The 216441-nt window shown below is 47.9% G+C and overlaps 3 protein-coding genes and 2 long non-coding RNA genes across 16 annotated transcripts; 3 read left to right on the top strand and 2 right to left on the bottom strand.

The window, feature by feature from the left end:
* Positions 1-16008: 16008 nt before the first annotated feature.
* LOC143828848 (uncharacterized) lies at positions 16009-22356 on the bottom strand. The gene is made up of 3 exons (XR_013227934.1): positions 21837-22356; positions 17110-17172; positions 16009-16884 (listed from the first exon to the last, which is right to left on the bottom strand). It is a non-coding gene; the product is annotated as an uncharacterized LOC143828848 (long non-coding RNA).
* A 494-nt stretch (positions 22357-22850) lies between these two features.
* On the top strand, positions 22851-32333 carry ZBTB42 (zinc finger and BTB domain containing 42). 3 transcript variants are annotated; one of them, XM_077323848.1, is made up of 3 exons: positions 23034-23243; positions 24038-24256; positions 24879-32333. In XM_077323848.1, the coding sequence occupies exon 3, from the start codon at positions 24893-24895 to the stop codon at positions 26333-26335; it is 1443 nt and encodes a 480-aa protein (XP_077179963.1). In that variant the 5' UTR covers positions 23034-23243; positions 24038-24256; positions 24879-24892; the 3' UTR covers positions 26336-32333. The 3 variants fall into 3 exon arrangements, with proteins under 3 accessions (XP_077179961.1, XP_077179963.1, XP_077179962.1); XM_077323846.1 differs by lacking the exon at positions 24038-24256 and having other exon boundaries at positions 22851-23243; XM_077323847.1 differs by lacking the exon at positions 23034-23243 and having other exon boundaries at positions 24120-24256.
* LOC143830803 (uncharacterized) lies at positions 31668-93759 on the bottom strand. 3 transcript variants are annotated; one of them, XR_013228599.1, is made up of 4 exons: positions 93641-93759; positions 87281-87313; positions 70956-71035; positions 31668-31805 (listed from the first exon to the last, which is right to left on the bottom strand). It is a non-coding gene; the product is annotated as an uncharacterized LOC143830803 (long non-coding RNA). The 3 variants fall into 3 exon arrangements; XR_013228600.1 differs by lacking the exon at positions 31668-31805 and adding an exon at positions 40415-40715; XR_013228601.1 differs by lacking the exon at positions 31668-31805 and adding an exon at positions 42436-43223.
* CEP170B (centrosomal protein 170B) lies at positions 84490-189146 on the top strand. Of its 7 annotated transcripts, none has more exons than XM_077323831.1 (20): positions 84490-84768; positions 94348-94484; positions 105632-105721; positions 116021-116101; positions 120190-120246; positions 128094-128232; positions 145082-145201; positions 146247-146723; positions 147695-148452; positions 151781-151969; positions 154028-154163; positions 155711-157465; positions 163893-164139; positions 170606-170759; positions 174785-174823; positions 176219-176362; positions 177542-177630; positions 178293-178386; positions 180087-180138; positions 181160-189146. In XM_077323831.1, the coding sequence occupies exons 2-20, from the start codon at positions 94380-94382 to the stop codon at positions 181396-181398; spliced, it is 4965 nt and encodes a 1654-aa protein (XP_077179946.1). In that variant the 5' UTR covers positions 84490-84768; positions 94348-94379; the 3' UTR covers positions 181399-189146. The 7 variants fall into 7 exon arrangements, with proteins under 7 accessions (XP_077179946.1, XP_077179944.1, XP_077179947.1 ...); XM_077323829.1 differs by lacking the exon at positions 84490-84768 and adding an exon at positions 93830-93902; XM_077323832.1 differs by lacking the exon at positions 84490-84768 and adding an exon at positions 93881-93909.
* Positions 189147-192385: 3239 nt separating this feature from the next.
* PLD4 (phospholipase D family member 4) lies at positions 192386-209608 on the top strand. 2 transcript variants are annotated; one of them, XM_077323813.1, is made up of 11 exons: positions 192386-192753; positions 196182-196271; positions 198051-198244; positions 198975-199158; positions 199953-200073; positions 201416-201543; positions 202873-203073; positions 204002-204145; positions 204900-205061; positions 206311-206407; positions 207855-209608. In XM_077323813.1, the coding sequence occupies exons 1-11, from the start codon at positions 192751-192753 to the stop codon at positions 208061-208063; spliced, it is 1533 nt and encodes a 510-aa protein (XP_077179928.1). In that variant the 5' UTR covers positions 192386-192750; the 3' UTR covers positions 208064-209608. The 2 variants fall into 2 exon arrangements, with proteins under 2 accessions (XP_077179928.1, XP_077179929.1); XM_077323814.1 differs by lacking the exon at positions 206311-206407.
* The last annotated feature ends 6833 nt before the right edge of the window (positions 209609-216441 follow it).

The raw sequence follows: 216441 nt of genomic DNA, 5'->3' as shown, positions 1-216441 counted from the left end.
ATCTCCTCCTCCTTCTCGTCCTCCTCCTTCTCTGCCATCCAAACTTCCAAGTAGTTCACGACCCCCAATGGGCAACCTTACCTCCAGATTGAGCCGGGACTTCTCCCAGAATGACAACTTGCATCCAGACTACAAAGATCCTTGGAGGAAACAGCCACGTTGGAGGGTGGGCTCTGTGGTGGGAGTCCCCAAACCTGGGCAAATTTGAAATTTCAAAAGCAGGTAACGTGCATCACAACAAAATGGCTGCCAGAGAGGGTTGACGGATGAAGCCTGGAAACCAGCAGGAGGATTGGAGGTTGGAGACCTGACTGGCATGTGATATCAGTGCTGCCACCAGTGTAACTACATCACTGTCAGGTACAATCTGGAAGTAATAATTTGTAGCTCTAGGAATCACCAGAAACTCTATGGCTAATCTATGGAGTTCCCAGCAATTCCTAGAGCTACCTATTGTCACTTCAGAAGACGAGGAAATACAATGCTGACCCTAATACATCTTACACCCAGGGGCTCTGGCTCAGGAGTACAGCATCTGATTGACATGTGGAAGGTCCCTGGTTCAATTCTCAGCATCTCCAGGACCAGGAGATTGGTGATATGAAAGCCCTCAGCCCTGAATCAATAATACACTGAAATGACATAGGATAGCCCTAGGAATCGCTGGAAATGCTATGGTTTTACTGTAGGGTTTTACCATAGAGTTTCTAGCAATTCCTAGAGCTACCCTATACCACTTCTGGGTTAACCACTGCTCTGACCACAGCCAGGCGGCTAGGGATATTGGGAGGCTGGCTATTGTTGGTTTTACTAATTTTGTCAATCTATATTGATTATTTTATTTTAATTCTTTTTGTCATATGATATTTGGGACTCTTTCTAAATCACAACAAATACCTTTTAAGAAGGAGAGTGAAATGTACATCTAATCAATATATTTATTATAGAGATCAGGCAATCAATCAATCAATAACAACAGATTACAGAATACAGATAATCTTGATGTGGATTTCCCCCCCCCCCTCCCTTGCTTTTTGGGACCCAAACTACCCACGATGTTGACGGATGTTGCCCAATTTCTACCAAGCGATCATTTTGATGCAATTTGAACTAATTGCTCCGGAAGTCTTTATGAATAATTGCAATCACAGGCTCTTCAGCCTCCTTGATTCTTTTTGTTCCTTTATGATGCTACGGAAAAGGCTAAAAGGTCGTCCTCTCCCTTCGTGTAGGGTCCCGTTTCAGCATTCATTTCCAGCCCATCAGCTGCTCCCTGGACAATTTAGCAAGGCCCTGGGTTGCTTTGCTTTTCTCCCCCGATAAAGATTATTGAAAACAGGGTCAATTGCTTGTCTTAGGTTAGGTTCTCTCAAGGCTCATTATCTTAATTTAATTTAATTTCAGGAATGTTTGGTAAGGTATCTGTCATTTAGGAAGTCGAATGGCATGCTTCAGCAATCTTGGGTCTAACATTTTCACATTCACCTAATGAACTTTATTCTGCCAGTTACGTTGTTCTCATCCTCCTCCCCCTTTCTCTTTGTTTCCTAATTCCTCTTAATTAGTCCTTCAAACTGGTTTAAGATGCTCAGGCCCCAGTATACTGGAAGTAAATCTCATTTAGGGTTACTTGCTCCGGGTTGGAAAATGCCTGGAGGTGGAGCCAGGAGTGGGTGGGATTTGGGGGCAGGGGTAGGTGTTAAATCTATAGGTTCAAGGACACCAGGACCACTGAGAATCTCAAAGCAGTTTGGGGGACGAATTAAGAGATTGAAACAATGGATCTTCCCACCAGTGCGTGCTATTGGTCAGCTGTGGTTTTAAATGACTGGATCCCACAGATGGGCTCTAGCAGCCCATTGGTCAGTTGCACTGCCCGCCTCGATCCTGCCTCGGACCTCAAGATTGGTCCTCAGCAGAACCACAATCATCACAGTAGGGATGCCAGTCCCCAGGTAGGACCTGGAGGTCTCCTGGCTTTAAAAACTCCTCTCCAGGCAAGTTATCAGTTCCCCTGAAGAAAATGGCTGCTTTTAAGGGTGGTCTCCACTGACGTCCCTTTCTGCCTCAAATCCCACCCACCTCCAGCTCCGCCCTCTCTGTGTGTTTTTGATTGCAGCCTACTTCCTGCTCGCATTGCTTACTTACTTACTTATAAATTTACATCCCGCTACTCCCATGCAATGGCTCGTGGCGGATCACAAAGTCCTCATTAAAAACCCATTAAAAAGACCTACCAATGTTGTTAGTTGCGAAGTCGTGTCCGACCCATCGCGACCCCATGGACAATGATCCTCCAGGCCTTCCTGTCCTCCACCATTCCTCGGAATCCATTTAAGCTACCAATACAATACAGACAACCACAAGGCGATAATATACCTCAATTCCCGTGCCCACAAAGACCGATACACCCATTATTGAGATGGAGAGGGGGCCTAGCTGGCAACTAACCAGGTGCTAACACCAGCCCTGGAGGGGGGGGGGAGAATGTGATCTTCCTCACTGCCCTGGTCTCAACCAAAGACCTGGTGGGAAAGTTCTGTTTTGCAGGCCCTGTGGAACGCTGAAAGTTCCCGCAGGACCCATAGCTTACCCGGGAGTTCATTCCACCATGTTGTGGCCAGGACCAAAAAGGCCCTGGCCCTTTTCAAGGCCAGGCGTGCCTCTCTAGGGCCTGGAGATCTCCCGGAATGACATCACATCTAGGTAATGGCAATCAGGGCCCATTCTGCACACATCGGATAATGCACTTTCAACGTGCTTTTGAGCTGGATTTTCCTGTGCGGAACAGGAAAATCTACTTCTAAAGTGCATTGAAAGCACATTATCTATTGTGTGCAGAATAGGCCCAGTTCCCCTGGAGAAGATGGCTGCTTTGGAGAAGATGGCAGTTCCCCTGGAGAAGATGGCTGCTTTGGCCCTGATGATATTATACCTAAAGGTCTCTCCCCTCCTCAAACCCACTCCACCTCAGCCCTCACCCCCCCCCCCCACACACACACCCCAAATCTGCAGGAATTTCCCGAGCTTGACAGGAAATTGGCACAACTGGCAATGCAGCAGGGTCGTTTTGCCCTTGTCTCTAGCTTGGCTCTGCATCAGCAGAGGGAACCAGTGTTGCACGAGGTCTCCAGTTCTTGCAACGGCAGAAATATGGGCCCTGTTAAATATTTGTAGCCAACGGAGGGGCAATAGAAGTGCATAAAGGGAGCAGGGGAACAACCCCCATGCTAGCTATAATGCACAACCCGGCCGGTGAATTGTGACTGCCCTCCCTTTCTTGGCAACTGCTTTCCAACAGCTGCGTGATGAGGGAAAATTTGCCCACTGTTGCTTTTCTCAGCCTGGAGATGAAGCGACTGAGGGGGGGGGGGAACTTTACCTGATGAACTTCTGCCTGCCATGCAGCTATTTCAGGTCAACCCACCCTCGGCCAGTCAGTGGGAAAGGCCCTGGCGTGTTCACTTCCCTTCCCTTTTCTTTCTTGGGCATGGATTATAATATCTGGCTCTGACACCCTTCGCAGGAGACTTGTGGGAAAAGCAACGGCTTCTGCCAAAGCCCTGGTCCCAAACTGCCCTCTAAGCAGCTTCCTTCCTTTGTTAATTCTGATTACAGGTGCTCAGTTCCGCTTGCAGCCGCCCCCGGTGCCCTTTTGGAGATGGTGCACTGCCAAACGGCAAAGATATGTGTTTAAAATGCGCCTGCACAGCCTTTCTGCCAGGCAGTGCTGAGGCAAGAAGGGGAACAGGGTGGTATTAATCTTTGTTCTTGGAGAGGTGTGACCCTGAACACCCCACATTGTCCTGAATGATCAAACTTGGCCCAGACAGGGAAATGTTGGGCCGGTGTTACCCTAGGCTGGTGGCCAAACCGAATGGTGCACAATGTGCCATGGTCATTACTTCCGGAGGGAAGGCGCTTTCCTGGTTCTGCCAAAGCACAAATGGCTTCTCCTGATCGACCCTGGCCCTTCGTTTGTCAAAGTTTTATTTATTTATCTTTATTTATAATTTGATTTCTAGACCGCGGCTCCCAGCGGTTTACAACATATACAAAAAAAACATAGTTACATAAAAATCTGATAACAATAAAATCCCCAAATCTTGCCCCAATAAAATAAGACACAAACAATGAAATACGATAGAACAAGATGGCGGTACAACAAGAAGATCTCTCTGGCCTCCGATGCAGTTGATTCGGTGGGCAGTTGTTTTTACCTCTGCCATGCTAATGCTAGCTAAGACTGCTAGTCCCCAAACCTTTTGAGCCTCAGGACACCACTGGAATTCTGACACAGGGTGGTGGGCACAACCATAAAATGGCTGCCATGGTAGGCGGAGCCAGTCACAAAATGGCTGCTGCAGGCAGAGAAGCCAGCCACAAGATGTCAGAGCACGAGAAGATACAAGTCTTAACGGTAGCTCTCCAGATGTTCAAGCAGCAGCACTACACAGCCAATCAGAAACCATGTGGTGGGGGGAAAAACCACCTAGCCCCACCCAAAAAGGACTGGGCAGGCCTCTGGAAAGGTGTTGGTGGATATCATGGTGACCATATTAAGGATCCCTGAAATAGATTCTGGAAAGCAGTGGTAATTGGGGATGCCAGTTGCAGAGTGGGAAAATCCTGGAAATTTGGACAAAGGGCAGGGCTTGGAGAGGAGGAGGCCTTCAGAGGGGTATGATGTGTCATAGGGATGACCCTGCAAACAGCTATCCCCCTCGGGGGAAACTGTTCTCTGTTGGTTGGAGAAGAGCTGTAACTCTGGGAGATCCCTAGACCTCACCTGGCTATTGGTAACAGAAGACTGGCCATCCACCTCTCTCAAAACAGGACCCACCCTCCTAGGAGATCACATGGGGGCCACTGAGCTGCAAACCTTTGAACTCAAGGTCACCTTGAAGCAGAGTCATGGGACAGGAAGAGAAGGAGACAGAGTTATGACTTCTCTGGCCAGAACAGTGAGCAGCAGGTCATGGAGTTGATAGTCATCAAAGCCCACTAGCCATAGTGAGTAAAAGGAACTTTTGGTGCTAGGAGACAACATTAGGGGAAGGTCTTCTCCACCCTGGTAACTAGATCCTGGAAGGCACTGATAATTAGGGATGACACCTCCAGAATGGGAAGACTCTGGTGATCTGGACATAGAGATGGAAGAGATACTGAATTAGATGGACCACTGGTCTGATCCAGCAGAACTCCTTTTATCTTTTTCTTAAGACGGCTATGGTTCTTTTCTTGTCTGGTTCTGAAGATGTGCAGTGTGCATAATAAAGGGTATCCTGCAGGGGGCACCGGAGGAGATGTATATTTAGCATCCTTCGGATAGGAACCTCCTGATGATTTTCAAATTATCTCCTCCAGGGTCCTGATTGGCTCAACAGGGGACTTCCTGCTTGTTTGAACACACTTCCTCCTGGCCTTGTTGTAGCAGCTGAGCAACAGAATTATTGCAGGCAACAGCTGACAGTGAGTTTGGTTTCTTCCTCTTTCTATACATTGTTGTTTCTCTTCGTAAATAAAAACTTTCTTGTTCTTTTAAGCTGCTCTTTCTGCATACTGAAATTCTGCTGACAAAAAACGCCAGGGTCAAAGGAGAGCTGGAGGTGAACCACGCTGGGGAACAAAGGTTAAGGACTTGGAAATTCACGGACACCTGGAGAGCCAGTTTGGTCACCCCTGCTTAGAGGAGCTGATCTCTGTAGTGATTCTGGGAGATCCCCAGGTCACACCTGGAGGTTGGCAACCCTAAATAGCTTGCATAAAAGTGGGGCAAGAGGCGTGGCAGTTTCGATCTCTGTGCACATTTGCTAGCAGCAGCTTTACCACACTACTCTGGCTCAGAGCTAGCTTGGTGTAGTGGTTAGGAGTGCGGAGTTCTAATCTGGTGAGCCGGATTTGATTCCCCACTCCTCCTCCACATGCAGCAAGCGGGGTGACCTTGGGCTCGCCACAGCACTGATAAAGCTGTTCTGACTGAGCAGGAATATCAGGGCGTTCTCAGCCTCACCCACCCCACAGGGTGTCTGTTGTGGGGAGAGGAAAGGGAAGGCAAATGTAAGCCGCTTTGAGACTCCTTCGGGGAGAGAAAAGTGGCATATAAGAACCAACTCTTCTTCTTCTTCAGTAATATCAGGGCTCTCTCAGCCTCACCTCCCTCACAGGCTGTCTGTTGTGGGGAGAGGAAAGGAAAGACGATTGTGAGCCGCTTTGAGGCTCCTTTGGGTAGAGAAAAGTGGCATATAAGAACCAACTCTTCTTCTTCTCCGGTGGTTGCTTGGTCATTACTATTCCTCTTCTGAATCAAGACTTTTCAATGTGGTTTTCTCCGTATTTCTCTCGTCATTGATTTTCATCTGCATAAGACTGTTTCCACACTAGTGATATCGTTTGGATTTTCATTTTTAAAGAGTCGACTTCTTTGTCCATTTCTGTTTTGTCCGTTTCCGAAAAATTTGCTTTTTCAAGCACAGTGTCAAATTGCCCTCTTGCTTACCCCACAGCAAAGAAATCCCCAGAAAACCAGATTTTATCTTTCCTAACGGGGTCTAACGGGGCCCAATGCGGAAATGCGTGCGATCAGGTTTTCCCCCATACCCACCATTTTGAATCATTTGGGACCACCCCTTTTCCTCCTCAACGTCCCTCCTCCCCCTCTCCATTCTGAAAAATCTGCCTTTTAAAAAAAAAAAGCGATCACATTACAACGCTCTTTCTAAGATTTTTTTCCAAAAGCAGTCTTGCAGAGCAATGTAATAATGTTATAACCCCGTTGTTGTTGTTTTAATTACTTTGTGGGGAAGGGGGGAGGTGATTGAGGGCACAAAATGGTGGGATTAAGGGGAACAACGAAAACAAAGGGGCAAGCGGGGACCATTTTGCAAAAAAAACACATTTTTGGAAAAGGGGAAGGGAGCAAAGCATGCTGGGAGGCTGCCTCCGTTGGACTCACTGCAGAAAGCACATTGCAAATTTCAGCCTGGGAAACAGCGTGAGGAAAGCCCAGCTGCGGAAAGGCTACAGGCGACTCACAAAGTCCAAAGGAAATCCAAAACGAGGCTAAAACAAGGAATACCTCTTAATGCAGAAATGGGTGGTTGGTGGTGTCACGTGAGAAATCCCACCCCCCCAGCTAGTAGAGTTTTTGGGTTAGAGTCCCTTTTCTTCCACTCTGGGTTTCAGAGCTCACAACACAGTTGCTTTGTTTGGCTGACAGCTCCAGGTTGGAAGACAACCGGAGTTTTGGGGGCTGGAGCCTGAAGAGGGAGTGTTTGGGAGGGAGGGTCTTCAAGCGGGGTATAAGACCACAGCCTCTACCTTTCCAAAGCAGCCATGTTCTCCAGGGGGTTGCCTGGAAATCAGTTTTGACAGTCGGAGGTCTTCAGCTACCTCCTGGAGTCTGGCATCCCGAGTCCTCTGAAATATTTGAGTCCTTGCTCGTGAGGCACTTGAACATTTTTTAGCTCGGTCTCCTGGACTGAGGCACTGGAATGAGACAACTGGCTTTGTTTGTGCGTTGTTTGAGGAGGACAGGGAGACCATAGAATCATAGAGAATAATAGAATCCTAGAGTTGGAAGGGACCTCCTGGGTCATCTAGTCCAACCCCCTGCACTATGCAGGACACTCACAACCCTATCGCTCATCCACTGTAACCTGCCACCCCCTTGAACCTTCACAGAATCAGCCTCTCAGTCAGATGGCTATCCAGCCTCTGTTTAAAAATCTCCAAAGATGGAGAACCCACCACCTCCCGAGGAAGCCTGTTCCACTGAGAAACTGCTCTAACTGTCAGGAGCTTCTTCCGGATGTTGAGACGGAATTTCTTTTGAATTAATTTCATTCCATTCGTTCTGGTCTGTCCCTCTGGGGCAAGAGAGAATAACTCTGCTCCATCCTCTGTATGGCAGTCTTTTAAATACTTGAAGATGATTATCAGATCCCCTCTGAGTCGTCTCCTCTCCAGGCTAAACAAACCAAGCCTTACTTTATATGTCTTGGTCTCCAAACCCCTCACCATCTTTGTTGCCCTCTGGACACACTCCCATTTGTCTACATCCCTGTTCAACTGGGGTGCTCAAAACTGAACACAGGACTCCAAGTGAGGCCGAACCAGAGCAGAGTAAAGTGTAACCATGGCCCATGTAACCACAGCCCACCGCCACTCAAAAAGCACATGGACAAAATGGAGGGGGTGCAGAGGAGAGCGACGAGGATGATCCGAGGCTGGAGACCAAGATCTACCAAGAAAGGCTGAGGGACTTGGGAATGTTCAGTCTGGAGAAGGGACGGGATAGCTCTCTTGAAGAATTTGAAAGGGGGTCACTTGTAGGAGGGCAGGGAACAGTTCCTGTGGGCAGCAGAGGACGCACTTGCTATAGAGGGCCCTGAAAACTGAGTAAAGCTCCTAAAAGGGCTGTGGCCAAAATAAGGTTGAGAATGGCAGGGGCTCGTGGGAATTGTAGTCCATGGACATCTGGAGGGCCGCAGTTTGACTACCCCGGGAATAGACAATACTGAGGTTGACAGGGCTATTGTGTGTTGAAGGAAGACTAGAGGGCATCATCCAAACTGGTTCCCTCGATGGCTTTCTTTTTTGACCTTGACGAGGCTGACACCTGCCCTTCCAACTACGGTTTACTTCCTTCAGGGGCTCGTGTGTTTTTTAATCTTTGAAAACCAAACACCAAAATAATAATAAACCCTCAAAGGTCTCATTTTCAGCCCCAGGACAGGAAGTCAGAAAGTAATAACAACACCCAGTGGCAAGCTAGCATGAAAGAAACCGTCGGAGGAGGGCCAGGGGCTATTTCTTAACAGGTGGGACCCGGACGGAGGAGTTTTTAACAAGTACAGCCCTGTGGACAGAAGTATCGATGTTATCTGGGTTGTCCTCTACAGGTGGAACATACTAGACAAGGAATCAGGATTTGTTTGCCTTGAAGAACAGATTTTTATATCCCTCTTTTCTCACCCCAAAGGAGTTGCAAAGCGGCTCACAATCTCCCCACAACTGGTGGCTGGGGCAGAGTCCGGAGAGAACCTGGACTGGCTCAAGGTCACCCAGCAGACTTCATGTGAAAGAAGAGGTGGTGTTTTTATAAACCACTTTTCTTTACCTTCAGGAGTCTCAAAGCGGCTTATGATTGCCTTTCCTTCTTCTCCCCACAACAGACACCCTGTGAGGGAGGTGGGGCAGAGAGAGCTCTGACAAGACTGCTCTGTGAGAACAGCTCTAACAGGACTGCGACTAGCCCAAGGTCAGCCTGTTGTTTGCATGTAGAGGAGTGCATAATTAAACACACCAGATTAGAGTCCAGCACTTGTAACCACTACACCAAGCTGGCTCTCAGACACCGTTTCCTTTCTCTCCTCACAACAGACACATGAAGCAGGTGGGGCTGAGACCTCTGAGAGAACCGGGACTGGCCCAGTTGAGAAAGACTGCCCTAGGACCCTGACAAAAGTCTTCAGTAGTTTGGGAATCAAATCAGCAGCCATTTGGGCAACCAAAGGCAATGGAGGGCTTTACTCCCAAGGTTTTGTGGAAGCTGAGGAGGGGCACACAGCATCTGTATGGAACCCCTGTGTGTTTTGAATTAGCAGGCAAAGAGCAGCTTGGGGTGGTTTGGTCCCAGAGAGCAGGAAAATGGCCCAGAGTCTGAGAAGGGGTTAAATGCCCTTTACCATGCTGCTGTTTTCCATCTCGATTTGTCTCCTCCTACCACTCATTTAGAAACAAACATGTGCGGAACTGCAAGGGCATTTTAAAAAGAAGAAAATTAGCATGGGGTGGGTTGGGGGAGTTTTAATGCAACATCTGGTGCTAGTTTCAAATCCAGTAGCACTTTCAAAACCATAGGATTTCCGGGACATAATTTAAATAGTTAAAGCTTCCTTTCGGACTGTCAAAAGCTCATGCTCTTGAACTTTTGCTAGTTTGTAAGGCCCTACCAGACTTGAATCTAGCTCTTCTACTGCAGACCATAGAATTGGGGGAGGTGGGGGACTTAAAACCCAGCAACTAAATAGAGCTTAGAAAAATAATAAGTAGAGACAGAAATATAACCATCTACACTTAAATGCTTTCCAATTACCTAAAATTTAGCCCATAAGCAATTGCTGTTTAGGGACCATAAACTCAAGATCCTCAATCCATTGACTTGCAGAGGATTGGTGTATCTGTCCAGCATTGTAGTACAAGTTTCTTAGCTGCAGGGCATGGGGCATCTGTTTTCCTTGACTACTGGTTAACCTCTAAGAGACAGGCAGATTGTTTACATGGAAATAAGCACCCTCCAAAATGAATTGACATTCCGATATTAAATTGATAGAAAAGCAGAATGACTAGACAAGCCCAAAGCATATGCTTAAGAATTCTTGTTTTCTACGCCCTGTTTTTCACAGTCTGAAGGAGTCTCAAAGCGGCTTACAATTGCCTTCCCTTCGTCTCCCCACAACAGGCACCCTGTGAGATAGGTAGGGCTGAGAGAGTTCTGACAGCACTACTGTGAGAATAACAGGACTGTGACTAGCCCAAGGTCACCCAGTTGGCTGCATGTGGAGGAGCGGGGAATCACACCTGGCTCTCCAGATTAGAAGTCGCCACTGTTAACTAGTATAACAAGCTGGCTAGACCAAGGGATGCAGGCTTTGAGTTACAACCTCAAAGGTTTTGTCAAAGAGTCACTGTGGCATCCAGGATATTCTAAACGTGATTTGTTGCTGAATGAGTTGCAATTTAGGTTCCATGAAGACAGCTGGTATAATCTTTAAGGCCATATTCCACTGCTTTGACAAAACAGGGTAATTTTGCTCTTTATTACATTTATTTCTGCAAATCACATTTATTAATCAAGATAAAATATTTATAGACAAATAGTATAGGTTTCATTTTCTGCCTCGGCTCAACTAGCGTTTGCAGGAGCTTAGGGGACTCTGAAATGAGTCTTGCCACAGGGCTAGATGCTGCAGGTATAAATATTGCCATTCAACAGAAGTTGATGCGTCGTATCTAGATCTCAGATCTTAGAGAATAACAAAAACTCATTGTCGTAATCTATGAATGGTTGGAATGCAGAAAACTAGGGAGGGTCACAAACCAGTCCATGAGCCAAAATTCTGCACAAACATGGCCCATTTCATAGCCCCTGAGCAATTTACCGAATTTGCATCAGGTTTGGTTCAGCTGTTGGAGCATTTAAGCCTAACAGCTGAGCTTAGGTTTAAATGGCTGCGAGTCATTTACTCCCTCCATTTTGTTGTCATCCCCCCTCCTTCCAAGAGATATCAGGAAGAAATGTTTCACAGTCAGAGTAGTTCAGCAGTGGAATAGGCTGCCTAAGGAGGTGGTGAGCTCCCCCTCACTGGCAGTCCTCAAGCAAAGGTTGGATACACACATTTCTTGGATGCTTTGGGATGCTTAGGGCTGATCCTGCGTTGAGCAGGGGGTTGGACTAGATGGCCTGTGTGGCCCCTTCCAACTCTATGATTCTGTAATTCTAATTGGACCTTAATGCATTCTACTGAGCCAGCTTGGTGTAGTGGTTAGGAGTGCAGATTTCTAATCAGGAGAGCCAGGTTTGATTCTGCACTCCCCCACATGCAGCCAGCTGTGTAAACTTGTGCTCGCCATGGCACTGATAAAGCTGTTCTGACTGAGCAGTGATATCAGGGCTCCCTCAGCCTCACCCACCTCACAGGGTGTCTGTTGTGGGGAGAGGAAAGGGAAGGCAAATGTAAGCCACTTTACGACTCCTTCGGGTAGAGAAAAGTAGCATATAAGTACCAACTCTTCTTCTTCTTCAGTAATATCAGGGCTCTCTCAGCCTCACCCACCTCACACGGTTGTGGGGAGAGGAAAGGGAATGTAAGCTGCTTTGAGATTCCTCCGGGCAAAGAACAGCAGCATATAAGAACCAACTCTTCTTCTTCGTTTTACAGAGGGGCACCAGACAAAAAACCTCCAGAAGAGCTCACGATGGATAGTCCAATCCCAAGGAGTGATCCCAATAAGCTCACAACTATGCCTGCTGATATAAACTCAGATCAAGAAAACCAAATCCCCTTTAACCAAAAGTGGCATCTTCTTTAAAGAAATCCAAGGTGGCAAGGAACACCACATTCATATCTGCAACAAAATAGTAGATAAATTTTGGTCGACCTCAACCAAATGCCTGGTGGAAGCCCTCCCTTTTGTAGGCCTTGTGGAACTGTTTTAGTTGTGTTAGGGCTCTGATCTTCTCTGGGAGCTTGTTCCACCAGGTGGGGGCCAGGACAGAGAAGGCTCTGGCCCTGGTTGAGGTCAAGCAGACTTCCTTGAACTTGATGCATGTAACTCTCAAATGATCCCATTACTCTAGAATGCCCAAAACAACAACAACAGAGTTGCTTACCTGTAACTGTTGTTCATTGACGCCTTGAGTGCAGAAACACATTGAGACTGTGCACATGCAGGCCTGACATCGAGAACTTTTTTTGAGCTAAAAGCTCCACAGATGGCCACCGACTGCACATGCATGCGTTTTCCCACCAGTCGGTTCACATGTCCGTGGAATGGAGCACTCACTCTCCTCAGTTCCTACCACTGCCACGAATGCTGGAATATTGAGACACCAGAGGGCTTGAGTGGGGCAGGTGGGAGGGAATGTGTGCCTGCACAAAAGACGTCAATGAACAGTTTACTAAGACAGCTGAACTCCTTTGTATACATCATACTGTTGCCCATTCCAGCACGATTGTTTTTTAAGCCTCCCGGGAATTGTTAACACAATGCATTGTGCAAGTTTTATATTTAGCAACACCGGCTTCAGCACTCATCTTTCAACAGGATGTTTTCCTCATGTCGCTTTTTATTACTTAGCTCAATTGCACACTGCCTTTCTGCCACATGATGTCAAGAACTTCCATTGCAATGCATTCAACGATGGGGCTGCCATGGACAGTGGCTTGGCAACCTCAGCTGGCCACCAATCAAATCCTTGTTTGATAGGTGAGAGCCAGGGGTTGCGCTCATAGATAGCAGCAAGCGAACATTCAGCCATGACCATGGGTATGCACATCTCCCTCCCTCTCCCTTCTTTCTATGTCAGAGACTTTTGGTGAGAAATTGGATGTGGATATCTCTCCATCTTCAAATACAGATGCCCAGTTAATTGGAGCTAACAAGTAAATATCAGAATCACACAGAGCTGGAAGGACCACAAAAGGCCATCCAATCCAACCTCTTCTTGGAGACTTAAGAATCACTCCTGACAGGGGCTCATCCAATCTCCTTCTAAAAACTCCGAACAAACAAGGCCCCACCATGCTCCGAAGTAGCATATTCCATCCTTTGGGCAGGGGGTTGGACTAGATGGCCTGCATGGCCCCTTCCAACTCTATGATTCTATTCTATGATTCTATCCATGAACAGCCCGTACCATCAGAAAACGCTTTCTAATATTTAAGTGGAACCTTTCTCATCATTTAGACCCATTGCTCCTAGTCCTTGTTTCACAAGCTGCAGTAAACAAGTTAGCCCCTTCTTCAACATTTTCAACCTTTTACATAGTTAATTAAAGCTGTCCTATCACCCTTTGCCCTCCACTTCTTCAAGCTACACAACCTCTCCTTGTAAGGCATGGATTCCCACTTACGGCAACAAATGAATGTCATCCAAAACATCCTGTTGTTAACACCCTTGCTCAGGGCCACACCTTTCTTGACTGAGTCCATCCACCTCTTATTGAGTCTTCCTTTTTGGATTCCCCCTGGCATTGTTGTCTTTTCCAGTGGCCCTTCTCTTCTCATCATGTGACCAAGGTACGATAGCCTCGGTCCAGTCGTTTTAGCTTCCAGGGAGAGCTGAGGCTTGATTTGATCTTCATTGTCTTTTTTGGTGTCCCATGGTATCTACGAAGCTCTCCTTCCAACACATTTCAAACTAATCCGCTGCCTTCCTTTCGGCTTCCCTCAACGCCCAATTTCCCCCTTTCATAATAATGGGAAATGCTATAGCATGAATTAGCTTGATCCTGGTTACTACCAGGAGTCTCAGAGTGGCTTAAAATGGCCTACCCTTCCTACAACTGACAACCTGTGGAGTAGGTTAGCCCAGGGCCCATTTGGCACACACAGGATAATGCACTTTCAATGTGCTTCGGCAGCTGGATGTTCCTGTGCGGAACAGGAAAATCTACTTCTAAAGTGCATTGAAAGTGCATTATCTATTGTGTGCAGACTAGGTCCAGGTTAGTCTGTTTGTGGCAGTAGGAAAGAGCCAGAGTCCAGGAGCACCTTGAAGGCTGAAACCAACTTTTAAGGATCCAGGATCATGGCCTGGCGCTAGACGGACCGATAACCAACATCAGGAGCAGAAAAGGAAAAAAAGAGTGATTTCACAGCTGCAAAATAGGCGCAAGCATTTCAAAACGGCAAGGCACGGTGTAGTTACATTACTTTTTATACTACAGCCGTACATAAATCACGGGCAAATTAATCAAGTCTAGGTCATGGGCATGTAATCATAGATCAGGAAATTTTGTCTGTCCTACCGCAGATTTTTTTTTGTTTGTTTTTTTTAGGGGAGGGGAGGTTTGTGTTGGCAATGCAAAAAATTTTTTTTAATTAATAGCTGCTTGTGAAATGAGCCGAGATTATTAGCTAACAGGAATACAATACCTGCACACGGACTGAAACTTGAAATGGGGCCCCTCCTCCGGCCAGCGTCCAGTAGCACCTTTCAGACCAACAAAGATGTACTCAAGGCGTGAACGCAACAGGGTTAACTTTTGCTTATATATTCCCACTGTTATGATGGTCAGTTCTTAGTCTGAGGAAGAGTTCTTGCACTCGAAAGCTCACGCCTTGAATAAATCTTTGTTGGTCTTAAAGGTGCTGCTGGACTCTGATTTTATTGTGCTACTTCAGACCCTCATTTGAATATGCCACAAATTTAGTCAGTCTTTAAGATGCTATTGGACTCTCTTTTCTCCTGTTACAGACTCACGCGGCTACCCAACCTGAATTTGCCCCTTTGGGAATTTTTCAGCTCAAACTGGTCATAATCTAAGAGAGGGTTCCCCCTACCCGCCCCTTTTCTCCTCTCTGCATCTTGGAGAAACAGATGTTCCTTATTCACTTATTCATTCATTACCTTTTGTTATGTGCATTCAGTTATCTATTCACTCAATTGTTCCTTTTGTCTGTAGTCTTGCCGAGGGCCAAGCTCGAGGCAGGATCTGAAGCCTGCAATGTGATTGCAGGGCTGGATCCCATCTGCTGGACCCAGTCAGTTTAGAAACATAGAATCACAGAGTTGGAAGGGGCCATACAGGCCATCTAGTCCAACCCCCTGCTCAACGCAGGATCAGCCCAAAGCATCCTAAAGCATCCAAGAAAAGTGTGCATCCAACCTTTGCTTGAAGACTGCCAGTGAGGGGGAGCTCACCACCTCCTTAGGCAGCCTATTCCACTGCTGAAATACTCTGTGAATTTTTTCCCCCTGATATCTAGCCTATATTGTTGTACTTGTAGTTTAAACCCATTACTGCGCGTCCTCTCCTCTGCAGCCAACAGAAACGGCATCCTGCCCTCCTCCAAGTGACAACCTTTCAAATACTTAAAGAGGGCTATCATGTCTCCTCTCAACCTCCTTTTCTCCAGGCTGAACATTCCCAAGTCCCTCAGCCTATCTTCATAGGGCTTGGTCCCTTGGCCCCAGATCATCTTCGTCGCTCTCCTCTGTACCCTTTCAATTTTATCTACGTCCTTCTTGAAGTGAGGCCTCCACAACTGCACACAGTACTCCAGGTGTGGTCTGACCAGTGCTGTATACAATGGGACTATGACATCTTGTGATTTTGATGTGATGCCCCTGTTGATACAGCCCAAAATGGCATTTGCCTTTTTTACCGCTGCATCACACGGCCTGCTATGTTTAGTTTACAATCCACAAGTACCCCAAGGTCTCGTTCACACACAGATCTTTTTTTTTTTTAATAAAATTTTTATTTTATTTTCCAGGATTAAAGATAGTGAAATACAGGCAATCTACATTGTTAGTACAAAAAAAAGACAAAAGGTTACGCTCTTCATTTAATACATTTAGTTCCCTGTTTCAATCCTCTTTTATAATATTTAAAGATAATACAATGCAAGTAGTCTACATTATTGCTACAGGAAAAAAAAGATTATACTCTTCGTTTAATACACTTGATGCCCCGTTTCAATCCCCTTTTAACTTATTTTCTTAGGTAAATCAGATAAGGGCCCCATTGTTCTTGAAAACCCCCTTCTCTTCATTTAAGATTATAAGACTGGCTACAATATTATGGACTTTTACCCAAAGCTTATAGACTTCTTCACGTTTGCACCACATTTAAAAAGAGAAGTCTACTTTGTTACCATCATTTCAACATTTGTTTACATAGTTTTTAACAATTTTAACAATCATAAACAATTTATACTTAACGTGGTCTTAAATCCCTCCACATTTCCACTAGGGAAAAGAAAAAAGGAAAAAATACAAGACTACTTAGTTGTACGGAAAGAAAAGAAACAAATATATATATATATATGGGTTGTTAAGATTATTAAGTTATATAAGTGTACATTGTTAATACCAAAAATGATAAAATGGAGTCTTCATTAGTTAGTAGAATAAATTCTTCGTTAGTTACATTTACACCTCCTCAGTTAGGTACCTCCTTTTAGTTATGCTTTAAGTTTAGGCTGAAAGTCACTACAGAGGTTCACACACAGATCTTGTGTATATAAGTTGGGCTCGGTTGTGAGTATCTTCGGTTCAGCTTCTGTCTCTTCGTACCATCTGCCGGGGTTCACAATAAAGAGCTGAAATGAACTCCCAGCATCCTGGTCTAACAGCTCCCAGCTCTGAAACCTGCAAAATGTTGGCAGCTTAATCCAAGTTGTGCCGTGAAGAGTAAACAAACACAAGGCCAGGTCCCCAGAGCTTCCCACTGAGAGGCTGGCCTTTCAACGTCCAGTATGGATATGGCGTAGTGGTTACAGGGCCAGGATTAGGATCTGGGAGAACCCGTTTCAGATCCCTCCCCTGCTATGCTAGGTGACCTTGAGACTGTCACCCGCTCTCAGCTTAACTTACCTCACAGGGATGCTGTGAGGACAGAATGGACAGGAGAAGAATTACGCAAGCCCCTTTGGGGTCCTGTTGGGGAGAAAGGTGGGGGTAGAAGTGAATAAATAAGAATGAGGATTGGGGACGTGTATTCCACTGCTAAAATACTCTGACTGTGAATTTTTTTCCTGATATCTAGCCTATATCATTGTACTTGAAGTTTAAACCCATTACTGCATGTCCTCTCCTCTGCAGCCAATGGGAACAGCATCCTGCCCTCCTCCAAGTGACAACCTTTCAAATACTTAAAGAGGGCTATCATGTCCCCTCTCAACCTCCTTTTCTCCAGGCTGAACATACCCAAGTCCCTCAACCTATCTTCATATGAACTTGGTCCCAGTGTGATACTCTTAGTCCAGGCAAAATTCTGGTGGGGCTTGAATACTGGCATTCTCAACACAGATGTGTGGAGGAGAGAAATGACCAGGGCTCAAAATGGCTTCTCTTGCTGCTCTCTCTCCTCTGAGGGAGGCTGGGCCCTACTAACAAGCAGAGGCCTAATATTTTCTCCCTTCTACCAGCCACGGACTCTCAGATGCCCCTCTAGGAAATCTCGTGGGCATTATACTAGTCTTGGAGAAGTTCTGCGTTAAAGACTCCAGGACAAGGGCCTTTCACTGGGAGCAAAGGATTGTGTGGGGAAAGTGCCACCCTCCCTCCACTGGATCAATTCTATTTGTGCCCCTGGAACCATAGAGCTGGAAAGGGATATCTAGGCCATCTAGTCCAGCCCCCTGCTCAATGCAGGATCAGCCTCAAGCATCCAGGATAATTATATGTCCAACTGCTGCTTGAAGACCGCCAGTGAGGGGGAGCTCCTCACCTCCTTAGGCAGCCCCTTCCACTGCTGAACTAGACTCCTGGAATCCTAGAGTGGGAAGGGGCCATCCAGACCATCAGGTCCACCCCCTGCTTAGTGCAGGATCAGCCTCAAACATCCAGGAGAAGGATCTGTCCAGCCACTGCTTGATGACTGCCAGTGAGGGGGAGCGCCCCACCTCCTTATACAACCCATTCCACTGCTGAACTACCCTGGCTGTGAATCCCCCCCCCATATCTAGCGAGTACCATTCTACACATAGTTTAAAACCATTACTGTGAGTCCTACTGTAGGTTTTGGCCCCCAAACAGGGAACACTGGATGTTTCACGGTTTGTCCTATCCTTTTTAAGCTGCTTGTTGCTTTGACTACAATTTACTTATTATTTATGCAGATATCGCTTTGTGATCATGCATGTTTTCCAAGCATTCTTGAAAGCCCCCCTGAATCATTTAACATAACAAAACAGGAGAGAAACACTTAACTACCGATATCTGTCCAAAAGTTCCCAACGAAATTTGCAATAACATCTTTAAACAGTATCCAAAACATATATACACCAGAACATTTCGCTCCTATAAAACGAACTCAGAGCAAACAAGGGGGAATTCAACGGCGAAACTCAGATAAAAGCATTAAGAAGGAACTCATTAAAAGCCTTTTTTCTTTAAAAAGTCTTTGCCTGGCTTGTAAAAAACTATAAATACATTCCCAGATGAGCATCAGTGGAGAGATGCTGTATTTGCCCATAAGGAAGATGCCCCTGAATGTAATACAATTGCCCTTTAAAAACAATTATGTATAAATGGTTTTGTACCACTGTACATAATTGTAATTTGTTCACAAATTTAAAAAAGAATGGCAATTGGCAGTGGAACAGTAATCCGCAGGGCCCCCATAAATCAGAAGTTACTTGAAGGCACTTAACACACAAAGTTTGCAAATAGTTACTCGAAGATCAGGACCCAGCTGGAAGGACGATGGCTTCGTTAACTCTTTCAATCATGCCATTGTTGTGATCTCAATCCCCTGAACGCCAGCTTGGTGTAATTGGTTAAGAGCTGCGGCCTCTAATCTGGAGAACTGGGTTCGATTCCCTATTCCTCTTCCCCATGCAACCATCTGGGTGACCTTGGGACAGTCACAGTTCTCTCTGAGCTCTCTCAGCCCCATCTATCTTACAAGGTGCCTGTTGTGGGGAAAGTAAAGGTAGGTGAATCTAAGACATTTTGTGACTCCATGGGGTAGAAAAAAGCAGAGTACAAGAACGCAGCTCTTCTTCCCCCACTGCCTCCTGGATAGGATTTGCTACATGGCGGAAGGAAGGAAGGAAGGAAGGAAGGAAGGAAGGAAGGAAGGAAGGAAGGAAGGAAGGAAGGAAGGAAGGAAGGAAGAGAAAGAGAAAGAGAAAGAGAAAGAGAAAGAATACTGGTACTATATTGACATCACTAAACTTTGTAGGGTTTTGTTCTGTTTGTATCAGTTACATAGCTCTGTGTGTGTACATGTGTACGCACACACACGCACACACATATAGTGATCTCAAGCTGCAGCCAGCTCCATGGGGTTTTCAGGGCAAGAGACTAACAGTGGTGGTCTGCCATTGCCTTCCTCTCCATAGTGACCCTGGAATTCCTTGGTGATCTTCTCTCCAATTGCTCACTAGGACTGATCCTGTTTAGCAGCAATGAACTGGCGAGATGGGGCTAGCCTGGGCCATCCAGGGCAAACCAAAAGATGAACAGAGGTGATTCTCCAGTCTCCAATCCCTGATTCTGCACAGCAACCCTGGAATACCCACCGAAATAACCTCCAGGGACAGCTTCTGAGGTCTGATGCGATGGGGCTAGCCTAGGCCATCCAGGTCAGAGGATGATGCAACTATAGGGCTGCAATATTTAAAAGGCTCACTGGTATGCCTTTTTTATTTAATGGTGCTTTTTCCAAAGGCCACCACTATTTCCCCTCCTCAATTAAACCAAATTTCCTCCAGGCGGGATTGGCCCAGAATTTATGGAAGTCTTTTTTGCCTTCCTCTGGCCATTGGGGGGGGGGGGCGGTTCACTGTGGGATGGCTGTGAATTTCCCAGCTTGTGTTGGAGGTTGGGATAGATAACCCCCGGGGGTCCCCTGAACTCTATATTTCTTCCAGCTTCAGCCCTAGGACATCTTCAAAACTTGGCAAGCAGCAAACCAATTCAACAGATGTGACCTTCTCAAGCTGTCGGCCATGCCTCCAAATCACTGGCTTATCACCTAAAACTTCAAGCCACAAAACCGGGATACCCAAAATTTAATTGTTTGAAATCTAATCATTCCAGTGCTGAAAACTGTAGGTTTTGTTGATTTTGAAGAAGTTGGTTTTTATTACTCGCTTTTCCTTCTTCCCACCACAGACACCCTGTGAGGCAGGTGGGACTGAGGGAGCTCTGAGAGAACAGAGGACTCTGACTAGCCCAAGGTCAGCCAAAGGGGTAAGGTGCTCAGAATGAAGCCCGGCTCTCCAGATTAGAAGCCACTGCCGTCTAAGCACCACAGGACGTGGATGCACATGAAAGCCCATACCGTGGCTAAAACTTGCTTGGTCTTAAAGGTGCCACTGGACTCTCAATTTCTTTTACACCACGCTGGTGTTATTTATGATTGCCCTGAGCCGCAAGGGCGCCATATAAATGTAAATAAGGTCAACCGACAAGCCCCCTGTCCAAAGGCTCATCTTTGCCGGAGATAAAAGATTTCTTGCTTTTGTTTTTGCAGCGGTTCCGGAAGCGATCCCAAGCCTCGCCTCCCGATCCTCCTCAAAGGCAGATCTCCATGGCTGTACCAGCAGACCACAAGGGCCAAGATCCAGCGCCCAGGGGCCCTCCCTCCCCCAGATCCAGAGCCCGCCCGCGCGTCAGCTGGGAGCACGTGGGGATGCCGCGGCGCAGACTGCGGCCGCGCCAGCCGAAAGCACCAAAAATCTCGGTTGCTTGGGAAGGCGCTGCGGCGGCGTTCGGCGTCTTTAGCCGAGGAGCGGCTGCAGTCCGGCGCCTTGCAAACTGCGCTCCCCAGTCATCACTAGGGGAGAGATCGGACGGGTTGCCAGATCCAGGCTGGAGATTTGGGGATGGGGTCTGGGGAGGCGAGGAACAATGCCACGCAGTCATCCCTCCAAAGCAGCCTTTCTGAGCTGGGAACTGAGCTCCAGTCTGGAAATGAACAGTAATTGCGGGCGATCTCCAGTTCCTACCGGGAGGATGGCACGCTTATTGGCTGTAATGCAAAGCGCCTGCAAAGTGTTAAAAGAAACTCTCTGGGCGACTTCCTGCTGGGGAGGGAGGGGGAGGGGCGGAAATAGGCGTGTAAAGATTACTTTGCGTTAACTTGAGAGGGTTCCGAGGCTGCCAACCTCCAGGTGGCACCAGAGATCTCCCGGAATTAGAGCTCGCCTCTCACCTGGAGAAAGCGAAAGTTTTGGAGGATGGCCTTTACGGGCGCTGTACCCTGCTGAGGACCTTCCCAGCCCCGCCCTAAATCGCGTGGAGTTGGCAACCGTAATGCAACGCACAGAAATCCGCATCGGACCGCTTTGCAGGGCACCGGAGTGCTGCAAAAACGCCCGCTCGAATCCGGTTCCCGATCTATGTTCAAAGCAAATCTCACTTTAATCCATGGAGTTTATTTCCGAATAAAACCTGTAGGGTCGATTTGGTTTGGGGAACCACAATCCCATTACGGCTGCGGCTCGTCACTCTGCAGGACTGGGGGGGGGGGCTTACTCCCGAGTAAACACGCACGCTGTCCAAAGGAGTGCGGGCTCAAACGTCGCGATTCTGCGGAGCTTGGCTCGGAAAATTTATTGCTCTGGCCGTCATCGGGTTGAGATACTTACTACCGATTAAACCTCCGCCGGCTGGTGGCGCGCTGATTCTTGCAAAACTGCCAACCTCCAGGCGGGACCTGGAGAATCACAGAATCGGAGCCGACTTCCAGCTGACGGAGGTCAATTCCCCTCTCTCTAGTCCTGCTGCGAATCCTTTTCACTAAGAGAAATAGCGTTTCCTCGCCCTCTAGCGTACTCAGGATCGCCCGTTTAAAAGTAGTGCAATCCACACAACTTAAAAAAAAACTCTTGGGAAGAAATCCTGCGACTGCACTACAGCTCATTTCCCCGTCCGTGTTGCGCGCAGAGCGATCCTAAAGGCACTAATTTTAAAGTTTTAGCGAGTCCACTACTTCTGTACGCGCGCCAGGACGACGGCCCGAGGTGCGGCCAGGCCAGCCCCGTCTAAAACCGATAGCCGCGCAGCCATGGCCCAAACCTTAAGGATCCTTCCTTAAAATATTCACCCCCCCCCCACCCCCCGCGCTCCTCCGGCGGCTCGCTCGCCTGCAGAGCCCGGCCCGCCGCTTCCTTCGCCCCACTCCTTGTTTGCAAACAAACTGCGAGCCGTTTCCCTAGACTAGCGCAGCGCTGGCTTCCTTTCTCCCCCCCCCAAAAAAAAATTCGGGTCTTCATCCCGCATGCAAAATAAATCAATGCATTCTTTAAAAAAAACAAAACTTGCAATGCTGCACGCGTGGCTGCCTCCTCCCTCCCCTCCACCTGTTTGCAAGTTCAACCTTTGCCCCGACCCGGCGCCCCAGGCTCCCTTCGCAAGCCCCCTCCCTCTCCCTCCCCCTCCCTGCAGCCGCCGCCGGCACAGAGTTGGGACCGGGACTGGGGGGGGGGGAGAGGGCGAAAGGGATTTGCAAATGCAAAAGCGACAGCAGCTGAGGACGCAGCAGCCGCGGCAGCTGCTGCCGCTGCCCAAAACAGAAGCGCTGGCAGCCTGGAGCCAGGGGGGAGGGGGCAGCGGCTGGCCTGGGCTGGGCCGGCCGGGCTTTTGGGGTTGCAAAGCAGCAGCCGCAGCCGCAGCAGGGCGCGCACCGTCCGCCGAGCAGAGCCCGGGCCATTGTGTGCGCGCGCGCCAAGCCGGGCGCAAAGGAGCCGGCCCTGCGCAACCAAGTCCCGCGCCGCCAGCGCCAGCGCCCGCCTGGAAGACAAGAGGGCAAGTATCGCGAGAGCGGCCGGGCTAACAACCTGCTTCGCAACACACACACACACACACACACACACACACGGGAGCGCGGCGGCGGCGCCTCGGTTGCCAGCAACAAGAAGCGGCCCGGCCGGGGGCGGGGGTGGGGAGAGGGGAGCCACATCTGGGGCGCCGCTTTGCAAAGGAAGCCGGAGAGGAGGAAGAAGGACGGCGGCCGGACGCTGGAGCGCCCCAGCTCCCACCCCCGCGCCCAGCTGGTAAGTTGCAAAGCGCCGCCGAGCCCTGCACGGCTCCCCCAGTTGGCAGGCAACCGGCCGGAGGGTGGGGGCAAAGGGGGGGGAGGGAGATTGCTGCGATCTGCTGCGATCTCCCCCCCCCCCAAAAAAAAAGGTCTGGAGAGTTTGGATCCTCTTCGGCGTCGCCCCCCGAGCGCACAAAGGAAGGCGCCGATCGGATTGGCTGGCAAAGTTGTAAAAGGAAGCGGGCTGGGCTGGGTTGGGGGGGGGGCGAGAGAAGAGAAGAGGGAGGGAGAAAGACAAGTGCCCGGCTTGTCGCCATCCTGACCCGGGGGCTGCGTCCCTTTGCAACACCCCCTCCCCGCTGCGCCCCTCCAAAGGGGGCCCGCCGCTGGGCAAGAGACGATTGCGGCAACTTTCCCCGGCCGGCAGCTGGGGGAAAAGAGAAAGTTGAAAGACGGGCGGGGAGAAAGTCCTCGCCGCGGATCGAAGTTAACCGCTGGAAGAGTTACCTATATAAATAAGCGGGGGTTGGGTGGGTGGGGTTGGGGGTCCGGGGTTCCGCCATCCAGCGAGCGAGCGAGCGGCTGTTGCTGGAACTTTAAAAGGCTGCAAGCTGGGGCTGGCTGGTAGCGCGAGCCGGAGGAACATATGGCATTAAAAGGGGCACAGCTGGAGGTAGCATTTCCAGCGCAGTGAAGTCAGACCAGCTGACTCTCCAGCTTGCGGTGTAATTAGCAAACCGAGCACTCGCTCCCCCTCGCGCCCGCCCGCCCGCGCCTCTCACTCAATCGCTCTCTGCCTTTCCCATCCAGGCATTCTTCCGTTACTGGCTAGAGGGGGGGTGAGAGAGAGAGACACAGAGAGAAAAGGAAACCGGCCTCTTCTCCCCTGCCCCAGTCCCTTGGGGGGCTGCCCCCCTTGCAGCAGCCGGCGTCCCAGGCGCCTCTCCAAAACTTCACCGAGGAGGGGGCTTCTGCTGCCCCTGCTGCTTCCTCCTTTTCCTCTTCCACATGAGCCCTCCGCTGGGGAAGGTAAGCTGTTGGCTGGGTTTGAAGGGGCCGGCATGCCCCCCACACCTGTTTGGCTTTGGGAAACTTTTCGGGTTGGGGATGCCTTGGCCGGGAGAGAGTAGGTTTAAAGGGGTCTTGTGGGGGGGGAGAGGGTTGGATGGGTCCATGTGTGAAAGGAAGGGGTGGAGGGCAAAGGGCGCCACATGTGCTGTCTTGCAAAGTATCCCCCCCCTCTCCCAACATGGCCCAAAGTTACGATGATTTTCTTTTTCCAGGCTGGTCTAAAACTTCCAAGCCTGCCTTGTCTTAAGTGTCCAAAGACAAAAGGTTTAGAGGAGTTCGTTTTGGGTTTTTTTTTCCCCAGGCACTTTGCTTGACTTACGGCGAGATTTTCCTGTTTTTGAAGCAGGTGTTTGGACGGGGGGGGGGGGGGAGGTTTGGAGGGGAGCGGGTGTTCTTTTTCTTTCTTTAACAGGCGTTATAAAAGGCAAATCCCTCCCCGGTTTATGTAGACAATTAACAGTCGAACTGTTATCTCTAAGGCTCCGGTTCCCCTGCAGCCAATCGGCTTGTTCCCAGCTGCCTGGGAGCCCTGCGGTGGTGCCGCCGAAGTGGCATTCAAGTTTTTCCTGTTTTTGAACAGGTTATGAAGGAAGAATGGAGTTCCCAGACCATAGCCGGCAGTTACTGCAGTGCCTGAGTCAGCAGCGTCAGCAGGGCTTCCTGTGTGACTGTACCGTTTCAGTCGGAGACGCACAGTTCCGAGCCCACAGAGCCGTCCTCGCCTCCTGCAGCATGTACTTCCATCTTTTCTACAGGGACCAGCTAGACAAAAGGGACACTGTGCATTTGAACAGTGACATAGTCACCGCCCCGGCCTTCGGCTCGCTCCTCGAATTCATGTACGCCGGCAAGCTGGAGTTCAGCAGCCTGCCGGTGGAAGATGTGCTGGCCGCCGCCAGCTACCTCCACATGTACGACATTGTGAAAGTCTGCAAGGGCAAGCTGAAAGAGAAGGAAGGCGGCGGGGAGGACAAGGCAAACGGCGGCGAAGGGGGCCCTCTGGAGACGGACGAGCGGGGCTCGGCCAACGGCGGCGTCCCCCTGGGGCATGAGCCAGACCCGGGGAGCAAACAGAAATTCACCCTGTCGGAATACGAGAGGCCTCTCTCCGGGAAAGAGAGGGGTAGCGGTTATGCCGCCTGGCCCCCTGATCTCGTAAGTATCAACGCTGCGTTGACCGAGGCCGAATTGGACAGTGTGGCAGCTGAAACAACAAAAGCTAGTGCGGGTCCTTTGGGGGGAGCTTTGTCCCAAAGGTCTCTTCGCCACCCCTTGGCTTCGAGCGACGCCGAATGTGCTCTGGATTTGTCTTTCAAGCCTCTGGCCGGGAGAGATTCCTTACACCCCTCCTACGTCTTTGGACAGCTGGCGCCCGAAAGCCAGCAGCAGGGCAGCGAGGCTCTTGTGAAAGACGAACAAGAGTCTCTGTCGGAGGAGGAGGAGGATGGGGAAGCGGGGAGTCCGGAGAGCCAGCATTTTGGGAACGCGGCCAAGAGCCTGATGACGGGGCTGGGCAACGTGTTTACGGGGAACGGGAATTCTCACGGGCCGGAGGAGGACCTCGATCCGGAGCGGGAGGCGAGCGAGGACGACATGGATTCCTCCGACATCTTGGCGGCGGGCGTCTTGGTGCCTCCCGGCCACATCTGCGTCTGCCCCCTCTGCAGCAAAGTCTTCCCCAGCCCCCACGTCCTGCAGCTCCACCTGAGCTCCCACTTCCGCGACAAGGACGGCGCCCGGACCCGGTTGTCCCCGGACGGGTCCGTCCCCACGTGCACCCTCTGCGGCAAGACTTTCTCCTGCATGTACACCTTGAAGAGGCACGAGAGGACTCACTCGGGCGAGAAGCCGTACACCTGCGGCCAGTGCGGGAAGAGCTTCCAGTACTCCCACAACCTCAGCCGGCACGCGGTGGTGCACACGAGAGAGAAGCCACACGGCTGCAAATGGTGCGAGAGGCGGTTCACCCAGTCCGGAGACTTGTACAGACATATCCGTAAATTTCACTGTGGTCTTGTGAAGTCACTGGTAGTTTGAGGTGAAATTGTGGGTTTTTTTTTTTGGGGGGGGGTATCCTTTCTTTCGCTGAGGGGCATTCTGTTTTGGGGTACGGTCATTGGGAGCGGAAATGTAGCACCACATTTCCCAGAAGGATGCATCCTCAGCAAGGCCGCCTTCAGCGCTCCACCGTAGGCCTCCACCAACCCATAATGTTTTCTTCGTCTCTGCAGGATAGGAAAGGTCAATTTTGGTCCTCGAGAAATGTCAATTGAGAATTCTGGGCGACCTGAGTCAACTCCACTGATTGGCGTCATTGACTGAAGTTGTTCCAATGTTACGGAGGGTGTTTTGTGTGCGTTTAGTTGGCCCGCACTTTCCTGCCAAGCAGGAAAGGGGTGTTGGAGGTGGAAAGTGTGAACCTTGCCCTCCCTGAGGCGGAAAGTGTGAGCCTTGCCACCCCGCTCCCCCCCAAGTACTCCCTGAATGGATCAGGGCCCCCACAGCATCTCTTCCCCTTCACTTCTGGTATTGTTTGTCTTTCATTCCAGGTGCCTCAGATAAGGCACCTGGTCTCTCATGATTTGGAGATCCCTCAATTTTGATTTTCTTTTGTGGCAGGCAAGCAGAATTTCAAAGCGAGGAGGGGGGGTCCTTGAATCCTTAGGACAAATTTTGTGTTATTTATTAAGTGTGTCTCTGAACAGAAATCTGAGTGCCATATGCCCCGAGAGGGCAGCGTCACAAAAAGCCTTGTTATCAACATAAGCAGTTTTGAAAAGTCCCTTGATATATTTTTTTTCTCCCTCGTCTGATGGTGAACATTTTTTGGGGGGCCTTTTGAAATTGTTCAGGCTCAAGGTCGCCTGTTGCTGTTCTTGATCAGTCTTGGCCTTCTGTAGACAGATGTTTCCCCCCTTCACCCAGCAGTTTTTGTGAAGGGCATTAAAATAGGTTACCCCTCCTTCACCTGTGGAATGTGTGCGAATTCACCACAGTCCACAGCCTCTTAGGCATCCTTGCTCCTCCCCCAAGGGTGAACTTGACCCTGTAGGCCATATCTTGCCCAGGTAAGACCCCCAGTCATACCAACTCCTCTCACTAGGAGAAGGGTTATATACACAAAGCAACTTTTTCTTATAGGCCTTGATTCATACTGAAGGTTACGTGTAATCTGTGGGTGCTTAGTTAAGTGTAAACACTGTAAATTAACATTGACATTGAGGGTCCGGAAAGACAAAATCCTTCCCCCTTTCTGTTGGTATATTATTTCTTCTCTGTGCTGTACTGCAGGCAGATTCCCACTAGGAATAGGATCAGCTCGTAAGGAGTTGAACCCGTTTGGTTCACTATGAAAGGTTTTCTCTTCTTCTCTCCTGCTCCCCCCATGAGTAACAGGCATAGGGGGAGAGAGAAGGAACCAAGCTGGCAAAGTGTCCCATTGGTTCTGGCCTGGCAGTAGCTTGGCATAAACTAATCAAAGGTGTTGTCGACTCCCGTTTGTGAATTTTATTTATTTCGGGATGTGGCGAACCCCACCTGGGCTTTACCAAGTGGGGCTTTCTCATGTCTTCTTCCCACTGCAGTTCACGGAGCCCCCCTGAAATTTTATTTGGCGGGATGTCAGCAGACTCTCAGAAGCAGCGCTGGGGACAAAAGGGGAGGGTCTGCAGTGGAAGCAGCTGTTTCTGGAAAGCATAATTTGTTTCTCAGAAGATCTGACTTCCTTGAAGTCTTTGGCTGGATGGCTGGGTTGTCCTGCTTGGATTCCCTTCTCCGTCCCGCTACAGACCTCAACCCTAGCTACTCAGAGGTGTGACAAGTGCCTCCTTGGGAGTGAAAGCTTCTCATGGTGTATCTCCTCTGTTTTTTCCCCTCCTGGCCCATCAACAACCGAAATCGAAGTTCCTGCTTCACCGGGGAAAATTCCACAGAGTGTCCCGATAGCGGAAATGTTCTCCCTGTTGAATGGAAATGTTACAACACCCCTGTAAGCAGGTGTGTGGCCGTGCTTTTATTCATATGGATTCTTATAGGGATGGCCAAACTCTGGCTCTCCAGATGCCCATGGACTACAATTCCCATGAGCCCCTGCCAGCACACGCGTGTGCTGGCAGGGGCTCATGGGAATTGTAGTCCACGGGCATCTGGAGAGCCAGAGTTTGGCTCCCCCTGTGCTAAATGCGTCTTCTGTCTTGCACCATTTTTGTTAGGCTGGATCTCTGCAAAGCCATCTGAAGGATGGAAGCTGCCCTCGGGAATTAGGGTTTTAACAAGGGCAGTGATGCTTACTTCCTTTTCTGCTTTTCCTTAAGGTATCAGTCAGGAGTCTTTAGTTTCCTGATCCTTAGGGGGAAGCCAGCTGGCTAGAGGGCAGTAGTAGGCCTGGAGTTAGACAGAAAACCCAAGTAGGGCCGGGTGAACCAGGGGAGGTACTGGTTTGGGACACTGGGCATCGAGCTACTTTCCCAAATCCCTTTTAAAATAGTAAAATTCAGACAAGCTAAAGAAGAGCTTCAGGGTTTCAAACTGTTAAGAGTGTCTGTCATGTTCCAAAAAGCTAGTTTTTGGTGCCGGATGGTTAGCGTTAGGGTTAGGGAGATGGTTTATGTTGAATGACGGGATTTTGCTACGTTAAAGGTTAAATCCTCGTGCAGACTTACTCTGGTATATAGATCTATTTTCTTGTAATGGTTTGTTGACATTTAACTGTTTCCATCTCCCTAGGTCAACTTTAGCAAAGTTCTACTGAAAGATAAAGGGGCTGATGCGTTTCTGCAGAAAGCGTTCCACTGTGCAGATATTTTCATCCAGGCTAGCAAAACTTTGAAAAGGTTGCGGTTGTGTGTTGTTTGTGATCTTTTTAAAATTGTTGATTCGCATTTTGAGAGAAAACAAAATTCTGTACAGTTGGGGGGGTATTCAGGTGTTTCTGATACCCCTTCTAGAGTGTTTCATATCAGATTATACCTTCTGGTGAAATGATCAACGTTTTTTTTTTAATGTATATGAAACTACTAGAGCAGGGGTAGTCAACGTGTAGTCCTCCAGATGTTCATGGACTACAATTCCCATGAGCCCCTGCCAGCAAATGCTGGCAGGGGCTCATGGGAATTGTAGTCCATGAACCTCTGGAGGACCACACGTTGATTACTCCTGTGCTAGTGGAGACAATTGTGTTTGAATGTAATTTTATGAGACTGCTAAAAGACCAGGGCTAGACAATGACCTCTCTGGTATTTTGTTTGACTGATGAGGAAGCACTGGAATAACTAAGAAACTAGTTGTTAACGTTGCAGAGGAGGAATATTGCCCAGCTTTTTGCTTCTGACTACTTCAGCAGAAAGGCGATAAGTGACAGAGTGAGTTCCGTCAAAGCCTTGCTTTGTTTACAGCAACAATCCCCATTGCTGAAGAAACAAGCCACTGTTTAAATAGAGACTAGCCTCTTCAGCTGTTTGTATAGAGGCGTCAAAAGTGGTAAGGAAAACCACCACTGTGTGACCCCCCCCCCCCAATGCCTTCCTTGAACCCCTGTCAATATCTTTAGGAAGCACTGCTATGAAGGAGCAATACTGATTATTTTTTTTAATGTAGCAACACTGTTTGGGGTTTTCAGGGGTGTATGTGTCAGGGGTTGGGGATTTATGGCTTTCTGTTCAAATGAGAACTGACCCTGTTTTGAGCTCTTCTTTCGTTCCTCTCTTCGATGACGAATGCACATATAATGTGAAATTTCACTTTTATTTATAGTATGTTTATTATATAATCAAAGTTCGTTTTTGTTACTGTATGAACACTCTTGCTAACACATGGAAGGTGTGCGTAAGCGCTACATTGGCCGGCAAGATGTGACTTTGGTACTTGTGGTCTTATTCTTCGTTTCTGTTTTTATTTCTCTTCCCTCGGAATTGGAAACAGCACTGAACAAAGCCTTCAAAAAAAATTAAGTTATTTCTTTTTTTTTTCTGTTTGAAAATTTTTTTAAGTTATATAATTTTTTTTCCTCCTGATGATACTTGATATAGTATTTATTAGATTTTTTTTTTTAAGTGGAACGATTATTTTGGAGTGGTTTCCGAATAACAAGCTTGAAGTACGTGTGATTTTAATTGTTCTCTTCTCCGCGTGAGCATGCACCACATTAATGATGGCGCAGGGAAAGGGTTGGCCCCCTCTTTGCCCCAATGGGGCTAGGAGCACCCACCTATACGTGACCACAACAGTTGCCACATTCATTCAGAGGAAGCAGGTTCCTCTGTAAATCTCTGCCTCCGATTGTAACACGTGGGATTGCGTAGGTAGGGGATTATGGGTTGGATCCATGCTCCTCCAAAGGAAGCATACAGAAGCGACTCTTCCGTGCCTTTCCCTCTGCTCCTCACTCACCTGCTCTTGCGTGTTACGGGAGTCCTTCTGATCGCCTGCTGTCCGGGTTATACAGAACTTTGGTAAGGAAGGGATGTCTTCCTTAATTCTCCATCGTGCAAACTGTTGTGCTAATTTGGTGGAGCTTGCGATGCTCTTCCCGAAATGAGGGAAGAGGGCGATTCTTATTTCCCTTTCAGGCGGTCGGAAGACACCCCCTCCCCTTGTGCTGCACGGCGTATTGACCTCATGGAGGTGGAAAACCTTGAGAACAGCTTAAAAGGGGGCACGGGGGGGGGAAGCAAGAGTGCCGGAGGGGAGGGAAGGCAGGCAAGATCTGCTTTCAAACATCATCCTGTCCCCCTCCCCCTGGGCTTTGCAGGAGTTTGGATCTTAGCAAACCTGAATGAGTCCTCTAAATCAGGCGTAGTCAACCTGTGGTCCTCCAGAGCTCCATGGTCGACAATTCCCATGAGCCCCTGCCAGCAAACGCTGGCAGGGGCTCATGGGAATTGTAGTCCATGGAGATCTGCAGGACCGCAGGTTGACTACCCCTGCTCTAAATCCTTGGACCGAGGAGCTACTTGCATCCTACTTTTAAAAACGCAATTCTTGCGTCAGAGTTTGGGAAAGCTTGAAAGTGCCATAAAGTACCATCAGAGTTTCTTTTGGAAATGCAGAATCGAAACAAGTGGTGCAACCAAGTTTAATCTAGACATTATCCCTTGAGTGCAATGCATGCTCTGGGCAGCTGTGGGAAAAGTGGGCGAACGGTCTCGTTTTAAACTGTTGTCTTCGTTCTCTTGGCCTTTTTTCTGTGTTGATTTTCTTTTTGAAAAAAAAAAGTTTGCACTTTTATTTTCAGCATAACTCTTATTTGGTCTTTGGGTTTGTGTGTGTGTGTTTTTTTTAAGTGTTGCAATTGTTCTGAGCATGTTTATCAAACCCAGGTTCCTTATTCTACCGAGAGAGTTCCTAAAAAAAATTGCACATTTAGGCTTGCTGGCGATTCTCGCAGCCAGTGGAACGGACACGCTGATTGGCTCCCTTTTTGGTTTTTGATTTGATTGGAGTCAAGATTTTTACCTTAATGCTATTATAACTTAAAAATACTGGAATGGTCTTCTACTCCGAACCGATACTGTGAAGTTTAACGTTTTGCAAAAAGAAAAAGACAAAAAAAAAAAAGAGAGAGAGAGAGCAAAAATCATCAGTTATTTTTAATTGCTTTTAATCTTGGTGCAGTTCAGATTTAAATATGTATATTTAAAAGACACTAATTTTTTTGTGGGAGAGTTTTTTATAGCATACAGTATGTAGAAAAGCTATTGGAATGGACTATATTTTATAAAAAAAAAGATTAAGAAATGTTCTTTCACTGTTTTATAGTGAACTATTTCCCCAACCGTGCCCCATCACTCTTAGTTCTATGCTGTTTAGCTTAGATTCGACAATCGCATTAAAAAGAATGACCTGAACAACTTCCCCCTTAGCATTTAGTTTCTGTGTGGAGTTTGTAGGTTTTTCTGTAGCTTTTCGGGGTTTTTTTTCCAATTGCATATTGGTAATGTGCTGTTAAAAAAAAAAAAAAAGACGCAAAAATGGAACAGTGACAATCGTGCTTAGAACCACTGTCTTTAAATAAAACTTGTTAGAGTTCCGAATTAAATCCTCCTTTTTGTTTTAAAACCTACACCGAAAAAAATCTTTTTTTATTTTGTGTATGCCCCAATGGGGACCCAAAGTGGCTTATGTCATCCTCCATTTTTATCCTCACAACGACCCTGCACGGTGGCCTGGCCCAAGGTCACCCAGCGACCTTCCATGGCAGAGTGAGGATTTGAACCACGCTGTAAACAAGGCGCTGACCACTACACCAGCGGTCCCTAACCATCGGTCCAGGGACCAGTACCAGTCTGTAGATCAGTCGGTACCGGGCCATGTCTCCTCCTTGTCCTCCTCCCCAGCTGCTACCTCGGGGGCTGCCCTGCCACTCTGCCGCCGGCTCACCTTTGGTGCTCTCCAGCGGCCACCATGGCTGGGGCTCCCCCTCGGGGTGGCTCTACGCAGCTGCTGCTGGCAGCGTCCCCCAGTGGGCAATGGGAAGTCAGGGGTGCCGGCGGGAAAGCAAGTGGAGCAGGGGCTCAGGCGGCGGCGGAGACATCCCTCGGCAAAAGATTACCCCCCCCCCCCCCGCCGGGCCTCAGTAAAGTTGTCGATCATTGACCGGTCCCCGGTGATACAAAGGTTGGGGACCACTGCACTACGCCACACTGGCCCTTTTGAATTCCTTGCTTCTTAATGGGTTTCCTTTTTTATAGATGGTTTGGGGGACGACATTGAACCCTCGGAGGGGTCATGGCTCAATGCCTTGTATGCAGGAGGGCCCGGGTTCAATCCCCACCAGCTGCAGTTTAAAAAAAAATCCCAGATAATCGTTGCTGGGGAAAGCCGCTTCCCGGCCCGAGACCTTTTATGTTCGGAGGAGCCAATACTGAGTCAAGTGGATCAGTGGTTGGGCTTCATACAGCTGCTTTGAGCATTCATGCAAATCCAGTTTTGCCAATGAACTAGTGCTTGTCCCCATTTTGTGGTCAATAACAGCTCCCTAATGAGTGGCCCAGTATGATTAGCGCACTTGTGGGCCCTGTGATTTGAGCCCAGGAGTGTGTTCCAGACCAACAAGATCTCCTGCATTTAAGCTCCTTATCTCAGTGTTGTAAACCCCATGCTTCTTGTTTACACAAAACAAGCGGCAGATTCTAGTCTGGAGAGCTGGGTTTTTGATTCTCCACTCCTCCCCATGAAGTCAGCTGGGTGGCCTTGGGCCAGCCCCAGATCTCTCCGAGCTCTCTCAGCTCCACCTGCCTCACAAGAGGGCTGTTGTGGGGAGAGGAAGTCACTTTGAGACTCCTCAGGCAGAGGAAAGTGGGGTATAAAACCCAACTCTTCTTTATTTTAGAGGAACTTTAGAGGCTCAACTGTGGCCTAGGTTTCTGGGGGGGTATGGGCGGTGGATGGGGGTGATTCCCACAAATCTATCCTCCCCACTATAGCCCAAAATATACCTTGGAAACATACTGGGAGGTGGGGATGGGGGAAGTCCCCTGAAAAAAAAAATTGGTTCTTATATGGCGCTTTTCTCTACCAGAAGGAGTCTCAGAGCAGCTTACAGTCGCCTTCCCTTTCCTCTCCCCACAACAGACACCCTGTGAGGGAGGTGAGGCTGAGGGAGCCCTGAGATTACTGAAGAAGAAGAAGAGTTGGTTCTTATATGCTGCTTTTCTCTACCAGAAGGAGTCTCAGAGCGGCTTACAATCACCTTCCTTTCCTCTCCCCACAACAGACACCCTGTGGGGTGGGTGAGGCTGAGAGGGCCCTGATATTCCTGCTCGGTCAGAACAGCTTTATCAGTGCTGTGGCGAGCCCAAGGTCACCCAGCTGGTTTCATGTGGGGGAGCAGGGAATCAAACCCAGCTCAACAGATTAGAAATCTGCCCTGCACTACACCAAACTGGGGAGCGGGGTCTACAGTGTGAAAAGGGTATTGGTGACAATCATTAAGGTTAGTATTTCCTGATCTGACTGGCATGAGCTTTGTTTAAATATTCAAACAGAGTACCACCTCGGTTTCCCATTTGTCACCAGTGAACCCTTTGATTTTTCTCTGTGTGGGTCAGACGTTGCATGCAGCCTATGGGTACAGTTCCCCTCCTGATGTCATGACTCATTGGGCATGGCTAGACTTCCTGCCCCTGATCGGCTGCAATTCTGAGATGCCACTAAATCAGCATCTGCCACCCCCTTGAACCTTCACAGAATTAGCCTCTCCGTCAGATGGCTCTCCAGGCTCTGTTTAAATATCCCCAAAGATGGAGAACCCACCACCTCCCGAGGAAGCCTGTTCCATCAAGAAACAACTCATAACCGTCAAAGAACTTCTTCCAGATGTTTACACGGAGTTTCTTTTGAATTAATTTCATCCCATTCGTTCTGGTCTGTCCCTCCGGGGTAAGAGAGAACAACTGTGCTCCATCCTCTATATGGCAGCCTTTTAAATACTTGAAGATGGTTATCAGATCCCCTCTCAATCGTCTCCTCTCCAGGCTAAACAGACCAAGCAACCCAAGCCTTTCTTCCTACGGCTTCAACACCATCTTTGTTGCCCTCCTCTGGACAGACTCCAGTTTTTCTATATCCCTTTTCAACTGGGGAGCCCAAAACAACACAGTACTCCCAAGTGAGGCCGAACCAGAGCAGAGTAAAGCGGTACCATCACCTCCTGTGATCTGGACACGATACTCTGTTTGATACAGCCCAAAATCCCATTCACTTTTTTAGCCACCAAGAAATGTATGGCCACCCAACGGCAAGCTTATCAGTATTTGTTGGCAAGCTTATCAGTATTTGTTGGCGCAAGACGATTCTTCAGAAGTTCTAACAAAGCAAGGGAGGCTGAAGTGTTAAGCCTCCCCTCTGTTCCCTGCATAACCCCGAGGCACGAAGCCACAATCATTCTACAGAATGTGACCTTTAGTTCATCTCTGTCTTATCTTCACCATCCTACCTTGGGAAATTCATGGGGCGAGGCCAGATGATGTCATGCATTCCACGTTAGGACCTGTTTAGTTCCAATTGAGGTTGGTTCTGGCCTCTAACTGAGATGTGCACCCAGGCTGTGTATCCATCTTTATTTTTTGGTGTCTCTCTCAGTCCTGCACTGCTCTTTATTAAAGAAGCTGGGTTTTTATACTCTGCTTTTCACCACCCGAAGGAGTCCCAAAGCGGCTTACAAATGTTTTTCCCTTCCTCTCCCCACAACAGACACCCTGTGAGATCAGAGGGGCTAAGACACCTGATGACAAAAGCTGTGAGAACTAGGACTGGCCAAAGGACATCCAACTGGCTACATACGAAAGAGTGGGGAATCAAACCAGGTTCTCCAGATTAGAGTCCACTGATCTTTAGTCATTACACCATGCTGGCTCTCAGGAAACCCCCAAGGTTTATGATTTTGCCCACGGTTTAGTCATTGCTGACTGAAGGACCAGTGTTCTATAGCACAGTACTTCTACCCTACTCCACCCGTAGGAGCAAAATGTAAGGATGGGAACCTGCAAGGCGGCCAATCTTTGCCTACAAAGACTGCCAAAAGGTAGCCCAAGGTAGAACTGACCTGCCTCTTACCTTCGTTGGGTAGCTCAGCAAGAGCCTAGCACGTAGAGAAGAATCTCGGCAGAAGCATAGCCGGGATCTCCCTGGGAAAGCAGCGATTCAATGAATCCACATGAAGTGGCTTTAGGCATTCAAGGTTAGTATTTCCTGCTCTGACTGGTGGCAGCTCTCCAGGTTCTCGGCAGAGGTATTTCTCATCGCCAAATCCCTCATCCCTTTAACTGGAGTTCCTGGGAATCGAACCCAGGAGTTTCTGCACGCAAGGCAGTGACTCATGGCCCTTTCCCTTAATATGCAGGAAGCTGCCTTAATACTGAGTCAGACATTGGCCGATCCAGCTCTGTCTTGTTTGCTCGGACAGGCAGCAAAGAAGATCATTTGTGTAGCCTGCCGCTCCCCGTAGGCTCAGGACAGGTAACGACAATCGAAAATGGTGCAGATTACATAGTAGTTAAAACACTATAAGGATTAAAATGAAATAACAGACACTTTCTAGAAATCGTTACAGAGAGGGGGCTAGTATAATGGGCGGAATAATGTTTTGCAGTTGGGGTTCTCTGGCAGGGAGGCCAGCAGGTGATGGTAGCTTCCTGGCCTCAACCATAGGCCTGGCGGAACATCTGTGTCTCGCAGGCCTTCCGGAATTGTTGGGAAGCCCCGGAGGGCCCTGATCTTACTAGGGAGAGTGTTCCACCCGGGCGGGGGCAGGACCAAAAAAGCCTTGGCCCTGGTCAAGGCCTGTTTTACTTCAATTGGGGCCTTGAGCCTGGTGGAACAGGGCTCTGCAGCAAGTAAGACAGTTCCGCAGGGCCTGTAAGACTGAGGTGTTCCGCCTGACGTACGGTTGAGGCCAGGAAACTAACATCTAAAATGCTGGCCCCCCCAACTTGAGAATCTATCCAACTCACAGAACCCCTCAACGTCGGGAAACCCCCCCCCCCCCTCGTCCGACCTTTAACTGGAGCTGCTGGGGATTGAACCCGGGGCCCTTTGCACGTCAAGCAGATGCTCTTCCTTTGGGCCACAACCCCTCCCCTACAGGGTTCGAAACTGGCCAGGTTGAAATAACAGAGCGGAACTGGCTTGCGATGATTCTGTGGCAGGAACACTCTGCGCATGTATAGAGGCATGTTGCTCCGACTGAGGTCAGATCTTCCACGACTCATCCCTGGCACTGAGGTTGTACCTAGAGTGTAGCGCTCGGGTGAAGCTTTGGCTGATGTTAAAAAAAAAAATAACACCCTATGTTTATTATCTCTGAAAAGCAGGTCGATTAGGCGCTCCCCCCCCCCCCCCCCCAGGCCGAGGCCCTCCTCAGACCTCACTGCGGCAGCCAGACAAAGCTCCCCTCAGACAGCTGACTGGCTCCTTTCATTCCCCCCATTAAAAAATATTTGCTAACCCAGTTTTTAATTGAGGGAGCCAAACAATTTGCTTATTGTAATCTTTCTCTCCCCTGTTTGGCTCTTCCGCCCCTTCTTTCGCCCAGCTGCGCACTTCTGCACACACAGCTGGCGCTTGTGTCCTTTCGGAGTGAGGCGCCCTAGAAGATTAAGACATGCCAACCTGGTTTCGAACAAAACGTCAACAAAGCCGGCCATTAATATTCTTGGGGGCTTTTCTGCGCTCCAGTGTGACAGTTAGTTGGGGGGGGGGGGTTTTGGTAATCTTCCCAGCGAGAGGAGCCCGCCGCAAAGGGGGGTGGGTGGGTAGAGAGGGGGGGGGGGAATCTGATGTCGCCTCAGGTTCCTGGCCAGAAACAATCAGTGCAGGCCAAAACTGATGTAGCTTTTTGTGGGGTGGGATGGGATGGGGATCGCGTGTGGGAATTCTAGGAGCTTGGGGGGCAACAGTGTGTGTGGGGGGACTCCTGGGGTTCTGGCCTCACTGGGGTTTTGGCCACTGTGTGACACAGAGTGTTGGACTGGATGGGCCACTGGCTTGATCCAACATGGCTTCTCTTATGTTCTTATATCTGGGGCAGTGGTGCTCTGCCTTCTTCGGGGCGGGGGACACAGTGGGAGGGCTTCTGGAGTTCTGGCCCTGCTGATGGACCTCCCAATGACGACTGGGTTTTGGCCTCTGTGTGACACAGAGTGTTGGACTGGATGGGTCGCTGGCCTGATCACAACATGGCTTCTCTTACGTTCTTGATACACACATTGGTTCTTCTTCCTGCCACCCTCTGCCTACTCCTTCCTGGACAGCTGCTTTCTCAGGTTGCTCCAGTTCCTCGAAAGCCTTCTTTCTGGGCAGTGAGGTTAATTTTGAGCTGCCATGTCTCTGCCCAGTGTAGCTGCAATTCCTTTATTCCTCTGTTCAAGATAGTGCAGTGTAAATACAACCTGGGGGAGATATCGAATGCTCTTTGCTGATGAAGGGTACCCGGACCTGGATGACCCAGGTTAGCCTGGTCCCATAAGATCCCATGAGATCAGAGCAGCCACTATAGACACTTACTCAAACTCCAGTAAGTACCACTAGCTTCCTGTCACACCTGCTAGACAGCCAGACCTGGGCTGAATCTGCACTTACTTTGTCTATACCATTGTGGATCTTTGGGTCTTCCTCTATCCCCCCATTGAAACAGAAAAGTGTTCTGCACATGATTAGGGAAGCTCAGAAGGGGGAGGGAGCCAAGCGTAGCAGGAGCCTCTTTTTTTCCTTGGGGGGGGGAGAGGATTGGAGACAGCAAAGGAGGGGGAATATATCCAAGAGGAAAATCTCTGCCAAGAGATGTTAGGGCTTCTGGAGCTTTTGCTGAATGATGTTAGGGCTTCCCCCTTAAGGGAAACATTGCAACCCGGGAATGAGGAAGACTTTGAACTGACACCCTGGCCAATCAGGGCTTTTCTACAGCATTGGAGCCTGGAGGCAGCAATTTAGTTTGGGAAAAGCAGAGAACTGCACCTTTACCCATGCTGATTTTTCAAATATTGAGGGTTATATCCACTCCAGGATATCGTGAGGGAAAGGTAGGGTCGCTCCGGATCAATCATGCTTGTTGCGGATGAAAAATGTAAATCGCTCCAAATCAAAATGGAAATCGCATTCTGGCAGGGATTGAATCGACCTGGGACTGAAATAAAAGCGCCGTGCAGATTCAGCCCTGTTTGGCTTTGGTCTTGGAAGTTCTGTACCTGCATCTCGTCTTTTAAGCCTGAGTTTTACAAATCTGTGGAAACCAACAATGCCTTCTCATGCGAATGGTAAGTCCCAGCAGCCCTGGGAAAACAAACTCTTTAGAGTTAAATTGCTGATCTGTTGCTTCAGAAAATTGCTACCCTACAAAGACGAGACATTTCAGGAATCCAAGAGCTTACAGGAGATTTCTTATTAAACCGTGAAACACCAGAGGAGCAAAATACTTTTGAACTAAATGGGGAAACACATGTGTCAGCTCATGTTTAATCGAAGAGCACCAGGGAGATCAAGCATCTGCAACCTTTTGCATGCGTCAACATCTGGACGCAGCGGTGGTGAGAATGTTCACCTCTGAAATACAGCAGAAGTGGGGGGAGGGAATGGTATCTTGGAAGAGACCAGACGTAGTTGTTCAAGGAAGGGCGGGGAAATACACATATTTGAATCCTGTGCATGCTGTGGAGACAATGTTTAAAATGCACACTGTCTCAGAATGAGAAGATCACACAAACAACTCATGCTGGTATGAGGACCCCCCCCCCCCCACACACACAATAAAGGTAATGTTTGTCCATAATCTCTGTATTCAGGATCGGAACTGGATTTGGGCTTCTCTCATATACACAGGAAAAAATGCTTTATCTGATGATAATTATTTATAATTGGATTATAATTATTTATAATTGGATTTGTAGTATATTTAGTGTACGCTGTCTCGGGGCAGTGTACACTAAATAACAGTTAAAAGCAGCCCTCAAAATCTCTCAATATCTTTAAATTGCCTGCAATCAGGTGAGGCAGCTAGGTTCCAATCATGCTGCATAAGCCAGAGTGGGATTTGCCAGCTCTCGTTTGGGTAATTCCTGGGGATTTGGGTTGGGAAGGCAAGGATTGGGGAGGAACCTCAGAGGGAAGGAACACCGTAGAATGCACCCTCCAAAACAGCTGTCTTGATCAGCTGTAATTCTGGGAGGTCTCCAGGACCCACTGGGAGGTTGGCAACTCATCACACCTGCTGGATTGCTGATAGCAGAGATAACCCACCCAGCTGGAAGGATCTACTGCATTTCCCAAGTCCCTCTTGGCTTTCCCCGGTTCTCCTTTATGAATAAGCCCTTTAAACCCCTGGGCGGTTCTCTTCCAATTCCCTAAGAGGTGCTGCTGGCATCTGGACAGATTGCATTCCTTTGGGCCCCGTGATGGAAAGAACGGGCCGAGGAACAAAATGTCCAACGCTTAGATCCGTACCTAGAAATCTGATATTCCAGAAAGCGTCTTGGGAGCCGGCTTTAAAGATCTGGACCGTAACAGGTTAAACAGGAATACGGCACCACCCATTTTGTCTAAACAGCTTCGGGGATGCCATGACCTTACGGGCACCAAGGAGGTCAAGTAAACAAGAGTGCTGCTTATTAAATTGTTTTTGTTTTAATTAAGAAATGCAGTAGAGATTCTTTGCTTCTTTGGAGTAGAAATCAGCAATTTTTGGTGGGGTGGAAATGGCAGCTCCTCAGAACCTGACGTCTTACAAATATTCGTGATTTCAGGACCCTCCGTGACATTCCCTCCCTCTCTGCCAGCAGCTGCTGTTTCTCTGATTTTATTCTCCCAGCTACTGCAACTTTCTCCGTCCTCTGGGTTAGTTATATTTGTGGCCTTGCCTAATGAGAGACCGTGTGGTGGACATGGTGACTTCATAACACTATAGATAATCGGGCGATGTCATTGCAACCTGGGAGTAGAAAGGGACAGCAATGTAAGAAGCTGCTTTTTTTTATACCCTGCTTTTTAGTAGGCGTCTCAAAGCGCCTTACAATCGCCTTCCCCTCCTTTCCCCACAGTAGACACCTTGACCATTTTCGCACTGGGAATTTCACTGCTCCAGCTCCTCTGCAGGAGCACAAATTGGGGGTGGATGAGGTGCACTGGGCCAAATGCTCCCCCGTGTGGATGCAGGAAAAGGTGGGGCAACCTGCCACAACTAAAACTCCAGCCTGCAGCCCAGCATGAAACCCCCAGTGCGTAAATGGTCCTTGTGAGGAAAAGTAGAAGAAAAATAATTGGTTTTTAGATATCACTTTTCTCTACCAGGAGTCTCAAAGGGGCTTACAATCACCTTCCCCTCCTCTCCCCCCAGTAGACACCTTGTGAGGAAAAGTAGAAGAAAAAGAATTGGTTTTTATATGCCGCTTTTCTCTACCAGGATTGTCAAAGTGGCTTACAATTGCCGTCCCTCCCTCTTCCCATGACAAGACACCCTGTAATGTAAGTGGGGCTGAGAGAGCCCTGATATTCCTGCTTAGACAGAACAGCTCTATCAGTACTGTTATGAGCCCAAGGCCACCCAGAGTGTGAAAAAGTGGATGAGGTTGAGAGAGCTCTAAGAGAACTGTGGACCAAGGTCACCCAGCTGGCTGCAGGTGAAGGAGTGGGGGGTTGCTGTTTAGAGGCTGCTCCTCTTTACCACTATGCGAAGTTCTTGAATGAAAGGTTCAATTTATTATCATTATTATATTTCAATTTATTACCTGCCACTCCCAAATGGCTTGTGGTGGGTTACATCAGTCTGTGTAAAAACTTTAATAAAACCCCATTTAAAACCCAAGGCATAAAATATCACAATCCAAAAATCACAATATAGAAGAGAGGAAATGGCAGAAAAACAGTACAAGCATACCCCTTCTCCCAATACAAAACTCATAGAGGGATTTTTGTGGTAAATATTGCTGAAAGTGTATTGAAATAGATGTTTTCTGAACACAGGTGGAGTTTGTCACAACAAAGGTAAGAGGAGGAGGAGGAGGAGGAGGAGAAGGAGAAGAATCTTATATGCCACTTTTCTCTACCTGAAGGAGGCTCAAAACGGCCTTAACAATTTCCTCCTTTCAAAATCCAGCTCTCCTTCCCTAGGAAACCTCTTGGCCTGCTGCAGGTTCTGAGCAGCGTTCTGTTCCTGCCAGGGTGGGGCTGAAGGGACGTCCTGCAACAATTATTTATCCTTAAACAGAAAAACGCTGGGGGACTGACATCCTGATGTTTGTTTCCTATGCACAGTCATACATTTCTTTTACAGTTCCAACCGGGCCTTGTGTTTTCCTCTTTGGAGCGGCCGGGCAAAACAGGCTGTTTCCCACGTCGGACTTGGCTAGAAAAACAAGGTTGTGCCAGAACGTGCTTTCGGGATTTCAGTGAACAACAAGGGCAGCACGAGTCATACTTTTGCAGATAGCATAGCCAGGTCTCCCTTTGGCAACCGGCGGTGGTGGGAGGATAGCCAGATCCAGGTTGGGATACTCATAGAATCATAGAGTTGGAAGGGGCCATACAGGCCATCTAGTCCAACCCCCTGCTCAACGCAGGATCAGCCCAGAGTATCCTAAAACATCCAAGAAAAGTGTGTATCCAACCTTTGCTTGAAGACTGCCAGTGAGATTTGGAGATGGAGCCGGGGTGGGGGGCAGAGACTTCAGTGGGGTACAAAGCTATACGATTCACCTTCCAAAGCTTCTTTCGTCTCCAAGGGTCTTGGTAATCTGGAGATGGGGAACCCCAGGTCCTACCTGAGCCTAGTCTGCGCACATTGGATAATGCAGTTTCAATGCTCTTCTGCAGCTGGATTTTCCCGTGCAGAACAGGAAAATCTGCTTCCAAAGTGGAGTGAAAGTGCATTATCTAATGGGTGTGGAATGGGACTAGCACTGCTGTTTGAAAACAGTTGTGTGATGTAAAAGCTGCGATAATAGACCGGAATACAGCTCCCGCGGGCTACTCAATAGGTAAATAAATTCCAGAGAGAGAACTGCTTTTTTGTGTGTTTGTACCCTGCTTTTTATTTCCCAAAGGAGTCTCAGAACAGCCTACAATCGCCTTCCCTTCCTCTCCCCAGAACAGGCACCTTGTGAGGTAGGTGGGGCTGAGAGAGCTCTGAGAGAACTGTGACTGGCCCAAGGTCACACAGACGGCTGCATGCTGAAGAGCAGCAGGGAATCAAACCCGGCTCTCCAGTCTACGGTCAAAATAACAAACAGTGTTGCCCCACCTGAAAAAAGCAACACGTCTACTCTGACAACAAGTTTTATGAGCCGGAATCAGCGTCAGCAGATGCACTGGAAGAGTCAGATCACGGCTGAGACACCCCTTGCGGATCAGCCAGCTCGGATCTTCAATCGCCATCCTGGGTAACAATCGGACGTGACTGTGGGTTGGCCTCAGTTCCTGGGTGTTGGACTGGGTCCATGGCCTGCATGGTGAAGAATATAACAAGAGCCCTGCTCTGTAGGGCTTTCCACCTCCAGGTGGGGGTTGGAGATCTTCTGGGTTGGCAACTGATCCGCAGGTGACAGAGCTTAGTTCACTGGGAGAAAATGGCTGCCTTGGAGGGTGGGCTATACCCAGTTGAAGCCCTTCCCCTCCCCAAACCTCCCTATTCTCAAACTCTGCCCCTCCAAATCTCCTGGGATTTTTTAACCTAGAACTGGCAACCTTTTTGTTGCCCCAGCAGGAGTCACCCCCTTCCTTTTCTCTGTTTTTCTCTGATAGGACAGCTATCTTCAAGTGCTTAGAGGGCTGTCACATAGAGGATGGAGCAGAGTTGCTTTCTATTGCGGGTAGGACCAGAACCGATGGATTGAAATTGGTTGAAAATAAATTTCAGCTAAACATCTGAAAGAAGCTCTTGACAGTGACCGCGGTTCCTCAGCGGAACAGGCTTCCTCGGGAGGTGGAGGTTTCTCCTTCCTTGGAAGTATTTAACCAGAGGCTAGATAGTTATCGGACAGAAATGCTGATTTTATGAATTTAGGCAGATTGGGAGTGGGTGGGCAGAAGGGACTGTGTCCATGCTTGGCTCTTGTGGCCCTTTCTTGCATGCCCAGGGAATTGCTGATCACCACTTTGGGGTTAGGAGGCAAATCTCCTCCAGGCCAGACTGGCCAGGGATTCTGTTTTGTTTTTGTTTTTTTTAGGGTGACATCATCTGGGCATGGAATTGGGGTCATGGTGAGTGGGCAGGTCGTTGTGAATTTCCCGCATTCTGCAGAGGGTGGGACTAGAAGATCTTGGAGGTTCCCTCCAGCTCTATGATTCTGTGATTCTATGACCGGACTCCAAGCAGCTTCCGTATCAAAATCTGAGACGGTCCACCTGGATAAATATATCATACATGCGATAAAGAGAGAAAAAGAGAGAAATCCCCCCCCCCTCGCGAGAACTCAACATATTTACCCAGCCACAGGTCCACTGGAGTGCCAACATAAATAATAATAAAAAAACCTTTCAAAGGCATGTGTAAACAATTCTGCTTTCCTGAATTGTTGCTAATAAATCTGCAGGTTTGGTAGACACAAGACACTGCTGTTTGAAACAATCAGCTCTTTGTTAACTCCAACCGCAAACAGAAACACCAAACTGGCAAAGGAGGTCGTACACGAAATTGTGTACGGCATGGCCAGCCCACCAAACAACCTGATTGGTCCTTATCGCAGGCAACTGATTGGTCCAAAAGTTTCCTTAAGCAAGAGTCACTGATTGGTTGATTTACGATTCCTTGCTTGCATGCTAGGCAGCCTTGGCGCCGTTAGGTTCACATACAGAACCGTCGCCGCGTTAGAAATCTTCCTCGGATGTTCTTGGCTCTCGTATAAAAACGATATGGAAATAAGCCAAGAGGTGAGCAGAGGGGACGCGTCATCGTGACCAAAATGCCTGCCGCGTGGCCTTAGCACAGGAAGGGGAACGTGGCGGCCTAAATGCCAGGCAAAGGGTAGCGTTCGCTTATGGAAGTATCAGTGGGGCTGGCAAATGAACTGAGGAGGAGATACACAAGTTCTATATCAGGGGTAGTCAAACTGCGGCCCTCCAGATGTCCACGATCTACAATTCCCAGAAGCCCCTGCCAGCGAATGCTGGCAGGGGCTTCTGGGAATTGTAGTCCATGGAGATCTGGAGGGCTGCAGTTTGACTACTCCTGTATATGGCCGGTAGGCAGGGTTGGGAAATACCTGGAAGCTTTCGGGGTGGAGCCGGGAGTGGGTGGGATGTAGGAAGAAGAGGGACCTCAGTGGAGTATAATGCTATGGAGTCTGCCCTCCAGAGCACCAATTTTCTCCAGGGGAACTGATCTTGGTCATCTGGAGATGAGCTATAATTCCAGGGGATTCCCAGGTCCCAGTAGGGAACTGGCATCAATACTGACAGGCCTTCCTGGGACAGGGAATATGCCTTCCCTCAGCCCCAGTTTCCTGCCCTGAGGAACTGAAAAGCAGAAGGAAAAAATGGCCCCACAAAGTGATGTTCTAGGAATAGGTTGACCAGGTCAACAGTGGGAGAGGTCCTGTTGCCACCTCTGGTGAGAATCTTAGAATCATAGAGTTGGAGGGGATCTCCTGGGTCATCTAGTCCAACCCCTTGCACTATGCAGGACACTCCCAACCCTATCGCTCATCTGGTTAAGCGAGGGTTTCTCAACCAGGGTTTAGTGAAACCCTGGAAGGGTTTCCCGAATGAATGGGAGTTAATTTATATATGAGTAAATATATAAGTGGTTTAATATTTATCAGGTGATAGGACCATATATGGTCATGCTGACCCGCTCCCTCCTTCCCAAATGGCCAATGATGGGCCTTGAGGGGTGGGGCCCAGGTGGGCGTGTCCACAGCTCTGCTTCCCAACCATATTCTAAATGATAATGCCACTTTCGGTGTTTCTCAAAGCCTGAAGAATGTCTCAGGGGGTTCTAAGTGGTAAAAAAGTAGAGTAGGGCTGGGCTATGCAATCAGAATTACATCCTGGCATCATGTGAAACCATATGGCATCCAGACCCAACCCCCAAACCCCCCGGGGGTTGCCTTTGGCTGGGAGTGGCCCTTGCCTGGGAGGCAGCCTAGAGTGTCACCCGGAAGTGACATCACATCTCCTCCATACTCCCCAGGTTCCACATCTAAATTCTCCCGACATTTGTTGAGGCAGTGTTGTTATTGGGAACAGGCTCGGAGCAAAACAAACCTCAGTGTGCTGCCAGAATCTCAGGGATGACTTGGCTTGTGCCCATGCAGATCTGGACAGCCATGAAGGGCTGTTGTCATCCTTGTTCCTTCCTCCCACACCAAAGGCAGCACGAGTGCAACCGGAGTCTCAGTGGCTTGAAGAATTGGTTTTTATACCCTGCTTATCATTGCCCAAAGGAGGCTCAAAGTGGCTTACAGTCGCCTTCCCTTTCCTCTCCCCGCAACAGACACCCTGTGAGGGAGGTGGAGCTGAGAGAGCTCTGAGAGAACTGTGACTGGCCCTTCCCTTCATCTCCCCACAACAGACACCCTGTGAGGTGGGTGGGGCTGAGAGAGCTCTGAGAGAACTGTGACTGGCCCTTCCCTTCCTCTCACCACAACAGACACCCTGTGGGGGAGTTGAGGCTGAGAGAGTTCTGACAGAACTGCTCTGTGGGAACAGCACTATGAGGGCTGTGATGTGATGAGCCCAAGATCACCCAGCTGACTGCACGTGGTGGTGTGGGGAACCAAACCCGTCTCTCCAGATTAGAAGTTGCCGCTCTATATCAGATTAGAAGTTGCCGCTCTAAGGTTGCCTTGGTGCCAAGCCAAAGGGTCCACCATGCTACTGGTATCACGGATGTCTGGGAGAGAGGGTGCCTACCTCTGCCTTATTTTTATGCAGGAGTACCAGAAGCACGAGGGAAGCCTAGCATACATCCAGCCATGTGCCCACGTCCCTTCCGGCATGACCTGTAAATGATGTTGTCATACCAATGGTGTCATGAGCAACACTCTGGTATTTGGGGGGAAACTCTATGGTAAATTAGGCTTCTACCATAGGGCCTTTTCGCACAGGGATCTTTGTTGCAAATTGTTTGCGGAATGAAAAATCGCCATTTAAAATAGTGGAATTCGTCGTTATGCATACCTGCCTTTGTAGTGGAATCAGTTGCGTTTTTTAGCGTTTCCCACAGGCTTCCGGTCTCGGCAGAAATCGCTAGAAAGGAAGCGCTATTGCCAAGCTCGTCCCGCCCCTGGCCATCAAGCAGCCAATGGGCAGCCGTTAGCATGCTCCCAAACAGCCCCTTTCCCTTTAAGAAAGGTTTAAAAAAAAAAAAAACGACCCATAGCAACGAATCTAGGTAGATTCGTTGCTACGGAGAAACCCATCCAGCTGCCTAATGTGAGCTGTCGTTTGATTGTATGATCGTTTGCACGCTGCCTCGAGTGATAAAAAAAAAATCCCCCCCCCTCTCACGGGCCCGATTTTCGGCTGAATTTATTTGTAAAACATAAAGGGACTTTATTTCAGCAAACGGGCTTTTCAGTGGTTTGTGCTTAGTGACTAAAGGTGAAGGACTGAAGCCAGGGAAGCCTCTAAACAGAAAGAGGCTCGCCGGTGCGTTTATCCCCGCTCGCTCGGAGAAAAAAAAATGGTGATCGCTTCGCCGGAAGTTTGGAGGAGAGAGCCAGGGGGAGGGACTTTGAAGAACCAGCAACAATGGTAACGCACAGGTCTTTAGCGCTACTGTTGCAGATTGGTTGCAGGAGTGTATCGCTATCCGGAGGGTGAATCCACTTTTCTGGATTCCCCTGAAAGCGCCACAACGAAGCGCTTTTTGCTGATTGGTTTCAGGATTGTTGCAGATTGTCTACGACGTCGTGGGTTATGGCAAATTAGTAGCGTTTCCAAATAGCAACCATTGTGCTACTTTGAAGCCGTGCGAAATGGCCCATAGAGTTTTTGCTCAAATACCGGACTGTCACCCAGATGTCGCCCAAGTGATATCAGAAGGCCTCCCTCTTTTTTGAGGTAAGTCCCCTGAGCTGGCCAGTTGACCAGCAGCAAAGTAATGGGGCCTGGTGGCTGGGGGCCCCTCCCTCTACTGGAGAGTCTGGCAGCCCTACTCCCCATCTGTTGAAAGGCATTCTTAAGTCTTCTCCTTGGGCTTTCAGCTGCCTTTCTCTCTGTTGGCTCAGATCCACCCTCCACCCTCAAAAAGGTGACTACAGTTCCAGGTGGCCCAGAGAATTGCAGGGTTGCGTTGGCCAATCCCATAAATCCAGAGGCTGAACATCAAGAGAACACCCTCTTAATGATATTGTGGGTGCCAAATCAGGGCACTGAGTGCAGGCAGGGAGATGTTCTCAGTGGTTGCCCCACAACGGTGCAACTCCTTTCCCTTGGAGGCTTGCCAAAGCCCTCTGCCTGGGCATTCTTCCAAGGTATTGTACATGGTGTTGGTCTGAAGTAGCACAATAAAAGTCTGAGGAAGAGTGCTTGCACTCCAAAGCTCACGCCCTGAATAAATCTTTGTTGGTCTTAAAGGTGCTACTGGACTCTGATCAAAATCACAAGATGTCATAGTCCCACTGTATACGGCACTGGTCAGACCACACCTGGAGTACTGTGTGCAGTTCTGGAGGCCTCACTTCAAGAAGGACGTAGATAAAATTGAAAGGGTACAGAGGAGAGCGACGAGGATGATCTGGGGCCTGGGGACCAGGCCCTATGAAGATAGGTTGAGGGACTTGGGAATGTTCAGCCTGGAGAAAAGGAGGTTGAGAGGGGACATGATAGCCCTCTTTAAGTATTTGAAAGGTTGTCACTTGGAGGAGGGCAGGATGCTGTTCCCGTTGGCTGCAGAGGAGAGGACACGAAGTAATGGGTTTAAACTACAAGTACAATAATATAGGCTAGATATCAGGAAAAAGTTTTTCACACTCAGAGTAGTTCAGCAGTGGAATAGGCTGCCTAAGGAGGTGGTGAGCTCCCCCTCACTGGAAGTCTTCAAGCAAAGGCTGGATACACACTTTTCTTGGATGCTTTAGGATGCTTAGGGCTAATCCTGCATTGAGCAGGGGGTTGGACTAGATGGCCTGTATGGCCCCTTCCAACTCTTATGATTCTATGATTCTATGATTTTATTGTACATGGTATCTAGTTTGCGGTAATCTGTAGGGTAAGCACTTTGTGGTTCCACAAGAAGCAAGAAAAGCCCCGCAGGATCAGCACTTATCCAGCCCCTGGTCTTGGCTTCCCTTGTGGCCAACTAGGGGAAAGCCCCCATGAAGATGATGAGCCTCTCCCAATGGCTGCCCCCCTGTTTGCCCCTCCCCAGTGAAAGCAGCTGGCACTCAGACTTCCTGCCTGAGAACATGGATGCTTCACTGAGCCTTCAAGGCTATGTTGATAGATCTATCCCCCATGAATTTATCTAATCCCCTTTTAAAGATATCAGTGGCCCTCACTATATCCTAGGATTTCTAGCCAACCTACTCTTGGCCACCAGAGGGCAATGGGGATAGTGGTAGGGTTGGCAGACCCAGGATGGAAAACTCCTGAGATTTAGGGATGGAGCCTGAAAACGGACCACACTGGACTACAATGCCATAAATTCCAACCTCCACCAAAGCCACCAATTTCTCCAGCGAAACTATTCTCTGTAGTCTGGAGATGAGCTGTAATTCCATGGGATCCCCAGGCCCCACCTGCAGGTTGGCATCCCTGCCATATCCTGTGGCAGCAGATCCATAAATTGATTATGCTTTAGGTGAAAAATTACTTTCTCTGGTCTCTTCAGCATCTACCATGCACCTTTTTCATTGGTAGACAAACAGATGACCACTGAGCAGCAGGGAAAGCCAGCCAAAGCACCGAGGGCAGGCTTCTAAGCCCACCGGGATAAGAGTAACTCATCTCGGATGGAACGGCTGAAAACCACCGATGAGTTCTTCAATACGCTTCCTCAGCACTCAAGATCCAAAATGAAGCAATAAAAACAGATTTCAAAGTAAGAGCAAATTATGCAGTGTGCTCTTTGAGTAGACCTGGTCCCCCACAAGTTACTACATCAGATCATTTTGCTGGCAAAAACTGAATCTAGGGATGACAAGCCTACAGGTGCTGTCTGGAGTTCCCTTGGAATGATAGAATCATAGAGATGGACGGGACCTTTCAATCTTCCTAAGTTCGCAGAATCAGTATTTCTGTCAGATGTCTATCCAGCCTCTGCCTAAAAACTTCCAAGGAAGGAGAATCCACCACCTCTTGAGGAAGCCTGTTCCACTGAGGAACCACTCTAAGTGTAAGGAGCTTTTCCAGGATGTTTAGCTGAAAATCCTTTTGAATTCATTCCATCCCACTGATTCTGGTCCAACCCTCTGGTGCTACAGAAAACAACTCTGCTCCATCTTCTCTATGAGAGCCCTCCAAGTACTTGAAGATGGCTATCGTATCACCTCTTGGTCATCTTCTCTCCAGGCTAAACAGACCAAGCTCTCTCCACCTTTCCTCATACATCTTGGTCTCCAAACCCCTCACCGTTTTCATTGCCCTCCTCTGGATGCACTCCAGTTTGTCTACATCCTTCTTCAGTTCTGGTGCCCAAAACTGAACACCTCCAAGTGAGGTCTTACCAGGGGTACCATCAACTCACATGATCTGGACTCTATACTTCTTTTGATTACAGCTCATTTCCAGACTTTGGAGACCAGTTCCACTGGAGAAAATGGCTGCTTTTGGAAATGTGCCCCAAACTTGGATGTGGTAGGCCTATCCCTCAGGTTGCCAGCTCTGGGTTAGGAAGCCTGAAATGGGCAGGATTTGGGACAGGGAGGGACCTCAGTGGAGCATAATGTTATGGCGTCCACCCTCCAAAGTGACCATTTTCTCCAGGGGAACTGATCTCTGTCGCTTGGAGATGAGTTGTAATTCCAGGGGGATCCCCAGGTCCCAGCTGGGGACTGGCATCCCTCCCTTCACCGCTCCCCCACAGGTGGCTGGTGGGGACCTGACAAGCCTAGTTGAATCTCATTGCAAGCCTCCAGCAGCAGCCAGCCTCATGGATGCCAGAAGAGACCCGAAGTCATTTCACCTTGAATAGAACCATTAGTTAAAGCAATTAAAGCCAAAGGGTGAGTTAATGGGGCAGCGGCAAACATCCTGAGAAACATCTGGGACGATAAAAGTCTGCCGTTCCACTTGATGAATAATTGATCCGCTTTTCTTTGAAGCTAGGTTGGCTCACAAATGGAGATTGGTGTGACAGGAGTGACAGAACAGGGCCTGTATCTCCCCACCCCCCTTCTTTCTTCCATCATAACATTCTAGGGTTGTCAGGTCCCCTCCTCCAGCCACCAGCAGGGAATGAAGGGGGTGGGAAGAGTTGCCAGATGCAGGTGGGCAAATTCCTGGAGATTTGGGGATGCAGCCTGGGAAGGGTCTCAGCAGGGCACGATGCCACAGAATCTACCCTCCAAGACAGCCGTTCTCAACCTTCTTACCATCGAGAAACCCTTGAAACATTCTTCAGGCTTAAAGAAACCCCAGAAGTTGTGTGATCATCCAGAATATGGGTGGGAAGCAGAGCTGTGGACATGCCCACCTGGGGCCCCTCCCCTTTCCACCACCTCCAGGCCCATCGTTGGCCATTTTGGGAGGGAGAGGTGGGTCTACATGACCATATGTGGTCATATCACCTGACAGATATTTAACACATTTAAAAGAATATATACAAAATTAATTAACTTCTACCCATTTGGGAAACCCTTCCAGGAACGTCAAGAAACCCCATGGTTTCACGAAACCCTTGATGAGAAGCTTGTTCCAAGGCAATCATATCTACTTCTGGATATCGCAGGGGAAAGGTAGGGTCACTCTGAATTAACTTTGATTTTGGGTGCTTTAAATTTTCCCTCTGCAATGTGCATGATTGATCCGGAGTGACCCTACCTTCCCCCCGCGATATCCAGGATATAACCCTTGATGTTTCAAAAATCGGCATCAGTAAATGTGCAGATCTCTGCTTTTTGCAAATTAACTTCTTGCCTCCTGCCTCCAACACTGTAGCAAGCAGTCTTCCCTGATTGGCCAGGGCGTCAGTTCAAAGACTTCCTGGTTCCCGGTTGCAAGGCTTGTCTTAAAGTGACTGCGCTCCTGAAGCTCTAACTTCTCTCAGCAGAGATTTGTCTCTTGGATTTATTCCCCAACTTCTGCTGTCTTCAATTCTCTCCCCCACCCCTCAAAAACAGAAAGAAAGAGACTCCTGCTGTGCTTGACTCCCCTCACCACTATGAGCTTTCCCAATCAAGTGCATGACACTTTTTGCTTCAATTGGGAGTGGGGGGGGGGATAGAGACCAGAGTTCAAATCAATCTGAATTCAGCAGGATCCACAATGAAAAATACAAAATAAGTGCAGAATCAGCCCCGGTTCTCCAGATTAGAACTCACAATTCTTAACCACTGTACCGTGCTAGCCTGGCCTATCACTGCCATTCTTCAGTGGTCACCTTCAAGTGCCTACAAATTACATCATGGAGGAAGGAATGGATGCATCTCATCTCTAACACAGTGGTGATAAAAAGAGCCATCAAGTCACAACTAACTTCTGGCAACCCTGCAGGGTTTTCAAGGCTTTAGGTGCTCAAAGGAGGCTTGCCATTGCCTGCTTCTGTGTGGCAGCAAGACATCCTTGGGGCTCTCCCCACAACAGACACCCTGTGAAGCAGGAGGGCCTGAGAGAGCTCTGACAGGACTGCTCGGTGAGAACAGCACCATGAGGGCTGTGACTAGCTCAAGGTCACCCAGCTGGCTGTAGGGGGAGGAGGAGTGGAATGAAGGAGGAGGAGCCAATGAAGAGATCAGGGCCCTGTCCAAACTCCCAAAATTCCGCAGGGCCTGCAAAAGGGAGCTCCTCCACCAGGCATTTGCCTGAGACGGACAACAGGTCCCCCCTCAGACATCCCCTCCTTGGCCTGAACCAGTCTGTCCTCTCTAAATTCCTTAGCTAAGTTCCTGTTATATTGTTGTTTAAGATCACTGAAATTGTGTTATTTAGATGATTATTGTTGTTGTATTGGTTTATGTTATTTATTTATAATTGGATTTATATACCGCCGTTCGCCAAAAGGTCTCACGGCGGTTCACAGTAAAATATAAAATCAAAGTAAAATCCCATAAAATCCTGTAAATACCCCATTATTACAATAAAAAGATGGCATTCTATTCTATAACTTTCCCCACTTTCCCCGCTTGTTCAGAGAGAGGTCAGACGTTAATTCTGTAAGAGAGAGAGAGGAGAGAAAGACTGGCCAATGGATGTATTAATTCGTCCCATGTATCTCCCCATGTTGTGCGTAAACCGCCCTGAGCCATACGGAAGAGCAGTATAGAAATCAACTAAATAAACCGTGCCTCGTCAGATTAGAAGCTGCAGCAAGGTAGAATGCTAAAGCGGGCCCATTTTTTCCCCAGGGGGACTGATCTTGGTCATCTGGAAATCAATTGTCATTGCGGGAGGTCGCCCAGTGCTGCCTGGAGGTTGGGACCCCTAGTTGCAAGAACAGTGACATTGGTGCTGTTTCCGTTGGCTGCAGAGGAGAGGACATGCAGTAATGGGTTTAAACTACAAGTACAACGATATGGGCTAGATATCAGGGGGGGAAATTTCACAGTCAGAGTAGTTCAGCAGTGGAATAGGCTGCCTAAGGAGGTGGTGAGCTCCCCCTCACTGGCAGTCTTCAAGCAAAGGTTGGATACACACTTTTCTTGGATGCTTTAGGATGCTTTGGGCTGATCCTGCGTTGAGCAGGGGGTTGGACTAGATGGCCTGTATGGCCCCTTCCAACTCTATGATTCTATGATTCTATGGTATGCCCCTACTATCTGTTTCGTTAGTAAAGTACCAGGAACGGGTGATGTTATTTTATTTTATTTTTTGAAAATGCAGAGCTGCTGAGTCACTCCTTTGACTGGCTGCTGGCTGCTGGGCATGAGCGAGTGTCGGACGGAGGACGCCAAGCCATGCTTATGACTCAAATCAAAGCACTGAAGATAATGAACTGGGCAAACGCTCTGGCAGCCGGCAGCCGCTATGAACGAATAGCTTCCCCAGTATATTGAAAGGGACCCTGGAACGGTGGACTGGAAGTGAGTCATCCAGGGATAATGGCGAAACCGGTTGCCTGAGCTCCGAAACACGGTCAGCTGCGGTCAAACGTCTTCCGTTCCATTTCTCATTTTGAGCATCTCTTTTCCCTGAGGTCAGGCACGAATCCTATGTGCTTCTGTGACTGCCTGCCATAGCAAGAAGCTGCCGGCCCCGTGTCTGTAGGGTCCGTATCACCCCTGAGAAGGTTGTTTGGAGGTTTCACAGGGCAATGGATTTCCTGTGCATTGAGCAAGGGGTTCGACTAGATGGCCCAGATGGACCCTTCCAATTCTAGGATTCTGTCACATGACCCCAGGAGCCAATAGAAGAAGAAGAGTTGGTTCTTATATGCCGCTTTTCCCTACCCGAAGGAGTCTCAAAGCGGCTTACAGTCACCTTCCCTTTCCTCTCCCCACAACAGACACCCTGTGAGGGAGGGGAGGCTGGGAGAGCCCTGATATTACTGAGGAAGAAGAAGAGTTGGTTCTTATATGCCGCTTTTCCCTACCCGAAGGAGTCTCAAAGCGGCTTACAGTCACCTTCCCTTTCCTCTCCCCACAACAGGTGACCTCATGCTGGTCACTCTTTCTCAGCTGGACCTGTCTCACAGGGCTCTTGTGGCCATTAATACGGACAGCAATGAATGGGCCCGCCTGAACTTCTCGGAGGAAAGGCAGGACAAAATAACAACAACAAAAACGCTCTAAGATAGAGTTGTTTGAGACTCTCAGTTCATGCAAAGAAAGCATCAGAGAGACCTGAAGTAAGCAATCTCAGATACATTCTCTTCTTTCTTTTGATTGAGGGCGTGAGGACAAAAATGGTTACTGGTTCTTTCCTTATTGCAGTTCTTATTAAAGTCATGCCAATATGCAGGGCCCCGGTGGAAGCATTAAAAGGAGGAAATCGTTAGTCTGTTGGGAAAACAGTCAGCGAAGTCCAAGAAGAATTACTCGCAGTCACCATTTTTACGCTTTTGTTGTTCTCCGGGACTCCTCTGGGCGTTCTGCCCAAATATATATTGCCTCTCTCCTCCAGCCCCAGCTACTGCTTCTCTGTTGGGTTTCTGACTTAATGCATCCACGGCTAGACATTCAGCTGGGAGGGCTGCAGATCAGGGGCTGCAAAAGGGGGGCAGGCAACGAAAACCCTCACTGTGCTGCCCAATGGAATTGGGGAGGATGCCAAATGTGACATGTTTCTTACCAACATGTTGATTAAAAAAATAGAGTCCGATAGCACCTTTAAGACCAACAAGGATTTATTCAAGGCGTGAGCTTTCGAGTGCAAGCACTCTTCCTCAGACTAAACGAACAACCATCATAAGTGAAGAGATATAAGGCAAAATAAATCATGGCAAATTAGTAAACTGTGTCATAATATCCCAATTAAGCCATATGATGCCATAAGATCATTCTTGGCTCAAACTGCTAATCGGCCCTTTTGGGTTCCGTTGTCGTTCACAAAAACATCTGAGGAATAAAACTGTCCACGCTAGTCATTAATGGCAGACGCTTTCCCAGTTGTTGCTCCAGTGTTTTAATTCTCCAATGTTTTGGGCTTAAAGGTGCTGCTGGAGTCGATTTTTGTTGTGCTACTTCCGACCAACACGGCGACCCACTTGAATTCAACATGTTGAAGGTGCGTTATCCTTTGGCAAAGCGATTGTGCACCTAGAGCAGGGTTTCCCAGCCACAGTACTGAGGTACCATAACGGGTAGTCAACCTGTGGTCCTCCAGATGTCCATGGACTACAATTCCCATGAGCCCCTGCCAGCGGTTGCTGGCAGGGGCTCATGGGTATTGTAGTCCATGGACATCTGGAGGACCACAGGTTGACTACCCCTGCCATAAGGTGTTGCAAAGGACTTCTCAATAGTTCCATGGCCTGGGATTTTTCAAAATGGCAGCCGGGGAGAGTCCTTCTACCCTGTGCCTGCCGTTTCCGTCTTGGAGTGAAGAGGAAAGAAAAAGGCTTTTTTATTTCTTTTAAAAAATATCTGTTTTTTGGGCCGGTCGACCCGCCCCCTCCCAAAGTGGCCAATGATGGGCTTGGAGGGGATTGGGAAGGGGAGGGGCCCTGGCCATTTAAACCTTTCAGACAGGGGTAGTCAAACTGCGGCCCTCCAGATGTCCATGGACTACAGTTCCCAGGAGCCCCTGCCAGCATTTGCTGGCAGGGGTTCCTGGGAAATGTAGTCCATGGACATCTGGAGGGCCGCAGTTTGACTACCCCTGCAGAGCTCTCTCAGCCCCACCTGCCTCTCAGAGTGCCTGCTGTGAGAAGAGAGAAAGAATAATGTGGGGGGTTTATACCCCACTTTTCACTACCTGAAGAAGTCTCAAAGTGGCTTACAATTGCCTTCCCTTCCTCTCCTCACGACAGACACCCTATGAGGCAGGCGAGAGAGCTCTGACAGAACGGCTCTATGGGAACAGCTCTAACAGAGCTGTGACTAGCCCAAATTCCCCCAGCAGGCTGCATGTGGAGGAGCGGGGATCCAACCTGGCTCTTAACCACTACACCAAGCTGGAGAGGAAGGGAAAGATGTTTAAAAGCCTCTTTGGCGCCTCTTTGGGTAGTGAACAAGCAACTGACAACTATTTCGACCCCCAATTGAAAGTTCTCCTTGTTTTCGAGCTGAAAAATGCGAACAGACACAAAAGTCACGAGAGCCAAGGGCACATTGCCGGAGCGTGCACGGTTGCTAAATATTGTGTTCCATTTTCCAATTACGTTTTATTAGGCTCATTAAATATTCACCTTCCACATGTTGGTAGCAACTAGCAAAGGCAAGGTGACTGGAGTCAGTGCTTGCAAACGTACATGGGGAAGAAATCAGGTTTCGTGTGGGCAGCCGTGTTGGTCTAAAGCAGCAGGAGAAAGTTTGATTCCAGCAGCTCACCTTGAGACCAGCAAAGCTTTATTCAGGATACCAGCTTTCATGCGGAAGCAGAGGTCCATCTGAAGAAGCATGCTTGCCCGTGAAAGCTTATATCTGGAATAAAAACTTGGTTGGTCTTAAAGGTGCCCCTGCACTCAAACTTTGTTGTGTCGGTATGAAATCAAACAGCAAAGTTGGAAGGCAGCTTGTTGTTGGTGTTGTTATTTGTATTTGATACCCGCCACTCCCAAATGGCTTGTGGCGGGTTACAATAGTCTGAATAAAATCCCCAATGAAACTCCCCTTAAAACCCCAGACATAAAAACCTCAGACATAAAAGAGCCAGTTTGGTGTAGTGGTTAGGAGTGCGGACTTCTAATCTGGCACGCCAGGTTCGATTCTGCGCTCCCCCACATGCAGCCAGCTGGGTGACCTTGGGCTCGCCACGGCACTGATAAAGCTGTTCTGACCGAGCAGTGATATCAGGGCTCTCTCAGCCTCACCCACCCCACAGGGTGTCTGTTGTGGGGAGAGGAAAGGGAAGGCGACTGTAAGCCTCTGTGAGCCTCCTTCGGATAGGGAAAAGCGGCATATAAGAACCAACTCTTCTTCTTCTTCTCTTCTACATAGATCCATTAATCACAGTACAAAAAAGAAAGATGAAAGAAGATGTTTCAGCTCTGATGCTCTGCAGAGTTTTTGAGGTTCTTGCAGCTCGCATAATAAAAGTGGGCAACACATAACCCACCGGCCAATGCTCAGTGTGCCCATGTGTTAAAACAACCCTGCTACTTGGTGGAGCGGCCGGATTTGTGTACCACAGAGAGAGACAGACAGACAGAGACAGACAGAGACTGAGATCTTCTGACATATTGAACTTTTTAGGATTACCAAAACCTGAGGCTACATTTTCAGATGATTTTAGATTGCAGATCTACGAACAAATCTGAAATAAAATTCAAATTCTAGCTGCGACTTTTAGTCCTAATAAATTCAGCGTTCGTCTATTGCTTCTGTTGATTTTTTTTCCACTGGTGATCTAATTTTTACATTCTATAGGAGAACAAAATGCCATGCAATCATGTTCTTTTCTCTGTCATGACGAAGCAGTGGAGAAGGAGAAGGAGGAGGAGAAGGAGTGGTTTTTAAGCCCCTTTTCCCTGTCCGAAGTAGTCTCAATGTGGCTTAGGTTTGCCTTCCCTCTCCTCTCCCAAAAACAGACACCCTGTGAGGTGGGTGAGGCCAAGAGAGCCCTCATATTAACTGCTCAGAACAGCTCTAACAGGACTGTGATTGGCCCAAAGTCACCCAACTGGCTGCATGTGGAGGAAACGGGGAATCAAACCTGGCTCATCAGATTAAAAGCCAACCACTGCACCGTTCTGTCCGGTAATTTACTAACCTTCATGGTGGTCTATTACAGGTGTTCTATTGTAACTGAAAAGCGATTCGCAAGAACCACTTTGTGATAGTTAGCCATGGGCCTTTGAGGCTGGTAGAGATGCCAACCTCCAGGTGATGGTCAAAGATCTCCCACTATTACAGCTGATCTCCAGTCGACAGAGATCAATTAATGTGGAGAAGGGGGCCAATTTGGAAGGCAGACTGTATGGCATCGTACCCCTTTGAAGTCCCTGCCCTCCCCAAACCCCACTCTCCTCAGACTCCAGGCCCGAAACATCCAGGTATTTCCCAACCTGGATCAGGCATCCCTAGAAGCTAGGTTTTAAAAATTTATCACTCAGGCTTAATCTTGACCTGCTGTGTGTCCTTATAGCTTCCTCTAAAAAGTGCCAGGATTCATTTCAGATGTTTATTTGCTTCATTTGTTCCATCTTTCTTCCCAACAGTTCTCAAAGTCACAGTGGGGGGCAGTATATAAATCAAAGGAATAAATAAGTACATTTTAAAAAGTGGGAAATAGGCCTCAGTTCTACTCCCCTACCCAGGGTGTACAAAAACCTGAAGAAAATCTGCTTTTTTTAAAATGCTCGGCTTTTTACAACCCGAAGGAGACCTACAGCTTTTCCCTCCTCTTCCCACAACAGACACCTTGTGAGGTAGGTGGGGCTGAGAGAACTCTTAGAGAACTGCTCTGTTTGAACAGCCCTAAGAGAACTGTGACTGGCCCAAGGTCATCCAACTGGCTACCTGTGGAAGAGCAGTGAATCAAACCTGGTTCTCCAAATTAGAATATGCTGCTCTTAAGAAGAAGAAGAAGAAGAATTGGTTCTTATATGCCACTTTTCTCTACCTGAAGAAGTCTGAAAGCAGCTTTTCCCTCCTCTCCCCACAACAGACACCCTGTGAGGGAGGGGAGGCTGAGAGAGCCCTGATATTACTGAAGAAGAAGAAGAGTTGGTTCTTATATGCCGCTTTTCTCTACCCAAAGAAGTCTCAAAGTGGCTTACAGTCGCCTTCCCTTTCCTCTCCCCACAACAGACACCCGGTGAGGGAGGTGAGGCTGAGAACGCCCTGATATTACTGCTCAGTCAGAACAGTTTTATCAGTGCTGTGGCGAGCCCAAGGTCACCCAGCTGGCTGCATGTGGGGGAGGAGTGGGAAATCAAATCCAGCTCTCCAGATTAGATGTCCACACTCCTAACCACTACACCAAGCTGGCAGCGCACCTGGAACAGCCCTGAGCCTATGGGCACCGTGTTGGGGACCCCTAGATACACCCCAGGTATGCCCTTTGCTGGGCTGCAATTCTCCATTTTATAAACAAGACAGGTCAGTCCAAGAGAGCCTACCCAGAAAGCTTTGCGTCTCAGAAATAAGCCAGATGCTGGCTCTGTGTGAGGCCTGTCTCAAGCCAGAGGTTTCCTGGCAGAAACAGGAATGATGCAATTAATCTGCACCCAGGGCTGGGCAGTATGCTCTTTCCCCACCCTAGTACAACAGGAACAAAGGGATAGGACAACACCTGACCAGTGGCTGATCTTATCATTGACCCTGTATTGTTTTACCATAATGTTTATTCCTGGTGAAGTAATCCTTCTGGGAAGCTTCTTCCTGTCCTTTAATCGCTCATGCATCAAAATCCCATTAACAGGGGGTCCGCCACACCTGGACTCCTCTTCCACTCAATATACAGAGGTGGACAACACCCAGGACTCACCCAGAACATTTTACCAGCTCCAGAGGTTCCCTCTTGGCCCATTTGGTTTTCTGGTTTGTCCATTAATGAACCCCCTGTTTCTTTTGCATTGCCCAGCTGATCACATTAAGTCTTGTCTTGGGGCTTTCGTGCCCTGCCCCTAGCCCCCAAGGTACAAAATCTCAGTGTAAAAAGAGAGCAGAGTTAAGCCATCTCCATTATTGTGTTCGGTTTGCCCTGACGTGAAACACAGCTTGCTGGCGGGCTACTAACAGACTCCTTTGTTTCTCATCGGATGGTCGCTATACATTTCCTGTGACCTGAATCTAATTTCTATTGCACCCGATCACCTCTTTACTTTCATCTGTATGATTGTGTTGAGCTTAAATTGAATGTAAAGGTAAAGGTAAAGGTATCCCCTGTGCAAGCACCGAGTCATGTCTGACCCTTGGGGTGACGCCCTCTAGCGTTTTCACGGCAGACTCAATACGGGGTGGTTTGCCAGTGCCTTCCCCAGTCATTACCGTTTACCCCCCAGCAAGCTGGGTACTCATTTTACCGACCTCGGAAGGATGGAAGGCTGAGTCAACCTTGAGCCGGCTGCTGGGATTGAACTCCCAACCTCATGGGCAGACAGCTTCAGACAGCATATCGCTGCCTTACCACTCTGCGCCACAAGAGGCTCTAAATTGAATGTATGTTTGTGTTAATTAAAAAAAAATCCCTTTTTATTAATTTGTAAGAACTGCCTCTGTCTAAGATTTCTCACCAGATATTCTCTCTGTACACACTGGTGGATTATCTCACTTGTTACCCCTCGTTTATTGCTTATTTGTCTCCTAGAATTGCTAGTTCCCTCATCATAAATTCAGGAGACAGGTCTGTTTCACCCAGGTCTAAGTAGTCCCTCGCTATATTAATGGCTCTGGTCTGTTACGGATTGGCAGTATTTTCACATTCTGAAACATCTGATGCTAACTGGCTTGAGAAAAGCCTGAGAGCTTTGGCCAGAACCAAAAGGACCGGATGATGGGCTCGCTTCTAATCGTTGCATTTGAATATGGTAAATCCAACCACAGAAGATGTTTGCCAAGGAATTCATGGCACCCCTCATTCCATATCCTATTTGCTGACACAGCTTTCCCTTCTCTCCTGCCCAGCTAATTATCATTTACTACTCTGAGGCCCTGAGAGTAAAGAGAGTTATGCAAGAATCTACCCAAGGAGCTCGCCATCATTCCAAAGCAAGTCACTGCAAGACTCTCTGGCTGCCCAGCAAGGAGGAGGCCACAGACCTCTCTACAGGCCAGTTGCAAATAAAGTATTATACGACTCGGTGCTATAAAATAGATTCACATGGGTAGCTGTCTTGGCCTGAAGCAGCGGAACGGGCTCTGCAGCTCGGACAGTGCTCCAACCTAGGTGTAAACTGCACGGAGCTTTTATTCCAACCCCAGGTCGATTCAGTCCCTGCCGTCTACACAGAATGCGATTTCCGTTTTGATTTGGGGCGATTTAAATTTTCCTTCTGCAGCAAGAAGGATTGATCCGGAGTGACCCTACCTTTATTGTGCGATATCTTAGAGTGCTTTTAATCCTCAATATATTTTAAAATTGCATTGTTTTGAATCTGGGCTATCCTCAATGGTAGAGAACCCGTGATTGGCAACAGGTGGTCACGTGACAAACTTGCCTTAAAGGAGAAGCCCCTAATTTCTCTCAACTTCTGTCGGTCTTGGATATTTTTCTGCCTTCTTCGATCCTCTCCCCCTCAAGAAAAGAAAGGATTTTTTTCCTCTGACTTCTTGGATCCTCTCCCTCCCTTCAAGAAAACAAAGAGTCTCTATTTGCCCCCCCCCTTTCTGAGCCTCCCTAACCACGTGCAGAACACTTTCCTGTTTCAATGGGGGGGGGGGAAGAGTTCAAAGCGATCTGAATTCAACAGGATTGACAATAGAATAAACAACGTAAGTGCGGACTCTGCCTAGTTTGGTTCAACTTGAACTAGGCTTCGAGGCAACGTTCGAGTCCAGGGGCACCTTGAAGACCCATAAAGTTTTATTCTGGGTGTCATCTTTCCTGTGCATGCATACTTCCTCAGATGCAATGGAATGTGAATTAGGAAGTGTGCGTGCACATGGAAGCTCATATCCAGAATTAAACGTTGTGGGTATTCAAGGTGCCCCTGGACTCAAACTTTGATCTACTGCTTCAGACCAACAAGGCTACTGACCTGAATCTATTTTATAGCACAGAGCAGTATAATACTTTATTTATGCCACTTATATGTCACTTATATGTTCTATAACTTTTTATGTAAACAGCCTCACCTCCCTCACAGGGTGTCTGTTGTGGGGAGAGGAAGGGAAGGAGACTGTAAGCCGCTTTGAGGCTCCTTCGGGTAGAGAAAAGTGGCATAGAAGAACCAACTCTTCTTCTTCTTCAGTAATCTCAGGGCTCCCTCAGCCACACCTCCCTCACAGGGTGTCTGTTGTGGGGAGAGGAAAGGGAAGACAACTGTAAGCCGCTTTGAGCCTCCTTCAGGTAGAGAAAAGTGGCATATAAGAACCAACTCTTCTTCTTCTTCAGTAATATCAGGGCTCTCTCAGCCTCACCCACCCAACAGGGTGTCTGTTGTGGGGAGAGGAAAGGGAAGGCGAATGTAAGCTGCTTTGAGCCTCCTTCGGGTAGAGAAACGCGGCATATAAGAACCAATTCTTCTTCTTCTTCAGTAATATCAGGGCTCTCTCAGCCTCACCCACCCAACAGGGTGTCTGTTGTGGGGAGAGGAAAGGGAAGACAACTGTAAGTCGCTTTGAGCCTCCTTCAGGTAGAGAAAAGTGGCATATAAGAACCAACTCTTCTTCTTCTTCAGTAATACCAGGGCTCTCTCAGCCTCACCCATCTCACAGGGTGTCTGTTGTGGGGAGAGGAAAGGGAAGGCGAATGTAAGCTGCTTTGAGCCTCCTTCGGGTAGAGAAACGCGGCATATAAGAACCAACTCTTCTTTGTCTCATTCTGCCTTGATCTCACTGAGAATCACAACTGATGTATGGATGACCCTCAGAGAGCTCTCATGGCTTACACCCTCTTCGTAGCACAATGTTCAAGTTCAACGGCACCCTTGACACCCACAAAATTTTATCCTGGGTGTAAGCTTTCATGTGCATGCACACTTCCTCAGGTACTATGAAATGGGAATTAAGATGTTTGTATGATCACAGAAGCTTATACCCAGAATTAAACTTAAACTGTGCATCTTAAAGGAGCCCCCGGACTCAAATTTTTTTCCTGCTGCTTCAGACCAACCCAGCTTCCTGCCTGAATCAGGCTTTGAGGCATCATGACGACTGTCAGGAAACTGTGTATTTCTCAATGGCTCAACAGCTGATGGGCACCTACTGTTTTCTGATCTGAAATAACAGCCCAGGCGATCTTGGGGAATTTCCGGATTAAAACAAGGGGTTGCCATCCTCTGGATGGCATCTGAAGATCTCACAGAACCATAGAGTTGCAAGGGAATTCCAGGGTCATCTCCCACTAGATCGGCAGATATCCAAATGAGTTCTCCTGGAGGAAATTGACTGCTTTAGGTTGTGGGTTCTAGGACCTTACAACCTGCTGAAGTTCCTCCCCCGCAAAACCCTGCCCGCTCTACATTGTTCCTCCAACATCCCCAAGAATTTCCCAACCCAGAACTGGCAACCCTAATTAAAACCGAGGAGATTTAGGTCCTGATATCAGTCTGTTTGCTTTCTGGAAGACCTTGGGGTTGTCCATCTTCCGTTCTCCACTCTTCCAAGCTTGAGAGCAACTGTTGTGACCAAGTCACAGGGGCTAGGATGAAAGTGGCACCGCTAACGCATGCCCTCCCACCAACAGCCATGCCACCCACCTGGTTGGGCATCCTTCCCTTGTCTGCTCACAAGCCCTCACACTGCTCCGGCTCACAGCTGCCTGCAGACCTCTCCCCAGCGACACCGAGCGTGTCTACAGCAGGGAGCACGAGAGGTGGAATGCTAGCAGGTGAGGGGAACCCACAAGAAATCCTGGCCTCCAGGACCTTCCACACTGCATAGTATGCTGAGGTCGGCCCTGATTGGGACCCTCCTGCAAGGTGGGACCTTTCTTGGAGGGATGTGGAGGCTGTGAAGGTAACAGTCTAGGGAGGAATCAGGGAGGAAGGTGGAGCCAAGATATTAATGCATGAGCTTTTCTGCATTCTGACTTACTTGGCTTGTAAATTTCTGCTTCTTCAGAGCCCTCTCCCTGCCCTCTGTTCTGTATGGTTTTCACTCCCTCTAGTGGTCGATTCAATATTACGCCAGTGGTTGTCCAGCATTTCTCCCTGCAGATTTAAACGCTGGAGTCCTGCTTGGATTCGCTTTGGAATGGAGGGAATGACATTGCTCGACTTGCTCCTCAATCCCAACGAGATTTTGGAAGAGCCCCTGCTTTGTTTTCATGATCGTTTCCTTCTGTGTGGTTTGAAGGAGGTCCCCAGGCGTCCTGTTCTATAGATGTTCACCTCCCATAATGCCGACCATAGACCGGCCAGGTCAGGCTTGGAGCTTGAGCATTCATGAATCTCTGCATGCTCACCAGGAGAACAAAGGGTCGGTTCTGAGTTAGGAAGGGGAGTTCCTAGAATTAGAGCAGGTACTTCGGGAAGCCAATGTGAACAGGCCTGACTCCTGGGGGGTTTGCTCACAGGAATGACCAAACTTAGGTGTGGCTTTCAGGGTTGCCAACCTCCAGGCAAGGCCTGGAGATCTCTCAGAATTAAAACTGCTCTATGGCAGCATTGGAAGACGGATTTCATCGCAGTACACACCTGTTATGCTTCTGTCTCATACTCCATCTTTCCTAGACTCTGCTCCCAAATCTCTAGGAGTTTTACTAGCTGGAGTTGGCAACCCAAGCAAGTTTAGGTCTTATTCCTCGTGGAGTACACCCCTTTACTTTCTCCTATGTAAATGAAAGACTGCTGTTTACTTCTCCAGAGAAAAGTAAAGTGCAGCCTTCAGGGGCATTGCTGTGGGAAGAATAAAAACTTCCCATCCCTGCTTAGAAATGATAGGGGTGTCCCGACCTCCACTGACGGTAGGATTGTAAGAGGTGCAAAGTTTCTTTGTACAAAGCACACAGAGAGGCAGAAGAATCCCAGTGCTAGGAAGTAACATCAGGGGAAGGCCTTGGCTTCTATGCCTTGTTGTTGGCCCTCCAGAGGAACTGGCTGGCCCCTGTGTGAGACAGGAGGCTGGACTGGATGGACCCCTGGCCTGACCCAGCAGGGCTCTTCTAGTGTCCTTAGGAAGGCCTCGGCCTCTCTGCCCTGTTGCTGGCCCTCCAGAGGAACTGGCTGGCCCCTGTGTGAGACATGAGGCTGGACTGGATGGACCCCTGGTCTGACCCAGCAGGGCTCTTCTGGTGTCCTTAGGAAGGCCTCGGCTTCTCTGCTCTGTTGCTGGCCCTCCAGAGGAACTGGCTGGCCCCTGTGTGAGACAGGAGGCTGGACTGGATGGACCCCTGGTCTGACCCAGCAGGGCTCTCCTGATGCTCTTAGGAAGGCCTCGGCCTCTCTGCCCTGTTGTTGGCCCTCCAGAGGAACTGGCTGGCCCCTGTGTGAGACAGGAGGCTGGACTAGAGGGACTACTGGTCTGATCTAGCAGGGCTCTTCTGGTATTGTAACGAAGGTCTTGGCCTCTCTGCCCTGTTGTTGGTCCACAGAGGAACTGGTTGGCCACTGTGAGAGACAGGAGGCTGGACTAGATGGACCACAGATCTCATCCAGCAGGGCTCTTCTGATGTCCCTAATGTTCTCCTTCTGCCCTCACCCCCAGACATCTCGCTAGTTTTTGAATCCTAGAAACTTGTGTCAGTGATATACAGGTTTAACAACATCACTATAATAAGTCTTTAAAAGGATTAACCTGGTAGCCTTCGCACAGTCTGTGTTTTTCACTTTCAGTTTGAATATATTTAAGACCGGGCTTTTAAACCTTGTGAGAATAGTCTTACCCTCCCCACCAGAACTAGAGGCCATTTACACCCCCCAGTACTCTTACTCTGAAGCAGTGGGGTACCAACCAACCCTCAGTGAGCCCCAGATGTGAATTCCACACTCTGATCCACACAGCCTAGCAAACATAATGCACCCAGAAAGAATTTATATTTATTCAAAAGGAAGACAACCCTAAATGGGCTTAATATATAGAACAAGGGCCACTGGGGGAGTGGGGAGGGAGGTAGTTGTGAATATCCTGCATTGTGTGGCAGGTTGGACTAGATGACCCCTTGAGGTCCTTTCCAGCTGTTTCTATGTAAGACTTCCCCCTATCTGAAGAAGTGAGCAGTGACTCACAAAAGCTCTTTCCCAGGGGCTCGTGGGAACTGTAGTCCACGGACATCTGGAGAGCTACAGTTTAGTCACCCCAATCTAGATACTGAAATATTTTAAAAGACCAATTCAAAGATGCAAGCTGAGTGTCACAGCACTGAAACATGCAAAATGTGCTTATCAGGATCCTTCATTAGCCTCATGTTATGCATTTGTCTGGTGTGACAAACACTGCTTATACTGGTAATCTCCCTCTTGTAATCTTGTTAAAACGTGTAATTTAAACAGCCGGGTAAAGGCTTGTCTTGCTCAAGAATTACCCAAGACTTCCCTCTAGTGCTTCTCTCCGGTAGGACACAATATATATTAGTCACATCACAACTACACCACTGTGACATATTTTTACTCCAAAGAATGACCCGGAAAATAAGAACGCTCCCCCTTAAAAATGTTATGCAAGCAACATATAAATATTAAAAGGGAGAAGAATCTCAACAGCAGCTTTTCGGGGAAAAAGCAAGGCACAAGCCCTTAAATAAAATATATAAATAAGTTAGTTTCTCAAGGACAATTGTTGACCTCTGTTGAACCAGACATGGTTTCCTGTGATGTCATATTTATGATACAATTTTAAGCTGGTTTAGTAACTTCTCTTTTAGAAGGCATTGAGAAGGGGGTGGGACAGCATTCTCACTAAACTATATTTGTCCGCACTAAACTATATTCCCTGAAGTCCTTTAAGCTAGCGATCCCCAACCTGTGGGCTGCGGACCACATGTGGTCCATCGACTAATCGGAGGTGGGCCGCGAAGGATGCCTTCTCCCCGCCTTCTCCCGCCCCCCGGCCCTTTACTTCAGCCCCCCCCCCGGCCCTTTACAACACACTTCGGGTCTCATTGCAGAGAAACAAGCTCAGGGTTCCCATTGATTTCTCATTGTCATGAGTTAAAATTTCCATGAAAATAAAATGTTCCTTATGTTCATTGTTGTGGCGTGTCTGTATCTTATTTTGAAGGGATGTTTAAACATTACCATAGCAATCAGAGAGCGTTAGGGCAGTGGTTGAGAGTAGAGGAGTAAACTACCCCCCCCCACAGGGCCTCAGTAAAAGGCGTTGAGTGGTCCCCGGTGATAAAAAAGTTGGGGACCACTGCTTTAAGCCATTGTTGTTGTTATGTGCGAAGTCGTGTCCGACCCATCGCGACCCCATGGACAATGATCCTCCAGGCCTTCCTGTCCTCTACCATTCCCTGGAGTCCTTTTAAGTTTGCACCTACTGCTTCAGTGACTCCATCCATCCACCTCATTCTCTGTCGTCCCCTTCTTCTTTTGCCCTCGATCACTCCCAGCATTAGGCTCTTCTCCAGGGAGTCCTTCCTTCTCATGAGGTGGCCAAAGTATTTGAGTTTCATCTTCAGGATCTGGCCTTCTAAGGAGCAGTCAGGGCTGATCTCCTCTAGGACTGACCGGTTTGTTCGCCTTGCAGTCCAAGGGACTCGCAAGAGTCTTCTCCAGCACCAGAGTTCAAAAGCCTCAATTCTTTGACGCTCGGCCTTCCTTATGGTCCAACTTTCGCAGCCATACATTGCAACTGGGAATACCATAGCCTTGACTAAACGCACTTTTGTTGGCAGGGTGATGTCTCTGCTTTTTAGGATGCTGTCTAGATTTGCCATAGCTTTCTTCCCCAGGAGCAAGCGTCTTTTAATTTCTTGGCTGCAGTCCCCATCTGCAGTGATCTTGGAGCCCAGGAAAATAAAATCTGTCACTACCTCCATTTCTTCCCCATCTATTTGCCAGGAATTGAGAGGGCCGGCTGCCATGATCTTTGTTTTCTTGATGTTGAGTTTCAAGCCAACTTTTGCACTCTCCTCCTTCACCCGCATCAACAGGCTCTTTAGTTCCTCTTCACTTTCTGCCTTAGAGTGGTATCATCTGCATATCTGAGGTTGTTGATATTTCTCCCTGCAATCTTGATCCCAATTTGTGACTCCTCTAATCCCGCCTTTCTCATGATGTGCTCCGCATACAAGTTAAATAGGCAAGGCGACAGTATACAGCCTTGCCGAACTCCTTTCTCAATTTTGAACCAATCCGTGATTCCATGTTCAGTTCTCACTGTTGCTTCTTGACCTGCATATAAATTTCTCAAGAGACAAATAAGATGCTCTGGTATTCCCATCTCTTTAAGAACTTGCCACAATTTGTTGTGCTCCACACAATCAAAGGCTTTAGCATAGTCAATGAAGCAGAAGTAGACGTTCTTCTGGTACTCCCTAGCTTTTTTCATGATCCAGCGTATGTTGGCAATTTGATCTCTAGTTCCTCTACCTCTTCGAAATCCTGCCTGTACTTCTGGAAGTTCTTGGTCCACATATTGCATAGCTCATAGCTTCACTGAGCTATGCAAGCCCCCTTGCCACAACAAGGCAGCGATCCTTGAAGGGGGGCTTTAAGCCATAATATAGTTAAATTGGCATAAAGCCAACATATGTTTTCCTCTTTGGAAACTGAGTCTATAGCAACTCTGACATTCCGACCCAGGGTTCCAGAATCTGAAACCTTTCTCGGTTCCTTAAGGGAAACCAAAACAATTTGGTGAGTAGATGTTTATGATATAAACAAATGTTCTTGGGGGCATTGCTCTAGGTTTGCCAACATCCTGCCTTGAAGGACAATCATTCACCTTTGAAGGGAGAGAACACCGGAATGAACTGGAACTCCTTGAAATAAACTGTTAATGTAAGTGGTGAGAAAGCTAAGGACCATAGAATCATAGAATCATAGAGTTGGAAGGGGCCATACAGGCCATCTAGTCTAACCCCCTGCTCAATGCAGGATCAGCCCTAAGCATCCTAAAGCATCCAAGAAAAGTGTGTATCCAACCTTTGCTTGAAGACTGCCAGTGAGGGGGAGCTCACCACCTCCTTAGGCAGCCTATTCCATTGCTGAACTACTCTGACTGTGAAATTTTTTTTCCTGATATCTAGCCTATATCGTACTTGTAGTTTTTAAACCCATTACTGCGTGTCCTTTCCTCTGAAGCCAACGGGAACAGCATCCTGCCCTCCTCCAAGTGACAACCTTTCAAATACTTAAAGAGGGCTATCATGTCCCCTCTCAACCTCCTTTTCTCCAGGCTGAACATTCCCAAGTCCCTCAACCTATCTTCATAGGGCTTGGTCCCTTGGCCCCAGATCATCTTTGTTGCTCTCCTCTGTACTCTTTCAATTTTATCTACGTCCTTCTTGAAGTGAGGCCTCCAGAACTGCACACAGTACTCCAGGTTTGGTCTGACCAGTGCCGTATACAATGGGACTATGACATCTTGTGATTTTGATGTGATGCCCCTGTTGATACAGCCCAAAATGACCAACTTATATGGGTTTGTTCCCTTTGGAAGGGATAGTACAGAAAGATTTTGGCATTTATGTGAACCTCAAAATCTAATTCTGAAAATGTTGGGAGAATACGCATCAAAAAATGTGCACAGTGGGGCCACGTACATATAAGAGGGATTTTTCTATGAGCAGAGGTGGTGGTGGGCTGTTAAAAGCCCTTCATACCATTGAAAAGCAAGGCCTTGAAACACGATGCCACTATGAGGAATCAGCCATTTGTTTTTTGAGTTTGCCTAACGAACCCTGTACGCAATGCCATAGTGTGGTGGTGATGAACATGGTGTGGGGGAACAAGTTGGAGGGAAGCAGCAAGGATGGGAAGGAGAAAGATCTGGAAGAAGCGGGGGAAGGAGAAGGTGATGTTGCTGATACCAAAGAAAGGGAAGTTGAGGGTAGTAGGTAGGAAGGAAGGAAGGAAGGAAGGAAGGAAGGAAGGAAGGAAGGAAGGAAGGAAGGAAGGAAGGAAGGAAGGAAGGAAGGAAGGAAGGAAGGAAGGAAGAAAGAAAGAAAGAAAGAAAGAAAGAAAGAAAGAAAGAAAGAAAGAAAGAAAGAAAGAAAGAAAGAAAGAAAGAAAGAAAGAAAGAAAGAAAGAAAGAAAGAAAGAAAGAAAGAAAGAAAGAAAGAAAGAGGGATGGAGGGACGAAGGGACGAAAGAAAGAAAGAAAGAAAGAAAGAAAGAAAGAAAGAAAGAAAGAAAGAAAGAAAGAAAGAAAGAAAGAAAGAAAGAAAGAGGGATGGAGGGACGAAGGGACGAAGGGACGAAGGGACGAAAGAAAGAAAGAAAGAAAGAAAGAAAGAAAGAAAGAAAGAAAGAGGGATGGAGGGACGAAGGGACGAAAGAAAGAAAGAAAGAAAGAAAGAAAGAAAGAAAGAAAGAAAGAAAGAAAGAAAGAAAGAAAGAAAGAAAGAAAGAAAGAAAGAAAGAGGGATGGAGGGACGAAGGGACGAAAGAAAGAAAGAAAGAAAGAAAGAAAGAAAGAAAGAAAGAAAGAAAGAAAGAAAGAAAGAAAGAAAGAGGGATGGAGGGACGAAGGGACGAAAGAAAGAAAAAAGAAAGAAAGAAAGAAAGAAAGAAAGAAAGAAAGAAAGAAAGAAAGAAAGAAAGAAAGAGGGATGGAGGGACGAAGGGACGAAAGAAAGAAAGAAAGAAAGAAAGAAAGAAAGAAAGAAAGAAAGAAAGAAAGAAAGAAAGAAAGAAAGAAAGAAAGAAAGAAAGAAAGAAAGAGGAGGTTGTGGTGGTAAGAGCAGTAGCAGATTTATCGATATATATCAGTCACATTACAATTATCTAAACAAGCAACTCAAAGAATAATGGCTAACTTACTACTTAACGCTTTGAAGGCTGTGTTAAGTGGCACAATCTTCCTTTTTTGCAGTGGGCAGGCCTCTGCTCAAGCAGGCTTTCTACAATGAAGGAGAAAGAAGAAGAGTTGCTTTTTATGTTTTTAAAATAATATTTAAATTTTATTTCAAGAAAATAACATATAAAACTAAAGACAATACAGCAAAAGGAACATAATGCCAAAAATGAATCCAAAGAAGTCTAAAACTTGGTTCATTCCAATTTCTATAAAGATATCTTTCCTGCGACCATTCAGATCCATGACTCATTATCTCATGCCTCCCACTACATCAGGGATGACCAAACTGTGGTTCCCCAGATGTCCATGGACTACAGTTCCCATGAGCCTCTGCTAGCATGTGCTGTCAAGAGGGTTCATGGGAATTGTAGTCCATATGGCTTCCGGAGAGTCAAAGTTTGGCCACCCCTGCACTTACATTATCATGTGACATATATTATGTTCTGAAAAAAAGTCCTTAAGTTATTTACCAAATTAATTCAAACTTTATTGAAATCCTCATTCTTCCCTCCCCCCCAATAAATGCCTTAATATTATTGGTTAATCTGGAGGGGGAGTGTTTAATTTTAATCAGTAAATGTTCATGTGTGCCTCATGAGAGACCATCCCTGCCTCCAGCCTTTAAAGAAGATTTGATATATATTGAGGGACTCCAAATACTGACCAAAGAAACTTGGATAAACTTGGTTTATATACCCTGCTTTTCATTACCCAAAGGAGTCACAAAGCAGCTTCCAATCACCTTCCCTTCCTCTCCCCACAACAGACACCCTGTGAGGTAGATAAGACTGAGAGAGCTCTGACAGAACTGCTGTGAGAACAGGTCTAAGAGGACTGAGACTGGTGCAGGGAATCAACCCCGGCTCACTAGATTAGAAGCTGCCACACTTAGCCACTACACCGCACTTACTCTCTGATAGCAATTCAGGCATTTGGACTCACAAAATCCAAGCCAGCCTCTCTAAATTCTTAGGCCAGTCATCGTGTTTGAGCCCACTTGAGTCAGGTGATGCCGGTGAACCAATCAGAACATGTCCTGGATGGAATCCTCTAGAAAATTACCTCAGTGCTCCAGGTCTGCCCCCCCCCCCCCATTCTGCGGTCCTCTAGTTCTCACCTGGAGCTGATGGGCCCATTGCATGCTTTGACCTTGAAGGGGATAAGTGCCCTGTGGGTTGCTAGGCCCAAGCAGGAACACCTGTGCACTGAGCCAATTTGACCTAGTAGTAATCCCTTGAGAGGAGGGACTGCAGTTGCTTTGCCTCACAAGTGTTCAATAGGATTTGCAAGACCCAGATTCAAATCCCCATTCTGGGTGACCTTGGGCTAGCTAATCTCTCTTGGCAAGCAACCATGTTTCCCCCCATGGCAGCTCCTTACAAGAAAAGCAAAGATCCCTCCCATTCAATTGAACAGGGGTAGTCAACGTGTGGTCCTCCAGATGTTCATGGACAACAATTCCCATGAGCCCCTGCCAGCTGGCAGGGGCTCATGGGAATTGTAATCCATGAACATCTGGAGGACCACTAGCTGATACAGAGCTAAGAAAGAGGCCTGCAACTGGAAATAACAATAACAACAACAACAATAATTGCCCGCCACACTTGGCCAAGCCAGCTCGTGGCGGGTTACAAGATAAAATAAGTAAAATGCAATCCCCTAAATCCCCCCCTAAAATACAGCAATTAACAGAATACCATTCAGCAAGAACACGATGGCAGACCAACCCCTCACCTACCCCCAAAGGGGACCAGCTGGCCACCATTGATAGAACATGGTGGAATACCTTCCCTTCCCTCCTTAATCCTCCTTGGATGCCTTATTCCTCCTTGGAGGAGTAATCCAGGGAGAAGAGCTGCGACCCTTCCCTATGGGAGGCTGCATGGCACAAAATTTGGAAGGGGAGCAAGATTAATTTTTGCCCATGGCAGCAAAATGGTGAGATCCAGACTTGGGGAGCGTCTGCTGTGGGCTTTTGTTCTTTCCTGGTAAAACAGGGACAACAGCTGCCGCCTCTGGGTTGGGAAATACCTGGAGATTGGGGTGGGGTGGGGGTGGAAGGCGGGATTTGGGGAGGGGAGGGAATTCGGTGGAGTATAATGCCATCAGGTTCACTTTCCAAAGCAGCCATTTTCTCCAGCTCAGTCACTTTGGTCAGTTGTAATCCCAAATCTCCAGCCAGCACCTGGAAGTTGGCACTCCTGCCTATTACACAGGGGGAGGGCTAGAAAGGAAAGTAGGATTGTAAAGCACTCTGCATGGAGAATGAATGAATAATGTGCCAGCAGGTTGCTAATGACTCATGGTGACCCCCTCATGGGGTTTTCAAGTCAAGGGATGAGGGGGAGTGGGTTTGCTGTTGCCTGTCTCGGGGTAGCAGAGGCTGGAGAGGCTGATTCTGTGAGGGTTCAAGGGGGTTGCGGGTGACAGTGGAAGAGCAATAAGGTGGTGAGTGTCCTGCATAGTGCAGGGGGTTGGACTAGATGACCCAGGAGGTCCCTTCCAACTCTATGATTCTATGATTCTAAATTCCGTCTAAACCTCTGGAATAAGTTTCTGACAGAGTGGTTTTTTGGTGGAACAGGCTTCCTCAGGAGGTGGTGGGTTCTCCATCTTTGTTGATTTTAAAGCAGAAGCTGACTAGCCATCTGACAGAGAGGCTGATTCTGTGAAGGTTCAAAGAGGTGGCAGGTGACAGTGGATGAGCGATAGGGTTGTGAGTGTCCTGCATAGTGCAGGGGGTTGGACTAGATGACCCAGGACGTCCCTTCCAACTCTATGATTCTATGATTCTATTCTATGGACTTCCTTGGTGGTCTCCCATCCAAATCTCTATACCGCCATCAAGTTACAGCTGATATACAGTGACCATGTATGGTTTTCAAGGTCAGAGGTATTCAGAGGTACTCTGCCATTGCCTGACTCTGCGTAGCCCAACGAAAGAAGAAAAAGATCTTTTTCTTCTTTCGTTGGATTCTCTCTGGATCGACTGACTTTCTTTTGCCTCTGCGTAGCCGCAAACTTGGACTTCCTTGGCGGTCTCCCATCCAACTACTAATCTACCGCGGTGGAGATGCCTGGATTTCAGAACCGGAATAATACGGACAAGCGTGGCCTCAGGGTTCTCGGGCTTCAGGAGTCTCAGATCGGACCAGGCAAGGCAGCTCCGATGAGGCAGATGACTCCCGACAGATAGCGGAAGAGCGTGTGGCAAATGTGATCCATTTTTCCAGCAGACGGTGTTGGGGATCAGCAGCGCAGGGGAAGAGTGACAGAACAGAGAGTGACACGAACCGTTGAACAGCTAGGAGCACGAAACTTTGTTCAGTGAGCACAGAATGAGTAGCATGAAATCCCTGCGGGGAAACACACGGGAAGAAGGGAGAAAGATACGTCAAGGCAACCTGCAGGGAGAAGGGCAGAGAGAAGCACTGCGATGAGGAGAGGGGCCATGGCTCAGCAACAGGGCATCCGCTTTGTACGCAGAAGGTCTCGGGTTCAATTCCTGACATCTCCGGTTTAAAAGGAGCCAGTGTGGTACAGTGGGTAGAATGGTGGACAGGGGTAGTCAACCATATACAAAACATGGCAGGGGCTCATGGGAATTGTAGTCCATGAACATCTGGAGGACCACAGGTTGACTACCCCTGGACTAGGATATGGGAGTCCCAGGCTGGCCAAAAGACAGTAACTGGCTCAAGGTCATCCAATCAACTTTGTGGCTTGATGGAATTAGAACCCTTATTGGCGGAGTAATTAACGCAGCCACAGTGCACGACCTGATTAAAGAGTAGATAAAAGTTTATTTAGGAACTAACATGCTTGAGAGGAAATTGAATAGACAGAGATTTATTTATTTTATTTCTTTAAATTTATAGAGTGCCCTTTCGGCTCAAGCAGCCTAGGGTGATGAACAACATATATCTAACAGTACAGTTTAAATTGCAGTTTAAACCATTCTAAAATTCTGTCTATGGGTGTAAAAAACAGAAGGGGAGGAAGTGCAATACATGAGGGAGACTAATTAGATTATATTTTACTGGTCTCAGCTGTAGGCCTGGCGGAAGAGCTCTGTTTTGCAGGCCCTGCGGAACTCAATGAGCTCCAACAGCGTCCTGATGTTTTCCGGGAGCTTGGAGGCAAAGCCAAGAATATTCTGGCTCTGGTTGAGGCCAGCCAAGTTTCTCTGGTGCCAGGGTCCACCAGTCTGTTTGAACTGGCTTAGCACTACTCTTCTGGGGATGTATTAAGAGAGGTGGTCCCCTAGATAGGTAGATTGATTCCTAAATTCACCTCTTGCTGAGAAAGAGATAGAGTGTGGCGTTTCCGAGAAGAAGGGGGAAATTGCCCTAAGAGTAGCAGTCTGGAGACAGACAAAGAATGACACTTAACAGGAGAGAGAAAGTGCTGACCCCATTATCCTATTTCATAGAATCCTAGAGTTGGAAGGGACCTCCTGGGTCATCTAGTCCAACCCCCTGCACTATGCAGTACACTCCCAACCCTATCGCTCATCCACTGTCACCTGGCACCCCCTTAAGCCTTCACAGAATCATTTGGTTGTCCATTACGTTTTCACAGATCAAGTGATCCCTTTTCTTTCTTGAACTTAAGTCACAGTAAGCGTTTATTAATGAGGTCAGTGGTGAGAATGATGGAACTTCATCCCCATGGCTAGTAGCCGCTGACAGATCTACCCTCCATGAAATCTCCTTGATATAATATGCCTCATACTTTCCCACAGCATCCCTGATTTTTGTAACCTTAGCCCTCTTGCATGGTTGTTCCACTGAGAAACTGCTCTGACTGTCAGGAACTTCTTCTGGATGTTGAGACGGAATTTAGAATCATAGAGTTGGAAGGGGCCTTCAGGGTCATCTAGTCCAACCCCCTGCACTATGCAGGACACTCACAACCCTCTCGCTCACCCACTGTCACCTGCCACCCCCTTGAACCTTCACAGAATCAGCCTCTCCGTCAGATGGCTCTCCAGCCTCTGTTTAAAAATCTCCAAAGATGGAGAACCCACCACCTCCCGAGGAAGCCTGTTCAGTTGCCTTCTTGCTGCCCCCTTCAGAACCTTCTTCTTTGTGCACCAGCCACTGCCTTTTCCGAAATAAGTCTCCCCACTCCCATGGGATGTGCTCACCATGACGTCATACTGGTCCCCACAGGGAGGAGTCATGGCTCAGGGACAGAGCTTCTGCTTTGCCCACAAAAGGTCCCAGGCGCAATCCCTGGCATCTCCAGATAAAAATCTCTGGGAGCAGTTTATGGAAAAGTGTCCCCAGAGAGCTTCTGCTGGTCAGAGATGACAACGCTGATCTTGACAGACCAATGCCTGATTCAGGATGACATTAAACATGAAGAGAAGTTCTTGTCTTCAGAGTTTTTAATATCATCAAACCCACATTCGACTAGATTCCTAGGGAATGCCTGGTTTTGTGGTGAGACTTCCTCAGCTTTGTAATAATTATTGAAGAATGTGACCAAAAAATTCAAACGAAGCACAAGGTCTCTTGGAAACAGAATAGAGTCCGTGTACAACAGAGGTCCTGTGCAACCTGTTCCTGAGAGACTTTATGCTCTGTTTGAATTTTTTGGTCGTGTGCAATTATTATTACAAAGGTGAAGAAGTCTCAAAAGGACTCTAGACACTACCTAGGTGTCTAGTCTTGTTTTGATATTAAAGACTCTGAAGAACTTCTCTTCAAGTTAACCTCTAGTACAGCCTTTCTCAACTTTTTTGCCATTGAGAAATTCCTGAAACATTCTTCAGGCTTCGAGAAACCCTAGAACTGGCGTGATCATGCAGAATACGGTTGGGAAGCATTACTGTGTATGTGCCCACCTGGGGCCCCTCCCCTTCCCACTTCCTCCAGGCCCGTCATGGGCCATTTGCGAAGTGGGTGGTGGGTCGACGTGACCATGTATCACCTGATAAAGTTTGGCAAATTTAAAAATATATTTGAAATGATTTAACTCCCACCCATTCAGGAAACCCTTCCAGGGCTGTCAAGAAACCCCAGGTTTCACGCATCCCTGGTTGAGAAAGCCAGTTTTAGTAGGAACATAGGAATTCTTCTGTTAACTGCAAGATTTATTGAGCCATGTGTTTTTTCCCCCTTCTGATTGTATACATCCTATATTTCTATTTATTTATTTATCTTATCCCTGGTTCCTCTATATATTTGTGAAACAGCCTGGGGGGGTGGAATGTGTCTGGCTGTCCAAGCTGGAATAGGGCCAATCAGGGTGCAGCCAGGTTTGCAACCAGGCTATTATATAGGAGGCTAAGCCTGGCTCTGCAACCTGCAGGTCAATTTTGGCAGAGGTGCATCAGGGCTAAAAGAGGCCAGCGCTTTTGCAGAGCAGCGTTCTAAGTAGATCAGATGATTGCCAAGTGCCTGTCTATAGCTGATCTAAAAGACCACGTCCTGATGCTGTCTAGGTAACACACATCAACCATATGCCATATGCTGTATTTCAGGGGGGAAAATCAGAAAAAACGTCTTCACTTAAAATTTCGCCAATCTTCCTCCCCCTTCAACCTCCCCCTCCCAATAAACCCATCTCCTCTTTTCCCCTATGGCACAAGAGGCACAACCCAAGGTGGCGTTTGATTTTGTTGAATTGCATGGCGATAAATAATGAATGCTACCCATGGGCTTTGGCCTCATTTGCACAGGCTGTCTTGTCTGGGATGCAAATGACCTTTGGTGGCTATTTATAATCGTCCCTCCGTCCCTCAGAGCAAGAAGGCGGACAGACCCCCCCCCACACTGTTCGAGAACAAAGGGAGAAGGTGTTCCGGATGGACCCTTCTGCAAAATGACGGCCCTTCCAATTGTACATTTTAACTCGTTTGCCCCAAAGAGATGAGACCTTCTCAGCAAGCTTGCATGGTGGAAAGAGAAATACTAATTGAGCTGCATGTTAAAGATGAATGAGATTGTACACTGACCAACTCAGATGGCCGTCTTTGTGATTCCCTCCCCCCTGAGAGCCAGTTTGGTGTAGTGGTTAGGAGTGCGGACTTCTAATCTGGAATGCCAGGTTCAATTCTGCACTCTCCCACATGCAACCAGCTGGGTGACCTTGGGCTCGCCACGGCTCCGATAAAGCTATTCTGACCGAGCAGTGATATCAGGGCTCTCTCAGCCTCCCCCACCCCGCAGGGGGTGTCTGTTGTGGGGAGAGAAATGGGAAGGCAATGTAAGCCGCTTTGAGCCTCCTTCGGGTAGGGAAAAGGGGCATATAAGAACCAACTCTTCTTCTTCTCCTTCTCCTTCTTCTCCTTCTTCCTTTCCCATGACCAAAGAGCTGACAGTTGGTTTAATTGCTGTTTTAATACTCATGATTTAATGCACTTATTTTAAGTCTCTGCTTTGTATACAATGTTATATGTTTTTATTATCCTGTTGTAATCCACCCTGAGTCTTATGAGATAGGGCGGAAAATAAATGTCAGAACACTGACAGAACACTGTGGACTAGAACCCACAGATCTTCTGGTGCATCTGAGCTCGAGTGGCCAAAAGCTGGGACAAAATCTGGTCAGTTTTTAAAGTGACACTTAAAAAAAAATTGAGACTCCTCCCCCAAAATGTTGTTAGTCTTTAAAGTGCCACAAGAGTATTGTTTAATTCATATGAGGGGGGGGATGTTAGTTTTTAAAATGCCACAAGTCTCCTGTTTATGTCATGCGAGAGAAAATATTGAGTCTTTAAAGTGCCCCCGGACTGTTTCCTATGGAAGAAAATCTCAATATTTAAAGTACCACTAGCCTCCTGTTTATTCCACATTGAATTAAATCTCATGAGGCTTTAAAGTGCTACAAGAATCTTGTTTATTTCATGTGCCAGAAAATGTTCTTAGCCTTTCACAAGATTTTGTTAGTCTTTAAAGTGCCACAAGATTCCTATAGTTTCATCTTCAATGGACTGGTATGGCTGTCTACCTGGGACTGTGCAGGGGGGACAAGATCCTTTAACCTTGCATTAAAGCCCAGCAGTTCTCCAATTTAGCTACTTTTCTCCACTGTTCTCTTAACTAATTTGGTTTTTATACCCTGCTTCTTGAAGGCATCTCAAAGTGGCTTACAATAGCCTTCCCTTCCTCTCCCCACAATAGACACCTGGGAGGTAGGTGGGACTAAGAGAGCTCTGACAGGACTGCTCTGTGAGAACAGCACAAACAGGACTGTGACTAGCCCAAGGTCAACCAGTTGGATGCATGTGGATGAGTGAGGAATCAAACCTGACTTGCCAGATTAGAGGCTGCTGCTCTTAACCACTACACCAAGCTGACCACTTCCTCATCATGTGAAGCTAAGAATGGATCATTTAGGCTGATCCTGCACTGAGCAGGTGGCTGGACTAGATGACCTTATGGCCCCATCCAACTCCAGGTTTCTATGAAAAGCATCAAATGATGAATGCCTCCCTTTCAGACAGCCATTAAAGAAACAGAGTCTTCTGTTTCATGCAGGGTGGCAAACACCTGGAGAAACAACTGTCCTGTCACTTTAATAGAGATGTGATGAGTGAAAATGGGCAGGCACAGGGAGGAGGATAAAATAGGGAGAGAACCGTGTCTGTGTCTGCTTCCCAGAGGTCACTGGAGGAACGGTGGGATGAGAGAGATGTTATACTTGGCACTCTGAGGAGTCTCAGGAATGTATTCAGGTGCACTTCAAATACAACAGAACCAAATTTGAGTCCAGTAGCACCTTAGAATCATAGAGTTGGAAGGGGCCTCCAGAGTCATCTAGTCCAACCCCCTGTACAATGTAGGAAACTCACAACTACCTCCCCTCCATAGTGAACCCAATTCCATGCCCAGATGATGCCCCATCCCCCCCAAAAAACCCTCATGATCCCTGGCCAATCTGGCCTGGAGGAAATTCACCTTCCGACCCCAAAGTGGCAATCAGCATTTCCCTGGGCATGCAAGAAAGGGCCACATGAGCCAAGCACCGACACAATCTCTTCTACCAACTTTCATTCCCAGTATCTGGAAAACCTTTAAGAAAAGAAAAATCCATTACATCATTTAAACTAGTGGTCCCCAACCACTGGGCCGCAGCCCGGTGCCGGGCCGTGAAGGTCCTGACACCGGGCCGCGGCTCCCTCTCCCCCCCCCCCCGCAGTAAAAAGCTTCCCAGGCCGCAAGGTTGCGGCCTGGGAAGCTTCTTACTGTGGGAGGGGGGAGAGGGAAGCAGGGCCGCACATGCGCATATGCGCCATGCGCACATGAACGGACCAGCTGCGCATGCGCAATGTGCGGGCGCGCATGCGCGGCATGTGCGGCCGGGCAATCGCCCTCCCTGCTGCTGCCGGTCCCCAGCCTCAAAAAGGTTGGGGACCACTGATTTAAACTACTTTATTTAAGATATATCGTCGTTCTGGGATGCCCACAGTAGATGTTAGTTTTTCTGAACAGCGAGGACCCTGGAATTCGTGGTGTGAGGTTGTGCATTAACTCCTGTAAAATTAACAAGCCATAACGTGCCAGAGAGGTATGCGTTATCTGAAGGCAGATGGAAATGAGGCTCCAAGGAATGACAAATTCAAGCATTCTTTTTTGAGCACAAAATTATTAGTCCAAACAGGAGGGGAGGGCGGTGTGGTGCAGCCTGATTTCTTCAGATCTTGGAAGCAAAGCAGAGCCAGCCCAGATTATTGCTTGGATGGGAGGCCATAAAGGAAGACTGGGGTTGCTAGGCAGAGGCAGGCATCACCTGGGCATGGGTTTGGGGTCAGTGTGCGTGGGAAGGTAGTTTTGAATTCCCTGCATTCTGCAGACGGTTGGACTAGGGCAGTGGTCCCCAACCTGCGGGCCGCGACCCGGTGCCGGGCCGCGGCTCCCTCTCCCCGCCCCCCCGCCATAAAAAACTTCCCAGGCCGCAAGCTTGCGGCCCGGGAAGCTTCTTACTGCGGGGGGGGGGGGAGAGGGAATCGGGGCCTGGCCACGCCCATGTGGGCGCGGCCCGATGTGCGGGCGCAGCTCGCGGCCCGATGTGCGGGCGTGGCTCGCGGGCGCGGCCCGATGCACGGCCCGCGCCCCAATGCCCTGCCGGTCCCCAACCTCAGAATGGTTGGGGACCACTGGACTAGGGGACCCTGGAGGTCCCCTCCAACTCTATGATTCTATAGGAAACCACCTGTTTCTCACTTGCCTTGAAAGCCACTTGGACTTTCCATAAGTCAGCTGCGACTCGAGAGCCCTTTACACGCACATAGTAGTCCAAGAGCAGAAGATTACTGCTCTATTTATGTACCTCTGTGGTTAATGTTTCCCAGCGTAAGGGGGAATGAATAGAACAGGTGTCCCTTTTGATCAGGCACTTAGGCAGGGTTCTGATCTCCTCAAAACACCTGTGCTATATGACAGTCACGTGCCCCTCTGCCAAGGGCAGGGTAGCGATTAAGGGCAGAGAGAAATTCCCAGGGTTTGGATCCTAAGAACAAGACCTCGGCATGCCAGATAGTGTCTCTACCACAGGGTGTGCTTTCAGTTCTGCTAAAGCCGTGGTTCTCAACCTTCCTGATGCCACGACTCTTTAATATAGTTCTTCCAGTTTGGTGTAGTGGTTAGGAGTGCAGACTTCTAATCTGGCATGCCAGGTTCGATTCTGCGCTCCCCCACATGCAACCAGCTGGGTGACCTTGGGCTTGCCACGGCACTGATAAAACTGTTCTGACTGAGCAGTGATATCAGGGCTCACTCAGCCTCACCCACCTCACAGGGTGTCTATTGTGGGGAGAGGAAAGGGAAGGCGACTGTAAGCCGCTTTGAGCCTCCTTCGGGTAGGGAAAAGCGGCATATAAGAACCAACTCTTCTTCTTCTTCATGTTGTGATGACCCTCAACCATAAAATTATGCAAGTGTTCTTTTACAGAAATCAAACCAAAACTGACCAATGGAGTGAAGATCCATTGTTTATGATTGTATATAAATTGTTTTTTTTCCCCCCAGGGTTGCTCAGTTCAGTTCTGCCTCTTGTCCCACCATGCCAATCTAGGCAATCTATTCTGTTCAGCAGTGGTATTTCTGTTCATTAGTTGTGCATTTCCTGCATTTTGCAGGCGGTTGGATTAGATGACCCTGGAGGTCCCTTCCAACTCTAGGATTCTATGACCTGCTCCCTGATCCTTTTATAACTGTGGAGGACTGAACCCAGTACCCTCCTCCCTGATATAATAATTAAAAATATTTCTATAGCCTGCCCTTCACACAGATTCATGGAGAGTAACATAAATAAAATAACAGAAAATATATATATATATATATATACACATATACATATACATACACACACACACACACACACACACACACATATATATACACACACACACATACCCACACACATACATATATACATACATATATATATAATAATAATAATAATAATAATTTGTAATTCTCATTCCAGGGAGACCATGTTTCCTTCCGATGGGAAAATCCATTTTCGTGCTTGAAACCCGTGCCTCTTCGTGCAAACACGGTAACTTTTGTTAACAAAAGCCTTTGACTCAGTTTGCCAGCCCCCAAGATTAGTACAATCCCTTGTTGAGCGCTGTGAAATATATTCCTTCAAGGAGTATCAGTACAAGTGGCTGGCCGGAATTTTCAGCCCCACTTGGTAATCATCCTAAGGGATCAGCAGGCCCAAAATATTTGATTAATTAACATGGTCATCAAGATGGCCTTCCCTGACTACCAGGCTATCACGAGGCAGCTACAGGTGTAGCAAATTTAACAAAAAGAAGATGGTAAGAAGGAGCAGTATTACTCTTAGAATAATCTGGAACAGAAAAGCCAATTATACACCAGTCTGATTTTACGAAGGTGCAAATCAGAGTGACAGGCATATTTGTAATACCTGAAATCACTCCACTTTGGTTCCTTTACGATAAACTGTGCAACACGAAATAATATTGTCCAAAAAAAGGTATTGTGGAGTTAGAAAAGGGACACTTTTTCTTTTAGGAGTAGCTTATAAATTTGAGGCTTTCTTAGTGGAGATAATCCAGGGGAGGAAGAGAATAGGAAAGGGGGCAATACAATTTATTAATTATGGGATTTATATTCCACTGTATCTTTGGGAACTAGTTAATGGAGAGATAATCCCTCTCCCACTCCTGTAATACTAGAAGGGGGCTTGTCTGCATTCCCATTTTCCTTGCTTGTGAGTTCCTGTTTCTTTTTTTTGGTGGTGGTGATGGGGGGAAGTGTTTCAGTTATGCATGCATTATGTGCTGGCAGAGTTTAAATATACAAAGCAACAGAGCACTGGTTGCTTAAATGATACACACCTTTACTGAGAAGTGAAACAACTTTGCAAAGCAAAAGAGGAGAGAGATAGTCCTAACAGCGTAACTGACTGTGTTCTTCATTATAGAGGCAATCTAAGGGGAAGTGTGCTCCAAGGAGCAGGAAGTCTCCAACTGAGCCAATCAGAACACAGGAGAAGAGTATGGTTTCTCCCCTCCTGGTTGGGAATCTCTGCTCCAAAGCACCCATTGGGGAAACTGATCTGGAGATGAGTACTCTGAGGAGAGCCACCCAGAAAACAAAATCAGAGTCCAGTGGCACCTTTAAGACCAACAAAGATTTATTCAAGGCGTGAGCTCACGCCTTGAATAAATCTTTGTTGGCCTCAAAGGCGCCACTGGACTCTGATCGTGTTTTATTGAGCCACCAAGGTTAGGGGATAAGACCAAATAGTTACTGTTTTTCTATATTTGGCTTCATCCCTAACCTTGGTGGCTCTCACCTGTTCGCCAGGTTGGGTTTTTACTTCCTTTTGTGCAACTCCTTTTTGTGTCATTCATACTCTGGAGGAGCCCCAGGTCCCACCTGGAGGCTGGCATCCCTAGGTATCAACCAAGGTAACATGTTCCTTGGTTAAGGTGACCAGATTGTCCCACTTTTGGAGGGACATCTGGGGGCACCTGGCCAATTGTACTTGTGCTGCAATTCAAAATATATATATTACAGTACTATTTTTGCTTTCTATGAAACTTTTTGTTGCTCCATAGAGACCAAATTTTTAATCAAGACCCCCCCCCCCCGATCAATGGTGTTCCGCTTTACCAATGTTAAAATCTGGTCCCCTTATCCTTGGTTCCCCAACACCCCCTCCTCCAAACTGCAGCCAACCGGCCCCGGGCACGGCGTCCCCTTCCCGATCCCCCGGCTCTGCAGGTCCTCCCTTCCCTTCCCGGCCTCGGCCCCCTCCGGCTGCGGCCAGCGGCTCCGCAAACCCCCGACGGGGACTTCCCACGCCACCCGGTGGAGCAGCCCAACCGGATCGCCCTGCCTTGGGGCCCCGCTCCGCGGTTGAACCCGAGCCTGCGCCCGGCCGAGCTCCTCCTCCCCGCCAAGAGGCCGGGCGGCTCCGCACGCTCCTCCTCGCCGCGCCCGCCCGCCCCGCCCGCCCACGGGGTGGTCCCGAGCAGCCGCCCTGCAGGGAGGGAGGGAAGGATCGAGCGTCACGCCCGCCTCCCCGCGCTGCCGAGCGCGCCCCGGGGCCCGAGCGCGGCTGCCGAGCCCGCATTGTCACCTGATCTAACCTGCTCGACGGCCTGGCCGCCGGAGGAGGGAGCCAGGCGAAGGGGCGGGCAAGAGCCGCCCGCCAAGAGCCGCCTCCTTCCCCGCCTGACGTCTGGGACCTGCCGGGAGAGCGGGCGCCGCTGCTCCTGCTGCTGCTCCTGCTCGTGCGATGCCGTAAGCCGCGCCCGGAGGGGGCCCTCCTCGCACCTGGAAGGTGGGCAATCCGGGGGGAGGGTGGGGGGGAAAGGGGGGGATCCTCCAGGATTGCTGCAGCTGCTCCCCACCCCCTCGGCCTGCGGCCCTCCGGCACACCTGGCCGCGCTGCAGCCGCTCCCCACGCCCGGGCCTGGAGGATGGACCGAGGAGGAGGAGGCAGGGCGCAGAGTCTGCCGCAGGAGCCAGGCTCGGGAGGAAGCCTTGGAGGTTGGCCTTTTGTGAAGGAAGGGGGCAGAGCTCCCCTCCCGAAGCGGGGAGTTGCTGCGGGGTTTGGGGGCTGGGATGGGGGGGGGGAGAGAGAGAGCAAAGGATTCAGCCCAGGTGAGGAGGGTGGTGGAGGAAGGGGATGCCTGAGGCCCTCCCACTTCACCTGGTGGGGGGGGGGAGGGTGATCAGGTCCTGGGGGGTGTTGAGAGGAGGGGGTGGTTGGGAGGGTTCCTTTATTTCGCAGTGACCGTGTGTGTGGGGAGGGGTGGGGGTCTGGTTGAAATCTCAGGCGGGGCTATGGGGTTGGGACTCCCTGGTTTCCCCTCCTCCGCTTCTGCACCCTCCTGCCCGTCTTCTCCTAATAATAGACATATTTTTTTCCAGGACCCAGAAATCCGGCAGCTTTGATTTCTCCCCCTGCTGTTCGCCCTACCGCTCCCCCCCCCTAATGTCTCCTTTCCAAACAAAGGGACCAGGTCTCCTTCTGTCACCTTCCCCTGGAGGTCTGGGGGCTCCCTGTCATCTCCCACCCGCCAAATGCCTGCAGAAACGCAGACCCATCTGTCTGGCTCAAGCCCTCATTGTCACGCCGGCTGATCCTGCCCTGGATATTTCTCTCTCTCTCTCCCCCCCCCCTTCCCTGGGTGTGGAAGGATAGCTGCTGGCAGCGGCTTTGTAATGGTGGCGGCTCTCTGGAAGCGCCCAGCCCAGCGTAATTGGCATCTGGTGCCTGCCACGCCAACCAACCTGCAGCTTCGCCCTCCTTGGGCACTGTGATTTCATTCCTCTCCCTCCCTCCTCTGCCGGTTCTCCTCTGTCCTTCTATTGTGATGGTTTTTTTGTAATCATGTGCTTCATTTAGGGAAATCCCACCCCTCTCTCTTCTCCCTCCTCCCCCCGTAAAGTCTGCCAAAATGTCCAGTCGGATTATGGTGGCCTTGTTCCCCGTGTTTTCCTTCAAACCTTCCCCTCCTCCTGGGGAAATCTCCATAATAAGTATTAGTTGCTGAGCGGGATTTGCTGCTGGGAGGGGGGGGGCAGTGTTACAGAGAGCTGGTTAAAGATACGGCCTGCCCTGCCCAATCGGCGTGCCAAAGAGCTGGCAGCTCGTCTGTTCTGGCTTGTATGTGCGTTTTGGGCCGACAGGAGCTGGCCCGGCATGTTTATTCCCTTCCTCCTAGCAACGGATGCCAACAAGTCCCTGCAACCTGGTTGTGTGTGTCAGAAGACCTGGGGGGCGGGATGCAGAAAAGACAAGAGGGTGGGAGAGGGGCCTGTGTTTAATGATCCTTAGTGGACAAATGATGCTTTGCAAGAATTTTAGGCAATTTGCATTTGATCTGAACAATGGCCCTGTGAGGTAGGTTGCTTGGGCTGTTGATATATTTCCTATGAGTGAGGGGCTGAGGGAGGGGGAATGGGGTTTGACTTTGAAGCATCAGACCCCCTCGAATTGAAATGTATTTATTTACTTGGCTTGCGTGTTGTCAGCATGGTGCAGTGGTTAAAAATGGCGGCCTCCAATCTGGAGACCCAGGTTTGATTCCCCACTTCTTGTCTGCTGGGCAAGACTGCTTGGGCAGTCCCAGTTCTCTCAGAGCTCTCTCAGCCCTACCTGTCTCTAAGAGTGTCCGTTGTGGGGAGAGGGAGGGAAAGTGATTGTAAGCTGCTTTGAGACTCCTTCAGGTAGTGAAAAGCAGGGTATACAACCCAACACTTCTTCTTTCTCCCCAGTGGGGACGCAAAAGTGGCTTATTGTTTCTCTCATTACCTCCATTTTATCCTTGTGACAGCCCTGTGAGGTAGCGTGGCTTATAAATTTATACATAGGACAGAGAGTGTTGACAAAGAGGGCATCCATGGAAGCTGATGGGTAGTAGATTCAGGGTGGGGAAAAATACTTCTTTATTTAATGAGTGATGATGAAAATGTGGAACGCACTGCCAGATGATGTGAGGGATGTAGGCATAGGCAGCTTGAAATCTGTCTAATCCAGGGGTAGTCAAACTGTGGCCCTCCTGATGTCCATGGACTACAATTCCCATGAGCCCCTGCCCCATGGACATCAGGAGGGCCACAGTTTGACTACCCCTGGATTAGACAGATTCTCCAGGGCCTGCAGAATGGAGCTCTTCCGCCAGGCATTTGGTCAAGGTTGACCGAACCAGCAATATCCACCCCTCCCCACGAACTGACCTACTAATGGGACTATAGTTAACCAGATTAATAATTGGCATATTGTTGAAACCTCTGCTGCTACTGTTGTTTTACTTGACGCTGTTGCTGAAACGTGTTATACATACCCCTATGTTCTCTCATGTTCTATGTCAACCGCCCTGAAATTGCAAGGGAAGGCAGTATATAAGTATAATAAGAAATCAATAAATACATTCATGAAGGACAGGCTACATTGACTAAAGGGTATCTCCACATTTGGAGACAGTTCGCCAGCTTGGTGTAGTGGTTAGGGGTGCGGACTTCTAATCTGGTGAGCCGGGTTTGATTCCCTGCTCCCCCACAATGCAGCCTTCAGGTTGTGGGGAGAGGAAAGGGAAGGCGAATATAAGCCGCTTTGAGACTCCTTCGGGTGGAGAAAAGTGGCATATAAGGACCAATCTTCTCAATATCAGGACTCTCTCAGCCCCACCTTCCTCACAGGGTGTCTGTTGTGGGGAGAGGGAAGAGAAGGCGAACATAAGCCACGTTGAGACACCTTCTGGTAGAGAAAAGCGGCATATAAGAAACAAGTCTTCTTCTGAATCCCAGACCCAGGAGGCAACATCAGGGGAAGGCCTCGGCCTCTCTGCCCTGTTGTTGGCCTTCTTTGGAACTAGTTGGCCCGTGTTTGAGACAGGTGGATCATTGATCTGATTCGGCAGGGCTCTTTTGATGATCTTGCGTTGTTCTTAATATGTGGTGTTCAATGAGAAATGGTGCCTGCACCTTGATGTCCCCATTTCCTGTGATATCTAACAGAACTTTCTAATTTGAGCAGTTTTCATCTGCAGTTGATCTTAAAACACACACACACACACACACAACTTTCCTCATAGTACGTAAATAACAGACAATTAAAAAACAATCCCGGACAATCTGTAATAAAACAGCTGTGAAAATTAAGCCTGCCTGTGTTGAAACCAGCAGCAATAATAAATCCATGAGATGAGAAAAACGGCAATTCAGGAAAAATATTGTAAAAGGACTGAACAGAGACAAAAATCATGCCAGTTGAAACCTGAGGGAGGGAAAAATTTCCATTGGGTGCCTAAAGTAACCAAACCAGGCACTGGGAGAATTTCTCTGAGAGAGTTCCAGAAGTTTTTCTGGCATAATCTGTATCTGATGAAGTGTGTAATGCCTCAGAAAATCTTATTTTGGGATACGTTTTCTCAGTCTGAGGCTTCCAGCTGTCTAAATTTGCCGCTGCTGACTAACATGGCTACCCCTCTGGAATTATTCATCGGAGGTTCTGTAGAAAAAGGCTTTTTCCTCCTGGTTGTCACCTGCGTTTAACAGTGGGCAGGAAATATTTGTAAAGGCCAATCTGTTGTAGCAAAACAAAACAGAAGGCCTGTGATACTTTCAAGGCTGTTTGTTTCATCATGAGCTTTCATAAGTCAGAAGTACTCAGTTCTTCAGATGACAAATGGGGAGAGAAGAAGAGCTGTATTTTTATAACCCGCTTTTCTCTACCCGAAGGAGTCTCAAAGCGGCTTACAATTGCCTTCCCTTCCTCTCCCCACGATAGACACCCTTAGGATGTTCTTTGGGTCCTTCTGGCCCCGTGCCATTTACAGGTAATATAGAATCATAGAATCATAGAGTTGGAAGGGGCCATACAGGCCATCTAGTCCAACCCCCGGTTCAACGCAGGATCAGGGGGTTGGACAAGATGGCCTGTATGGCCCCTTCCAACTCTTCTATGATTCTATATTACCTGTAAATGACATGGGCTGGAAGGCACTTCTATCCGGCACTTTGATTTATACTTGGAAGTTCACCTGAATCCTGATGTCACAATTCTTTCTGAGCCATGGCTCAGTGGGAGAAGCCTCTGCATTTCACAAGTTCAATCCTCCACCATCTCTAGTTAAATAAGTGACGCATAAAGCCCTTCTCTGCCTGAGGCCCTGAAGAGCCCTTACCAGTCTGAGTAGGTAATACTTGATGAAACCGATGCTCTGATCCAGTCCAAGGCAGCTTTGTGTATGTTCACAGCTGCATAACCAATAGTAGCCAGTGATGTCGAAGAACACTGCAAAGTCAAGAATGGGGTCAAGTTTTTTTTTGTGTGTGTGTGTGTGTGTGCATTAAGTTGCTTCAAACTTAGGATGACCCTACGAATGAATAACCTTCAGAGTGTCCTGTCATGAATCGCATCAGACAGTTCTTGTAGACCGAGGGCCATGATTTCTTTGAGTCAATCCATCTCATGGTCGGTTGTCCTCTTTTCCTGCCACCTTTGACTTTTCCTAGCTTGATTGTCTTTTCCAGTGAATATCGTCTTTTCATAATGTAAGCAAACTACAAGAGACTCATTTTAGCGTCTATGGAGAGTTCAGGCTTGATATTATTATTATTATTATTATTATTATTATTATTATTATTATTATTATTATTATTATTATTATTATTATTATTATTATTATTATTATTATATGAGGACTCTTTGGAAGTTTTTAAGCAGAGGCTAGGTAGTCATCTGACAGAAATGCTGATTTTATGAATTTAGGCAGATTGTGAGTGGGTGGGGAGGAAGGGATGTGCCAGTGTTCGTCTCTTCTGGCCCTTCCTTGCATACCCAGGGAATTGCTGATTATCACTGTGGGATGGTAGGTGAATTTTCTCCAGGCCAGGCTGGATTCTGGAGATTTTGGGTGGGAGATCACTGGGGTATTAAATTGGGTAGGCAGGTAGTTGTGAGTGTCCTGCATAGTGCAGGGGGGTTGGAATAGATGACCCTGGAGGTCCCTTCCAACTCTATGATTCTAAGATTTATAAACTGCCCTCCCAATTTGGCTCAGGGTGGTGTACATCAGTCTGTTAACCTTACGGTGCCTTTGGTTTTTGAGATTTGTGTTGTCACTGGGAAGACGGAGGCAGGTGTTTCTCTTGAGTTTACTGCCTGCCTTTTGATCCTTGTAATACCTAGGAGTCCTGGGAGCACCACACCTCCAGGTGTCTGGATGCAGCAGTATCTGTTCTTGGGTGTCACACCTCCAGCTGTGCCCGTTAAACAGGTTTAATTGTGCGTGTTTTTTTAATCCAGTTATGGGCCCAGGCTAGCCCAATCTTGTCGGATTTCAGAAGCAAAGCAGGGCCCATGGGTTAGTACTTTGATGTGAGACTGCCAAGGAAGTTAAGTTGCTGTGCAGAGGCAGGCAATGCTAGACCACCTATAAATGTCTCTTGAGAACCGTATGGGATCTCCATAAGCCAGTTTTGACATGACTGATCTTTCCACCACTGCCATGGGTTTCTTCTGTTTATTTGTTGCCTCGGTTTGCAGCAGAGATAGATTATTTCTGTAGAAACCACAAGCCTTTCTTTCTTTGTGTTCATGCTTATATTTGAATGGCAGGTGGCAGGTTGCAGTGGATGAGTGATAGGGTTGTGAGTGTCCTGCATAGATGACCCCAGAGGTCCCTTCCAACTCTGTGATTCTATGATTCTAAATTCTGTCTAAACATCCGGAAGAAGCTCCTGACAGTTAGAGTGGTTCCTCAATGGAACAGGCTTTCTCGGGAGGTGGTGGGTTCTCCATCTTTGGAGATTTCCAACTCTATGATTCTATAATTCTATATATTTTAAAATATTTGTTTTGACATGTATGCTGCGCTTTTCTAACAGTCTTATTGGGTGGCAAACAAACCTTTAAGGCTATATACGGCCTGGGTCCTACTTATCTGCGGGACCGCTTAGTTGCTTTTGCGCTGGGCTATTGCTCTGCGGGTACACATTTGCTGGTTGTTCCGGGGCCTGGTATGTTCGTTTGGCCTTGACCAGGGCCAGGGCCTTTTTGGTCCTGGCCCCAGCCTTGTGGAACAAGCTCCCAGAAGAGCTGAGGGCTCTGCAGGAGTTGCCAGCTTTCTGCAGGGCCTGCAAGATGGAGCTGTTCCGCCAGGCTTTTGGTTGAGGCCAGGGCTGCACTTGGGTGATTTCATTGGAGGATCCCCCCTCCATGTTGATTAGATCTGGCTCTCACTCCTACTATAAGAGAACTGACCCTTGGACTGGAGTGAGGGTTAGGGCGCCTAATGTGATAATTTGTCATTGTTTTTATGGGATGTTTTATGGGTTTTATGGGAAACCGCCGTGAGACTGTTGGAGAATGGTGGTATAGAAATCTAAAAATAAGTAAATAAATCTGGAGAAAAATGTCCAGATCCTTCATGGGGATGTTAGTCACCTGTGAGATACAAGCAGCTTTTGCTGCTCATTTCTGTACAACGAATCCCTCTGAAAGAGAGAACATTTTTTCTCCGGGCTTGTTGGCCCTCCAGCTTACTTTCAGCATCAGTCTTTCCCCTACTACTTCTTATATTCGCAACAGCCCTGTGAATTAATTTAAGCTGAGAGAGTAGCTATAACCTAGCAAACCCAAAGAAGAATCTGAAGAAGTGTGCATAGACAGAAAATAAAACTTAGTCGGCCTTAAAGGTGACACTGGAGTCAAACGTTGTTTAACCCGGCGTGGGAATTTGAACTCGGGTCTCTCAGATCTTCATAGAATCAAAGAGTTGGAAGATACCTCCTGGGTCATCTAGTCCAACCCCCTGCACTATGCAGGACACTCCCAACCCTATCGCTCATCCCCTGTAACCTGCCACCCCCTTGAGCCTTCACAGAATCAGCCTCTCTGTCAGATGGCTCTCCAGCCTCTGTTTAAAAATCTCCAAAGACCCACCACCTCCCGAGGAAGCCTGTTCCACTGAGAATCTATTCTGACTGTCAGGAACTTCTTCTGGAGGTTTAGACAGAATTTCTTTTGAATTAATTTCATTCCACTGGGTCTAGTCAAACACAAATTGCAACTCCACACTTGTGGTTCATCGAGGCACTAAAATCCTTTCCATTTCATGGAGAGTTTTCTCCTCCTTTTTTTGATAGGTAGAGACATATTCGAAATTCAGCCCTTGTTAGGAAAGATATGCTCCTTGCTTCGTGGGCAAGGGAAAAGGTGTTGGGCCTGCCAGACAGACACTTTTAGAGAAACTTCAGTACTGGGTAGAAATTCCTTATTGCCCCAGCAGTCTTGTAGAGAAGCCTGGATAATAGGTCCTAGCCCATTTAAAATAGCCACAGTCAGACGTTTTGGAAACAAATGCATTTATTTCAGATGTTACATAGCCTGGCAGCAAGCTGGTTTGAAATATCTGTGGTGAGAAGGAAGTGGATTTACAAGTGAAATGCTCCCTGCAGGAGGGCTTCCCTCTCTGCTGGCTCCCTTCCCTACCTGTTCACACCTGCATATGTTAATATCTTACCTGCTGCCTATAGTGATTTGTAAAACAAGGAACATCTGCAGGGTGACCACCTTTTTCACTTACTCTTGTCCTGTGCATTTGAAGAGAGGATGAAAGGGGGGGAAGTTAGGAAAACAGCGGTGGCTAAATTTCTACTTGCCAGTCTGTTTTTTCGGGGCCAAGAACAGGGAAAAGTATTCTGTATGCAAGGCTGCCTTTGATAACTTGAAAATTTATTTTTATATGCTTGGTTTATACCTTGCCTTCTCAATGGGAACCAAATGCAGGCTGCATCATTCTCTTCCTCTTGATTTTATCCTCACAACAACCTTGTGAAGTAGGTTAAGCTTTGAGCACGTGACCGGCCCAGGGTTACCCAGCAAGCTTAGGTGGCAGAGGTGGGATTTGAACCTGGCTCTCTCAGATCCCAGCCCAGCCTTTTAACTACTACAGCATGTCTTCATGCGTACCTCTTTGAGGACCTTGTTGGGTGGAAAGGCGGCATAAACATGTTTATAAATAAATCAAAAACACCGTGATTTCAGCTTGTTCCCAGAAATAAATAGAAGCAGAATTGGTTTTTACACCTTGCTTTTCACTGCCCGAAGGAGTCTCAAAGCGGCGAACAGTCGCCTTCCTCTCCCCACAGCAATCACCCTATGAGGTAGGTGGGGTTGAGAGAGCTTATGACAGGTCTGCTCTATGAAAACCGCACTATCAGGGCTGTGATGAGTTCAAGGTCACCCAGCTGGCTGCATGTGGTGGAGCGGGGAATCAAACCCGGCTCGCCAGATTAGAAGCCACCACTTTAACCATTACACTAAGCTGGTTCTCAGGTGTCTTGGGGCATCTTAGACATTAATTAATTTTATTCTAGCACAGTGGTTCTCAACTGCTCCGGCTCGGCGACCCCAACTGTGGCAGCATCGGGAGCGGAGTGTGCATGCGCGTGGGTAGCATGTGCGCGCATGTGCGTCCATGTGTGTGCAGCTGCACAACAGTCAGGACGGTGTGCCATGGCTCCTCCTTTGCTGGCCGCTGCCACCACCGCTTGTGGCTGCCCCCACCGCCCACCACCACTTGCGGCCACCTGCCGCTGGTGGCAGCAACCAACCTGGGGACCCCACAGAAGGGGCCAAGCGACCCCAAATGGGGTTAGTAGGACCCCAGGGTTGAGCACCACTGTTCTAGCATCACCTTTTGTGGACTTCTTCATCTGCTTTGTTTTAAGTTCATTGAAGTCCCTGGGCTTAGAAGGGTGCTGTTCTTCTTAGGACTCTACTCGGACTCTGCTGGCCCTGAGAACAGCCACGTGGGTCTTCCCAGGCAGGCCCAGGTAGTTGCCAGGGAATCAAGAAACGGCTTTGTGATCCATCAGAATGTTTCCTTGGGATGGAATCTGGGGACTGGTTTGCTCAGCCTGTGGAATGACCAGCGCCTGTCTGCATGGAGACAACAGGTTTCTGGTGCTCTCAACGTCTTATACTTCCTTCCTGCTTCCCCACAGTGTGCAGAGATCTGTTGTGTACTGTTAAGATCAGGATTGTCCACTCTGACTGACAACGGCTGTCCAGGGTCTTACGTCCTGCCTAAGGCTTTTAACTGGAGATGCCAGGGTTTGAACCTGGGACCTTCTGCATGCTGAACAGTTGCTCCCCCCATTCCACCTTGGTGGCGGACAACAGGTTGGGTAGCTTCAAAAGCTCAGCGTGACCATGAAGGAAGCTCCTGCTTCTGTGCGTGAAGAACTTGGGCCTTGATCTCAATAGCATTTTCCAAGACTGATTTATAATTTATAATTTCATTGGTTATAATTTGTTACACCTTATCAGCTTGGCACGTTCTCATTTGACATAGCTTGCTTACATTTTTTTAAAAACTCTGTTTTCTCTCTGTCCTTTCAGGATGGTGGAAAGCTGAAGCGCCAAACGCCAAAATGAGTGTGACGTCTTGGTTTTTAGTGAGTGGCGCCGGCATTCGGCACCGGCTGCCCCGGGAGATGATCTTTGTCGGCCGAGAAGATTGTGAACTGATGCTCCAGGTAAAGACGCCTCTCTGTAGCTCTTCTCTGGATGAGGACGTGCGTTCGGAAGTGCCACTCCACACCGTATTGGCTTGTTGTTGTTTGAGTTTGATTGTAGGACTCACTGCTGCAAGGCGGGAGCTGCGGCATTGTGTGCATCGTGACACCACTTCCAGGGAAAAGCTAGAAGTGATATGGAGTGGAAATCCTTGGTCCCTAGAGCTGCTCTACATCACTTCCAGCTTTTCCTTGGAAGTGGCGTTGTGGCACACTTAATGCTAATTTTTAAGCATGCTTTGCCCCACTACCTTTCTCAGCATCGGCAGGTGATCACTGAGAGATTTCCCACTGTAGCAGGAGGTCTGGCAGCACTATTGCTACAAGGTAAGGTGGCTTAGATGGATATTAAAAAAGATTGGAGTCAGGCCATTGGAGTTAGCCATGACAGACAAATGGGGCCTTCAGGTTCAGAGGCAGAATGGTGCCAGAGCCCATGCACGTGAGCTTCCCTTTGGTATCTGATTGACCAAGATGTCAGACTGTATGGCATGTGGGTTTTTTTGCCACTGTGTGACACAGAGTGTGTTGGACTGGATGGGCCATTGGCCTGAACCAACATGGCTTCTTTTATGGTCTTATAACAGACCTCATGATGGCAGCTGGGTTTGAGCCATTGTGTGATACAGAGTGTTGGACGGGATGAGCCATTGGCCTGATCCAGAATGGATCCTCATGTTCTTACATCACACCCAGCAACCAGTGTTGCCAGGTCCCTCTGGTCAGCAGCGGGGAATGGAGTAGGGATGCCAGTCTCCAGGTGGGACATGGGGATCCCCTGATTTTACAACTCATCTCCGAGCAACAGAGATCAGTTCCCCTGGAGACAATGACTGCTTTGGAGACTCCATAGCATTATACTCCACTGAGGTCCCTCCCTGTCCCAGATTCTGCCCACTTCCAGCTCTACCCCCAAAATCTCCAGGTATTTCCCAACCCAGGATGGAGGAGAAGGGTTTTCAGAGCCAGATTGGGAAACTCTTTGAGATTCGGGAATGGAGCCTGGGGAGGACAGGGACTTCAGTGGGGTACAGTGTCATAGAGCCCACCCCCCGAATCATCCATGTCCTACAGGGCAAGTGATCTCTGTAATTTGAAGGCGAGCTTTAATTCCGGGGGATCCCCAGGTGCCACCTGGAGGCTGGCATCCCTGCCAGCAGCACTTTTCTTTGTGTTCTGGTATTCTAAATGTAACCACCATTTGCATTGATAAGAGCACGTTAGTAGGCTGAGTTTATTTCAGCATCAATATCGCAGAATATCGCAATATTGGCGCCTCTCAGTTGGGAAATTCTTGAAGATTTGAGGGTGGAGCCTAGGGAGGGTGTGGCTTGTGGAGGGGGAGGAAGATCAGTGTGGTATAATGCCACAGTGTCCATCCTCCAAAGCAGCCACTTTTCCCCAGTGGGAGTAATTTCTGTCGTCAGATCAGTTGTAATTGGGGGGGGGGGGATCTCCTGGCCATGCTGGGGGTTGGCAACACTGCAGGAGGGTGTTGCGGCTTGGAGAGAGAGGCCTGGTTTACAGTTCATGTTTTCAGACACGATTAAAAGACTTCCTGGCCTGAATGTAAAATCCCGCAGGAGACCACAGCAGACATTATACTTTAGTCAGGCTTCAGTAGGTGTGGTAGGCCGGCTCTTGTGATATGGCTGCAAGCCTCTAGAGCAGGGGTAGTCAAACTGCGGCCCCCCAGATGTCCATGGACTACAATTCCCAGGAGCCCCTGCCAGCGTTTGCTGTTCTCACAGAGCAGTAATGCCAGAGCTCTCTCAGCCTCACCTCCCTCGCAGGATGCCTGTTGTGTGGAGAGGAAGGGAAGGTGATTGTAAGCCACTTTGAGACTTCTTCGGGTAGAGAAAAGCTGGGTATAAAAACCAACTCTTCTTCTTCTACCCATGTGCATGCTCCCTACAGCTTTCCCATGTGTAAGGATTATGCCCATGTTTGGCCAATCACATATAGGCCGAGGTGGGGCTGGATGGCTTTCATCTGCTTTTCCTGGACATGCACTGGCATCTCCTTATGCATATGGTGTCCAGAGTTACCATAAACCAATACGTCTGACCCTTCCTTCTCCCTAAAAGGTGACACAGAATGTGTGTGCAATTCCATGGTATTATCCCTGGCCCCTAACATATGGACAATGTTACTGGGCCCCTAAGTTCTGAACTGAGCCTATGGGGTGCCCACTTGTAGCACATGAGCTATCGGAACAAGGGGGAGATCTTGTGCTGCTTCAGTTGAAAACCAGCGTGGTATGGTGGTTAAGAGTGGCAGAATCTGATTTGGAGACCAGGGTTTGATTCCTCCTCCTCCATGAAGCCTGCTGGGTGACTTTGAGCTAGTCACAGTTCTCTCAGCCCCACCTGATGCCTGTTGTGGGGAGACGAAGGCAAGGCAATTGTAAGCCGTTTTGAGACTTCTAAAGGTTGAGAAATGTGAGGTATCAAAACCTTCTCTTCTTAGTTTAGAAGAAGAGTTGGTTTTTATACCCCGCTTTTCAATGCCTGAAAGAGTCTCAAATCAGCTTCCCTTTCCTCTCCCCACAACAGACACCCTGTGAGGGAGGTGAGGCTGAGAGAGCCCTGATATTCCTGCTTGGTCAGAACAGCTCTATCAGTGCTGTGAGGAGCCCAAGGTCACCCAGCTGGCTGCATGTGGAGGAGGAGTGGGGAATCAAACCCGGCTTGCCAGACGCTCTTAACCATGACACCAAGCTGGCTCTGACTGAGTGTATGGAGTCATTTCTTGTGTTCTTCACCCTGTTAGGGAAGCTGATGTTTGGGTATCCTTCTGTGGTCGTGTGATTGTGGAGAAAAATTTCCCACAAAGGAAAACATGACCTCATTTGTTCTTCAGCAATCAGCGCTAAAGATCAATCTGTGATCTGGAGAGGGCACAAAGTTAGCGCTGTAGTAGACTCATTTGGGCTTGTTTAGCCAAACATTTGAACCTTTATTTAAGAAAAGAAGAAGACTCTTGCTAGATCAGAGCAGTGGTCCATCTAGTCCAGCATTCTGTCTCACACAGTGGCCAGGCTGCTCTGGAGCGCCAGTAACAGGGCATAGAGACTGAGGCCTTCCCCCGATGTACCAGTGCATTCAGAGTTTTATTGCCTCTAAATTTGGGGGTTCTCTTTAGTTTCCATGGCTAGTGGCCATAGACTTCTCCGTGAGACCATCTAAAATCTATCTCCATGAATCTGTCTTAGAGCTCTCTATGCCTATGGCCATTACTACATCCTCTGATAGCAAATTCCACAGCTGATTTCTGTCTCATACAGAATTAGTAGTTCCTGTCTTTCATTTACGGGGCTTAGAAAAAACACTTCTTGGATTTTTATTTCATGCTTCAGTTTGGATTGGTTGACACCGAAAACGGTAGAAACGGTTAGCCTCAGCATCTGGAAATTTGAAACTTAATGTTGTTAATGGAGGAATCTCACACTTCCAAGAAATTATCTATGGCTGCTGTACAGATTAGAAATATTCAAAATACTTCTGAGGATTAGAGCGTGTGGTGCTAAGGTTTAGGTAGCTGTTAAGTACATTTAGCGGGAGGCAGAATTATGTCTTATTTTGAAGGTTTAGCTTGGCTATGCCGAGCTGGTGTGGACCAAATTCTGTCTGTCTTTGTGCGCCAGAAATTCATTTGAGCGTTTGCATCGAGTGCTGTATTTAGAACTGGAAATCCTCCCAGACGTGTGGAGTTTGTACATGTCCCATGACTGTTCTAGGCATTCCAGCTAGCGCCTGAAGATCCAGAATTAATCATAGGAGCAGTTGCCAAGGAGGGAGAGTTTTGAAGGAAGATAGACCGATAAACTATTTATTGAGATTTTTTAAAAAAATGCTGCTTCTTCAGAGATCTGTTCACAGCGACTCTCAGCTACCCTCCCAAACAGGTTTTCTCTTCCTTCCGATCGCTTTGGCTGATATGTTTCTCTCGTTTTGTCAACCAAGACTGCAATCCTCAGAATCCTTTCCTGGGTGTAAACTCTGTTGAGGAGACCTGAGTAGGATTTTGGGCCGTCCTTTCTAGGATTGCTCTCTTGGAAGGAGAGCGTACAACAATCTGTGCCAGCGCGCACCAATTTGCTGCTCGAAGTGGGATCCCCAAACTTTGCAATGGGTGCAGCTACAGCTTACATCAGGGGTGGCCAAAGCGTTGCTCTCCAGATGTCCGTGGACTACAGTTCCTAGGAGCCCCTGCTAATGGCATGCTGGCAGGGGCTCATGGGAACTGTAGGCCATGGACATGCCATGGAGTGCCACACTTTGGCCACCCCTGGCTTATATCCTATCATACAGCTGGTTGCCTGAACTACATTTTAAAATCCTGCGCAGCCAATCAGAATCCTTCCTGGGCAAAGCTCCCCTTGGCCTTGCTCACTCTCAGACAGTAACTGGGTGCCCAGGCCGGTGCTGGCAGGTATGGTCATGCCCACGGGCACCATGCTGGGGACCGCTGTCCTAAAGAGACAGAAATGGGCTTTCCCCACGAAAACCGCTATGGGGAATGCATCTCCCTCTCAGTGTCCCAGTATTGATTTCCTCATCCCTTTGGGCACTATATGTGTGCTGAAATTCTCCATAGAGAAGCAGTAAGGAAACACTTGCTCACAGATGGAAGGAATCTTGGAAGAATCCATTGCCTGCCCTAGAGAGTATAATCCCGAAAGAGAAAGAGGTAAACTGTGAAGTGTTACTAGTTGGGTGCTTCCACACTGGTAAACTCTAGACTAGACTACTGTAACTCGCTCTACATGGGCCTTCCCTTGGCTCTGACCTGGAAATTACATCTGGTGCAGAACGTGGCTGCTTGGACCCCATGGAAGGCCCACATTCGACCTGCCCTCCAGCAGCTGCATAGACTGCCGGTTGAGTTCCGGGTCAAGTTCTAAATGCTGTTTTTGCCTCTTAAGGCCTTACATGGTCTGGGTCCTCCATATCTAAGGGACCGTCTCTCCGAATACGTCCCCTGGATAGTGTTGTGTTTCTGCTTATTGCAATCTGTTGGTGATCTGCTGCCCCAAAGAAGCGTGTTTGGCCTTGACCAGAACCAGGGCCTCTTTGGATCTAGCTCTGTGATGGTGGAATGAGCTGCCAGTAGAGATCCGGACCCTTTTGGAACTACCAAAGTGAAACGGTGTTCTTCCGCCGGCTGTAAGGTTAAAGCCAAACGAGCAAGCAGCAAAACAACTCCTCTCCCCTTCCCTACCAAGGGAAATATTAGATCTTAAAACAGAACAACCCTATTAACTTATTTATGGGAGCGCTACTTTTATTAGTAGCATTTATTAGTGATTGTTTTAAACTGTGTTTTTATGTTCTAACTGTGTATAAACTCTGATGTAAGCTGTCCTGATCGGGCTGTGCAGGGAGGGGCGGCCTAAATATCAAATAAACAAGCAAACAAACAAATAAAATATCCTACCCATTGTTTGACCATAGATCACGACGATATTTCTGTATTTTTGAATGTCCAAATGCTTTAAATTTTAATCCTGAAACCAGAGCTGTCTCTTTAGTATTAAAAGTTTGGGCAGTACTGTCGTAGTAGTCCCTCAGTGACTCGGATGCTTTGTGAGTTGGCTGTATGTCGTGCGAGGTCATTGTTAATAAACACGATGAAAGCCCTGTGAGGAAAGGCAGCGTGGCGTAGTGGTTAATAATGGCGGCTTCTAATCTAGCTGGCCCCCCTGTCAGAACCCGCCGACCAACTGACATGGCCACCTTGATGATTCCTTATGATGATTCGTATGATAGAAGAATGGGCAATGGGTTTAATTCTTGTTTTAACATTTTTATATATATATATATATATATATATATATATATATATATATATATATATATATATATATATATATAATAAATGTTAAATATATTTATATTTATATTATATATATATATCATAAATGTTAAATATATTTATATATATATATAATAAATGTTAAATATATTTATATTTATATTTATATTTATATTTATATTTATATTTATATTTATATTTATATTTATATTTATATTTATATTTATATTTATATTTATATTTATATTTATATTTATATTTATATTATCAGTTTATATACTGCCGTTCCCTGGTTGGGCTCATGTCAGTTTACAGTAATAAAAAGTAAAAACACAATAAAACCCCATAAAACCATCCCTTATAATAAAGGTAAAGGTATCCCCTGTGCAAGCACTGGGTCATGTCTGACCCTTGGGGTGACGCCCTCCAGCGTTTTCATGGCAGACTCAATACGGGGTGGTTTGCCAGTGCCTTCCCCAGTCATGACCGTTTACCCCCCAGCAGCAAGCTGGGTCCTCATTTTACCGACCTCGGATGGATGGAAGGCTGAGTCAACCTTGAGCCGGCTGCTGGGATTGAACTCCCAGCCTCATGGGCAAAGCTTTCAGACGGCTGCCTTACCACTCTGCGCCACAAGAGGCTCTTATCCCTTATAATAAACAGCAACTAAGGCGGGAGGTGATAAATAATCCACTAAATCCTACCCTTCTCCTCCAGCCCAACCCATCTACCGGTGGGAGTGAGGTGCCAGATCTGATAACACCATAGGGGATCCTCGGATCGAGTATCGGGAACCCACCTGATTGAATGTATTTATTTTAAACTCTATTGTATGCAGTTTCATATGTTTCCTAATCCACCCTGATAGGACATAATAATAATAATAATAATAATAATATAATAATAATAATAATAATAATAATAATAAGCTAGATCGGGGACGGAGGAGAAGTAAATCCTCAAAGCCTCACCGCATCCCTTCTGGAGTGCCACTGGTCACTTCAGTCTGTTTACCACCTCCTCAGCCATTGGCAAGAACGAGACCAAAACGAGAGGCTGCCAAAAAGCCATACCACACACACACAGGCTGTGTAATGCCGCTAAGCTGGACTGCTGATTGGCACGGCCTTCAAGCGCAAACATTTACGGGCACCATGCCCTGACAACCCACTCTACACAAACCAACAAACGCAGGAAGTGGGTCCAATCTGAAACGTTTGCTTTCTCCTAATAGAGCAGGCATTCTCAACCAGGGGTTTTTGACGGCCCTGGAAGGGTTTCCCGAACGGGTAGGAGTTAATTAATGTTTTAATATATTTTTTAAAAATTGTGAAATATTTATTGGGTGATCTGCTGTCAAAGGCAGACAGACTCACAACTAGGCTTCTGGATTAAGAGAAAGCTTTATTGGAAGTAGATCGGAACACTCCGACGTCTGTGGTCGATTCTAATCGATACATGGCAAGCAAGCAGTTATCAATGCATCCTTCCCACCCAAATTCCCCCCTCTTTCCCAGGGTAGAAATATCCCCCCCCCTCACAGGTGCCATCCTGGGCTTCCTGCCAGACCGTCTCTAGTCCGGTTGGCCTTGTGTGACAGATAACAAAGCACAGAGCAACATTTGCAAGGAAGCGTCACAGCATGAAAGGATACACAAAGCAGTGTGAAATAGGGTTGCAAAAGGGTTACAAAAGGTTCTTCAAACAACACTCTTCAAACCAACATGGAGTTTCTCTGGTCAACCACAAACCATGGCAGAGATCAGAGGGGCTGATCCTGACATATGCCCATATATGGTCATGCCAAACTGTTCTCCCCGCCCCCAGTGGTTGGAAAGGGGAGGGCCCCCCTCGGGTGGGCGTGTCCACAGCTCTGCTTCCCTAATGCAGGAGTAGTCAGACTGCGGCCCTCCAGATGCATTCGCTGGCAGGGGCTCCTGGGAATTGTAGTCCATGGACATCTGGAGGGCTGCAGTTTGACTACCCCTTCCCTACTGTATTCTGGCCAGCCATGTCTTCTGACGTTCCTAAAGTACATGCCATACGCGTTCTGGGGATTCTCAAAGCCTAAAGAATGTTCCAAGAGTTTCTCAACGGTAAAATAGTTGGAAAAGGCTGTAATAGATTGAAACGGCAGGACGTGCCCACATGCGCCGCAAGCATTTATTCATTTATTTATTTAGATTTTTATACCTCTCTTCCCTACGGCTCTGGGCAGTTTACAGAAAACATTTTGGAACATTTTGGAACGAGCCGCAAGGGAGTGGCGGGATATAAATCTAATAATAATAATAATAATAATAATAATAATAATAATAATAATAATAATAATATACATGGAACAGTATCAGTATCAATATAACAAAGTAACAACAATAACATACCAACTAGATCTAGAACAATATTTCAACAACAGTAACTTTGACACTGCCTTGGTACGTTCGACCTCTCATTCTGGCGGGGGGTGGGTGGGGAGACCTATAGATGTCCTCAGTCGGTCGGCCTCAAGCAAGTTCCTGGCGGAAGAGCTCCTTTTTGCAGGCACTGTGGAATTGTGGAAGTTCTGGCAGGGCCCTGATCTCTTCGGGGAGCTCGTTCCACCAGGTGGGGGCCAGGACTGAAAAGGCCCTGGCTCTTGTTGAGGTCCGACGTGCCTCTTTAGGGCCAGGGATCCGCAGCCAGTTGGAAGTGGCCAGTTGGAAGTCTTCTGGGGCTATAGGCAGGGAGGCGGTCTCTCAGATACACTGGACCCAGAACGTGTATGGCATGTACTTTAGGAACGTCAGTATTTTCACCCCTGCCACAAAGGTACCGTTTGCTGTCTCCCAAGAGCTTAGAGCCGGTGATGATGATGTGTAGCTGTCCGCTTTGCCTTGATGATTTGTCTTTATCATGTTTTATTTTAACCGTTCGCTGCCTGGGCAGCTTTCCCTGGGCGGAAAGGTGCAGCATACAGATTTCGTCCATAAAAATAAAAATTAGAGAGCGATCGAAGCAGGTCTACTCAGGTCTTCTCAATGGGAACTCTTCCCAGGAAAGTACATTCTTAGCATTGCAGGGATATAGCACAGTGGACTTTGAAGGGTGTAGTTCCCCTTAGCATTCCACAGACGACTACAGCCCCCTCCTTCAAATATTAACATCTTATATCGCTTGCAGAAAACCAAATGAAGTATTTGTTATCATTCTGAAAAGGGCACTGTGAGAGAAACAGTAATAATTCACCAGTCCTGGGAGAGGAGGGAGAAGAGAGGAGGTCACGGGATCAGTAGAGGTACTACCTGTTCCAAAATAAGACGGAAACAATATATTACCCATGCCTGAACAATAAGAACGTTCAATTAGATTACGCCATTTCTTGGAAAGAGCTAATTTAAAGTTGATTGTCAACAGTTACGTTGCTGCTCTACCTCACAAGTATTTCTGGCTTTATATAAAATGAGTGGTTCCATGGAAGGATAACAATTTGCAATCCTAGGTGCCAGTCCAAATCCTGAGCACTGGGGGCAAAGGAGACGACAAACCAGGCAGATAAAAATTGACACATGGTTCTGCTGAGACAGTTTAAACCATTAAAGACGCTACCGTTTAAACCTTAACAAGCTCACAATCCAGCCCACACACCTATTACCAGCTCTGCTGCTGGTTTTTGTTAACCTATCGTCGCACCCTGGTGTCACTCATCCACGTACAGTTAGCAGTAATGCCGGTCCTGAACAGAGCCAACTTGGTGTAGAGAGCAAGCTTGGTGTAGTGGTTAGGAACGTGGCCTTCTAATCTGACGAGCCGGGTTTGATTCCCCGCTCCTCCTCCACACGCAGCCAACTGGGTGACCTTGGGCTCACCACAGCACTGATAAAGCTGTTTTGACCGAGCAGTAATATGAGGGCTCTCTGAGCCTCACCTCCCTCACAGGTGTCTGTTGTGGGGAGAGGCAAAGGAAGGCGAATGTAAGCCGCTTTGAGACTCCTTTGGATAGAGAAAAGCAGAATATAATAGCCAACTCTTCTTCTTCTCCTCCTGAACAAAATACAGGTTTTGTTATTATATTATTGTTTGGTCTATAACGGTTAGGAAGTTTCATTATTATAATTAATTATATTTGTGAATTATTATCCTGGAGTATTTACCTTGTGAGCACACTGTGATTTTTCCTCCTTCTCCTTCTCCTTCTCCTTCTCCTTCTCCTTCTCCTCCTCCTCCTCCTTCTTCGTGCTTATACTGTAAAACATGCACTCCTCGGGCATCAAGGATCCAAGATAATCCTCTAATTATTTTTCCAACACTATATAAACCTCCGAACTACTCTTCTCTTGAAAACTCTACGGGGTTTCCATACGTCAGTGGCAACTTGACAGCATTTCACACAAACAGTAAAAGAATCCTTATCAATGCAATATAATGCGTGTACTTCCAGTGATGTATTGAACATTCCAAAGCCTCCAGGCAGAGCCCTGCCCACTCCTGGGGGCTTTGGGGCGTTCAGCTCACTGCCTCTCATACCTTCCCAGGTAAAGGTGGGAGGTATCTAAAGGGAGCATGCTGCCCCGTTACAGCTGATGGTGACTGTCGCAGGGCCGTCAAGATCAGCTGTAACAAGGGCCATGGCTTGGTTTAAATGCTTCCTACCTGCCTTGGGAGGATGGCTGGAAGTGTTTAAAGAAACTATCCCCCTCATTACAGCTGATTATGACATCTTTGCTAAGATGCAGATACGGCCATGAAACCTATGGTGCTGGGTTATGGCTCCCTCTCGCCTTCCCTGTGTAGATGTATGATGGGGGGAAGGGTAGATGAGTTACACTGCCATGTTCTATTTTTGATGTTTTTGTACGTATGTTCTTAATATTTTAATGGTGTTTTAGTATTATGGACTACTTTATAGCCCGCCACGAGTCGGCCTCCAGGAGTGGCAGGAAATTTAAGAAACGGAATTAATTAAATAAATAATGTGGGAAAGGGCCACCCCTGAGTGACTGAAGGTAAAGCATGGCCGCCATTTTGTGGCTATCTCCACCTCCTGTGGCAGCCATTTTGTGTCTGCTCCCGCTACACTTTGGCAGAATTCCATAGGTTCCCACAGGCTCAAAAACACTGAGCGGCCTTGGGTGAAGCAGTGCCATCCAGACACAGCTTTTTATACTTCATGGACTGTCTGTGAGAAGAAGGCCTTAGGAGACCTGTGCAGAGTATGTCCAAGCTAAGGTTGCTCAAAGGAGCATCAAGGGTGCAGAAGGTGACGGTTGTCCTGTGGGTCTGAAAGGTCTGCATTTTTTTTCTTTTGTTCCCAGTCTCGCAGTGTGGATAAGCAGCATGCGGTCATCAACTACGACAAGGAGAAGGATGAGCATTGGGTCAAAGATTTGGGAAGCTTAAATGGGGTAAGTAGGAAGCTCACAGCTACTACATGCTGTGTGGTTTTTCCACCCTCCTGTTGTCGTGTTGCACATTTTTCTTGGGTTTTCTTGAATTCCTAGTGCTGTTGGGAAGGGGGATTAGCCCAACAAACCCCTTTACTTTTTCTCATGATAGGTGTGAATTTTGGCACTGGATTTTTCCTTAGCGTATAGTTATGACATTGGTTTAGACCAGCCTTTTGACTGTGACAGATCTCCTGAAATAATTTTTCAGACTTTGAGGAGCTCTGGAAGTGATGTCAGGTGACCACACCCCCTGCCACATCCCAGGAAGTGACATCACTACCCACACCTTAGCTCTTCTTTGGTTCCCTCCCCCCGCCTTTACTACTACTATGGTGACTTTGCCTTATGTAGACTCGAAAGAAGAGTAGGAGCTGAGAATACAGTCCAGACTCCCAAATATTACGGCAATTCAGAGCTTCTGTGGACCCCTCTTTGGGAATCCCTGGTTTAGCATATCCTTCATGGAATTACAAGTCATCCCCAAACTACAGAGACCATTTTAATGCAGGAATTGGCAACATTGGAGGGTGGACTGTTGTGTATGTAGACATGCTGAGGACCTGAGACAGGATCGTAATCCCACGAGTATGAAAGGCTCTTGTGGCCCTTTCTTGCATGCCAAGGGAAATGCCAATTGCCAATTTGGGATTGGGAGGTGAATTTCTTCCGGGCCAGACTGGTCAGGTTTTCTGTTCTGTTCTTTTTTTTGGGGGGGGGGGATTATCCTGGCATTGAATTGGGGTCACTGTGGGTGGGCAGGTAGAATCATAGAATCATAGAGTTGGAAGGGGCCATACAGGCCATCTAGTCCAACCCCCTGCTCAACGCAGGATCAACCCAAAGCATCCTAAAGCATAGGTAGTTGTGAATTTCCTGCATTGAGCAGGGGGTTGAACTAAATGAACCTGGAGGTCCCTTCTAATTCTATGATTCTGTGTAATTGGCCAATGCTCAGCTAGATCTCGGCTTCCGGATCCAATTTGTTTAAAGGGATGTATAGCACACACTAGTAGGAATCTTTCTTTGTTCTTCACTGTGTATATTGAGTTTTTTTCTAGGGGGTTAGTTAGTTCAGTTTTGGTTTTCTGTACTCTAGAGCTGGGGTCAATAAAGAGCTGAAATGAACTCCCAGTGTCCTGGTCTCTGGACCCACAGATTTAACAGCACTCTCTGGGCATGACATCTTAAGCCCTCTTCCCAGGCATCACCCCCAAATTTCCTGGATTTTCTCCAGATGGAGTTGGTAACCTTCGTTTAAATGCTCTTTACCCATAACTGTGATTTGAGTGTTTTGCAGTTCTGGGTTTTACTGAGCAGCTTGGAATTGTATGTTGTTTCTAATTTTGGAAGATAGGAAGGAAACCAAATAATTGATGACGAGGAATAACTTCCAAGGGGATTAATTGGGAGGGGGTCATGGCATCCAAAGCTTTTGAAGACTTGCTGAATCGGTGCAGACTTGAATGAAGCAGAAATGAGGAAATAAAGAGCCACACTTGTTACAGGTGATTACAAAACAAGACCAAGGCGGCTGGCGCAAAATCCTTTACAAATATATTTTATTACCCAGTTAAGCTTCCAGAAATTCCCTCTGTTTTGGCAGCGGCTTCGTCAGGGGAATCTACTTGCCTTATGGGTCATTCTTCAAAAAGAGTAAAAGACCTTTTACTCTGCTGCAAGACAAACAGATTCGCCCCATGAAGCCTGTTGGCGAAAACACATAGGAAATTTGGGGGAATTTAACACATGAAAAATATTTTAATCTGACTTTGCAGCATTAGCTTTGGCTTCCTTTTTCATCTCTAATGAAGAAGAGCATTCCCAGGACACATCTGGTTTTAAATCAGTTTCACCGGCCCTTTCTGAACCCACGGCTTGGAGTTCTTGCGGCTATCTATAGGGCATCTGCCACACACTGGTTCACAAGAAGGAAGAGTTGGTCGGTGGCTGATATTAAGTGTGACTTTTCGCAGTGCGGAACTGGTTGCTCCTGATGAAGGGCATGTGGACTTGAAATGCAAGTATTTCGTAGCGGGAGGAGGGGAGACGCCTCCAGAATTGTTGACTCATTATTAAAAGAGTGAGCAAAGGGCATGGGAGAGGCATGTTTTGGTTTGAAATCTGTTGAGTGTGTTACCCTTGGACTTTCTCTGCTGTGTCAGCCTCATCCTAGACTCAGGTATTTTCAGGGCCAAGGAGTGGAAAAAGCTAATGACATTGAGTGTGTATCTGGCACACCGTAGAATCATAGAGTTGGAAAGGATTTCCAGGTTCAATTTGTCCTTTCCCCCTGCAGAATGCAGGAAATTCACAACTACCTGCCCCCCTACAGTGACCCTGAATCCATGGCCAGATGTTGCCCCCCTATACCCCCCCTCCAGAATTCCTGGCCAGTCTGGCCTGGAGGAAATTCCCCTCCTGACCCCAAAGTGGTGATCAGCATTTCCCTGGGCATGCAGGAAATGGCCACAAGAGCCAAGCATGGACACGATCCCTTCTGCCCACTTACTTACAATCTGCCTAAATTCATAGAATCAGCATTTCTGTGAGGTGGCTCTCTAGCCTCTGCTTAAAAACTTCCAAGGGAGGAGAACCCCCCCACACCTCCCGAGGAAGCCTGTTCTACTGAGGAACCACTCTGTCAGGAAATTCTTTTGAAAGTTTATCCGGAAATTCTTTTGAATGATTTTCATCTCATTGGTTCTGGTCCTACCCTTTGGGGCAACAGAAAACAACTCTGCTCTGCCTTCTCTGTGACAGCTCTTCATGGCTAGCCTATTCCTTTCTTAGTCATCTTCTGTTCAGGCTAAACAGACCAAGCTCCCTCAACCTTTCCTCATACTCCTTTTCTGGTGGCCACTAAGTGTTTTTAGAAAGTGGGAGGTGCCCACACAACTCCTAATTGGCTGTACAGATTAAAAGGCATTCTGTTCAGTAGAGTTTATCCACAAAATGCTGACAAGTTATTATGACGAGTTACCACAACATCGCTTCATGACATGCTGTGGTTGGGTCCGCCTCCTTCGGCAGCCATTTTGTTGCTCCTCTTATCCCGCTGTGTCAAAGGTGCTTGGATGCTCCATGGGGCTGGAGACCCCTCATCTGGTGCTTTTGGTATTCTTCCTGTGGGTGTGAAATTAATAAGCAAATAAGCTTAGAACAGGAAGTACTTCTTCACCCAAAGAGTAATTAACGTGTGGAATTCAGTTCTGCAGGAAGTGACGGTGGCAAAAATCATAGCGAGCTTTAAGAGGGAATTGGGTATGGAGTAGAGATATAAGGCAGCTTCATGTGTATTCATGTGCGCCTCCCGTCTATTACCATGTTATTTGCAATTGTGGCTTGCTGGCGGAACATCTGCTTGGCACGCAGCTTCATGTTTATGCCGGCTCTAGAAGAAAAAATAATTGCACGGAGCCTGTCTTTTGTGGGGGGACCCTCAATTTTTTTTTATGCCTTGTGCATGCTAGAAAGATCTGCATTTCCCGTGTTGCTTAATGATAGTTAGATTAAATGACGTGTGAATGGGGCATTTTGTGCAAAACACAGTAGCCTGGATCGTAAAACATGTTTCATCAGTTCCTGTGTATTTTTCTGCTGCTGTCCCAAGGGGATCCTGTTCGGGGAAACCCACATGCTCTTAGGGTACGCATGGATTTCCCCAATAGGCCCAGTATCGCATCCCCCAAGACTGCTTCAGGCTGAGAAATGCCTCAAGGGGTGGATGAAGCCCCTTATATATGACAATATACCTTAGATCAGTGGTCCTTTTTATCACTGGGGACCGGTCAACGCTTGACAATTTTACTGAGGCCAGGGGGGGGTAGTCTATTGCCGAGGGACATCGCCGCTGCCTGAGCCTCTGCTCCACTTGCTTTCCCACCGGGGCCCCTGATTTCCCGCCGTCCGCTGGGGGGCGCTGCCAGCAGCAGCTACGCAGTGCCTTGTCGAGGGGAGCCCAAGGCATGGCAGTCGCTGGAGAGCACCAAAGGTGGCAGAGTGGCAGGGCAGCCCCTGAGACAGCCGCCGTGAAGGAGGACGAGGAGGAGCCGCGGCCTGGTATCGACTGATCTACGGACCGGGACCGGTCCCCAGACCGGGGGTTGGGGACCACTGCCTTAGATCAGTGGTCCCCAACCTTTTTATCACTGGGGACCGGTCAATACTTGACAATTTTACTGAGGCCCGGAGTAGTCTTTTGCTGAGGGACGTCGCCACCGCCGCCTGAATTCCTGCACCACTTACTTTCCCACTGATGCCCCTGACATCCCGCCACCCACTTGGGGGCGCTGCCAGCAGCAGCTGCGCAGTGACATACTGAGAGGGAGCCCCAGCCATGGGGGTCACTGGAGAGCACCAAAGGTGAGCTGGCGGCAGAGTAGCAGGGTAGTCCCCAAGGCAGCATCCAGGGAGGGACCGGTCCCCGGACCAGGGGTTGGGGACCGCTGCCTTAGATAATGGTGTTTCCCATGCATGTGTTTTTTTCATTTGAAAAATATGCTGCCTCTCCAGGAACCCAGATACATAATACTCTCATGCTAACCAATTGGAGCGTGTAAAATCCTATATAAGCATTAATCTCAATCTAAAAGAAAAATATTTCATAGGTTTTATTGGTTTTTTAAGGAAGAGTTGATTTTTATGCCCTGCTTTTCATTACCTGAAGAAGTCTTAAAGCAGCTTACAATCACTTTCCCTTCCTCTCCCTGCAACGGACACCGTGTGAGGGAGGTGGGCCTGAGAGAGCTCTGACAGAAGTTCTGAGTGAGAAAAGCTCTAACAGAACTGTAACTAGTCCAAGTCACTGAGCTGGCTGCATGGGGAGGAAGAGCAGAACATCAAACCTGGCTCTCCGGATTAGAGTCTGCCACTGTTAACCACTACACCTCTATACATTTCCTAGCTTTTTTTCCATTGGAAAAACTGAAATGAGTTCTCCCAATTTTTTCTGGTTCTCTGAGCCTTCACATCCTCTAGGATGGATTCTCTGCATCGCCAGCAAAAGGTTGAAGCTGGTTTTTCTTACCTCCTTCGGGAGAGCACGTGAGTCTTCAAACTCTTGGCATCCTTTTTCCGATGCTTACTGGCAGGTGTTGAAGGGAGTGGTGGGAAAAATGAGAATCCAGCTTTGTGCATGGACTTAGTTGCAAAACCGATGTTAGTTTACCACGGTGGCCTGAACCTGGAACCTTCTTTTCCTTGGGTTTAATGGTAAATAGATTGAGAGTAATACTGGGATTTTGATTTCTATCAATATCTTAGCTGGGAAAAAAATATGATGAAATCTTTTGGGGAGCTGGTCCACTTGCACTAATTTAACAGAATTATTTTTTGCTTTATATTGACACTGTCATGATGGTAGTTCATAGTCTGAGGAGGAGTGCTTACACTCGAAAGTTCATGCCTTAAATAAATTTTTGTTGGTCTCAAAGGTGCTCTAATTTTATTGTATTACTCTCCCAGTCAGAGTTTGTTCAGCAGAGTTAGAAAACTGTATTTTCAAGCTGCCAGGTAACAACATCAATTCCTTTGTCATTTTTTATTTTAAATAATAAGGAATATCATCTTCTGTAGTAATACTGCATCTGTTTGCTTACATACTAGAGAACGGTCAAACACAATCTTTAACGGTGACTTTTTCTCTGAAGTCCAATCTGGTCTTCAGAGACACACTTCCTTTTTCTTTTGTTTACACAAAAGTTAACCATCTGGTTGTTAGGTTGCTTGGTTTGATATTCACTATACAGAAGGGGTGATTACATGTTCTGACCGATAAACCCGAACATGAACAGAGAGACTCTCAGTCTAATCTCTGACTCTCTCTCTCTCACACAACCATCTGTCAAAAGCTAATTGTCAAATGGAGCTCTCCCATCATGCACCACTTCAGTCTCAGATTGTGCATGCAAGGATGCAAAACAAGAATTCCAGGATTTTAACCCCCAGCCCAGCCTTTCTAAACCTTTTTACCATTGAGAACCCCCTGAAACTGTCTTCAGGCTTCCAGAAACCCCCAGAAGTAGCCCAATGGTGCAGAATACGGTTGGGAAGCAGAGCTGTGGACACGCCCAACCAGGGCCCCTCCCCTTCTCAACCCCTCCTGGCCCATAATTGGCCATGTTTAGAGGGGAGGAAGTCAACATCAGATCCCTTCCCTTTGTACCTCTTTATACCTCTTGTATCTGTATCCCTTCCAGGCCAAACATCGCCTGTGGTTACCTATCAGCCCAACACCGACGGCTGCTCAGAAGGTCTGAGGGTTTGCATTGGGGAAAGTAATCTATGGATTGTTGCCACCATCGATTGATTGTATTGGGGTTTTATGTTGCTTTTATCTTTTTAATGTAAACCACCACGAGCCGGCTGTGCTGGGAGGTAGCAGTCTATAAATCTAAATAAATAAATAATAAATATGACCATATATGATCCTATCACCCGTTCAATGTTTAATGCATTTTAAAAATGCATTAAAAATGAATTAACTCTCACCCATTCAGGAAACCCTTCCAGGGCCGTCAAGAAACCCCAGGATTTCACAAAACGTTAGGATGCTTTAGGATGCTTAGGGCTGATCCTGCGTTGAGCAGGGGGTTGGACTAGATGGCCTGTGTGGCCCCTTCCAACTCTATGATTCTATGATTCTATGATTAACTTCTGGGCACCAAATTTGGTCTTATTTTTTCTGTTGATACAATCCAATTTGGGAGATAGGCCTATTGCCTAGTTCAGCAGTGGAAGAGGCTGCCTAAGGAGGTGGTGAGCTCCCCCTCAGTGGCAGTCTTCAAGCAAAGGTTGGATACACACTTTTCTTGGATGCTTTAGGATGCTTTGGGCTGATCCTGCGTTGAGCAAGGGGTTGGACTAGATGGCCTGTGTGGCCCCTTCCAACTCTATGATTCTAGGATTCTAGGATTTCTATGAAACCCTAGTTGACAAAACCTGATCTAGGCTGGGTGGGCGTGTCCACAGCTCTGCTTCCCAACCATATTCTGCACCATCACGCCACTTCTGGGGTTTCTCAGAGCCTGAAGAATGTTCCAGGAGGTTCCCAATGGAAAAAAAAAAGTTGAGAAAGGCTGAATTAGGGTAAAAGGGATGCAAAAGACCCTGAGAATGGATGACACCGTCTGTGACAGCCCGGTACTCGGATTCTGCATAAAGCAGCTTCTGTCTAAGCCTTTGGGGTCGAGCAAGGTTATTTCTGTGCCGTCGCTGTGAATACCAGGCCTCCTGCTCGGGCTGCAAGCTAATTTCCTCTCTTCATTTGCTGTGCAAATTCCATCTGCAACAGATTGATCACTCTCGGTATTTCTCAATGCCGCTCTTCCCTTCCAAGTGCAGCCGTACGAGCCTTGGCTGTTCTGGCATGCCAGCGCACGTCTGCATCTGCTGGCAATCTGTGTGTATTTTGGAACTGCTGCTTTGTATGTGAGGACAGCCGTCTTTTTCTTTCCTTTCTGCACGGGCACAATGCGCCGTGAGTAGCAGAATGGGTGGCTTCTCGTGGCAAAGGAGGAGAGCTGGGTTTTTTTATACCCCGCTTTTCCCTGAAGGAATCCTAAAGCGGCTTAAAAAACTCTGTCCCTTCCTCTCCTCGCAACAGACACCCTGAGAGATAGGTGGGGCAGGGAGAATCAGCTGGGCATAGCGGTTAAGAGTGGCAGCCTCTAATCTGGCGAGCCGGGTTTGATTCCCTGTTCCTCCATGTACAGTCGGATGGGCAAAGGTTGGATACACACTTTTCTTCGAGCAAAGGTTGGATACACACTTTTCTTGGATGCTTTAGGATGCTTAGGGCAGGGGGTTGGACTAGATGGCCTGTATGGCCCCTTCCAACTCTATGATTCTATGATTCTATGACCTTGGGCCAGTTACAGTCCTGTTAGAGCTGTTCTGACCGAGCAGTAATCTCAGGGCTCTCTCAACCCCACCTGCCTCACAGGGTGCCTGTTGTGGAGAGAGGAAGGGAAGGACATTGCAAGCTGTTTTGAGACCCTTTCAGGTAGATAAAAGCCGAATATAAAAAACCCAGCTCTTCTTCTACGAGGACAGCCCTAAGAGAACTGTGATGGTCCCATGGTCACCCAGCTGGCTGCACGTGGAGGAGGAGTGGGGGAATCAACCCCAGTTCTCCAGATGAGCAGCTGGTTCTCTTAACCACTACCCCATGCTGATGTTTATTTCATGCCCGCTAAGATTGGGGAGGGGCCGTGGCTCAAAGGGACAGTGTCTGTCTTGTGTGCCGAAGGTCCTGGGCTCAATCCCTTCCATTCCTAGTTAAACTGACCAGGTAGAAGATGATGTGAAAAGCCTCTTTGTGGTGACCCCCAACCATAAAAATATGCAAGCATTCTTTCACAGAAATTAAACCGAAACTGACCAATGGCATGAAGATCCATTGTTCATGATTGTATATAAATTAGTTTCCCCCCCCAGAGTTTCTCAGTTCAGTTTTGCCTCTTGTCCCACCATGCTGATCTTGCTCTTTTCCGCTGCTCCAGACAGACGAACGCTCCATCTCGATCTACCCTGCACGGTTGTTGTGTGGACGGCGCCCCCCTGGCCAAGCTGCTTGCCCTGCCGCAACCCCTGTGAAAGGGTCGTTCGACCCTCCTAAAGGGTCCCAACCCCCCGGTTGAGAACTACTGGAGTAGATGATTCTGACCGTTATGGTCCAAACCTTTGGATCGGTATACAACAGCTTCCTGAGCTCTCATTGAGAAACGATTCCTTTCTTTGCGACAGATTTTCTGAGTTTAAGCAGGTCGCTTGTAGCTAAGGCATTTTCTCTCGGCCTCAGGTCCCTCTCTGCAGTTTGGAGATATTAGAACCAACTTCCCATAAAGGGTTGTTCCAAGGATCCGTAATGTCAGGTCCCTTAAATGCTTTGAAAGCTCTGACAGGCTGCATGTATGCAAAGTATTCTTATTGATTTATTACTCCTCGCAAGAGCCAGAAGGCCTCTTCTCCAAGCCAGGAACAGCAGCCGATGGATGCTTCTGACCTTGGAAAGAGATTGATGTGGCAGTACTGTAGGAGCATGAGCTACCCGTGTGGCTCTGAGGAGGCCCGAGAAAGTGGATTTGTGGCATTCCGCGATGTGCCAAAGACGCAAACGCAGAGCCGATCAAGGAGCACACGGTCACTGAGCCGGAAAGATCGTGGCTGGCCTATTGCTGTTTCTCCCCCCGCCCCAGATGTTGAGGAGGACTTGGTAACACTGACGTTGTGTTGTTTAGAACCACTGTTGGATTGTTGTTGTTGGAATTGACTATGCTGTGTGTTGATTCGTTCCATGTATCCCCCTATGATGTTGTATGTAAACCACCCTGAGCCATATGGAAAGGTGGCATAGAAATCGAATGAATGAATGAATGAATGAATGAATGAATGAATGAATGAAAGGAGCCTGCGGGCATTTTTGGAATTCCAACACGGCGAGGTGGGTGCAGCCTCAAAAGGGTGGCTACCAAGTGGCTACTGTAGGGGGCGGAGCCAGCCATAAAACGGCTGCCCCAGCTTGCCTTCAGGAACATAGTGACGATCCATGTGCTGGGCTGGTAGCTGCAGCCCAAGCAATGCTTTTTTTTTTTTAAATCTGTGCTGCTAATGAATCTCCAGTGACCAATCCGAAGCCTTGTTGAGCAAAGCCTCACCTGGCCCTGCCCACTTTCTAAAAACTACGTTGAAGGACCCTGTGGTAGATGGACCTCGGTATTCTGAGAAACCGCGATCAGTGTGAAAGAATGGGGGTAGGCGTCTAACAGAAGCCTAGGTACGTGGATTCCTGCAGCTATAGTGGATTTCTCAAGCTTTTGACCATGGAGGAGCACTTGAAATAATTTTTCAGGCTTTAAGGGGCCCCGGAAGTGATGTCAACTGGTCACACCTCCCTGCCACGCCCCCGGAAGTGACATCACCACCCATGTTAACCGGCAGGCTCAAGGAGGACTGGGGAGGTGGAGAGACAGGGGCAATTTAAGAGGGGAGTAGGCATGTGGGCTCTTTCCCCTCCCAAGCACAGAAGCCATACGAGATCTCACTCATGAGGCAGGAAGGAAGAGCAATGGGAGCATCCAGTTCCGTTGCTTGTGGCCAAATCCATTAAAGCAGGACCCCCTCTGGAGCTTCTGCGGACCCTCCGGAGGTCCACAGACCCCCGGTTGGGAATCCCTGCGCTAGCAAAGTAGCCAGGCTGCTTTTCCTTGCTTGCTGTGCCTTTTAAAGCCTAACCGTGTTTTTTGTCCTTTTCCATAGACTTTTGTGAACGACGTGCGGATCCCTGACCAGAAATACATCACGCTGAAGCTGAACGACGTAATCCGCTTCGGCTACGATATCCTTTTGTTGCGCGAATTCTGCAGGCCAACAGGCTCGCGGCTTTGTAGGTGCCACCCCCCGGACCGTCCCTCCTTGTGCTGCTGAGGTTTAATTCCTGCTTTGAGCTGATCCTGAGTATTTGGTGCCTTGATCTGACCCCGCTATGGCTTTATTCACCATGTCACAGTTGCCAGTGCAGAACAGGGAAGCCAGGCAGATTAGCTCCCGCAGGATGAAGAGATAGGTGGTCCGGACCGTGGATGGCACCCCCCCCCCCCCCGGCTAAGCTGCTTGCACTGCCGCGACCCCTGTGAAAGAGTCGTTCAACCCCCCAAAGGGGTCCCGACCCCCAGAATGAGAACTACTGCCTTAAAGGTGGTCAGTCCCTTTGAGGCAGCATGCAGCAAACAGACAACATGCAGGATTTCTGTGGAGGGTCTTTGGGGGCCAATAAGTTGGGTGTTACAGGGGACTTCGAGTGCCTCAATGGCTCCTCTTCTTCGTGGAGAAAGGCATTCCCTGTTTCTCTTCTGGTGCTTTGGATTTAGCACCTGTATGCAAGGGTTCCTCTGCTCCACTGCATTGCCTGGGCAACGTTATCTTTTGCATTTTCAGTGGAACATGTACATGAGAACTCCCCTATGGCTTATGCTGTAGCTCAGTGGCAGAGTCTCTGCTTGGCGTGCAGAAAGCCCCTGGTTCGATCCCCATTGACTCCAGATGAAAGGGCTTGGTGATGTCAAAAACCTGGAGTCCCCCTCAGTCTGAGTGGACACGACTGATGTGGATGGATGGGTGTTCTGCTTCACTCTAATGCCGTGCCATTGGCATCACAGGCTGAGCAGGAGCCAACTGCTTGGTTGATTCTTATTGGCTTTCGTAGCGAATATTCCTTGGGTCAGACCTTGTGTGGGCAGTAGCATTGTTCTGGTTGCCATTATTTCTTTTTGCAACTTGGAAATGTTGTCGATGACCAATTATGCAGGGGTGTGTGTGTGTGTGTGTGATGCTGGGCCGCCGCTAGCATAGCAGTGGGGCAAATTCCTGCCTGTTCACAATGTTGATGCTAGCCTGGCCCCAGCCCGCGGCAGGGGAACGCTGATTTTTTTTTCTCATTCCCTTTTTTGCTGTGGCTACCATTGTCAGCCAGGCCAGGCCAGGCCTGTGCATGCAGGGAAGGACAGAAAACACCCCATTCTCCTTTGTGGCCTTGTGGAGCTGCAATCCCACCCTCGTGGAAGTGACACCCCCCTCCCCGCTGCTGCTGCAAAGTCCAGAGGAATCTTTCCACCCTAGAATTGTCCATGTGCATTGCGTTGTAAAGCTGTAGTAAGCACAGCGATTTCTTTGGTCTGAGTGGCTCTGCAGTAGAGCCTGTGCTTTGTATGTGCGGAAGGTCCCTTGTTAGGAAGTGTAGGGAAGGGCATTTTCCCACTCCAAACCCTGGAAATTCTGAACAGAAAATACTGAGCTAGAGTTTTGAAGGGGTAGAGTAGGAAGAGGCGTTTGTAAGCTGCCTAGACTGACTTGCTCTTTGCTACAGGAAAGCTGAAGATGCAGGCAAGATACAGGCAGCCCCAGATGTTCATAAAGATGTATAGTCAGAGAGAGTCTACAACAGTGCAGGGAAATACCTTGGAGATCTTCAGCCAATCAGGGTAGGCCCAACTGAATTAGATGGGCCAATGGTTTGGTTTGGTGCTGGGAAGCTCCCTGTATTGGCCCTGAGAGTAAGTTTAGGAATGCCATGCTCCGTTTACAACCCATAATATGCTCAGGCCCTGTGTCAGAGACCAGCATGCTCTTTCAGGCACGAACGGGACATGCACATTTCTCCCTCTTCTTTTCCCGTATCTCTCCTCGATTGTTCCTTACGAGCGTCCCCGTTTCAAAAAGCAGGTCAGCCATCGAACAAACAAAATGATAATAATAATAATTAATATAGAACCCCCCTTCTCCGCCTGTTCCTCGTGAGTAAGGCATCCGTTTAAATAACTTGTTGAACTGGACTGTGAATCATGGCTTTTCTTCTCTTTTTTAAAACGTTTCTTTCTTCCTTTTTCCCTTTTGTTATCTCTGTACGTTTCAGCATTTTTGGGAAGGATTTTTTTTTTGTAGATCACAAACACAAACGTTACTGTTTTGTGTACTGGGTTGGCAAGGAAAGGCTTAAAAAAAAAACCCAAACAAAATGCAGATTATAGCATGGCTGGCGTTACAGGGGACCTTGGCAGCAGCCACAGCTACGGAGTCCTTGTGTTTGTTCAGCTCATTCTTTTGCGTAGGGGTGTGTGTGTGTAAGAGAGAGAGAGAGAGACTTGCTGAAACAAAATCCCGGCAAACGAAAGTGTGGACAGTCCGCTTCACCCTTCTCTGCTGTCCCGCTGGTGTTTCTTTTCACCCCTCTGTCCCTTTCCCTCCTCATTCGGGGCTTTCTGGATTCCATCGTCTTTCGCACGGCCTGAGTCAGCAGTGTTCTCCCGCGGTGAATTTTCTTAACTGTGCCAAAACGTAGTCTGTGCTTTTGGTCTATTTTTGACGGGACTGTTTCCCATCCCCTCTTGCCTTTTGTGTTGTGCCAAATCATCCCCTCTTTGTCCCCTACCCCCACTCTGGTGGCCAAGTGCCACCCATCTGGTTTGGCTAGCCTTAACCTATGGAAATCTTAGGATGCTTAGAGCAGGGGGTGGGACTAGATGGCCTGTGTGGCCCCTTCCATCTCTATGATTCTATGAAATCACATTCTATTTATGGGTGGCACTACCTGTTAACTTTTTTTGTGTGTTCTTCTAATCTGGGGGAGAGAAGGGCCTGAGAGTCACAACTGGAAGAGCTGGAAATTCCAGGAGCAGACATTGGAGCCCACCCAAAGCAGGTGGAATGCCAGATGTGATCTCTGTCTCTTATTGTTGGCAGCTATCAGGAGCATTGGATATGCATTCCCCATGGCAGTTTCTATGCCATGGCATAAAAGTCCTGCGTGTAGAAGAAGAAGTGGTTCTTATATGCCGCTTTTCTCTACCCGAAGGAGTCTCAAAGCAGCTTACAGTCACCTTCCCTTTCCTCTCCCCACAACAGACTCCCTGTGAGGTGGGTGAGGCTGAGAGAGCCCTGATACCACTGCTCGGTCAGAACAGCTTTCTGAGTGCCATGGTGAGCCCAAGGTCATCCAGCTGGCTGCATGTGGGGTAGTACGGAATCAAACCCGGCTTGCCAGATTAGAAATCCGCACTCCTAACCACTACACCAAGCTGGTGTTACCTGAGCATTGGTGGGATGGAGACTATAACCATGTTTGCTGCAATCGGTAAGGTTCCCAACTCCCAAAGTAGGGCTTGGAATGCTCCCTGATTTATAATGGACTGCTAGTGAACATAGATTTTCCTCTGGAGAAAATGGCAGCTATGGTGGGCAGACTCGATGGCATACCATGGAGTCTAGGAGAAAGAGAAGTCCTGAGCCCGTTCCACACACAATGGTTAATGCATTTCCCAATGCACATTAGAAGTAGATTTATCCTGTCCTGCCCAGGGCCCATTCTGCACACATTAGATAATGCACTTTCAATGCCGCTTAGAAGTAGATTTTCCTGTTCCGCACAGGAAAATCCAGGTGCAAAAGTACATTGAAATTGCAGTATCAGGTACGTGCAGAATGGGCCCAGGAAGATCCAGCTGCGAAAGCAATTTGAAAGTGTATTATCCTTATGTGTGGACTGAGACCCTGGTGACAACCCGTGTTGTCTGAACTCCCTTCCCTCCCCATATTTGGCAAAGGTGTACCTGGATCACAGCAGCCATTCATGAAGCAAGCCTTCCTTTTTTACCCATTTGAAATTGAGCTTAGTCTCAGAAGTAGATGGCTGGATTGGGAGGCAGGAAGTAGGTCTGATGTTATCACCCCTTTCCTAGTGGAACCTTTGAAGGGGGGCTGACTGACCTATGGAAATGGCCTATGAGCTGCAAACTGGTCCGAGGTTCTGTTTGGGGACACGTCCCCCTCCCTCACTTGCAGTGTCTTTTGGGGGGTGGCGGTGGCGGTGGTTTCCCAGTTGTTTCTGTTGCTGTCATAGTAGATTTTCCTTAACGCTTGTTTTCCCCTCACATGCTAACATGTATGTGTTGGAGCAGATCCAACACAAGGTCCCGGAAGAAGCATTAAAGGTGAGCATGGATCTTTGTCATATAACGGAAGGTACATAAGACTGAATTAAACTGGTGGGTCTGACCTTTACCTTAGTTCCACGGGGATTGTTGTTTTAGCTGGTTTCAGCTAAATTAAACAGAAGTTTGATTCAGGTGGGTCGCCGGCATGATGCAGCAGAACAAAGCTTGAGTCCAGGGGCACCTTTGAGACCAGCAAAGTCTTGTTCAAGGTATAAGCCAGGCTTTCTCAACCAGGGTTTTGTGAAACCCTGGGGTTTCCTGATGGCCCTGGAAGAGTTCCTGAATGGATGTGTGCTAATTCATTTTTTAAATATTTTTTTTGTATATTTTAAAAATGTTTTAGACATTTACTGTGGTATGACCATAGATGGTCATGTACCCGCCCTCCCCTACCCAAATGGCCCATGGAGGGGGTGGGAAGGGGAGGGGGGCCAGGTGGATGTGTACACAGCTATGCTTCTCAAACATATACTGCAGGATGGGACCACTTCTGGGGTTTTTTGAAGCCTGAAGAATGTTTCTAGGGTTTCTCAATGGTAAAAAAGTTGAGAAAGGCTGATATAAGTTTTTGTGTGTATGCACACTTGGTCAGATAATAAAGTGTGTATGCACATGAAGACTTAAACCTTGAATAAAACTTGTTTGCTCTTAAAGGCACCCCTGGACTCTAAATTAGTTAGTGTTTAAGATACTGCTGGACTTCTGCTTGTTTTGGCCTTCACTATAGTAGTCTCAAAAACAGCTTTCTTTTATTGTAAAAAATCCCCCTCAAAGGGATACATACTAGAAAATAGGGGATAAATTACTATATTATTTGGCATGGATAATAACTGGGCTTGACAAACAAAGCTATTTTTAAAACCCCAAATATTCTTTGTTTTCTTGGGAACCAGTTCTGAAAAGCAATTTTTAAAAAAAATTATCAGGAGTCTGATGGGGCACTTATGTTCCTGCCCCTCATATTTTATTATGCACATTTGGTGTCTGGAAGGATCCTGGAATTGCTTCTGCCATTAGAAGCACTCTTTTATCAGAAATTGGTAATTTTTAAAATATATTTATTTATTTAGATTTCTATACCGCCCATTTCTTCGCAGCTCTGGGCGGTTTACACAGAACATTTTGTTTTGTCTTTGGCAAATTCCCAACGTTGCTTAACTATTACAAAGTAGGGCTGAGTCAACCTTGAGCCGGCTGCTGGGATCGAACTCCCAGCCTCATGGGCAGAGCTTTCAGACTGCATGACTGCTGCCTTACCACTCTGCGCCCCAAGAGGCTCTTCACAGAACTCCTAAAACCAGCTATAGATCATAAACATCAACAGCGTCAGCAAAAAAAGAAAGAAAATCAGCTCCATAAAACTATTAGAGCACAAACACTCATTAGAGGAAAACCAAGAAAACCTTCAGCTCAGCATAATGCCCCTTATTAAAACCAATCATGACAATGAAGCAAGTCCAAAACCCTTTTAAACCGTCAGAGACCATAAAAACCTTCTAAAAATCCATCTCTGTCTATGCCATTCTTAATCTTACTTTTCTTTCAAGGAGCTCTGAGCAGCATATGTGGTTTGCCTTTCCTCTGTTTTTATCCTTATATTAGTAAAAAAAAAAAACCCTGCAGCTGTCAGTGCAGCGGGCGCTAGCAGGGCACTTGGTGGTTTGTAGGGGAAGTGGTGTGTGGGTGGAGAGGCTGGCTCTGCAAGGTGGGAGTGGCTTCTATTTGCTGCCTCTTACTACAGAGTCCAGAGGTAGCCAGGCAGCCCCATGCTCCCACCCCCACCGAGCGCAGAAGGATTGGGTACGCTGAAGGCAAACCTTTCAAGGCTTGGCTCTGGCATGCCAGGCAGTTCCCTCATCCCTCCCGGACCAGCAGAGGTCTGCTGCCACACAGGCAAGGGCCGCCTGGGTGGTGGCAGGCAGGCCCCTTGGCCACCCACCCGCTGGATCGGGGCCCCTGACGCTGACTTCCATCCCTGACAATGTCCAGTGGCCAAATGGCAGCCACAGGCTTCGCAGGGTTTGTGGAGGGCAGGCCTGAAGGTGGCTGGCCAATCAGAAGGCGCACAGCTTGCTGTGCATCTCCTGATTGCCCTGGGGCCGGAATCACAGGACGGACAGGGCCCCGGACAGTCTCCGCCCAGGAGGCTGTCTTGCAAAATATTAAATGGAGCAAAAAGTGTTAAAGATAAGATTGCTATGAGGTAATTTGGCTGAGGGAGCGACAGGCCTAAGGTAACACAGGCAAGGGGCATAAAGAACACTCTATTTAAGGTCTAATTAGGTGGGTTCTGACAGGGAGGCCAGTGGATTTCAGAAACTATTTCCGGCCTCACCTATAGGCCTGGTGGAACAGTTCCATCTTGGAAAGCCTGGAGGAACTCTTTTAAGATCCCACAGTACTCTGATTTCATTCGCTAGACTGTTCCACCAGGCTGGGCCTATCCTGAAAAAGACCCTCGCTCTGGTTGAGGCCAATTTAATCTCCTTAGGACCTGGAATCCTGAGCAAATTTTGCTCATTTCATCTTAAAGCTGTCCAGGGGACTATGGGAAAGGCGGTCCTAGAGGTATGATGGTCCCCAAAACTTTGAATCTGATCTGGTCTTCAAATAGCAGTGGGGCCTCCCTGGTGGAGTTTCCAACCTGAAATGGGGCCTGAAATCTCTTGCTGTGACAGCTGCTTTTCAGGGAACCGAGGTTAGTTCTCCTGGAGAAAATGTGGCATTGTACCCTGCTGGAATCCCTCCCCCTTTTTAAGCTCCACCCCCAAAGTCTTCAGGTATTTAGTCCCTGGGATGCTTTGTGGTCTAGTTTGGCCCTTCGTGGCTTCAAATGGAGTTTTATTATGAATTAAAACCCAATTTTGTCCATGCTTAGGGATGATCAGTTTTCAAAACGCCGGCAATAGATTTTGGGTATAGGCAATTCCGCCTTAGCAAGCTCACTTACCTGAAATAAAATTGAAGATTTATTTTCTTGAAGTCTGGGTTTTCTGTACGCCTGTCTCAGCGGGGGAGTAAAAATGACTATTATTTTTAAAAGATCCCATTTCCCTGGAAGCAAACAATTTTTCCTTCCGTTGAGATAACTCATTTTAGTCCGTCATCTGAAAAGGGTATAGGAGACGCTGGGCTTTTTAATGCGGGAGAAATTTTTATTTTAGCATAAGGTTTCCCGGATTAGAGACCATTCATCTGATCTTTTATGTATTCTATCTGTTCCACTTAATATTTCTGGTAAGGCCTAGGGGGAGGAGTGTGTCTCATAGCTTAAGTGCCACTCAGCGCTTAACACCCACTGAGGGCGGGTATCCTGCCCCTGAGTGCCGCCTCCTCCTCCAACCAGCTTGCTGTCTGTCCAGCAGCCAGCCAATCGCCTTCCATCCCCGACCCTTGAGCACCCCTCCTCTTTCCACTTCTCTCCGAGGCTCGGAGGCTGCAGATCCCTGCTGCATGAGAGCTGCCCCTGCTGGTGAGTTCCCTAACAGTTGCTTGCAGCCTTTCTAGGTTCTGGGGGGAGGGGGAGTCCACCCACAGAGTTCTTCCACTCCACCCCCCCAATCTAGCACCCGTTTGATTCCTTGGTGCAATGGGCTTGGTCCCTAGTTTATTTATAAACAGTATATTCCCTTGTCTGTCTTCTCTCCTCAAGACCAGCGAGGTGGCTAACAGACAATGAACATACATACATAAAAACGCATCTAAAAGACCATTAAAACCAAGTTAAAGGGTAAAGGTATCTCCTGTGCAAGCACTGGGTCATGTCTGACTCTTGGGGTGACCCCCTCTAGCGTTTTCATGGCAGACTCAATACGGGGTGGTTTGCCAGTGCCTTCCCCAGTCATTACCGTTTACCCCCCTAGCAGCAAGCTGGGTACTCATTTTACCAACCTCGGAAGGATAGAAGGCTGAGTCCACCTTGAGCCGGCTGCTGGGAACAAACTCCCAGCCTCATGGGCAGAGCTTCAGACTGCATGTCTGCTGCCTTACCACTCTGCGCCACAAGAGGCTCAAGTTAGAACACATAAAATTCAATAAAATGCACTTACACAATTACGACAATTAAAAACAGTGCAGGAAGAAGGGGTTGCTGAGGGAATGCCAGAGGAAAGAGAAAAAAAGTTTTCACCCACTGTCAAAAGAAGAGCTATTTTTTGTACCCCCCTGAAGGAGACTCAAAGCGACTTGCAATCACCTACCCCTCCTCTCCCCGCAACACACACCTACCCTGTGAGGTCGGTGGGGCTGAGAGAGCTCGGAGAGAACTGTGACTGGCCCAAGGTCACTCATCTGGCTGCATGTGGAGCAGGAGTGGGGAACTAAACCCAGTTCTCCAGATTAGGGGCTCGTAACCACTACGCCAAGCTAGGGGAGAGACGAAGGCCATGAAAGCGTAGGTGGAATAAAAACTGCTCAGTCCTGTACATTCTGGAAAGAAAAGAGCTAGTGGGGACTCATGGGAATTGTAGTCCATGAACATCTAAAGAGCCGCAGTTTCGCCATCTCTGCCTATGCCTTGTTGGCTCTCATTGGAGATTATGTCATTCTCAGCAGACCTTTTTAGCTGTTAAGGTTGCAGGCATTGAAACCTGGCAGCCACGTTTGCAGGGAGAGCCCTCTGTCCATGATCCTCCTGCTAAAACAGCTACCATTTTGCCTGAAAGTATATTCAATTTCAGGACATGCGCATCCACATCCTCATGTTTCTTGGGGGTAGGCTTTTGATTTGGAATCTGGCCATCCGGGGGGAAGTTCAACAGGGCAGGATTCTGCAGGCGTCCCTATCTGTAATACTTATTCATGTACTAAACGCCTCTCCTTGTGAACAGCCAGCTGGCATTTAAATGTGATGTAAAGATAAACCCTGTTTCTGTGAGAAAGGCCAAGTGATTTAGGCCTCGTATGGGGAAAAAACCCTCCAGGGAAACCGTGGAAGTTCCCAGGAACCTGGCCAGCTTTATAGCTGAGCACAGGTTTGAACGGTGCAGTGTGGCATCATGGGTAATATGTTGGGCTTGGACCTGGGTTCAAATCCCAGCTTCATCCACGGGGCTCAGTGGGTGATTTGGAGAACGATCGCTGTTTCTGAATCCAAATTCCATCTAAACCTCCGGAAGAAGTTCCTGGCAGAGCGGTTTCTCAGTGGAACAGGCTTCCTCGGGAGGTGGTGGGTTCTCCATCTTTGGAAATATTTAAACAGAGGCCGGATAGCCATCTGACGCAGAGGCTGATTCTGTGAAGGCTCAAGGGGGTGGCAGGTGACAGTGAATGAGCGAGAGGGTTGCAAGTGTCCTGCATAGTGCAGGGAGTTGGACTAGATGACCCAGGAGATCTCTTCCAACTGTGATTCTATGTATGGCTTTGCCTTCAACAACTGCAAATGTTTAATGTATTTTCTTGTTTCTCTGTTCTGTGTACACCGCCCCGAGACGTCACAGTGAGGGGCGGTACATAAGCTGAATGAAAGAATAAGTCAACAACAATAAACTTGTTCTATTCTAACACACATGCCATATATGAGAAATAAAGTAGTTATTTAGTACTTGAAAAATATACCACTCTGAATGATTTGGACGTTTCAGGGATTGTAGGATCCTGAGCTTGCCAGGATTTGACCCCTTTTTGGGCCAACTCCACTCCTCCCCAGCATCACCCCAGTGAACTTGGCACGCGATGGGCATCATCTGTGCAGATTTTCTCTTGCAGAAGCTTTGGTGGTGTGACTAAGCCTTTGTGCAGGAGGGCAGAAGTGCCTCCCTTTCGTGTCAACAATGCTTTCTCAGGAGAACCTTCTAATGAATTATGCTGAGCAATCGTAGATATGGGAGGTAATCCGCCTGCAAGATTGGTGTCTTGCCAGGACCGTTGCTCAAGTGAGAATGAGGTCTCGAACTATCCCGCAAGGTATCTCGCCTTAGGGTCTTTTGGCCACAATCCTGAATTCTCGAGGCATGTAAAGAAAAAAAAGTACGTGGCATGTTTTGAGATCCCGAGGCAAGCTCATGGCTGAAACCAAGATGCCAGCAAGTCAGAGACCCCATGATTTTATTTATTGACTAGGATGAAAGCCCGTTGTAGGTTGAAATATAATGGGCGCTAGCACGGGGGGAGGGTGTAAAGCATAGGGAAGAGGCAGAGGTAGAAAGAAATAGAGAGAGAAGAGAGAAATAGAGAATGACAGAAAGAAAGAAAAGAGAGATAGGAAGTCAGATAGGAAGTGATAGAACTCTCCGGCGGCTCTCCAAGCCACCACCAGGAGCTCTACCAAGGGCTGCAGATGGTGCGGCGGGGCTTTAGGGGTTGGGGGGAGGTGGCGGGCACCCCCTACTCCCTCCCCATCCTGCGCAGGAGTCCCTGCCAGACCCCGGAGCCCCAGCGACAGCCGTGGAGGCCTGGTGGGGCTCTAGGAGCTGTCAGGGAGACGCGGCCATCCCCCCTCCCTCCCCGGGGCCCGCTGGAGCCCCTGCACCTCTCCCTAACAGCCCCCAGAGCTCCGCCAATGGCTGTGGAGGCCACAGAGGGGCTTGAGGGGGTGGGGGGAGGCAAAGGGTATTCCCCCCTCCCTCCCCACGATCCCCAAGAGTGCTGGCCCCCCTGCTAGGGCCACAACCTCTCTCTGTGCTGCAGACAGGTGTGTACCGGTGTCTATGTTGCCACAGTGCCTGCTGCCGGGTTGGTGGGGGCGGATGCAACTGGTTGGCGCCGTGGGCGACGTTCCCGGATTGACCCGTGCAGCCGGAAGCGGTTTCCGGACACTTTGACATGTCCCGGAAACTGTTCTGCCCATAGTGGCTCTACCGAAATATTAGAGCCACTAATGGTTAAAGTTGTTTTTCTTTACAAAATTTATCTTACCATTCTTCCGTGATCAGGGCCAACAATGTGGCTACCAGATTAAATTCGGGAAAGCATGCTCAAGCCTTGGGGTGTATCAACAGAGATGTAAAATCAAAATCACATAATGTCATAGTTCTAAAGTACACTGGCCTGATCAGGCCATGTTGGGGGTTCTGGAGATCTTTCTTCAAGAAGGACATGGACAAAATGGAGAGGGTACCGAGGAGAACAACGAGGATGATCCGGGACCTGGGGGCCAAGTCTCATAAGGAGAGGCTGAGAGACTTGTGGATGTTCAGCCAGGAAGAGGTTGAGAGGGGACAGGATTGAAGGTTGTCACTTGGAGGAGGGCAGGGAGTGGCTCCTGTTGGCCGCAGAGGAGAGGATTCACAACGATGGGTTTAAATAACGGGCAGAAAAATATCAGCTGAATACTAGTGGGGTAGAACTTACAATCAGAGTACTTTAGCAGTAGAATGATCTACCTAGGGAGGTGGTGAGCTCTTCCCTCCCCCACTGGAGGTCTTCAAGCAGCGGCTGGACAGGTACTTATCCTGGATGCTTGAGGCTGATCCTGCATTGGGCAGGAGGCTGGACTAGATGGCCTGGATGGCCCCTTCTAAATATATGGTTCTATTATTCTCATCCTGGACACTTTAGGCTGATCCTGCATTGAGCAGGGGGTTGGACTAGATGGCCTGGATGGCCCCTTCTAACCATATGGTTCTATTATTCTTATCCTGGACACTTTAGGCTGATCCTGCATTGAGCAGGGGGTTGAGCTAGATGGCCTGGATGGCCCCTTCTAACCATATGGTTCTATTATTCTTATCATGGATACTTTAGGCTGATCCTTCATTGAGCAGGGGGTTGGGATAGACGGCCTTTACAGACCCTTCCAGTTCTGTGACTCTAACTCAGCTCTGAACGTTTATCGTGCTTTTTAAGCTGCTAGCCTCCCATCCGCAGGAGTAAATAAAGCGCGTCTCTTTGCCTTTCCACTTCAGCACGAGAAATACACCAGCCAGCTTCAGATGAGTTTTAAAGGGATGGCCGTGAAACGGGCGGAGCAGCTGCTGGAACGCGGTGGAGAGGCTGACTCGCCCCAAGCCAAGCTGGAGAAAGGCGACAAGAAAGCCGTCACAGGTACCCGTTCTGGAAAGCCGGCCCGTCAAGAGCTGACAAGCGGCCCTTGCGGGGTTTTGATTTGCCCCTGTAGATGCTGCTTCGGGGAGTTGTGGTGGACCGCTGGCAATAAAACCCGTTTCTTCGTAGGTGGGCTGAAATCAGATAAGCTGGTGTTTCTTTGCTCCGGGTGTGAGTAAATGCTCCGGGTGAGAGTTAGTGCTCTGCGTTGAGCTGCCTGGGAGGGTGGTAGACAAATCCAGTGAATAATCATCACCATCAAGGGACTCATAAAGGGGGTGGGTTAAGCAGGTCTGTCCGCTTTCTTTCCTTTTTCGACTGAGAGCCAGCTTGGTGTCGTGGTTAGGAGTGCGGACTTCTAATCTGGCATGCCGGGTTCGATTTTGCAGTCCCCCACATGCAGCCAGCTGGGTGACCTTGGGCTCCCCACAGCACTGAGAAAACTGTTCTGACCGGGCAGTGATATCAGGGCTCTCTCAGCCTCACCCACCCCACAAGGTGTCTGTTGTGGGGAGAGGAAAGGGAAGGCGACTGTAAGCCACTTTGAGCCTCCTTTGGGTAGGGAAAAGCGGCATATAAGAACCAACTCTTCTTCTTCTTGTTCTTCTTCTTCTTTCTTCATCATCTTCTTCCTCTTCTGCTTGCCTTGTCTTTATTTTTCTGGGAATGAATCCCCAGTGGCACAGGTGGGAGGGAAAACAGAGTTCCGGCGAACATGCATTTTTATGTTGAGGTTATGAGCAAGTTGAATTGAGGTTTCATAAATAAAACCAGGTGCAAGTGGTAGCTTGGAGGGGTACTGTTGCAGCTGATAGTGAGGTTGCCACCTTCCAGGTGAGGAACGAGGAAGTGGCCTCTTCAATGCAGAACAATTTCTACGGTCAGATTCGTTACAAACACAGACTTCATGGAGCCAAGCTAAAACGAGGTCCGGATTCACTCTTGTTTCCAAAATATGCCACTTTCACCAGCAGCTTGCCCCCTTTATGCAATAATGCTTATATGTAACTCATGAGTCTCATAATTTTAAGCTTAGAATACCCTTCAGTGTAGAGCCTCTTGTGGCGCAGAGTGGTAAGGCAGCCGTCTGAAAGCTCTGCCCATGAGGCTGGGAGTTCGATCCCGGCAGCCGGCTCAAGGTTGACTCAGCCTTCCATCCTTCCGAGGTCGGTAAAATGAGTACCCAGCTTGCTGGGGGGTAAATGGTAATGACTGGGGAAGGCACTGGCAAACCACCCCGTATTGAGTCTGCCATGAAAACGCTAGAGGGCGTCACCCCAAGGGTCAGACATGACCTGGTGCTTGCACAGGGGATACTTTTACCTTTATCCTTCAGTTTGCAATGTGGAAGATCCTGTATTGTCTAAATGCTTCTTGGGCGAGTTAGTGTTTGTAAAGAAACTGACTTGAGAAACTTTTCTGCGTTAAAGAGACTTTCTTATACATTCATTTCATGGTTTGTGGCTTCCTGGGATCAACAGGTCTTCGTTTTCTTAGCTTCCAGGTGAGACCTGGATATCCCCTGGAATTACAGCTTGTCTCCATATAGAGATCAGGTCCCCTGGAGACCACAGATGCTTTGGAGGGACTCTACCCACTGAGGTCCCTTCCCCATCCCCAATTCTACAGGATTTTCCCAACCTGGATCTGGCAGCCCTAACCCCCATCCCTTGCTGGCTGGTAGTCCAGAGGTTCTGGCAATTCTTTATTATATGCGGGAGCTTCCGGCCTTCCGCAGGGCCTGCAAAGCAGAGCTCTTCCACCAGGTCTGTGGTTGAGGCCGGCGTGGCAAGGAAGATCTGGATGGCCCCCTTCCAGGATAGAGCAATGTGTACAGCAGCTTGCAGGTTCCATCTGTCCCCCTCTTCCCTCCTCCCTCTATGAGAGTATTAGTAGAGGCGATTGATTGTTGAATTGTTTTTTCCACCATACCTTTCCTTGATTTGTGATTATGGCTCTGTGTGTTTTATGCTTGGGGTTTTAAGGGGAGTTTTATTGGGGATTTTATTCAGACTATTGTAACCCGCACGAGCCAATTGGGAGTGGCGGGTAATGAATTGAAATAATAATAATAAAAATAGTAATTTTAGTATCTATGAGGGCCTGTCAGAAAAAGTCTCCTTAGCCAGAGGGAATCTTCAAACCTTGCTAAGTGGAGTCGTAAGAAGTAAGCCAGTGCAGCTGCGTGTTCCCCCACGAGGGAGCACGCCTTTTCCCGTGTTCGTTACCACAGTTAAAAGGGTCTCTCCAAAACCTTCTAAGAAGATGAAGCACGGCCAAAGTAGAATAAGAGGCAAGGTGTATTTCTGGTCAATGTAAAAAGGTGGGTGGGGAATTGGTTAGAGAACCGCACTCAAAGAGTTGTTGTCAATGGTGTTTCATCAGACTGGAGAGAGGTGAGTAGCGGGGTACCTCAGGGTTCGGTGCTCGGCCTGGTACTTTTTAACATATTTATTAATGATCTAGATGAGGGGGTGGAGGGACTACTCATCAAGTTTGCAGATGACACCAAATTGGGAGGACTGGCAAATACTCTAGGAGATAGAGACAGAGTTCAACGAGACCTGAACACAATGGAAAAATGGGCAAATGAGAACAAGATGCAGTTTAATAAAGATAAGTGTAATGTTCTGCATCTGGGTCAGAAAAATGAAAATCATGCCTACTGGATGGGGGATATGCTTCTAGGTAACACTGTGTGTGAACGAGACCTTGGGGTACTTGTGGATTGTAAGATAAATATGAGCAGTCAATGTGATGCAGCGGTAAAAAAGGCGAATGCCATTTTGGGCTGTATCAACAGGGGCATCACATCAAAATCACAAGATGTCATAGTCCCATTGTATACGGCACTGGTCAGGCCACACCTGGAGTACTGTGTGCAGTTCTGGAGGCCTCACTTCAAGAAGGACGCAGATAAAATTGAAAGGGTACAGAGGAGAGCGACGAGGATGATCTGGGGCCAAGGGACCAAGCCCTATGAAGATAGGTTGAGGGACTTGGGAATGTTCAGCCTGGAGAAAAGGAGGTTGAGAGGGGACATGATAGCCCTCTTTAAGTATTTGAAAGGTTGTCACTTGGAGGAGGGCAGGATGCTGTTTCTGCTGGCTGCAGAGGAGAGGACACGCAGTAATGGGTTTAAACTTCAAGTACAACGATATAGGCTAGATATCAGGAAAAAGGTTTTTCACAGTCAGAGTAGTTCAGCAGTGGAATAGGCTGCCTAAGGGGGTGGTGAGCTCCCCCTCACTGGCAGTCTTCAAGCAAAGGTTGGATACACACTTTTCTTGGATGTTTGAGGATGCTTTGGGCTGATCCTGCGTTGAGCAGGGGGTTGGACTAGATGGCCTGTGTGGCCCCTTCCAACTCTATGATTCTGTAAAAAGTTCTGTTTGAGTTAGAGAGGAGGATAAAGAGGCACAGACTTTCCCCACTCTGTTCTCTTTGCCGAGAAGGTCATAGGTTTGTTATTTCAGAGATCTAGGAAGGTCCTGTCATTTTGAGAAAGGTGGAGTCCTGTGTCTGGGGATTTCCTCAGGGCAACTCAGTGAGGTTGGGGGTAGGTAGCAATTGTCAGGGCGGGGGCCCAAAGGAAGAACAAAAAGGGAACAAAAACCCAGGCTGAGAAAACAAGTCAGGAAACCGAAGGTTGAGCAAAAATATATATGTAAAATTAACGTATGACTGCTTATTATTACATGCACCTTAAGAAGGTTAAAAACAACTTTAAAACAGAATAATCTGAATCTGTGTAGTACATGTATGTTTGCACACATGTCATGATGCAATATTATGGTAAGACCTGGTTGGTGGCATCAGAATCCTGAAATCAATTGAAAATATTTTAATGAGAGTTTTCAAAAAAAATTAAAAGAAGAGTTGGTTTTTATACCCCGCTTTTCACTACCCAAAGGAGTCTTAAAGCAGTTTACAGTCGCCTCCCCCTTCCTCTCCCCACAACAGACACCCTGTGAAGGAGGTTAGGGCTGTTTTCACATTTCAGTTCTGCCCGCCTCATAGGGGAGAGGAAGAAAAGGCGATTGTAAACCGCTTTGAGACGCCTTTGGGTAGTGAAAAGCGGGGTATAAAACCCAACTTTCTTCTAGATGAGCACAGATTTACGCTCATGTAAAAAACGTGTTCGCCTTTAATGGGCCACTAGATTCCTGTCCCCCTGAAACCGCTTGGTTCTCTGCTGGTTCTCTATCTGGAGCATTATCAAAACCAGTATGGAATGGGAGATGTTAAGCTGAGGCCACCGCATCCCTTCTGCCTTCAGCAGTCATTGGTTGTACTGTTATAATGGCCAGCCTCTCTGTAGGAGCGCTTATGGGTCAGAAGAGGACAGGCTGCTGGACGTATTCTTTCGGCTGACTCTTTAAACCAATCTCAGTCACAAATTAAAAAAGAGAAGTGATCTTTAGCGGGCCTTACAGCCACGGCCAGCGACAGTGATTCCCGTGACCTTAATCTTCCGTGCGGCGTATTGTCCTTGTAAAAATCCCCTCTAAGCTGGACGAGGGTATTAGAAACGTCCTTTCGCTGCTAGGCCTTTACCTGCCTCTCAAGCAAAGAGGAAAGAGCGGATGGACACGCACAGGCTTCTGTTTCTCCCCCCTTCTTGTTGTGCTGTCAAAGGGATCTCCCGTGGACGTCGAGCGCATAAGCGGGCCTGCTCTACCTGGGGCGATTCCAGCAGATGAGACAGGTGCCATGATGCATTCTGCAAACCAGGCGCTGGCTGTCAGTCGGAGCCCTTTCCCCGTGTTTAGCGCTGACAGCAGAGAAAGGTGGAAGGAGGCTGCCGCTTTCTCGGACTCAAAGGAAGTTGCCTGCTGGGGGTGGTGGCAGCTGTACCGTGAGCCAGAGCCTTGGCCTTGTGTGGCAGAAACATGGCTGTGTACAATCCCCCCCCCTCCCGGGTCATTAATTTGCACCCGTCACCTGCCGACTCGGCATCTGCAGTGCCTGCATCTCGTGGGCCGTTCGTTTGCAAACACATGGGCGTGTTGGCGATCGGCACCGGGTGAAGAGTCTTCCGCCACGGAATGGAGCATCTGAACTGTGGCTGGACCCAAATCCAGGCAAGAAATGCGTTTTCTGCAATCCCCAGGGACTCTGAGAGTACTTGCAGTGACGGCGGCTCGACCCAGAATCTCTGGCCAGTCTGGCTTGGAGGAAATTCCCTTCCCGATCCAATGTCTAAATGGCTGAAGAGCCAGCTTAACCCCAAAGGACCCCTCAAGAGAAGCTTGGAGGGCTCCTTTGGTTCGTTGCCAGCCAGAGGCATCGGCAGAGGTGATGGTGAGCCTTGGGGAGTCCCCACCCCCGCCGGCTAGTCCTGAACTAAGCCGCTCTTAAGACGCAGAGGCCTCCGTCCTCTCTTTTCTCTCAAGATCAATAGTGGATTTAAATCATTAACAGAATGACCACCCTAATGCCTCGAATGGCAAAATGGGCTTACTTAGCGCAGAAAAGCAGCTTTCTGGACAAAATAGTACGGTTAAGCCGGTAGGTATTTTAGTAATTTGTTCCTAGCAAATTAAAGCTAAGGTCTTTGGTGACCAAAGGTCTATTTTTTTTTTTGTGGAGGGGGATGGAACGGGAAAGTTTAAGAAACACAGGAGAGGCGAAGGATCTATCAAAACAAATTGCTTCCAGTTATTCTTTTCCGTCCCTTGCAATAAATTTTAATAAAACATTAAAACAGCCCAGCGGAAGGATGTGCAACTTTTGGGGGTGGTTTTTAATATACGGCAGAAGCAGATCCGTTGCTCTGAGATCTTATTGGGAGCAGTAAATCAAAAGTCCTAGAACTACCTGTGCCTTGCAAGAATTTGTTATTTGTTTAATAAAATAAAATGATAAATGGAGCTCTCAAGTGTTATGCTCTAGGAATAAGCTGGTTGTTTTATTGGATTAGGAAGAAGTGTATTCCTAGGGGTGATGTTTTGTGTACCTCTGGGGGTAGGCTGCCGTTTTTTCATGCTTTCCTTTCCCCCCTTGTTGTTCGAGAGAACAGGCGACCTGCAGCGAGGCAACTGGGTATGTCATGGAATAAGGCAGGGGTAGTCAAACTGCGGCCCTCCAGATGTCCATGGACTACAATTCCCAGGAGCCCCTGCCAGCGAATGCTGGCAGGGGCTCCTGGGAATTGTAGTCCATGGACATCTGGAGGGCCACAGTTTGACTACCCCTGGAATAAGTTTTCTCAACCAGTGTTTTGTGAAACCCTGGGCTTTCTTCACGATCCTGAGTTTCCCAAATGGGTGGGAGTTAATTATTTTTTTAATTGTTAAATATTTCTCGGGTGATATGATCATATATGGTCACGTTGATCTGCCCCCCCCAAAAAAATGGCCAGTAATAGGGTGGGAAGGGAGCCCACCTGACCCTTCTAACAGACATGAAAGCTTTGCCCCTTGTCCCATACTTTGAAGTGTGATCTAGCCAAAGGCCTGTCTTGTACACACACAGGGGCACTCCCAGTCTTGAAGGTGGGGCGCCTGGAAGAGTGAGGAATGGCATTTGCATGGGGAAAACCACCTGAAGGAAGTGGCTACTTCAACCTTCCCTGCATTGCTTGATCTTTTGTGGTCCCCTCCCTCCCCCGGCCACTTACAGTTGTCATGCAAGTAGATGGGGTAAGTAGGGAAAAGCCGAGGGAGTGAGAGGAGGAAGGTCCAGAAAGGTGATGACTGAGAGAGGGGGGGGGGGAAATGACTTGATTGTGGTTTATAAAATTACTAGAATTTAAGCCCGCTGTAGTCAAAGTACAGCGGGACCCACCTCCCCTGCCCCCGCCCCTTCCCCCCGACACCACGGCTTCGGCGCCGGGAAACGATGTCCCAGGGAGAGTGAGGGTGTCGAGGGAGTGGTGGGGGGCCCCCTCCCCCGCGGATCGGTGCCTCTCCCCAGGGCCCGCAAAGCGTCCCACGGGGTCTGGGGAGCGTTCCCCGGGCCTCTCCCCATGCCTTGGGATGCGGATTTTTGGAGTAGTGGAGGCCCCATGGAGCACGCTCGGCGCCTCAGCGGGAGGGTGTGGCAGCGTTCCCCGGTCCTCGCGGCTCCATCCCCCTGTGCGGAGTTACCTCTGTGGTTTCGGCTCGTGGCCCTTCCTGGCGGTTGTGGCTTGGGGTGGGGTGAGGGGCCGCAGCGTGTCTCCGGGGCGTCACAGCATCTCTCCATTGTGGGGGTGGAGGGGCGGTTTGGGAGGCACATGGCATCGCAGGATGGAGGCTCCGGGTCGGGGCGGCGTGGATCTTTGGGGGAAGGCCCTTTGCGCCTCCTGAGTGTCGCGGGTTGCAGGGCTCGGTTCTCCTTGCGGGGCTTCCCGTCTTTGGGGGGGGTGGCAGCACAGGTTGGGCAGCAGTTCCAGGCAGTCAGGCGAGGGGCCAATCGCCAGGCGCAGATTTGCCCCTCGCCTGACTGGCTGGAATGCCTGTCAGTTCGGGTGAGGAGCTAATCAGCGTTGGCTCAGATCCCGGACAGGTACTGCCTACAGTGGCCTTAAAGGTAAAGGTATCCCCTGTGCAAGCACTGAGTCATGTCTGACCCTTGGGGTGACGCCCTCCAGCGTTTTCATGGCAGACTCAATACGGGGTTGTTTGCCAGTGCCTTCCCCAGTTTTACCCCCCACCGTTTTACCCCCCCCCCCCCCAGCAAGCTGGGTGCTCATTTTACTGACCTCGGAAGGATGGAAGGCTGAGTCAACCTTGAGCCGGCTGCTGGGATTGAACTCCCAGCCTCATGGGCAAATCTTTCAGACAGCTGCCTTACCACTCTGCACCACAAGAGGCCTTACTGTTTTATTTAAGAGGAACGGATATGTGTGTGTGGGGGGGGGGGGAGAGAGCTGACAAAGGGAACTTTTTCTCCCCCTCCCAAAAGACTGATCTTTTAAAGCTGTCTGTGCCTGCAGCCATCACTGCAATGAATTCAAGCAGTGAATTCCACAGTTTAATCATTGATGAGCTGGTAGAACAAAGTTCTCCATCTCTCATTCTTCTTCCCCTGTGGGTCAGGCAGAGTGAGACGGACATCGCAACCCTCCTTGCAGCTTTTAAAAGTACATTTTGTGCATCCTCAGCCCTTCTTCCCCCTTTGGTTTAATTCTCCCACCCTGTCTGGTTTCCCGAATTGAACTCTTCACATTTGCTGTTGTTAGCCCTTTGAAGAAATCATTCTAACCGTGGCTGGGTGTCTCTAGTGTCTCTTTTATCTGGCACTTAGAGGCAGAACTACCTCTGAATATGGAGTTTCCATTTAGTTATCGCAGCTAATAACCTTTGGGGGATGCAGACTCTATAAATAAATTCATCTAATCCTTTTAAAACACTGTCTCGGCCACTAGCCAACACCCACTGTGAACTTTGAAGCATTCCTTTTATGTGTGTGTGTGTGAGAAGCCCTGTCAAGTCACTCCAGCTATGGGGACCCTATAAATCGTCCTCCGAAATGTCCTGTCGGCAACAGCCTTGTTCAGGTCCTGCAAACTGAGGGCCACGGCTTCCTTGACTCCATCTCATCTTGGATCTTCCTCTTTTCCTGCTGCCTTAAACGTTTCCCAGCATTACTGTCTTTTCCAGGGCCTCTGGACTTCTCATAACGTGACCAAAGTGCCACAACCTCAGCATGCTCCCAAACAGCCCCTTTCCCTTTAAGAAAGCTTTTTTTTAAAAAAAAAAAACAGACTCATTGCAACTAGTGTGTTTGAGCTGTCGTTTGATCGTATGATCGTTGCCACGCTGCCTCGAGTGAAACCCCCCCCCCCTCTCACGGGCCCGATTTTCGGCTGAATTAATGTGTAAAAATTAATGGGAAAATACATCAGCAAACGGGCTTTTCTGTGGTTTGTGCTTAGTGACTAAAGGTGAAGGACTGAAGCCAGGGAAGCCTCTAAACAGAAAGAGGCTCACTGGTGCGTTTATCCCCGCTCGCTCGGAAAAAAAAAAATGGCGATCGCTTCACCGGAAGATCAGAGGAGAGAGCCAGGGGGAGGGACTTTGAAGAAACCGCAACAATGTTAACGCACAGGTCTTTTTCGCTAGTGTTGCAGATTGGTTGCAGGAATGTATCGCTTTCCGGAGGGTGAATCCACTTTTTGGGATTCCCCTGAAAGCGCTACAACGAAGCGCTTTTTGCAGATTGGTTTCAGGTGTGTGGCAGATTGTCTACGACATCGTGCGTTAAGCCAAATCAATAGCGTTTCCAATTGGCAACCATTGTGCGATTTTGAAGCCGTGCAAAAAGGCCCTCAGTGTCTTCATCATCAGTCTCAAAGTTATGTAATTCTGCAGTAGCCATTCCTTTGGTCTCCTTGATGTTCAGCTGTGATCCTGCTTTGGCATTTTTTGCTTTCATAGGCAGTCTTTTTCAGGCCTTCACAGCTTAATGGGGCAACTCTGAATTTTAATGCTTTATTGTGGGAGAGGAAGAAAAAAAATTGCCGACTTGCTTCACTTCGTGCACAGTAATTAAAAAAACATCCTTATTATGTCCCCCCATCATATTTTCTTTATGCTAAAAAGGTCCCCTCTGATTTTTATCAGAACAAATGTGCTTCAATACATCTCCTCATTGTGATCGTCAATTTCTACTGTTGAACCAAAATTGTAAAGATATATTTTTGTATTGAAGACATAGGCCTTAGGAAAATTAAATAGGTCCCTCTCTCCTCTCCTCTCCTCTCCTCTCCTCTCCTCTCCTCTCCTCTCCTCTCCTCTCCTCTCCTCTCCTCTCCTCTCCTCTCCTCTCCTCTCCTCTCCTCTCCTCCCCTCCCCTCCCCTCCCCTCCCCTCCCCTCCCCTCCATTTAATTTATACCCCACGTTTGTCCTAATAGTGACCCAAAACGGCTTAGGACGTGTCCCCTCCCCCAATTTTTTCCTCACAACAACCCTGTGATGTAGGCCAGGCTGTGTGTGTGATTGACCAAAGTTCACACAGCACGCTTTCATGGACGAATGTAGATTCCAGCTTGGATGTCCCAGATCCTAGTTTTGACATTCTACCCAACTGGCTTTTTTGACCTTGAAGATTAACCAAATTCCAAAGTTAAGTTTTCATGGCCATGGCCTGAGTGGGCCCGGGTTAGCCCAGTCTCATCCGATTTCGTGAGGCCAAGCATCAGACTCAGATTGTGAGTGATTCTGAGAATTTAGGCAGATTGCGAATGGGTGAGTAGAAGAGATTGTGTCCATGCATGGCTCTTGTGGCCTTTTCTTGCCTGCCCAGGAAAATGCCAATCACCACTTCGGGATTGGGGGGTGAATTTCTTCCAGGCCAGACTGACCAGGGATTCTGATTCTTTTTTTAGGGTGGCATTATCTGGGCATGGAACTGGGGTCACCATGGGTGGGCAGGTAGTTGTAGATTTCCTGCCTTCTGCAGGGGGTTGGACTAGATGACCCTGGAGGTCCCTTCGAGCTCTATGATTTGAGGGCCTTTAGGATTTTTGTAAACTTTAAAACATTAATGTTGAACTTATCCTTTCAGCTTCCGAGCAAGTTATCGGTCCATTTTCTGTCTGCCGGCAGTGGAAGCCGGTGGTATCATTAATGAGTGCAGAAGATCTTCACTGTAGCCATGTGAATTACTCTTCATGCCCATCCAGATCTTGAGAAGCATTTATGTAGAAGTCCACGTTCTCTCCCCCCCCCTTTCCTACTCAAAGTCTGAGGGCCATTTCTTTTGCTCCACTTTAAAGCAATTCATTAAAAAAAACATGAAACTGTATGCACTCTAGGGTTAATGTTAAAAAGATACAACGTGGAGTGGAGAGGGAAGACGAGGATGAACCGCAGGGATGATCAAAGCGGCATGAGCCATCAATTAAAAGACGCCTCCTGGGAAGCTGCCCTGGTTTAATGCATAGCTCCCTTTTCTCTGATTTGGCCAGGCGGTATTTTTAGCCACGCTCTCGAGTTCATTGTCTGGAGCGAGGTGGTGCAACGTCCTCTTTGTTATCGCCCATTTTAGTTTCCTTGGTTTTTTAAAAAAGAGGTAAGGAGTTGCTGGTTTACCCCAAATCCTAATGATTAGGAGGTGGAGGAGGGAGGAGGGAGGAGGATCTTATATGCCGCTTTTCTCTACCCGAAGGAGCCTCAAAGCGGCTTATATTCACCTTCCCTTTCCTCTCCCCACAACACTCCTGTGAGGCTGAGAGAGCCCTGATATTCCTGCTCGGTTAGAACAGCTTTATCAGTGCTGTGGGGAGCCCAAGGTCACCCAGCTGGCTGCATGTGGGGGAGTGCAGAATCTAACCCAGCATGCCAGATTGGAAGTCCGCACTCCCAACCACTACACTGAACTGGCTCTCCGGCTCCCTCCTAGATCCCCAGCTCAGTTGTCTCCTCCCCCCTCTTTTTTGGGTTCCTAGCTTTCTGTCTATCTCCCGATCCCAAGTTCTGCAGAACTCAGAGATTGCAGGCCCAACAGAGGAGGCAAAGCAAAACCGTGCAAGTGATCCTTACAAGAACCTTTCGGCAAAATTTTTATTTATTTCATTTGTCTTCTGCCTTTCACTCCAGTGGTGACCCAAAGTAGCTTACGTGATTTGCCTCTTCCCAAGAGAGTCAGCGTGGTGTAGTGGTTAAGAGCAGTGGCTTCTAATCTGGAGAGCCGGGTTTGATTCCCCGCCCCCCCCCCCCACATGCAGCCAGCTAAGTAATGCTGGGCTAGTCACAGTCCTGATAGTGCTGCTCTGACAGAGCAGTCCTGTCAGAGCTCTCTCAGCCCCACCTCCCTCACAGGGCGTCTGTTGTGGGGAGAGGAAGGGAAGGCGATTGTAAGCCACTTTTGGACTCCTTCAGATAGTGAAAAGCAGTGTATAAAAACCAACTCTTCTTCTTTAATCCGCACAATAACCTTGTGAGGTAGGTTATGCTGAGAGAACATGGCTGGCCCAAGATCATCCAGCAATCTTGCATGGCAGGATTGGGGAGTCGAACCTGGATTTCCCCGGATCCTAGTCCAACACTTCAACCCAGTATACCACCCTGGGTCTCAGATGTGCCGATTTTAACCCAGCTTTTTAAGAAGCCATGCTCTTGATCACCAGCGGTGAGTAAAAGGCTTCACCAGACCGCCTGATTGAATTTTTTGTGTGCAAAAATGGAAAGCAATTTGCTTCTTTTTCTTTCCGACAAAACTGGATACATGGTAATGACCACAAGGAGGAAAACCCAGTGTAGGCTAAACAGTGTCGAAAAGCATAAATAATCACTCTTGGTGAGTTTGCTAGAATTAACTTCAAAGTAGGGGTCTTTGGAGAAGATATTCTTTAATCTTCTGTGTATTTCATGGCAGCCTGGACATTCCGTCCATTTACAACAGTCTTCTGTGTCCTGCATAGTAGCATGGACACACAATCAGCATACATCAAACTAGGCCTGTGTTTTGAGCCTGGTTGTTGGCTTTAAGCATGGAGGTACAGCATGTGCATAACGTCCTTGGCACGTCCCGTTCGAACGAGTTTGTGAATGAGTGTCAGACTAGATCCTGGGTTCAAGATTCCTGTTTAGCCATGAAGTCACTAAGCTGCCTTTAACTGTTACAGGGTTATTCAGACAATAAAACGGGGCGGGGGCTCCATGTGCCGTCCTTAGCTTCCTGTAGGCAGGGAAGGCTAGAAGTGGGTGGGTGTGTCCGTAGGGGACTTCTGCTGCAGAGATTTGGTAGACCAAAGGTTTGACTTCCTTGTAATGTGATTCCACGTGTTTGTTCTTTGCAAGATTTCTGTTTAGTCTGTGGTTGAAATGCATGGAGACAATTGCTGTAGGGGATGAGCGGAATGCCGCTGCTCTGAGATTGAACTGCAGCCGTGATCAGAAGTGGAGGAGCCCAGTCCCGCAGAACTTACGGAGAATAGGTCATTTCACATTATTGCCTGGCTGCAGGTTCGTCCAGAAGATGACGCAGCGGCACGTCATAGCTGGGCTCTGCTGGTATCTGCAGCCCATATACGATAGTAGAAGAAGAAGAGTTGGTTTTTATACCCCACTTTTCACTGTCTCAAAGCGGCTTACAGTCGCCTTCCCTTCCTCTCCCCACAACAGACACCCTGTGAGGAAGGGGAGGCTGAGAGAGATCTGATATTACTGATCAGTCAGAACAGCACTACCAGGACTGTGACTAGCCCAAGGTCACCCAGCTGGCTGCATGTGGGGGAAGCAGGGATTAGAAGCTGCCCTTTTTAACTGGTCCTGTCCTGTAGCCAAGATCGGACAATCCAGTGCCAGTGTGTTTCCTGGTTTTTATACCCCACTTTTCACTGTCTCAAAGCGGCTTACAGTCGCCTTCCCTTTCCTCTCCCCAAAACAGACACCCAGTGAGGTAGGTGGGGCTGGGAGAGCTCTGACAAGACTGCTCAGTTTGAACAGCACTATCAGGACTGTGAGTACTGGTTTGATCAGGCCCTGGGAGACCCAAGTCAATGTTCTAACCATGAACGGCGTTAGGTGACCTTGGGCCAGTAGCTCCCTTTCAGCCCAGCCTGCCTCACAAGATTGTTGTGAGGATAGAGTGGGGAGAAGGGAACCTTTCTAAGCTCCAAGCCAGCATAGTGTAATGGTTAAGAGTGGCAGCTTCTAATCTGGCGAGCCCGGTTTGAATCCCCGCTCCTCCAGATGCAGCCAGTTGGGTGACCTTGGGCTCGTCACTGCCTTGATAGTGCTATTCCCATAGAGCAGTTCTGTCAGAGCTCTCTAAGCCTCACCTGCCTCACAGGGTCTCTGTTGTGGGGAGAGGAAAGGGAAGACAATTGTAAGCTGCTTTGTGGGCAGTGAAAAGCGATGTATAAAATCCAACTCCTCCTCCCTCCTCCTCCTCCTGAAATAAATAAATCCTCGCTGTCTCCAGTCAATGGATACCTAAGCAGAAAGATTAGGAAGGACCACTCATGGGTAGACCTGTTGCTCGTCTTGGCAGACAGCACTGAGAAAGTTGGCCTTTTCATCAGGTGAAGCATCCTGACAAAACTGCATTCATGTGGATGACATTGGATTGGTTCTGCTGAATATTCTAAGCCCGGTGAGGACCACAGGTTCGCAGAAGGAGATAATGTTTTGCTGATACTCCAGGTCTTTATGCGTTTGCCCAGTTCTCCTCCTCCCCTCGATAATTTGAGCCACTTACAACCATAGGAGCTGGTCTGGGGAGAGGACACACATGCGCCAGTTGCTTTCACTGTATCGTGCTGTCACCGGCAGTTCAAAAATTTATCTAGACGAGTGCTCCAGCTGACCTTAATCCTGTCGTTTAAATGGATATTGTCTCTCCCCGTGGACCGCCGTCTCCCCACCCCTGCCTTTGCCCGGGGCCGTCTGCCGGAATTGATGAGCCAAGAAAAGGGCTTGGAGGAATTGGTGCCATCTGGGCAGACGGGCGTAAAATGGTGGCAGAGGGCTGGGGGCATTGGGTGGGTAGCTAATGAGCTGCCTTCAAAGAAGACTGGCTTAAGCACCATGGAAATGACAGAGGGTGGCTTAGTTACTTTTCGCTGAAGCTTTGCTCTCACCTACCGCTTGTGCCTCCGTCTGTGTTGTGGCTGCTGAGTTCGGCAGCTTGCTTTAGTGGTGCAAATTAAGCACACTTTGCATAGTTTTGCCTGGTTTTGGGGTTGGCATAGTTAATTTTGTTCCTGTTCACGTAGCCCAGGCTAGCTCAATCTCCTCAGATCTATGAGCTATCCCTGATAGCACCTGGGCTTTGGCCACTGTGTGACAAAAGAGTGTTGGACCGGATGGCCATTGGCCTGATCCAACATGGCTTCTCTCATGTTCTTAGGGTTGACCTCCTGATGGCCCCTGGGTTTTGGCCACTGAGTGACTCCTAGTGTGGACTGGATGGGCCATTGGCCTGATCCAACATGGCTTTTCTCATGTTCTTATGGTTGACTGCCTGATGGCCCCTGGGTTTTGGCCACTTAGTGACACCTAGTGTGGACTGGATTGGCCATTGGCCTCATCCAACATGGCTGCTCTCATGTTCTTTTGGTTGACCTCCTGATTGCCCCTGGGTTTGGCCACTGTGTGACAAAAGAGTGTTGGACTGGATGGGCCATTGGCCTGATCCAACATGAGTTCTCTCATGTTCTTGTGGTTGACCTCCTGATGGCCCCTAGGTTTTGGCCACTTAGTGAATCTTAATGTGGACTTAAATGGGCCATTAGCCTGATCCAACATGGCTGCTCTCATGTTCTTATGGTTGACCTCCTGATGGCCCCTGGGTTTTGGCCACTGTGTGACAAAAGAGTATTGGACTGGATGGGCCATTGGCCTGATCCAACATGGCTTCTCCTATGTTCTTATTTCTGGGGCAGAGATGCTCTGCCTTTTTGATGCTTGGTGAGCTACAGTGAGAGGACTTCCAGTGTTCTTGCCCCATTGGTAGACTCCCTGATAGCACTTGGGTTTTGGCCACTGTGTGACAAAAGAGTGTTGGACAGGATGAGCCATTGGCCTGATCCAAAATGGCTTCTTATGTTCTGAATAGATATATGTAGTGTTTTGACAGCTTCTTGTGAGAGCTATAGAGCTAAAACGGTATTCCCTTCTAGAACTCCTAAAATCTAGCTTTAAGACCAATGCAACTATAATGCTGGGGCTTCCTTCAGTATGACAAGTAGGTGTGGCCTTGGAATCCTGCATTGCTTTAGCTGTGGGTAAAGGATGCATCTGCACAGGTGTTAGCTGCGGTTAAAAGATGCAGCGAAGATTAATAACTGTGTTTAAGCTTTTGTAAAAACTAGCATAGGCAGAACCCTGGCCATGTCTAGATACTACTCTGTATTTGTCATTTTGCTCCAGTATTTTTGCTGGGGAGGGAAATAGAAAATCCAACGATGTCAAATCCTTTCAAAGTTTATTGAAATAACAAAAACCAGAGCCAAAATGCTAGTTTTCAACAAAATAGTCTTCTTCAGTGACACCACAAATCAAAATAGCAAAATATTTTAAATGACGTTTTATGTACAGAGTGTGAAATGAAATGAAAATATTCTGTTCAACAACCCTTGTTGCCTACCTTTAATCAATTGTGTGTCAACCCTGAAATTTTCTGTACCGTTCTGATTGTATATATCACTCTGTAAAACATACCAAATCACCTATATGAATTCATATCCTTTGATTATAAACATTGAAAGGTTTTGCCAATTGTGAGCTTGTCTATTTCCTTTCCCGTATTTTTCTCCCTGGGCCAAGGAAAAGGAGGAGCCGGTTCATTTATTTTTCGAATGGCACGTGTGTGATGTAGCTAGGAGATCCTAAGATTATCCGGCTGCCAGGCAGGAGACGTTCGGAGGTGGTTTGCCATTGCCCCGCTCCATGTCATGACCTTGGTGTTCCTTGGAGGTCACCCTTCCATGCACTCGCCAGGACTGACTCTGCTTACCTTCCGAGCTCTGATGGGATTGGGAGCTGTAACCATGACAGATGCGCAATATCTGTTGATTTGAGCCTTAGTGTTTGCAGTGTGGGTGTTTTACCAACTTCACGTATCTAAGCAGAAACTAGTAGATGTCGAGTAGGCACACCGTTTAGTTAAATGCATTCCCTAGCTTCCTAAAAGACATTCTATAACACTTTCATCTTGAAGACGTACTCTAACCCAGGGGTAGTCAACCTGTGGTCCTCCAGATGTTCATGGACTACAATTCCCAGGAGCCCCTGCCAGCAAACGCTGGCAGGGGCTCATGGGAATTGTAGTCCATGAACATCTGGAGGACCACAGGTTGACTACCCCTGCTCTAACCCCTTCTAGAATCCGGTGATGTTTCTCTTGTGGTACCTTCCAGGAAGCTAACATGAAATTTTTTACTTTTGCTTCTTCTAAAAATCCCATCTCCAGAGACGACGATGAGTGCTCACCGAACGCCCCTTTATGGCCAGCCCTCGTGGTGGGGGGAGGATGACGCCAATAATAAGCTGGAGACCTTGGATGATAGGAGACAAGAAGAACATTATTCAGGTATCATTTTATTTGTTTGTTTAAAGCATTGATTGGCTGCCTTTCTGCCCTGTAGAACTCAAGGTGACTCACAATATGAATAAAATATTTTTAAATGTGTATTTTTAAAGGGGATAAAAGAAACCCCTGAAACGTTCTTCGCACTTTGAGAAACCCAAAATGTGCAGAATATGGTTGGGAAGCATAGTTGTGTCCACACCCACCTGGGGCCCCTCCCCTCTCCACCTTTTCCAGGCTCATCATTGGCCGTTTTGGGAGTGAGGGGGCAGGTCGACATGTTCGTATATGGTCATATCACCTGATGAATGTTTAACAAATGTAAAAGAAAAAACTTAACTCCCACCCATCCAGGAAACCCCTCCAGGGCCATCAAGAACTCCAGGGTTTCACAAAAACCTCGGTGTAGTCTGCATGGGGCTTTTTATCCAGTCCCTGTTCTAATGAATCCCTCCCGTCTACACTGAATTCAGTTTGCATTTTGATTTGGGGCGCTTTAAATCTTCCCTCTGCAACATGCATGATTGATTTGTGGTCACTCTACCTTTCCCCTGCGATATCCTGGAGTGGATATTTCAAAAAACGCCATGAGTAAATGTGCGGCTCTCTGCTTTTTGCGAATTAACTTGCTGCCTTGTGCCTCCAGCACTGTAGCAAAGCAGTGTTCTCTGATTGGCCAGGGTGTCAGTTCAAAGTCTTCCTGGTTCCCGGTTGCAAGGCTTGTCTTAAAGTGACTGCACTCCTGAAGCCCTAACTTTTCTCAGCAGAGATTTGCCTCTTGGTATTTTCCCCCCTCCTCTGCTGTCTCCAATCCCCCCCCCCCATTCAAGAAAAGAAAGAGGCTCCTGCTGCACTTGGCTCCTCCCCCTTTCTGAGCTTCCCCAATAGAATGTAGAACACTTTTTCTTTCAATGGGGGAGGCGATAGAGGAAGACCCGAGTTCAAATCAATCTGATTTCAGCAGGATCCACAACGGAACAAACAAAGTAAGTGCAGAATCAGCCTTGGTTGAAAAATCCTGCTTTAATTTTTCATTTCTAATCTTTAGAAAGAACAAAAGAAATAGCCCAGCACGAAGAAGAAATCAACGGTAACCTCACCGGCTACAGAGATTCCCAAGGCGACTCTGTCTATGCCTTCCGGAGAGAGCCCAGTTATTTCGAAATCCCGACGAAAGAATTCCAGCAGCCGGTGAAATCTCCCGAAGCGCAAGTCCACGAGATACCTACCAAGGACGTCGATACGGCGGTGCCACCTGTCGTGCAGAGCCACGCCTCTTTCACCATTGAATTCGACGACTGCACTCCAGGCAAGATTAAGATCAAAGACCACGTGACCAAATTTTCACTCAGGCAGAGGAGGAACCTCAGCAAGGAAGCCGGCCACACCGAAATGATTTCGGCGGAGAACAAAGTGGCCGACTGGCTGGTACAGAATGACCCATGCCTCATGAGAAGGCAGGCGATGGGAGATGACGTGTATAGCACCAAAAGCGATCTCCCCGTCCATGTAAAGACACTGAAAGGTAAGCGTGGAGTTTATAATAACTCTTGAGTCCTACGAGCTGAGAGCCAGCATGATGTACTGGTTAATGCTGTGGCCTCTAATCTCATTGAGACATTTTATGCTGTGGCCATACTTATTGAGATGTTTTAGGTGTGCCAAATAGATATACTTTTATGGTTTTAAAAACCTTTTTGAGCTGTAATAATAAATTATATTTTTCTACTTTTGATTTTGGCTCTCGCCTGTTTTCCAGGTTGTGCTTTTGTTTCCCATTATTGTTGTTGTTGTTGTGATTGTGATTATGTTTTATTACCTGCCACTCTCGGCAAGCCAGCTTGTGGCGGGATACAAGGTACAACACAGTACAATGAAGAAGAAGAAGAAGAGCTGGTTCCTATATGCTGCTTTTCCCTACCCGAAGGAGGCTCAAAGCGGCTTACAGTCGCCTTCCCTTTCCTCTCCCCACAACAGACACCCTGTGAGGGAGGGGAGGCTGAGAGAGCCCTGAGATTACTGAAGAAGAAGAAGAGTTGGTTCTTATATGCCACTTTTCCCTACCCGAAGGAGGCTCAAAGCGGCTTACATTCACCTTCCCTTTCCTCTCCCCACAACAGACACCCTGTGAGGTGGGTGAGGCTGAGAGAGCCCTGATATCACTGCTCGGTCAGAAGAGTTTTATCAGTGCTGTGTTGAGCCCAAGGTCACCCAGCTGGCTGCATGTGGGGGAGTGCAGAATCGAACCCGGCATGCCAGATTAGAAGTCCATACTCCTAACCACGACACCAAACTGGCTCTCAATCTTTGGTGTCAAGCTCCAGGCTGGACAAAAATCATGCTAGCAGACCAGCAACTGAATCTTTGCCCGGTTTTAAGTTATAAAACATAAGAGTTTCCAGAGCTGTGGTCTTGAAAATGCTCGTGCAGTGAGGTTGATGCTTGGTGAAGTAATCTCCATCCCAGGACAACTCTAATGGTGCTCCAACTTTGCAGGTAACAGACACGAAGACGGAACGCAGAGTGATTCGGAAGACCCGGTCGCCCCCCAGCCCGAAAAGGAGTCGGCTGTCCACGACCACGCGGCCGAGCAAGCCAAACTCCAGCGGCAGATTCGGCGTGACCCTCAGGAAATGCTTCACAACCAGCAGGCCTTTGTCATCGAGTTCTTTGACGACGACACCCCCCGGAAGAAGAGGTCACAGTCTTTCACGCACAGCGGCCCCTCCACCCAGAACGAATCGGATCCCGCCCTGAAGGCCAAGGTGGAGAAGCGGAAAATCACCACCCCTGCTGAGAAAGTGGGGAATTCCACCCCATCGTCACTCTTGGCCCCCGTGGGAACGAAAGGGCCAGGCCCCTTCAACGCTCCAAGAGCTGGCTCCTTTAAGAGGGAGAAGACAGAGGAACGGATCAGCTCTTCCTCATCTTCCACATCAAGGTCGTCGGTCAAAACCCACGGCAGCGCCGGGCGGAAGTCAAAAATTGCGCAGGATTTTGCTGCTGAGTGCCTAAAAGAGAGCTTCCAAGCCGTGAAAGTGGCAGAGAAGCCACCACCGATGCCCGCCCCGCTCACCCCGCGGGTAGTAGTGCCCTCGCCCCCCGAAACGGCCGCCGTGCCGGCCGTCGATCCCAGCGTGATCAAAGCTCGGAAGCATGAAGAAGAAGACAGCCTGAGTGAAACGGGAACGTACACCATTGAGACCGAATCACAGGATAAGGAAGTGGAGGAAGCTCGGAAAATGATCGATCAGGTAATGAGGAAGTTAGACGCTGAGAACTTTGGGGGACGTTGCGTTTGTTGTTGATTTCTGGAAGGATTCGTTTTTAATGGAGATGATAATAATAATAATAATAATAATAATAATAATAATAATAATAATAATAATAATAATAATAATAATAATAATAATAGTTTCTCACCCGCTATTCTCATCACGCCGACTCGTGGCAGGTTACAGCATTAAAAAAACCCACAACAATAAAACCCCATTAGAGTCGCCTTCCCTTTCCTCTCCCCACAACAGACCCCCTGTGAGGGAGGTGAGGCTGAGAGAGCCCTGATGTTACTGAAGAAGAAGAAGAGTTGGTTCTTATATGCCGCTTTTCTCTACCTGAAGGAGTCTCAAAACAGTTTCTGATTGCCTTCCCTTTCCTCTCCCCACAACAGACACCCTGTGAGGGAGGGGAAGCTGAGAGAGCCCTGATATTACTGAAGAAGAAGAGTTGGTTCTTATATGCCACTCTTCTCTATCTGAAGGAGGCTCAAAGTGGCTTACAATCCCCTTCCCTTTCCTCTCCCCACAACAGACACCCTGTGGGGTGGGTGAGGCTGAGAGAGCCCACATATCACGGCTTGGTCAGAACAGCTTTATCAGTTCCGTGGCAAGCCCAAAGTCACCCAGCTGGCTGCATGTGGAGGAGGAGGACCAAGCTCCCCCAACCTTTACTCAAACGTCTTGGTCTCTAAACCCCGCACCATCTTTGTTGCCTTTCTTTGGACACGCTCCAGTTTGTCTACATCCCTCTTCAACTGTGGTGCTTGTATAGAGCTGAGCGCACATGAAACTGCCTTGTACTGTACCAGACCGGTGGACGATCTAAATCAGTATTATCTCCTCTGACTCATTGTCAGCGGTGCTCCAAGTTCTCATTGTCTGCTGCCAGATCCGTTAATTGGAAATGTTGGGCATTGACCTGGTGACCTTCTGCTTGCCAAGCAGAAGCTCTACCCCTGAGCCACACCCCCTCCTCTGTCTTGTTACCCAAATTCCTGTGTCAGATCTGGCATGTACACAGTGTCCTCGACATGCTTATACCCATGTTCCTGGGTTATTGCTTGGGACCATTTCTGCCTGTTGCCTCCACTGTGCCCTTTCTAGCTCAATATCCTTAGGAAGATGAGGCAGAGAGAGATAATCTCCAGTAAGAGAATCGTCATTCCCCTGATAAGACATAAGGCTAGAGAATGAGTACAGGAAAGCAAAAATAAGTAAAATAATCTTAGCTATGCTGTCTTTGGTTGTTGCTTTATCTTGGTGCAGATAGAGAATCTAAGGGGAAACAGATGGAGATAGTAGAATCACATGTTGCCTGTCTTGGGTCTATTATGCACGGCCGCTGAAACGGCGGCATGGAGAACGCGGAGGAGGAAGAAGCGAAGCAAACCACTTACGCATGGGATGGAATGCAACGGCGGCAAAACCCAGAGTATCTGATTATGCACGCGGCTACTCCAGAGCCACTTCTGGTTGCGCCCTGGTCCCGGGAAGCTCCACCTTCTTCCGCATCTCGCTAACACGGCTTTTTTGGCAGCATACCATGACTCTGCGCCCCGTTGCAGCCTGCAGCATGCATAATTGGTGATTTTAGCCACCGCCATTCCACCCCGAATGCGGACCTTCCACTCTGTGCATAATGGGCTTTGCAGATCCCTGTGGTCCTCCAGATGTCCATGGACTACAATATCCATGAGAATTGTGCTTGTATAGAGGACCACAGGTTGACTACGCCTGTCGTAGAAGAAAGAGTGGTGCATTGTGGTCTGGAGCAGGAAAAGGAAAAATTACTCAGCTATCTAAGACCTACTCTGCTAAAAATCCAATAAATTCTTGATTTGTATTGCTGACAACTTCATTTCCCAGAAAGTGGAAGGGACATCCAGGGGGGTCTGCTTGTTTAGACTTGATTATTACCAATAGGGAAGAACTGGTTGTCGAGGTAAAAGTTGTGGGTGTGCTTGATAGTTGTGACCATGTGACTTTGGATTGGGTGATCTTGGGGAAGATGAAAGCTGTGCATAGTCACACATACAGGCTGGTCTTCAGGAGTGCAAATTTTAACAAAGTTAAAGTTATGTTGGGTAGAATCCCGTGGTCAGAAAAACTTAAGGAGATGGAAGTCCAAGAAGCTTGGGAGTTTCACAAAAGTGAAATACTGAAGGCACAATCACAGACAGTTCCCTTGATAAGGAAAACGGGGAGGGTTCTAAAGAAACCAGGTTGGCTCCATAAACACCTTTCAAAATAACTGAATAATTAAAAAATTTAGGAAATGGAAGGAGGATCTTATAACCAAGGAGGAATATAAACAAATGACCAATGCTTGTTGAGAAAGCGTTAGAAGAGCTCAGTATGAGCTTAGGCTAGCAAGAAATGCTGAAAGCAACAAGAAAGGGTACTTTAGTTATATTCAAAGTAAGAAAAGGAATAGGGACATGGTAGGACCATTGCAGGGACCAGAAAATGACATTGTGACAAGTGATGAAGAGAATTGCTCAATTCCTACTTCTCTTCAGTCTTCTCTTGCAAGGAGAATCATGCTCAATGTGTCAAAACCATTTCAAGTGACGAGGAATGGGAGTTGTGGCCTAGGATCCCTGTAGGGTTAGTCCTTAAACACCTACAGTATTTGCTGGTGTATAAGACTACTTTCCCACCCTGAAAAACATGCCTCCAAGTGAGGGGGTTGTCCTATACGCCGGGTGCACTTCAGTTGGGATAGACATAGCTGCCCATAGAGGCCTCCTGATGCCCGCCCACCTCATTCTACATACCATCCAGCGCGGCCGCAGCGGGTCATCAGCGTGGCTGCGGTGAGCATCATCAGCTAGACAGGGGGGCCAGCCTTTTCAGGGTGACTGGCCCGTTCTGCTCGGCAGAAAGCAGTGGCGCTCCGGCCCGCCCCTTGTCTACGCAGAGCTCGCACATGCGCACTTGCACGCTAGTGCCGGTCATGGGGAGATGCAGGGGCGGGCCGGAGGCACTGTGGTCGCACTGCGGCCATACAATGGTGACAATGACAGGTACTGTAATGAAATGTAACAAACTCTATATTTTGAGTGGATATGTAGGGGGGGTCGTCTTATACGCCCAGTCGTCTTATACGCCGGCAAATACGGTAGTTTGTTTAAATGAAACCAGATCTTCCGGACCAGATGGATTGCATCCAAGGGCACTAAAAGAATTTGCAGGTGTAATATCTGAGCCTCTGTCCAGTCAGGGCTTCTCCAGAAAGATCTGCGAAGGAATGGGAATTCCTTTTTTTTTTTTTTTAAAGCTTCCTGGTCTTTTGCTTTATCAGGTTTTTGGCGTTTTAGAGTCTGCTGAATTTTCCAAAATGTCTTCACCAGCCTTCAGGCCGGTTATTAAAGGCGAAAAAGAAGACCTGGGGGCCCATCACTTGGCCGGTGAGAATGGCTCAAGCCCTAGAGTGACCATGATGCAGGTCATTGCCTCCAAAGTGGCGAGCGGACACCATGCCGAGCTGCAGGTACGGCTGCTCCTCAGTTCCGATGGCTCACATTTTTCAGCTCCAGTCCACAGGTCTGTTTATTTTCTCTTAGACTTATATACAAGTGGGGACCCCGCGAGGAACTCCCGGAGGAGATCATGCCCACCTCTTGATTCCTTCCCACTGCCCCTTTCACTTCCATCACCTCTCTTGCCCCAGCTTGCTTGCATCCTCCTTTTTTAACCACCTTTCTCCCTCGCACTTGCTGTATGCCAGGGGTGGCCAAACTGGCTCTCCCCATGTCCATGGACTGCAATTACCTTGAGCCCTGCCAGCACCATGCTGGCAGGGGATCATGGTCATTGCAGTCCATGGACATGGGGAGAGCCACTGTTTAGCAACCCCTGCTCTGTGTGCTGTGGCCTGTTTGCCTTAATTCCCTGCTGCCGTTTGCTGTTTTGTTTGCAGTCACCTCTTTCCATCTCACCATCATACTGGCCAGCTCGGTCGCCCTCCTTCCTGCCCAGCAAATGCTGCTGCCTTTACCTCACCATGACCGTTTACGCACTGGGAACTTCACTGACCCAGCCTCCGTGCAGGAGAACAAATTGGGGGTGAATGAGGAGCACCGGGCCAAATGCTCCCCCGTGTGGGTGCAGGAAGAAGTGGGGCAACCTGCCACGACTAAAACTCCAGCCTGCAGCCCGGCATGAAACCTCCAGTGCGTAAACGGTCCATTTGTTGCCCTTTTCATTATTGCTGTTCCCGCCCTCCCCATGTTGATTTGCTTCTTTCACTGGGGGCTACACCTGCCTGCAACAATTTTAATGGGGTTATTAGGCAACCCACAGGATGGCAGCTGAGATCCCACGATGTATATTCCCCATCTTCAGCATGTTTCAATTTTGGCATTTTTACAGTCCCCATTCGCTTTCCCCCTGTTCCTGGATATTTCTGCAAACTACCCTGCATTTTTATATGAATTCCCTCCTGTTTGAGTATGGCCCTATTGTGTGGATTTTTTAATCTGCATTGTTGTCACATTCAAAATTAAACCTGATAGGGAAAACTGTTTTACACTGAGTCAAACCATTGGTCTGTCTCGCTCAATATTGTCTGTGCACAATTTGCGGTGAATGGGGAAGGGCTGTGGTTCGGAAGCAGAAGGTTCAAAGTTCAATTCCTTGAATATCCATATCCTTGTATATCCAGTTAAACAAGGATCAGGTAATAGATGAGGTGAACAGCCTCTACTCCGAGAGGCACTGCCAGTCAGCATAGATAATGCACCCTTAATAAGGGTCTGGCTCAGTTTAAGACACTTTCATGTATTTGCGTAAAATCACATTATAGAAGAAGACGAAGAAGACTTGGTTCTTATATGCTTATATATAGATTACTGGTCATGTAACTTGTTCTGCATGCATGCGTAAGGATAGCATCATGCGGTTATTCTTCCATTCCCTACTTCTTGATTTTGCTGTTTACAATTTGTTCTCCGTTTATATTACTGCCAGCTAAGTGTTGGCAGAAAGATACATGCATACATGCACACTCGCCTCATGTATCTGATGAAGCAAGCTCTGGTTAGTGAAAACTGATGCCAAAATGATTACGTGAGTCTCTAAAATCAGTGGTCCCCAACCTTTTTATCACTGGGGGCTGGTCAGCGCTTGACAGTTTTACTGAGGCCCGGAGGGGGGGGGTAGTCTTTTGCCAAGGGATGCTGCTGCCACCTGAGCCCCTGCTCCACTTGTTTTCCTGCCGGCACCCCTGACTTCCCACTGTGGCAGGGCAGACCCAGTGGCAGCAGCCAGGGAGGAGGACGAGGAGGAGCTACGGCCCGGTACCGACTGATCCACAGACCGGTCCCGGTCTCCGAACCGGGGGTTGGGGACCACTGTCTAAAATGACATAAGACCGCCTCTCTCTGTGGTTTATGCTGGTCTAATTGTTCTTCCTCTAAGTCTAGTAATTCTGCAGCCAGCAGCAAGAATGCCAAAATGTTATGGCTTATGATGAAGCTTCCGTTGACGCTCTTGGGTTAATGGTACAGGATTTCCCTTGTCCCTCACTTTTCCCCCCTTAACTTTGTAGCTTCCGCCAGCATCTCAAGGTGGTCAGAAATGGGTGTCCCGATGGGCGAGCCTGGCAGATACCTACACAGACTCCGGTTCTGCTCCCGGGCTTGGAGATGGCCAGCAGCAGGCTCCTTTCACTCAGGCTGGCTGTGGTACGTACTGCCGCTGATGCTGATCTCACATGGACCGATTATGCACTGGGAACTTTACTGCCCCAGCTCCCGTGCAGGAGCACAAATCGGGGCTGGATAAGGTGCACCAGGCCAAATGCTCCCCCGTGTGGGTGCAGGAAGAGATAGAGCAACCTGCCACGACTAAAACTCCAGCCTGCAGCCTGGCATGAAACCTCCAGTGCATAAACAGTCATGGTGAAGTGCCCCTGGTTTTGCGCCGTCTTTCTGTAGCTTTGTAAGTAGTTAAGTATCGAGCTTAACTGGACAGTTCTGTCTTGCATAAAACACGTGTACAGTTAAGAGTTGAGCTATGCATTATGTCACATTAAAAAAGGAACCTGGCTTTTTAAAAATTCAAGACACTCTCCGTGCTGTCTAAAGCAGAATTTATACTCTCGTAACCCCATTCAGTGGGCTTAGAGAAATGCAACTCTGCTCTCAGAATGGTAGTGAACAGCCACAGGCAAAGGAAACGGTTGGTCTTGAACTCATGGGAGAAGAGAAGCCACTGGCCTGGTTTTATTCTCCTTCTGTTTTCTTTCTCGCTTCGCCATTCTCCCCAGTTCCTTTCCTCCCAGTTAGAAGCCAAGAAACAAAGAATGAACAGACAAAATACCCTGTTCCTTCCCCCGGATATGACTTCAGGGTCCTCCAGTTTTCCTTGCCTGTAGAAAGAGAGCCTTCAGAATTCTGGCAAGTGTAGCCCCGCTGATTTTATGTATTAGGTATTAAAGTATTAATAATAATTAATGTGTTAGATTCAAGTCCAGTAGCACCTTAAAGACACAACAAGATTTTAAAGGTATAAACCATGGAGAGTCAAAGCTTCCTTCACTGGATATGATGATGCTTTGAGTCTTGAAAGTTTATACCCCAGAATTCTTGTGGGGCCCCTAGTATAAGGTTTGAGAATCAAAGCTCCCTTTGTTACAGAGGTGACAGCTCTCATTGTCTCTCAAAGCCTGGAAATCTTATTGATCTATAACCGGGGTGACCAAACTGTGGCTCTCCAGATGACCATGGATTACAGTTCCCACGAGTCCCTGCCAGGACTGGGAGTTGGAGTCCATGAACACCTAGAGAGCCACAAGTTTGGCTACCCTGCTCTATAAGAAGAAGAAGAGTTGGTTCTTATATGCCGCTTTTCTCTACCCGAAGGAGTCCCAAAGCGGCTTACAGTCGCCTTCCCTTTCCTCTCCCCACAACAGACACCCTGTGGGTCGGGTGAGGCTGAGAGAGCCCTGATATCACTGCTCGGTCAGAACAGCTTCATCAGTGCTGTGGTGAGCCCAAGGTCACCCAGCTGACTGCATGTGGGGGAGTGCAGGATCGAACCTAGCTCACCAGATTAGAAGTCCGCACTCCTAACCACTACACCAAACTGGCTCTTAGTGCTACCAGACTCAAATCTAGCTCTTCTATTGCATACCAACACAAAAGTGTAAATGCGTGGCCCAGCTCTAAGGTATAAATGGAGATGTGTCATGTGGCATTGATAAATGTCTTGTTTTAATCATTCTTATCAGAAAAGAATCCTGTTCCTAAAGGGGGAGAATCGGAGAGCTCTATGGCTTCACGGACAAGGCGCCTTCTTCCTCAGCTTCCACCAGGTGACAAGGCTGAAAGTCCGACTCCGCCCCTTTTGATCGGCTCAGAACCCTGTTCTGACCCTTCGCCGAGGAACGTCGCGAACGACCCCCGGGTGGAAATCTACGCCGATCCTTCCAGCCGGCTGCTCATTCAAGAAGAACTGGACCCCGACAGCCTGAGCGATGCCAGCAAATCCGATGACGGTTTTGGCCTGGAAAAAGAGCGGAAGTGCCAAGACAAGCAGGGGCAAGCAAGGCCTGACCGCGGAAAATCCCAAAACCATCAGCACTCTGCGCCCCGGCTGCCGGGTCTGAGAGCTTCGAGCGATCCGTTATCCACTTCGTTTTACATCGGAGATGATGACGAAGATGCAGGAGTTCCTTCCAAGCTTTCCCCAAACACCTCTCGCACTCGAGCGGACAAAGACGACGCTGTTTTCCCGCCTGCCAAGCCGGCTGCTAAAAGCATCAGCAGTAGCTACGTTAGCTCAAACGGGAAAATGGTTATTTCCTTGCACTCGAGCCTTCCTCTTCAAGAACCAGAAGCGGCCACAAAGGAAAGCACGTCCTTTGTCCGGCAAGAAAGTTTTACCAAAGAGAAGTCAAGCAGCAGCGTTTCTCAACACAGGTTGCCTCACATCTCCAGCCACCCTCTGCTCAAAGATCTCGATGTGGCGCGAGCGAGCCGCATGGACTACAATCCAGACACTCACCTTCTTCTTAAAGACACCGAAACGGCTCTGGCAGCCCTGGAGGCCAAATTTCTCTGCCAAACGCACCAGCCCGATGCTCCAGAACGGGCCCCGGGGCCGTTGGAAGACTCCTTATCTGGGGACTCCGACGTGGACACGGCAAGCACCGTAAGCTTGGTGAGCAGCAAAAATGCCCCCGCCCACCCGCCAAAGCGCAAAGCCGCAACGCCCTCGCCGAAAGAGAAATCCTCTTCGGCGCCGTCGATCCAAGAGCAGAACGTCCAAGCGAGCGCCCGCGAACGGCTTTCGGAGAAGCGCAAGACCGTCCCCTCGGAGTCCGGGAACAAAGGGGACAATGCAAAGCGCTTCCAAGGCAAGCGTGGCACGGGTGCTGGAGGCTCTCAGGATTATACGGACGACGAGCGCGGCCCCAGCCTCCCGTACCCGCCATCAAACGACACCGTCTCCTCGGATCAAGAGCAGTCCGTCTCGAGGCCTAGTACCAGGAAGAAGCCTTTCTCGCCAACCGCCAAAGAAGAGTACAGCAAAGTCACTCCGACGGTGCAGAAGATCCAGCAAGTTCTCACGAGGTCCAATAGCTTATCGACCCCGCGGCCGACGAGAGCCTCGAAGCTTCGCCGCGCGCGGTTGGGGGACACCTCGGACAACGAGAGTGCCGACCCCGAGAAAACGGCGGCTCACCCCGAAGGGACGGTGGCGCCCCCCAAGCCGCCAGCCGAGCCCAAGAAGCTGTCGAGGCTCGACATCCTTGCCATGCCGAGGAAACGGGCCGGGTCCTTCAACGTCCCGAGCGATTCGGAGAGCACGCCGCCCAGGCCGACCTTCTCCGGGCGCAGCGCAGAGTCGTACTACGCCACCCGCAAGCCGCCCGTCTCGGAAGCCCGAAACGCTGCTAGGAAGACGGCGGCAGCCGCGGCTGCGTCGAAGCAGCCTTTTACCCGAACGCGCCCCAGCAGTATCAAATACTCCTCTTCTTCCAGTGAGTAGGAGCGTAACTCGACGCACTTTACTTTCCCCCCGCTTGTGGTTTTGATTCTCTTCCAAAGAACTCAAGAGTTAAGTGAGGGAGTGAGGTTTAAAAGGGGATGAGACAGGTTCATGGGAGTTATGTCCGACAGTGGCTACTGGCCATGGTGGCGAACTCGAACCTCCACATTAGAAGCCGTGAATCACTCAGTGATCAGGCCTTCCCCTGATGCTACTAGGAGGTAGCATCAGGGGACAGGCTCTGTGCTGCTTTTGGGCCCTAACAGAAAAAGAGAGAACCTGTCCCGGGCTATCAAAATCAGTTAACAATTTAGTTATATAATCTCTGTTTTAACGATAAATGAAACAACCAGAACGGACTCTAGTTTTTGTTCTGTTTTCAAAGTAGACCTTTCATCGGTGGTTGTTTCCTCCTGCGATTTTGAAACTTATCCTAGAAGTTTCAACCAACTCCAAGTTGTAATCAAAATTCTATGCATATAATATTGGGCTTCAGCTCGCAGGTATGGAAGAGCTTTGTCCAGATACCACTCCCCTAACCAGTACTCGATGGTCACTTTGACCGTTTACGCACTGGAGGTTTCATGCCAGGCTGCAGACTGGCATTTCAGTTGTGGCAGATTGCCTGCACGCACATGGGGGAGCAGTTGGCCTGGTTCACCTTGTCTGCCCCCGATCTGTGCTCCTGACAGGGGGGTAGGGAAGTGAAGTTCCCAGTGCATAAACGGTCTTTGTGAGACAGGGTGCTGGACTATTTCATTTATTTATTTTTCACATTTCTGTGGCGCTCTGCCCTGGTGGGACGTGGAATTCTCCCAGAATTCCACATCTCCAGACTGCAGAGATCAGTTGCTCTAGAGAAAACAGCAGCTTTGGAGGGCAGATTGCTTAGCAACACACCCTTGCCAAGCTCTGTCTACTCCTTGAGCTCTGCTGTCCCCAGACACTGTCCCCCCAAAGCTCCAGTAATTCCCCAAGCCAGTGCGGGACCCGTTTCATCGTGCTGTGCTGATGCATCGCATTGAACGCATGGGTGGTGCATGAGTTTATCCAGACCCTGCCTTAATTTCCTGGCCGTTTGGGCCGACCGCAAGGGAGAGGTGTAGACGGAACAATTGCAGAGCAGTGCAAGCCTTGGGGAGTGAGAGGTTTTTGACTAGCCAAGCCCTGAGTCATGTCACGCCTTCTTTTTACAGGGTCCAATTCCGATCCTTTTTCTTTTGTTTACCTGAGCATCTGTGCAGGTCTTCTGGCCTGATACGTCCCTGGAGGGACAGGTTAAGGCTACAAAGCCCCTTGTAACCATGAGCAGCCACAGGCTTGTTTCAGAGGTTCCTCTCTGTTGAGCATATGGGTAACACCAACACATACGGGTCGCACCAACACAAAATGGCTGCCGTGGGAAGTAGCACCAATCACGAAATATTTGGAGTTTCCAAGCCGGGTGTCATCCCCTGAGTGGGTCCGTTATTTCCAAACGGGTTTCCCCAAAGACTATTCTTTCCTGGGATTAATTTTAGAAAGAGAAGTGGGCGCCACCACAAAATGGCTGCCATGGGAGGTGGAGCCTGTTGCAACACTCCGGGAAGTTCCAAGCCACCTGTCTTCTCGTGGTGGGGGCAGCTAAACAGAGTCCCTTAAAGACCCTGATATAATGCATATTATGATTTTTCAGATTTTGCTTTGTTGAGGTAGTAGAAAGCCACGGTTAGCGGGCACGGTGGTATCGTGCTGGTGAGCATTTAGTTTAGTACCTCATGGCTTATTGGGCCAACGATTTCAAGTTAGGAGATTGCACCTTTAGAATAAATAACACAGGGGTCGGCTGTGGCACCATTGGCTTTAACCGTAGGTGTTAATTGTCTTGACTTCCCTTACGAATTGTTGTTTGATTCTGCTGCTGAGAATCCTTGGCCAAGAGACCTTCCACCCTACCTTGTCCTCTCTTTGTTTCAAATGAATTGGTTTTGTCCTTCCATTGCTTTGCGAGAACACCTAACCATTTCGCATGTAGGATTAACCCGAAGATTCCTCAAGACCTGGTATGCGGCTTAACGTTACTAACGCTCTAATTCCTTCGTAGGGGGTTTAAGGTTCGACACTAAAACCTGCCTAGACCGGGGTTGTTGACTGGGGTTTGTAGAACGGAGATGGGTATCGAGGGTTTTCAGCCCTCTGCTGATGACAATGTGCACCTTAACCCTTTTCCTCTTGAGAAACAAGCAGGCGGAACAGGTTGATGTTGATCATAGAATAATAGAGTTGGAAGGGACCTCATGGGTCATCTAGTCTAACCCTCTGCACAATGCAGGACACTCACAACCCTATTGCTCATCCACTGTCACCTGCCACCCCCTTGAACCTTCACAGAATCAGCCTCTCCGTCCGAGGGCTATCCAGCCTCTGTTTAAAAATCTCCAAAGATGGAGAACCCACCACCTCCCGAGGAAGCCTGTTCCACTGAGAAACCACTCTGACTGTCAGAAACTTCTTCTGGAGGTCTAGATGGAATTTCTTTTGAATTAATTTCATCCCATTCATTTGGTCTGTCCCTCTGGGGCAAGAGAGAACAACTCTGCTCCATCGTTTATATGGCAGCCTTTTAAATATTTGCAGATGGTTATCAGATCCCCTCTCAGTTGTCTCCCCTCCAGGCTAAGAAGAAGAAGAAGAAGAAGAAGAAGAAGAGTTGGTTCTTATATGCCGCTTTTCCCTACCCGAAGGAGGCTCAAAGCGGCTTACAGTTGCCTTCCCTTCCCTCTCCCCACAACAGACACCCTGTGAGGTGGGTGAGGCTGAGAGAGCCCTGATATTACTGCTTGGTCAGAACAGTTTTATCAGTGCCGTGGCGAGCCCAAGGTCACCCAGCTGGTTGCATGTGGGGGAGCGCAGAATCGAACCCGGCATGCCAGATTAGAAGTCTGCACTCCTAACCACTACACCAAACTGGCTCTAAACAGACCAAGCTCCCCCAACCTTTCTTCATACGCCTTGGTCTCCAAACCCCTCACCATCTTTGTTGCCCTCCTCTCGACACGCTCCAGTTTGTCTACATCCCTCTTCAACTGGGGTGCCCAAAACTGAACACAGGACTCCAAGTGCGGCCGAACCAGAGCAAAGGGGGTACCATCCCCTCCCGTGATCTGATAAGGTGAAACGCAGCACTATAGCTGTCTAGAGGGCCTACCTGATGGTGCTTTTGGAATTGTCAAAAAGTTACCGTCCTCAAATCTGGATGTGGGAAGCATCTCCTGTGGCTTGGGGAAAGCATGGCCCAGGGATCCCAAACGAGGGTTTTTGGAGCTGGCTGTAACTAGGATCCATCTGCCTGTGACGGTTGAGCTTTGCATGTCAACCTTGTAGTGAAATGTAGCTTGCGGATGCTGGCAGGCAAATGGAGAAACCTCACGCAGATAATGAAGGTTATCGGCACCGAAAGACTTCCTGAGAACCATCACCAGATGGAGCCGTCTACCCGGGAAAAGGTTCTCTTTCTGACTCACTGGGGCTTGTTTACACAATCAGCTGTCCCGAGGTATGGTGCCCCCCCCATTTTGTTAACTTCCAGACCTCTGCCGCAAGATCCTCTTCACCTGCCTCCCCATATTTTGTGCCCCCTGTGGTCTCCTCTACAATCAGTCAGTCAATCAATCAATCTTTATTTTACGGCCATTGAGACCAAAATTAGGTCTCCTCTACTATAAGCTGAAAGAGCCTCTTGTGGCGCAGGGTGGTAGGGCAGCAGACATGCAGTCTGAAGCTCTGCTCATGAGGCTGGGCGTTCGATCCCAGCAGCCGTCTCAAGGTGGACTCAGCCTTCCATCCTTCCGAGGTCGGTAAAATGAGTACCCAGATTGCTGGGGGGTAAATGGTAATGACTGGGGAAGGCACTGGCAAACCACCCCGTATTGAGTCTGCCATGAAAACGCTAGAGGGCGTCACCCCAAGGGTCAGACATGACCCAGTGCTTGCACAGGGGATACCTTTACCTTTACTCTAAGCTGAAGCTTATAGTAACAAGGATGTTCCTGAGTGTGTAAACAAGCCCATCATTGCTGCTCTCCTGGTCATCTTCGAGGGGGGTGCATTTGGGAATGAAGCCGTCTGTGTGGTTGGAGAATTTTTTTTGGAAGGGGGGAATCTAACCTGCTTAATTATTTGTGCCGGGGCCTCCTGTGCATGACAGAATTCAGGATTGCATCACAGATGACTAAATTCCTACCACATGGCACAGGCCTAGAGGAATTGATGAAAGTCAACATGTTGGAAGGCTGTAACATGCGTAGCACACCACCGTTGACAATTTGCAATGTGCATTCTATTGCACCACAATGCCTTTGTCCGTTGTGACTAGCTAATTTGCAGCAGATTAAGTCGGGCCTTTTTAATGTATACTTTCGCAACGCATCTGCCGTGAAAACATGTGAAGATTCTTGTTCCCACTCAGCCACACGCAGAAGGCGAAATTTTACGTGTCGAACCTTGGGCCAAGTCCCAGTCACAACCACATTGTGTTGGGTGTGCGATCTGACTTGCGGCAACCCTTTGAATTAATGTTGGTGTAGGAGTGTGAAAAGTGGACAGTGAAGAAACCTGGCAGGAAGAGTTGATTCATTTGAACTGCAGTGCTGGAGGAGAGTTTTGCGGATACTGCGGACTGCCAAAATAGACAAAATGGGTCCTAGATCAAATCAAGACTGAACTCTCCCTAGAAGTGACTAGGGTCACGTCATGATATGAGATTAACTGGAAAAGACAAAGGTAATAGGCAAAGGTTTTGACCTTTAAGGCCTTCCATGGTTTGGGACCCACATACCTGAGGGACCGCCTGTTGCCCTATGCTCCTCACAGAGCTTTACGCTCTAAGGCAGGGGTAGTCAAACTGCGGCCCTCCAGATGTCCATGGACTACAATTCCCAGGAGCCCCTGCCAGCATTCGCTGGCAGGGGCTCCTGGGAATTGTAGTCCATGGACATCTGGAGGGCCGCAGTTTGACTACCCCTGCTCTATGGGTTCAAACTTGTTGGTCATCCCCAGCCCCAGAGAAGGACACCTGGCCTCAACCAGGGCTAGGGCCTTCTCGGTCCTGGCCCCTACCTGGTGGAACGAGCTCCCGGGAGAGCTGTGGGCCCTGCAGGAGCTTCCGGCATTCTGCAGGGCCTGCAAAACGGAGCTCTTCGGTCAGGTCTATGGTTGAGGCTGGGGTAGTGAGGAAGATCGATTCCCCCCCTCCCAATGTTAGGCAGCAGTTAGGCCATTTGCTATCTATGGCCCCTCTTTCCACCCCCTTATTAGAGGCTGGTTGGGGGGATGGGAGATCGAGTAACTACCACCATTTTTGTTCTGGGTCTTTTTTGGTATGATTTTGTCGTCCTGTTGGTTTTTAATGGGGTTTTATTGGGGTTCTTAGTGGACCTTTTGTAACCCATCATGAGCCGGTCTTGGGACTGGTAGGAAATAAATTTTAATAAATAATAATAATAATAATAATAATAATAATAATAATAATAATAATAATAGTTGAAGGAAGCAGGAAACGATGAAGACCCAACGGGAACTGGATCCAACTTCTTTGGGTAGTAAAAAGGGGGATATAAAAAACAGCTCATCTTCGATCAAGGAAGCCACAGGCCTGTTGCAAAACCTGAGCAAGGGTGTTAACGAAAAGGACATTGTGGAGGACATTAATTCATAAGGTTGCCAGAAGCTTCTCGACATCACCTTCCAAAATTTCTCTCAAACAAACCAACCTCACAGCGGACACGGGTTAAAATTTCCCCACCTCTTGACCTAGACCGTTTATGCACTGGGAACTTCACTGCCCCAGGTCCCGTGCAGGAGCACAAATTGGGGGTACATGAGGCGCCCCAGTCCAAATGCTCCCCCGTGTGGGTGCAGAAAGAGGTGGGCCAACCTGCCACGACTAAAACTCCAGCCTGCAGCCCGGCATGAAACCTCCAGTGCAGAAACGGTCCTAGAGATGAACAGAACCACTAAAAAACTCCTGTTAGCATTTTAACAACACCGGGAGATTCTGGCCATGAATTTTGACCCATAGGCTGTTCCACATATTCTCCCCCAGCCTGAGGTGATTCGGTTGTCTGTGAAAGAATTAGGAAAAATATTGATCATGGATGTGTTTTGAAATATACACAAAAAATGACTGACTTGGTTCCACTCGTGGTTAGGAAGGAAAGTGTTCCATCCTTAATATTTCGAAATTTAAATTTGTGGTTATGCACAGAAGGCTCCCCGCTCCCCTTTTTTCTCTCAGTCTTGGGCTGGTTGGTATCGCCGTTTTCTCCTTCCCCTTCGAAGTCCACCTGAAAACTCTTTTTCTCCCCCCCCCTCCTTTTTTTGTCTCTTCCCTCTCCTCCTCCTCCTCCTTCACCGCCTGAAACCAATTCATTTTTGATAAGCTTCGAGGAGGCGGCCGCAGGGCTCAGACTATACCTCCACTTCGGAGGAGGAGTACGGCTCCAGCCACAGCTCCCCTAAACACAAACGCTCCCATACCTCAACAGCCACCCAGACGCCCAGGCCGCGAGCGGCCGGCCTGAGCAAACAGAAGCGCAGCAGCAGCCGGGAGACGGAAGAGGAAGACTTCGACGAGCGCGATCCCTACAACTTCATCGCGCAGACGGCGGAGATCGCAGAAATAGCCAGGTGGGTCGGAGCGGGTGGCCTTTGGAGCCCGGGGGCACACTTCGGGGTGGTGGAATGGTGCCTGGTAGACAAGAGGGAGTTGTAAATGGTTCTCCTCTGTTCCACTCTAGACTCATAGGGCCAACCTGTAGAGGTGGGGTAGGCTGAGAGAGAAGGACGGGCCGGAGGGTTGGTTGGTTGGTTATTTGATGGTTTGTTTATTTATGAGCCTCTTGTGGTGCAGAGTGGTAAGGCAGCAGACATGCAGTCTGAAAGCTCTGCCCATGAGGCTGGGAGTTCGATCCCAGCAGCCGACTCAAGGTTGACTCAGCCTTCCATCCTTCCGAGGTCGGTCAAATGAGTACCCAGCTTGCTGGGGGGAAAACGGTAATGACTAGGGAAGGCACTGGCAAACCACCCCATATTGAGTCTGCCATGAAAACGCTGGAGGGCGTCACCCCAAAGGTCAGACATGACCAATTGCTTGCACAGGGGATACCTTTACCTTTACTTGTTTATTTACCACCCTCCCCGGAGGCTCAGGGCGATTTGCATAAAACATAAACAATACAAGGAACAATCCATAACATATAAATAACCATAACATTAATACTACTAACTGATAATTGTAACACTGCAAACAGGTCCAGAAGTAGAGTGCATTGATGGAGTTCTGGGAGGGAGGGAGGAGGCAGGGGCCCTGCAGATGTTGTGGTTTATGCCTGGCAGAAGAGCCCCCTTTTGCAGGCCCTGCTCATTCCACCAGGTGGGGGCCAGGACAGAGAAGGCTCTGGCCCTGGTCGAGGCCAGGCGGGCATCTTTAGGGCCAGGGACCATTAGCCGGTTGTTGTTGGTGGAGCGTAAAGCATTTTGGGGGGCATAGGCAGGGAGGCGGTCCCTCAGGTACACTGGGCCGACCGCGTATGGCAGGGGTAGTCAAACTGCGGCCCTCCAGATGTCCATGGACTACAATTCCCATGAGCCCCTGCCAGCGAATGCTGGCAGGGGCTCCTGGGAATTGTAGTCCATGGACATCTGGAGGGCCGCAGTTTGACTACCCCTGGCGTATGGCCTTGAAGGTAATTACCAGAACCTTTAGCCTCATCTGGAATTCATCTGGCAGCCACTGCCATTAACCTTCCATGGCAGTGTGAGGATTTGAACCTGGATCTCCTGTTTCCTATTCTGATACTTCTCTCCTGCTCTCATCGAGCTGGTTACATGGGGCATGTCCCTTTGCATCCTGCCTCCCTGTTTGGCAGCACTTCTTGACTTTCTGACTGGGATATAAGGGGTGTCCGTTCCTACTCGTGTTTGACGAAGAGAGCTTTGACTCTCAAAAGAGCCAGCTTGCTGTAGTGCTTAAGAGTGGGGTGCTCTCATCTGGAGAACCAAGTCTGATCCCCCACTTCTCCACGTGCTGCCAGCTGGGTGACCTTGGGCCAGTCACAGTTCTCTTAGAGATCTGTCAGATCCACCTGCCTCATAGGGTGTCTATTGTGGTAAGAGGAAGGGTAGGTGATTGTAAGCCGCTTTGAGACTTCTTTGAGTAGTAAAAAGCGGGGTACAAATATAACTCTTCTTACACCTGGAAATCTTGTTAATTTCTAAGGCAGGGGCAGCCAAACTGTGGCTTTTCAGGCGTCCATGGACTACAATTCCCATGAGCCCCTGCGAGCACATGCATCTGGACATCTGGAGAGCCACAGTTTGGTCATCACTGTTCTAGATGGTTGTAAATTGTAACTCATTGTGGAGGAAACCCAACAATCTCTTTGTTTTGGTTAGCTGGTGCCTGTGTCTGCTTCACTGTGGCTCAGCTGTGTGTTTTAAGGAAAGGCAACTTTTAAGGAGAATTATGCACAGCTCGGAGTTCTACAAATGTATTCCTTGTGTTCTTGCCAAGCTTCAGGGGAGTAGCCATCTTGGTCCGCTGAAGAAGAAAAGGATTCGAATCTAGTAGCACTTTAAAAAGCCAACAAGTTTCCCAGGGTATAGGCTTTTGACAGTCAAAGGGAGCTGCCCGCTCTCTGACAAACCATAGAATTGGAAGGGACCTCTAGGGTCATCTAGTCCAACCCCCTGCAGAATGCAGGGAATTCACAACTCCCTGCCCACCCACAGTGGCCCCAATTCCATGTCCAGGTGATGCCCCCCCCCTCCAAAAAAAAATTGAATCCCTTCCAGTTTGGCCTGGAGGAAATTTGCCTCCTGACCCCAGAGTCGTGATTGGCATTTCCCTGGGCTTGCAAGAAAGAGCCACAAGAGCCAAGCACTGAGACAGACAGTCTCTTCTCCCCCCCTCTCATGCACAAATCTGCCTCCGTTCACAGACTCAGTGAAGCTTTGACTCTCAAAAGTGTATTCCAAGGTCCCCAATGTGGTGCCCATTGGCACCATAGCACTGGGCATGATTTTAGAAAGTGGGAGGGGCCAAATGATTAACTATTCAAGATCTGATGGACTGTGCAGATTTTTTAATAAAATGGTTTTGAGAGAAGCTGTCACCGTTAACACAGGACTCTTTGCTGAAGAACTGAAGGAAAGCTGCCCGTATGAGAAACAAAAACCCTGCAAAAACAAAAAGGACGTTCATTTTGAAAGGCATTCTGTTTAAAAGAACTTCCTTCTGAAATGTATAAAATTAACTAACGTCATTAACTATGCCTAATAAAATTAGCTATGCCTGATGTCCGTCCTGACAAGTTCAGCAGTGGAATAGGCTGCCTAAGGAGGTGGTGAGCTCCCCCTCACTGGAAGTCTTCAAGCAAAGGCTGGATAGTTTTCTTGGATGCTTTAGGATGCTTTGGGCTGATCCTGCGTTGAGCAGGGGGTTGGACTAGATGGCCTGCTTGGCCCCTTCCAACTCTATGATTCTAAGTTTTGTTGCCTCTGCCTTCCACAGCAGCCCTTTTTTTGGGTTGGGTCTGCCACCCTGTGTCAGAATTCTGAAAGTGCTCACATTTCCGATTTTCCCTCCGGTGTGTGTATGTCTTTGGCTTACGTCCTGGAAGAACTCCTGGACTCAATTCTTGCATTTTTTTGACAAGGGTTTCCTTTGGCTGCATAAAAATCGAAGATTTTTTTTCCCCGCCTGCAGCAAACGATCTCAAAGCAGGGATAACAGTTGGGCTTCCTCAAAAAAAAAAAATCTCTGTGCTATCGAGAACACTTTGGATATTGGACAAGCTAAAACCAGATGCCTCCCCTTGAATCTGTATGGCGTTTGGCAGCAAAGGGGTCTCTATTGAGATTTCCAAGGAGGCAACCCCTTAATTGCAGACCTTTGGCATTCTCCTCTGCTTGCGATTCTGAATGCACTGGGAGATGCCTGCGGAATAGCAAGTGAGAGTTCAAAGGGAAATTATCCCCACTTGTTGATGCTGGACTTAATCACGTAATTGAGGTATTAGAAGGAACTCCTTCGTCTCCAGACAATCCCTAGACGGTCAATTAGTCACGCTGCTCTGAACGCTGCCAGTTCTATCGTGTGCACCCTTTTTTTGCTTCCAAGGAAATGGCTTTAAATTATTTCGGAAACCTTGGAGTTTTGTGCATTTTTTTTTAAAGAATTGCAAGCAATCAGGTAGCTTAATCAAGCGAAGCATGAATTGATTCCTTGGTGGGGCAAGGATTGGTAGGTGAGCTTACGTTTTATCCATTTGAGATATGAAGAAACTCCAGAGAAATGTAAGAAAGAAGAAATAAAGCTTGGAGCTTTCACTGAGCATGAAAGCAGCTGCAAAGGGAAATATGCACATAATTTACTTCTTATAGTATAGATCAGGGATTCCCAACTGGGAATCTGTATGTATTTACATGATATATTATTACATCGTAGGATCATACATATGGCAATAGATAGTATGTACTACACACAGTTGTACAGCTTGCAGTTCATTTCCTGCTGGACCAAACCAGCCATCCATCTAGTCTAGCATCATTTCTGGCATAATGAATGACCAGTTCCTCTGGAGGGGCCAACAGCAGGGCCTAGAGGCCAAAGTCTTCATAAGAACATGAGAAGAGCCCTGCTGGATCAGACCAGGGTTCCATCTAGTCCAGCCTCCTGTCTCACACAGGGGCCAGCCAGTTCCTCTGGAGGGCCAACAACAGGGCAGAGAGGCCGAGGCCTTCCTAAGAACATCAGGAGAGCCCTGCTGGGTCAGACCAGGGGTCCATCCAGTCCTGCCTCCTGTCTCACACAGGGGCCAGCCAGTTCCTCTGGAGGGCCAGCAACAGGGCAGAGAGGCCGAGGCCTTCCTAAGAACACCAGGAGAGCCCTGCTGGATCAGACCAGGGGTCCATCCAGTCCAGCCTCCTGTCTCACACAGGGGCCAGCCAGTTCCTCTGGAGGGCCAACAACAGGGCAGAGAGGCCGAGGCCTTCCTAAGAACATCAGAAGAGCCCTGCTGGGTCAGACCTGTCATCAATCTAGTCCAGCCTCCTGTCTCACACAGGGGCCAACCAGTTCCTCAGGGAAGCCAACAGCAGAACATAGAGGCTGAGACCTTCAGAAGAACATCAGGAGAGCCCTGCTGGATCAGACCAGGGCTCCATCTAGTCTAGCATCCTTTCGTACACAGTGGCCAACCAATTCCTCTGGAGGGCCAACAACAGGGGAGACAGACTGAGGCCTTCTGATGTAGCCTCCTGATTCCGGGATTCAGAGGTTTGGTGCATCTTGATGTGGAGGTTCCCCTCAGCTACTACTAGTATCCATTGATAGACTAGTTTTCCATGAATCTCTCTATTCCCCTTTTCAAGCTGTTTGTTCCCGTGGCCTTCACGGCATCCTCTGGCAGCAAATCCCACATGTTAATGACTCTCTGTGTAAAGTAGTCTTAGAGCGTCTTCATGAGCCATGCCATTACCATCAATTAACGTTGTAAAAATGCCCTCCCGAATAATACCCGTGTGCATGGTTTGTGGAACGCCAAGAGAGTCGAAGGGCAGGGCCCATAGGGCAGGGCCCACAACAGGGAATACACCTGTACAGGCAGCTTTCAATCTTGCCCGTTTGCAGGGTGGCACCTGCAGAAGGCCCTGTTCTGATGAGCAAAGGTGACGTGGCAGAACTTAGGGGTGAGGCAGTCCTGCAGTTATGAGGTGCCAAGACCATGACCGTTTATGCACTGGAGGTTTCATGCTGGGCTGCAGGCTGGAGTTTTAGTCATGACAGGTTGCCCCACCTCTTCCTGAACCCACATCGGGGACCATTTGGCCTGGTGCACCTCATCCGTCCACGATCTGTGCTCCTGACAGGGGTGTGGGGCAATGAAGTTCCCAGTGCATAAACGGTCCATGAAAGGATTTGCATTGGGTAGCCAATACCCTGCTTTGAACCCAGCGAAGTGAGCAGGGACTCATGGAAGCTCCTCCCCGACCGCAAATTTTGTTAGTCTTCAAGGTGCTCCCAGATTCTTGCTCTTTTTCTATTGCGTTGAACCCAGGAATCGATGGGCAAGAACTGGAGCAATTGCTCTGTCCAGCTCCTGGTAATAACCAACCTGCACCCTTTTGCACCAGTGGAGCCTCTACGTTGACTACGCAGAGACCTACGCAGAAGAGTGTATTACGGTAGTCTGCATGGGATGAGTTTTACGTGTATTTTTGTGAAAGTTATGGAGTACTCAGGTTGAATTTTACCACTAAGGTAGGCTTTTTTGGCTGCGTTGGGTATGGGTTCTTGTATAGGGATATAATTTTTATTTTTTGTTGTGCTTATTTATTTATTTAGAAGAAGAAGTGTTGGTTCTTATATGCCGCTTTTCTCTACCCGAAGGAGTCTCAAAGCGGCTTACATTCTCCTTCCCTTTCCTCTCCCCACAACAGACACCCTGTGAGGGAGGGGAGGCTGAGAGAGCCCTGAGATTACTGAAGAAGAAGAAGAGTTGGTTCTTACATGCCGCTTTTCTCTACCCGAAGGAGTCTCAAAGAGGCTTACAGTCACCTTCCCTTTCCTCTCCCCACAACAGACACCCTGTGAGGGAGGTGAGGCTGAGAGAGCCCTGATATTCCTGCTCGGTCAGAACAGCTTTATCAGTGCCATGGCGAGGCCAAGGTCACCCAGCTGGCTGCATATTGGAGAGTCCATATGAAGAAACCCTGTTGGTTTCTTGTAGAAATACACCCAAAGCAAACGAAACCGAAAGGCAAAAAGTTGTGTCTTCTTGAAATTTATGAAATGCAATCCTGAATAATTTTGCCACCAGCATACCCACCCAGGTATTCAATCCCGCTTTTTTGTGCTTCTTTGGTGGTTGCAACTATAGTTTTAATAGGACATCATATAATATCACCAGTATTACAGGTACAGGATATCACATAGGCGACAGCTCTTCAGCAAAGGGGTCACTTCAAGATCCCAGCTTTGAACTACCTTATTTGCCAGGACTGCAAGAGGGGCTAACCATCCTAACATGCTCTGTAATTACTCTGAGCTTTGTTGATACATTTTCTAACGCTCCTTTGTCCTCTCTTCCAGGTTAAGCCAGACCTTGGTGAAGGACGTCGCCATCCTGGCTCGAGAGATTCACGACGTTGCTGGGGACGGGGATTCCCAGAGCTCCTCAGGACCAAGCACTTCCCTCAGTTCTGTGCCGAACACTCCCGCTTCCACCATATCCGCAAGGGAAGAGGTGAGGCAGAACTGTGGATGGGACCCCTGGCAGGACCAGGATCCTTTGGGCCTGGCTCCTGCCTCCCCACAGTTTGATGCCCCCCACCTTACAGTACAGGACTTGGGAGAACCCAGATTCAACCATCGGCCATGAAGCTTGCTTGGTGTCGCTGGGCCTCTTGCGTTGTTTTAGCCTACCTAACCTCACAAGGTTAATGCGAGAATAAAATCTAAAAGGGTTATACCATCCTGAAGACCTTTAGAGCAGCGGTGGCCAAACTGTGGCTCTCCAGGTGTCCGTGGACTACAATTACCATGAGCCCCCAGCGGCAGGGGCTCATGTTAATTGTAGTCCACTGAAATCTGGAGAGCCACAGTTTGGCTACCCCTGCTTTAGAGCAGGGGTAGTCAACCTGTGGTCCTCCAGATGTTCATGGACTACAATTCCCATGAGCCCCTGCCAGCATTTGCTGGCAGGGGCTCATGGGAATTGTAGTCCATGAACATCTGGAGGACCACAGGTTGACTACCCGTGCTTTAGAGGATGGGTGGGAGATATAAAAGATTGGAGAGCCTGCTTGGTGTAACGTTTAAGAGTGGCGGACTTGAATCTGGAGAACTGGGTTTGATTCCTCCACATGCAGCCAGCTGGGTGACCTTGGGTCAGCCACAGTTCTCTTAGGGCTGTTTTTGCAGAGCAGTTTCGTTAGAGCTCTCTCAGCCCCACCTACCTCACAGTTTGTTTGTGCTGGGGAGACGAAGGGAAAGGTGTTTGTAAACCTCTTTGGTCCTCCTTTGGGTAATAAATAGCAGGGTTCAGAAAACTGAGATTTTCTCTCTCTCTCTCTTAGCTCTTCTAAAATGCGCAAGACAGAAGCAGGATTAGCCAACTGTGTTGTCTTTTTATGCACAAACTAGCCATATCATCCCTGCAATAAGACAGCCTGAACTCCAAAAAAACCCACTAAACTCTTGTTTTCCAAGTTCTTCTGCTGGTTGCCCCAAGCTTCTGTAGCTCAACAAAGTCAAGCCAAAGTAATGGTTTGCCAGTAGAGCATGGATAAATTTGGGATTAAATTGCACACCTGCAGATCTTGTTCTTTTGAGGTTGCCCGATAACCGTTCTCCCTCTTGCCTCGCAGTTTCAGCTGGACTTTTTGTTACCTGTAAGTAAAATATTAATACGCACTGCACCCTTTCCACAGAACTAGATTAGCATAGAGGTCTAGAGTCTTTGTGTGTGTGCTTTGTTTGGTGCTTTGTAAGAGACACAACTTCCCTTTCTTTAAAACTAAAGACCTAGGAGAAATTGAAACCTAAAACCTACATTAAAAAAAAAACCCATTCTTGTCCCAGCCTGCTTAATTAGGGACGATCTGATCTATCTGTTGTGACTGTCTGATATTGTTTTGTGCTTATCAATGGAGATTCCTGTTTTTCTAGAATGGCAAGAGAAAATAGCAGATTACAGGAATGCATAAGAAAGCACATAACACCACATGATGGGTTCAGATAAATATATCAAAGCCCCCTTCCATCTCTCATAGGCAAATGTAGCTTGTGCAGTGATTTGCTGGGAGGATATATGTGGGCTCCAGGTCAAACCCAACCTGAACTCTCCCAAGAAGATAAAACTAACGACTAACAAACTTAATTACTTTATAATACCACAGATTGCTATAAAACATAAACAGTTAATAAAACTAGGATTGGTAAACCTTTAACTACCGAATGGCCACGTTTTCAATCAGCTCAGTACTTCTTGGAGGGATTTTCAGTGTACGGGGAATGGTGGATAAGGGTGGCTCCAAACCAGCTCACAAATGAAAGTTTGTGTCAAATTTTACCTGGTTTGAAGTTCATGAAGTGAAGTTGGCACGTCAAGTGGTACGAACATTCCATGAACTTTCGTGCAATTTGTGATTGTGAATGGATACAGTTCCAGACTGTCTCCAATCAATCAAAATGTTTATTGCACTTCAAAGCAAAAGGGGAATGGACAGAATTCCGGAAGTACCTTTAAGACCAACAAAGATTTATTCCAGGCGTGAGCTTTCGAGTGCAAGCACTCTTCCTCAGACTGTGAACTTCTATCATGACAGTGCTAGAAAGAGTTGAAGGCAGCAGGAATAGAGGAAGACCTAGCATGAGATGGATCAGTCAAGGAAGCCACAACCCCTCAGTTTGTGAAGCCTGAGCATGGCTGTTAACAATAGGACATTTGGGAGGTTATTCACTCATTCGGTCAGAAGCTGAAAGGGCAGGGCTTAACACCCACATTCCATCTATAGTTTTTACGTTTTATTTTTATTTATTTATTTATCACATTTTTATTCTGCCACTCCCAGCATTGCTGGCTTGTGGCTGTTCACAATCAATAAAATATAGCATAAAATATCAATAACACTATAGGTAAAGGTAAAGCTCCGAGTCATGTCTGACCCTTGGGGTGACGTCCTTCAGCGTTTTCTTGGCAGACTCAATACGGGGTGGTTTGCCACTGCCTTCCCCAGTCATTACCGTTTACCCCCCCAGCAGCAAGCTGGGTCCTCATTTTACCGACCTCGGAAGGATGGAAGGCTGAGTCAGCCTTGAGCCGGCTGCTGGGATCGAACTCCCAGCCTCATGGGCAGAACTTTCAGACATTTCTGCTGCCTTACCACTCTGCGCCACAAGAGGCTCTTATCAATAACACTATAAAACACCATAAAACATACTATAAAACCCGAACGTTACAGTAACTACAAAAATACAGTAACTACAAAAAATTTTTTAAAGGATTATATTACATTTAATGACCATCGCTTATGATTCCGTTTCTATAAAACTTGGTCTGAATGACTGTAATGAAGTTTGATGAAGATCAACAACCAAGGGTGGGGTTGCAGTTGCCTGGCCCTAAAGAAGTATGATTGGCCAACCACAGAGACAGGGCCTTTTTGGTCCTGGCTCCAGCCTGGTGGAATGAGTTGCCAGCTGAGATGGAAGTTGACGACGCTCTTCCACCAGGCATATGATCGAGGCCAACTTATTCACAAGTCAGCAGACAAGGCCCTGCCCCTTCTTTTCCACCTCTCCCACCATCTGAAGATTGATACGACGTCAATGCCAGAATCTTTCTGACCTATATGTCCTGATTCAGAGCATGCTGTTGGGTTTTTTGGTCTAAATTTTTTAAATTGCTGATCTGTAGATGTTTTTATATTTACTTATTTACTTGTATATGTTTCATTGCTGTCAGCCACCCCAAGCCTGTCATCAGGGAGGGGCAGCCAATAACTCTAAATAATAATAATGTCTCGGAACCTGTGGGAACTTAGGGGTTGGGGATATGGGGAGAGCACATGGCATTGTGTGGGCCATGATGTCATTTCCAGGAAAAATCAGAAGTAACGTTATGTCACTCTAGGAATCATTGGAAACTCTATGGTAAAATCATAGTGTTTCTGGAACTTCGTAGAGCTATGTGGTGTCACTTCCGGGGTCTCCCTGGAAGGCGAGCTCCCGCGGCAAGGACTGATGCCCTGTGGGGAGGCTGGCCAGAACTGCGAGCAGCTGTATTAGAGGCTTGCGGTGCTGCTTGCCCTGCAGAGGTGGGGTAGAGCCTCTGATTGACCCTCAGTGGGGGGGCCCTCCTAGTGAGGGCCAGTCAGTGGCCCACCGGTGCTTCCCGATGGTGCATCAGCTCCTATGAGTTGCCCAGGGAGAAGGGCCCTCCCCCGCAAGGGCTAATCAGGGGGCCAGCACATTGTCAGAAGCACCATGCACATTTTATGTGGTATGATGATGAGTCACTGGGAAGCTACTAATAAATTAGAAGGTTTTGGGGTAGATGGACTGAAGGTATTGTTATAAAGCCATCTTGTGTGAGGTGTTGGAATTTTCTTTAGCTTGTTGTGGCTTCTTTAATTTGACTTTGGCTCTCTGGAATGTGTTGCTTGGTTCTTTGCCTCTGGGTTTGTGCATGGTCCGAGTGACTGTGTGGACAGATGCTGTTGATCCCGTGGCCTGCACTGATCTCTTCCTAACTTTTTTTTAATGCAGATTTCTCATTCATCTTTACGGGCAGCAATTCCATCTCAGGTGCATTTTCCATCCCATTACTGTTCCCTTCTCGGCACTGCGGAGTTCTTTCAAGCTTAATTTTTTGCCTCATTACATAGATCCGTTTTAAACTTTAAAATATAGTTGATTTTCTTTTAAAGCCTTGCTGATGTTATATTACTTGCTGCTTGGTGATCTCCCCTTTTCCCCCTCTCCCCCTTTTTTTTTGCTGAATTTTAGAATCAGATTGCATACATTTTTATTTCCTGATCTCATTATGTCATACAATCGGTAAAGACAGAAATCAAAAGTGATTAGATAAGGGTGAAATTGGAGATTTCGAAATATCTTCAATTGACTTTGTCCTGTAGTGCCACATTTTTGACACAAAATCATATTTGGCATAGATGTATGTAGACCAGTCCTTCTCAACTTTTTGAGAAACCCCTGAAACATTCTTCAGGCTTTGAGGAACTCCAGAAATGGCGCAATTATGCAGAATATGGTCAGGAAGCAGAGCTGTGGACACGCCCACCTGGGGCCCCTCCCCTTCCCACCCCCTCCAGGCCCATCATGGGCCATTTTGAGAAGGAGGGGCAGGTCAACATGACCATATATCATATCATCTGATAAATGTTTAACTAATTTTAAAAATATATTAAAAATTAACTCTCACCTATTAGGGAAACCCTTCCACGGCCGGCCAAGAAACCCCAGGGTTTCATGAAGAAAGCCTGATGTAGATTCTCATGCGCCCTTGCTACATGTGCGCAGTCTGTGATTGTGAAGGTTGAAGGATGTACACGATAGGGCTGACGCATACAGAACCTTGAGCCTGGAGGCTACGGAATGGGAAAGATTCCACCCTGTTAGCTTAATCTGTGAGGGTTTACCCAATTTGGGGCATGTGTACATGGGAGTAATGAAAGCGAGAGACAGGCCATTACAGGAAAGTGTTAACTAACTGTGTGGTGAGAAGTGCAATCAAGTGACTACAGAGTTTCTCCTTGGCACCCAGAAGGTCCCAGGGTCAATCCCCGGCATCTCCAGTTACAAAGGACCAGGCAGGAGGTGACGTGAAAGGCCCCGGCCTGAGACCCTGGAGAGCCAGGGAGAGGGGCCACAGCTCAGGGGCAGAGCCTCTGCTTGGCATGCAGAAGGTCCCAGGTTCAGTCCCTGACATCCCCAGTTGAAAGGACCATGGGGTAGGTGACATGAAAGGCCTCTTCCTCAAGACCCTAGATCTAAGTCAACAAGGCTGTCTGGGTGGACCAGTGGTCGGACCCAGACGAAGGCAGCTTCGTGTGTCCGTGTGACATTTCATCCAGGGCTGGCGTGAGGGAGCAAATCCTGCCCTCGCTTGTTTATTCCCCTCCGCGGTTTGTCCTTGCAAATGAACATCTGGTCGTCTCATCATCGTTCTGTCTCTTCAAGCTGGTGCAGCACATCCCAGAAGCGAGCCTGAACTACCAGAAGGTGCCTCCGGGTTCAACGGGGTTCAACGATTTCGACCAAAACATGAACGATAGCCGGGAAGAGGATCTCACGAGAAAAACCAGGCTGAGGAACAGGGACGAGGCAAGTGCATCTCTCTTTGTCTGCATCTGATAGCAGTTAAGTGAACAAAACTCCTGCCTAGCTGAGGAGCTTTACTAAGGGGTAAGGGCTGATCTTTGGGGGATGCCTGCCTACCTGCCTGAGTTCTGGATTCCTCATCGTTCCTGCTGAGTAAATATGTACATTCTCCATTTCATTGAGCAATTGTGTCCTGAAAAGTCAAAGTTGACTTTAGGTGGTTTAAGATGAAGAAGAGCTGGGTTTTTATACAGCGCTTTTCAGTGCCCAAAGGAATCTGCAGGCGGATTCCAGTTGCCTTCCCTGCCGCTCCCCACAACAGACACCCTGTGAGGTTGGTGGGGCCGAGAGAGCTGTGAGAGAAATGCTTGGTCAAAACAGCACTATCAGGACTGAAACTAGCTCAACCCCCCCCCCCCAGCTGGCTGATTCTCCAAACTAGAGGGTGCCACTCTTAACCGCACCAAGCTGGTATTGAGCAGAGTTGGCCTGCCCATTTCTTATCTTTATATATCTCCCAAATCCCACAGTTAGTATGTTTCCCTAGACAGAGTCTCCAAGGAATGTATTGTTCTATCCATGATGGTTACAGTTTTGGCTAGCGTCAAGCAGATGTTGTGACCTTTGTTGTTTTCTGTCTCCCAGAGAACAATGGTTTGCAGGGTCTTAACAATCTAGCTGGTACATTTTGCTATGTGTGTGCTTGCAGACTTTTAGCCAACCTAAGCTGTCTGCAGCACTTAAAATTACTTTAATCTGAAATAATAATAAGAGTTGGTTCTTATATGCCACTTTTCTTGGTTCTTATATGCCACCCCGTTGGGGCCGCAAACGAGCATGCACGACAGTTCATGCACAGACCTGCTGTGCGCAAGTTGCGGCCCCAGCAGGAGTGCAAACGCGCACGCGCGAAACTGCTGCGCATGCACGTTTGCGGCCACACCGGGTGCAAACACGCATGCACGGACCTGCCACACATGCTCGTTTGCACAGAGGCTGCCGCGCATGCACGGCACCCGGATTGCCCTCCCCCCCCACCGGTCCGCAAGCCCAAAAAGGTTGTGGACCGCTGGTTTAGCCAGAATCTCACAAACCCTCCAGTTGCATGGAATACACATTATGCTATAACATTTCTGATCAGTGGTGACTTCTGTTGAAGCAAATGCTGCCTTTACGTTTCAGGTGATTTTTGACAACTTGATGCTCAACCCAGTGTCCCAGTTATCTCACACCATCCGTGAAAACACAGAAACCCTGGCTGAGAAAATGAAGTGAGTCGATAAACCTTTGACCAGAATTGTAGAGCAGTGGGATAATACAGCCTTATTTGAGAATTGTGTTACAAAGAAGGAAAATGATTAAATGATTTTTAAAAATATATTTGACATATTTGACATATTTTTTAAAATCATTTAATCATTTTCCTTCTTTGTAACACAATTCTCATATAAGGCTGTATTATCCCACGGCTAAAATATTAGACTGTATTAATTGAGGAGAGAACTGGGAAGGGTAAGCCCATGTTACAGTTTAATGTTACATGTTACAATTTAATAAATGACTTTGACAGATGGCACATCTGATAACACTAGATGTGCTTAGCAGTTAGGAATTAAGAATTTAGGGCACACTATTTTTTTCTAGGCTACTTTGGTTCCGGTATGTTGCCGTAAGAAGGAATTTCTTTCAGCAAAGTGGAACATCTTACATCCCCACTTCCCACTGCAGCCCAAAGTACCCCCTGAATAAAATGCTGTTTCTGGATGATGGAGGACCCCCCCCCCAAAAAAAAATGAAAAAGGGAAGAGTAGGAGGTGTCCAATCAGAGTGGGAAATAACTGGCGCATCCCTCCCTAGTTGCCCTGACGGCTTATTACTTTAAGTCATGATTTGGTTTCTGACAGTGATGAGGAATTGTCTGTTTTGTTACCAGACTCCTTTTTCAGAATACCGAGCGGACGTGGGAGGAGATGGAGGCCAAAATTAACTCTGAAAATGAAGTGCCAATTCTGAAAACCTCAAACAAGGTGGGTAGCGTCCCCAGGAAACTTGATTTCGAAAACCATTTTTGCAGGTCTGAAATCACTGGAATTGCAAGTGCAGGCACTGCACAGCTGCAAATCAGTTGATTCCTCCGCTCAGCTATCTTTCCAAACAAAAAGAAATAAATAAAAAATAAAGGCTTCCAAAATAGCTTCGAGCGATTAAAAGTGTATACAAATACCAATGAAAATATACATTATTAAGCTTGGATGTTCTGGCTGCTTCCTCTTTCTCTGGATGATGGCAGCTGACAGCAGGAATATTGAATGAGCAACAAATGGTGTCGTGGTTAGACAGAGAATGGCAGGCTGGGATCTGGTAGATCAGAGTTCAAATGCCTACTCAACTTGCTGGTGGATTTCTGGATCATAATCTATAAACCTAATTTACCTCACAGGATCTCGGTGAGGATTAAAGGGAAGAAAAAGGTTTTCTTGCTCCAGTTTTCTCTACTTGGAGGAGTCTCAAAACAGCATGTAATTGCCATCCCTTCCTACCCCTTGGGAGGTGGGTGGGGCTGAGAGAGTTTCTGGGAGAACCTTGACGGGCCCAAGGTCACTCTGCAGGCTGCATGTGCAGGAGGAGTGGGGAATCAAACCCTGTTCTCCAGATTAGAGTCTGCCACTTTTAACCACTACACCACGTTAGCTCTAGGGTTTTAGTGGCTTACAATCACCTTCCTGTCCTCTCCCCACCACAGCAAGCTTTATGTGGAGGAAGAGTGGAGCTCTCCAGATTGGAGTCCATCGCTCTGAACAACCACACCACACTAGATGTCATAAACATTGCTCTTGAGTTTCTTCCGTGGAAGAAGGCATGATAAAAATGTGTAGATAGAATCTGAGGTTTTGAACCGAGTTTGGCTGACCTTGCCTGCTTGGGTGACCCTTACCTGGGGGACTAGGGATGGGCACGAACCAAAAAATGTCACAGAATTGTCCAGGTTCGTGCTCCACTTGTGTGGGGAGCTCAATCTTGGTGTGATCAGCTGTTTGGCAGGTGCTGCGACCAGCTGTTTGGCCAGGCCTACCCCAGGCAGCCCAGCACACCCCAAGATGCTCCCTGCCCAATCAGCTGTTTGATGGGAAGCCATTTTACTATTTTACAAAATAGTACTGGCACAAATCAGACTGATTTATTTCAGGATTGGACCATCGGGGAGGTTCAGAGTTCGGGAACACCCTGAACCGAACCGGAATTTTCCAGTCCGTGCCCAACCCTAAGGGGGGCTGCACCCAGTTACCCCTTAATTAGTTTTATACTCTCTTCAAAATTCTTTTCAACGTTCCTTTATAGTATTCGGTGAGTCGGCTTGTTCTCCAGAAGCCAGAGTTACAGAATTGGGCTCCAACCAATTGGGAAATGTGTCTTTAAAAAAAAAAAGAAAAAGGCTTTTGTGTATGAAGATTTCGAAGGAGTTGTGTAATGTGACCACATAAAATTTCCATGGCAGTGCCAAAATCCAGGGCATCAAGGTTGACTAATTGGAATGTCCAGCACTTAAATGAAGAGCAAGCCTTCAGATTCGGAAATGATGCCCTGGTTTGTAGTTATTGGTGTAGAAATCTGTGCCCATCTGGAACTGAAATATAAGTGGAAAAAAATGGAAGAAACCAAAATCTCCGTGCTCGCCTTGAGCACTTCTCTCTCTCGATTGACTAACCTCGTTGTTGCTTCTTGCTAGGAGATCAGCTCAATTCTGAAGGAGCTAAGAAGAGTCCAGAAACAGCTTGAAGGTTGGTTCAATACCTGTTACTAGATCTCTCCTTTCCTGGATAGCGCAGGCTCGACCGATCTCATGAGATCTCAGACACGAAGCAATAGGTTAGGTGGAAATTCCCTTTGAGTGCTTTTCTTGTTGCCGTGTTCCCAGCCAAAAACATAACGCCCTTTTTTACTGTTGCATTCCTAGTCAGATCTTGGAAGCTAAACAGGGTCGGCCCTCGCTAGTATTTGGATGGGAGACCTCCAATGACTCCCAGGGCCTTGGCAAGGCGCCTCTGAAGAGCTCTTGTCTTGAAAACCCTAGGGGGCGCTACAGGTCAGCTGTGCCTTGCCGGCACTTTCCGCCACCACCGACTTGCCTTGCGGCGGCGGGAGGATTGAGAACTGTTGCTATAGAGGCTGATTTTGCCTCCTGGCACTGGGTTTCAAAGGCCTTTTGGTCTCCTTTAGTCACCATGGCTAATAGCCACTATCTTAAACCCCTTTTGGACGTTGCAACTTAGATTCCTGCACAGAGCAGAGGATCAGTGACCCCAAAGGCCTGCTCCAAATCCGTGAGCTTATGTCAGTTCTGTGAGTTTTTTCAGCGCAGAATATCTTGTGGTGGGATCTTTCAGTTCTTTGGCCACCCAGCCGTTTCAGTGACCGTAGACCAGTGGTTCTCAACCTGGGGGTCGGGACCTCTTCGGGGATCGAACGATCCTTTCACAGGGGTTGTGGCAGGGCAAGCAGCTTGGCCGGGGGGAGGGGGGCGCCATCCACACAACAGCTTTGTGGGGTAGATCAAGATAGAGCGTTTGTCTGTCTGGAGCAGCGGAAAAGAGCGAGATCGGCATGGTGGGACAATCATGAACAATGGACTTTCATGCCCTTGGTCAGTTTTGATTTAATTTCTGTGAAAGAACACTGGCATAATTTTATGGCTGGGGGTCACCACAACATGAGGAACTGTATTAAAGGATCGCGGCACTAGGAAGGTTGAGGACCACTGCCTTAGACCAATGCTGACAACGCTCTCTCTCTCCCTCGCAGTTATAAATGCCATCATCGATCCCAGCGGAAACCTGGATATGATCGCCAATAACAAAACCTCTTCTGCGGCCACCCAATCTCTGGCAGCGAAAGTCAGGACTGCTAATAGCCTTTCTGGGTCCCCGATGGATGCGTTGTCCCCCGTTAAGAAGCGGAATTACGCGCAGAAATCGAACTTTGGCCCTTCCGGCCTGCAGGAAGCAAACTTTGTTCCCGATGGGGAGAAATACGTGATCTAATAGAATATTTTCTATCGCTTATCCTCTTGTATGTAACTTGAACCTGTGGCGTTAGTACTTGTGTCTGAGTGGTCGTGGATAACCCTGGAGCCGTTCTGTAGATCGCTAATCCATTGCACAAAAGAAAAGGAAGTAAGGTACAATCTATGCTGTGTGAGGGTGCATGGTGGGCCTACGTAGATGCCTTTTTTTAAAAAAAAAAGACTAGCACTGTGGAAGAGCACATATTCAGCATAGAGGAAGATTCCGAATGTTTAGGAGAAAGCTCCCGACGCGCAATTCCTTCAATGTGCCATAGCAGATCGGGCTTTGCGCATTAAATTCCGTACCGCTGAAGGTGTAGCCCGTTTGTAGCTACCTGTTTAGTTGTATAGAGGCTCTGTTTTGGAAATTGAACCTTTGTGGGGGAGGGGCAGCGGGCAGCTGGTGCTGTATATTTAATTTCCAACGGCGGCTTCTACTCTACGATGGTTTGGACCCTACCACTTCGCTCAGGGAAGCATGGAGGTTCCCTCCAGCGGAAGGAGGCCGTCTTCCTGTGGAAGGTCTGTTTTCGTCGGCGGAAGTCTGCTGTGCCTGGAGGAAGGCGTCAGACTTTGCTTGAGGGGCAAACGGTAGGGTGCAGGACAGAGGGAGAATTCATTGTTCTTCCACATGCTATCTGCCCACCCAGCCAGCTGGATGCTGCAGCGTGGGTGGTTTTCTTTGGGGAATCCAGGAGTGGCTTCATGCAAGCCGCTTTCAAGATGAGAGGAAACAGAGACACCCTTAAACCATTGCAGTTCTATTCATGCACCTGCTGCTCAACCGCTGGGAATGCAGAGGAGGGAGAGCAGTCAGTAGCTCCCCTCCCCCTGCATGACTGTAATTGACTCGAGAGATTCATGAGAGGAGATGTAGTTGACTCGAGAATCATTAGCTATAGTTCGAGAGGAAACCGGGTCAAGGTTTTGCATAGCAACGTTGCCAAATTTTTATCCTGCCCTACCATTTGCTGTGTTATCAAAGCTTTATCAGGGTTCCCCCCCCCCTCCTCGTTCCATAATCAGCAAAACTCTGGCTAAGTCCTAATGGGAGAAAGCTGTGGGGCTTTGGTCAAGCATGTGCCTGGCACCCAAAAAGTCCCAGTTTCCATCTCTATTTAAAAAAAAAAGAAAGATCAGGCAGCAGGTGATACAAAAGACCTGAGACCCTGGATAGAGACTGCCAATCAGAGAAGATATGATTGATGATCTTCACAGCATAGAGCAGCCATTCAAGGCATTCTCTGTCAGCCCTGCCAAGCTAATACGTATGAGTCACTTAAGCTGCCCGGTCTTCTTGAGTCCTCCATTCAAAATTAAGAATCTCTCTCTTTCTCTGTTGAGATGGCTGTCCCTTTTCTGGTCTTGGATCTCCAGCAAATGTCTCGCCTTTCGACCTTTTGGCCTCTTTCTGGAGCTGGCAGTAAGACTGGAGCTGGCAGCTTCCACGATACCGTTACTGTCCAAACGTGAGTTTTTGAGATCACGAAAGTTACCCCAGTGGCATCCCAGATGTCCCTTGACATTGCTTACGGAGGCCGGCATTATATCTGCCAGTACTACAGCTGATAATTTCTTTTTAAAGGGTTCATGATTTCTGCCCTACGTGGTTTCCGTTTTGATGTCAGTTAACTCATATGCTGCAATGCTTGGTCCGTTCGAAGTATTCATGCCAAAATAGGGATGGAATTGGAGCCCGTATCAACAAATCCAGTGAGGGTGTATTTGTGCTCATTCTGTTGCTCTCAAAGCTGTGGTTTACGCCTAATGCCAGTACCATCTCGCAGCTGTTGATTCCAGAGACGGGAGTCTTGTTGGGCTTCTAAGATATAAATGGTTCGGGTAGTTGGATTGTAATGCAGTGTTAATAGTATGATTTTTTTTTTTAAAGTTTCAAGCACTGTAATTGTGAGTAATACCAAGACTGATTTGTATGCTCGTTAAAAACACAGCGTTTAAAAATGGTTTTCCACGTCCACTTGCCAAATTCTAAGCAATCAGAGGGGTTTAAATCGAGGGGGAAACGATCCATTCAAGTGTTCAGAGTGTGTTCTGGAGCCAGTTGGCTCAGCAAAACCTTCCTCTTGTAAAATTCCCATTTTCCTAAGTTGCCACTGTAAAAAAAAAAATGAATAATGTATTTATTGCTGGATGTTGAATTAAATTTAGTTGAGGAGTTTATGCTGTATGTAATTATAGTTCAAAATAGTTTTGCCAAAAACAGAATTGGCTTCATCCTGTCATTTTTTTACTGGAGATACCAGGGATTGATCCTGGACCCTAATCTAATGTCTACTGATCCCTGATTTTTTTGTTGGATGTAAATAGGGGCGATAAAGAGGAGATTGATGTAGTAGGGAACACACAGGGATAGTATGCAGAGGGGAGAAAGAGAGAGAGAGAGAGAAACAGGATGTAGCCAATAGAGCAGGGTCCCCAAAATAGTGCCCCCTTCTAGCACCCACCAAGTGTTTTTAGCAAGTGGGTTGGGCCAGGTGGAGCTTTTGCCCTGCAAGGCTTTTGATTCACTACTGGAGATTTGATTGGTTGTGTGGATTTTTTAAAAACATTGCTTCAGCGGCAGCAGCCCCCTCATCACAAGAATGTGTACTCTTTTCCTGAAGTTTAGTTGTGTCAATCATTTTGTTTCCTGTGACGACCATTCTGAGGTCACCATTTTGTCTCCTGTGGCAGCGATTTTGAGGCTGCCATTTGGTCTCCTGTGGCGACCATTTTGTGGCAATCATTTTGTCTCCTGTGGCGACCATTTTGCGGCCGCCATTTTGTCGCTGTGCCCACCATGCTATGTTAGAATCCCATCTGCGTCAGCAGGCTCACAACAGCGGGGCATCCTGCAAAAGAGAAAATGCTAGTCTGTGGCAGAATTTTTTTAAAAAGCAGACTTTTCTTTAGACCAGGGGTAGTCAAACTGCGGCCCTCCAGATGTTCATGGACTACAATTCCCAGAAGCCCCTGCCAGCATTCGCTGCTGGCATTCGCTGGCATTCGCTGGCAGGGGCTTCTGGGAATTGTAGTCCATGGACATCTGGAGGGCCGCAGTTTGACTACCCCTGCTTTAGATGTTAGAACTAAAACTACCCTGGCAAAATAAGAGAAACACGTGGCCATCGTATGTTCTAATCCTGCCCATAGAGAATCCATGCTGTCCTTTTTGTTTGTTTAGCTGGTTGTCCTTTAAACATTTATTTTTCTCAGTACTGGCGGTGTAGAGCAGGGGTAGTCAACCTGTGGTCCTCCAGATGTTCATGGACTACAATTCCCATGAGCCCCTGCCAGCGTTTGCTGGCAGGGGCTCATGGGAATTGTAGTCCATGAACATCTGGAGGACCACAGGTTGACTACCCCTGGTATAGAGGCTTATAAATAGCATAAATGCTGCTGTTGAGACACACAGCAATGGACCCAGGAGCTCCGGCTGTTTGTCGAGCAGAAAATCTGCTGACACAGTCGCCCCTGCTCAGTTCGCTGCAATGGCCTCTTGTAAACTTTAACCTCGTGAGGAAAGTAGCCATGTGGAGAGTTGTTACACGAGGAGCTGAGTTTTACTGTAGCCACGGAGGTGGATTAAAAATGTGGGCTGAGGAGAAAAGTGGTGAATTTGCTTTGTCACTTGACCTGACTTCAGGTTATGTGACCAAGAAAATTCTCCACATTTCTCTTCAGACCACATTTTTAAACAACTGCTCTTACCTTCAGATGGGCCTGCCTCCCTTAAATGTGTCAGATCTCCTTTTAAAGCCGATTAAATTAGCCACTATGAGCCTCTTGTGGCGCAGAGTGGTAAGGCAGCAGACATGCAGTCTGAAGCTCTGCCCATGAGGCTGGGAGTTCAATCCCAGCAGCCGGCTCAGGGTTAACTCAGCCTTCCATCCTTCCGAGGTCGGTAAAATGAGTACCCAGCTTGCTGGGAGGTAAACGGTAATGACTGGGGAAGGCACTGGCAAACCAAGGTATTGAGTCTGCCATGAAAACGCTAGCGGGCCTCACCCCAAGGGTCAGACATGACAGTACACCTTGTGACCATCAATGCTACTATTACCTTACAAATGGGTTATCCAAATCACTCATTCTTAAGTTTGCCTCACAGTAATCCTGGACTCTATTCTTTGGGTGTTTCCCAAAGAAGTCGCTTCATATGGCCACAGAACTCTCCGTTCCCTTTGATTCTTCGCCATAATTAAACAGAGGTGTAGCCCAACTCTGTATTTCCCCGTATCAGGTTTTACATCTCTCTTGAAACACACTGAAAGAAAAATTAAACAAGCGTAGAGATTGCATGTAAGTTAAGTGGGGCATCGTTACCTGCCCTTTTTCTGGACTTGGTTGTATGTCCAGATGTGGACAACCGAGCTGGCTTTCTCAGTCAGGGTTTTGAGAAACCCTGGGGTTTCTTAATGGCCCTGGAAGGGTTTCCCAAATGGGTGAGAATAAATTAATTTGTTATATATTTTGTTAAATTTGTTAAAAGTTTATCTGATGTTGACCCATGTCCCCCCCCCCCCAATGGCCAGTGATAGGACTGGAGGGGTTGGGAAAGGGTTTTTTTGGGGGGTTTTACGAAGCCTGAAGAATGTTTCAGGGGTTTCCCAATGGTTAAAAAGTTGAGAAAGGCAGGGTTCAAGGATCAAGCTAGAACCAGGGAAACCCAGCTTTCAATTTACACTCTGCCATGATGTTTGCAGGGTTCTCCTGGGCCAGTTACAAGATCCTTCTCAGTTAGTGTTTTACTATGTATACGAGCAGAAAGTACTATTTTGATCTCGTTGATAACACTAGCCATTTTGTCTGAAAGGACAAGCATCTATATTTTCAGCTTCGGTACATGCAGGTCTCTGGTTTGTGTATCCTGAGGCTGCCCTTTTGAACAAAAAGGTTGAGCATATTGTAAGACTAGCGTGTAGCCCATTCCCCCCTTCAAGCTTGCAGTTCCCCCCAAAATTCTTAAAGTTGTGAGAATAAAAAGGCAGAGGGAGATCTGCATAAGCTACTCAGAGGTGGTGTGTATAGAGTTTATACATGTAGGCCCAAACAACTCAGTTGTTACCCTATATAAAATCTGGGAGGTTCTATCCTAAGCATGATGAAGAGGAGGTGGTTTTTATACCCTGCTTTTCACTACCTTAAAGGTCAAGGTATCCCCTGTGCAAGCACGGAGTCATGTCTGACCCTTGGGGTGACGCCCTCCAGCGTTTTCATGGCAGACTCAATACGGGGTGGTTTGCCAGCGCTGGTTCCCCAGTCATTACCGTTTTACCCCCCCCGGCAAGCTGGGTACTCATTTTACCGACCTCGGAAGGAGGGAAGGCTGAGTCGACCTTGAGCCGGCTGCTGGGATCGAACTCCCAGCCTCATGGGCAAAGCTTTCAGACGGCTGCCTTACCACTCTGCACCACAAGAGGCTCATAGGATGCTTAAAGTGGTTTACTTCAAAGCTTTCTCTTCCTCTCCCCACAACCAGCACCTTGAGAGGCAGGTGATGCCGAGAGAGCTCAGAGAGAACTGGGACGGGCCAAAGGTCATCTGCAGGCTTCTTGTGGAGAATGAGTGGAAAATCAGAACCCAGTTAGAGCCCACCTCTCTCAACCACTATGCACGTGAGCTACATAGACTGTGTACAAATGTCATGTCCACATATGGGCTACAGGACAGGCCAGGGGTGACCAAACTGTGGCTTTCCAGATGTCCATGGACTACAATTCCCTTGAGCCCCTGCCAGCACAAGTCAGCTTAAGGCAGGTGTGGCCAAACTGTGGCTCTCTAGATGTCCATGGACTACAATTCCCATGAGCCCCTGCACCAAGGGACAGCTAACATTAGAGCTTGGTCTGCCTTTTGTCAGATGTAATTAAGCCGGAGAGGAAACGCACTTCCTCAACTCCTTGTTCTAGTTTTCATACTGCAGCTAGCTTGTTAAACATTCATCTTGATATTCCGGAATATCCAGATAGTAATTATATCAGTGGATTCAGTTTCTGGTTTCCCCCCTGTTTTGGGATTCCTTGACGGACACGTTGCTTTTTGTTTTCCCCGTGCTTCTAACTGCATGCGTTCCTTAAATTTTAATTTCTCAGATTATATACTCATTGGGTACGTTTCGGTGGGCTAGAAGGCCCACATCTCGTGGAAGTTCGGTGGAGAATAGGGTCTCTGACTGCCTCAGGATTCTGTGTGTTTTTTTTTTTTAAGAATTGCTGCCTGATTTCAAAAGCTTGGGAAAAAGCCCCAGGCAAAATGTTTTAGATTACGTTTAGGGTGCATTCTTGTTTCATTATGATAGAATGAATGTAAATTCTCAGTTGCCTATTCTGATAAACGTGGCATTTCTGACGCCCTCAGCAACAATATAATCCAGTGTAGTGTCCCTTTCGCCAACCATTTTTCCTCAGTAAAATCGGAATCCAGTAGCACCTTTAAGACCAACAAAGATTTATTCAAGGCGTGAGATTTCGGGTGCAAGCACTCTTCATCACACTAAGAGACCAGTCTGACGAAGAGTGCTTGCACTCGAAAGCTCACGCCTTGAATAAATCTTTGTTGGTCTTAAAGGTGCCCCTGGACTCTGATTTCCTTGTGCTACTTCAGACCAACACGGCTAACCAGTTGAATCCATTTTTCCTCAGGTCACGGTGTCCCTTGCTTAGCCAGCATGACAAAATTTGCTTCAGAAAGAGCAGCTATTCTGCTGCTTTACTGGGGGAAAAATCTGTTAGTTTTCAGGCCAAGAAAAACCGGTTACGCGAATAAGTTCCGAGGGACATTTTATACACTATGTGTCAGCAAAACCCCGGTTTACCATGAGGTGCACTCATCACAGGTGCTTGTAACCCAACAGGACAGGTTTCTTTACCATTGTACATACCTTCATTACATCCACGTTTTTCATTTATACATGTATGTAAAATGACGATGATCGTAACCCTATGCACACTGACTTAGGAGTAAGTGCTACTGAAGTAGGTGGTATTTACTTCTGAGTAAACCTTGATAGGCTAGGGCTGTTAGGGATTCACTGTAATGCTTGAAATGGCCCCAAGTCTTCTATAAATCGAAACAAACCTTTACTCTGAATGTTTACAGGGTTGTTGTTGTTTTTTTTTAAAGCTATTGTAAAAGTGCAGCATTCTACTGATTTTTTTCTCTTCAGTTGAGTAAATGGACGGTAGGGTATTTTTTTAAAGACGTCTAGCAAATTGCTGCTAGATTTAGACTTTGCCACTGTAAAAATGACATTATCTACCTGTTCACTTTCTGCCGTGCTCCTAGCTGAATTGTGCCTAATTATCTGCTGTTGTTTATGCTGCTGGAAGCATTTTCTGCTCATCGAAAACATTTGTCACGGAAATCAACCATTCCATCTGCATGCAGCATAAAACGTGAAGCTGAGCTGTATGAGCGTATAACTGAAATTCAACTTTGTATAATCCAAAAACTGTTTCAATAGCTTGTCTGGTTTCTTCCTCCTTTCACTTTCACGTCCTTTTAAAAAAAGTATATAATTTTAAAGTTCCTCTTTCTCCCCCACTCAACAATAGATAGCTGGGTTTTATTTTTTTTTTCTCCTCCTCATCTTTGGGAATTTTTTTTAAATGATAATTTATTTGGTTTATAGGCAATTATATGTACATTTTTGTTCCAAAGTGATGTTGTGGATGTCTTTAAAAAACGAAACAAAATAAATGGTTATTTTATATAATTTTTATCATACATTTGCTATAATAAATCATTCCTTTCTTTGTCCCCACGTGACACTATTTTAGAATTTTTGGAAGTGTTTCTGAGAATTTCAGTTTTATAATGGAAGTAAATGCTGTGAAGTAAATGCTATGGTCTTCCCAGTTGCAATGTATGGCTGTGAAAGTTGGACCATAAGTAAGGCCGAGCGTCAAAGAATTGAGGCTTTTGAACTCTAGTGCTGGAGAAGACTCTTCCGAGTCCCTTGGACCAGTGGTCCCCAACCTTTTTTAGGCTGGGGACTGGCAGGACAACTGCCCCGCCCGCACATCGCGCATGCGCGGCCGGGCTGAGCATGCGCACATGCACGGCCGGGCCGAGCATGCGCACATGCGCCATGCGCGGTCGAAATCATGCATGCACTAAAGTGCCACGCATGCGCTATTTTGGCCGCGCATGTGCGCAGGCGTGGCCCTGATTCCCTCTCCCCCCCTCCCACAGTAAGAAGCTTCCCGGGCCGCAAGCTCGCGGCCTGGGAAGTTTTTTACTGCAGGGGGGGCGGGGAGAGGGAACCGCGGCCCGGCGCCATGGCCTTCGCGGTCCGGTGCCGGGCCACGGCCCGTTGGTTGGGGACCAGTGCCTTGGACTGCAAGGCGAACAAACCGGTCAGTGCTAGAGGAGATCAGCCCTGCCTGCTCCTTAGAAGGCCAGATCCTTAAGATGAAACTCAAATCCTTTGGCCACCTCATGAGAAGGAAGGACTCCCTGGAGAAGAGCCTAATGCTGGGAGCGATTGAGGGCAGAAGAAGAAGGGGACGACAGAGAATGAGGTGGATGGATGGAGTCACTGAAGCAGTCGGTGCAAACTTAAATGGACTCCGGGGAATGGTAGAGTACAGGAAGGCCTGGAGGATCATTGTCCATGGGGTCGCGATGGGTCAGACACGACTTCGCACCTAACAACAACAACAAATGCTGTGAAATAATCACCAGAGGAAATGTTATCGATCCCTATGCTGGAACCTGCTAATCCCATCTTTGACCTTTGTGCATTGCAATAACATTGGGACTGCCCCAAAACAGCTGTGCCAAGATGGGCGGTCCTATAAATGCAACCAATTAACAAGGCTCTACAGCTGTACATCCTGTAAACTTGGGGCACATGAGTGGTAGTCTCCATGAGTTTTCTCCATGAGTACAGCACATGCATTTAGACTCAGGGGTAGTCAAACTGTGGCCCTCCAGATGTCCATGGACTACAATTCCCATGAGCCCCTGCCAGCATTCACTAATCCTGCTCTGAATGGGCCAGGCTAGCCTGAGCGAGTCAGGTCTCAGAAGCTAATCAGGGTTGGCCCTGGTTAATATTTGGATGGGACATACCAAGACATACCAGGGTCATGACACAGAGGCAACCAATGAATGTCAAATTAACTCTGAAGTCTCTTGCCTTGAAAACAGCCACAAGCTGGTTTTGACTTGATGGCACCAAGTCACCAAAGCTTCTGCAATTAAAAAGGAAAAAGTTGGGAACTCAAAGAACTTGCTATACTTATTGTTACGATAACAAGAAAGAACCTACCCTAGGCTATATTAAGCATTAAAACCATTTAACAATAAATACAAATAGAAATGCCTTATCTCTTCTTTTAATTGTCATAAAACAACCAAAACGGCCTCCAGATCTAAACCGTTTTCGAAGGTATTTTCATCAGTGGTTGTTATCAGTGGTTGTTTTTCCAACTTAGTATAGTATTTGCTGGTGAAGTCCTTCACTAGGATCTATTCTTCGTCACAGAATTTAAACAATATATATGTTTGCCATTGACTCACAGGTATGGGGAAGTTTAGAGCAAAGACTGTTCCCTGGTCATAAATAAAAGCCTCATCAAGACAGGGGGAACGAAATTACAGATGTGAGGGCAGAGCCGGTGCAAATGGCTGTCGTGTGGGCTAGAAAACCCAAATGTTGCCACCCACATGACAGCTGTCTAGGCTTTACTGCGATTTCCCTCAAAAAAGCATTCAGAGGAAAGCAGATTTGAAGAAGAGTTGGTTCTTATCCGCTGCTTTTCTCTGCCAGAAAGAGTCTCAAAGCGGCTTACATTCGCCTTCCCTTTCCTCTCCCCACAACAGACACCCTGTGAGGGAGGTGAGGCTGAGAGAGCCCTGATATTACTGAAGAAGAAGAAGAGTTGGTTCTTATATCCCCCAGAACTGCAACTGATCTTCAGGTAACAGGGATCGATTTTCCTGGAGAAAATGGCAGCTTTGGAGGGTGGCCTTTTTGGCGCTATGCTCCACTGAGATCCCCCGTCCCCTACCCAAACCCTGCCCTTTCCAGGTTCCACCCCAGGGGTTTTCCAACTCAGAACTGGTGAACCAAGTTCTGAAGCCTACAAGCTATTATACCATCTTGGTGCTCCACCTCACGTGTTTTACTGTGTAGACATAGAATCATTTTATACTTTCTGTTTCAAAGACCAGTTCACACTTCAAAGCAGTTTTTTTCACCAGGGGAGCTGATCGCTGTAGGATGGAAATCAGGGGCAATCCCAGAAAATATCCAGGTCTCACCTGGGTGTAGTCTGCACAGAGCTTTTTACCCAGTCCCAGTTCGAATGAATCCCTCCTGTCTACACTGAATTTGATTTGCATTTTGATTTTGGGCGCTTTAAATTTTCCCTCTGCAACAAGCATGATTAATTTGTGGTGAGACTACCTTTCCCCTGCGATATCCTGGAGTGGATATAAGCCTCGATATTTCAAAAACCGTCATGAGTAAATGTGCAGATCTCTGCTCTTTGCGAAATAACTCTGCCTTGTGCCTCCAATGCTGTAGCAGTCTTTCCTGATTGGCCAGAGTGTCAGCTTAAAGTCTTCCTGGTTTCCAGTTGCAAGTCTTCCCTTCAAGTGACTGCGCTCCAGAAGCCCTAACTTCTCTCAGCAGAGATTTGCCTCTTGGTCATCCCCCCTCATCTGCCATCTCCAATCCTACCTCATTCCAGAAAATAAAGAGGCTTCTGCTGTGCTTGGTTTCCCCCGCCCCCCATTTTAAGCTTCCACAATCGAGTGGAACACTTTCTGTTTCGATGAGGGGGAGGGGAATAGAGGAAGACCTGAGTTCAAATCGATCTGAATTCAGCAGGATCTACAACGGAATAAACAAAGTAAGTGCAGAATCAGCCCTGGATACTCTCAACCCTAGTTCATGTGATCAGTCCTTCATTGTCACAGTCACTTTGAAGGTTTGAATCAGAGAAAAGCAGGTATGTTCTCTGGATTAAAGGGGAAAGCCCCAGAGATTCCAGGGTTCCCCATTTTTCACATTGTGATAAGATCCACACAGGGAAGCAACTCATAACTTGATCAGTGTCAGATCTGTGGTTATCCAGATAGCAGCTAACCAAAACTGTGGCTTTGTCTGTATTTAGCTGTTGAATTGTAACAGCCTATTCTTAAAAGGGAAGTTGGCCACATATGCAAGTTTACACCTATAATTAGTGTTCCGAAAACCCCCCACTGACACAAGCTGAGCATTACTGCTCTTTGGAACCACAAGTTGTGTTCAGTTGGGTTTGATTTTGAGGAGAACAGCCGAGATTCATCTGTTCAAGAAAGCAAGCAAGCATCGGAGATGGTGAGTCTTTTCAATTATGGATAGAGAACAGGAATGTAACTCTTCCAAGATCTGTGTGGGCTTCTTTGGGGGTAAAGCCACAGAGCAATTCTGGGCCCCTGAGAAAACAACTCTTGTGGTCTCCTTCAAACTAGATTCAGGCGGGTCGCCACGTTGATCTGAAATCCCGGGATAAAATTGTTTTGCTGCTTCTGACCAACATGGTGACCCACCTGAATCTATCTTTATGGAAGCCACCATGTTAAGCAGCATGGTATGGAATTCCATCCAACTTACAAAGAAACTTTCAAAGTTTCCTTTCTTACAAAATACAAACATCTGGATATTATACCCAAGGGACTGTGAATTAAGAACCTTCTACAGTCATAAAACTTTGCTGGTACCACTGGACTTAAACTTCATTTTGTGGCCTCCTTCTTCCAACATTGTAACTACCCACTCTCCAGGAGTCCCCAACCATAAACACGCAAGAGGGCAGGAGAGGGTTAATTCTTTCTGTTTGCCTTGAGCTCTTGATGCTCCTTTATACAACCTGTGGTCCTCCAGATATCCATGGACTACAATTCCCATGAGCCCCTGCCAGCATTTGCTGGCAGGGGCTCATGGGAATTGTAGTCCACGGATATCTGGAGGACCACAGGTTGACTACCCCTGGTTACATGATGGATTCGCTAGAGGAAGGCGTTACCAAAAACGCACTTACATAAGTGTACTGCAACACGTGTATATTCAGCTGTGGGGAAGAGGGCCACTGCCGCCCCTCTCCGCGCCACTGGCCTCTTATGCGCCGTTTTGGGCTGTGGTGATTGGTGAGGGGGCTGAACCAAGCCGAAATGCACACACCTAGATTAGATGACCCTGCGCACCTTCCGACTCTATGATTCTATGACTCCTTAAACGACAAGGGAGATTAATCAGTTTGCTTTGGCAGAGTATAAAACCTTCGTGCACATGTACACTTCTCCAGGTACAGTGAGACAAAACTTCTTCAACCAATACATATAGGTGGATTGTGGTTAGTTGCCAAGAGGGGCTAGTGGGAGTCCAGTTGTTTAAGGCGTTCTGACTGAGCAGTAATATTAGCGTTCTCTCAGCCTCCTCTATTTAAAAAGGTGTCTGTTGTGGGGAGAGGAAAAGGGAGGTGAATGTAAGCCGTTTTGAGACTCCTTTGGGGAGAGAAAAACAGCATATAAGAACCAACTCTTCTTCTTCTTCAGTAATCTCAGGGCTCTCTCAGCTTCACCCACCTCACAGGGTGTCTGTTGTGGGGAGAGGAAAAGGGAGGTGAATGTAAGCCACTTTGAGACTCCTTCGGGTAGACAAAAGCAGCATATAAGAACCAACTCTTCTTCTTCTTCAGTAATCTCAGGGCTCTCTCAGCCTGACTCACCTCATAGGATGTTTGTTGTGGGGAGAGGAAAGGGAAGGCGACTTTAAGCTGCTATGAGCCTCCTTTGGGTAGTGAAAAATGGCATATAAGAACCAACTCTTCTGCTTCTTCAGTAACTGGGCGATTATAGCTGAAATTGGAGTAAGGTGGTTGTTAAGATCTGTGAGCAGCTGCGAATTAGTGTTGTTCTGAGACATTATGGATCCCTCAGAAGCTCATGAAAGGTTCCTCACTTTGCACAGGTAATGGCTTAGTTTGGCCAGATTCATGGAAGAGAGGCTTAATAGTGGCTACCAGCCATGGTGACTAAAGGGAAACCTTCACATTCAGAAGCAGTCACCCTCTGAATATCAACTCCAGGAGGCAATATCAGAGGAAGGCCTTGGCCTCTATGCCCTGTTGGTAGCCCTCCAGTGGAACTGGTTGGACACTGTGTGAGTCAGGATGCTGGAATGGGCTTTCTCAACCTGGTTCTCAACCAGGGTTTCATGGGCTTCTTGACAACCTTGGGAGGGTTCCACCCACCCACCCACCCACCCACCCACCCACCTATCATCCATCCATCCATCCATCCATCATAGAATCATAGAATCATAGAGTTGGAAGGGGCCATACAGGCCATCTAGTCCAACCCCCTGCTCAACGCAGGATTAGCCCTAAGCATCCTAAAGCATCCAAGAAAAGTGTGTATCCAACCTTTGCTTGAAGACTGCCAGTGAGGGGGAGCTCACCACCTCCTTAGGCAGCCTATTCCACTGCTGAACTACTCTGACTGTGAAAAACTTTTTCCTGATATCTAGCCTATATCGTTGTACTTGAAGTTTAAACCCATTACTGCGTGTCCTTTCCTCTGCAGCCAGCAGAAACAGCATCCTGCCCTCCTCCAAGTGACAACCTTTCAAATACTTAAAGAGGGCTATCATGTCCCCTCTCAACCTCCTTTTCTCCAGGCTGAACATTCCCAAGTCCCTCAACCTATCTTCATAGGGCTTGGTCCCTTGGCCCCAGATCATCTTCGTCGCTCTCCTCTGTACCCTTTCAATTTTATCGACGTCCTTCTTGAAGTGAGGCCTCCAGAACTGCACACAGTACTCCAGGTGTGGTCTGACCAGTGCCGTATACAATGGGACTATGACATCTTGTGATTTTGATGTGATGGCTCAGTTGATACAGCCCAAAATGGCATTTGCCTTTTTTACCGCTGCATCACACTGCCTGCTCATGATTAGTTTACAATCCACAAGTACCCCAAGGTCTCGTTCACACACAGTGCTACCTAGAAGCGTATCCCCCATCCAGTAGGCATGCTTTTCATTTTTCTGACCCAGATGCAGAACTTTACACTTATCTTTATTAAACTGCATCTTGTTCTCATTTGCCCATTTTTCCATTGTGTTCAGATCTCGTTGAACTCTGTCTCTATCTTCCGGAGTATTTGCCAGTCCTCCCAATTTGGTGTCATCTGCAAACTTGATGAGTAGTCCCTCCACCTCCTCATCTAGATCATTAATAAATATGTTAAAAAGTACCGGGCCGAGCACCGAACCCTGAGGTACCCCGCTACTCACCTCTCTCCAGTCTGATGAAACACCATTGACAACAACTCTTTGAGTGCGGTTCTCTAACCAATTCCCTATCCACCTAATGATCTGAAAATCCAGATTGCAGTCCTTCAACTTATCCATCAGAACATCATGGGGAACCTTGTCAAAAGCTTTACTAAAATCCAAGTAAATGACATCAACCAAATTTCCCCGATCCAGCAAACCTGTTACTTGGTCAAAAAAGGAAACTAGGTTTCCATCCATCCATTTATTCCATCCATCCATCCATTTATATTATTGGGCTTATATACTGCCCTTCCTGGCCAGCTGACTTGGAGGGGTTCACAACAATAAAAATGTAATTAAAACCACACCAGGAAAAATTAAAATAAACAACCCCAAGAATATATGGTCATGTTGACAACCCCCGGGGGGGGGGGGGGGTCCTTCATTCTGTTCATTACTTTTCCTTGCTGTACATTTCTGTTTTCTAGGTCAGGATGAAGACCTTTGCAAAACCTTGGCTATCAAACAGGCCTGTCTACCTGAGACTCCAGCCAAGGAAGCAAATGGACATCAAAGTGGTATGTCCCAGAATCAAACAAAGATGCAGCAAATGAGTGGGTGGGTGAAATGCTCCACGTTCACCAGAAATCATCGTTCAGCCATAGCAGGACCTTCAATTCTATCTAGTAGGTTTAAGGACTTGAAGTGGGCACATCGCATGCATAGTTAAAACACTTCTGGAAGTGATGGAAGGTAGCTCTAGGAAGGGACATGCACAAGGGGGTTGGGGGTTTACTCCCCCCCCCAATTTAAATAAAATTAATAATAAAGAAAGCTACTCATTGAATCAATGAACACCTATTAACAATGGTACAAGATGGTGGGGTAGATAATGGAGCAGATATTAAAGGGAGCGATCTGCAAACATCTGGAGGACAATTTGGTGATCCAAGGAAGTCAGCATGGATTTGTCTCCAACAGGTCCTGTCAGATCAACCTGGTTTCCTTTTTTGACCACGTGACAGGTTTGCTGGATCGTGGAAATTTGGTTGATGTCGTTTACTTGGATTTTAGTAAAGCTTTTGATAAGGTTCCCCATGATGTTCTGATGGATAAGTTGAAGGACTGCAATCTGGATTTTCAGTTAGTTAGGTGGATAGGGAATTGGTTAGAGAACCGCACTCAAAGAGTCGTCAATGGTGTTTCATCAGACTGGAGGGAGGTGAGTAGCGGGGTACCTCAGGGCTCGGTGCTCGGTCCGGTACTTTTTAACATATTTATTAATGATCTAGATGAGGGGGTGTAGGGACTACTCATTAAGTTTGCAGATGATACCAAATTGGGAGGACTGGCAAATACTCCGGAAGATAGAGACAGAGTTCAATGAGATCTGAACACTATGGAAAAATGGGCAAATGAGAACAAGATGCAATTTAATAAAGATAAGTGTAAAGTTCTACATCTGGGTCAGAAAAATGAAAATGGGGGATACGCTTCTAGGTAACACTGTGTGTGAATGAGACCTTGGGCTACTTGTGGATTGTAAGCTAAACATAAGCAGGCAGTGTGATGCAGCGGAAAAAAGGCAAATGCCAATTTGGGCTGTATCAACAGAGGCATCACATCAAAATCACAAGATGTCATAGTCCCATTGTATACGGCACTGGTCAGACCACACCTGGAGTACTGTGTGCAGTTCTGGAGGCCTCACTTCAAGAAGGACGTCGATAAAATTGAAAGGGTACAGAGGAGAGCGACGAAGATGATCTGGGGCCAAGGGACCAAGCCCTATGAAGATAGGTTGAGGGACTTGGGAATGTTCAGCCTGGAGAAAAGGAGGTTGAGAGGGGACATGATAGCCCTCTTTAAGTATTTGAAAGGTTGTCACTTGGAGGAGGGCAGGATGCTGTTTCCATTGGCTGCAGAGGAGAGGACACGCAGTAATGGGTTTAAACTACAAGTACAACGATATAGGCTAGATATCAGGAAAAAAAAAATTCACAGTCAGAGTAGTTCAGCAGTGGAATAGGCTGCCTAAGGAGGTGGTGAGCTCCCCCTCACTGGCAGTCTTCAAGCAAAGGTTGGATGCACACTTTTCTTGGATGCTTTAGGATGCTTTGGGCTGATCCTGCATTGAGCAGGGGGTTGGACTAGATGGCCTGTGTGGCCCCTTCCAACTCTATGATTCTGTGATTCTATGATTCTGAGGAAACATGCCTTAGTAATTCTTGTCGGCCTGCTGGTGGATTTGGTTATTGATGGGTTTTGCTTGGTCCTCTGGCATGGTTTGTACTTACTGACTGAGGGAAAACCTTCAGCCCTGAGGGCACCAAATGTGAATTCTGTTCTTCTTCCAGGTCCTTGTGCTGATTTCAGTTGCTGGGCTTCTTGTTGTGATAATAACTCACCTCGCAACACCTGACCCAGCGATACTTTCAGAGGATGGCAGTTTGGTCCTCAGCAGCTGCCTTCTGGATAACGAAGACCAAGAAATTGTAACGGAGAAAACCAGAAAGATCAAAAGCAGCGTTAGATGTCACGATCCGTGCAAGTAAGTAGACAAGCGGTTCAAGTAAGGAGCTTCTCAACTAGGGTTGCCAACATCCATGTAGGGCCTGGAGATCTTATGGAATGTCAGCTGATCTCTAGACCAGGGGTAGTCAACCTGTGGTCCTCCAGATATCCATGGACTACAATTCCCATGAGCCCCTGCCAGTGTTTGCGGGCAGGGGCTCATGGGAATTGAAGTCCATGAACATCTGGAGGACTACAGTTTGACTACCCCTGCTCTAGAATACAGAGCGACCTTTCTTAGCCAGGGTGTCGTGAAACCCTGGGGATTCTTGATGGGTGGAAATTATTAATTTTTAATACATTTTTAAAATATGTTCAACATTTATTGGGTGATATGACCATATATGGTCATGTCGACCCCCAAAATTGCCAATGACGGGCCTGGAGGGGTGGGAATGGGAGAGACCCCAGGGGGGTGTATACACAGCTATTCTTCCCAACCATATTCTGCAAGATCTCACCACTCTGGGGGAGTCTCAAAGCCTGAAGAATGTTTCAGGGGTTTCTCAAACATGATTACCCATCTTGGAAGTGAACTCACCAAAGCTCCTCCCCTGCCCAAATTTTGCTAGTCCTTCAGGTGTTCCAGGATTCTGGCTCTTTTCTCCTGCTACAGATAGACTAACATGGCCACCCATCTTAGAAATGAGCCATGACTCAACACCCCTCTTGATCTCTCATCATGGTCACAGAAATGTCTCTTGCAGTTTTCAGCTGGTGGAAAGTCTTCCGCTGGACATGCCCTACGAGCCCAACAGCAGCATGGCCAAGCCCTTGCTCCAGGCGTGGACGGAGCTCTTGAATACGACCCAGGAAAGCATTCACGTGGCCTCTTTTTATTGGTCTCTGACTGGACGAGACCTGGGTGTCAACGACTCATCATCTAAAAAGGTGAGATTCTTTTTAAACCTCCCCAGATCTGATGCTAGCACAGACCATTTAGTGAATTTCCCAATACAATCTGGGAATTAAACATATCATCTGTTGTGTGGGCCTAAGACTGCTAGCCTCTTTCAGCTACAAAGATCAGTTCCCTTGGACAAGATGGCTACTTTGGATGGTGGACTCCATGGTATTATACCCTGCTGAGGTCCTGTTGGAATGTATTGAACAAAATATAAAGGGTGTCTTGCGGGGGGCATTAGAGGAGATGTATATTTAGCCTAGCTAGGATAGGAACTTCCTGATGATTTTCAAGTTATCTCATCCAGTGCCCTGATTGGCTCAACAGGAGACTTCCTGCTTTTTGAGCACACTTCCTCCCTGCTTGCCTCCAGAACAGCAGTTGAACAGACGAATGACAGCAGACAATAGCTACCTAGGTTTCTTCTCTCCTCCTTTCTATATTTAGTTGTTTCACTTCTAAACAGATAAACCTTATTGTTTTAAGGAGCCTGGTGCTTTGCATCACTCTGCATATTGAAACTCTGTCAACAGTCCCTCCCCTCCCCCAAGCCCACCACCCCTCAGTTCTGCCCCTGGATATCTATAAGGACATATAGTCCACCCTCCAGAGCAGCCATTTCCTCCAGGGGAACTGATCTCTGTAGTCTGGAGGTCAGCTTCAATTCCAGGAGACCTTCAGGCTCCACCAGGAGGTTGTCAGCCCAAGACCAGCATGTTTGAAATGGAAAGATAGGCGGAATGGTTCCATTCAACATGTGGCAATGCAAATGGTCCTGCAGGGTGAAGATCTTCTTGCTCAATTTGGAAGATTGCTTCTGAAGAATGTCTCTCTGTTTGTTGCCACCAACGTGCCCTCTCAAGCCCGCAACTCCACGGATCTCGAGTTTCTCGAAGCCAAAGGTAATGTTGACTTCCTTCTCTTGGTAAGCATGGCATTCTTGTATCATCATGCATGTGAGTAGGGGGGCCTCAGCAACCAGGACGCTGGACTCTTGGAGTCTCCGATAAGGTTCCCAACTCCGTCCTGGGAAATTGCTGGAGATTTGGGGTCAAACCCTGTGAAGGGTGGGGGAACTGGGGCAGGGAGAAACAGAAGGGACAGAACACCTACATAGTCCACAGTCCCTTCCACAGTTCTGCAGAGCCTGTAAAAGGGAGTTCCTCCACCAGGCGTTTGCTTGAGGCCGACCGACTTGGAACATCTGCTGGTCCCTACCACCCCTCAGACACCCTGCCATGACTGAACAATTTGATCTCCCCAGTGTTGTTGTTATTCATGTTGTGTTGTAATTGTTACCGATAGATTGTTGTGATGTTCTATTGAAAATTGTATAATGTTAAAAGGTAAAGTCATGTCTGGCCTTTGGGGTGATGCCCTCTAGCGTTTTCATGGCAGACTCATTCCCTTCCTCAGTCATTACCGTTTTACCTCCCAGCAAGCTGGGTAATTTTACCGACCTTGGAAGGATGCAAGGCTGAATCAACCTTGAGCTGGCTGCTGGGATCGAACTCTCAGCCTTATGGGCAGACAGCTTCAGACAGCATTTCTGCTGCTTACTACTCTGCGCCACAAGAGGCTCTTGTATAGTGTTATAGATTGTTATAATGTTCCATGTAAATTTATGCAATGTTCCATGTAAATCGCCCAGAGCCATAAAGAATGGGTGGTATAGAAATCCAAACAAACAGACAGACAGATAAAAAGATAAATAGCTAAATAGATACATAAATATAGATCACCAGAGAAACGGTGAGAGAATGGATGTATCTGATGACTTACTCATTGCCTGTTCCTGCTTCCACGGGCGGCAAAGTGGTTGTTTTATGTCCCTCCCTGGAGAAAAGGAGGTTGAGAGGGGACATGATAGCCCTCTTTAAGTATTTGAAAGGTTGTCACTTGGAGGAGGGCAGGATGCTGTTCCCATTGGCTGCAGAGGAAAGGACGTGCAGTAATGTGTTTAAACTACAAGTACAACGATATAGGCTAGATATCAGGAAAAAAATTTTCACAGTCAGAGTAGTTCAGCAGTGGAATGGGCTGCCTAAGGAGGTGGTGAGCTCCCCCTCACTGGCAGTCTTCAAGCAAAGCTTGGATACATACTTTTCTTGGATGCTTTAGGATGTTTGGGGCTGATCCTGCGTTGAGCAGGGGGTTGGACTAGATGGCCTGAATGGCCCCTTCCAACTCTATGATTCTATGATTCTATGATTCCCCACCCCACCCCCATTTTCATCTGAACAGGGGCTCACATTAAAAGGATTCACTTTCGACGTTTAACGAAGGGTGTCCTGCACTCCAAATTCTGGATTGTTGACAGGAAACACATCTTTCTAGGGAGTGCAAATATGGACTGGAGATCCATAACTCAGGTAAGAGATCTGAGGATAAAATGGGAGGGAGGCCTGTGCATAGGGGTTTACGGTCCATTCTAGAACCTTCTTATTTAGTTCTTTTTCACTTTTTCTCAAACCTTTAAACTCTTTTTCTACTATTTTTCTATCTCGTACCATTGTTGATAGGTTTTCATCAATTAAATGAGTAGCTGTTTGTATTGTTTGTATTATATTGTAGTGGTTAAGACGGGCGATCTCTAATCTGGTGAGCCGAGTTTGATTCCCCGCTCCTCCACATGCAGCCAGTTGGGTGACCTTGGGCTGGTCACAGTCCTGTTAGAGCTGTTGTCAGAAAGCAGTAACATCAGGGTTCTCTCAGCCCCGCCTTCCTCACAGAGTGCCTGTTGTGGGGAGAGGAAGAGAAGATGATTGTAAGCCATTTTGAGACTCCCTCGAGCTGTGAAAAGCAGGGTATAAAAACCAACTCTTCTTCTTTTGTGGATTTTCAGAATTCAAGGTCGCTCATAAGCCTTGGGAGAACCCTGCAGTTGGATATTTTGTAGTGGCACGGCCCCTTTGGAAGTGGCCCTTCAGGTTCCCTGATTGGATGTGGGAGGGATGCTTATGCTACAGCGGGATACAAATGTTGTAAAATAAATAAAATAAATGGTTACAGGCGATTAATTTAACTGGTCGTTTTAACCATTATCAGAGTTGCATCCAAAAGCATTTGAGCTGAGAGTTTATATGGGATGTAAATTAAAAAAGGAAAGAAAAAAACAGCGGTATTCATTCATTTACATTACTATTACTATTACTATTACTATTACTATTACTATTACTATTACTATTACTATTACTATTACTATTACTATTACTATTACTATTACTATTACTATTTATTTCCCGCCACTCCCTACAGGCTCGTGGCGGGTAACAATAGTCTCAAAATCCCCCATTAAAACCCCCGTTAAAAGACTATAAAAATACCCAACACGGCGGAAAATACCACTCTCCCCTACCCGATCAAGGACATTGGGGGATGGAGGGTGATGATGACTACTTCAAACCCCCCAGGGGGGCAATGGTCTTCCTTATGTTTTTAAAAAAGATAACCCTGTTTATCTTGGAATAAAAGTGGATCACACTGGAATATTTAAAATCGAACCACTGAGCTGCTAAAGCTGGTAGCATTCTTGAAACAGCATTGACCCCACACTTGTTTGGCTACACGTGTTCTTCGCAATCGACAACACCAATCTCAAAGAGGAAAGGATCAGTAACTAGAACCAGATGGAGAACTCCTTGGGGGTAGAAAGGTGCTTGGCTTGGCACCCACCTCTCCAGCTTCTCTGATTTCCACAGGTGAAAGAAGTTGGTGTGGTGATCGGCAATTGCAGCTGCCTGGCAGAGGATCTCTGGAAAACCTTCAAGACCTACTGGGATCTTGGAGGACTCGGCACTGCTGTTCCGTCTCCATGGCCGAGGAATTATTCCACAGCCATTAACAGGGAGAGCCCCATGGAAGTGCAGTTCAATGGGACCACCACCAAAGCTTATTTCTCCGTAAGTGGACTCACAGGACAATTCTATTCATAGGATTGTTATCTGTTATCTGTTCTTGTTCTTGTTATTACCATTGTTGTATTGTATTATATCTTTCTGATGGAGAACAAGTTTAATATACTGTTTACATTCTAAGTGAACTGCCCTGAGCCTCAGGGGAGGGCGATATACAAATATAATGAATGAATGAATGAATGAATGAATGAATGAATGAATGAATGAATGAATGAATGAATGAATGAATGAATGAATGGCGAATGTAAGTGACTTTGAGACTCCTTCAGGTAGAGAAAAGCAGCATATAAGAACCAACTCCTTCTTCTTCAGTAATATCAGGGCTCTCTCAGCCTCACCTCCCTCACAGGGTGTCTGTTGTAGGGAGAGGAAAGGGAAGGTGAGTGTAAGCCGCTTTGAGACTCCTTCGGGTAGAGAAAAGCGGCATATAAGAACCAACTCTTCTTCTTCTTCAGTAATATCGGGGCTCTCTCAGCCTCACCTGCCTCACAGGGTGTCTGTAGTGGGGAGAGGGAAGGTAAGGCCGCTTTGAGACTCCTTCGGGGAGAGAAAAGCGGCATATAAGAATCAACTCTTCATCTTGTAATTTTATTATTGATTTTATTGAATGTGTTTTATTGTTGTCAGCCACCCCAAACCCATATGGGGAGAGGTGGTATAGAAATTAAATATTATTGTTGTTATTAGGAAGCAGGTAGGGCTTTTGCCCAACAAGTCTTCTGGTCATTTACTGATGCTTTTATTGATGTTGTGTATTGACGTTTTAATTTTAAGCTGCCCAAAGCATGTTTGTGAAGAGGGATGCTCTATAAACCCAATTCTAAATAAAATCAACTTTAAAAAGGCACATATCAATTCAAAGAGTTATGGAGATATTAGCTATTGTAGTCCTTAAACTTCTCTTCTGCTCTAGGCTTCTCCTCTCTCGTTTTGTCCAGAGGGTCGCACGGATGATCTCCAAGGTATACTTGATGTGATCCACAGTGCAGAAGAATTTGTGTACATTTCTGTGATGGAGTATTTCCCTACAAGCCGCTTCAGACATCCGCCAAGGTACCTGGAGAAGTCTGAACATTATGCACCCTTTCGTGTTATCAGCCGAGTGGTTTTGGCCTCCCTTCAAACATTAGAAATATACAGGCCTACTCCTCATTGAGGGTCATTTCACATGTTAAGTTGAGGACATGTGTATTGTCAAGAAACATGCTGCGTTGGATCCATGGAGTTAGTGTTTAGGATAGAGAGGGAACCCAGTGGGGGTGGAATGCCATCTCAAGTTCTGGCCACTGAGTGACACAGAATGCTGGACTGGATGGACCAATGGCCTTCTTTCTTCTTCTTCTTCTTCTTCTTCTTCTTCTTCTTCTTCTTCCTTCTTTCTTCTTCTTCTTCTTTCTTCTTTCTTTCTTCTTTCTTCTTTCTTTCTTCTTTCATCTTTCATCTTTCTTTTTTCTTCTTCTTCTTCTTCTTCTTCTTCTTCTTCTTCTTCTTCTTTCTTCTTTCTTTCTTCTTTCTTTCTTCTTTCTTCTTTCATCTTTCATCTTTCTTTTTTTTCTTCTTCTTCTTCTTCTTCTTCTTCTTCTTCTTCTTCTTCTTCTTCTATATATTTATTGTTTTAGATCATGTCTATCATACAATCACGGTTATTTTACTGTTGTTCTCCTCCCTTCGAGAGTCAATGAGACCTTTATTTAATTTTCATTAGTCTTTCATTATCTCATTAATTACTCTGTCCAGTATTTAATGTATTGACTTTTAAATAATTATTAATTAAGGAGCAATCGTTTCACTCGTGTTACTTTCCCAGGTACTGGCCGACCATTGATGATGCTCTGCGGAGCATAGCTATCGGCCATAATATACGTGTTCGGCTTTTGGTCAGCTGTTGGGTCCATTCTGACCCCTCCATGTTCCATTACTTGGAGTCCCTCCATTCTCTCAATGACCCACACGCCAACATCACAGTAGAAGTGGTAAGACCAAGATGCTTGGGGGTTGTGATCTCTCTTCAAGGGTGCACTATGCATGATCCTGGCATCTTCTGCCATAAGGTGACTTCCCCCATTTAGTGTTCCCAACTTCCTGGAGATCTCCTGGGATGGCAACCAACTTCAAGTAGGGACAGCAAGTTGCGTATTTTAACAGCTCCCTGTGTAAAGTAATCTTTCCTTTTGCCCTTCCTGAACCTACTGCCCATCAGCTTCATTGGATGCCCTTGAGTCCAGTATTTTGGGAGAGGAAGACAATATTCTCTTTTCAACCCCTTTTAACCCCACGCAAAAATGTATGATTCCTTCTAGGGAGAAGAGGAAAACCAAGCCCTTCACACATTTTCATGGGGAATAAAGATGGGGCAGACCAAGTTGTCACTTCGAGGAGACAAGGGGAAGGTTCCTGTTGGCAGCAGAGGAGAGGATCCACTGGAATGGCCTTAAACTAAGTGTAGAACAATATAGGGGGAAATTGTTCACAGTTGTTTAGCAGTGGAAGGGGCTGCCTAAGAGGTGGGGGGATCCCCCTCACTGGCCGTCTTCAAGCAGCAGGTAGACAGATCCTTCTCCTGGATGCTTGAGGCTGATCCTGGACTGAGCAGAGGGCGGGACTAGATGGCCTGGATGGCCCCTTCCCACTCTAGGATTCTATGAGTCTAGTTCAGCAGTGGAAGGGGCTGCCTAAGGAGGTGGTGAGCTCCCCCTCACTGGTGGTCTTCAAGCAGCAGCTGGACAGATCCTTCTCCTGGATGCTGGAGGCTGATCCTGCACTGAGCAGGGGGTGGGACTAGATGGCCTGGATGGCCCCTTCCCACTCTAGGATTCTATGAGTCTAGTTCAGCAGTGGAAGGGGCTGCCTAAGGAGGTGGTGAGCTCCCCCTCACTGGTGGTCTTCAAGCAGCAGCTGGACAGATTCTTCTCCTGGATGCTGGAGGCTGATCCTGCACTGAGCAGGGGGTGGGGCTAGATGGCCTGTAGGGGCCCTTCCATGTTTCTAAAACTTTAACCATGATACCACACTGACTCTCTGTTGCAGCGGAGGTGGTAAGGTTAGGTGTCATATAACGGAAAAGCCCAGGGCTGTTTTCGAACACTGTCCGTCTCCTGAATCTCAGCCAGGAGTTGTTCCGCCGGACGGTCTGGAAATGCATCCCGACGGCATCCATCTGCGAAGTCAGCCAGGTTTCATTCTTGCTCACTGCAGCCGTCTTTGGCCTTCCCTTCCCTTCAGAAAATCTTCATTGTTCCGGTAGCGAACCATGCGAACATCCCCTTTGCAAGACTCAGTCACAGCAAATATATGGTTACCGAAAAGACAGCCTATGTTGGTAAGTCTTCCGGCTGGAACGGAGGCCTGTGTATGCCCCGAAAGAATTTCTCAACAGGCACCCTCAGTGTCTGCTCATTTTAAATTTCTCATTGCGTCCTGAGCTTGGGCAGCCTTCAGGTAGGACATGGAAATCTCCTGGAATTACAACTTAAGGGGGCAGATTCCAACCGGGGTTTCCCCTATCCTAGACCAGGGGTAGTCAAACTGCGGCCCTCCAGCTGTCCATGGACTACAATTCCCATGAGCCCCTGCCAGCGTTCGCTGGCAGGGGCTCATGGGAATTGTAGTCCATGGACATCTGGGGGGGGCACAGTTTGACTACCCCTGTCCTAGACTGTCACTTTAACTCCTAAACCACGCTGATCTTCAAACTAGAGAAATCAGTTCCCTTGGAGAAAATGGCTGCTTTGGAGGGGGGACTCTACTTTCCTACCGAATTCCCTCTGTTCCCTGAACTCCACCCTCCTCAAGGTATGTCCCTTCCTATCTCTAGGAACTTCAGCCCCTGGAGTCGACGATCTTAACTAAGATCCAGTCTACAGAGATCAATTCCCTTGGGCAAGGTGGCTTTGGAGGGGGTCTTCATGGCATTATGCCCTGCTGAGAAGAAGAGCTGGATTTTTATACCCCGCTTTTTACTACCTGAAGGAGTCCCAAAGTGGCTTACAAATGCCTTCCCCTCCCCACAACAACCCCGTGAGGTAGGTGAGGCTGAGAGAGCCCTGAGAGAACTATGACTGGCCCAAGGTCACCCAACTGGCTGCATATGGAGGAGTGGGGAATCAAACCTGGTGCTCTAGAGTAGAGTCTGCTGCCCTTAACCACTACACCACGCTGGATGCTCCCTTCCCTAAAATCCACCCTCCCCGTGTTCTGCCTTCCAACCCCAAATTGCCAGGAAACTTCCAAGCCAGAGTAGTTAAGAACAGTGGCCTCTGATCTAGAGAACGATGTTTGGTTTCCCACTCCTCCACATGTAGCCAGCTGGTTGACCTTGGACCAGTCTCAGTCCTGTCAGAGCTGGTCTCACAGCAGTTCTCCCAGAGCTCTCTCATCCCCACCTTCTCACAGGGTACCTGTTGTGGGGAGATGACAGGAAGGTGATAGTAAGCTGCTTTGAAACTCCTTCAGGTAGTGAAAAGTGGGGTATAAGAAACAGCTTCTTCTCTAAACCTATGAACAGTGTAGCTTGCCTTCAGAGTGGTTGTAGACCTCTTCTCCTGAGAAGATTCCCTCAGGTTCTTCTTGCCCAATTTTTCCTTCCATGGACCCAACATTTGCTGCTTCTTCACTCCTACGAAATGTTTGTTTCCAGTGATAACACCCGAATGGGAACGCAACAGTCTCGCTGAACTGTATTTTCTCCTTGTCATGTTTTTGTTGTTCTGGTAATCGATGAAAATGACCGTTCCAGCTCCACTTTCTCATTTCGTGTTTAACTCTAGGGACTTCTAACTGGTCAGAAGAATATTTCACCAACACAGCTGGCGTGGGGCTGGTCGCCACACAGTCCCCAACAGATCCTCGGGAAAAGACCCAAAAAATCCAGGAACAACTGCGGTCACTTTTTGAACGGGACTGGAACTCCCAATATGCAGTAAATCTGAAGGACGTATCCGGGCAGAAGGATTGTGCTCAGAGACAACAGATTTAATCCTTAAAAAAAAAAAGCTATTTTTTTTCTTGTTGTTGTTGTTGTTGGAAATTATCCTAGCTATGTCTGAAATTTAGGCTTTTTGATATGAGACTGATGGGAAATGAGAAATACTTCAGTCCATTGTATGTAGTGGTTAAGAGTGGTGTACTCTAATCTGCAGACGGGGTTTGAGCCCTCTGCATGCAGCCAGCCTGGTGACCTTGGGCTAGTCACAGTTCCCTTTGGGCTGTTCTCACAGAGCAGTTCTCTTAGAGCTCCCCCAGCCCCATCTACCTCACATTGGTGTCTGTTGTGGGGAGAAGAAAGGGAAGTTTTTTGTAAGCTGCTTTGGGACTCCTTTGGTATAAAAAGAGGGGCATAAAAAACCCAGCTCTTCTTTTTCTTCTTTTCAGACCTAATCCTGGACATAACTGCTTCCCATGTTTTCCCTCTGGTTTACTTTTTAAACATTAGTCCTATTCACAAATTACAGCATACGCATGTATGTCCATGTCCCTCTATAGCAGTGATTCTCAACCTGGGGGGCGCGACCCCTATGGGGGTCGATCGACCCTTTCCCCAGGGGTCACTGAGGCCACGCTGCGGCACTCCCACCGCTGCAGACTCAAAGTGGGTCGTGGCACGAGGAAGGTTGAGAACCACTGCTCTATAGGAATTTCCCAACCTCGAGTCGATGGGATATGACGGGAGTGGAATGTGCCATCGGCTCACCCCGTAGCATTTCACAGTAATTTCAGGCAAGCACATCTAAAAGGATACGCGTCCAGCAAGTGCGTGCAAAAGTCTTCTTTTATTTCTCATGGCCTTTGCAACTGCAGAACAGGTTCACTCATGATGTTTGCCGTGTGTTAGGACAGAAAAGGGGTGGGTCTGGCAGCATGGTACAACCCGACCTGATTAGATCTCAGAAGCTAAGCAGGATCGGTGCTGGGATGGAAGACCATCAAAGAAGATAGAAGAAGGAGGAGGAGGAGGAGAAGAAGAAGAGTTGGTTCTTATATGATGCTTTTCTCTACCCGAAAGAGTCTCAAAGCGGCTTATAGTTGCCTTCCCTTTCTTCTCCCCACAACAGACACCCTGTGATGGAGGGAAGGCTGAGAGAGCCCTGATATTACTGTAGAAGAAGAATTGGTTCTTATATGCCGCTTTTCTCAACCCGAAGGAGTCTCAAAGAGGCTTACATTCGCCTTCCCTTTCCTCTCCCCACAACAGACACCCTGTGAGGTGGGTGAGGCTGAGAGAGCCCTGATATTCCTGCTCAGTCAGAACAGCTTTATCAGTGCCGTGGCGAGCCCAAGGTCACCCAGCTGGTTGCCTGTGGGGGAGTGCAGAATTGAACCCGGAATGCCAGATTAGAAGTCCGCACTCCTAATCACTACACCACTACTGGCTGTTGAGCAGAAGAAGGCCATGGGAAACCACCTCTCCTTCCCACTTGACTTTGTCCCTTGCTGGGGTTGCCATAAGTTAGCTATGACTTGCTGGAGAGAGGACAGAAAAGCGGTGTATAAATATTTGAAATAAACAATATTTTCAGTAAAACGAGCACCACTTTTTAAACCTTCCCCCTCTGTTGCCGTGCATGCCTGAAAAACAGAATGGCAGTAGATTTCTGCTGAGAGAAAAAGAGCATTTTAAATGTACTCAAATCAGAGAATCAGAATATCGGAGAATCAGAGAATTGGAAGGGACCTCCAGGGTCATCTAGTCCAACCCTCTGCAGAATGCTGGAAATACATAATTAACTGCCCACCCACAGTGACCCCAATTCCATGGCCAGATTATGCTGCCCCCCCCCCCCCCCGTCCAGTCTGGCCTGGAGGAAATTTGCTTCCTGATCTCAAAGTGGTGATTGGCATTTCCCTGGGCAGGCAAGAAAGGGCCACAAGAGCCAAGCACCAACACAATCCTTTCTGCCCCCCCACTCACCATCTGCCTAAGTTCACAGAATCAGCATTTCTATCAGATGGCTCTCCAGCCTCTGCTTATAAACCTTCAAAGAAGGAGAACCTCCCATCTCCCAAGGAAACCTGTTCCACTGAGGAAGTGCTCTAATTGTCAGGAACGTCTTCCGGATCAATTTTCTGAACTGACCGATTGCTGCATAGCAATGCACAGGGGACTCCGTGCCACGTTGTACAGTTCCAAAATGCAGCCTAGAGAGGTCAAAAGCGCCTGATGTCATTGGACTGCAGTCTTGTCACATTTGCAGTTGCCACAAGATGGCACTGTTGGAGGAAACAACAACCTAACTCTATGGGGAACATGGTTGCCTTCCAGGCTCTGGATCTGAAAATTTAATTTCAGTTGCCCTCATCAGCACTACTACAAAAGGATCTGAAGACTGCAGTCCCTCTTCAGCCTAAAAAGGCACTTGCAAAACATGTTTTGACTCAAAGGGTCTTTTTCAGTGGTCAAAATTGTATGACTATCTTTCTAAGGCCAGGCTTATAGTTGTATATGTTGTATATGAGTCACAAGTTGTCACAAGTTGTATATGAGTCACAAAAGTGAAGCCCCGAATAATGGGTGTAAATTAATTCTGTACCAACTAGGAAGCCTACATTGAATTTAAGTCCCACCATTCTGCCCTGGGTTGAAGTTAAATTCCCAGTGTGTGTTCATGTGCAAACCAGAGATGTGGATGATTAGCCTGGAGAAAAGGAGGCTGAGAGGGGACATGATAGCCCTCTTTAAGTATTTGAAAGGTTGTCACTTGGAGGAGGGCAGGATGCTGTTTCCGTTGGCTGCAGAGGAGAGGACACGCAGTAATGGGTTTAAACTACAAGTACAACGATATAGGCTAGATATCAGGAAAAAAATGTTCACAGTCAGAGTAGTTCAGCAGTGGAATAGGCTGCCTAAGGAGGTGGTGAACTCCCCCTCACTGGCAGTCTTCAAGCAAAGGTTGGATGCACACTTTTCTTGGATGCTTTACGATGCTTAGGGCTGATCCTGCGTTGAGCAGGGGGTTGGACTAGATGGCCTGTGTGGCCCCTTCCAACTCAATGATTCTATGATTCAACTTGTGGCCTTCTGTACGCCAGGCAGATACTTTGCAACTACGCCATAATGCCTGCTTGTTTTTCAAGTTTCAGGACAAAGCAGAATCATAGCAGAATAGGGGTTATGGTTGAATTATGGTGACCCCACTGGAGTTTTTAAGGCTGGATGGTCCATGCAACCCTGCCTGTAGTTAGGCTAGGAGCAAGGACTACATCTCCCAGAATGCACTGAGGTCACACTTTCTGAGGAGAGCGGAGAGAAAGCTTGTGAAGGCATTTTGTAGAAACGGAGGGCCTCGGCCTCCATTTTGAAAGGGGGGCTTGGGCTAGCTGAGGAAAGGGAGGAGGGTTTCTTTTTAAAAAGGGGTTCTCTCCCCATCTGCAGTCTTAACTCTCTCTGTTATATTAATATGGCTTTCCCTCCATTTTGCATACACTGAACTAGCCCCTGGGCTAATAGACCAGTAACAAGGAGAGAAAAAAGGGAGGCGGCAGCATTAGTTTTTAATATTATTATTATTTATTAGACGTGTTGTTATGTAAGGAAACCTCTGAAACAGTCCTTTCCAGACTTTTTCGGGTCACTGCCCCCACCGTTCCATAGCGATTTGCAAAGAGCTACCATGCTTTGAAAAGCAAAAAAGAGGAAATATTTCCCGGCCGATGACATCACAGTGACCGCTGTGACAAACCTCATTTTAAAAAATCCACCTATTTAAGCGGTGATAATTGCGACTGACTAGGAATATTCCTAACCTTCCAATCTCAAAAAAGGACATTTTATCGGGTCTTTGAAAGAGCCCTAAAGAGGACGGAGGCCAAAGTAGAAAAGAAAAAGAAGTGTGTCTTTGAACAGAGGACATCTGCTACGTCTAGGTTTGTCTGACCCACTGAGGGATAGCAAAAAATTTCAAAAATCACAATTGCGCAATATTTACAAAAACGTACTTAAACCTTTTAGTTTAATTCAGTGATTCTCAACCTTCCTAATGCTGTGACCCTTTAATACAGTTCCTCATGTTGCGATGACCCCCAACCGTAAAATTATGCCAGGGTTCTTTCACAGAAATTAAACCAAAATTGACCAATGGCGTGAAGATCCATTGTTCGTGATTGAAAATAAATTGGTTTTTCCCTGGGGTTTCTCAGCTCAGTTCTGCCTCTTGTCCCACCATGCCAATCTTGCTATTTTCCGCTGCTATCCCGATCTACCCTGCAAGGCTGTTGTGTGGATTAAATGGAAGAGGAGCGATATCGGCCACTTTGGGACCCCCTTGGAGAGAAGGGACCTAGAATCATAGAATCATAGAGTTGGAAGGGGCCATGCAGGCCATCTAGTCCAACCCCCTGCTCAATGCAGGATCAGCCCAGAGCATCCTAAAGCATCCAAGAAAAGTGTGTATCCAACCTTTGCTTGAAGACTGCCAGTGAGGGGGAGATTACAAGCAAAGGCCCTGCTGCAACCCCTGTGAAACCCCCAGGTTGAGAACCACTGGTTTAATTAATTAAACCCTCCCCTGGATCAGACTAATGGTCCATCTACTGGACAGCCTCTTCTTGTGGATGTCCAACAACGAGGTCCAGAGGCCCAGTCCTTCCCTTGGTTTTGCCTCCTAATTGCCGATATTTGTAGAGTTACTGCCTCTGAATGCAGAAGTTCCTTCAAATGCAGGAACCTCATGTTGGTTAACATTGAACCAGCTTATATTTTTGCCTTTTAGTATTCATAAGCATTTAACTTTATGGAGCCACCAGCTGTATTTGTGGTCGTTTTGCACCTTCTGAGGACGCAAACCCCAATTTGCCATCAAGCTTCTCAGAGTCCCTATGTTTAGCTCTGCTGCATTTCTTCTCTTTCCTCCAGGCCTTACTCACTTGTTGAGATCCACTTCTGGGCCCTGACCCCTCAGTTTGAAGAACGACTGCATCATAAATGTGCACTTCTGAGATGAGCACGGACATTGGGACCAAGATTAGGGTTGTTCTCTGGTGAAGCCACCGAGAGGTCTCAAAACAAGCCAGGTATGTGTGTGCTATGTGGGCTTGCCTTGATTCCAGCCAGTGGTCACAAGGAAGGGATCTCTTGGATGTGTATCACTTAAGGTTGCCCACCTCCTGGAAACTGATCTCCAGACTACAGAAATCATCAATTTGTTATTTATTACAAAACTTAGTCCACATCTCTTGAAGAAAATAGCTGCTTTGGAAGGTAGACTGAGGGTCATTATACCCTACAAAGGATGCTCCTCTCCCTAAACTCCATCCTCCCAGGCTCCCCCCTCAAATCACCCAGTATTTCCATACTTGGGGTTGGGAGTCCCCATGATATTGGTGCAGGAAGAACTCAATATGAACTCCCAAGAGTTGTTCTCTCTTGCCCCAGAGGGACAGCCCAAATCCAATGGGATGAAATTAATTCAAAAGAAATTCCATCTAAACATCCGGAAGAAGTTCCTGACATTTAGAGCAGTTCCTCAGTGGAACAGGCTTCCTCGGGAGGTGGTGGGTTCTCCATCTTTGGAGATTTTTAAACAGAGGCTAGAGAGCCATCTGATGGAGAGGCTGATCCTGTGAAGGTTCAAGGGGGTGGCAGGTGACAGTAGATGAGCGATAGGGTCGGGAGTGTCCTGCATTGTGCGGGGGGCTGGATTAGATGACCCAGGAGGTCCCTTCCAACTCTGTTATTCTGTGATTCTAGTCCAGCATCCTGTCTCACACAAGGGCCAGTTTCTTTGGCAGGCCAACAACAGGGCATAAAGGCCTTAATTAAAACCTAAGTAGAGCCCTGATGGATCAGACCAGTGGTCCATCTACTCCAGCATCCTGTCTCACACAGTGGCCAACCAGATCTTCTGAAGGGCCAGCAGCAGCGCATAGAGGCCGAGGCCTTCATTAGAACATCAGAAGAGCCCTGCTGGATCAGACCAATGGTCCATCTATAGCATCTTGCTTCTCCCTGTGCCTAATCGATTGCTCTTCCCTTCATGTTGTCTCCCAGCAGGTTTCCTGGGTTACCTTAATTGGGGAAATGCTTTGGAGACCACGAGTTGGACAAAAGGTAGGGAAGCCTGCTGTAGTGGAAGACCTCCCACGCTGGACCCATCCCTCACTGCTGCTTGACACGGGGGCAGGGGGGAAATGGTGTTGGATTTATGATGCGCCAGCAACGCAACAGTCAGAGCACATTCAACATGATGTAGTGGGTAGAACCGGCAGCTTCTAATCTGGTAAGCCTACGTTTGATTCCCCGCTTCTCCACCTGCAGCCAGCTGGGTGACCTTGAGCTCATCACATTCCTGATAGTTCTGTTCTCTCAGCCCCACCTACTTTACAGGGTGTCTGTGGTGGGGATAGGAAGGGAAAGTAATTATCAGCCACTTTTGAGATTCCTTCAGGCAGTGAAAAGGGGGGGGGGGAATAAAAACAACTCTTTTTCTTTAATTACTATTTTATTTAAAATACGTGTAGCCCCTTTTCCACTAGGCGTCCCAGCCCAGCCCTGGCACCTGAAAGGGGCGGAGACCTACTAAAATGCGGTCACATTGCTTGCAGCCCAAACCAGAAGGGATGTTATCACATTGGTGCAACGCTCTAGGATTCGCCCCAAACTAGAGTTCTTGTTGAATTCTAGAGCATCACAACAACACATCACTTCTAGTTTACACTAGAAACAATACTGCAGTGGTAGCTTGAGGCCAAACCGGTACATCCCTGCCCCTCCCCCAGCCCCCGCAATCTCACACCAAATGCCAGTGCTGGCAACCCTAGTGGAAAGTTAGCACCGATGCCTTAAATATTGAGAGGGTTCAGAGGAGAATGGGTTCTCTTAGAGCTGTTCTCTTAGAGCTCTCTCAGCCCCATCTACCTCTCAGGGTGTCTGTTATTTATTAATTATATTTATATACCGCCCTCCCCAAAGATTCAGGGAGGGTAGAGGTAGAGTATAGGTATGGGTAGAGGAAGGGAAAGGTGTTTGTGAACTGCTTTGGGGCTCCTTCAGGTAGTGAAAAACAGGCATCTCCTCCTTCTACGTTAATTTGCCATCGATGCATTCAAAAAGCCAATGTTAGCACTACGCTCTAGGTTTATAAAAACAAACAGCCATCTGGTGGCACTTGGAAGACTATTGAGGTTTTATTCTGCTGCTACCCTTTGTGATCTGTTGTCCATTGAATCAAATGCATGTGGTGCGGTCTCCCTAGGCAATCATGTGGCATGAAGTTGGAAAAAAAAAAACAGAATCAAAGGGCCACGAAGTGTCCTCTTTTCACTCGGTCCACAGAAAAAAGCAGCAGCCTTGTGACACCTTAAAGACTAACATCCTATTTCAGCATCAAATCTTGCATGTCTTTAAGCCACGGATTCCCAACCAGGGTTCTGGTGAACCCTGGGGCTCCATGAGAACTCCTCAGGGGTTCTGCGGTCTTTCCAAGAAGTTAGGATGGCTGCTGACACCACTAGATGTCACCAGAGCCTCCTTCCCCTGTTGCTCTGCAGGCGGAACATGAAAATCTACTTCAAAAGTGCATTGAAAGTGCATTATCTATTGTGTGCAGACTAGGCCCTAGTCTCTTTCTCCGGAATGGAAACGGTAAATGATTGGCCAATTCATTGGCTGGCTGCCGCGTCTTCCTTCCACACCCACCACTGTCACCCCTTCCTTGGTTCCACGAAGCCTGAAAAATACTTCAGGGGTTCCTCCAGAGTCAAAAGGTTGAAAAAGGCTGCTTTGAGCTTTCACAAGATTCCCATTTAGTTTTGTGGCCGCAGACTAACCGGCGACGCCTGGAACAGGGTTTCCTTGGGCAAGGGCAACAAGGGTGAAGCCCCTCTAGGATATCCTTGGTTTGTAATTTGTTTGTAACTTGCCTCTAGTCTCTGCAAGAAAAGCCAACCACAAATGAAGTAAACAGCCCAAGAAAAAAGTTTACATCTGTTTTGTGGCCGTGCTCATGGGAGGTCGGGAGAATTTTCGTAATAGGAGTCTGAATCCACAAAGGATTATATTCCAGCCCTCTCCCTAGAAATGAACACAGAGTTCTCAGCCCTGCACATCTGGCACAGTAGATCTGATCTTAACTAGTGTTTTTTAGATCAGTTAGAGTTACTAGAAGTTTGTAACAACTTACCAGAATATCATTCGTTCGTTCGTTCGTTCGTTCGTTCGTTCGTTCGTTCGTTCGTTCGTTCATTCATTCATTCATTCATTCATTCGACTTATTACCCATCACTCTCATAACTGGCTCATGGTGGGTTATAACAGTTCGAGTTTAAATACCCTATTAAACCCCCCATTCAAACACTTCTGGACATTCATCCAATAGAGGGTAACCACTGGTTTTTACTGCCATCTGGGGATGTATATGACAA

This window comes from Paroedura picta, chromosome 2 (assembly GCF_049243985.1).
Source record: "Paroedura picta isolate Pp20150507F chromosome 2, Ppicta_v3.0, whole genome shotgun sequence".
In the NCBI taxonomy this organism is placed as follows: Eukaryota; Metazoa; Chordata; class Lepidosauria; order Squamata; family Gekkonidae; genus Paroedura; species Paroedura picta.
Note: the sequence above shows the minus strand (reverse complement) of the source record. Positions and strands in the feature narration are given on the sequence as shown.

What these genes read in the sequence shown, in the direction of transcription:
- ZBTB42 (XM_077323846.1), top strand. Translation starts at nt 24,893, where the DNA reads ATGGAGTTCCCAGACCATAGCCGGCAGTTACTGCAGTGCCTGAGTCAG.
- PLD4 (XM_077323813.1), top strand. An exon ending in TCAGACATCCGCCAAGGTAC is followed by an intron (nt 204,146 to 204,899) that starts CTGGAGAAGTCT and finishes TTTCCCAGGTAC; the next exon opens with TGGCCGACCATTGATGATGC. An exon ending in CCAACATCACAGTAGAAGTG is followed by an intron (nt 205,062 to 206,310) that starts GTAAGACCAAGA and finishes CCTTCCCTTCAG; the next exon opens with AAAATCTTCATTGTTCCGGT.
- CEP170B (XM_077323829.1), top strand. An exon ending in GACACCATGCCGAGCTGCAG is followed by an intron (nt 151,970 to 154,027) that starts GTACGGCTGCTC and finishes TTAACTTTGTAG; the next exon opens with CTTCCGCCAGCATCTCAAGG. An exon ending in TTCTGAAAACCTCAAACAAG is followed by an intron (nt 178,387 to 180,086) that starts GTGGGTAGCGTC and finishes GCTTCTTGCTAG; the next exon opens with GAGATCAGCTCAATTCTGAA.